The 226,727-nt window shown below is 47.7% G+C and overlaps 7 protein-coding genes, 1 long non-coding RNA gene and 1 pseudogene across 11 annotated transcripts in view; 5 read left to right on the plus strand and 4 right to left on the minus strand.

The window, feature by feature from the left end:
- The window catches only part of CPA2 (carboxypeptidase A2), a 13,641-nt gene extending 4,841 nt beyond the window's left edge, over nucleotides 1-8,800 (plus strand). The window contains exons 4-11 of the mRNA XM_054015215.1: nucleotides 630-728; nucleotides 2,097-2,198; nucleotides 3,111-3,212; nucleotides 4,668-4,778; nucleotides 5,236-5,326; nucleotides 6,475-6,674; nucleotides 7,962-8,046; nucleotides 8,440-8,800. Coding sequence (XP_053871190.1) covers nucleotides 630-728; nucleotides 2,097-2,198; nucleotides 3,111-3,212; nucleotides 4,668-4,778; nucleotides 5,236-5,326; nucleotides 6,475-6,674; nucleotides 7,962-8,046; nucleotides 8,440-8,624 — 975 coding nt within the window. The 3' untranslated portion in view covers nucleotides 8,625-8,800. The remainder of the gene's footprint in view (nucleotides 1-629; nucleotides 729-2,096; nucleotides 2,199-3,110; nucleotides 3,213-4,667; nucleotides 4,779-5,235; nucleotides 5,327-6,474; nucleotides 6,675-7,961; nucleotides 8,047-8,439) is intronic.
- Nucleotides 8,801-13,158: 4,358 nt separating this feature from the next.
- On the minus strand, nucleotides 13,159-18,523 carry LOC128829852 (uncharacterized). Its single transcript, XR_008443494.1, has 2 exons — nucleotides 17,650-18,523; nucleotides 13,159-13,529 (listed from the first exon to the last, which is right to left on the minus strand). It is a non-coding gene; the product is annotated as an uncharacterized LOC128829852 (long non-coding RNA).
- Nucleotides 18,524-19,560: 1,037 nt separating this feature from the next.
- Nucleotides 19,561-35,764, plus strand: LOC128829847 (carboxypeptidase A1-like). Its single transcript, XM_054015239.1, has 11 exons — nucleotides 19,561-19,671; nucleotides 22,756-22,837; nucleotides 24,467-24,601; nucleotides 25,324-25,422; nucleotides 26,783-26,884; nucleotides 27,620-27,721; nucleotides 29,924-30,034; nucleotides 30,661-30,751; nucleotides 32,437-32,636; nucleotides 34,138-34,222; nucleotides 35,484-35,764. The coding sequence occupies exons 1-11, from the start codon at nucleotides 19,607-19,609 to the stop codon at nucleotides 35,669-35,671; spliced, it is 1,260 nt and encodes a 419-aa protein (XP_053871214.1). The 5' UTR covers nucleotides 19,561-19,606; the 3' UTR covers nucleotides 35,672-35,764.
- Nucleotides 35,765-45,526: 9,762 nt separating this feature from the next.
- On the plus strand, nucleotides 45,527-69,732 carry LOC128829838 (carboxypeptidase A1-like). The gene is made up of 11 exons (XM_054015228.1): nucleotides 45,527-45,645; nucleotides 55,578-55,659; nucleotides 57,388-57,522; nucleotides 58,165-58,263; nucleotides 60,123-60,224; nucleotides 61,550-61,651; nucleotides 62,208-62,318; nucleotides 63,232-63,322; nucleotides 65,396-65,595; nucleotides 67,861-67,945; nucleotides 69,445-69,732. Exons 1-11 carry the CDS (start codon nucleotides 45,542-45,544, stop codon nucleotides 69,630-69,632), a joined length of 1,299 nt encoding a protein of 432 aa, XP_053871203.1. The 5' UTR covers nucleotides 45,527-45,541; the 3' UTR covers nucleotides 69,633-69,732.
- Nucleotides 69,733-72,308: 2,576 nt separating this feature from the next.
- On the minus strand, nucleotides 72,309-98,645 carry CEP41 (centrosomal protein 41). The gene is made up of 11 exons (XM_054015277.1): nucleotides 98,613-98,645; nucleotides 97,593-97,656; nucleotides 92,923-92,970; nucleotides 87,565-87,626; nucleotides 86,312-86,381; nucleotides 85,144-85,288; nucleotides 83,655-83,821; nucleotides 82,810-82,877; nucleotides 80,248-80,362; nucleotides 78,802-79,017; nucleotides 72,309-77,231 (listed from the first exon to the last, which is right to left on the minus strand). Exons 1-11 carry the CDS (start codon nucleotides 98,643-98,645, stop codon nucleotides 77,086-77,088), a joined length of 1,134 nt encoding a protein of 377 aa, XP_053871252.1. The 3' UTR covers nucleotides 72,309-77,085.
- A 16,771-nt stretch (nucleotides 98,646-115,416) lies between these two features.
- MEST (mesoderm specific transcript) lies at nucleotides 115,417-146,090 on the plus strand. 4 transcript variants are annotated; one of them, XM_054015302.1, is made up of 14 exons: nucleotides 115,435-115,497; nucleotides 116,327-116,889; nucleotides 117,255-117,348; nucleotides 120,413-120,567; nucleotides 123,509-123,588; nucleotides 125,294-125,371; nucleotides 126,426-126,562; nucleotides 127,937-127,995; nucleotides 128,799-128,839; nucleotides 130,524-130,594; nucleotides 133,471-133,572; nucleotides 139,338-139,414; nucleotides 141,449-141,512; nucleotides 144,128-146,090. In XM_054015302.1, the coding sequence occupies exons 2-14, from the start codon at nucleotides 116,832-116,834 to the stop codon at nucleotides 144,243-144,245; spliced, it is 1,134 nt and encodes a 377-aa protein (XP_053871277.1). In that variant the 5' UTR covers nucleotides 115,435-115,497; nucleotides 116,327-116,831; the 3' UTR covers nucleotides 144,246-146,090. The 4 variants fall into 4 exon arrangements, with proteins under 4 accessions (XP_053871284.1, XP_053871294.1, XP_053871277.1 ...); XM_054015309.1 differs by lacking the exon at nucleotides 116,327-116,889 and having other exon boundaries at nucleotides 115,417-115,497; XM_054015325.1 differs by lacking the exon at nucleotides 117,255-117,348.
- COPG2 (COPI coat complex subunit gamma 2) lies at nucleotides 146,038-181,343 on the minus strand. The gene is made up of 24 exons (XM_054015289.1): nucleotides 181,240-181,343; nucleotides 176,878-176,930; nucleotides 175,659-175,739; nucleotides 174,614-174,685; nucleotides 170,025-170,104; nucleotides 169,059-169,134; nucleotides 168,412-168,504; nucleotides 166,563-166,649; nucleotides 163,244-163,401; nucleotides 162,138-162,271; nucleotides 161,069-161,136; nucleotides 160,076-160,264; nucleotides 158,700-158,795; nucleotides 157,957-158,200; nucleotides 155,703-155,778; nucleotides 153,866-153,969; nucleotides 152,771-152,896; nucleotides 151,725-151,787; nucleotides 151,150-151,289; nucleotides 150,592-150,763; nucleotides 149,386-149,483; nucleotides 148,140-148,278; nucleotides 147,592-147,690; nucleotides 146,038-146,490 (listed from the first exon to the last, which is right to left on the minus strand). Exons 1-24 carry the CDS (start codon nucleotides 181,274-181,276, stop codon nucleotides 146,360-146,362), a joined length of 2,616 nt encoding a protein of 871 aa, XP_053871264.1. The 5' UTR covers nucleotides 181,277-181,343; the 3' UTR covers nucleotides 146,038-146,359.
- A 3,448-nt stretch (nucleotides 181,344-184,791) lies between these two features.
- On the plus strand, nucleotides 184,792-189,202 carry LOC128830330 (tubulin alpha-3 chain-like; annotated as a pseudogene).
- Nucleotides 189,203-190,753: 1,551 nt separating this feature from the next.
- TSGA13 (testis specific 13) lies at nucleotides 190,754-200,486 on the minus strand. Its single transcript, XM_054016179.1, has 5 exons — nucleotides 200,433-200,486; nucleotides 199,099-199,305; nucleotides 197,526-197,641; nucleotides 194,174-194,286; nucleotides 190,754-190,950 (listed from the first exon to the last, which is right to left on the minus strand). The coding sequence occupies exons 1-5, from the start codon at nucleotides 200,484-200,486 to the stop codon at nucleotides 190,754-190,756; spliced, it is 687 nt and encodes a 228-aa protein (XP_053872154.1).
- Between the last annotated feature and the right edge of the window lie 26,241 nt (nucleotides 200,487-226,727).

The raw sequence follows: 226,727 nt of genomic DNA on the forward strand, positions 1-226,727 counted from the left end.
ATACACAGCACTAAAGATTCCTACCTCTCATAAGCCTACCTGTACCAAAGCAGGTTTCCCTAAATCTTGTGAAAGCCAACTACTGCTCTCACAACAGGTACCAGATCAGTGATGCAGGATCTGTTTTAAGTTCTTCCTTCCACATGGATAGGCTTCCTTTTATTATTCTTTGTAGACCCTGTATTTAGCTATTAAGAATCTGACTACATTTTTCAAGAACGACGTTGGCTCCCCTCAAGTTACTAGAACCCTACATCCCAGTGTGAGAAAAACATCTCTGTTGGGCGTTGAACTGCGGGACTCTTGACAAGCAGTATTTCCAACAGACCAACTAAATCACTGTTAACTCTTTGCAGTAGCAACCTTGTTCCTTTTTCAGGAATTCTGACACTATCCCCATTCAGCTTAATGAAACTTAATGTTGACCATTTAAATGCGAACAGTGTGACCTATTCCACTGCTGATGAGTTTAGTGGAAACATCCAGCTGTTATGCAGTTGTGTCTGGAGTCTGACACCGGGGACACAGCTCGTGTGGAGTGCTGCCACTTCATTTCCCAATTCTGACACTTGATTAAAATCCTACCGAAGAAGTTGGCCTTCCTCACAGATTTGAATTGCTTGATTTAGGTCATAATAGAGGAAGAAAAGCAAGAGATGGTCAACAATCAACGAAGGGAACGTGGCACCAGTAATTTCAACTATGGAGCTTATCACCCCTTAGAATCTGTAAGTATTTCAAGTTCAGCTCTTTGGGAGAGAGATTATTTAATTCTGTCCTGCTTTTGCATGTTACCTCCACTCAAACATTCTTTGTAAGTATGTTGAATTCCTTCTTGGCTTCCTTTCTGCATTCTCCACAGCAGTTTTAATATCTCATACCATTACAAGTAGGTCAGTTGTGTTTTATAATGGGTTTATTTAGGACTCATCGCATTGAAGGATTACTCTCAGTTGCTAAAAGGTAGGAATATTACAAGCAGATGCTCAAACCTCTCCACACAGCTCTGCCAATACTTTGCATTTCGTTACCCCTGTTATTCCAGTCCAGGGCCCACACATAGCTCTATCAATGCACTTTAATCCAGGCCTGCAGCATCTCCATTCCAGCGCTGGGCTTCCACATTGTTGGGCTGGATCTAGTTGTATGCATGGTCTGTTTTGCTGCTACAGGAACCAGGGTACCAGACTAGATGGAGCAATGTCTTGCAGGTCCTATTTTGCTACATTATGTGGCCTCCTCTGTGTTGATGTACAGCTATTGAATGTCACACTTATTTTAGACAATAAAAATGCTAGGTGTACGGTCTCATCAAATTAAAATGTGTCTGATTTGGATCTCACGCTGTTTTGTTTTTTTTTACCAGCGTAACTCTATTGACTTCTGTGGAGTAACTGCAGATTTACCTTGGGATGAATGAGAACAGAGATAGGCCCACTAAGTGCACCAGAAAAGTGATTTTATACAACTTTCTTCCATGTGACGTTGGTTGTGACTGGCAGTGTCTGAGTTCAGTGTCAGAGATGACAGACTATCTTCCACATTGCTCTAATGATCAGTCTGGAGATAGCCCAATACCAAGGAGTGAGGGCTCAGGTCCCTGCTTTGGGAGAATGGCATCAAACAATACCCTACAGTGAACCCCCTTTTCTGGCCTACACACAGAGCAATGCTGGGGGGCTTTAGAGGAAGCCAATTCTAGCCCTTCTCAGCTAAGAAAGGTCTGCTGTGATGCAGAGCTTTTGAAGGCAAAAATTGGGAAGTAAGGGGGTGAAGAACGAGGGGATCCCCTTCTCAGAAATATGTGGTCCAAATTGCTTTTGTGTAGGATCTTTTTTATAAACTGCACCCCAAAATGCTTTGCAGAATTAGATAATTTCACATCAGAGATAGATAATAGCTGAAGGAGAGAAAAATGAAGCTGTACAGGCAAGAGAGAAGAGAGGCGTTTTGTGACGGTGGAAAGTAAATGGGAAGTAAAGTGGAGACATCCAGGCAGGCAGCAAGCACTACAGAGGAGAAAGCTCTCGCATCAACACAAGGATTAGCATTAAAATATTTGATAGCATATAAACTGTCATTATTTTAAATTTTAGGTTTATGCAGCATTGGATGATCTTGCAGCTGAGTATCCCAGCCTTGTGAGCAAACAGAAGATTGGAGAGTCTTATGAAAAGCGGCCCATGTACGTTCTCAAGGTATTGTTCCTGTGCATGTAACAACAACTTAACATTTCTCTAGCACCTGTCTGTACAAAACGTCCCAGAACATCTAGAGAGAGAAATCACTCCACCCACCACTACACTGCCACCACTGCCGGTCGTTAATGGGACAGCTGTTCAGCAGAACTGAGCAACCCTTTTCAAAAATAACTTTGCCAAGGTGATACTGCAGAAGGCGGCTTTATGGAATTAATCACAGTTGAATTTGGCCAGGACCTTCGGTCAACACCCTGACTCTTGCAAAAAAGCATTATGGGATCTTTAATCACTGCAAATAATGAGAACTTTGTGTTTATGCCTCAGGGACTTCAGTACCTTTGAAAAACTGGAGCCTTGGTTTGCAAAAATAGAAAAAAACCTGACTCATTCCAGATATTGGCTTTGTTCAATTTATGTTGGTCCAAATGGGAAAGCCACTGTCATGGGTGAGACTGAGTCGCTTACTTAGCTCTTAGGTGGCACCGTGCCAAAGATGCTCATTTAGAATAATGGTACATATCCTTAATTTTTGGATGATCCTGGCTGACTTAACAACAGATATGAATAATGGGCACATTTGGGGCTGGTGAAGATATTATGTGTATACACAGCGGCTTCCTCATCAGAAACAGAGGAGGACAGGGAGCAGATGCTGTAGCAAAAACTGCAAATGACGAAGTTAAGTCAATGAACTGGTAAATCTGGCAAGTTTACCAGCAGCATTAAGGCAAATATCCCATCACGGAGTCTGATTCTCCACTCCATTACACCAGTTTTATGCCACACAACTCCATTCAGACCCATTGCTTTTCCATCATTTCCAATATTTCAGATGGAAAAAAGAGTGGGACAGGAAGTGAGAGGACTCGCGCTAGTGAGTGTTTTTAAAGTTTATGTTTCATTTTGCAGTTCAGCACTGGAGGAACCAACCGTCCTGCCATTTGGCTCGATGCCGGTATCCACTCCCGAGAATGGATCACCCAGGCAACTGCACTGTGGACAGCTAAAAAGGTTAGTGGATTGACTTTCTTTTCTCCTGGGATGGCTACTGACTATTATTGATTGATAAAATATTTAAAAGAATACATTTCCTATATACAGCACCTTTCATGAAAAGATACCAGAATGGTCTACGGTATATACTTTACCAACCAAGGTTTATAGGGATTGCTTCACCCACCCATGAAATACACCCACTTCTGGGGTGGAACGTGGCAGCTGTTTAACACTGCACCGAAATTTAAAACAGGTAGTGAAACATGCTGTATTCAATTGAAACTGTAAGGGGAATTTTAGGTCAGAAAAATGCAATTTGGTCAGGACATCAAATTTAATAGCCCTACTCTTGTGAAAAGACACATGGGCTCTTTAAGAGCAAATGTCAGTAATTCAGTTTTATGTCTCATCTGCACTTCCAGCAACTCACTGACTCCTGTCACTACATTGAGACATTAATTCATTATTGCCTCTGAGAGAAAAAAACAACACAGAAAAAACTGTGAGAAAACAGCTTATTCATAAATCTGCAGTATATTTTACACAGATCAAGGGCTTGATTCTCCATTCTGACTTCTCAGTGTGTTACAGCCATTTTGCACTCATTTTGCACAGGAATAAATGATTACGTGGCATGCAAGGCAGAAGAGAATCAGGCCCTAGATGTTCTTTTGTAGATAAATTTTTATTTCCTTTCTACTTTGAGCTTACAGTAACCCAGCCAGAATTAGGTACAGTATTAGCATTGCAAGTATTCTATAATGATCTAACATAACCCAGAATCAATTATATTGATTTTTACATAGTTAATAATGCTTTACTTGTCTGTAGCACTTTTTATCTAAAGATCTCAGATGGCTTTACAGCAATTTATTTTAGTCTCATAGCTCTTCTTTGCGGTAGGTCAGTCTTACTAGCCTCATAACTAATGGGAAACTGAGGCACAGAGAGGTTAAATGACTTGCCCAAGGTCTCACAGTGAATCACTGACAGAGCTGAGAATAGTATCCAGGAGTCATGACTCCCAATGCTGTGCTTTCACCACTACCTTACATCTGTACAATTACATATTGTTTAGAGACAGTCACACCAATATGATAGATGACGTACCAACAAGACAGTAACTTTTAAAGTGTCTCTTATTCGTCATCAAGTTTCAGGGCTCACATTCCACTGAAATGAATAAGGGTGGTTCACACCCCTCAGAGCTATTGTTTCAGTCTGCGGTCTCAGAGATAAAGAGTCACACTGGGAAGGTTATCTTTGCCAACAGAAGGGCCAAAAAAATAAATTATTTTAAAATGAGAGCATAAATTCTGCTGAAAATGACTAAGTCACCAGAGAAATGCAGCTGTATTGTACATCCCAACCCTGATTACCCCAACCCCATTACATAACTATTACAGTATGAGCATTTGGGGAAGAAGCGACTCTGATAAGCATGTTGGAATGTATTTTATCTCTGCTTAGATTGCGTCTGAGTATGGGAACAATCCATCTGTCACCTCCCTGTTAAACAGAATGGACATTTTCCTGCTGGTTGTCACAAACCCTGATGGATATGCATTCACTCATACCAATGTGAGTAACCATGGTGTGATTACATCCCCATTTCCAAACTGAACCAGGCACTTCTGGAAGCTGGGCAGTGATCTGCCATGCCATCAAAAAATGGAAAATTTTGTTTTAGAAAAACACATTCAGCAGATACATCTTTAGCCTTGTAAAGGTAGATCACAATAGGGTAGGGTCACCACAGAGACCTACTGAGCCATCTAATCCATCATTGTTCCCTCCTGGATATTCACCAGTGCTTCCACTGCTTCCCTTGGTCCACCCCACCAGCCAGTCTAGCAGAAGTCACGTTAGGCTTCTCTCTTGCACTGATAGATTCATAGATTCCAAGGTCAGAAGGGACAATTGTGATAATCTAGTCTGAGCTTCACTTACAGCTGAATGGTTGCTATTTCTGACTGGAAGCTTTAATCAAATCACCAAGCTTTGCGCCTTTTGAATCCATTATGTTTCTTTATTTCAGAATCGTATGTGGCGGAAGACACGTTCTAAGAATTCTGGGAGCCTGTGCATTGGAGTTGATCCAAATAGGAACTGGGATGCAGGCTTTGGAGGTAGAAGAAGAGTTTTCATCTACAGTTGTCACTACCAAAGCTGTTTCCCTTCCATGTACCTAGTCACAGGGGAACAATCTAGGACTTTTTAAAAGTGACATGCAAAATATAGGCATCTGTAGCATTATAGGGCTGAATGCCCAGAGTATGTCAGGCTAAACAGGGCATCTAACACATTTACTAGTTCAAAGGAGTTTTTGCTTAGGTTTCAATATGGTCTAGCTCTGCTTGGATCAATGTCTCCTTCATCAATGTGACATCCCTCCCAGCATGCACTCTTCTGAGGGATGTCACATCAATCACTGACTCCCTCTACTATTGGCCTCTAGACAGTCAGGTAAATGCATTACACCTCTACCCCGATAGAATGCTGTCCTCGGGAATCTTACCGCGTAATAGGTGAAGCCGCGTTATATCGAACTTGCTTTGATCCACCGGAGTGCACAGCCTTTCTCCCCGCCCCCTTGCCCCGGAGCACTGCTTTACCGCGTTATATCCGAATTCATGTTATATCGGGTTGTGTTATATTGGGGGAGAGGTGTATTTACCTGGAGGCCTGGAAGGATTTTATTTGTTTTTGTTTTTTTATAAAATAAGATGGATAAGATCAACTATTTTCAATTTCCCCCCTGTTACTATTGACTTATATTTCTGCATCAGCTTGGAAGAAAAAAGTCTATCAGCTCACATGTTGTATGGATCAGATTCTGATCTCTATGATACTAGTGTAAAACCAAGGTAACTCTACTGAAGCCAGTGGAAGTACTCCAGGTTTACAATGGTGTTACTGAGATCAGAATCTGGCCCAATGGATGTAGAAGCCAACATCATGAGAGATTCAGAAATAAAATGGTAAAAGCTGATAGTAATCGTATTTCATAAGAGTAATTTCTTGATGGATTGCCAGGGAGCAAAAGAAGGCATGAGTTATCTATCCATCGTACCAATGTGTCTTTTTCTAATGTTCACCCTCTCAAAATACTTTTCTATCATCTATCAGTCTGTCAGGCCTTGTCCCTGAGAAAAGATCTGTTGCTAGAGTTTTCACTGTACAGTATTAGGCAACTTCATCTTTGTGTCAATCTGCATTGAATTCCCTTGAGTTATCGTTTTACAGATTTACCTTTGACCCTCACTTGCACCAACAGGCCCTGGAGCCAGTACCAACCCCTGCTCTGACTCTTACCATGGACCCAGCGCCAACTCGGAAGTGGAAGTAAAAAATGTTGTAAACTTTATCAAGAGCCATGGGAACATCAAGGCCTTCCTCACCCTTCACAGCTACTCTCAGCTTCTGTTGTTCCCCTTTGGGTATAAGTGCACCAACCCTGCTGACTACAAAGAGCTGGTGAGATGCAGCAGCTTCTTAACCCTAAGCCTTTCTCTGTCCTGTCTGAGTTGTCTAGGATGACCAGACAGTAAATGTGAAAAATCGGGACGGGGAGTGGGGGGTAATAGGAGCCTATATAAGAAAAAGACCCAAAAATCAGGACTGTCCCTATAAAATCGGGACATCTGGTCACCCTAGAGTTGCCTTTCATATTTTGAGTGTTAGCCAAGTATTAAAATGACATTTTTAAGACAATAATCACGGGCTAACTTCTCCCTTACATGGACCAGAGCAACTCCATTAAAATCAATGTGGCTCCTCAAGTGTGAGTGAAATGAGAATCTGGCCCCATACACTATCTTTAAAATCTGATCCTTCCCTCCTTCCTTGTTTTGCTTATGGTTGTGACTTTGAACATGTCTCTAACATACACATTCTTCAGGTGGTCTTTCTTGCTTGCACCGCTCGTCCATCTCAACATCCGTATTTCTGTGGAACCGATCATTTGCTCATGTTTCTTCTTTGTTGCCCAACACTCAGTGCCATAAGTTAAAACTGGACAGACCACTGTTTTATAGATTTTGCCTCTTAATCTTACTGGTATCTTTCTGTCACGTACTACACCACTTATCTTTCTCCATTTGATCCTAGCTCTAATTTCAGCCTCCATTTCCCCATTTTCCTGGATTCTGGAACCCAGATACTTCAAACTTTGCATGTTTGGTATTGTCTGACCATCTACTTTCAAGGATAATTCTTCAGTGTTCACCTGATTGAAATCACATACCACCCTATTCCCAACACAGGACACTCACACACATTGGGTCTAGTCCCAACTTCCTGGTTCTCTTTAAATATGAGAACATCCTCAGTTCCATTAGATAGGATAAAATAATATCAATATGAATATTTTTAAGAACTACACACCGCGTATGCATCAAACCATGCGCCAACCACTAACTCATGGGAATTTGGAAGAAACTTTCCCAATGGGGAGATTATACTATAATTATCCACGGGGCTTTCTTGCACTTTCCTCTAAAGCACATAGTACGGACCACTACCAGCCATGATACCTCCCAAAATATTGTAAACATGGTGGATGCTGTAGCTAGTGTCCCACTATACAGCAATTCAGACTTTAATAGATTCAGTACCACTAATTTTTGGTGGGTGAGGGTCAGCTCTAAACCAATTTGGATATTTTCTTAAATGAGGCTTGGGGTAGAAACTCTCCCCTGTTTTAGTTTGAACGTTTAATCTTCCTAATCTGACTTCTTCCTGACTCTTCCATGATCCCTCTAGGACACCGTGGGGAAAGCAGCTGCCAGTGCTCTGGCTTCACTGTATGGCACGACATATAAAGTTGGGACCATTTGCTCAACTATCTGTAAGTATTGAGCAGTTCTGCATTTGATGGGCTGTAGTGGGGAGAAGGGTCCACTCCTCCCGCCTTAAGGTGGGGACTTCATCCCACTAGAAGGTCCATCCTTGTAATGATGGGTCAATGGGATCCCTCACTAATTGCCAACTGATCCCCCACAGGCTGACCTAATGTCTGACCCACACCAATGTTACCTTTATAGGGCCCACTCCCAGAAATTCAGTGCAGTCTGAGTAGTGCACACCCAGCCCTAGTAAGCCCCTTTGCTTCCTCATAGAGGACCCAATCCTGAAAGGTACCAAGCATGCTCATCTCCAGTGGACTCCATCTACTAGCTAGCACTGGTGCACCTGGACACAAACCAGCTCACCTAGTGTGGTTTCTCTCTCTCTCTTTCAGACCAAGCCAGTGGAGGCAGTATTGACTGGTCCTATGATTATGGCATCAAATACTCCTTCGCCTTTGAGTTGCGAGACACAGGTCGCTACGGCTTCCTTCTGCCAGCCACTCAAATCATCCCTACTGCAGAAGAGACCTGGCTAGGTCTGCTGAAGATCATGGAGCATGTGCGAGACAATCAGTAATAGAAGTGGGGAGGCAAATCAACAGTATAAAAAGGATGAAGCCAACCGTCATTTAGAAAACAAACCCCAAATCTGATTCCTTTGTACTTATGTAGTAGCATATTCAGCTGATGAAAAGCCCTGTGTATGTTCAAACTACTGTGAGATGCATCTGTCTGTAAAGATTCCTTGCTGCACATCTCTTGTCCCCGCCTTTGCTTTTCCATCTATGGAATTCTTACACAGTGTTAAAATGTTAGGACCAGGCCAATATTCTGTAACAGACCCTTTTGTGGTTCTTCAGAAAGAAACACAGGTAGCAGCCAGTGATTAAAGCAAGAGTAGACTCGTAGACGTCAAGGTCAGAAGGCACCCTCAGGATCATCTCGTCTGACCTCCTGCACATCACAGGCCACAGAACCTCACTCACCCACTCCTGTAACAGACCCCTCACCTCTGGCTGAGTTCCTGACGTCCTCAAATCATGGTTTAAAGGCTTCAAGTTACAGAGAATCCTCCATTTACACTAGTTTGACCCAGGCCTCATGCTGCAGAGGAAGGTGACACGTCCCCCATGGTTCCATCAGAATAGGGTGAAAAATTTGACTGCCATTATTATTGGTAATTGTGCCCAGTCAGGCAAAAATACAGGCCATTTATCAGCTAGGTGAAGAGGCCGGTGGGGAGACCTGCACTGGGGTGGAGACAGAAATGTGGTGGGACAGTGACAATGTGGCGGGAGGAGGCTGCTTGTGGGTTCAGAGAAGATGGGAATTATTTGCCTTGGAGAGGAGGAAACTTACGTCCTATGGGCTGTGCGTGTGGCACAGCATCCTGGTCCGGGTTCCAGCAAATCTGTCTCTGTGTAAAACAACTTCAATCTAAGCCTCTATCAGTTACTCCCAGGATCTGAATTTTTAGCTCATGTCTCCCAATTGCTAAATCCCCAGCACCAGTATTAAACTGCCTTCCTATCCATGTTGACAATCCGGTTTGTACTTTTCACCTGACCTTTCTTAGGTTTCCTCAAAGTTTCTTCTTTTGCAATGAAAATAAAACTAACTTCCTTCACCTGCGTTCAGAACTGCGATTCTGCAGACCTGGCACCATCTCTCCTGCTGATATCCCGTCTATGGGACAGCAACGAGCACTGCGGCTAGTATCCCAGACAGGTCTAACAAGGGCCTTATATTTGAACTGAATGACAGCAGTAATTATCACTTATTCTTTGTAACCAGCTGATCAATCCTCACAACACCCTTGTTACACTTGGGAAACTGAGGCTTGGAAAGGTTAAGGGCCACGTTTTCAAAAGCAGCAAAGAGTCCTGTGGCACTTTATACTTTTCAAAAGTATCTTCTACCTTTGGGGTCCCAGTTATAAACACTGCCTGATTTTCAGTGCTGATGCGCACTTACAATTGACGTTAACTTATCCAGGGGCCTACATTTAGGCACCCAGGTTTGAAAATGTGGTCTGGGTAATATCACTTCTCCATCACAGAAATGCAGCTGCATCTGAGGTGGAGCGTGATGGATATTCTTACAGTCTGGCAGTGTATGGGGCCATACAAAGACACAAGGGTCTGGGGAAGAATTCCCTAGACACAGGAGTATGTGTACAGGGCACAGTGTACGGCTGACCTGCACTGCCCAATGCTACTCCCCCTCATAAGCCCCAGGGTGGGGTCAGGTTAGGTGCACAAGGGAATGGTGTCAGGGATGAGAGGGGGAGTAGCCGTATCACTGAGTACTACTGGGGTTGCTGTGCAGACCATAGGCAGCCTGGGGAAGCTGCTGTAAGTCAGAGAAACAGAGACGTTTGTTTTCACTTACAACTTAGTCTCGTCAGCAGCTCAGAATGCGGAGGGCACAAAGATTGTATATTTACACTCTCTCCATGAGCAACACCTTTCGAGAAGCACAGCCTAGTATCTAGCCCTTCACATCTATAATCATGACAGGAATATGGTGCTAGCTCTCCCAGCCTTCTGAGCTAAGAAAAGAAAATCCCCCAAATCTCTAGAGAAGTTTAGAAGAGCCAGAATGCACTACGCATCCAAGATCTGTACATAGAAACCACCATACTCACTACTGAAAAAAATAAACACTTATACAAGCTTCCAGACTTGTGGGTCCCTCCATGTGATTACAGGTATTTAGAGTTAAACCAAACCTTTTTGCATAACCATCCCTTATATTTCTATAACCCCTTACCTAGAAGAAATGGGCCCTCAGAGACTTTACAGAATGCATATAAAGAAGAAATACAGCTGTTTTGGGGTTGAAGCAATGCACACATTTATCAGCTGCAATGACACTGCACAAGAGCTTAGGTGGGAAAACAAACTCTTCTCCAACCAAAATTGCAAGAGGCCAGAATGTAGATATCCTCTATGGGAATGTGACAAGACAATGCTGCTAACATTTGTTCTCTTATGGAACTCACAAAGGCCCTTTAACTGTTCCATGTGGTTGCAGGGTGGATTTATGTCCTAGCAGAAAGACAAATGAGAAATCTTCAGTTTATGGTCTTATGCCCTAAATTTATCCTCTCTGGTGAGAACTGGGTATAAAATGCCACATTCCCCAAATGCGACTTAGCATTTAGATTATATTAAATCAAGCTTTTACAAAACCTAAGGCCAATAGCGACGTTTCAATGAAATTTAAAAATAAAATCCAGTGGAAATAGTTTTCTTTTAAAATAAATATAGACTCCTGTGCAATACACTGGACTGGTGTATGTGTGTATGTGTGTGTGACCCTCTAGTGGCTAACACACATCAAGAATAAGAGCTTCCTACTTCCCCACCAATGGAGTTACTCCTTCAATTCAAGTGCCAAGGGGCATGTGCATTTTGTGTTGAAGCTCCAGTATCGTCCCCTTGCTGATTGCCACAGGCCTGGTCTACACTACGAGTTTAGGTCGAATTTAGCAGCGTTAAATCGAATTAACCCTGCACCCGTCCACACAATGAAGCCATTTACTTCGACATAAAGGGCTCTTAAAATCAATTTCTGTACTCCTCCCCGACGAGGGGAGAAGCGCTGAAATCGACATTGCCGATTCGAATTAGGGTTAGTGTGGACACAATTCGACGGTATTGGCCTCCGGGAGCTATCCCACAGTGCACCATTGTGACCGCTCTGGACAGCAATCTGAACTCGGATGCACCGGCCAGGTAGACAGGAAAAGCCCCGCGAACTCTTGAATTTCATTTCCTGTTTGCCCAGCGTGGAAAGCTGATCAGCACAGGTGACCATGCAGAGCTCATCAGCACAGGTAACCATGCAGTCCGAGAATCGAAAAAGAGCTCCAGCATGGACCGTACAGGAGGTACTGGATCTGATCGCTGTATGGGGAGATGATTCCGTGCTAGCAGAACTACGTTCCAAAAGATAAAATGCCAAAACATTTGAAAAAATCTCCAAGGGCATGATGGAGAGAGGCCACAATAGGGACTCGCTACAGTGCCGCATGAAAGTTAAGGAGCTCAGACAAGCGTATCAGAAAACCAAAGAAGCAAACGGACTCTCCGGGGCAGAGCCACAGACATGCCGCTTCTATGCTGAGCAGCATGCAATTCTAGGGGGGGCCGCCATTTACCCCACCCCTGACCGTGGATTCCAATGAGGGGTCACTCTCAGCCATGCCTGAGGATTTTGTGGATGGGGAAAATGAGGAGGAGGAGGAGGACGAGCTTGCGGAGAGCATACAGCACACCGTTCTCCTCAACAGCCAGGATCTTTTTCTCAGCCTGACTGAAATAGCCTCCCAACCCTCCCAAGGCAGTATCCTGGACCATGAAGCCGTAGAAGGGACCTCTGGTGAGTGTACCTTTGTAGCGGGGTGAAAGCCCGCTTCAGCCCTGAAGGGGTTGGAAAAGCCCTGCAGAGGGCTGGGGCTGTGTAAAGGGGCAAAACCCTGGCTGATTGGGGAAGTGGCTGCAGCTGGGGCCACACCCCAAACTGAGCCATTCAGCCTTATAAGAAGGCCAGGACAGGCAGAGCAGAGGACTCTCTCTCTGACAGGAGAGAGAGACAGGCCTGGCTGCAGGGAGCTCACCGGGGACCTAGAGTGAGGCAGGGCTGGGGAAAGGCCTTGGGGGCTGGGAAGCCCTAGGCCAGCAACTCCCCAGGCTGCAGGGCCTGGTCCTAGGCCCATATAGGTATTGGGGTTGCAGAGGGGCAACCTGAGGGTGGGTGAAGGCAGCCAGTCCAAACCCCTTGTTGCCGGTGATGATTGGCTGATAGACGGCAGTCTGCCCCAGGGTGTGAGGGCTAGATGGTGACTGGCAGTAGGGGTTCCCCTGGGATAGGGGGTTGGGGTTCCCCTGCGTGGGGAGACCTAGAGAGAGAGTGGGATACTGCCGGGGGGCAGCACCCAAGCCAAGGGCACTGGGGTCTGAGAGGGACACGGGGGGCTAACGACAAGCGGGACACCTGGCCTGCAGAGGGCGCTCTGGATGCTGGTGAGCTAATTCCCGAGACAACCAGTAGGAGGCGCCGCAGGGGTGAGTCCATGCCTGATTACAACCTTTGTAAATATAAAATATGATATAAAAGCAAGCGTTTTTTAATGATTAATTTGCCCTGAGGACTTGGGATGCATTCACGGCCAGTACAGCTACTGGAAAAGTCTGTTAACATGTCTGGGGATGGAGCCAAAATCCTCCAGGAACATCTCCATGAAGCTCTCCTGGAGGTACTCCAAAAGCCTTTGCAGAAGGTTTCTGGGCGGTGCAGCCTTATTCTGTCCTCCATGGTAGGACACTTGACCAAGCCATGCTAGTAGCAAGTAATCTGGTACCACTGCATGACAAAGCCTGGCAGCGTATGGTCCCGGTGTTTGCTGGCGTTCAGGCAACAGCCGTTCTTTATTTCGCTGTGTTATCCTCAGGAGAGTGATATCGTTCATGGTAACCTGGTTGAAATAAGGAAATTTAATTAAGGGACATTCTGAGGTGGCCGTTCCTACTGGGCTGTTTGCCTGTGGCTGAAAAGAAATCCTCCCCGCAGTTAGCCAAGTGGTGGGGGGAGGGGCCCATTGGCCAATATTAAGATGCAAAATGTGACCTTGTACCGAACGTGAGGACAGGAGGGACGCTTGAGATGAGAGGTGGCGGCAGGAAGATCAGAGGAGGCAGAATGCAACGCTGGGGCTACTGCGGGATCAAACGGACATGCTCCGGTGTCTGGTGGAGCTTCAGGAACGGCAGCAGGATCACAGAGTGCCACTGCAGCCCCTGTTTAACCACCCTCCCCAAGTTCCATGGCCTCCTCACCCAGACGCCCAAGAACCTGGGTGTGGGGGAGATGCTCCATGCACCCTGCCACTCCACCCCAGTGGACAGCCCAAGCAACAGAAGGCTGTCATTCAACAAGTTTTGAAGTGGCCTTTTCCTTCTCTCCTCCCCTCCTCCCACACCCCACCCAGGCTACCTTGTCAGTTCTCTCCCTATTTTTATGATCAATTAATAAAGAATACATGGTTTTTAAATGATAGTGACTTTATTTCCTTTGCAAGCAAGCTGTGATCGAAGGGGGGAGGGTGGGTGGCTTACAGGGAATAAGTCAATCAAGGGGGCGGGTTTTCATCAAGGAGAAACAAACAGAACTGTCACACCGTAGCCTGGCCAGTCATGAAACTAAGTCTCTGATGCGCAGCGCTTCCTGGTGTGCTCTTCTAATCGCCCTGATGTCTGGCTGTGCGTAATCAGTGGCCAGGTGATTTGCCTCAACCTCCCACTCCGTCATAAAGGTATCCCCCTTACTCTCACAGAGATTGTGGAGCACACAGCAAGCAGCAATAACAATGGGAATATTGGTTTGGCTGAGGTCTGAGCGAGTCAGTAAAGTGCGCCAGCGACCCTTTAAATGTGCAAATGCACATTCTACTACCATTCTGCCCTTGCTCAGCCTGTAGTTGAACAGCTCCTGACTACTGTCCAGGCTGCCTGTGTATGGCTTCATGAGTCATGGCATTAAGGTGTAGGCTGGGTCCCCACGGATAACTATAGGCATATCAACATCCCCAACGGTTATTTTCTGGTCTGGGAAGTAAATCCCTTGCTGCAGCCGTTTAAACAGATTAGTGTTCCTGAAGATGCGAGCATCATGAACCCTTCCCGGCCAGCCCACGTTGATGTTGGTGAAACGTCCCTTGTGATCCACCAGTGCTTGCAGCACCATTGAAAAGTATCCTTGCGGTTTATGTACTGGCTGCCCTGGTGGTCCAGTGCCAAGATAGGGATATGGGTTCCATCTATCGCCCCACCACAGTTAGGGAATCCCATTGCAGCAAAGCCATCCACTATGACCTGCACATTTCCCAGAGTCACAACCTTTCGTAGCAGCAGCTCAGTGATTACTTTGGCTACTTGCATCACAGCAGCCCCCACAGTAGATTTGCCCACTCCAAATTGATTCCCGACTGACTGGTAGATGTCTGGCGTTGCAAGCTTCCACAGGGCTATCACCACTCGCTTCTCAACTGTGAGGGCTGCTCTCATCTTGGTATTCTGGTGCTTCAGGGCAGGGGAAAGCAAGTCACAAAGTTCCATGAAAGTGCTCTTACACATGTGAAAGTTTTGCAGCCACTGGGAATCGTCCCAGACCAGCAACACTATGTGGTCTCACCAGTCTGTGCTTATTTCCTGGGCCCAGAATTGGTGTTCCACGGCATGAACCTGCCCCATTAACACCATGATCTCCAAAGCTCCCGGGCCTGCGCTTTGAGAGAATTCTGTGTCCATGTCCTCATCACCACCTCCTTGCCTAGTTTTGCAGGTTCTGGTTCAGCATAAACTGCACAATAATGCACGAGGTGTTTACAATGTTCATGACTGCTGTGTTTTAATAATATTAATAGCCCCCTGCCTTCACTAGCAGGACCAAGTACTGATTTTTGTCCCAGATCCCTAAGTGTTCCCCTCAAGGATTGAACTCACAACTGTGGGTTTAGCAGGCCAATGCTCAAACCACTGAGCTATCCCTCCCCAACGTTGAGCTGAGCTGAGTTGAGTGGGTTCCATGCTTGCCATGGTACGGCGTCTGCACAGGTAACCCAGGAAAAAAGGCGCAAAACGGTTGTCTGATGTTGCTTTCACGGAGGGAGAGAGGGAGGGAGAGGAGGACCTGACGACATGTACCCACAACCACCTGCGACAATATTTTTTGCCCCATCAGGCATTGGGATCTCAACCCAAAATTCCAATGGGCGGGGGAGACCGCGGGAACTATGGAATAGCTATGGGATAGCTACCCACAGTGCAACACTCCGGAAGTCGACGCTAGCCTCGGAACTATGGACGCACACCGCCGAATTAACGTGCTTAGTGTGGCCGCATGCACTCGACTTTATACAATCTGTTGCCAAAAATCGAATTCTGTTAAATCGGAGTAATCCCGTAGTGTAGACATACCCTTAGTGTCACTGTAAGTGTCTATCTACACTGGAGCATTAAGCTAGTGCAAGAGAGTCTGAGAGTGAAACATATCCATCGGTTTTTGAGTGAAATATAACAACTAAACAAAGAGCAGAAATGATAAAAAGTAAGTTAGCTTTTAAAAATTTGTTCCGTTTTATTGTTCTCCAGTGTTGTTAGTAGTGCAGGGAAGGAAATGTGTTTATTATATGACAGTGTCCCTTCAACCCGAATGGGAAAACTAAAAATATAGGGACAAATCTTGGCTCATGCAACCACATTGACTTCAGTGGAGTTGCAACCCCTTTTCACCAGAGCTGAATTTGTCCTGACCACCAGTAATATAACTAAGCCATATGACTGGCACACTGCATGCTCTGCTCCCACCTCAGACTCATTTGGAGCAGCTGCTTGGTGGTGGCCCTGTTTATTTCAAGCTCGTTTCTCCTGGCTTGAGAACAATATGAGGGCAGCTCATGGTCATGGATCCAAGCCACATTAAGGACCAGAGATTAGTGTTTTCTTCCTCTGGTGTAACAATTTGTCAATCAACATTTAACAGGCTTATCTGTGTGTCCTCCAGCGTTCCCAGCAGCTGGTGGGTTACTCACTCCCTTCCCATGTTGGACTGGAAGACAAATTCATGTTTTGTGGAAGAATGTAATATTTATTCAGACTTAAGGGACATAAGACCAGTACCTGGAAATTAATCAGGTGGCACATTAGATAGACAGATAAAGGGATTCACTACTGGATTGGTAAAGGATTTTTTTGCCCATCAAGCTGTGGCTACATTAGGCTCATCTCTTTGCTTGGCTAGTACTGCAATCTCCAAGTTGCAGTGGGGGAGGTCCAGGTTGGATATCAGGAAAAACTATTTCACTAGGAGTGTGGTGAAACACTGGAATGCGTTACCTAGGGAGGTGGTGGAGTCTCCTTCCTTGGAGGTTTTTAAGGTCAGGCTTGACAAAGCCCTGGCTGGGATGATTTAGCTGGGAATTGGTCCTGCTTTGAGCAGGGGATTGGACTAGATGACCTCTTGAGGTCCCTTCCAACCCTGATATTCTATGATTCTATGGTTGTGTTCTTAAGGTATTGTGACCCTTGGGACTGCCACCTGATGTTCTGAGACTACCTCTGAGCCTGTTTTCTCTGCCAGTTTGGGCCTCCAGAACCCTGACTGCTTGAGCCAGACATGCCAGTCTGCTCCAACACAGACTCAGGGTCTGAACCACGCGCCCCAAAGCTGCAGACTGAATTGAAAACAGCTTAAGAAGTGTTCCTGTCTCCAGCACCCAGATACCCAGTTCCCAATGGGATCCAACCCCTGAATAAATCCATTTTACTCTGTATAAAGCTTATACAGGATAAACTTATAAATTGTCCGCCCTCTATAACACTGATAGAGAGATATGCACAGCTGTTTGCTCCCCCAGGTATTAATTACTTACTTTGGGTTAATTAATAAGCAACATTGATTTTATTAAATATAAAAAGTAGGATTTAAGTGGTTCCAAGTAATAACAGACAGAACAAATAAGTTACTAAGCAAAATAAAACAAAAACATGCAAGGCTAAGGCTACTACGGTAGGAAACTAAATGCAGGTAAATCTCACCCTCAGAGATGTTCCAGGAAGCTTCTTTCACAGAGTAGACTCCTTCCTAGTCTGGGTCCAGCAATCACTCACACCCCCGTAGTTACTGTCCTTTGTTCCAGTTTCTTTCAGGCATCTCTTTGGGGTAGAGAGGCCATCTCTTGAGCCAACTGAAGACAAAATGGAGAGGCTTCCAGGGCCTCTTATATTCTCTTTCTTGTGGGCAGAAACCCCTTTGTTCTCCTGTCCAAAGTCACAACAACAAGATGGGGTTTGTAGGCACCTGGGCAAGTCACATGTCTATGAATGATTCAGCTTTTTGCAGGCCGATGCCATTGTTTACATGTTAGTTTGAATGTTCCCAGGAAAGCTCAGATGTGGATTGGCATCTCCCAAAGTCCATTGTCAATTAAGTGTTTCTTGATTGGGCACTTACTGAGAATAGTCCTTTCTCAAGAAGCTGACCAAATGCTTCAGTGAGGCTACTTAGAATCAAACACATCGAGATACCAGTACCTAGCCAATAGTCATAACTTCAAATACAAAAATGATACACACATACAGACAGCATAATCATAACCAGTAAACTACAACCTTTCCATAGACACCCCACTTGACCTCCTCTGTACAAGACCTGGTGCAACTACAGGACCCTGATTGTAACAATGATCTATACGGTCACAATTCATGTCAATAACGTCACAAGTGTATCTGTCCCTCTCCCACTTGTGTGTTCTGTGCTTGTACAGCACCTAGAACAGTGAGGTCCTTGTCCATGTTTAGGCTCCTAGGTGATACAAGTGATAAGAAGGTGCCATTTTTACACTGTCACTCTTCACAACCAAACTTCACTTTTAAACCTTCAAAGTAACTCTTGTAAACAAGTATTGTAAAGGACTGGTGTGTGTGTGTGTGTGTGTGTGTGTGTGTGTGTGTGTGTGTGTGTGTGCCACCACCCTCTTGTGAAGTGTTTCTCAGCCTTTTTGATACCAGGGACAGTGTTTAATTTGTGCCAGGGCTTGCCAGTGTTGAGCGCTGGCACCTCTAGGCTTGGCAGTTCATCGCCCCGGCACCTCTGGGCCAGCTGCATCAGTTCTGAATGTAAAAAAATGGCTTGAGCCCCAGCACCTCTTTCATTACAAATTAAACACTGACCAGGGTCCGGCTTGCTGCCTTCCTAAACTGTGTCAGGGAGATCTCAGGGACCGATGCCGGTCCACAGACCGGTCATTGAGAAACACGGCTCTGGGAATGTAATCTGAACTGTTCAGCTGTGTGTCACAAACCTTCTACTATCAACAGAGATCCTTGAGTAGCAGCACCATGAGCCTTTGTTTGGAGCAGGATAGTCTTGACGTGAGTTCTATCCCTGCCCTGGCCGTGAAGGTCCAAGTGGCCACAGTGACGATGATGAACTTCTAGGTGGGTGTGATGTTGTTACACTGTGTGCACAGCACAATGACACCCGTGAAGTCTTAGGTGGCGAGGGATTTGTTATCACATCAATTTCAAGTCACCAGACTTCTGTTCTTGAGCATGAAGAACTGTGTCTGTGGCACTCAGCCTGCAGTCCTGCCCCTACTGATGGGAGTTAGGGGAAATAGCACCTCAGAGAATGGGCTGACCTTGCACTATCTCAAAAATAACATTGCAAATACCCACGGTGATGACTGGTGAGAAAACATGCGACAGTTACATCATGCAAAGCTTGTTTTAGGAGAGCTTGTCACAAAGTCTGAGGAAGGTGTTTGTTGGCTCAGGTGTGCAAGTCACATGCTTTAGTTTCCTCTCCAAACAAACAAACACATCCGTCCCTGGGAAATGGTTTTGATTAATTTGTTTGCCGCATTATCGCTGCCTCTGTGCTCAGAATGGACCCGAATAACAGCCCCTGAAAGGAAGGGTCCTTGAGAAAGTATAGTTGGAAAACCACAATATATAGGAAGTGGGGCTGAGCGACAATCTCTCATTGCTGACCATGAGGGGGCTTCTGGTTTTTGGTGTTCTTTTCGCTGCGGCCTTCAGCCAAAAGCTCTTTGTGGGGTGAGTACAGAGCCACTCAGGGGACTGGATGGTTCAGAGGATTGGTTATGAGCTTGGAAGCATTTACCCATATGTCCAAACCAGCCTGTGCAGGAAGTGTTTATTTCCTGATGACTACTTGGTGGTCTTTGTGGTCTCACCCCATTTGCTAGTGGGCAGGTGCCCACACTGCCCTGTCGGTCTCATCAGAAAAGCCAAGAATTGAAGGCACCATGGAGAACCCACTATCCTTTCCCCGTAGAAGTGGAACCTCCAGGTCCTGTCTGAAGCACACTAGCAGAATGATATAGGGATGTCTGCACTCCCCTGGCCTGTGCTGTATTTTTCCTGGAGGTAAAGAGACAATTGAAATCTCCAGGGATATATATTGGTCAGCTTTCCCCAGCACTAAAAAAGGACAATGACACGAGCTTCCCCCACACCTCCCTCTGATAGTTATGAGCTGGAAAAAGGCTTTGGGTGGAGGATTATCAAACAATGTTTCTGACTCTGAATGTAGGGAACAATTTCGTACTTGCTAAGGAATAGGCAATAGATTAGATGACCCATTAGGTCTTTTCCACCTCTAATTTTCCTTGGCCAAATATGGCAGACCTACCTCAGGACTTCAGTGGGAGCCTTGTCTGAGTAAGGACTGAATAGAGACTTCTGGGAAACTGAAGAAGCGAAGATCTGTCCACATGGCCTCTGAAGCCTGAAGGACCCTTCTAATGGTTCTTCTGATGGCAATACCTAGGTTTGCTTTTTCAGGTAAAGAAAAGTTTATATACTCAAAGGCTCTTCTTATGTGTTTTGCACACGCAATGCTGGAGTGGGCAAGGTGTTTTCTAAAATACCTTTCTCCTGGCCATGTCATTCAGATTTAATTTGGAACTGAGATCCTCTAAGAACAATTTGGAACTAATACCTTCTTTTAGGATAATAGAAATTAGAAATGAAAATGACCTATGGAAAACAACCTTAGATAATCTAGTCCATCTCCTTGTGGAGGCATAATTATTCCCTTCAGTGTAATCTCCGGTGTTTCACAAAGTCCAGTTTTAAATATCTGGAACAATGAGGTTTCCACCACTTTCCCATGGGAGATTATTAGGAAGATGTGGTTTAATTTATCATGACATCTATGCGCCATGAGATCTCATTGGCTGTTTTGAATCAGCCTGTTTTTTTACTACGTGCCCTTTAAAGATAATCTGAAATAACTCCCAAAATATTCTAGGCAAGCAAAGTTACGATGGCTGATTTGTGATTAATCCTGTTGTCCCTGAGTCCTAGTAGATGTCAGCCACCTGATAGATACTTTCTAGCTTTCTGGGAAGGTCTCATGACAAAAGCAAAGATTTCAATGCCCATTTGAACTGTATCAGTCCTGGGCCATGAGGGTATGTTGTGATCACTTTTGTGATCAAAATTGTGAGTTCGACTAAAAACCGAATGTAAGTTCATAAGATGTCACAATAACTGGTAACAAAGAAAGTTGATGGGAAAAGGTATGGAAGGGAGACAGACTGAATTAGTCCAAACAAACAGGACTCCTGATATAACTCAAGGACTGTGTGAAAATCTTGCTTGGTAAACAAGAAAAGTGTAGAACCAGATACCAGCGAACCAAAATTGTTGTGTTGGAAACTAGGCCTAATTGGTGGACAAAATGAGGGGGATGGGCTATTCTGCCCACCATGCCCTTTGTGGGGCCTTAAAGAAAGACTTAGAGAGAAAAATTGGCTATTGGAGCATCATATTCACCATCATGGCAGCCACCTCTGGAACCCTGGGCCTTCATCATCCTAATCCTGAGGGATGTCCTGACCAGCTGGGGCCAGAGAGACGACCCAGATGACATCACCACCTCTACTGGTTGAATCCCAAACACCACCTGAGATGAAACGGGACTGGACTTTAACAAGAGCAACAATATCTCAACCGCAGCCCATCTCAACTATCTTCTCCTTTCCCCCAAAGGACAGTTATCACCATCTTTGATACCATCTAAGACAGTGGTCTCCAAACTTTTTTGATCGCGCACCCCTATCAGTTAAAATTTTTTGAGCACACACCCCCTGCCACGCCGAAGCAAAAAAAAAAAAGCCGCTCGGACTCCCGCCCGAACTGCCGAAGCAAAAAAAAAAAAAAAAAAAAGCGCTCCTCCTGCCGCACCCCCCAAAGATCCTCTTGCATACCCCCTGGGGGGCGTACACCCCACTTTGGAGACCACTGATCTAAGAGACTGTCAAACAAGGGGGATTTTCTTTCTAAAAACTCTCTCCAGCTAAATGGGAAGAGAACAAGGGATGTTGTTAAAATGAAAGCCTTACTTAATACTTTACGTTTCCAAGTTTTCCCTTCTTTTCTGTATCTTTATTATAAGGTGAAAAGGATTTTTAATTATGTGTTTGCCCACCCAGTAACAGGCCCACTGATGGGGGGAGGGGAGAAAGGGGGCAATTGCCCATGGGCCCAGGCAATTTAGAAGGGCCCGGGCGGGCCGCAGGGCTCCTAGGCGCATGCGACCGCTCTCGGCCCTGCGCTTTGGGGTGTCCCACGGGCCAGTGCGATTGGACAGCACAGTCGCTCCTGAAAGTGATGGATTTGTCATTTCCACCCCGGCCCCCCCCCCCCACACACACACACCCAAGGACGGCCCTGGCCCTGGCCCTGGGGCCCGGAATTGCTGTGGGCGGGCCTGCCCGGTAATAACCAGACTGAAGTCTCTGTATACCAAACTCCAAACTTTGTTTAACACTGTTAACATTGGACAATGACGAGGTTATCTTAACACCTTTGGCCCATTTATTCCATCTAAATTAATACAACCGGTATCCCCAGCAACTGTTCTCTCTCCCATCACAGCCCTCTTGGTCCTCATGCCAGACCTCTAATCTGCTTGTAACATTTTAAAACTTCTGTACGTGCCTTAACTCCTCATCATCTGACTAAGCCTCCAGACCTCCTCACATCAAATCCCACTGTAAACTTCAGCACGCCACTCCGATACCTTTGCTGTTAGCCCATCTGATCTGTTGCTGGCTCTTCGTCATCATTCTTGTCATCTTCTGTCTGTTCTTGTTGCTTTGTCTTCACCAGAGATCAGGTTCTCCGCATCAGGGCCAGCAGCGAAGAGCAGATTGCATTACTCAGGGAACTGGGGGAGCTGGAAGACCTTCAGGTAAGAAATGAGGGAGACACTCTCTGTAATTGTGGGCTACAGCCATACCACCTTGGGCTGTGATCTCCTCTACTGTCAGGTGGTAGGAGGGTCAGAACTTGCTCAGACTTGAGTAAGAGCATCGCTAGAAAAGCCAGAGCATTGCTGGAAGTTAGTGATTCTGTAGACAGCAGCCTTGCCCCCTCTATCAATGCCCCTTTCCAAGGCTGAAAGAATTGGGTTTGTTTAGTTTGGAAAAGAGAAGACTGAGAGGGGACATGATAGCAGTTTTCAGGTATCTAAAAGGGTGTCATAAGGAGGAAGGAGAAAACTTGTTCACCTTAGCCTCTAAGGATAGAACAAGAAGCAATGGGTTTAAACTGCAGCAAGGGAGGTCTAGGTTGGACGTTAGGAAAAAGTTCCTAACTGTCAGGGTGGTTAAACACTGGAATAAATTGCCTAGGGAGGTTGTGGAATCTCCATCTCTGGAGATATTTAAGAGTAGGTTAGATAAATGTCTATCAGGGATGATCTAGACAGTATTTGGTCCTGCCGTGTGGGCAGGGGACTGGACTCGATGACCTCTCGAGGTCCCTTCCAGTCCTAGAATCTATGAATCTATGAATCAATGCCTGAGCATGCAATTAAGGGCAACATGATGTAGCAAGTGCCATCTTACAGATTTAAAATGCAGATCCTGGCCACTTGTGGTTGCTAAAGACCTGTTGTCACTTTTCTCAAGAGCTGGGGAACTAATACCAGTGGTTTACCAGGTAATTCAATTCTGCAATCTCGAATTCCCCCTCTTCACTGAGATATTATTTATTCTTCTGCACTTTAAAACCTCAATGTTGTGCAGTGTTTAGAGCTGGACTAATGCTGCCCAAATTATTTTGAATTTTAGAATCTATTTGCTTCTTCTGTGTTGACCCTTTTTCATGTTGGCTTCCTGAGACTATTCTAGCAGACAAGTTTACTGGCTGGAGCAGCATTCTGTGAGCAAATATTGCAGAATATTTGTACAAAGCAGATTTTAAATTTGGAACTATGAGCATTTGCACTGGAAACCTGATCTGAAGAGTTAAATAAATCCAATCAGGGAACAGAAACAACACCCAGTGGCCTGTATGTCCATTCAAAACAACTCAAGTCACAAACAGTGACTATTCAAAGCAACCTTCACAGCAAATGATTCAGAAGTGACTCATAGGCCAAGATATGTTTATATAAAACATCCATCGAATAATAGTGAATGAGGAACAAATTTGTAAAAATCTTGATCTGTTCATGAGCAATTCGCAATTAGAAAAAAGGGCTAAAGTAAATGAATACATTATTTGCAATGAATAATTCACCTAGCCCTAGTAGTGTTGCTATGTTCTGTTAAACAGCTGCCATGTTCCACCTTAGAGGTGGCTGCATTTCAGTGGCAGCTGAAGTCATTCGTGTGTGTGTGTGTGTGCGCGCGTGCGCACCACTTTGGGATCCTTAAGGATAAAAGGCACTATATAAATACAAGATATCATTAACTAACATGACTGGCTGTGTTAACTAAATTCACTTGTATCGTTCTGCAGTGTCTGGAGAGCTCTAGGTAGAGCAATACAGAGCCTTGGATGGAGTTAACCTTGCTTTTCTTTTCTAAATCAGATTGACTATTGGCTTAGCCCTGCCCAGCCTGGTCTCCCAGTGGATGCGAGAGTCCCCTTCCATAGCCTCCAAGCAGTCAAAGTCTTCCTGGAGTCTAACACCATTCTGTATACAATCACGGTAGACGACGTGCAGGTAGGGACTCCTGCAGCATATATGGCCATGTGCAAGAAAGTAACCTCACCACCCTGGGTGTGGTCTGAACTGGGTGTGAGTTAGCTGAGGAAAGACAGACAGAATAAGAAAAATGCTGAGCTGGAAAAACAGAATCTTGTCACTAGACAGGTGTCTGCATCACAAAAAAATGTCGCTGCTCCTGGAATGAAGTGTCCCCTTTGGGGGCGGAGGGTGTTCAGCAAAGAGGACAAGAAGTGAATGAGATGGAACTACCATCTCATCCCTGAAACTAGCCCCTCCGGTTGCAGGGTCTAGAGTTCACCCCCAGGATATTGGGCGGGAAGCTGCTGCCCTTGCTGTTCTTGCTCTGTTGATATGTGGGGGCCTTCATTCTCCAGCACTTATCATCAGCATTAAATTCGTCAACACTTTTTTGTAGGGCGGAGATTTGATCTGAAGGGCAATTGAACACTGAGTTTTAAACTGAATGTTTAAAGCTGTTCTTTGTATATACGTGTACTAGTTTAGTACATGTGATAGCGCCCACTAGTGGTTGACCTCACTGACTATAACAGCTTACTAGACAGACTTCAAGGAGGTAATCCGTGAGCTTAACTGCTAGGGGCCTGTGCCTCTAATACTGAAGGGCTCAGGTTCAGTTGGCCATAATACATTCCATGTGGGAAAACATACAAATGCTCCCCTCTTCGCTGTACATGGTTGTGTTTTTTTTTAAAAAGGAATTACTGGATGAGGAAAAAGAGGCCATGATGGTGTCCAGGCAGTTCGAGAGAAGCAGCAACAGCTTCAGCTTCTCCTCCTACCACACCATTGAAGAGGTACTTTCCTTTGCAGCATGTTCTCTTCATTTCCTTCAGGGAATGCAGACAGAAGGTCAGGCCATATTGTGGCCAATTCTGTGGCTATAAATACGGCCTCCTGCTGTAGGCGTTTAGTGGAGAATTTTGTTGGGAGATCCTCTCAGGGGGGGTTACCCTGAAGATATTCTTTTCTTCTAGGTCCCTTCTGCCCAGACTGGAAGCAAAACTTCCAGCCAGGAGACCCAACCATCATTCCTTTCTGCCTTTGTAGCTAGCTACTTATTCTCCCAGCAGTTACCTTCTCTGCTGGGAGACCCATTTTGCCTCATCTGTGGATCCAAAGTTCAGGTGTAATCAGAGCACCGGCTTCATGGTGGAGGATGGAACCTTGTGTGACATCAGTGTTCTCACCAATTGTCATACAGTGGTCCTCAGAGGCCTCCTGGAATCCTTCAAACTGGCTCCCATGTTGCTGTGTGGGAGGACCCAGGGGAATTAATACAATGGTGTAGGGGGGCTTCTGGCATCCAGGTATAACAGGCAAAGCAAATCTAATCTAGTGGAAGACCCTTGATGTGTAAAAGATCAGGGTCTCAATGGCTGTAGGCACCTGCTGCTCACCACACGAAGGCTGGGAACCCCTGTGTTACCTGAGAACAAAGAATGAAAACTGTGACCTACCGGGGTACAGTTCAACCCAGTGGGTGGCTGTGTCACCCCTCCCCTGCAGCCTTGCGTGCCTTACAAGGCCTTGCTGAAATAGCTCGCACCTGGGCTGCTCACAAACAGCCTTCCAACATGCAAGTCACACCCTGTGTGTCTATGTGTAACTGCAGCCTGCCAGCCACACTTTGGCCCTCACCAGCCTGGGTTATACTGCAGGATGACCCCAACACACCCCCAGACCCAGATTTTTGCCCATAAATGTATGTCCTTATTGCCCAGCCCTCTCCTGGACAGCTAGGAACTAGGAGACAATGAGTCTGTGTGGAAGGATGTTCCCTGCTGTTTTTTCCCACTTGTTTGAGATTCCTTTGTTTTTCCTTCCTGCTTGATGATTCTGTTTACTGTTTAAATGCAAATTAAGGCAAACATACACTCCTTTGGTCAAGACAGGCCTGTTTGACCAGTTTGATGCTCCGTGAGTTTTGAACATTGTACAGGGAAATCTTATAACTTCATATACAATGTTGCCACGTATATTTTATCAGGACCATACTGGCCAGCAAATTATGAGTTTTCCAATTATACCTTACAAGGCATACCTTATACAAAGATAAATACAATGGTGTGTAAGGTGTGACTGCAGGGGTGTATTCTGTCACAGAAACCCACAAGGCCAGTTTAATGTGCATGCGCTGACTACTCTTCCTTTTAGATCTACAGCTGGATGGACAATCTTGTGACTGAAAATCCAGACCTGGTTAGCAAAATTCAGATTGGGCAGAGCTATGAAAAGCGACCTCTTTATGTGCTAAAGGTAGGTAGTGCACGTAACGTTAATCATTCAATATGACAACAAAGCCCCTCAGAACGAGTAGTCCCATGGGAGTCAACAGAGCCTACACACATGCTTAAAGTTAAGCATGTACTTTAGTGCTTTGCTGAATTGGAACCAATAGCTCCAGGAAAACGTAGTCATACCACACAGTGGATGGTACATCCATCCTTCCCCTTACTCAAATATCTCACTAGCACAGTTTAAGAATTTCCAGCAAAGGCAGAGAGTTAACTTTATGTAGATTCTGGAGCAGTCTGTCCACAGGATAAATCTTTAATAGGGCAAGGGGGAGCAGCAATGGATGGTATATAACGAGGAGCAACGGAGAGACATAACGGGCGGCTGAAGCACTTTTTCTTAAAACCAAAGTGATCAATGTCAGATATGATTTAAAACCCTGAATCAATGAAAGAATCTCTGGGTTTAATAATCATCAGGAGACTAGGGAAAAGTTACTAAAATTACAGCTGACTTTGACTGAGAGATTAATCCAGGCGAGCTCAGAAGAAACTGCACCAGCAATCCAGAGAGGGAGGGATTCTCTGATACCTGGTTCCATAAAATCTCGCCAGCCAGATATCAAATGATAGGCATTTACACTATCAGAGCAAACGCCTGACTCCGTATGTTACATATATGCATGAGTATACATACTAGCCGATGCCTAGACTGCAGTTAATATAGGCATGTTCTGTTTGCTGACTTCTCCTGCAGTTCAGCACAGGAGGCGTTAACCGTCCTGCAATCTGGATTGATACTGGCATTCACTCTCGAGAGTGGATCACCCAGGCGACCGGAGTGTGGACTGCCAACAAGGTAATCATAGAACCATAGACATGTAGAGCTGGAAGGGACCTCAAGAGGTCATCTAGAACAGCCCTCTGGCACTGCGGCAGGATTATTTATACCCGGTGGGATTATGGATACTAGTAATACTAAATATATCTAATGCCCAACGAGTTGAGAGATGGCAGAGTTAGACTGAGGGTCAGTGAGAACAGAGCAGATTCATAAACTCTTCATAATGACAGAGCTATGTGGGACCAATCTCTAGGGGTGAGAGGACATAACTGAACTGCCATCTCGTTCACTCTCCATATCCCACTTGATCTCTTTGCTGAGATGGCAGACAAATGGGTCAATTAGCACCTGCTGGTGATTTGGCAATGTGGACCTTTGTTCACTAGAAAGTGGACTGAGACCCACCAGCTAATTCATAGATTAATAGAGAAAAATGCCAGAAGAGACCATTAGATCATCTCATCTGGTCTCCTGTATATCACAGGCTGTTAAATTGCACCAAGTTGCCCCTGTATTGAGTCCAAAAGCTTGTGCTGCACTAAAGCATAACTTGTGTTTAGATAAATCATCTCTTCCACAAAGGCAACCAGTACTGACCTGAAGATATCAAGAGATGGAGAATCCACCACTTCCCTTGGTAGCTTGTCCCAGTGGTCCCCATCACTGTTAAAAATGTGTGACTAATTTCTGATGTGAATTTGTCTGAAGCTGGGAATTGGCAACAGGGGATGGATCACTTGATGATTACCTGTTCTGTTCATTCCCTTTGGGGCGCCTAGCACTGGCCACTGTTGGAAGACAGGATGGTGGGCTAGATGGACCCTTGGTCTGATCCAGTAGGGCCAATCTTATGTTCTTATGTCTGGCTTCAGCTTCCAGACAATGGTTCCAGACAATGGTTCTGCCATTTGTGACGGGTTGGATCACAGAACCCCCCTTGGGAATGGCCAACTGATGTGCCAAGACTACCTCAGCCCCTGCTTTCCTGCTCTGCCAGCTTGGGACATCAGTGCCCTGCCTGGTTTGAGCCAGACTCGCTAACCTGCTGCAAACCCAGACCCAGGTCTGAACCACGTCCCCTAACAGCTGTAGGCTTAACCTGGAAGCAGCTAACAGAAGTGATCTTGTCTTTAACACTCAGATGTCCAACTCCCAATGGGATCCAAACCCCAAATAAATCCATTTTACTCTGTATAAAGCTTATACAGGGTAAACTCATAAATTGTTTGCCCTCTATAACACTGATAGAGAGATATGCACAGCTGTCCCCCCTCCCCATGTATTAATACAGATTCTGGTTAATTAATAAGTAAAAAGTGATTTTATTAAATACAGAAAGTAGGATTTAAGTGGTTCCAAGTAGTAACAGACAGAACAAAGTAAATTACCAAGTAAAATAAAACAAAACACGCAAATCTAAGTCTAATTCAGTAATACAACTGAATACAGATAAGATCTCACCCTCAGAGATGTTTCAATACGTTTCTTTCTCAGACCGGACGCCTTCCTAGTCTGGGCCCAATCCTTTCCCCTGGTACAGCCCTAGTTCCAGCTCAGGTGATAGCTCGGGGATTTCTCATGATGGCTGCCCCCTTTTCTCTGTTCCACTCACTTATATATCTTCTGCATAAGGCGAGAATCCTTTGTCCCTCTGGGTTCCCACCCCACCCCCTTCTCAATGGAAAAGCACCAGGTTAAAGATGGATTCCAGTTCAGGTGATGTGATCTCATGTCACTGTAAGACTTCATTGCCCACTTGCCAGCACACATGTATACAGGAAGACTTACAGGTAAAACAGAGCCATCTGCAGTCAATTGTCCTGGTTAATGGGAGTCATCAAGATTCCAAACCACCGTTAATGGCCCACACTTTACATAATTACAATAGGCCCTCAGAGTGATATTTCATAGTTCTAGTTTCAGATACAAGAGTGGTACATTTATACAAATAGGATGACAACACTCAGTAGATTATAAGCTTTGTAACAACACCTTACAAGAGACCTTTAGCATGAAGCATATCCCAGTTACGTTAGCATATTTTCATAAAATCATATAGAGTGCAACGTCACACCATTCTCCTAATGTTATGCCTACTCTCATATAATCACTCTGTTTTGTACTGTTACCCTTAATAGATCAACTCTGGTTAGTTGTTAGGACCTCACTCTGTGAGAAATGGGAATTCAGGGTAACTCAGACCTTCTCTCCATGCAGATAGTCACTGAATATGGCAAGGATGCCTCGCTGGCTGCCATCCTGGACACCGTAGACATCTTCTTCGAGATAGTCACCAATCCCGACGGGTTTGCTTATACACACAGCACAGTAAGTGCCTCTGGGGGAAGGAGGAAGGAGTGGAGGGAAGAGGAGTTCTCACTCCTTGTCTGCATGATTAGTACATGCAGGGCTGCTTTCAGGCACCAGCCATCTCAGGCCCTTCTTGGGGCATCGTGGTTTTTTTGGGCAGGGTGGGCATCTCTGTGGTACTGCGCAGAGTCAACGACCCTTCTGCAGGTCCTGTGTATCTCCTTCCCACCCCATCAAGCCCTCTCTGTGGTTTCTGCATGTTGAGATGAAGGCTGAGCATGGGCTGTGCAGAAGAGCAACTGAGCCAAATTAGGCCTCTCTGAGGCCTACCGGCTCGTGCCCCCAAGTGAGGCAACTGCTTCACAGTCCAAACCGCATCCCATTGATTTAACTGGCAAACTCTGCCCCCTTCTGCCTCTGTTGTGTAATAACGGAGCAAAGATGAAAATGACTTGAGACTCGAGTGACCAGATGTCCCGATTTTATAGGGACCGTCCCGATTTTGGGATCTTTTTCTTATATAGGTTCCTATTACCCCCCACCCCCATCCCGATTTTTCACACTTGCTGTCTGGTCACCCTACTTGAGACCCACCTGTTAGCATCTTTCCATTAATCAAACCACACGGTCCCCCTTGCTTTTAGAACCGCATGTGGCGGAAGACCAGGTCCATCAATGCTGGATCTTCCTGCCGTGGCGTGGACCCCAACAGGAACTGGGATGCAGGCTTCGGAGGTACAGAACGGCCGTGGGCATGTCAGATAGTTATTAATCCCTAATGTCTGTCTTTTTACTGGGAGCACATGGAGTCATAGAATCATAGGACTGGAAGGGACCTCCAGAGGTCCCGTAGTCCAGTCCCCTGCACTCAATGCAGGACATGCGTTGGGATTATCGTTAGAGCTCACAAGACTTGTTATATTAAAGACATGAAATATGTATTTATTATTCTCTGTTTCAGTGGAGTGGTAAGTTCTGCTCTGTTCAGGAAATGGAATCATCTGCTCAGGTTTCTGTCGGACAGGAAGTCATTATTAGCATAGGCGCCGACTCTGTGGGTGCTGCGGGGCTGGAGCACCAATGGAAAAAAAATAGTGGGTGCTCAGCTCCCACCGGCAGCTTCCCCGATCAGCTCCTCCCCCTCCCTCCCAGCGCCTCCCACCCGCCAGCGGGCCCCGCCGATCAGCTCCTTCCCCTCCCTCCCAGCGCCTCCCACCTGCCACGGATCAGCTGTTCAGCAGCGTGCAGGAGGCGCTGGAGGGGAGGGGAGGAGTGAGGGTGGGGCTTACTCGGGGGAGGAATGGGGTGGGAAGAGGCGGGGCGGGGGTTGGGGAAAGGGAGGGAGTGGGGGTGGGGCCTGTGGCGGAGCAGGGGTCGAGCAGCCCCCAGCAACTCAGAAAGATGGCGCCGCTGACAACTTTCCAATTTTTCAAAACTAGACACTGCAGGTCTCACTGGTCACTCCTTGCCTCCCTCGCCCGTTGCTCCCTTGCTTCCCACTTCCCCAGGGACTCACCTGCCACCTGCAGACCTGGCTGGGAGGAGCTGACAAGGAGCCTGCCTGCCCAATTGGGGTACAAAGGAGTGTGTGTGGGGGGGTCAATCCCCAGAGCGAGGGGCCGGAAAGAGCTGTGGCCCTGGGAGGCTGAGAAGCCGCGCTGGGCCATCACGGGCAGCGAGCCCGGCTGCCAGCCCTGCTCCCCGAACACTGTCAGGATCCCTCCCGCTGGCAGCACCACTACCTATCTCTCCGCTCGAGCCGGGAGCCAGTCCCTCAGATTAAGCTTCTCTCCATCAGCTGAGCTCCTCCAGAAGCAGGTATTCTTCCTGCCCTCCCAGCGGCAGAGGCAGGTTACTGCGGTAACCGGATTTTTGGTGTCCAGTCAGCAGTACTGACCGGACACTGCACAGGTCCCCTTTCGACCGAACTTTCTGATAGAAAACCAGACATCTGGCAACCCTAGAATATGGATTCTCTAATCAATTTGTTCTTAAAGCCACGTACTAGTATATGCTACATATGAGTTACCTAGATCACTACCTTAGTACCACAATAACACACAATTCTACCACCGCTGGTGACTAATGCAATATTGCATTATTTTGCAGGACTCACATAATCTTATTAATTCCTGTTTTCTGAAGGGAGTTTAGTGGCGTTACATTAGAGGTGATTCATCACTGCGCCGTCTCTTTAAAACGCTGGCACATTGTCTAATGAAGTGAAACAGATTCCGGATTGTTTGCAAATATCAATTAGAAACCTGGGACTTGTCCCGTTTATTACTGAGGAAATAATCTTCAATTCTGTTGGGTTTTTTTCCCCCCTAGAAAAACAAATGTTTTACTCACCCATGCAAATGCCCATTTTTCACAAATCTGCTGTCTTTTCATTTGCCACCCCATGTGTTTCATCACAGGCCCTGGTTCCAGTAGCAATCCCTGTGCAGAAACGTACCACGGACCCTCCCCTCACTCTGAGAGCGAAGTGAAATCCATTGTAGACTTCGTCCTGAGCCATGGCAACGTGAAAGCCTTGCTCTCCATCCACAGCTATTCCCAGATGCTGTTGTTCCCCTATGGCTACAAGGCAGAGCCTGCTCCTGACCACCAGGAACTGGTGAGAACAAGCTCTCATGAGGGCTAAAACAGCTGAGTGCGAGGGCCTGGTGGCTCCGCGGCTTGGATGGATACAAGGTACAGCTACACTGCAGTTGGGAGGTGTAATTCCCAGCTCGGGGCGATAGGTACGTGCAAACTTTGATTGAGCGAGCATGTTAAAATAGCAGTGTGACCATGGTGGCCCTGTCTGAGATCCTAGGTATCCACTCAGGGGGTGGCCTATGCTGCCACGGTCACACTGCGATTTTTAGAGTGCTAGGCCCCAGCAGAGCTAGCACTCCTACGTCTACCCAAGCTGGGAATTGCACCTCCAGGCTGTAGTGCAGACGTACCCATCGAGCCGAGCTTCAAAGCTGGACCCTGGGGGTGAGTGAAACTCACGGCCATCTGGAAGCTGATTTTGAAACGGGTTGGCGCTCTCAGCCTCTTCCTAATGGACAGGAATCCCTGTCATCAAAAGCACCAGCCTGGTTGCCCTCTCATCAGCCTGGCAACAGAACAAACGGGTCTGGAGGCTGTGCTTACCTCGCTGCCAGAGGGGTGGCCCACCCCACACCCCCTCCAGCTCTGCACTCCGGCCCAGATCCACAAAGGCTTTTAGGGTCCTAATTTAATGGAAATTAGGTGCCTAAATACCTTTGTGGCGCTGGGTCTGAGCCCCTTGGACAGGGCAGGGTGGGAGAAGCTGTCCATGATGCACCTCTTCTAAGGACAGATATTGGACTTTGGTCTTCAGGGCTAGATTTCCTCTGGGTGGCATCCACAGACTCCTTGGATTCCTTCTGGGAGCAGTGGGCTGGCTCCAGGCACCAGCCTACCAAGCACGTGCTTGGGGCGGCACCTGGAGAGGGGCGGCGCTCCGGCTGGCCGGGGAGAGTGGGGCCGCGGCCAGGCTCTCCGCCCTCCTCTTGGTGCTCTGGCCGGTCGGGGAGAGCGGGGCCGTGGCCGGGCTTGCTGCCCTCCCCCCCGGCTCCGGCCGCCAGGGAGAGCGGAGCTGCGGTGGGCTCGCCACCCTCCCCCGGCGCTCTGGCCGGCTGGGGAAAGCGGGGCCGCAGCCAGGCTTGCCACCCTCTCCATGGCACTCCGGCCGGCCGGGGAGAGCAGGGCCACAGCTGAGCTCGCCGTCCTCCCTTGCCGCGCTTCCCGCCGGGGGTCCGGGGGCGGCAGGAGGCTTTTTTGCCTAGGGCGGCAAAAAAGCCAGAGCCGGCCCTGTGTCCAGGGTTCTGTGCTCGGTGTCCCTCATTTTGACTCTAGGGCCTGCACCCCCATCTCTGTATGTTCATTTTTTGTCCCCATATTCAGTTCAATTCTGGGTTCTGTGGCCCCTCCCTCATCTGGGGGGTGGGGCCTTTCATTGCTTTGATGAGCTCCGCCCCCCATCCCAGGATTTAAATAGACTAATCCCATTCACTAAATGTGTGTGGATGCTGCTGTTCCATGAAGGGAGGGAAGTATTCAAGAACCTCCCAGCCTTTCACCTCTTACTCTCTTGTTTGCAGAATGATCTAGCCAGAGAGGCAGTGGCTGCCTTAGCTGAACTACATGGGACTAAATACACCTATGGGAGCACGATCGACACCATCTGTAAGTGGTTTGTCAGTCAGGCAGGGCTGGGCAGAAGAAGACTCATGTTCTTCTTCACTTTCCGTCACCAAATAACTAATGATGCATGGTTCCCAGCAATATTATCTCGGACGGAACTATTGTGAACTGTCTGCCCACAGCACATGCCTTAACTGTAGTTGTACCTGTGAATTCTGGGACTACTGAAGCACCAGGGCTGAGAATTTGTGCTGGGACCATGTGCACCTGCGTGACTTTCAATTGCAAAACACTGCATTGGGGAGCGGGGAGGGGGGAGGTGAACCAGAGCAGTTCCAAGGCATGTGGCTTTCTGTTCACACTGGGACTGAATGTTTGTAGATTGCATATATTCAGGGGGACCTGAGACCAAGACCAAGACTTGCAGCCCGCAAGTACCATGGATACTTGTGCCCAGGGCCGGTGCAAGGAAGTTTTGCGCCCTAGGTGAAACTTCCACATTGCGCCCCACCCCCAGCCTTGCGGCAGCTCCCCACCCCCCCCCCCACCCTGAGGCACACCCCCCACCCCGCAGCAGCTCCCCCCCCCTCCGGGAGCCGTGCAACAGCTCCCCAGCTCACCTCTGCTCCGCCTCCTCCCCGAGCACACCGCCCCCGCTCCAATTCTCCTCCCCTCCCAGACTTGTGGTGCCAAACAGCTGATTGGCGCCGCAAGCCGGGAGAAGTGGAGCGGCTACTGCGCGCTCGGGGAGGGGGAGTAGCAGAGATGAGCTGGGGTGGGGAGCTGCCGCACGGCTCCCCGGGCTGGGAGGTGGGGAGCTGCCGCAGAGGGGGTGCCTCAGGCTGGGGGGGGTGGGAGCTGCTGCAGGGCTCCCCCCCCAAGCTCACCTCTGCTACACCCCCTCCCCGAGCACGCTGCCCCTGCCGGCAATGACAATAATTGCATGGAGCGGCCACTGCGCTGGGAGAGGGAGTCTGAGCCGCACGTGTCAGCGCGCCGCCGGCAGCCCAGCCCAGAAACGCTGTAAAAAAAAATATTGGGGGCACCGCTTTTTGGCACCCCCAAATCTTGGCGCCCTAGGCAACCGCCTAGTTTGCCTTAATGGTAGCACCGGCCCTGCTTGTGCCAGGCCAGGTCTGTTGTGAGCAGATGAAGGCAAAGCATGGCACACACCACCGCAGGCTCAGAGCAATCATTTCTTGCAATCCCTTTACACCTTGTATAAGCAGAGCCTGAATTTTCCCGCTTTGTTCACATGTCAGTCTTGGTTCCAACGCTATGCCCTGGGTTCTGTTTCTTCCAGACCAAGCTGATGGCACCACTATCGACTGGAGCTACGACAACGGGATCAAGTACTCCTACACCTTCGAGCTGCGAGACACTGGCCGCTACGGCTTCCTCCTGCCAGCCAGCCAGATCATCCCAACAGCTGAAGAAACGTGGCTGGCTCTAATGAAGATCATGGAGCACGTCCGGGACAATCCCTATTAATCTAACACATCATGAACAACAGCGGCAGAGGGCAGGTGGTTAAGCCAATGCATGGGGGTTAGTGTCACATTAAATAAAGGATTCAGCCTTGCACTAGATAGTTACACACTTTGTTTTTTTCTATTAGGAACCTCTTATTACCAATGAAGAATATCCCTTGCCCAGGTCTCTTTGTGAGTCACCATCCCAGAGTGTGTTATAGGCTTGCGAACCATCCCGGTTTCACCGGGAGACTCCCGGAATCAGGCTCTATCTCCCGGAGGCTATTGAAGCCAAACTGGGAGATTTTAGGTGCTAAAACTCCGGCAGCACAGCGGGGCTAAGGCAGGCTCCCTGCCTGCCCTGGCCCTGCGCCGCTCTCGGAAGCAGCTGGCATGTCCCTGTGGCCCCTGGGGGGGGTAGGGGGTCTCTGCGTGCTGCCCGCGCCCCAAGCACCGACTCCGCAGCTCCCATTGGCTGGGAACTGCAGCCAAAGGGAGCTGTAGGCATGGCGCTTGTGGGCGTGGCCAGCATGCAGAGCCCCCGCCCCTCCCCAAGGAGTTGGACATGTCAGCCACTTCCGGGAGCTGTGCGGGGCCAGGGCAGGCAGGGAGCCTGCCTCAGCCCCACTGCACCACCAACCGGGAGCCGCCCGAGGTAAGCACCTCCTGGCTGGAGCCTGCACCCCACACTCTCTCCTACACCCCAACCCCAGCCCAGAGCCACCTCCTGCATCCAAACTCCTTCCCAGAGCTTGCAACCCACGCCCTCTCCTGCACTCCAATCCCCTGGACCAGCCCAGAGCCCCCTCCTGCACCCAAACTCCCTCCCAGAGCCTGCACCCCAACCCCCCGCGCCAGCCCACAGCCACCTCCTGCACCCAAACTCCCTCCAAAAGCTTGCACCCCTCACCCCAACCCCCAGCTCTGAGCCCCCTCCTGCACCCCAACCCCAGCCCAGAGCCACCTCCTGCACCCAAACACCCTCCCAGAGCCCACACCCCAACCCTCTGCCCCAGCCCTGAGCCCCCTCCAGCACCCAAACTCCCTCCCAGAGCTTGCAACCCGCACCCTTTTCTACACCCCAACCCCTTGCCCCAGGCTCAGCCTGGAGCTCCATGCCACACTCCGAACCCCTCGGCACCAGCCCAGAGCCCACACCCCAACCCCCTGCCCCAGCCTGGTGAAAGTGAGCGAGGGTTAGGGGAGAGCAAGTGATGGAGGGAGGGGGAATGGATTGGGCGGGGCCTTGGAGAAGGAGCGGGGCCTCAGGAAAGGGGCAAGGCAGGGGGTGGGGCAAGGGTGTTGGGTTTGTGTGATTAGACAGTTGGCAACCCTACTTCCATAATGGCTGAGTCGAGGCCAGGACTTAGGGTGACAGGAGGAAGCACAGGCTGTTATTAAATCTGGGAGCTAGCAAGCCAGAGGGAACCCTAGGGTCTGTCTGTGTCCACCTGCCTCGATAAAAAATCCTTTATATATAACTCAGTCCTGGCTCGTTTTTTTCACAAGAGCTCTACAAACGTGGGGGGAAATTACCCCCGCTGGAGCAATCGCCTAGCTAAATTACTCAGACTATAATTAATATAATAATCTCAAATGACAATAATAGGAATTGGCCAAGTTCTAATTTGATTTACGCTGGTGTAAATCTGGAATAATGCCATGGTAGCAACCCTGGTTGAACGCTGATAATTACACGGGAGGTAGGTGCCGTGTGCTAGAGATCAGGTGTTCCCCAAATGTGGGCCTCTCACAGGGGAGGAGAAGAACCACTCCAAAACACATCTGATACCGGCCATTCACCTTCCCTTTGGGCTCTGCCACAGGATATGTCTGGACACAAAAGTTTCTGTTGTGTTCCCCTGATCGCAGGGTGATCACTGAATAAGCACCAGGAAGTCTTTGGCCTTGGCTACACTTGCAGATGTACAGCCGCTGTGAGTTAAACCTGACTTCGTGCAGCTGAGTAGGGAAAGCGCTGCAGTCTGTCCACACTGACAGCTGCCCAGCGCACTGTCATGGCCACATTTGCGGCAATTGCAGCGCTATTGGGAGCGGTGCATTATGGGCAGCTATCCCACAGAGTACCTCTTCCCATTCTGGCGCCATGGGTTGTGGGAAGGGGGCGTGGGTGTGGGGCATTCTGGGTCCTGTCCCAATGCCCCGTGATGCATCGCTTCACATCCCAGAAATCCCTTGGTTTCCGTCCACCTTTGGCGCCATCTTTCAACGGTTTCTGTGCAGCGCGATCTGTCTGCGGGAAATGGAGTCCGAACTGCTGAGGCGTATGCTGACCAGTCTCGCCAGCACGTCACGTTTGGCTGTCGAACTATTCCTTAAGCTCCAAAGTGACAGTGAGAGTGAGGGTGAGGAGTCCGACGATGCTATCGAGCCGCGTAACGCGTACGACACGAAATTGCTTGTGGCATTCATGGACATGCTCAGCACCGTGGAACGCCGCTTTTGGGCTCGGGAAACAAGCACCGAGTGGTGGGATCACATCGTCATGGAAGTCTGGGATGATGAGCAGTGGCTGCAGAACTTTCGGATGAGAAAAGCCACTTTCATGGGACTGTATGTGGAGCTCGCCCCCACCCTGCAGCGCAAGGACATGAGATTGAGAGCTGCCTTGCCAGTGGAGAAGCGGGTGGCTATTGCAATCTGGAAGCTGGCAACTCCAGACAGCTACCCGTCAGTCGCAAAACAGTTTGGAGTGGGAAAGTCGACTGTTGGAATCGTGTTGATGCAAGTTTGCAAGGCCATTAATCGCATCCTACTCAGAAGAACCGTGACTCTGGGTAACATGCAGGAAATAGTGGATGGCTTTGCACAAATGGGGTTCCCTAACTGTGGAGAGGCGATAGATGGGACGCACATTCCTATTCTGGCACCACCCCACCTAGGATCCGAGTATGTTAATCGGAAGGGGTATTTCTCTATGGTTCTCCAGGCGCTTGTGGATCACCGTGGGCGTTTCATTGACATTAACACAGGCTGGCCCGGAAAGGTGCATGACGCACGCATCTTTCGGAACACTTGGCTGTTCAGGAAGATGCAGGCTGGGACTTTTTTCCCAGAGCGGAAGATCACGGTAGGGAAAGTTGAAATGCCCATTGTGATCCTTGGAGATCCCGCTTACCCGTTAATGCCGTGGCTCATGAAACCCTACACAGGGAGCCTTGACAGCAGCAAGGAATGGTTCAACTACAGGCTGAGCCGGTGCCGAATGACTGTGGAGTGTGCCTTTGGCCATTTAAAGGGCCGCTGGCGATCTCTGTATGGGAAGCTGGACTTGGCCGAAAACAGCTTCCCCACGGTTATATCCGCGTGCTGTGCCCGCCATAATATTTGTGAAGGGAAGGGTGAAAGCTTCACTCAGGCATGGACCTCCGAGGTTCAACACCTGGAGGCTGAATTTGCACAGCCAGAGAGCAGGGCTATTACAGGGGCCCAGCACGGGGCTGCAAGGATTAGGGATGCCTTGAGGGAGCAATTTGAGGCTGAAAACCAGCAGTGATATCTGGTGCCCTGCACGGGAGTGAAGTGCAGTAGTTCCAATCTTTAGGAATCAGTGTTTGCTAAGCAGACAAGCAGACTTGCAGTGCCTGTTTATTTCCTGGGCTAAGGAGTCTTTTACTTTATGCAATAATAAAGAATGTTTTCTAAGCCAAAGAATCCATTTATTGAAAAGAAAAAAAATTATTTATTGAAAAGAAACAAGGGGGTGGAGTGGGGAACAGTCAATCACAGATTCGCGTATGTCCTGTCTGGTATGCTGTGCAGTGAGTGCTGCACTTCAGGATAGCTATACTGCATGGTGATGGGGGTTGAGTGCAGAGGGTAAGGGTCGTGGTTTTCAGGGCTGGGTGGTGAAGATACTGGTGTTGGAGGCAGCGGGTGGCGTGAAGAACACGGAAGTTGGGGAAAGTGGGTTGGAGGTGACAGTGGGGCACAACGGAAAGAGTTTTGGGACAAGGGCTTTCGGGGGGGGTGGCGTTTGCATTTGCGGTACTGCTCCTCTTTCTGCATGGCTACCAGCTCCTGGACAGCATCTGCTTGGCGCTCCAGGATGCTTATGAGCCTATCAGTGCTTTGCTGCCGGTGCGCTGTGTTTTCCTGGCGGATCCTGCTTTCTCTCTCCCTCCAGTCCTGTGCTTTCTCATTCTCTTTAATAGATTTCCGCATCACTTCTTGCAGCATGTCTTCTTTGCTTTTTCGCGGTCTCTTCCTGAGTCTTTGCAGTCTCTGAGCAGGCGATAAGAGGGACGGCTGAGGTCTCAAGGTTGATGCACCTGTATAGGAAAAATGCAACATTTAACAGAGGCAGCATTGTTTATACCAGACAGAGTAATGATTCCCCCCGCACTTAAGGAGTAGAAAACACACAGGGTCTACACAATAGCATAATTTTCCCATCCAAAACAGAGCACAGATATCCCACGGGAACCTCAAAATGGTGAGTAAGGGGGACTGATTGTTTCAGGGCTGCACTGTCCTCTGGGTTTCTGTATCTTGGGGAGAGCCAACAGGTTCAGGGGGCACGTACACTGAACACTGTCCCAACATTTTCCACAGGAGTTCGTCCTGGACGATATCTCGCTGCTGAGGGTGACCTGGGAAGCAAGGGAGGGTCTTCTACTGCAATGCGGCTTCCGCCCTGGCCCATATGCAGCTTGCCTGTGTGCAGCAATGGTCCCCCCGCCCCTCGCGGCACAGTGGCGTGGACACGTTAGCCTGGCTGGGACAAGGACCACGGTGGCTCTCCCGATAAACCTGCGCAAGTGCATTGCACACATTCTGGATGAGACATTCGAGGAGATTACCGAGGTTGATTACCGCGATGTGATAAACCACATCAATGCACTATTCCGCATCTAGGCATGCATGCCTAACCCTCCTCTCCCAAAGAGGCCGCACCGAAAAAATTCCTTCCCGAAAAAAAACCCGCTTACCGGGAACCTGCGCTTCTGTTTGTCCTCCACCAAGTACCGGTCACTGCGACTGGCTACCTTCCTCCTGGCTCGAGAAGAGCTCCTGGCTGCATGGTTCCAGGGATTCCGGAGTGTCTCCATCCGGCCCACCACCATCACTCCCGTTTTCCTCCTCCTTCTCCTCCTCTTCCTCCTCCCCCCCCCCCCACCGGCTCTGAAGTGTCCATGGTGGTGCTCGGAGTGGAGGTGGGGTTAACCCCAAGTATCGCATCCAGCTCTTTGTAGAATCGGCAGATCCTGGGGGAGCACCCGAGCGGCCGTTTGCGTCGCGGGCTTTGCGGTAGGCACTCAGCAGCTCCTTCACTTTAATCCTGCACTGCAGGGCGTCCCGGTCATGGCCCCTTTCCATCATGTCCTTTGATACCTTCCCGAAGGTATCGTAATTCCTACGGCTGGAGCGCAGCTGGGACTGGACAGCTTCCTCCCCCCAAACACTGATGAGGTCCAGCAACTCGCCATTGCTCCATGCTGGGGCTCGCTTGGTGCATGGAGGCATGGTCGCCTGGAAAGATTCGCTGAGAGCACTCCACACCACGCCGGGCTGAGCAAACAGGAAGGGGATTTTTAAAATTCCCGGGGAATGTAAAGGGTCGGTCACATGGTTGGTTACCTGAGGCCAGGGCAGTAGAGTTTGAACTGATGACCAGAGTGGCTAGAACAGGCATTGTGGGATACTGCCAAATAATTCTGGAGGCCATTCACAGCGCATTGGGCGGCCACACTGGCGCCACAGCACTGCAGCGGCAGCGCAATACTCGCTATTCCTCTCGGAGAGGTGGAGTACATGCAGCGCTGCAACCACGGAGATACAGCGCTGCAAATGCCTTGCCAGTGTGGACGGGGAGTGAGTTACAGCGCTGGGGGCGGCTTCACAGCGCTGTAACTCACAAGTGTAGCCAAGGCCTCTGTTAACTGAATCTAGTAAGGCTTTCTGGAGCTGACCATGAACCTGTAATGCCTCCATCAGAACACCAGAGGACCTGCCAGACTTGATCAGACCCGAGGTCCATTTAGCCCCCAGTACCCTGTCTCAAACACTGACCAGTACCAGATGCTTCAAGGGAAAGTGCAAAAAAACCCTGTGTTATGATTGCAGCACCCACATAGAAAGTTAGAAACAAACCATACAGACTTTTCCCAAAAGGTTGCAATGTGACACTATTTCTAAGAAGCTAGCACTCTAAAGCACAACAGCCAAATGCAGAGAGAGAGAAAACAGGCTGCTTCCCAAGGCTGAGAGCACAACTCAACCCACTTTGCTCCAGTCTGGCTCTTCTGCAGGCTGACTGGGGAGCCAGACCCAGACCACACGCTTCCCTACAGGGCCCCCCCAGCCTGCAAGCAGGACCAGGAAACCCCTTAGAGCTTAAAGTGATGGCGTGTAATTTTAACAGTTTTCAATACACCACACCTGCAGTCAGAGGGCCTAATTTCAGTAGAGACTGGTTTAAGCCCAGAAACACGAGCTTTTATATCCCTCCATAAACTCTTCATTTTAGTATGAACTATTCTAACTGCATAGTCATAGAAGGCATGTGACTACTGCATTTGGGGAGGCCTGCTCCCGCTCAACCTCCTCCTCTGAGGTCCCCCCCAAGCTCCACCTCCATCCTGCCCCCTCCCCTTAACCCCCCCCGCCTACTGCTTGCACCTCTTTGTCCCCTCCCCTGAGGGCCTCCTTCACCTGCCCGCTGAGGGCGGAGAGGCGTGGGCAGTGGGGGCCTCGATGGAAGGGGCGGAGCGGGGACAGCAAGAGACAGAGTGAGGGCGGAGTCTCAGGGGGAAGAGGCGGAGCGGGGGTGGGAAGAGGAGCAGCAGGGGCGGGGCCATGGGAGAAGAGGACGAGCGGGAGTGGGGCCTCGGGGCAGAGCGCAGCCAAGGCCACGGCCCGGGCACCCTTTTAGTGGCATCACTCCAAAGGTGGCAGGCCAACGTGCCTCCAAAGGGCAGTGCACCACATCCTGGTTGGGGAGGCTTAGCTTCCCCTGGCCTCATATACCCGCCGCCACCATGTGCATGTTCTTGCTAGCCGTATAAATGTCCAGTCCCTCTTTCATTCTTGCTAAGTTCTCGGTCTCAGTGACATCCTAAATCACGACATCCGTTTTTGCTTCCCTACGATTAGGCTGAAATATAAGGCAGGTTTCTACAGCCCATCCCTGCCCCTATAAAGCAGACGTCTCCAAAGCCCTCCTAACTGAAAAGCACAATGGTGCCCAAGCGTCTTGATTCTGCGTATTGTTTCCCTTTCCTGATTGGCTTAAATGAGACCCTTACGGAGCCTTTCTATTGTTTCGGGCTGCCTGCAGGCTCCAGAAGGTAACCCTGCATTGCTCACATATGGGTCATGGCAGGGAGGTTTCCTTTGCAACCAGGAGATTTTTTTTTCCCAGTGGAAGTTTGTGTTCTGGAGCGCAATTCTGTGGCAAATTACAGAATTGCAGAATACGAGGGACCTGCACATCGGTTAGTGAATGACGGGCACCACACATCTGTCCCTGACCTTAATGCCAGGGCCCCCTGGGGAAGGGGGGTGGGTGGAGCAAAAGGGACAGTTTCCCCTGGGCTCCGCGTTTCAGAGGGACCCCCCCACACACACACACAAATGACGGAGGCATGACCCGGCCAAATTTGAGCAAGAGATATTGTGACCGGGCACACGGGGTTGCAGTGCCGCTCAGGTTTGGTGCCCTCCATGGATAGTGCGAGGAGAGACTTGACTGCCCCAGATCCCCTAGTCACTGCTGCTGGTATCATCACACCAGGCCCAGAACCCAGAGGTTAATATGGAGATATACCCATCTCATAGAACTGGAAGGGACCCCGAAAGGTCATCGAGTCCAACCCCCTGCCTTCACTAGCAGGACCAAGTACTGATTTTGCCCCAGATCCCTAAGTGGCCCACTCAAAGATGGCTCAGAAATACCGCTCCACCAGCAGTAGGGCTCAGGAAGAGGTGGGACCGAGAGTGCGCCCCCCTTGGGCAGAGTCACCCCATCCCTGCAGGGAAGCCAGCGACCCCACAGTCGTGGGCCTTCTCTGCCCCTCCCAACCCCTCTGCTCTTCTTAAACACGTTCATCTCCATGGTCTTTTTTTTGGAAGGGGGGGCCTCAGTTTCAGATTTTGCCCTGGGCCCCCCCAAAACCTCTGTACAGCCTGATGAACACCCCCATTGGACTAGCACTGCCCCATTAGGGTCCCTCCGTAATGAGTAGTACCGATGATTTTTGACTCCAGCAGCACCGGCCTCCTCCACTCAGTGAGCTAAAGAAGACAGAGAATAAATTGAACCTCTGGAGAGAATGGACATGCAAATTGCAATGTGTGTGTGTGTGTGTGTGTGCATGTGTGTGTGTACATGCAAACTGCAATGGGCTGTGTGTGTGTGTACACATGCAAGTTGCAGTGGGCTGGGTGTGTACTGGGTGTGTGTATGTGTGTGTCAGTGAGCTGCTGCCTTCTACTGGGAGAAACACAATATTAGAGCTGACCAAGGCTTTTCAACAAGCTGGCCGGGCTACTACAGGGTTTGAAGTGGAAGGTGGTGATTTCTGGTACTGAACACCACGCTAGGGTGACCAGACAGCAAGTGTGAAAAATCGGGACAGGGGGTGGGGGGGTAATAGGAGCCTATATAAGAAAAAGACCCCAAAATCGGGACTGTCCCTATAGAATCGGGACATCTGGTCACCCTACACCATGCTGAGGCAATTACCTGCTGCCCATAGGGCCTGTCTGTACATGGCCATGGATTGATACAGTCAGGGCCGGTTCTCAGGGGAGGGCAATCAGGGCAGTTGCAGTGTCAATTTCTGGGCATGCCAAATCACTTTCCGGTGGTGTGGGGGTGGGTTGGGATTTTAGGGTTGGGGTGGAGGGGATGGGAGCACCAAATTGGGGTGGGGGGGTTTCCTCAGCTGTTCGGGCGATGCCAAAAATGTTTTCAGCATTGGGGGACAAAACACCGGGGGTGACCGTGGCTGGATCCCATATGAAGCTGCGCTTGCATGATCACGGCACATGCCGCAAATAAAATGCAGCTTCAGCACCCTAGATCCAAGCTAAGCAGGGCCAGGCCTGGCCCTTACATGTGCGACAGATCTCTGGCCACCCAGGACTTCACACTCATCACTGTACAGCGAAGAGCGAAAAGCGGATCTCGTAGAACCCCAACAGTATGGGGCCCACGACACACAGCTGGGCTTTGTTGAGTCCCTAGTAAGGCAGCTACTGGAACTAACGGAGCGCTCCTTTAGCTGGTAGCAGTAGTAAGTCTCTGAGCCGCTCTGTGAAGCCAGCAAATAGCGAGTAAAACAACACGAGATACACAAAGCCAGAACATTACATGGTAAGGCCGCCTCTTCCCCAGGGGGATCGTGTTGACTCCCCCTTTCCCCCTTCATGGTCGGGGCAGATCACAGGTTCTTCCCCTCCTCCAGTTTAACAGGGAACCTCTACCTGCTACTCCGACTAACCCCTTCCACACACGGCCCCCTCCGCCCACCCAACTATCTGAACGCCCTGTGCCTCCAAGCTGGCATGGTGCAGGAATGGGGGGCAGCCCTGTTTCCTCCTGCCTGCATGCTGCAAACAAGTGGTGGGATTGCAAAGCGAGGGGCCCAGGGTGTGTGCGTGGGGGGGTGGAACTGTCATTCCATCCTATCGCGCTGAGGCCCACCACAGCGATGACAAATATTGCCACTTTTCCAGGTGGCACATTCCCTGGGCATCAATCAGGCGGGAACAGACAGTGTCGGCGCTTTCCTGACAGGGCAGGGCGCTGAGCCATGGGAAAGAGGCCGGCTGGGGAGGCAGGGCTCTGTTGACACATCCTGAGAGCCGAGCTGCGGCACAAGGTTACAGCTGGAGCCAGCCCAGGGCAGGAGCAGTATTTAAAATGCCTCCATCTCCCAGTGTGCACCCTGCTCAGCTGAAAATGAAGGGGCTGTTGGTGTTTGCTGCTTTCCTGACCGCTGCCTTCAGCAGGGAGACCTTTGTCGGGTAGGTAGATGGAAGTTTAACCTGCAGGGATCTTCCTCCTTGGCTGGGTTTGAAGTTCCCGTGTGGCCTTGCAAGTTGATGTGACAGAGAAGTTAGTGAAAGGGGTAGTGTCAGGTCTGGGGGGTTTCAAAGCCCACCCCAGCCGCAAGGTGAGCTGCAGCAGGAAGGAGATTTGCTTCTTTTAGCAGAGAATGTGTTGCTTGTAATCCAAGCTGCGGAAAGGGAAAGATGGATCAAATGCTAATGGAACAGAGCAGGGGTGAGGATCTGCAATGTGCACGTGAGCTCCCTCGAGGGAGTTCAGGAGGCAGTTGGATAAGAAGGGATGGTAGGTGAGGAGAAAAGTCGCGTTTTTGCTTGCAGAGGGAATCCAGTTTAACTTTGTCAGTAGCTGTTATGAAGAAGCAACCCACAGCGCTCCAGCCACCGCTCCAGCCACTGCAGGATGGTCTAGGGGCATTGGGTCCTGCCTCAGCGCAGGGGGCTGGACTGGATGTCTTCATGAGGGCCCTTCCTGCCCCACTTTGCTGTAATTCTATGAACTGCAGCTGTACTGAGAAGTGCTGCGGGGGGATATTGCAGGAGGGTGTCTGCTAGCTTCAGTCCAAGCACCACTGTGTGCCCAGATATTGGGGTGACGGGTGTCTGGGACAGACCCTTTAATATAGATACTAATGAATGAACTAGATTATACCGAGAGCAACTGGTACTTTCAGAAGATCCTCACCTCAGGGAATAGCTGGCGACATAAGAATGAAATGAGACGAGCATTCTGTCCCAGGAAACGTTTTGAATGGAAGACGTTACAAGTATAGAAACATAAAATGATAGCCACACCGAGCTCTTACGCATCTTTCATCATCAAAGGGCTTTGCAAAGGAAGTCAGCAGCATTATCCCCATGTTACTAATTGGGCAAGTGAAGGAGTTGCCCCAGGTTAAACAGCAGCCCAGAGCCAGGACTAGACAAGTCTCCGTTCACCACTTTATCCATTAGGCTACATGTCCCTGTGATAAGGGCCCACAGACACCGACTCAGTGTCTATAGACGTAGACACAGGCTTGTTTAGTCTGCAGAAGAGAAGGGGGGTGGATTTGATAGCAGCCTTCAACTACCTGAAGGGGGGTTCCAAAGAGGATGGAGCTCGGCTGTTCTCAGTGGTGGCAGATGACAGAACAAGGAGTAATGGTCTCAAGTTGCAGAGGGGGAGGTTTAGGTTGGATATTAGGAAACACTATTTCCCTAGGAGGGTGGTGAAGCACTGGAATGGGTTCCCTAGGGAGGTGGTGGAGTCTCCTTCCTCAGAGGTTTTTAAGGTCAGGCTTGACAAAGCCCTGGCTGGGATGATTTAGTTGGGGTTGGTCCTGCTTTGAGCAGGGGATTGGACTAGATGACCTCCTGAGGTCCCCTCCAACCCTGATATTCTATGACTCTGTGGATGCTCCGGGACTGGAGCACCCATGGAAAAAAATAGTGGGTGCTCAGCACCCACCAGCCACAGCTGTTTGGTGGCACCCCTGATCGGCTAATCGGGGGTGTCTAGGGGAAAGGGGCAGAGCAGGGGTCGGAAGACGGGGAGTGAGGGCGGAGCCTTGGGGGAAGGGGTGAAGTGGAGGTGGGACCTCGGGGAGGAGCAGATAGCTAAATAGCTAGATAGGCCCCACGTTGCAACTCACTAGACTCTGTCAGGTTCCCCTTGTGGGGTCCCTCAAACGGAATCAGAGAATCATAAAAGATCAGGGTTGGAAGGGACCTCAGGAGGTCATCTAGTCCAACGCCCTGCTCAAAGCAGGACCAACCCAATTAATCTCCTCCTCCTCCCTGGCAACGGGAATCCAGTGAGAACCAGGCTGGCATTGGCTGGGCCTACTCCTGGGGGAATTCTTCGCCACTGCATGCACACAGAATTCATGTCCCCTGCAGATTTCTTTGCTTCCCTGCAGAGGAAAGTTACCCTACTGGCGCTGGAACTAACTCTCTTTCAAGCAGCACTAACTCCTGCTGGCTAAGGAGGGCCCGGTGCCGTAGAGCATGGTGTGTCACCTGCCCTTCCCTCAACCCCCGATGGAAACCCCCTCCACATGGAGCCCCAGAGGAGGGAGGCCAACAGGGATGAGGGAGCTGGGGTTGGTGCCGTAGGTCAAAGTCTCCATCCCCTTCATCCCAGGCGGGGGGTCTGCAGGGAATAGGAGCTGCGGATGCCGTATAGCCGAGAGCGCAGGAGAGAGGGAGCCTGTCTGAAGGGCAGAGGCACCATTTCAGATTTTGGTGGAGGGGGGCAACTTCAACCTTGATTCCAGGGGCTACGGGCACCTGAAAACTCTAGTTTTTTGCAGCTAATAACGTAGAAATTAGCTGACTGGAACATTGTATCTAATTCCTATATAAAGAAAGAAAATTAAATAAATATTAGACCCACTCAGCTCTAATACTAACATGTTCTGACATATGGTGTCAAGTCACTTAGGCAGTGTTTTTCAGTCCGTGGGGCAAGACCCAGTACTGGGTCGTGGCATGTAAGGCACTGGGTCGCCTTGCTCTGGTCAGCACCGCCGAGCGGGCTGTTAAAAGTCCCGTCGACGGTGCTGCCTGGCTAAGGCAAGCTAGTGCCTACCTTTTCCAACACCGCGCTGTGTCCCAGAACCAACCAGCAGTGGGCCCGGCTTCTAGGCTGGGCTCCACACACTGCCCCCACCCCAAGCACCGGCTCCACACTCCCGGCCAATGGGAACTGGGGGGTGGGGGGCGTTGCCTGCAGGTGAGAGTCGCACGGAGCCGCTTGCACGCCTCCTCCTAGGAGCCAGACCTGCTGCTGGCTGCTTCCGGGGCTCAGCGTGGTCCGTGGTGCACCCTGGCTGCGCCGCTGACTGGGAGCCCCTGGAGGTAAGTCCGTGACCAGGCCCCAATCCCCTGCCCCAGTCCTGAGTCCCCCCAAACCTGGAGCCCCTCCTGCACCTCAAACCCCTCATCCTCAGCCCCCCTCCTACACCCCAAGCTCCTGCCCCAGCCCTGAGCCCCTGCCAAACTGGACCCCAAACCCCTCATCCACAGCCCCAGCCCAGAGCCCTGACCCCCTCCCACACCCCAACCCCCTGCCCCAGTCCTGAGCCCCCCCAAACCTGGAACCCCTTCCTGCATCCCAAATGCCTAATCCCTGGCCCCACCCCAGAGCCTGCATCCCCACCCCAGAGCCCTGACCCCCTCCCACACCCCAACCCCCTGCCCCATCCCAGAACCCCCTCAACCCCTCATTCCCGGCCCCACTCCACAGGCCTCAGCTCCGCACGCCAACCCTCTGCCCCAGCCCTGAGCCCCTCCCACACCCCAAACCCCTCATCCCCAGCTCCGTTGGGTCATGGACAGCAACAATTTTCTTCAACTGGGTCCCCAGAAAAAAAGTTTGAAAACCACTGACTTAAGGGACCCTGGTTAGGTTTAAAAATTTAATGTATATTCTTACTTTGCTACTAAACTCTTGAATACAACAATTGAAACAATTGTAGAAAATTCTAGATTACTTTCTATCACTTTTTTGCAGTTCACCAAACTTGGAATAGATCATTTAACTGTTGGAAACATCCTACTAGGGCAAGGCCCTATGAGTTTATACTGCCTCTAGCTCTACAATTGTTACCTCACTACAAATAATAGACTAGAAACTGACTTTAAACAGGAGTGAAACTGACATTTTCAAGTCACTTTCACAGTATTGCCATCCCAAAATGTTCAAAAATCATGAATCGGGCTCACCAAAAATCATGAGATTGGCTTTAAAAATCATGAGATTTTGTAAAAATAATAGATTTTTATTTGACTTCTGCTTTTTGAGCCTGTAGGGGCACTGGGGGTCACATTTGGGAGTGCTTTCTCCACAGCCACAAGGGATAGAAACTTCATTTTTCTTTAAGAACGAAGGCTGAAATCAGCACATATCCACTTGACTCCAGGAGCTGGGGCTTTAAGGAAGACAATAATTGTCATGAGACTCCTGACAAAATCATGAGAATTGGCAGCACTGCTTTCACTTCTGCTTAAAGGCTAACTACTTTCCTGAAGAGCCTTAAACACAACACTGCAGCAACTGGGTTGCAGTTCTCACAGGAGACTATTTAAAACCAAACACCAAGAAAATTCCACATTTTAAAGTTGAGAAAAAAATTGCGACTTCTGAGGTAGATCAGGCCCACTGCAGGCAAGAAAGGAAAATAAACAGGCACAGAAGCTCTGGGCAGCTCTTCCTCTTGAAAAAAAGTTGGAGGTTCAAATCTTCTAGTCCTTAATTAGGTAAATAGCCCTCGGTGCTTCCACTCATAGACATTAACATGTTCTCAATAACTACACACTTCATACTTAGATATCTGAGCCATCTTACCCAGGGCTACGCATCTTCTACGCGTTGGCTAGGGACGACATTTTCGGGTATAAGCTGAACAGCGCTGAGCACACAGTTGGTGCCCAGCGAATAATACAAATCATGACGATAATCGTCGACTTTATGGACTCTGTGGATGCAATTTCTGTTCTTTGTTCTGGAATGGGCCCGGATACAGCTGAAACCCTAAGAATTTGCGACCTAAACACAGCTGATGCTCATACGACACTTTCTCGTTCCTTCCTGTTCTTGGACTCGGAACAAAAAATGACAAAACACAATGGTTTTCAGTTAAAATTACAGAGCAGGCATCGCTCTACGACCCAGCCCGGGGCAAAACCTGCCACCCCTTGGGGGTTAAATGATCTCCTCTCACCTGACTCTCATTCTCTCTCTTTCTTCATCCTTCCTGACCCCTGTGCTGCTTTTCATGCTCTCAACCACGACATCCTTCCCAATCGGCTAGGACTGATTGCTGGAGTCTCAGAGAACTGGCCTGCTTCGTGTTGATCCCATCTATCAGACTCCTCTCTGTCTGCAGCACCTAGCAAAGAGATAGGCTGGTCCAGTGGATAGGGAGCTAACACTGCAAGACATGGGTTCTATTCCCACCATGGACTTCCTGTATGACCTGAGTGTGGGGCTGGCCTTAGGGGTGAGCAGGCTGGGTGACTGCCCAGGGCACTGTTCTAAGGGGGTACCTCCAGACTAGGGGGTGCCCCACTGTCCCTGACCTTGGAGCTGCTCCTGGGAGCCTGTCTGCTGATGTACATGATTGTGATCGGTAAACATAAATGCCAAAATAATTAGAAAAATAAATTCCCATTCTTAATAAAAGAGAGGGGGGGGAAACCACCTTAATCATGTATGTTAAAATTAGATCAATACATTTTTAGTGGAGTGGAAAACAATTGACTAAAATATTGTAGCTAATGGCGGTAATACAGAGTGTGTCTGTTAGAGAAAGTAGGCAGATTTCAGGCAGATTTCATTTATTTTTATTTCTCTCGCCTAAAGAGAGCGTACGAAGTATCAAACGTGTGTCTCTGAGATCCGTGTTAAAGTTCCAGAACTGATACCTCAAGGCTTGGGATTGGGAATATCTTGCTGTATTATCTCTTGATTCTTCTAAATTTACATATACACTTAAAATATGGCTGTAACTGGTGTGTGTCTATATTTTTTCTTTCTTTATATGGGAATCAGATACTGTGCTCATGTCCGCTAATCCCTAAATTATCTGCGAAAAAACAAACAATCCCCCTCCCCCAACCCTTGAGTTTTCAGGTGCCTAAGTAGCCCCTGGAATCACAGTTAAAGTTGCCCCACCCTCCCCAAATCTGAACCGGCGCCCCTGGTGAGCCAGGAGTGGCCAGAGGGCTGCGGGAGGGCCGTGGGCTCTGGCAAGATGCAGCCCCTGTGTGACAACATGAAGCCCACCTGGAGCCAAGTGGCGAGCACCAGGCACCATGAGGCACAGCAGCAGGGCAGAAGTAAGGTTGGTGATACACCATGTTCCATCACTTCCGCGCTGCTGCGGGCGGTGGCGATGCCTTCACAGCTGGGTGCCCAGCCAGCAGCCCCCGCTATCAGAGCACCGGGGGCTGAGCTCTGGCACCTCTTTCCATACAAATTAAGCACTGGGGCAAGGCAATGGGGCCCAGAGGTGATGGGGGGTGGGGAGTCCGAGGGGGCCAGGGGTGATGGGGTGGCACCAAAATACAAGTTTGCCCAGGGTGCCATTTTCCCTAAGGCTGGCCCTGGTCCAGTGCCTTAGGGACAGAGTTTCAGGGATTTTTAGGCACCCAAAGGTGCAGCTAGGCAGCTAGTGGGGTTTACAAAACACCTAACCTTCTAGGTGCTTTTGAAAATCCCACTAGGTGTCTAAATACCTTTGAAAATCTGGCTGTTAGTCTCTCTGTGCCTCAGTGCCCCATCTGTACAATGGGGATAACAGGACTGCTCGACCTCAGAGGGGCTGCGAGGAGAAACAGGTTAGACATTGTGAGGCGCTCAAGCACTATGGTGATGGGGCCACATAAGTACCACAGGTAGAGTGGGAACGTCTCTGTACCCCTGCTTGCCCTTCCCTGGGTTTTGGCCCCCTTCTTTTCACATACACCCCTCAAAACTCCCTCTTTTCTGAATGTAAACTTGGCTCAGAGGGCTTGGCTGTATTTCTTGTGTGTCCCTGTCAACACCTCTTCACGCCCTGCAGAGGGATTCCTGTTTTACAGGCTCATCTAACAACTTCCGGATCCTTAATTTAATCACCAGCCCTTTCTTATCTTAATCACCCTGCCTCTGTTTGTAAGGAAAATCCTGCCTGCCTGCCCCAGGGGCACAAACTGGGAGCCGCACCTCTCTTCTGGGAACTCACACTCCACTGTCCGGCTGTGCTGTAGTTAAGAGCGCTGCCTGGGAGCACTGCCTGTATGAAACTTGGGGGTGGGAGCCCCCCTTGACCCTCCAAATGGTGTCCCTGCTGAAGGGACCATCTGCAGCAGAGGCAACATGCTCTGCACTAGGACATCAGTGGGCTACCTCCTGCCGCCCTTACTCACGCTAACATCCACATTATTAGTCACTAGCCCACTCCTGCGCCCCTGACTCAGGCAAAGCTCCCATCAGGGCTGCACGTATCGGGGATAAGCGTGTTAGTCTGTGTCCACAAAAGCAACGAGGAGTCCGGTGGCACCTTAAAGACTAACAGATTTATTTGGGCATAAGCTTTTGTGGGTAAAAAACCCACTTCTTCAGATGCATGGAGTGAAAATTACAGATACAGGCATAAATATATACTGGCACATGAAGAGAAGGGAGTTACCTCACAAGCGGAGAACCAAATGTTGAAGGCCAATTTAGTCAGGGTGGATGTGGTCCACTCCCAATAATTGATGAGGAGGCGTCCACATCCATCCTGACTAAACTGGCCTTCAACATGTAAGGTAACTCCCTTCTCTTCATGTGCCAATATATCGGGGTTCTCAAACTGGGGGTTGGGACCCCTCAGGGAGTTGCGAAGTTATCACATGGTGGGGGTCACGAGCTGCCAGCCTCCACCCCAAACCCCGGTTTGCCTCCAGCATTTAGAATGGTGTTAAATATATTGAAAAGTGTTTTTCATTTATAAGGGTCCTAGGGGGCCAGTTAGGATGGGGGGAAGGTCTCAGGAGGGGGCAGTCGGGACAAGGAGCAGGAAGGCTTAGGTAGGGGGTGGAGTCCTGGAGGGCAGTTAGGGGCAGGGGTCCCAGGAGGGGGCAGTTAGGGGACAAGGCACAGGGAGGCTTAGGTAGGGGGTGGGGTTCTGGAGGGCAGTTTAGTGCTCATTTATAAGCACTCAGAATCTTGCTGTGTGAAAGGGGTCACCAGTACAAAAGTTTGAGAACCACGGCAATATATATTTCTTCCTATATCTGTAATTTTCACTCCTTGCATCTGAAGAAGTGGAGTTTATTTACCCACGAAAGCTTATGCCCAAATGAATCTGTTAGTCTTTAAGGTGCCACCAGATGCCTCGCTGTTTTCATAAGGGCTGTGTAAACACTGCATCTGGCACTCAGGGTTTGGCCCAACTGCTTGGCTGAATTCCCTCTAAGCTGTGTGGCCGTGCCGCAGCCTATTATGCACTACGCAGGCACTCAGGCTGCAGCCGGGAGAGATGCCCCTCCCCGCCGTCCCCAGCCCAGCCATGGACCTGCTGCAGACAGGGGGGGAGGCGTCTATCCCATGGCCCCAGCCCCGGAGCTGCTGCAGCCAGGGGAGTGGTGCCTCTCCCCCACAGCCCAGGTGCTGCTGCGGGGAGAGGGATCTGGGGGGAGTCCTCTCTCCCCGCCATAGCCCCGGAACACCCTCCTGCACCCCAAACCCCTCATCTCCAGCCCCACCCCAGAACCTGCACCCCCAGCCAGAGCCCTCACCCCCCAACCCTCTGCTCCAGGCCTGCGCCCCTCATCCCTGGCCCCACCCCAGAGCCCACACCCCCAGCTGGAGCTCTCAGCCTCCCGCAAGCCAACCCTCTGCCCCAGTCCTGAGCCCCCACCCATATTCCGAACCCCTTGGCCCCACCCCTGCCACATGAATTTTGTTATGTGCACCAATATGGAGGTGATGGTTCACACATTTGTGTGATGTGTCACATAAAAATCATTCCGCACACGTGTGGGGAAAAATTAGAGGGCACACTGCTGCTGGATCAGGCCCCTAGAACGTTCAGAAGGGGTCTCTGCAGTCCCCATGGGGACGCGGTCCCCGTTCACTGGGTTTCACACGGCTGGTTGACTGTCTTGTTGTCATGTGTGCCTTCTAATCCTGGGATGTGAGCGAGAGCGACAGGAACAGAGGAAGGATCCGTCTGGATCTGACCCAAGGCCCATCCAATCCAGAATCCCATCCCTGACAGTGGCAGATGCCTCAGAGGAAGGTGTAGTTACCCCACAGTCACAGACGTGGGGTAATCTGCCCCTTGCACCCCAGGTTTCATCCTGGTCTCTAAAGCTGGTCTACACAGCCCGTGGCAGTTGAGGTGACAGACTTGTGGGGCTCGCACTTCTGCTCTACAAATAGCTGTGGAGATGTGCAGCTTGGGCTGGAGCCTGGGCTCTGAGGCCTAGGAAGCAGGCGGGCTTCCGAGCCTGAGCTCCAACCAGAGTCGTAACTAAAAAGCGTTGTTCGCACGGCTGTTTTTAGAGTGATCGTGCGAGCCCTAGTTTGGTGACCCAGGCCGAGAAGCTTGCTGCTGAGGGCCGTGTAGACATACCTTAATAATTAAGGGTTGGCTTAAGCCATGAAGCTTGAGGTGTCCCAACCTTTCATAACTTGGGTTGTCATTAATTATAACGCTGGGTGTTCTTGGTATCCGTAGGAATGTGGGTTTGTTACGTGAGTGTGTAACTCTCGCTGGTGTGGTCAAGGGGAGACCATCCCTTTGCAGCGCAACCAGACATCAGTGGGTTTGCCTGTGAGACTACTCCCGTGTGAAGTCCCAGTGTAGTTTAGTTAGCTGGTGCTGAGTGGTGGGGGTGTATTAAGAACCCAAACTAGATGATCTGGTCCCGCCTCGCCTTTAACTCTATGACTTTATTGCCTGTGGAGTTACCGACAGTAGGGTCTTACTGCTAGAACTTGTTCCTGCTTGGGGCACGACTCTATTTCCTTCTATAGCTTGGCCAATACCAAGCACACCCATGGCACTCGTGGAATGACTAATGCTCCTGCATGGTCCATATGATAAGGCATAGGGCTGAGAATCAAGATACCTGGGTGCTAGTCCTGGCTTGGCCACTGACCCTGGGCAAGTCCTCTCCTGTCCAGCGTCCCCATCTGTAAAATGGGAGTAATGGAACTTACCTGCCTTTGTAAAGTGCTTTGTGATCTGAGGATGGGAAGCCACACACGAGAGCTGAATAGCACGATGCCTAATGATGTCCATCACATAGACCACATTCGAACATCCCAACTGAAGGGTGTGTGAACCCCTCGGCATTCCATTGCTCACTCCAGTCTCACTTCCTTCAAACTCTCCTCCACGATCCCCAGTAACGCCTCTCCATCTGCACAGGAACCAGGTGCTCCGTATCTTCGTTGCCGATGAAGCCAGTGTGGAGAAGGTGAAGGAGCTGGAGGAGCTGCAGGAGCTACAGGTAACGCGAAGGTGCAGCTCAGCCATGTCTGAGGCCTCTGTTAATAAGGCCACCAGATTAATAGCCCTGGGGCCAGGAGGCTGCTAATGATCCCTAGAACTGGTACCACATGGGCCCGTAGCAATATGGCTCAACCCTGGCTGGGAGGGACCATCTCTAGAGGGGTTCAGTCTCCAGAGCAATCCAGCCCTTGGCCTCTGCTGAGACTGCCAGGAAAGGGGAACAATTAGTGCCTGTTGTGATGGTGAACCTCAGGGTGTGCAACCCCCACATGGCTTTAATCTAGAGATGGGATCAGATCCAGAAAAATGTTTCATGTGCACCCCCAGGGAGGAGGTTTTTGGAACCGGGGCTCAAGTGTGGCCCATTATAAAGGGAGGGGCATGTTAGAAATTGGAATCCATCACTAGGTTCAGACTTCAAACATGCCCCCCAGAAGGGTTTGGGATCTGTGACGGGACCCCCGGGGTGCAGCTTGGAACTGGGGTACTGTTCTGCCCCCTTAACTCTCCAGCCTGGGCTGTCTCTCAGGATGCTTTGCTAGTGTTAAGCAGCAAACCCCTCCAGGCTCTGTGATCACTCAGCACAACAGCACATGGAGCCCCATGCCCAGTTAGATTGCGGGCACGCTCCCAGAGCCACTCACGAAACTCCCCTGGGTCACAGCGATCTCCCCGGTGTCGTCTTGTGCAACTGAGTCGTAGAGTCGAGCAGGCCCCATTGTGTGGTGCTTGTGCAACAGTCATTGCATTGTAAATCCCTTGATTACAACTCCCCCCTGCTGATTAATGGTCACTGATCGCCCGCCTGGGAGTGGTTCGCCTCCTTTGTATGTCACTAGCCAACTGACAATGTATTTCAGTAGCAACCATACAGCAAAATCTCATCACTTGATACACACTAATGCTAGACATATACAGAACAGTGGGTTTCAGCAGATCAGGAGCTTTCATACGATATCTTCCATGGCATGCTCTGTATAAAATATGTCACAATTATATGGCAGGGCTGGAGATGGGGGTTGCAGGGTGCTGCTTTGAGGTATAGAGTGCCACAAGATCCCGACCCTAATCAAAACGGAGACAAAAGTTTGCAACTGAAATGGCTGAATTTTACTAATGCACATGTCCCTCACTTAGGAATTATATTTGCCATTCACCTCTTAATACTTCTCTTCATCTCTGGAGGCACCTATTAAGCTTGCTCAGCCCGTATGATAGCTCCATCTCACCTCAAGAGTGAACCGATTCCTTCCCCTGTCTTTCCAGAGCTAAAACCCTTACACAACCACTAGGTCCTTCATTACGTAGGGACTTCAGGAATTGCCCCTCATTGAATTACACTGGGGAAACATCTCCTGATTTCATGCAACGAAATACCCCTGCAGTGCACTGAAAAACACCCCTGGTTGGCTGACAGGTCCAAATATTTCTAAGACTGCTGATGGTTATTTGTTTTGTCCGTGCTCAAAAAAGAACTAGATAAGTTCATGGAGGATAGGTCCATCAATGGCTATTAGCCAGGATGGGCAGGGATGGTGTCCCTAGCCTCTGTTTGCCAGAAGCTGGGAATGGGCAACAGGGGATGGATCGCTTGATGATTCCCTGTTCTGTTCATTCCCTCTGGGGCACCTGGCATTGGCCACTGTCAGAAGACAAGATACTGGACTAGATGGCCCTTTGGTCTGACCCAATATGGCCTTTCTTATGTTCTGATGTTCCTTGCCAGCTGGATTTCTGGAGGGGACCTGGAAGCCAAGACGTTCCTATAGATGTACGCGTTCCCTTCGCCAGCCTTCAAGCCGTCAAAATCTTCCTAGAGTCCAATGGCATTCGCTATTCCATCCTGATAGATGACCTACAGGTGAGTGCTGGATGTGCAGAGGACTAGATGCTCTGCAGAGAGGGGTGGGTCAGGAAACCAGAGATATTGCATGAAACTCACTGTGACCCTGTGAGTTATCTCCAGGGCCAAAGTCTCCTCCTAAGTTACACCAGCTCGACTCCTTTGTGTTTGAGGATACAAAGCCAAGTTCTGCCGTCTGTTGGATCCATGCTTTCAAGTCCACAGAAGGCAATAGCCTTGCACGGGCGTGTAACTGAGAGAAAGTTTTGGCCCATCGTTTTTAAGGGCCTCGTGGTGAATCAGGAAAATAACAAGTGAGTTTGGTCAAGAGCTAAATTCAACTGAGCCTAATTGAAATTCTCAAGGCCAACCTGAGACTCATTCCGTTGAAACTCTGCTCACGGGACAAACGCTCATTGGATGATCAGATCCTGAGAGCAAGGAATCAGACTGAATAGAAACTGAGAAAGGATTTGGCCCAATAATTGTAACTCATAGTCAAAGCTCAGCCATTTATAGGGGGAAGCAGGTGCACAGAAATGAAAGGCTCGTTCTCCTCGGTATAACCAATGCTCTTTCTTCTCCAAAGCCTGCCTGCTCTTGGTGATGCCTCTGCATGACTAGTCCTTCCTAACAGACTCTTCTCCTTGCCTCTTCTAGGCGCTGGTGGATGAGGAACAGACTCAGATGATAAGTCATCATTTCATGCCCCGGTCTGTGGAGACTTTTAACTATGCCTCTTACCACACTCTGGATGAGGTAACGGCCGGTGCTCACCCATTAACATGTGACCCACGAGGGTCTGAGAGGCGCATTTGCAGAAGGAGAATATGAGACAGGCTTTCACCATTGAATAGGCCATATGCACCCTCTCCACTTAGGGCTGCCACGCAAAGCAAAGCCCATGGGTGGGCACACACTTCGCATTGTGGGAAAGATGCATTTTGGAATTGCTCTCTCTGCCGTGTTGAGGTGCTAGGACACTTTGGAGGCTGATTTTAAAGGCTCCAGAATGGCTGTGATGGGTTCACCCCGGGGTGCCACCTGAAACTGGGGTACCCCTGAGCCCCCTGACCCACCAGCCTCGGCTCTCTCTCACACTGTACTGCTGTGACAAGCTGCAAAGCCCTCCAAACTTCCACCTTCACCACATTCACATGGGTAGGAACACATCCAGCTGCAGTTACATGCAGGGCTCTCTAACCATCAGCCTCCCAGCCCAGGACCCCAGAGCAGTACTGTCCTGCCCTGGTCAAAGCTGGCCAGCATATGGGTTTAACACCCGGTCCGTCTCTCCCTCAATGTGAAGAGGACTATGCACACTTGTGATAACCAAGCAGAGATTTTCCCCAAGCACTCCAGTCAAAACTCACTGGTTTAGATTAAAACAAAAACAAGTTTATTAACTACAAATGATAGATTTTAAGTGATTATAAGTGGTAACAAACTGATCAAAGCAGATTACCTGGCAAATAAACAAAAAACGCAAACTAAGCTTAATATACTAGATAGACTGGATATGAATTAGTAGATTCTCACCCTAACAGATGATACCAGCAGGCTGCAGATCCTTAAGGGGCAAGCTACATTTGCTTTACAGCTTGGAATCCCCAGACCTTTCACGCATAGGCTAGAAATCACATTAGCCTGGGTCCAGCACTTTCCCCAGTTCAGTCTTTGTTCCTCAGGTGTTTCCAGGAGTCTTCTTGGGTGGGAAGTGAAGAACAACAGATGATGTCACTTCCTGCCTTATATAGCTTTTGCATATGGCGGGAACCCTTTGTTCCAAAGCTGGTTCCCAGACCAGTCTGTGGAAAAATACTGACATCCCAAGATGGAGTCTAGCATCATGTGGTCTGGTCACATGTCCCTGTAGAGTTATAGCCGCCATTACTTGCAGGCTGTCTGTAGCGTTCTCAGAAACGCTCACCAGGTAGGAGATAAGCTTCTCCTAAGGCCTATTGTTTTCCCTAATAGCTCATTGCCCTGAATAGGCCCTTCCCCACCCAGCTATCTAGACTGAAAGCATCTTATCTAGTGGGCATTACCCAGGTGTAACTACATTTGAAATACAGATACATAGTCAATATTCATAACTTCAGATACAAAAATGATACATGCATACAAATAGGATAACCATAATCAGCAAATCATAACTTTTTCAATGACATCTCACATGACCCATCTTGCATAAAATGCATCATAATTATGCCATAATCATATAATAATAATATCACTATGAAGAATATACGGTGCAGTGTCACACCGGCTTCTAATTTTTCACCCACAATTCATTGCATTTTCGATGCAAAAACAAAAAGAAAAGATATCCACTTGCCCATATCATCTGAGACTTTCTGGCGAGTACTGCAGTCGGATACACAACAGCAGCTGGGCAACACAAGGAAGAGCGAATGAAAGTGTGTTTAAAGTTTGGTAAAGGGAAGATAAGGATTGGATAGCCCCTCCCCACGCCCTACGTCATGGATCAGAAAGCCCTGGAGTCAAACTAGAAAATAGTCCCAGGGGTTATCTGAAGCAAAGTGAGTGTGGGGCCCACACAGGTGTACACCAATCTGCCGTTTAGACCTAACTCCAACACCCTCTTTATACGCCAGATCTACGACTTCATGGACTTATTGGTCATTGAAAATCCAAACCTGGTCAGCAAAATTCAGATCGGCAACAGTTACGAAGGCCGTCCTCTCAACGTCCTGAAGGTAAAGTCACAGGGGGTAGACACAGGGCCTGATTCGGCTCTCACACTGACTTCTTGTCGATGTACCTCCACTAACCTCAGTGGAGTAACTCCTGATGTATAGCAAGGGAGAAGAGAATCAGCCCACATACTCTGTGTAAACACACAAGCTCAACCCCTACTTTCTGTTGCATCAGTGTAAATCAGCAGTAACTTCACTGCAGTCAGTGGAGTTACCCTGGTGAAAACCTGGTTTGAGCAGTAGGATAATCTAGCTTCCTTGTTAATGAAGTTCTGCCATTGCTAGTTAGCAAAGAGGCATTTACTTCCTAAATACCACCACAGAGATTCAGCAAAGCATATTTACCCCCTCTTGCTCTGCCCCCTGCCAGCTAGTCCTTCCTGGGGAATATTTTAATTGCTTTCAACCCCCCTTTCTGAGTTCTGGTGGACAGAGTTTGCCCCATGATGGACTCTTCTATTATCTTCCATGGGACCAAGTCAAGCCTTGGCTGGTGGCCTTCCAGGAGAACCCAGGGAATGGGATTTGTGACTCATTAGGTGATTCCCTAGAGATGAGATTTTTCCTGCAAAAAAATTTAGACAAAAATGACATTTTACTTTGGAAATGTTTGAGTTTTGGTCAAAACAACTAAAAATCTAGGACAAACCTGGATGCTTTTTGTGAAAATTTCCTTTTTGTCAGAAAACCCATTTTCTGTTGAAAAACTTTTGATAGACATTTTTCTGCCAGGTGTGTGACTCAGTTCTTCCCTCTGAATCAGTGCTAAGCCAATGCCCTGGCATGACATAGAGGGCGCTTGTGCTGCTGGAGATGCCGTCTTTTGGATGAGACGTAAAGTGGTGGTCCTTACCCCGTATGGTCATTAAAGATTCCCACAACACATTTTGCAGGAGTACAGTCAGTAACCCTGGTGCTGTGGCTAAATTCCAACCTGGGTAATTAGTACATTCTGATGACTTAAAATTCCCCCCAAATTGTTTGACTCCTTTCATAAACTACAATCTAGTGCTGTTGCTATGTTCCACCCCAGAAGCAGCTGCATTTCAGGGATGAGTGAAGAAATATACAATACAGTGTATCTATCAAGAGCCATAAGGTCTGGTCATTATGGACGACGGCTCCTCTGGGAATATATGAGCTCCCTGTTCCTAAGCATGATGTCATTTAAAAAGGGGGAGGGAGATCTCTGAAGCTCAGAGACATCTGGCATGGCATAGACTCCCTGAGGGGTTGCCTGAGCAGCATTCAGATCCGTGGTACTAAAGGATGGGGGAGCTGCACTGGAGAACATCAACCCCCTGCATCTTTGCTTTTCCATGCAGTTCAGCACTGGAGGAACCAAGCGCCCAGCTATTTGGATCGACACCGGCATCCACTCCCGGGAATGGATCACTCAGGCCAGCGGAGTCGTGTTTGCAAAGAAGGTACCACCTGCGGTTTCAGCTGAGAATGGCACATTCCAGGATGAGGGATGAAGAGAGACATGGGACCCCACTAGCTGGGATTAGGGTGACCAGACAGCAAATGTGAAAAATCGGGACAGGGAGTGGGAGGTCATACGAGCCTATATAAGAAAAAGACCCCAAAATCGGGACATCTGGTCACCCTAGCTGGGATGTGCTTGACCTAGAGGCAGTATCAAGCTCACCTGACATAGTCATGACAGCTGAGAGCTGGTGAAGTCGGTGGTGCTACTTCTGTGAGAGGGTTGGGCCCTAGCGGAGGCAGGAATTGTGCACGGAGGCCAGAAAAGGGTGGAATAAGCTCCCCGCTCTCTTGAAACAGGCCCCCAAAATTGCAGGGTTTCACGCCTTGCCGCTGGTGAAGGATAACGGGCCAGGTTCTCAGCTGGCGTGAAGTGACAGCGAATTGATGCGGGCTGTGGCTCTGGCCCTATGAGTGCAATGAAGCCCAGTGTTAGAATGACTAATGTGCCTGGGCCTCAGGGCGTCGCTTCCTCACCTGTGCCTCCCTGTTCAGATTGTTGACAATTACGGCAAAGACCCCTCTCTTACCTCCATCCTGGACAACCTGGACATCTTCCTGGAAATCGTTACCAACCCCGACGGCTTTGCTTTCACCCACACCAAGGTATTTCTCCTTGGCCTCCTTAGCCAGCCTTTATAACAGCGATCAGATCTCTGGCTCAGGACTTCCAGGCAACAAGTTCATGAGCGGAGGGGGAGGGAGGCGGGGGGCTGGATGGGGAGTGCCAAGAGGGGTCCCTGCAACTTGGTGAGCCATGTATTGGGTCCTGATACTCTACTGCTTCAGTGCTATGTAATGGGAGCCATTTCTACCCCCCGGCACATAGGGCAAGGCCCACACAAAGGTGAAAGGCCATGGAGAATCACTGGAGGCCTCAGCGCTTGCTTCAGTCTTAACAGGGAAGAACTTGCTATGTGGGTTAAAGACTCAATTGGACCTTGCTGGGTCAGGGGAAATTGACTGTGAGCCTCTGGATTTAGCTATAACAAGACAAGTACACCCAAGAGACATTAAGGGAGAGCTGATCTATCCAGATTGTAGGCACCTGAGTCTCCATAGCATTATTGTTTGATATCTGTATTACGGTAGAGACACCAACCAAGATCAGGATACCAATGTGGTAGCTGCTGTACAGACACATAGGGAGAGATGGAGCCTGCATCGAAGAGTTGGCCAAGACAGGCGAAGGGTGGGAGTGAAGAGAGAGGGAGAATTATTTGCCCAATAGCAGAACCTAGAACAGAATCCAAGATTCCTGAGTCCCTGTCTAACACCCTATCTCCCGCTCTCCTCACACGTTTATATTGGTGTAACTACACTGACTTCAGAGGAGTCACTCCAGTTAAGCAAGAGGAGACTCGGGTCCCTATGTGCCTAGAGAACAGACTTTCTCAACACCAGTGCGGTGTGACCCATCGGCCCTAGGAGATGCTAGTCTCACTCAGCCCTGTGGAAAGGGCTGTTAGCGTGCGGCCCTGGCTGGCACCCTGATAAACGATTCTCCCCTCTGTCCCAGAACCGCATGTGGCGTAAGACCAGGTCCATCAGGTCTGGGTCGGCCTGCATCGGCGTGGACCCCAACAGAAACTGGGACGCGGGTTTTGGAGGTACGGTTTTCCTTTAACCTCTCCTTGGGGGGGATTTACGTGGACTTCCCTGGGCCCAGGGAAGGAGTGAGCAAAGGGCCTGGCCGTGCTATCCATGGCTGGTTAATGGGAAGATCTGGGCTTTATCCTGGGCTGGCCTCTGCAGCGAAGGAGCATCTTCTATTGCTTTGGAGTAACTTCAGCGCCAGCCCACGTGCATGCTGTGGGGGAGGGATCGCTCAGTGGTTTGAGCATTGGCCTGCTAAACCCAGGGTTGTGAGTTCAATCCTCGAGGGGGCAAAATCAGTACTTGGGCCAGCTCCAGGGTTTGCGCCGCCCCAAGCAGTGCAAAAAAAAATAAAATAAAAGCTACGATCGTGATCAGCTCTACCGCCACTGCTTCAGAATTTGGCAACTGGTCCTTCGTTCCAAAGTGAGGGACCTGTTGCCCCAAGCACCTGCTTGCTGGGCTGGTGCCGGCCCTGCCTGCTAGTGAAGGCAGGGGGCTAGACTCAATGACCTTTCAGGGTCCCTTCCAGCTCTATGAGATAGGTATATCTCCATTCTCCTCCGCTGCAAGGAGGGGCAGGGGGAGATTGGGTCTTAAGGGGCAAGCGCAGGGGGAGGGTGATAAACAGAAAAGTGGGGGTTGTTTGGGGCATTGCCAGAGAATTTTGTTCCCAGGAGAGAGCCTGGAAGAACCTGAAGGGAACAGATGTTGCCTAATCCATGTCTCCCTCTGCCTGGGATATTCTCACCTGGAGTGCTTTAGCCTATCTCTAAGTGGGAGAGGGGAGTTCAGACTACAGTTGCCAACTTTCTAATTGCACAAAACCGAACACCCTTTCTCCGCCCCTTCTCCAAGGCCCCGCCCCCACTCACTCTCCCCCACCCTCGCTCACTTTCACCAGGCTGGGGCAGGGGGCTGGGGTGCAGGAAGGGGTGAGGGCTCCAGCTGGGGGTGTGGGCTGTGGGGTGGGGCAGGGGATGAGGGGTTCGGAGTGCAGGAGGGGGCTCAGGGATGGGGCAGGGGTTTGGGGTGCAGCAGGGGGTGGGGCTCTGGCTGGTAGTGGGGGGCTATGGGGTGGGGCTGGGGATGAAGGGTTTGTGGTGCAGGAGGGGGCTCAGGGCTGGGACAGGGGGTTGGGGTGTAGGAGGAGGTGCAGAGTAAGGACTCCAGGAGAGAGTTTGGGGTGCAGGAGGGGGCTCAGGGCTGGTGTAGGGGGTTGGGGTGCAGGAGGGGGTGCAGGCTCTGGGAAGGAGTTTGGGTGCGAGAGGGGGCTCAGGGCTGGTGTGCAGGAGGGGATGCGGGGTGCGGGATCTGGGCAGCACTTAACTCAGGCGGCTCCTGGAAGCGGCCAGCATATCCGACTCTGAGGTGGAGGGGTTAGGGGGCTCTGTGCGCTGCCCATGCCCACTCGGAGCACCCGTGGCTGCCCCTGCACCTAGGAGCCAGACATGGCGGCCGCGTCCGGGAGCCGCGCAGAGCCAGGGCAGGCAGGAAGCCTGCCTTAGCCTGGCTGTGCCGCCAACCAGACTTTTAGCAGCCTGATCAGCGGTTCTGACCGGAGCGGCCAGGGTCCCTTTTCGACCAGGCAGGGCCGGCTCCAGGCACCAGCGGAGCAAGCACGTGCCCGGGGCAGCACATGCTAAGGGGCGGCATTCCGGCCATTCTTGGGGCGGCAGAGTCCGGGCGTTTTTATTTTTTTTGCGCTTCGGCAGTTCTGGCAGCGGGAGTCTGAGCCGCCTTTTTTTTGTTTGGGGCGGCAAAAATGGTAGAGCCGGCCCTGCGACCAGGCATTCCGGTCAAAAACTGGACACCTGGCAACCCTAGTTCAGACTCCATGGCCCCTTCAGTCCCTGCTCTCTGGTTTGCCAGTGGGCGTGGGGAGGAACTAGTTACATTGGTGATGTGAAAACTTGGCTGCTAGAGACCCCCAAATTCATTCCACCTGGGCCACCAATCAGCCAGTAGCCGCAAAGAGCTTTTGTTTTGTGCTGACTGGAGATGGAAAACTACCCCCCCGCCCCGCCCCTTACTGACCCTTCGAGCCACTATGTTTCTGAAGCAAAGATACCCTCTTCCCGCTGCAGGGGCCGGGGCCAGCAGCAACCCCTGTTCCGAGACTTACCGTGGCCCCTACGCCAACTCGGAGAGTGAGGTGAAAGCCATCGTGGACTTTGTGAAGAGCCATGGGAACATCAAAGCCTTCATCTCTATCCATAGCTACACCCAGCTCCTCTTGTATCCCTATGGCTACACCAGAACCCGGGCCGACGATTACCAGGAACTGGTAGGGTCTTCCTCACACCCTCAGGGTGAGGTGACTGCCGGGGGTATCATCTTTCAAAGTGGGGCCAGAACGATACGAAGACTGTGTGGTCACTCGACCGCAGGGCCGGCCTGAACCCCTCCACCCCAGCTGTGGATTTTCTCTCCACATGGGTTTTGCTTCCGTAATCACATCCCCTTTTCTGCTCACACACATTTTTAGTTCAAAGGCCTCTCTGCTCTTCCTCCGTGGCTAGGGTTACCATACGTCCGGATTTTCCCGGACATGTCCAGCTTTTGGGGGCTCAAATCCCCGTCCGGGGGGAAATCCCCAAAAGCCGGGCATGTCCGGGAAAATCGGGAGGGAGGGCTGGGCCGGGGTCGCGGGGCCGGGCGCGAGGTGCCGGGCCGGCGTCCAGGGGCGCAGTGCCGGGCCGGGAGCCGGGCCGGGGCCGCGGGGTCGGGCCGGCGAGGGGGTGCGCTGGGCCGCGGGGCCGGGAGCCGGGCCGCCGGGGGGGTGCGCTGGGCCGCGGGGCCGGGAGCCGGGGGGTCGGGCCGGGAGCCGGGCCGCCGGGGGGGTGCGCTGGGCCGTGGGGCCGGGAGCCGGGGGGTCGGGCTGGGAGCTGGGCCGCCGGGGGGGTGCGCTGGGCCGCGGGGCCAGGAGCCGGGGGGTCGGGCCGGGAGCCGGGCCGGTGCGCTGGGCCGCGGGGTCGGGCCGCCGGGGGGGTGCGCTGGGCCGCGGGGCCAGGGGGGTGCGCTGGGCCGCGGGGCTGGGAGCCGGGGGGTCGGGCCGGGAGCAGGGCCGCCGGGGGGGTGCGCTGGGCCGCCGGGGCCGGGATCCGGGGGGTGCGCTGGGCCGCGGGGCCGGGAGCCGGGCTGCCGGGGGGGTGCGCTGGGCTGCGGGGCCGGGAGCCGGGGGGTCGGGCCGGGAGCCGGGCCGCCGGGGGGGTGCGCTGGGCCGCGGGGCCGGGAGCCGGGGGGTCAGGCCGGGAGCCGGGCCGCCGGGGGGGTGCGCTGGGCCGCGGGGTCGGGCCGCCGGGGGGGTGCGTTGGGCCGCCGGGCCGGGAGCCGGGGGGGGGTGCGCTGGGCCGGGAGCCGGGGGGAGTGCGCTGGGCCGCCGGGGGCCGGCCGGCAGTGCTGGGCGGGCCGGGGGTGGTCGGCCGGGGGCCAGGGCCGGCACCCCAGGGCCCGAGCCGACCCAGGCTGGAGCCGCCGGGGGGGCCAGCCTGGGCCGCACCTCCTCCCCCCACACCCCCCCTTACCTGCCCAGGCTTCCCGCGAATTAAATGTTCGCGGGAAGCAGGGGAGGGGGCGGAGACTTTGGGGAGGGGGCGGAGTTGGGGCGGGGGAGGGGGCGGGGCTGGGGGCGGGGCCAGGGCCCCGTGGAGTGTCCTCCTTTTGGAGGCACAAAATATGGTAACCCTATCCGTGGCTGCGTTGCAAACAGAACAAATGGGTTTTGGGGCTCAGAGGAGCCAGTTGCAAATGACTCCGCAGAATTTAGGGCACCTCGCTGGGAGCCTGCAATGACCCAGCTAGGCGGCTGAGAGGGGGGCATTCAAAGGGGTGAGTTGAAGGATGAGCCTAGGAAACGATGGAGGATGGGCAACAAATCCCATTCTACCATAAGGCAGAAGACAGTTGTAATGCACTGGCTCAGCATGTACCATCAATAGTGCCCTCTAGTGGCTGAAGCACAGGAGGGTAAGAGTCTGGCTACAGTTGCAAGCAAACCGAGATCCTCCTTTAGCTCAGGTAGCAGCTGCCTCTGCTCTGCTTTGGAGCCAAAGGTCGTGGGCCCCACTGAAGTTGCGCACATATGGTTTAGTTGACCCGTGTCTCTCAGGTGGGGCACTAGGTGACATTGTCTGTCTGGTATAAGCACTGAAATGTCAGTCAAACCTGAACTCAGTGTTCAAACGGCACCATAATCTGCCTTCTCTATTGGGCAGAAGGAGGAGTGCCCAGTACCCACAGGAAGGAGGGAAACATAGGGAGAGTCCCTGGAGGAAAGAAGGGGAGCTCCTGCAATGCCATAATACCGGGGTGATGGGCAAGCAGGCGCGACTTCTGCAGGACAGATCCACTCAGCCCTGGTCAGTTATATATTCCCAACACTGCTCTGCTTTATTTTTCCAGCCTTTGCATTTCTTCCCCCTGGAAAGATGCAACAAGCTGCCAACCACCCCTGCCCCAATCTGGCATCCTGCCCCCACCCCCTCTGAGCACAGACACCACTCACATCCATCGTGTAACTCATTTTTCTCCCCTTTGCATTTTTCTCCAGGATAATATTGCTAAAGCTGCAGTCGCTGCCCTGTCTTCCCTCTATGGCACTCAGTACAGATACGGCAGCATCATCACAACCATCTGTAAGTTGCCGGGGATGACCTGGTCCCTTTAGCCATGGCAGGTGGGGGAGGAACCAGACAGCTTAGTCACTCTACAGGAAAGTACAACCACTGCGAGAGCCTTTTCCTAGGCCAGCCATGCCAGAAAGCCAGTCCCCACTGTCCAGCTGCTAGAAACGTTGTCACTCACATATCAGACCGTTGGTTCCTCAAGCCCCTGTAAAGTCCAAGGACATCCCCATCAGATACCTGACCAGGATGTCAGAACAACTTTAAAAAATGCTGCCCTAGTCCATCCTAGTTTTCACACTGAGCCCAGTGCATGCTGGGTTAGGATTTTGGGGGTTCAATCAGTGCTGTGTGAACACGCTAATGCGGTGGCAGTATGATGGGTGTCATGACTCAGGCAGTCTCCGTTTGTTGGTATAGCCACCCCACAGACGCAGCATCTTGCCTTCAACGGAGGGCAATAAGTGGTACTTCAAAGTAAGGCAACCTGATCTTCATAAGGCGTCTGGCCAATGGTGCAGCAAGTATGAGAGCGCCTCTGTTTGACCACTCCAGTAAGAGTCTAAAAGAAGCTTTGAAGGATTCATAGATGAAGGCCAGAAGGGACCATCCATTCCAGTCATCTAGTCTGACCTCCTGCATAAACAGGCTACTGTTAGAATTTCACGTAGGGCTTGTCTTTACTACCGCGCTATATTGGCGATGCAGCTCTGCCGATGCAGCACGTGTGGTGAAGACACACCACGTCGATGGGAGAGCGCACTCCTTTTGGCGTAATTACTCCACCTCAATGAGAGGCGGAAACTATATCGGCAGGAGACGCTCTCCCACCAACATTGTGTGGTGTAGCTTTAAGTCAGTGTAACCTGCGTTTCTCAGGGGAGTAAGCAGTAGTGTCGATAAGCCCTGAGTGATTTCTGCATCCAGCCCATATCTTTCGGTTGAGCTAGAACACATCTTTGAAAAAAGAACACATCCAATCTCGCCATCACTAAATCAAATCTACCACATCCCTAGGTTAGCTTGAAGTCTGATTTCTCCACTGTAAATGCCACGTTCTAGCCAGGGATGCAGGCTGGATAAACCCACGTGCTTTGTCAGTGAGGAGAGTGGAACTTGGGCTTTTCCCACTCTTTGTAGCCTCTGTAATTTATTCTTTGAGCGATATGCCTGTGCCACAAGGCTCAGATCGAAACCATCCTGCTGTTCACAAAACTTGCACTGTGGATTTTTTAGATCATCATCTAAGGACCAGCAGCAAAGTTTAAACCTCCTTCCCCAAAGTTTGGTAGACTGAGGGTGATGAAGGCCCCTAGCTCTTGTTTTATTCATTTGGTGTAAGTAACTGAGAGCCAAACACTCACCCTTGTTGCAAGGACCCATGCAACAATTTGCTTCTTGTATTTTTCAGCAGTGACATTTAAATGACCTTATAACTGGCCCCTTCTCTCTGCACCCATTACTAATGCTAGCCTCGTTTGTTTCCTTTTGGATGTGTTTCCTGAATCTAGATCAAGCTAGTGGTGGAACCATTGACTGGACTTATAACCAGGGCATTAAATACTCCTTCACTTTTGAACTGCGGGACACAGGGCGTTACGGATTCTTACTGCCTGCCAACCAGATCATCCCTACTGCCGAGGAGACATGGCTGGCACTGATGACCATTATGGAGTACACACGGGACCATCCCTATTAAAACAGGACACACTGTGAGCTCAGTTTACTTCTCTGGAGGAATCCAGTGAGTGATTCAACTAGCCCAAAACAATTAAATAAAAAAAAATCGAATGAACAAATAGTGTTATTTTTCCATTCTGGTTTAGATAACTTTAATGGATTCACTTCAAGTCCATCCCCAAAATCTCTCCAAAGCAAAGCAATTGTCTTGTTTTCCTTATGCGGTGGCCTGTACAAGTACAGCTCATAATGCTGACATCCCTGCCACTAGTTTTAGACCCATGGCAAGAAAGCGGGTGGCATGTTTCCCCTAAGAGCATAGGAATTGCCCTGCCAGATCTTCTGTTGTTTCCACGGATAAGAAGGTTCTTTAATGTCCCTCTAGAACAGCCTTGCTATTGTTTCTCCCATCCTTCACCTGCACCTCCTCAGGAAATCTCCCCTCCATTTTATACCTTAGACTGAACACATCTCTATCCTGCAGAATGCTGCATCCTTAACTGCAACAGGGATGACTTATTCTAGGAAGCCCATGGAGGGGATGTGACGGGTTGGGTCACAGAAACCCCCTTGGGACTGCCACTTTATGTGCTGAGACTACCTCTCAGCCCGTTTTCCCTGGCAGCGTGGGACTTCAGTACCCTGTCTTGTTGAGCCAGACACGCTAGCCTGCTACAAACACAGACCCAGGTCTGAACCACACCTGCAGACTTAACTGAAAACAGCTTAAAAAGTGCTCCTGTCTCTAGCACCCAGACATCCAGTCCCCAATGGGATCCAAACCCCAAATAAATCCTTTTTACTCTGTATAAAGCTTATACAGGGTAAACTCATAAATTGTTCGCCCTCTATAACACTGAGAGAGAGATATGCACAGCTGTTTGCTCCCCCAGGTTATAATTACTTGCTCTAGGTTAATTAATAAGTAAAAAGTGATTTTATTAAATATAAAAAGTAGGATTTAAGTGGTTCCAAGTAATGACAGACAGAACAAAGTAAATTACCAAGCAAAATAAAACAAAAACACGCAAGTCTAAGCCTAATACAGTAGGAAACTAAATGCAGGTAAATCTCACCCTCAGAGATGTTCCAATAAGCTTCTTTCACAGACTAGACTCCTTCCTACTCTGGGTCCAGCAATCGCTCACACCGCCGTAGTTACTGTCCGTTGTTCCAGTTTCTTTCAGGCATCTCTTTGGGGTGGAAAGGCTATCTTCTGAGCCAGCTGAAGACAAAATGGAGGTGTTTCCAGGGCCTTTTATATTCTCTCTCTTGTGGGCGGAAACCCCTTTGTTCTGCTGTGCAAAATCACAGCAACAAGAGGTCTGTAGCCACCTGGGCAAGTCACATGTCTATGAATGATTCAGCTTTTTTGCAGGCCGACACCATTGTTTGCATGTTAGTTTGAATGTTCCCACGAAAGCTCAGATGTGGATTGGCATCTCCCAAAGTCCATTGCTAGTTAAGTGCTCCCAATGACTTGAATAACCCCTTCACACTATGTTGACCAAATCTGCCTTATGTGCTTCCTACAGCAAACGCTTTAAAATACAAGCATAGAACCAACGCTCATAACTTCAGATATAAAAATGATACACGCATACGAATAGGAAGAATATATTCAGTAGGTCATAACCTTTGCAAAGATATGTTACATGGCATATCTAGCATAAAACATATTCCAGTTATGTCATATTTACGCTCATAAGCATATTTCTATAAAGCCTTATGGGGTGCAACGGCACAGGGGAAAAGGAATAATTCCGCCCCTTGCTGTGCCGTTTCTGTCTCTAGTGATTGGGCATATAATGTTAGGACTCTTAAGTGCTACTGGCAAAGAGAAACCAAGCTACAGTGAGTTACAGGCCCATTGTTCATTCCACACAACTCACGTGTGCTTGATCATGCCAAGATACTTGGAAAACTGGACTGAAAAGAATTGTGATGTTATGACAGCTGGAAACTTATGTTGGAATCCAATCACTTATCAGTATCCTCTGTTGTATCAAGGAAGAGTAATGTCCACAGAATGTCCTGGGAGACAATGCAGGGGCTAACAATGGACTGACGGGAGTCTTAAAAAAAAAAAAAAAAAAAAAAAAAGTGATAGTTTTTGATCTACAATGAGCCATGCATCATCTAAAACATACGTAAAAGGACTGAGCTCGGTCCCATTGGGTCTCAAGGGAGCAAGACCGAAGCCCTGCTTTGTAACAGACCAGAGAGCTGGCTAGATCCTCTACTCTGCTGGTTCAAAGTCAGGGCAGGCTGGCAAAGGCCAAGAGTCATTAAGTGTGGTAGCCCACATGGTGCAAACCGGACGGGCTCAGTTCTTAATGGGCAAGCCCACATCTCACAAATATCAGAGAAGTAAATCCCTCTCTCACCCATAAAAAGAGGTTGCTATCGTTTAAGGCTGAGGCACGTGGGTGGGCAAAGCTTGCACAGATCGTGGCTGTGCTGTGTTTTTTTTTAAATGCTAAACAGAGGACGGTCTCCGGCACCATCCTCTCCCCACACCCACTATCAATTCCCCTGGTACACTGTGGGGCTGGAGCAAAGCCCCAGCCAAGGCCCGTTTTGACACCCTGGCTCTGCAATTATTGCCCCACACTCTTACTGCCCCACACTGATTTTTCTGTTAGCCCTTAAAAAAATAAAATAAAGTCAATTAAAACAATACCCAGCCATGCTGCATCATTTGCTTTTTATTGAATCAAACAATTTAAAAACCAGAAGACTCTACAGAAATCTATTCCACCCCCCTCCCCCCCGAAAACAAAACAAAAGCACCCGCCTAATCATATGACACAGTTAAGCTAAGATGCAAAACATATGAACCCTCAAAGACAATAAGAGGATAAGAAGATATGTTCATCAGCTCTTCCTTCGACGCACAGGATTAAGATGATCTTAAACAACCCTGACTGGCTCGGACTCTTCCTCTGATGCAGAAAAGAGTTTCCTAGTAGCCCAGGGCAACGGAGGATTTCAGATCCTAGTACTGTAGCTGGATAATAAAAAATCCTTTGCCTCACAATCGCTATTTGATTTCAGCTGAGACACTCTATCCCTCCCCTCCCCTCCGATTTTACTCTGTGTGTGTGTGTGTGTGTGTGTGTGTGTGTGTAACAATTCTTTTGAATGCGTGCACACTTTAGATATCTCGTATTCACACATAAAATGTATTCTTTTTAAGTTGCATTGGTCCCAGTGTTTTAAGCATGTAACTAACAAACATTCTCTTTATTCCCCCCTCCCCCTCCACGCCTTATTTTAAACATTCAACAACATTGACCAGATACAGCAATTTTTAGGGGCACAATATTATTGTCAATTGTCTTAAGCAAAAAGCTGATTGGATTCTGTATGAGATGCCATTTAGCTCAAGCTTTTATTTCATGATAGCGCGAAAAAGTCAGACTCTTACCGCCTGGAGGGGAGTGATGAATGCAGCCCATCAAGCTAACATGCAAACCAGCATGAGTCAGTTTTTGCCTGGATGTTCAAAATGAATAAAATACTTCACATTTTTATGACACTTTCCTAATATCAAGTAAAATCTTTTCAAAGCCTGAAACAGACATCAAATAACAAAGCCTTATAGCACCTCTGTGAGGTAAGGAAGGATTATCAGTCCCATTTTACAGATAGGGAAACTGAGGCAGAGAGCAGCTAAGTGACTTGCCCAAGGAATAAGAGCCAGAATGAGAACTTGGGAGTCCCAGGCTCCCAGTTCTGGGATCCGACCACCAAACCACACTTTGCTCTCCAGTTGACTCGCAATGTCATTGATCAGTAAATAAAAGACAAGCCCATCAGAGTTGGCAAACGCCATCACCTAGCTGGTTCGTTAAACATAAATAAATTCACAAACAGACCAACAAAACCTTTCGTACCAGAAACCTGATAACATAAGTCAGACTATGTGAGAGGTAAGACCAGTTAATACGAGTGTAAGACTTACTGAGCAGATCGCTTGCTATGGTTAGGCAGAAAGGAGAGAGAGATAGTACCTCACATTCACCGTCCCAATTCATCTGGTCTTGAAATCCCGCCCATCTGATTAACCCAACTGTCTGATACACCCAGAAGTCAACACTGTAGAAATCCAGTGCATTGGGCTACCCTTGGACAGTCAAGGATTTGTACAAACTTTTCTTTCTGAGTAATTAAAATGGAACTTCCTGGATTTCCCTGGGAAGTGGGGAGCTGTAATTTATGAATTGGGATCAGCGTTTGTTACCTATAAAAATACATATATTTAAAAACGTATAAAAATGCCAAATGTGGCGTAGGGTCTTAGAAGTGCTTGGAGCAAGATATACTGGGTTAGGTGTTGGCTGGCATCTGAAACCCATTAATGCCCCACTCAGCAGGTCCTATCCAGAGCCCCCTTGCACATTTGATCCTTGCAGAGCGTGGGAATCGTTTGTATTCATGGGAGCGGTGTGTAGAAGGCGGCTTTCCCACTCAGGGCTACCACATGTACACACACAGACCACCTCCGAGAGTCTTTGGTCACATCCTTCTCTGGAGGAAGCCAGATCCAGGTGGCCAGCTTACGTCCTGCATCCACGGGGCGGTCAGCAGTTTTTGTGGCACTTGCCTTTATGCAGCACCCAGATTGCATGTACTAAATAAAAATTGGTCTGTCAGTGCTAAAAGGTGGAAACGAAAGCAGGGACTTTTTGGCCGGCTACAGGACAACAAAGCCTCTCTCAGAAAGGTGAGACTCTGCCGTTTGCAGGGAGCCACCTTCCCACACATTCCATGTCCCAGTGCCACCCACTGGTTCTCCAAGGAAGGAAAAAGAAGTGACTATTTCCAATCTTTACACCATTTAAAGACATGCTGCTGTTGGCGATACACATACAGTGGCAGATTGCTACAGTGGAGAAATAAGATCCAGGCAGGGCTTATCCTGCACAACGCCAGAGAGGTGTGTTCTTCAGCTTGGCTTTTGAAGGTCACTAGCAGCTGATGAACATCCACAGTTCCCACTGAAGCGGATGGGAACTGAGGGCACTCGGCACATTGCAGGGTCAGGCCCTAGGCTTTGACAGCGCTAAGCAGGATCAGCATTAGAGCAGCAATCCCTGGCCACTGGGAAGTCACCCAAGCAAGCAATCCCTCTTTCTAGGAGGATTCAGATTAAGAGCCTTGAAAGAATTACTTCCATGGCTTTGACTGCTACCTACAATTGACATAGTCAAGGGTCCATACCAGCCTGTTAGATGAGCGCTGACCCCACTCTACTAACACCCTCTTCCCTCCATCTAAACCCACCAGCAAAATCGCAGCTCATCCCCCCATCATTTTCCAGTGATGGAAGCAGAAGTGTAGACAGGGTGCAGGCGTGTTGATCACTCACCCTGCTCGGAGTAGGGGGAGGCAGCACTGTGGTAATATGCCAGCACCCTGTGTAAACTTGCACGGCCGCTATTGCTACTTCCAGCTGAGCGCTATCTGTGGTGAATTATGGGCCCGATTTTTCTGGTGTAGGTGAAACCGCAGAGGACAGCAAGCTTTAAAAGGACAAAAAAATGGACTAAATTCAACCAATACACTAGGTAAAAAACTAGAAAGCAGGGTCCGCAAGTGGCTGTCTCGAGTCCCCAAAACACAGCCTATGTAGGGTGAAGACAACGCATCAACTCGGTTTCTACTGCTAGTGGGCTCCAAACAACTTCTAGCCAGCCACCGAGGAAATTGCAAGCATAAGCCAATACTGCTGGCTTGGGAGCCTTTGTGTTTGATTACGAGGCATTTTAAGCTTTGATACACATTATATTCAAATCCTCAGGCTCCCAGAAAGTCAGCAGATTCACGGCCTCCAAAATTCTGGGCAGCCTCCACCACCAGGGAGCCTTGCTGGAATGTCATTGTGACTACCGGGGACAGTTTTTTCTAGTCCTGCTAACAACAAAGAAGTTATGATGACGGCAGCTGCAGAGAGACGGTCGTGCAATACACAGCAATAGTTTCACGCCTCCACTAGTCAGTTAAGGTGCAGAGCCCCTCCCTACTCTACTGACCAAGACCTGCTGCCACAAGCGCCATCAGAGGAGCTCAGCAGAGCAAGTTTGAGTTCTGCCCCTTGACCTTATTTGAAGGTGACCCATATGCATCGTGGAAAGCAGGCTTATGAACATCTGCCCTTCAGACTGTCTAGACCAGCGATCTTCAGCTTGCAGCTCAGAATAGCTGCGTGCACCACTCAGAGACCCACATGCCAGGTGGGAGTCTGGTCTCAGGCAGAGCGAATGAGCTTTGTTCATCTCGTGCACCCCATAGCACCCCGACACACGACTCAGCAGAAAGCAAGTCACTGACCAAACTGGCTGGAGAAGCCAGGATCCTACCAAGCATCCAGGAACACCCTCTTCTCTCCCTCACGCCCAGCCATCAAGATGGAAGCAGAAGACACCAATGTTGAGAAGAACGACTGGGAGTCACCAGACAATGACAGGAAGGGCTGTGACAAAGACCTCACAACAGATCATTGTGTGATCCGTTCACTCAGCACTGCAATGTCACGAGGAAAATATCACCACAAAGGACCAGGACATTCCCCCAGAGTCACTCTGTGGTTCCCTTTGCTACTCCAGTCACCAGCAACCTGGCTCTGCAAGCAGAAATTCACTGGGAGAGACTGAAGCGGAATGAATCGGCTCCTGCTGTGAGCGAAGTTAATCGGAGTTTTGCTCAGCCCATCTCAGCATCATGACCAAAGTTACCTTCTAATCTCATTTACAAACCAAGAAACACATTGTAACGTAGCTTCGCTCAGAAGCGGAGCACTACACCACAGCCTGGAACACAGAACAGAGCCCAAGTACTCAGGATGCTACGCGGTAAAAGATTTCAAATGCAAAAATATGTTGTAAACAGTACTGTGGATAAAGGGCCACTGTCAGGTGAAACATTCTGTACATTCTTTACAAGAATGCCCTTATTACAAACACTCTAGACGGTTAAAAAAGGCGTTTTTGGCGTCTTGCTCACTTGTCACCAGTTGTGCTATTCGTTCGCTCCGTTTCTCTATTTCAGCTAGACATCAAGACTTTTGTTTACAGACAGCGGCTGGTCTATCCACCTTTCAGGTTCTCACGTGCTTGCATAGCGCTGCATTACTAAGATCCCAAAACCCCGGGGGAATATTTTCTCAGAACACAGATTCCACCGGCATTTTTTAAAGTTATAGATTTCATGGACCCACTTCTGTGGGTCAGGGACTTCGGGAAAAAGTTCATTTTCACAAAACAACTTTAACCCTTTAGATCAGTCTTGGAAAGTTATACCTTTACTTCTTCTACTGAATATCAGCCTGCACCCCACCCCTCTTGCCATTGTTAGATCATTGGTTTATTTTTCCTCTTTGCAGCTTCCTAAAATGACAAACGGGATGTACTCATCAGGGGTTCCCGGAACCGGGACATTCGTTTATTCAACTGAAAGAGACACTGGCTTTACTTCCAGGGCTTGTTCTGGAGGCTGCTGCTGCTGAAGGAGCGGGTGGCGAGGGAACCAGCCGGGCTGGCGGTGGGGAGGTTCTGGGTGCTCCGTACAGCCGTCGCCTTGGAATCTCGGCCTGAGGAAGCACGGCTGAGACGACCTGGGGGAAGAAGAACAGAAACCCATGGGATTTTGTGCTGAACAGACAATCAGACAAAAGGGTTTTGTTTTCCTCTGCCGATAGCCGGGTTGGAGCTGATGGGAGATGCTGGGATACAGACACAACCTGCCCTGTCATTTTTAACTGCGTCCAGACAGGCAAAGATACAGACCAGGTACCTAACACACCTTTCACGCTCCCCTAAAGAGCCAGCGGCCTGCCACAGAGGGAACGTCCAGACACCCGCAGCTGGCCTGTGCCAGCCGACTTGGGCTCGCGGGGCTGTTTAACTGCAGTGGAGATGTTCGGGCTCAGCTGGAGCCCGGACTCTAGGACCCTGAGAAGGGGGAGGGTTGCAGAGCTCAGGCTGCAGCGTCTACACTGCAGTTAAGCAGCCCCCAGGAGCCAGAGCCCGAGTCAGCTGGCACAGGCCAGCTCTGGATTTCTAATTGCTGTGTAGACATACCCTGAGAGGCAGGCTGTGCGTGTGGAATATGCAGGCCCAGCACTGAGACAGCTGGACCTATCACACCACACTACAGCCCCAAGCCTGCCCAATGCCAGCATGAAGGCGAGGCAGCCTGCCTGTGTAACCCACACACCTCCTGGGTGTGGTGCTCTGTCCCATCTAGCGGCATCGAGATCGCTTAGAGAGAGATTAATGAGTCTGCTCTACAGCCTTAGCTAACAGCCAGTTGGATTTTGGCTCATGCACTAAGCTCCCAAGGTCCCAGGTTCGATCCCGCCCGCCGACGACCAGGGTCTATCGGGTTGCACCTGCACTCGGGAGGGGGAAGGGATGAAAAAAAGTTCTGCACAGGGGGTCTGAGGTGATGGTGGGGCATGACTGCCGTGGCTATGTTTGTTACCACCCACGCAGTCTGTGCCCGGGTCCTCACCTTTCCCCAGCAAACCCTCCCACACCATTCTGGGGCCGCTAAATCCTGCACGGTGTCCCCTCATCACTACCCTCCGGCTGCTGTTAGGAAGGTTTAATCCTCTCCGGCGCTCGGGAGCGGGCTAGGGATGCTCCTGGCAGAGCGCACACGGCAATCTGAAAGATATACACCCTGCTGATCTGCTGCCCCCAGCATCCCTGTGACAGGCCTACACCCACACAGGCCTTTCACTAGTGCGGCAAGTACCTGGAGGAGAAGTGATACAGCAGTGTTTTAGCGAAAGGCCTGAGGAACTGGGAAAACCAGGAAATTGTCATAAGGCCTCATGGGTACTATGCAGCGTGGCACGTGCCTTCCAATCCCCTGGATTATTTTTAATAGTCTATGGGACAAATCCTGAAGTCCTTACTCAGGCAAAGCTTCCATTGTCTTCAGTGGGAGTTTTGGTGCTCTATGAATACACACAGAAAAGCCCCTGTCCACAATGGGATCAGCCTGGCACATTAGGGCACAGGTCCTAGCCTACAGTCCCTGGTCAGTACGAAAAAGCACTTCCTTTCCCCGGAGATCTGGTATAACATGGTGCTGTAGCCAGCGCAGGGGAAGTCTATGGAAGTTTTGCAGGCACAAGGCCCTCGGGGGCAGTCCCATTGTTTGTCAAGGGGTCTTACTGGCAGTATCTGAGGGGATCTGCTCCTCTTCCAGGTAGTACTCTATCTTTTGTAGATCTTCTGCAGTAAATCTCCATTTATTCTCAGCACGTGTGGGTGTCCCTCTTGGGGTGGCCCTTTTCCGGGCAGATCCAGTGTAGGTTGCCAACTGGCAAGACGTTGGGAATGAGCCAGTGACCAGTCCTTCAGGGACCTTCTGTGCAAGGACCTTCAGGCCTGGAGACAATACAGATCATATGGTTAGTGATCACCAATTATTTGCAGTGATTGGTCAAACTCTTGACTTAACTTTCATCTCCTGATCAGAAGTGACAGGAGGAGAGCTACTGATAGTACTGCTCTGGAACTATGGGGTGAGGCTCAGGAGACACCTATATAGAGGTCATTCTTCTCAACGGCTGGAGCATTTTGAGTCATGTTCCAAGAGGTACCGAGCTCCCTCGACTGCCACAGGTTTCAGTGGAAGTTGTGGACGTTCAGCACATTGCAGGATTAGCTCTTAGAGGTTGCTCTTGGGAGCAGCAAGAAGATGCAGGCTACAAGATGCAGGCTCTCCAAAGGGCTTTGGAGACTGCAGCATATTTGCGTATACCGCAAAGCATCTTATCATACTCGCTCTTCAGGAGGGCACTGATATAAGGGATGTTAATGAAGCTAAGAGAGCCAACCTCTGCCAGTTTTCCTAGGTCCTGAAGCGATGGGCTCTTTAGATTTGCTTAGCGCACCCAGACGCTGGATGTCTCAGGCTGCCTTGGTAAAAGCTATTTCCATAGTGTTGACACTATAAATCGTGGAATCGAAATGGGGCCTCAGTGGTGGGATGGATTGGACACCAGCCTTTCACCACTGGTGACTTGGGTTAAAGAATGACCTATTTTAGGGCAAGTGAAAACCAGTTGCATGATCACATATTATCCCCCCTACCCTTGTTTACACCAAGGAGATCATTCCCGCGGTTACTTTAGCACAAGTGCCTCTCCAGTGGTGCTAGCAATGGCAGGGGCAGCAGTATGTGCAGGGCGTTCTTCCACCAGCCCTAGAAAATGCACCTAGGAGCATTTGGTATAGACCAGATATCAGCATGAGTTTTTTTTTAAAGATTCCACGTCCTCTTGACCTGGTCTGAGCAGGGTTGGATGTCACAGGGGTAAGAACATTGCAGTCTAGCACTCCCAGCGAGTGAGAGAATTCCTTAAAATCCTCAATGCAGACAAAGCCTAGGAGACACTTGCCAAAGCCAAGCCAAATGGATGGCAGTCTCTAGCTAGGAGAGGCCCAAGACTGGAACAGCCATGGGTTTGTTGGCCAGGACTGTAACACACAGGCAGAGCCATGTATTTAGCTCTAGCCCTACATCTCGTCATTTAATTCAGGCAAGCCTCGCCCCCAACTCTCAAGTTTAAGCCAAGTCCCCACATTTATGATGCAAAAGGAAATCCCCCTCACCTCCAGATAACATGAATAAGTTCTCAAAGCCTCTCTCACACATGGTAGTGGCAGCCTGGCTGGCTAGTCTCTCATCATCATCATACAGGATGATAATCTTCCCATGAGCGTTTTTCTGACAGGCAGAGATGTTAAAGATCCTGTATATTTTTTATTAAACTTAACAAGAATTTGATGTCTGATGTCATCTGCTTGATGCCACATAAGTGGCAGAGACAAGTTGACATGATTAGCCTGGGGATTACAGTGAATGAGAAGCTGGATATGAGTCAGCAGTGGGCCCTTGTTGCCAAGAAGGCTAACGGCATATTGGGCTGCATTAGTAGGAGCATTGCCAGCAGGTCAAGGGAAGTGATTATTCCCCTCTGTTTGGCACTCGTGAGGCCACATCTGGAGTATTGCGTCCAGTTTTGGTCCCACCACTACAGAAGGGAGGTGGACAAATTGGAGAGAGTCCAGCGGAGGGCAACAAAAATGATTAGGGGGCTGGGGCACATGACTTACAAAGAGAGGCTGAGGGAACTGGGGTTAGTTAGTCTGCAAAAGAGAAGAGTGAGGGGGGATTTGATAACAGCCTTCAACTACCTGAAGAGGGGTTCCAAAGAGGATGGAGCTCGGCTGTTCTCAGTGGTGGCAGATGACAGAACAAGGAGTAATGGTCTCAAATTGCAGTGGGGGAGGTCTAGGTCGGATACTAGGAAACACTATTTCACTAGGAGGGTGGTGAAGCACTGGAATGGGTTACCTAGGGAGCTGGTGGAATCTCCTTCCTTAGAGGTTTTTAAGGCCCTGCTTGACAAAACCCTGGTTGGGATGATTTAGTTGGGGTTGGTCCTGCTTTGAGCAGGGGGTTGGACTAGATACCGCCTGAGGTCCCTTCCAACCCTGATCTTCTATGATTTGAAGGCAGCCAAAAGGTTTGGACTTGGACTCTCAACTAGCTGCCTATTACCAAGCTAGAATGCTTCCCCCAGCCCCATTGAGTCTAGTTTTGCAAGTGGATGGGACTCTTAGTCAAGAAAAGGCAAAAAGCACTTTCTCATGCTGGGGCGCAAGCCCTGAGAGTAATCCTAGAGTCATAGGCCTGGTCTACACTAAAAAGTTACACCGCTCAGAGGTGTGAAAAATCCACACCCCTGGGCAACGTAGTTAAGACAACCTCTTGGGGAGCTGGATTACCTGTGCCAATGGGAGAACCCCTCCCATCTGCGTTGGTAGCATCTACACCAGGGGTCTCAAACACGGCCCACAGAGTTATTTGCTGCAGCCTGCCAAGCTCCCTGCGCCCCTCCCGCCCACCTTGAGTTATTTCCTGCAGCTGCAAAGCTCCCCTCACCTGCTGCCTCCCCCCTAGCGTGCCACGTCCCGGCTCCTCTGCCTACCTCCAGGCGCTTCCCACCACCAAAGCGCTTTCCAAGAGGGAGGGGGGAGGTGTAGGGAGCTGCACGCTCAGGGGAGGAGGCAGAGCAGGGGCGGGGATTTGGGGAAGGGGTGGGAATAGGGACAGGGAGAGGGTGGAGTTGGGGTGGGGACTTTGGGGAAAGGGTGGGAAGAGGTGGGATAGGGGCGGGGCTGGGAGCAACAGGGGTGTGTGTGTCAGTGATGCGGCCCTCGGGCCAATGCACTAGTCCTCATGTGGCCCTTGTGGTCATTTGAGTTTGAGACCCCTGGTCTACACTGTAGCATTTCAGGTGTAAACAAGCCAACAGAATTTAAGGCCAGAAGGGACCACCCGATCACCCAGTCTGACTTCCTGTATATCACAGGCCATCGACGCCATCCAGCCTCTGCCACACTCAGACCAACCACCAGAGTCAGACCAAAGTATTACAGCCCTCAGGAGACTCAACCATTGTGTGTCACAGGCAGCGAACAGGAGGGACCGAGGTGCACCAATGCCCAAGGTCCTTGCAATGGCAGGGAATTGATTTAGTGAGAGATACCCAGATGATCCTAGCAACTGACCCATACCCCATGCTGCAGAGGAAGGGGAAAATCCTCAAGGTACCTGCCCATCTGACCTGTGCCACCACCCTTCTGCTGGTTAATGCAGAAACACAGAAGTTGGCAGTGAGGAGTGAGGTCTACACACAGCCATCCCTTCCCTCCGTGGGCATGGAAGTCAATAGCCTGGGATATTGCTAACCCCTGCTGTGGGGAAGTCAATGGGGCTCCATTTAATGCCTCATCCAAAGAGTGCAGCACTGCAACACCAACAGCGAGTAGCCGCCCAAGTTGTTCAAGTCTTGGTCCCCACGTCAGCACAAAATGGTCTAATCCTGAGAGCCGCAGCGCGCACACAGCTCCCACTGTCGTCAATGGGCTTTGCAAACGTCAGGTGCTTCGCACCTGCATCTTACAGCTGTAACACAGAACCCTAACATCAGGAAAATCACCATCAGCATGGGAGGGCCTCATCGTGCCCCCCTTGAAGTCCCAGATAAACTCCCATTGAATGTACTGGGAGCAAGAGTTGGCTCTGTGTTCAGTCAATGCAGAAGTCATGGAGTTCCTTTGCCAAAACACTGACACTCCAGAGCACCCACGTTTTAAAAAGGATACGTATTCCAGAATGCTATTCGTATAAGGGTTCATGGTTCTAGACAGCGTTGCGATAGGGTAGGAGTGAGCTGCAGATACAAGAGAAAAAAGGGTTAGGGAATGAACACCTACCAAACAGCCTAGATGACTTGATTGGGACCTGTCAGAGTACAGAGGCCTGGTTCGCAGTGAAGAAAGGTTTAATTTCAGCTCAGTTCCTCCCTTCTCCTGCCCAGGTGCTTTGGGAAGAGAGGAGGAGAAGATATAAGACTGGCTGCTTGGGAGAAATAGTGGAGACAATGTCTTTGGGGTCTCTCAAGCTAAGGAGTCCATCCATCATCCCCCTCTCATGCCCCACCCTGCCAGTTTCCTTTTCTGCTTATGTTGGTTTCTTTCGTTTTCTTATCACAGACACTGAGGCTGTCTCGATTTTCATTTTGCAGGGCCAGGCTATGCCAATATCTGAAAATTGAGAGCCAGATGGGAGATCGCGAGGCACAATTATTGCCTCCTGATCTTGGCTCTCAACAGATGGGAGCTCACACTCCACAGGCCCGCCTCACCTTCAGCTGGGAAAGGACAGTGTCAGGGCTGGGCTCAGCTGTCGGGGACACAGGCTGCATGTTTTTGAGTGTGAATCAATCGGCAGCCACTCTTCACTCTCCCTTGCCTAGGTAGTTTGTACTCGCGGTACCAGTTACCCAGGCAGGGCTGTGCATGGGACTCACCACAATACAGAGTGAAATAACAGTACTTCTGCTGCATTCATTGGGGCCCATCTTTGGGGCAAGAAGTGTTGAACATATTATGCAAGCAGTTGACACTGATCCAGGTTCAGAGAATCCTGCAGTGTTCCCCTCCCTTACCTCCAACGATATGACATTGGTCATACGCATCTCGATCTCGTACGTCAAGCAGCAGGAATGGGCAGTCGGGGTAAGGCTTGTCTTTAGCGTTAGTGTCTTTACCATTAACATCAGGTTTCTTCCGCAGGCTTTTGTCTATGTCTAGCTCACCTACACCACTGATCACACTACAAAAGGAAAGAAAGCAGATTATGATGCAAGATCTCCTTCTCTAAGCACTTCTGTTCCTCTGTATTAAGATCAGGATACGTTTCAGTTTCTTTCTGATCCATTCACAACCTAACACAACAAGTTACCACATAAGACTATTGAAAAGGATGTTGCCACCTTTCTTCAAAATTCATTAATAAACGTAAAGGAGTCAAGTGAACAGCTAGAGATCAGATTTTCCAATTTTTCCTTATGATTTCTTCTTTAAAAAAATCTAGGATATTTATTTTCAGAGGTTCTGCACTCCACAGTCCCAGTGGCTGGTCTGGGAGTACTCAGTACCTCTGAAACAGAGCAAGGCCCCTTTCACAGAAGGTTTTCTGAAAGATTGTGCTGCATCGTTTGCTAAGGGGAGATTGGTTAAAAGTTCTAGTACTTCAGTAGGTTACCAAAATGGAGATGTTGGTAATCGGTTCACAGTAAATTATTTGCCTGTTCTCTGCAAGCAGCATGCTGCAGAGATTGTGTATGCCATCACTAAGTTGTAGACGAGATGCTCAAGAGTGAAGATCCACATGGTGATCATACCACAGGGTTCTATTCGAGATAAGTTGATTGATTGCAAAGATACACAAGGTACCAGCCTGACAGCCTTGGAGATCAAATCCTCCATTAACCCAGACAAACTATGGGTAGTGGTGGTACAAGATTCCCCCCCTACTTCTTTCTAATATGCCTCAGACCTGGAAGGGACCACATCTAGAACAGAAGAGAGCTCAATTTCCATGGTCCAATCACTAGCACTTCCATTAAGATCATCAACAAGGACACATTAGTTTAAAGTTTGGTGGTGGCAGTTTGTGATGCAGATGCTTGAACAGCAGGATTTGGACTGAGTCACACAATCTCATTTCAGGTCGGTCCTTGGACAGCTGCCAGATGGTAACAGCTTCCAGTCACTACCATTCAGGCCAGGATTCAAACCTGAAAAGCTCTGCCTCCCACTGCAACCTCAAGCCTGTGGCATTTGGATTTCTAACTCCAAACCTAATATGCTACTGGGGACATTTTGCAACGACTAGAAGTGCAACAATGAATTATTTGCAAACAAATACTTCTGACAAAAGATGGTGTTCGAGTGACTTGAGATCTTGCTGGGATTAGCTGTTAATTGATAACAGGTTCATGAAAACAGCCATCTACAGTACTAGAAAGACTGAGACGTCTTATACAAGACATTTGGAAGGGACAGGTGGAGTGTACCACAGTTGGTGGGGAAACAGGAGGAATATAGTGGGTGGGGGAGGAAAGCCATTCTTTGTGCATTGCTATCAGGTACCTCTGCAGAGTAGACCGATACGATTCCCCTGCTCCAGTGTTGTTTATGAACAGGACTGGACTGGCTGGCTTCTCCGTGGGGCTTCCTTTCCCGTTAGTCCCAGCTGTGAGTTCAGCATCAGTCTCTGAAATAACAGTATCACCATCTAAAAGGGCAAAATGGTAATGGAAAAGTAAGTTGCTTGTGGATGAATGACTCATATATTTGTAAACACAAAGACCAAATTCCATTCATGGAAGCATGTGTGCTGCAGGATTTGGTGCTTGTTATTAATCTCTTACATTTAAGACACTGTGCTCTCTCAGAGGATCCCGAAGAGTCATTAAAAACAAACAAACAAAATGTAGGCACTGGTCCTCAACCAAACCCCAGATCTCAGCATGGCTGAACTTGGGAGAAGTTTGGACCTGTGTCTAAATTTTACCGTTAGTACTCCATCTCTGTAATGGGACAAATCAAAACCAGGAGCCAGATATCTCAGAACACTGGGAGAATTTTGCATCTAGACCTGGATTTTGTAAGCCATATTAGATACAAAGATCCTTCTCTCACTACTGAAATGAGGCCCCCTATGGCAACCTGCAACACTAGACAGGAGAACAGGGGGTTGGGGGGGGGGATGCTCTGTTTTTTTGTTTCTTGGTTTTTTTTTTAAGGAAGCTTGAAGGGAAGGGTGTAAAGAAGCACATATCCAATAGAAACTACTAGGAGAATCAACCAAACACATTCTGAACCACAGAATTATGATCACAATAGTAGGGCCAGCACCCTAATCTTTCTAAAAGAGGCCATGTGATCATTAATGGCTCAGGACCTCCCTTCTAAGAATTATCCAAAAAGCAATACCTTCTTCAGTAATAAAAGGGCTATGTACTGGGCCATCAATATTACTCCCAAGAGTGCCATAGTGGGAAGTTTCCCATCCAAGAACTGACCAGATCCAAACTTGCTTAACTTAATGAGCTCATAGCCCAAGGCAAAACGGCTGGAGACTAAAAACTGAACTGTTTTTCTCTCCAATTAGACAAAATTCAGCAAGTTGTCGAGTGAGTTTGCGAGCGTGATGTTTTCTAAGACACTGAACGCCACAATCCGAGGACACAGCTCAAGTTCAAACCCTGGGATCCAGCGTGTCTCATCATCCCTACAATAAATATCATGACAGTACCTTCCAACTTTTGGATCTCCTCAGCTGACACTTCCAATGTTTCATCAGATAGCGAAGCAACTTGGATGACCTGTAGGAAACAGTAATAAACCCGGTACTAGTGTCTTCTTGGAGCGGGGGCAGCAGCACTGGCTTTTCAAATAATCAGAGCATTCCGCGCATCAGAACACAGGGAGTGAGGACATCCCCTCTGTTGGGCCAACGTCTCAAATGTGACTCCATGCCCCCACGTCACGCAGAGGTCTCACATCTTAATTAAAACAAAAAGCCACTCGGCTTTAGAATGAAGAGACCCCAGATAATCCATAGAAGTATCCCTTAAAGATCATAGCGTGTTCTGACATTTATAGAACATTCCCTCGAAGTTGTGATCTACACATTGCAGAGCCCTCACTAGCTTAGCGAAAGAGTTCTAGCATTACTCTGCAACCGTGCAAGATGCCTTATTTAATATACATATAATATAATATAATAATTCATAAATTAGGGGCCAACCCTACACGCCTTACTCATACATGTAATCCTATTGAAGGCAGTGGAACTAATCATATATAATGGTTGAAGGAGGGGGCCTCTACCAAAGCAACTTTATGTTCTGCTTTAGGAAGGGGAGGGTAAGGAGTCTTCCCTTCCAGGTTTTTACTAGTTACCTTGGCCCATGCTCTCTGGCTTCTGTACTTTCTGATCATGCTTTGTTTCATTTTTTTAATATTTTGCTTCATTGGTATGTTGCATTTTTCCACAGAAACACACAAAAACCTCTAAACATAACAACCCTCCAGCCTTTTAGAGTTATGATTTCAACTGGGCATTACATGCGGTGACTGCTTTGTTTAAACCACTATCAGATCACATGCAAATGATATTTTTTACAGCCCCATTCATTAGGGAATCTCTAAGCAACTTACGAAGGGAGCATTACTATTACAAACCCATTTTACAGATGGGCAGAACTGAGTGTTCTAAAGCAGTCACTAATTCGGAAGCTCCATATAAGCGCTGACAACGCAGAGTTTCCATTGACTTCAGCTGCAGCAAAGGGTGCTCAGCACCTCTAAAAGTTATGACCTAAGTGATTTACTTTATATAAAAAACCAAGTGTGCAGAGGGGAACAATGGCAACAGCCTGTTCTCCAGAAAAAGCTTCAAGTGCAACAAAAATAACATTAGACACAATACAAGAGTGGGGCTAACAAGAACCTAATCACAAGCAGGCAGTTTTCAGAAGCCAGCCGGAAAATAGTCATACGTACCAGCTGGGCAAAAGTTGTCACTTTCAGCCTCTTGAATAGCTCATCTTTTTTGTATCTGTAATCTTTAACAAAAAGAGAGTAAGTATGTATTTTCCCACAACCATTCACAGCATCAAAATGATGAGAATTAGCGAGCGCCATTATCACACAACCCAACCTATATGAAGAGACTAGAATTTCTGGGTGACACAGGCTGCTGTCACTGATGGGAAGGTCAGAACAAACCTGAAGGTCCAAAAGAATGTACACCTAGGACAGATCCTGCCCTACTTACTCTAAATACACATTTCTTGAGGGAGGTTTGCTTGAGCTATTTCCACTACCCCAGAGTAGGAAGAGTTCACAAATTCAGCATTCCTATGGCAGGTCTGACAAGAAAGGACACTGCACCAGTCAGAGTCCTTCCCCACAAGTCCCCCATTAACTTTGGTGTGCTAATCTCCCCTGCTGTTCCGTTTCAAACCCATTGCTGCTGCAAAGCCTCTTAAGCTACAGACAACGTCCTACGACCTAAATGTTTATCCCATGCATTGTTTATAGCAGAGTTAGATCATAAGCATTCTGAGCTAGGGAATGGGTCTAAGTTTAAGACACTGCTGTGTACAAGTAATAATTTGCATACTATAACTGATTGGTGAAAATGCTTCAGGTCTTCCCTACTTTATTTTAAATAAAAGTCAAATCTGGGACCCCATTGGTTATGTCAGTATAACTATCTACAGAAGGGTGCAATTCTCGCGAGGCACTAGAGTACAGACAAGTGAACATTATACAGTTCTGAGGGGGATACCGCATTCAGGGTTGGAACCCTTGTTACCAGAAAGATATTGGACTAATTGTACGAAAGGACAAGGAAGGCTCTCAAACAGCAACAAAAGTGATCAGAGGGACTGACTTATGAAGAAAGATTAACAGAGCTAAATATAGACCATCTGGCTAAGAGGGGCAATAGAACAGTGGACAAAGAAGCCTCCACACAAAGGAGGGGAGAAATGATTTAGTGCGGTACAAGAGAAGTAGCGGGGTAAAGGTAAGAAAAGAAAATGTAAGATGAATATCAGGAAGAACTTCTTGATGTGACTCTGTTAGGATGTGAAAGTCTCCCAAGTGAAGCTGTAGAAGCCTCATTCCTTGGGGCATTTACAACTAGACAGGACAGAGCACTGGAGACTGTCCAGTAAGGAACAACCCTGCACTGGCAGGGGGGGGGGGATGCACCAGATGTCCTAATAAGGCTTTACCTTCTCTAGGGTCTGCAACTGTTACAAAAGATTGTGCGCACAACTTTTTAAACACTCAAAACCCATGTTTCTTTCCCTCCTCCATACTCTATGGGCTGAACCAAAATAGGTCCAATCATTCCTCCATTCCTTTACTTCTTCCCCACTGAAGTCACAGGTCAGGGAACGATCGTCAGAAGAACGTTAATCATTTTAAGAAAATGTCTCAGAAATCTCACTCTAGCTGGGGACTGATAATGGAATGCAGACCCTTTATCAAACCCAGGCTGCTAGGGACTTAAAATTGCTACCATCTGTGGACTATTCCATGGTTTATGTGAAGGAGTTTGCTGGGTCTCAATCCAGATCCCAGCAGACACCACAAGATCACCAACAGATTTAGTACTACTCAGCTCTCTTGCTGGCATCCTCTCAGTTGAGAAGACTAAGTGGGCCATGGAGACTGAACTCCCCTCACAAACCATAGGTCCTGGCTACATATGGAGTGGGAGTGGGGAGAAGTCCTGCATTGCCAGTGCCTATAATTGCCCTGTGGCTAAGAATACTTCAGTCTCCAGGGCACCTTTCAGCCTGACGGTCACGTAAAACAGACCCCATGAGCATCCCCACCAGCTTTTGCATACACACTTTGAAACAAACGTTCTCTAGCCTCGCTATTTGCTTATTACGCTCAAACACACACTTCCTGGGGGAGATTTGCCTGAGCCATTTCCACTACTCTAGAGCAGGAAGAGTCCACAAATTCAGCATCCTGCCCTACATGGGATCTGTTAAACATGGAGAGTAATTACTAGGTGCTAAGTGTCCCATATTGGTCTGTGTCAAAGTAGAGCAGAAAAAAAATACAGGTGTAAAACCTTGAAACCCTCTTACAAAGGTGACCATGGGATCCATTAACGTGCCTTCAAAACCTTGGTTATAAAGTTTCATATGAAAGATCTGCACATAAGCTAAATCCTGTGAAATGAGCCGCCTTGGACACAGGGTGACCAGACAACAAGTGCAGGGGGTAATAGGAGCCTATATAAGAAAAAGACCCAAAAATCGGGACTGTCCCTATAAAATCGGGACATCTGGTCACCCTACTTGGACATATGAAAGACTGGGATGACCATTGTGGTTCCAGAGAGACTAGATGTTTCAAGCCTTATGCTTAGACCATTAAGCCACCTCCTGCACCTCCATTCTTATTAGCCAGAGTCCTAAACACCAATATGACTCACGAATAATAGAAACATCTTTCTTCTGAACAGCCTGCTTCTCTTGCCTGATGCAACAAAACTCAAATCCCCTAAAGTCAATGTCACTTGTCTCCCAAGGCTGAGATCCCCAGCCATGGCTCTGAGATAACCCCTCCCTCAGTTCAGTTGTCTGGATGAAAGAAGTGAAGATAACGCCCAATTATAGTTTAAGAAAAAGGTTTTGAAGACTTATGTATAAAAGTCAACGGATCCTTATTTTTTGAAACCTAATGACTAATAATTAAACATTGCAACGACTGGATAAGTGTTTAATCTTCTTCAAAACCAGGTTTATTTACAAAAAAAAAAAGGAGCTGTCACAAATCTTGACGACTTAGTTCTACCCCCTAGCAGTTAGTATGAGCTCAGAGGACTATCACTTTTACCAAATCTGTATCTGAATTGGAGCAAATCATATCAAATATTTTGTTGGGGACTTACACCGAACAGTAGAAAGTGCAGTAAAATGCTGCTTCTCGTTGCAATATCAACATTACGTACCTGGCTCTGACTCGGAAGATCCATTTGGATTTTCTGACATTATGAATCAAGGATCTGGTATTAAACTGTAACTGTCCTGCTGAAGATTTACAAAGCCCTGTTTCCCTGGGCTTCAGCAATGAGTGAAGCAATATATATTTAAGAATGGATCGGATCTTGCAGCAGCTTCTCTCAAGTCTCTGCTTCAAAGGACTAAAATCAGAGTTTCAGTTATCTTACCAGTTTTGATTTTCCAGCAGGTTTACAGTATTGAGTCGGACTCTCTCAAGTTACACAAGAGACAGAGAATTGACTGTACTAGGCATCTGATGTTGTGTCCAACTGGTGTCATCTATCCATGAGAAATCAAGGGGAAAAAAGTTTCTAAATTGCCCAGGAACACAAGGTGCCCATTCAGCAGAAATGCGATGAGAAAACCGCTACTGTACTCTAGAACTGGGATTTAAACAAGAAGCCTTCAGCACAAAAGGAAATTAGATTCACAGCACAGTTTAAAACTGAAGGCAGCAAGACAACAAGATTTGTGGTACAGATACCACTGGACTGCCTTTGCTTTTTATATACTGAAATCTTAGTCAATTGATCAACAAAGAATATCGTGAAACAAGATAATTTTCCTTTTCGTTTTACCAAGAGACTCACAACTAAAAACAAAGAAGAGGGAGCAAAAAAGTGAAAGAACAGTTTTTTACCAACTCAGCTACAAACACTTTTGTATTTCAGATATGTGATCTCCCTTGTAATTTGAACTTTATGATGTTAAAGGAACAGCATAAAACAGTTTTAAAAAACCCTGAAAATGGACATACAAAATCCTAAATGACCTTAGTGTTTGGTGACTTTTTCTTCACCTCTCAATAAAAGCAGGGTTATTTGGATTTAAATAATTTTCCTGCCTTCCCATGCATTAACAGCAGTGCTGGAGATTGAGAAAAAGAAAGCAAAACTGACTAGAAATAGAAAGTGACAGTGACTAGTCTAGTTTCACTGGCAAAACTGAGTGAAATGCAACAGAAAGACACTAAGTGGTGAGGAGTAGTTAGGGTTTCATCAGCTTCAAAATCTAAAGAGTTAAAATATGTTGTGGCAAATTCACCCCATAATAACTCCACTGACTTCAGGGGGATTACACAGGGATGAACACAGCTCATTTACATTTTAACAAAGTGTCCTGTTAAAAGTCTATATAGATCAGAAACAAGGCCTCAAGTTCAAGCCCACAACCAGCTGAAGTAGAAACAAAAGCCATTTAGCTCTAAAGATATTATAGATAGTTCCTGTAGAGCAGGTTCTCAAACTGGGGGGTTGGGACCCCTTAGGGGGTCGCAAGGTTATTACATGGGGGGGTCGCGAGCTGCCAACCTCCACCCCAAACCCCGATTTGCCTCCAGCATTTATAATGGTATTAAATATATTAAGAAGTGTTTTTAATTTATAAAGGGGGGGGGGTCCACACTCAGAGGCTTGCTATGTGAAAGGGGTCATCAGTAAAGAAGTTTGAGAGCCACTGCTGTAGAGAGAGGTCTTTTAGTTATGCCATTTACAATCGGCTTAGGTTGACTATGGTTAATACAATTGCATTCTACCATTCCTGGGGAACAGTTTGTCTATCATCCCTAACATTGCTTTTACCGGATAGAAAGTCATTGGCAGACCTGTCCAAGTGTGTGTGATGTCACCTTCTAGTGGCCGTGGTGTACAGATAATCCAGAAAAGCAAGGGCAGGAGAAGAAGAAGAGAGAAGGAATTATTATGGTTTGAGGGAGAAGAAGAAAAGACAATTTCCAAGATTTTGGGAGAAGCGAGAGCAAGCCAACATACCGCCTAAAAACAGTAGTTTGGGCATAAATAACACACTTCCTTCTAAGTCTGACTAGGGTGGCTTTAGGAATAAATGTAGAGAGCTGTCTACAGCACCACAGGAACAGTATTGGATTACCAAGATCCCTCATCACCAAGTCAGTCCTGAACTGGTCTTTTCCATCTGCAGAATTCTTTGTACTTGGTCCCTCCCTCCCACAATCTGTCCTCATTTGTCCTCAGTAATACGATGTGCACCAGGCAACTTACTGTTTCTGGATGAGCTCCCAGAACTCTCTACTCTGGTGCTTTATTTAAAAGCCTAACTGTAAAGGATTTTGATGATCACATTGCTTGATGCAGAAACAGGGTAGATATCTAAAAGAGATTACGGTACACTATCTCTGCACCGCACCCTCTGAATCCTCACAGCACCTATTTATAGTTAATGGGATTTGGGCACAGGTCCCAAGAGCAGATTACACCACTCGCTTCCAAAATGAAGGGGCCAGGATTCACTGTGCGGCGTTCAACAAACCCCTTGAGTTAACCTCCTCTCCCCATACGTTACTCACTTCTCTTGATCTCTTCCAATTTCTCAATGTATTTGGTCAGGCTGTTTCCTACAACAGAGAACAAGCACTTTGTAATAGATTCGTATTATAAAAACAGTTTTCAGAACATGAACGCTCAAACACTTATAAAGTGAGAAGACTGGATTCTAGCAGCCTAGCAACTCTGGGAGAAGCAAGGCTTGCACCAGCTCCTCCCTTACCATGATGAGTCCACCCAATACCAAAAAGGAACGAGGAAGGAGTTTCTCCTCTTAATAACCATCGCTCACGATGAGGGGTCTAACTGAACAGCCAGGTCAGACAGAAAACGGGCTGAACTGACTCAGGCAAGCATCCAAGGAATGGGCAGTGCTCAGTAGGTCCAAGCCTGTAAATACTTGGGAGAGGATGTCTTTGGGAGGATCAGTGGCTAGCAGGAATCCAAATTGTTTTGCACAACCTTATTTTTAAAGGATGTGTTTAACTGCTATGCAGTAAGCCAGTGAGCATTCCACTTAATTTATTAGCAGGAGTTGCAGTAAAGTGATAGAAAGGCATCGACGGTCTGCCAACCAAAACAGCAGCACGCTTAAAAGCGCTGAGAGGGCTTGTTTGTAGTCTACTGGTTCCACCCAGAATTCCCCTGCCAATTAAAAGCACATGTGGTTTTGGCAATACTTTGCAGAATGGAGAAATGATCTTTACAAAGGATGTTATTTGGGACATCTACCATGTGATTAGAGGAGGGGACTGGGAGTCACAATTTTGGGGTTCTATTCCTGGCTCTGACACCTACTTCTAAGCCGTTTTCTCTCTCATTACTCTGTGACATAGGGGTAAGTATTACTGGGAAAGGTTCTGCTCTATTACCCCAGTGTAAATGCAGTGTACCTTCCTTGACTTCCAGAGTTACTCCTGATTTACACCAATTAATGAATCAGAATTTTCCCCAATACTACTTACCCCTACCTTACAGAGGGATTGAAGCTTAGAGGTTTCAGGTCTCAATTTAGAGTCTAAGGTTTCTTGGGCAGGAACTCTGTCTTTCAGTATTCAAGGTGTGTTAAGCACTACCATAACCTACATCAGGGGTCGGCAACGTTCGGCACGCAGCTTGCCAGGGTAAGCACCCTGGCGGGCCGGGCCAGTTTTATTTACCTGCTGACGCGGCAGGTTCAGCCGATCGCGGCCCCCACTGGCCGTGGTTCGCCATCCCGGGCCAATGGGGGCGGCAGGAAGCTGCGGCCAGCACATCGCTCGCCCGTGCTGCTCTCGCCGCTCCCATTGGCCCGGGACAGCGAACCGCGGCCAGTGAGGTCCACGATCGGCCGAACCTGCCGCGTCAGCAGGTAAGTAAACTGGCCTGGCCCGCTAGGGTGCTTACCCTGGCGAGCTGCGTGCCGAACGTTGCCGACCCCTGACCTACATAGTTTATAATCAATATCTTAAGTGTCTGGAGCTCCTCGGATACAGTCACAGTTTATATTATGTCAGATGGAGCAAGGCTGATCTCTATCAGGAGAATATTTTTTAATTTCATTCAGAGGTCTGATCTCCACCTGAAACATAGGTCGAACCAGGTACATTGCTCGGGGTGTGAAAAATTCACACCCCCGAGAGATGTCGTTAAGTTGACCTAAGCCTGAGTGCAGACACCACTAGGTCCATGGAAGACAGCAACTGCCTCTTGAGGAGGTGGATTAACTATAGCAATGGAAAACCGATTCCGTCGCCCTAGCAAAAGTGTCTACACTACGGTGCCAGAGCTGTGCCACTGTAGTGTAGACAGAGCCATAACCTGAGGGCTGGTCTACAATACAAAGTTAGGTTGACTTAACTACATTGCTCAGGCCTGTGAAAAACGTCATGCCCTGTGCCATGTAATTAAGCCAACCAAAGCCATGGAGTAGGAATTGCTAGGTCAATGGAAGAATTCGCCTCTCAGAGAGGTGGATTTACTACAGCGACAGAAGAACCCCTTCCTTTGCTGTAGAGAGCATCTATACTACAGTGCTACAGCAGCACTTAGCATTTCTAGTGTAGACATATCCTGAGATGGACAGGGAACCACTGAAGGTTAAGCAATATAGGCCTGTTTCCAGTGTAACCCAGTGGCTGCTGCAGTCTAGATCCCTTAGAGGAGTGAAAGGAAGAATATTAACAGGGCATTTGCAACAGTTAAGATAAGAAAGCAATTAAGATACAAATAGGGATTTAGGTGAAAAGAGGCTCAAGAAGACGACTAAGGGCTAGTTTACACGGGCAGCACTTTAACATGGCTTGCGTAGTCGTGCAGGTTTCAGAGTAGCAGCCGTGTTAGTCTGTATCTCCCCTTATAAGTATTCTCACACTTCTTATCAAACTGTCTGGACTGGGCTAGCTTAATTATCACTTCAAAAGTTTTTTTCTCTTACTTAATTGGCCTCTCAGAATTGGTAAGACAACTCCCACCTGTTTATGCTCTCTGTATGTGTGTATATATATCTCCTCATTATATGTTCCATTCTATATGCATCCGAAGAAGTGGGCTGTAGTCCACGAAAGCTTATGCTCTAATAAATCTGTTAGTCTCTAAGGTGCCACAAGTACTCCTGTTCTTTTTGTAGTCGTGCAGAGCTCTCCCAGCACTCTTAAAAAAACCCACCTCCACGAGGGGCATTCCTCCCAGCGTTGGTGCACTGTCTACACTGGTGCTTTACAGCGCTGAAACTTGCTGCGCTGGTGGGTGTGTGTGTGTGTGTGTGTGTGTGTGTGTTTTTTCACACCCCTGAGTGAGAAAGTTGCAGCTCTGTAAAGCGCCAGTGTAGACAAGTCCTAATTCTGGAAATATCCTGGAGGTTCCGATGTGGGATTTGAAACAATAGAGATGAGTTGGTGGAGGGAAAGAATTGGGAGATGAGGTTAGATTTTTAGATTTGCTCCCAAGACAAGGTCTGAGATGGGCTGAAAAGGTAGATAAAAAGATACCCAAGTCAAAGAGTTCAGTCCTTGACGCATTTGTTAACTGGAAATATTGTGCGGTCAAGAAGTGACTGTGTGAAATTTGGGTCCTTTTAACACAGGAAAATCTGAAGAAATTGAAGACCCGTCCCCTTAGCCTAGCATTTAGTTAATTCTTTACCTGCCTTTTGTTTTGTTTCTTACATTGTGATAATTTAATAATTTCTAGCATATTATACTCAGTTGAGGGAGATGCATTCGGGAGTATCTGCCCTAGAAGCAGCGTCCAATAACAAACATTTCATAATGGGAAAAGATAAAAGGACCAAGGTTAAATTCTTAAGAATCTAGAGGAGGACAGTTCCATCAATGGCTATTAGCCAAGATGGTCAGGGATGCAACCCCATGTTCTGGGTGACACTAAGCCTCTGAATGCCAGATGCTGGGACTAGATGACAGGGGATGGATCACCTCATGACTGCCCTGTTCTCCATCATGACTGCCCTGTTCTGTTCATTCCCTTTGAAGCATCTGGCATTTGCCACTATCAGAAAACAGGATACTGGGCTACATGGACTATTGGTCTGACCCAGTATGGCCATTTTTATGTTCTTATGAAGAGGAAAATGAAAAGCTGAAACACAGGGCCAGGAATCAGGAGAACTAGGTTTTAGGCCAAGCTCTGCTTCTCTGATTCACCGTGACATCTTGGGCAAGTGACTTAAGTGCGCCGTGCCTCAGTTTCCCCCAAACATAAAATGGAAATATTTGCTCACCTACCACACAGGGAGAGTTATGATCAGTGTTTGGACAGCAATTTGAGGACATAAATAGCTAAAGATTATATATGATCATAACTTCTATAGTCAGTCACATGGTAACTCATCCCGCCTGCTCTCCCTCCCCCCAGTTGTGCATTTACTTTAGATTTGCTCCCAAGACAAGGTCTGAGATGGGCTGAAAAGGTCGATAAAGGGACTTTAGAAGGGATGACTGTGATCTAGTCTGACCTGCAACTTCTAACACATGCCATACATAGAACTTTCCCAAAATAAAGCCAGTTTGTACACTAGTGTTATGACTACAACTCAAGAGTTTTAAAGAACCATCGAACAATAGGTAGAGTCTGGCTATTAAATGACAGCTAATATAGAGGAGAGGGTAACAGGACATATCTACACGTATTCAAATGGTGAAAAAACAAGGCAAGAAAATAACTTAGGATGATCCAATGAGGCATAACTAGTTATAGTGGAATGAAAATGAAGTAGCAAAAGTTTAGGTTGTATAATCAGGAAAACAGGCACCTATTAGATAATTTACAAAGGAAAGTGGTGGATGCATCATTACTTAAGACATTTAAAAAATCATCAGACAAGTCACGTGAAATGCACAAAAAATAATTCTGTGTTAGCAAGGAAAAGGATGGGGAAATGGAAGGGGAAAATCTAACAGGGGCCTTTAAAACACTAGCTTTAATTTCAAATCATGGGTAAAACAAAAGCTTCTGTAAAAAGGATACACTAGAAAAGTCAGGCCCATGAATTTTACTGAGCATTGTTACATCAGGAGTCTGACATCAATGACAGTCAGTTGAGAGGCTCCAATTATGACCACAGATTTGAAGTTATTTCAGTGCAAATTTTAAATAGCTGGCTGAACACAGGCAGTTAGACATGTAACATAACATATGCTGGTACAGTTTGACATCTGATTAGCAGATTCCTACACAAGGCGATATTTTCACTTACCTGTGTCAAGGCGAGATTTTATGTGTTGATATTTAGGATTCTGTGGAATTCTTTTGGTCAAACACTGTTTAGGGGGGAAAAAAAGACGGGCCTTGACTATGTAACCATGTATTGGCTGCAGGTGCTGCAGCCCTTTAGTGAGACTGCTTCAACCAGTCTCTCCAGAAGGGCCCCTAAACAGCTGTAGGAAAAAAAAAAAAGTGTATAGGAGGCCACAGAGCTGGGCCACCACATCCCCTACAGTTATCTAAAGCCAGAGAAAGCCAGAACTCATTTTAAATGGCCACTGTACCTCAGTCAGCTGGCAAGCTTATTTGATGGTGAAACACCCCCAGGCCCCTCGTTCTGGGGTAGAAGAAGGAAAACCCTTTAACCTCTCGATTTCCATTTCAGGACCCTCCCTCCACAGTATAATTTTAAAATCTCAACGCAGAATTTCTCCCCCTCACCCATGCAAAGAGGCTGCAGCACAGGGGCTCCACCCTCCAACATCCCCCCCCACTGGCAATTTTCATCCCCCCCCCCTCCGAAACCTCTCCCAGCTCCTCTAGGGACCCCTGGGATTCCCGCCTGAACCTGCTCCCACCTCTAGCCCCTCTCCCGGGATCATCCAGCATCACCCCCTTGACCTGAGCGCCCCCTCCCCAGGGCTTCATTTCTCACCCCCCCCCGACCATCCAGCACCAGCCCCCCCCATGGGATGCGTTTCTCACCCCCCCCCCCAGGATCGGGTCCAGCACTACCCCCGGGGCCAGCCCCCCCCCCATTCATTTCTCACCCCCCCCCGACCATCCAGCACCAGCCCCCCCCATGGGATGCGTTTCTCACCCCCCCCCCCAGGATCGGGTCCAGCACTACCCCCGGGGCCAGCCCCCCCCCATTCATTTCTCACCCCCCCCCGACCATCCAGCACCAGCCCCCCCCATGGGATGCGTTTCTCACCCCCCCCAGGATCGGGTCCAGCACTACCCCCGGGGCCAGCCTCCTCCCAGGGATCCCCGCCCCGCTCCGCGCTCTCACCTCCGGGTCCCCGATGCGCCTCCTTCCCGACATTTTTTCAAACTGGCAGCTGAGCCGTGACACCAGCCCCCAGCACCGCCCCCTCCGGCTCGAGCTACCCGCCCCCTCCTCCAACAACCCGCCCGCCCATTGGCCGGCCGCCGGGCCCCGAACCAATCGCGTGCTCCCTTGCTCGGGGAGCGGGAGGTGGGGCCTGGCACGCGCTGACAGCGATCAATGGTAACCTGGCAACGCGGGACGCCGCCGCCGTCGGCCGCATTGTGCAGCCGGGCCGGCGCGCGCCAGGGCGGGCGGCTGTCTCGCGCCGCGGCAGAATCGCAGAGGGCGCCCTGCGCCGGGGACCCCGCCCCCCCCACGAGCGGCTCGCGCGCAGCTCTCGCGGCTGGACCCGGTCCCCGACTCGTCCTCCCTACGGCCCCATTGCAAACCCCCTTCCCCGCCGCTCCCCCCATTGCAAACCTCCTTCCCTGGGGCTGCCCCCCGCCGCTCCCCCCACTGCAAACCCCCTTCCCCGCCGCTCCCCCCATTGCAAACCTCCTTCCCAGGGGCTGCCCCCCGCCGCTCCCCCCACTGCAAACCCCCTTCCCCGCCGCTCCCCCCACTGCAAACCCCCTTCCCCGCCGCTCCCCCCATTGCAAACCTCCTTCCCAGGGGCTGCCCCCCGCCGCTCCCCCCACTGCAAACCCCCTTCCCCGCCGCTCCCCCCACTGCAAACCCCCTTCCCCGCCGCTCCCCCCATTGCAAACCTCCTTCCCCGGGGCTGCCCCCGCCGCTTCCCCCATTGCAAACCCCCTTCTCCGGGGCTGCCCCCCGCCGCTCCCCCCACTGCAAACCCCCTTCCCCGCCGCTCTTCCCATTGCAAACCCCCTTCCCCGGGGCTGCCCCCGCCGCTCCCCCCCTTGCAAACCCCGTTCCCCGGGGCTGCCCCCCGCCGCTCCCCCCACTGCAAACCCCCTTCCCCGGGGCTGCCCCCGCCGCTCCCCCCATTGCAAACCCCGTTCCCCGGGGCTGCCCCCGCCGCTTCCCCCATTGCAAACCCCCTTCTCCGGGGCTGCCCCCCGCCGCTCCCCCCACTGCAAACCCCCTTCCCCGCCGCTCTTCCCATTGCAAACCCCCTTCCCTGGGGCTGCCCCCGCCGCTCCCCCCCTTGCAAACCCCGTTCCCCGGGGCTGCCCCCGCCGCTTCCCCCATTGCAAACCCCCTTCTCCGGGGCTGCCCCCCGCCGCTCCCCCCACTGCAAACCCCCTTCCCCGCCGCTCTTCCCATTGCAAACCCCCTTCCCTGGGGCTGCCCCCGCCGCTCCCCCCCTTGCAAACCCCGTTCCCCGGGGCTGCCCCCGCCGCTCCCCCCATTGCAAACCCCCTTCCCCGGGGCTGCCCCCGCCGCTCCCCCCTTGCAAACCCCCTTCCCCGGGGCTGCCCCCGCCGCTCCCCCCATTGCAAACCCCCTTCCCCGGAGCTGCCCCCGCCGCTCCCCCCATTGCAAACCCCCCTCCCAGGGGCTGCCCCCCGCCGCTCCCCCCATTGCAAACCCCCTTCCCCCGGGCTGCCCCCCGCCGCTCCCCCCACTGCAACCCCCCTTCCCCGGGGCTGCTCCCTGCCGCTCCCCCCATTGCAACCCCCCTCCCAGGGGCTGTCCCCCGCCGCTCCCCCTACTGCAACCTGGGGCGGTTTTGTTCAATATCTCCATTAATGATCTGGAGAATGGTGTGGACTGCACCCTCAGCAAGTTTGCAGATGACACTAAACTGGGAGGAGTGGTAGATACGCTGGAGGGTAGGGACAGGATACAGAGGGACAAATTGGAGGATTGGGCCAAAAGAAACCTGATGAGGTTCAACAAGGACAGGTGCAGAGTCCTGCACTTAGGACGGAAGAATCCCATGCACTGCTACAGACTAGGGACCGAATGTCTAGGCAGCAGTTCTGCAGAAAAGGACTTAGTGGTTACAATTGATGAGAAGCTGGATATGAGTCAGCAGTGTGCCCTTGTTGACAAGAAGGCTAATGGCATTTTGGGCTGTATAAGTAGGGGCATTGCCCGCAAATCGAGGGACGTGATCATTCCCCTCTATTCGACATTGGTGAGGCCTCATCTGGAATACTGTGTCCAGTTTTGGGCCCCACACTACAAGAAGGATGTGGAAAAATTGGAAAGAGTCCAGCGGATGGCAACAAAAATGATTAGGGGGCTAGATGACCTCATGAGATCCCTTCCAACCCTGATATTCTATGATTCTATGACACACACACCCCCGGGGCTGCCCCCTGCCGCTCCCCCCACTGCAAACGCCCTTCCCTGGGGCTGCTCCCTGCTGCTCCTCCGCTTCCCAACCCGCTTCCCCTGGACTGCCCATTGTGGCTCCCCCCACTGCAACCCCTCCCCCCAGGGCTGCACCCTGCCGCTCCCCCCATTGCAAACTCGCCTCCCCCATTAACACTGGGGGCTGCTCCCTGTGTCCCCCACATTGCAAACCTACATCACCCGCTAATACTATGTGGCTGTCCCCAGCAGCTACCCCTCATTTCAACTGCAAGCCTCCCTCCATCTCCTTTGGCTACTCCCTGCAGCACCTCCACCTCTTTGCAAAGCTAACTTAACAGTGATCTCTTGTGATTACTCCCTGGAAGTTCATCCCATTGCAGGCCCAGCTGGCCCCATCTCCTGCATTTCCCTGACACTTGTAAACTCAACTCTCCCTTCCTTCCCTTCAGCTGCTCCTGGCAGTTCCACCCATTGCAAACCCAGGCACACTCAACTCAAATGGGTGCTCCCTCCAACACCCCTACTTGCACCCCATAATCTCCTGCAGTCAGAATTTAGCCGCCTGCAGATCACACACTAGAAACCAACTCTGCACCCATCAATTAAACTACTAAGGTTACATCCTGCACGACCACACCCTCCATCCACACTCTCCCCCACAGGTCCAGCCCATACAACGAATGCCTGTGTATAATCTACTGGGAGGAACAAATCTGTCTGCCCCAATTCCAGTCCCCCTGGGCTGCGTGAGCGCTTTTGTGTTCACATTCGGCCTAGGAGAGACTGAAGAAAGAGGGGAGAGAAAACAAATCCAATGGAAATAGAAATAGAAAATGGAGGGTATGGGGGGCTAGAAAATTAAAGAGAAACAGGCTGTTAAAAATGAGAAAGCGGGAAAGAAAAATTCTACTGAGGAAGTAAACACACTTCATATATCACCTACAGAGCCACATACCCTATATTTGAGCCAGCCCAGTTCTTGGGAAGGGTTATTCTATTCCTATCACTTTGCACAGCCTTCCCCTTACCTAGAAACCCAAATGAACCTCCCTGGGAGAAACAACGGGGAACAAAAAGGTGTGCAAACGAGGTAGCTTTGTAGACTTCCCCTAAGAATCATTCCACTCTGTTGGGTCCTGGCAATTCTAACCAAGTCCTTGACTCCGTGTAATTTCATGCCTGTTCACCTGGATTACAACAGGGCACCAGAGCTGGTACCTGGTTACAATAAGAATGGTAGAGATTCGAAAGTATGACTGAGATGTTAAACGTCTCATTGGCAGCACATAGCAAAATCCTTCTTCCTGGAAGAAGAAAAGGCTGGAAATCAGGAGTCTCGTTTTCTTCCTGGCTCTGTCACAGATGGAGTATAATTCTGGTCAAACAGGACTGTTTGTAGGTGTCCAATCTGGGCCTGATTTTTAGGGGTGCTCAGCACCCGCAGCTCCAAATGAATTCAAAGCAGGGTAGGAGTGCTCAGCCCCTGTGAAAATCAGGGCCCACCTGTCTCAAATTTGGCACCCAAAATCAGTGGTCGCTTTTCAGTCTGTGTCACCTGCAAACTGTGGCTAACGATACTTACACACTTCAGAAGGAAGTTGTAAGCATTAATTCGCTATGGGCCTAAATTCAAACGGGAAAGACTCCCACTGACATCCTGGGCTTTGGACCAGACTCTGATGTTTGAAAAGTTCTTTGAGATCCTCAGATGAAAGGCATTCTATACAGTAAGGGCAACATATTATACTATTCTAGGGAGATGGTTTAAAAATCCAGGTCCCCCCAGATTCTCCTCTTGCACAAAGATCTTAGTAAAGATTTTACTAATTTATATTTTAAAGCTTTTTAATAGGATGAGGACAGATTTGGCACAATGGCCATCAAACCACTCCAGACTTGAAGGATCCCACACTTGCTTCTGGCCCGTCACTGAAATGAATGCAAAATAAGCGCAACTTGGCAGATTGGAATGCTGGAAAGTTTTCAGTTCTTGATTTTCCATTCAGCACTGCCAGGCAAAACAGATGGTTTCCCCTTCACTAATTTCCTTTTCTTACCAAATTATTTATCTTTGACTGGGGTTTCTTCCTAAACATCCCAGCTAATAATACTTTGCGCTGATATAGCACTCATGATGTGAGGATTTCAAACTGACTTACAAACTCTCAATCAGCCACCCAAACCCTTTGTGAAGTATCTATCTAGCTCAGAGGTGGGCAAACTATGGCCCGCGGGCCACATCCGGCCGGTGGGACCCTCCTGCCCGGCAGGTTTGCCCCCAGCCCCTCCCGCACTGATCCCCCTTCCCCTGCAGCCTCAGCTCACCCCGCCACCGGCGCAATGCTCTGGGCGGTGGGCTGCGAGCTCTTGCCAGGTAGCGCAGTTGCAGAGCCTCAGCCTGACCCGGTGCTCTGTGCTGCGTGGTGGCGTGACTGGCTCCAGCCGGGCGGTGCGGCTGCCTGTCCTAGTGCTCCGGGCGGCGCGGCTGTAAAGCTACAAGCACAGTAAGGGGGCAGGGAGCAGGGGGGGTTGGATAGAGGGCAGGGGAGTTCGGGGTGGTGGTCAGGGGGCGGGGGTGTGGATAGGGGTCAGGGCAGTCAGAGGGCGGGGAACAGGGGGGTTGAATAAGGGCAGGGCTCCCAGGGGGGTAGTCAGGAAGGAGGGGGGGTTGGATGGGGTGGCGAGGGGCAGGGGTTCTGGAGGTGGCCAGGGAGAAGAGTGGGTTGGATGGACAGGGGTCCTGGGGGGCAGTCAGGAATAAGAGGAGGGGTTGGATGGGGGAGCAGGAGGTCCGGGGGCGGTCAGGAGACAGGGAGGGGTGGATGGGCCAGGGGTCCTGGGGGGGCCGTCAGGGGGTGAGAAGCAGGAGGGGTGAGATGGGGGCGGGGCCGGGCAACGCCTGGCTGTTTCGGGAGGCACAGCCTCCACTAACCAGCCCTCCATACAATTTAGGAAACCGATGTGGCCCTCAGGCCAAAAAGTTTGCCCGCCCCGATCTATCTTAAGGGTTTTCTGTAGCGCTCAGCACCGTCGTATCATAATGTCTAGGTGCCATTTTACACATGAAGAAACTGAGGCATGTTTTGCCCGGGGGCACAGAGTGAGTCAGTGAGAGTGAGACTGGAACCCAGGCGTCCCTAGCCTCTGTACCAACTACTAGACTGCACTGCTTCACCATACTGGCTTCTCCCAGTCTCCCCTCTGCTTTCCAGTCGGAAAATGCTATGCTTTAAGAATAAAAATCCCTACTTCTACGCAGCACCTTTCGCTGCAGAGAGCATAGTCAGTTTTCGTCATAGGTGTGTCGCGGTCCGGCGGGCTTCATGCCCATGAGATCCAACTTCCCGGCAGACTATCGCAGAGCAGGGCAGATACCCCACGCCGGTGGCCTGTTCTATAATCAGATTTCACCAACCCAGTAACAAATGTGAGCTCTTGGATCACGGTAGCAGTCTTACCACGGTGTCACAGACAGTCCTCTTGGGCACTCCAGTCTGCCTTGCCACCCAGGCAAGCTGGACTTAGTGATAGCTGGTTGCTATATACCAAAAATCACAAAATATTCAGGTTGCTCCAAGTCCCAAGAAACCAGTCACTCATAGGCACCAACTCTGTGGGAGCTCCGGGGCTGGAGCACCCATGGGGAAAAATTAGCGAGTGCTCCCCACCTACCGGCAGCCAAGTTCCCCCCACCTCGCCTCCTTCTTACCCCCCTCAGCGCACCGCGTCCCCGCTCCTCCCCCTCCCTCCCAGTGCTTCCCGCCCCCTGCCGCCTAACAGCTGTTTGGCCCTGCTTAGGACTTTCCCGGAGGGTGGGGAAGGAGCAGGGACGTGGTGCGCTCAGGGGAGGAGGCGGAGAAGAGGCGGGGCAGGGACTTGGGGGAAGAAGTGGAATGGGGGCGGGAACTTTGGGAAAGGGGTGGAATGGGGGTGGGGCGAGGGCGGAGCCCAGAAAGCACCCACCGGGCAGAGGGGAAGTCGGCACCTATGAAGTCATCCCAGATCAACTTGTACCTTAGATCTCACACCAAACACAATGCTCACAGCCAATCCTATAGTAAACTAACTAAGGATTTATTAACCAAGAAGAGATGAGAGACTTATTTACAGGTTAAAGCAGGCAACGTTTATGCACAAATGAGTTAGTCTATGGTTCCAAAAGGGGACAGAGATGCAGTAATCTGTCCACTGAATGTCTTTTAGGGCTAACCCAGGCCAAGCAGCATGGGGATCTCTTTGCTTATGTTCAGGGTTGCCAACCCTCCTGGATTGGCCAGGAGTCTCCTGGAATCAACCTCAATCTCCTGGTTGCTATTGAAAGCAATGCTGGAGATTTTAATAGGTGAAAAGTCTGGACAGCGGCGCAGCAGGGCTAAGGCAGGCTCCCTACATGCCCTGGATCCATGCAGCTCCAGAAGAGGCCAGCATGTCCGGCTCCTAGGCGCAGGGGCAGCCGGGGGTCTCTGCACGTTGCCCCCACCCCGAGAGGTGACTCCGCAACTCCCATTGGCCAGGGACTGCAGCCAATGGGAGCTGTGGTGCTGGTGCCTGCAGGCAGGGGCAGCGTGCGGAGCTGCCTGGTTGCCCCTGAGCCTAGGGGCCACAGGGACATGCCTTCGCTTCTGGGAGCTGCCCGAGGTAAGCACCGCCCGGCTGGAGCCTGCACCCTACACCCCCCCACACACCCCAACCCAGCCCTAATCCCCCTCCTGCACCCAAACTCCCTCCCAGAGCCCACACCCCGAACTCCCTCCCGCACCCCAACCCCCTGCCCCAGCCATGAGCCCCCTCCCACACCCAAACTCCCTCCCAGAGCCCGCACCCCAACCCCTTGCCCCAAGTTCAGCCCGGAGCCCCCTCCTGCACTCCAAACCCCTTGGCCCCAACCCCCAGCCCAGAGTGCGCACCCCCTCCCACACTCCAACCCCCTGCCCCAGCCCGGTGAAAGTGAGCGAGGGTGGGGGAGAGCAAGCGACGGAGGGAGGGGGGATGGAGCGAGCAGGGGCGGGGCCTCGGAGAAGGGGAGGGGCAGGGGCATGGCCTCGGGGAAGGGGCAGGGCAAGAGTGTTTGGCTTTGTGCGATTAGACAGTTGGCATCCCTTCTTATGTTTAGGGATCTTTGCCCCTCCGGCTCCAGCCAGCATAAAAGAGATTGCGTTTCTCCTTGCCAGGGATTTTTATCCCCTCCACTCCAGAGTCCAAACTGATGGGATGAGCTCATGTGTAGGTCTCTGCTTCCTGCAAGGAGTTAGGAGTGCAATCAACAGGGCCTCTCTCCTTTGATGCTACACACTACAGTAGAACCCGGTTTATCTGACCCTCCGTTATCCAGCTCTCCATAACGGAACCGGCAGCGCACGTAGGTCCAGAAGTGGGTGATCTCTCCTGTGGCCACAAGATGGCGCTGCAGCTTCGCACTTTCCCATTCTCTGGATTATCCAATTTTTTGATTATCCGATCTGGCCCTGGTCCCAATTAGATCAGATAAACGGGGTTGAAGGTACCTCATTTGCCTTCATCTTTTATGCTGGACAAGCCCTTTACCTTAATTAATGTTTCTTTTCCCGTTTGGTGGAGTTACACAATTACAGAGGGTTACAATTCAACCACTTACAGGTAGGCTATAAAGGTTATAAGTGAGATCAATACATGCAGTATCCTACAAGCATTTTATAAAGTCTAAACATATCAATTTAACATGTAATATCTATTTTGATAAGGGTAACACACAGGTAAACAAGTTATGCATTTCCAGTTATGCATTTGTCAGTGTTCAGTGAGGCCTGGGGCCTTGGCATGAGTTGACACCTGATCTGCCTGCATCACAATAGGAGTTGCCAGATTGCATCAGACCCAAGGTCCATCTAGCCCAGTATCCCGTCTCTGACAGTGGCCAGCACCAGTTGCTTCAGAGTATGGTGCAAAAACCTTGAAGTAGCAGATGTGGGATAATCTACCTCCTACATACGTTCTCATTCTGATCTCCAATAGTTAGAGACTACATAAGCCCTGAAGCATAAAGTTTAATATCCCTTCCAAAATTGTTATTGTCATTAATTATGATAACTCTGGATGTTCTTGACATCCATGTAAATATCTTCCAATGGAGATGCTACATAATTGGTTCATACATATAGGGATTATGTCACCTGCTACTGAAATGCAGCCACTTCTGGGGTGGAAGGCCAATACTGAAACAGACAACTAGCACACCTCGAGGAAGAAGGTGAAGTGGGCAGGAGGAGACTGGAAGGTGGACTGGGGGAAGCACCTTAGAGCTGGATAGAAGGACAATGACCTAAAATTCATTGAAATGAATAAACAAGTCTCTAGTGGCTAGAGGTCTAGCAGATGTTTATAAGGAAGCTGCATGCAGAAACTTTTCAAATACTGACAACCCATTAACTCTTGAGAAAAGTGCTGGGGGTCTGTAATAGCCACAAATGTCAGGACTGCTGTTTTCTGTCCAATCTGTCAGACAGCAGTGCTCGCATCACACGATGTGGGGAGGCCGGGTCATCAGATCTTAGTCACAAGAAATAAGTCCTCATTTGGTAATAACTCACGCAAGGGATATGCTCCCTGAATTGATCTGAAGGCCTCTGCCCTCTTGCCAGTCCTTCAAGATACAGTTCTGTCACAACGTCTGAAAGAAGTTAGCCAATTAATGACCATTTGACTGATATTTGGGGATAGCTGGGAGTTCGCTTGGGAGGAGTTCCCACAGAGTTTTGTGGAAGCTAGAATTCAGGTTGTGATGGAATGTCTGCCGAGACTGATCAAGCTCTCAGACCGCTACCCCTTCCTATTTCTCAATGTGGGCACCAATGATACTGTCAAGAATGACCTTGAGTGAGTCACTGCAAACTACGTAGCTCTGGGAAGAAGGATAAAGGAGTTTGAGGCGCAAGTCGTGTTCTCATCCATCCTCCCCATTGAAGGAAAAGGCCCAGGTAGGGACCATCGAATCATGGAGGTAAATGTGTGGTTACGCAGGTGGTGTTGGAGAGAGAGCTTTGGATTCTTCGACCATGGGATGTTGTTCCAAGAAGAAGGATTGCTAGGAAGAGATGGAATCCACCTAACGAAGAGAGGGAAGAGCATCTTCGCAGGCAGGCTTGCTAACCTAGTGAGGAGGGCTTTAAACTAGGTTCGCCAGGGGATGGTGATCTAAGCCCGGAGGTAAATGGGGAAGTGGGATACTGGGAGGAAACACAAGGAGGAGGGTATAACACTGAGAAAGTAGGGCAATTGGCTAGTTATCTTAGGTGCCTGTACATGAACGCAAGAATCCTGGGAAACAAGCAGGAAGAATTGAAAGTCCTGGCACAGTCAAGGAACTATGACATGATTGGAACAACAGAGACTTGGTGGGGTAACTCACATGACTGGAGCACTGTCATGGATGGGTATAAACTGTTCAGGGAGGACAGGTGGGGGAGAACAGGTGGAGGCGTTGCATTGTATGTAAGGAAGCAGTATGATTGCTCAGAGCTCCAGTATGAAACTGGAGAAAAGCCTGTTGAGAGTCTTTGGGTTAAATTTAGAGGCGATAGCAACAAGGGTGATATCGTGGTGGGCGTCTGCTATCAGGGGCGGCTCTATGTAGTTTGCTGCCCCAAGCATGGCAGTCAGGAGGCTTTCAGCGGCGCGCCTGCGGGAGGTCCGCTGGTAACGTGGATTCAGCGGCATGCCTGCGGGAGGTCCGCCGGTCCCGCGCCTTCAGCGTACCCGCCGCCGAATTGCTGCTGAAACCGCAGGACCGGCGGACCTCCCGCAGGCATGCCGCCGAAGGCAGCCTGACTGCCGCCCTCACGGCGACCGGCAGGCTGCCCCCCGCGGCTTGCTGCCCCAGGCACGCGCTTGCTGCGCTGGTGCCTGGAGCTGCCCCTGTCTGCTATAGACCACCAGACCAGGAGAAGAAGGTAGACGAGGCTTTCTTCGGACAACTAACAGAAGTTTCCAGATCACAGGCCCTGGTTCTCATGAGGAAGAGCAATACAGCAGTGCACAGACAATCCAGGAAGTTTTTGGAGAGTGTTGGAGACAACTTCTTGGTGCAAGTGCTGGAGGAACCAACTAGGGGCCGTTCTCCTCTTGACCTGCTGCTTACAAACAGGGAAGAATTGGCAGAGGAAGTAGAAGTGGGTGGCAACCTGGGCAGCAGTGACCATGAGATGGTCGAGTTCAGGATCCTGACAAGGAAGAAAGGAGAGTAGCAGAATACGAACCCTGGACTTCAGAAAAGCAGACTTTGACTCCCTCAGGGAACTGATGGGCAGGGTCCCCTGGGAGGCTAATATGAGGGGGAAAGAAGTCCAGGAGAGCTGGCTGTATTTTAAAGAAGCTTTATTGAGGGCACAGGAACAAACCATCCCAATGTGCAGAAAGAATAGCAAATATCGCAGGCAACCAGCTTGGCTTAACAGAGATATCTTTCAGAGTAGCAGCCGTGTTAGTCTGTATCCGCAAAAAGAACAGGAGTACTTGTGGCACCTTAGAGACTAACACATTTATTTGAGCATAAGCTTTCATGGACTACAGCCCACTTCTTCAGATGCATAGAATGGAACATATTGAGGAGATATATATACACACACACACAGAGAGCATGAACAGGTGGGAGTTGTCTTACCAACTCTGAGAGGCCAATTCAGCAGTTTCTTGTTGGAGTCTGTTTTTGAAACTGCTGAACTCGAATTGATATGCAAATTAGACACAATCAATTTAGGTTTGAGTAAAGACTGGGAATGGCCGAGCCATTACAAACATTGAATCTATCTCCCCATGTAAGTACTCTCACACTTCTTATCAACCTGTCTGTACTGGGCTATCTTGATTATCACTTCAAAAGTGTGTTTGTTTTTTCTCTTACTTAATTGGCCTCTCAGAGTTGGTATGACAACTCCCAGCTGTTCATTGTCTCTGTATGTGTGTGTATATATATCTCCTCAATATATGTTCCATTCTATGCATCCAAAGAAGTGGGATGTAGCCCACGAAAGCTTATGCTCAAATAAATGTGTTAGTCTCTAAGGTGCCACAAGTTCTCCTGTTCTTTTTTAGAGAAATCTTTGGTGAGCTTAAACACAAAAAGGAAGCTTACAAGAAGTGCAAACTTGGACAGATGACTAGGGAGGAGTATAAAAATATTGCTTGAGCATGCAGGGGTATAATCAGGAAGCCCAAAGCACAATTGAAGTTGCAGCTAGGAAGGGATGTGAAGGGTAACAAGAAGGGTTTCTACAGGTATGGTAGCAACAAGAAGAAGGTCAGGGAAAGTGTGGGACCCTTACTGAATGGGGGAGGCAACCTAGTGACAGATGATGTGGAAAAAGCTAAAGTACTCAATGCTTTTTTTGCCTTGGTCTTCACAGACAAGGGCAGCTCCCAGACTGCTGCACTAGGCAGCACAGTATGGGGAGGAGGTGAGCAGCCCTCTGTGGAGAAAGAACAGGTTAAGGACTATTAGAAAAGCGGGACATGCACAAGTCCATGGTGCTGGATGCGATTGCAGAGCCATTGGCCATTATCTTTGAAAACTCATGGCGATCGGGGGAGGTCCTGGGTGATTGGAAAAAGGCAAATATAGTGCCCATCTTTAAAAAAGGGAAGAAGGAGAATCCGGGGAACTACAGATCGGTCAGCTTTACCTCAGTCCCTGGAAAAATCATGGAGCAGCTCCTCAAGGAATCCATTTTGAAGCACTTGGAGGAGAGGAAGGTGATCAGGAATAGTCAACATGGATTCATCAAGGGAAATTCATGCCTGACCAACCTGATTGCCTTCTATGATGAGATAACTGGCTCTGTGGATGAGGGGAAAGCAGCGGACGTGATATATCTTGACTTTAGCAAAGCTTTTGATACAGTCTCCCACAGTATCCTTGCCAGCAAGTTAAAAAAGTATGGATTGGATGAATGGACTGTAAGGCTCAATGTCTAGTTGGCTGCCGGTATCAAGCGGAGTGCCCCAGGGGTCGGTTCTGGGACTGGTTTTGTTCAACATCTTCATTCATGATCTGGATGATGGGATGGATTGCATCCTCAGCAAGTTCGCGGATGACACTAAGATGGGGGGAGCGTAGATATGCTGGAGGGTAGGGATAGGATCCAGAGTGACCTAGACAATTTGGAGGATTGGGCCAAAAGAAATCTGATGAGGTTCAACAAGGACAAGTGCAGAGTCCTGCACTTAGGACGGAAGAATCCCATGCACTGCTACAGGCTGGGGACTGACTGGCTAAGCAGCAGTTCTGCAGAAAAGGACCTGGGGATTACAGTGGACAAGAAGCTGGATATGAGTCAACAATGTGCTCTTCTTGCCAAGAAGGCTAACAGCATATTGGGCTGCATTAGTAGGAGCACTGCCAGCAGATCAAGGGAAGTGATGTTTCCCCTCTATTTGGCACTGGTGAGGCCACATCTGGAGTATTGTGTCCAGTTTTGGGCTCCACACTACAGAAAGGATGTGGACAAATTGGAGAGAGTCCAGGGGAGGGCAACGAAAATGATTAGGAAGCTGGGGCACATGACTTATGAGGAGAGGCTGAGGCAACTGGGCTTATGTCTGCAGAAGAGACGAGCGAGGGGGGATTTGATAGCAGCCTTCAACTATCTGAAGGGGGGTTCCAAAGAGGATGGAGCTCAGCTGTTCTCAGTGGTACCAGATGACAGAACAAGGAGTAACGGTCTCAAGTTGCAGTGGGGGAGGTCTAGGTTGGATCTTAGGAAACACTATTTCACTAGGAGGGTGGTGAAGCACTGGAATGGGTTCCCTAGGGAGGTGGTGGAATCTCCATTCTTAGAGGTCTTTAAGGCCCAGCTTGACAATGCCATGCTGGAGCCTCCACATTTATTTGACAAATAAAATTTGCAGAATTTTAAAATATTGTGCACAGAATTTTTATTTTTTTGGCGCAGAAGTTTTAATTTTTTGGCGCAGAATGCCCTCAGGATCTCTCTCATTAGATGTATGGCTCAGCCTAGGTAAACTACAAAGGGTGCGTCCTCTAGTTATTAGGCCAAGTCTACACTATAAAATGTATAGAGTAACTACATCGCTCATAATGGGGGACGTCTGTTGGGAAAATAACACAGCAGGGCACAGATTATCCAACAAATTCTTGGAATGCAAATTTGGAGACAACTTTTTATTAGAGAAGGAGGAGAAAACGACAAGGAGAGAGGTTGTTCTAGATTTGATTCTGACAAATAGGGAGTAACTAGGAGAGATTTTGAAGGTGGAAGGCAGCTTGGGAGAAAATGATTATGAAATGATGAAGTTCATTATTCTAAGGAATTGTCAGAGGGAAAAGAGCAGAATAAAGTCATTGGACTTCAAGAAAGGAGAGTTTAGCAAATTCGGAGAATTGGTAGGTAAGATCTCATGGGAAGCAAGTCTAAGGGAAAAAAGAGTTGGCAGTTTTTTAGAGAGACATTATTAAGGACACAAGAGCAAACTATCCCAATGAGTAGAAAAGATAGGAAGTATGGTAAGAGACCACCCTAGTTTAACCACGAGATCTTCAACAACCTGAAAATCTAAAAAGAGGCCCTTAAAAAAATAAGAAGAATGAATATATTAAAGCAAGTATCAGAGGGGTAGCCGTGTTAGTCTGGATCTATAAAAAGTGACAAAGAGTCCTGTGGCACCTTATTGACTGATAGACGTTGACTCATTAGCAGTTTTGTAAGCAAGACACAAGAAGTAATTCTTCTACTCTATTCAGCTCTGTTAAGGCCTCATCTGGAGTACAATTTCCAGTTCTGGTCACCACACTTCAGGAAAGACATGGACTAAACTGGAAAAAATCCAGAAGAGAGCAACAAAGATGATTACAGGTCTAGCAAATGTGAGCTATGAGAAAAGATTAAAAAAAAAGTTTGTTTAGTGTAGCAAAGACTGAGGGGGAACATGATAGTCTTAAAGTATGCAAAAGGTTGTTATAAAGAGAAAGATGTTAAACTGTTCTTATTATCCACTGAGGATACGACAAGAAGTAACGGGCTTAAATTGCAGCAAGGGAGGTTTAGGTTCGACATTAAGAAAACCTTCCTAACAATAAGGGTAGTCAAGCACTGAGACAAATTATCTAGGGTATGTGTGGAATCTCTGTCACTGGGGGTTTTTAAGAACAGGTTAGACTAATACTTAGTCCTGCCTCAGTGCAGGTGACTGTATTAGAGGAGCTACTGAGGTCCCTTCCAGTCCTACAATCCTATGATTCTATGCCTAGAACGAAGAGCTGCAACTGCAGTCTGCATCCCAAGTGCAAAAAGCTGTTGCCAGCAGCATGGTGCACGCCTGGTTTTAGACAATGCGATCAGATCACATTCCATTGGACACCAGACTATTTTAGAAAGAAAACATTGGAAAATATATCCTTAAGGCCTGATGACGTTGCTCCCACTGAAATCAGTGACAAGATTCCCTATGACGTCAATACTTTTGGAATACTTGTTGAATTGCTTGTTTGACCTGTTAGGCAGTTTCCCCCCAATCTCTTCAAACAGTACGTATACACGGTGCAAATAGCCAAAGCTTCTTCATGGTACCTGTACAATGAAAATTAACTCCACTCCCAGTGCAAAAACTCCAGTAGCAGACAGTTCCTGCACAGACTAGTTTGCCTGATGCAAAGAGTTAAAACCAGCATACCTAGTACAAAGAACTGTAGCAGCAGGATGAGTACAAAGACCCACAACTGTGGAGGGATGTCTGCACACCTCATGCAAAAAACTGCAGCTGCTCAGGGCCGATGGGAGTGGTGGGGGGAACCGGTACAAATTACCGGGGCACAGCGGTCCGGAAGGGGGCCTGAGGCCCGGCTTCCCTGGCTTCGTTGGCCCTGTTTAGCTGGTCCGCGCTCGCTGGGAGGGACCCGAAAATTTTTTTTCACTGGGCCCCGAACCTGCTCTTGGCGGCCCTGCAGCTGCTAAAGGTTGCATGCAAAGACCTGCAATAGGAGAGGTGTGCATGCAAATTTAGGGTTACCATATTTCAGCAAGCAAAAAAGAGGACGGGAGGAGCCCAGCCCTAGCCTCGCCCCCGTCCTGCCCTAGCCCCGCCCCTGCCACTTCCCACCCCCCTCAGAACTCCCAAACCTCCCCCCGCTCCTTGTCCCCTGACTGCCCCCTCGTGGGACCCCTGCCCCTAACTGTCCCCCAGGACTCCACCCCCTACCTAAGCCTCCCTGCCTCTTGTCCCCTGACTGCCCCCTCTTGAGACCCTCCCCCCATCCTAACTGGCCTCCTAGGACCCTACCCCCTACCTGTACCCTGACTGCCCCAACCCTTATCCACACCCCCACCCCCAGACAGACCTCTGGGACTCCCACACCCCATCCAACCACTCCCCACCCCCTGACAGCCTCCCCCAGAACTCCCAACCCATCTAAACCCCTCTGCTCCCTGTCCCCTGACTGCTCTGATCCCTCTCCCCACCCCTGCCAGCCCCCCATAACTTCCAAACACCCCCCCCCGCTCCTTGTCCCCTGACTGCCCCCTCCTGGGACCCCTGCTCCTAACTGCCCTCCAGAACCCCACCCCCTACCTAAGCTTCCCTGTTCCTTGTCCCCTAACTGCCCCCTCCTAAGACCCCCCCCAACTGCCCCCCAGGACCCTACCTCCTACCTGTACCCTGACTGCCCAAAACTTTCTCCACTCCCCCCAAAAGCCCCCCCCGTTTCTTGACTGTCCCCTCCAGAACCTCCCTGCCCCTTCTCCGACCCCCTGGCCCCCTTGTTGTTGGCCTTCGCCTAATGTCTCTGTGAACTTGCTCAGGAACGGCCAGAACCGCTCGTCCGGGCAGGTTGGGCAGCAGTGGAGGGGGAACGGGGGAGGAGCTCCAGACTGCCGGAGGCGATCTGCGAATGCAGGGAGGGAGGGAGGGAGTGATCTCTGCTGCAGCGGAGAGGAGGAGGGGCTCTCTCTGGCTGTCGGAGCCCCATGTAAGTGGCACCATCCGGCCGGCTGCCCTGTTAGCCGCGCGCGCTCTGCATGGGGGAGAAGTCCGGACATTTACAAATTCCCCCCGATGCTATTTTTAGCTCAGAAAGCGGGACATGTCTGGGGGAATCCGGACGCATGGTAACCCTATAAGGCCTACTGCACAGAACTGCAGCAGCAGCGGGATGCAGGAAAAGGCCCGCCTGACTAGTGCAAAGAGTTGCAGCTGCTGACGGATGCATTCATGCAAAAATCTGAAGGCCTCATGCAAACACCTGCAGCAGGAGATGGATGCAGGCAAAAGTCTGCAGGCCTAGTGCAAACACCTGCAGCAGCCGAGAGATGCAGAAAAAGCCCTGCATGCCGAGCGCGCCAGGAGCTGTACCCGCAGCGATGGCATAGATTTCCAGTGCAAAAAGCTGTTACCAGCATCAGGCATTCAGGGGGCAGTCCCCTTGCAACCAGAGCTGCAGAAGCCTGCGCAGTACCACCGCGCCCCAGCAGGGGTCGATGGCGCCCGGCCTTGGTTGCGGGACTTTCTAGCCACGCTGGGGAGGCTCTATGGAAGGGATGGGCGGCCTGGTGGGCCGCGCATGCGCACTCCAACGCCCGGGGGGGACCGCCCCTGTAGCAGCATGGAACCCGCCTTCCGCCCCCACCCCTGAGCCCAGGTAACGGGGGTGCGACGCGCGCGCGCCCAGGAGCCCCTCAGCGGGGGCGAGGCTCGGCTCCTCTGTCCCCGGGGGCGGGGCCCTGCCCCTTGGGGGGGGGGGCTGTGTCCTGGGGAGGGGCGAATGGGGGTGTCTCTGCCCCCTGGCGGTGATGGGGTCGAGGGGGGGCTGTGCAAGGTGGGGGGACGCTCTGCCTCCCAGAGGGGGAGGAGTATGGGGGAGGGGCTTAATAGCTTTGGGGGGGGGGCTGGTGGAACTGCTCTGCCCCCTAGAGGGGATGGTGGGGGGGGGGCTGTGACCTCTGGAGAGGGTGCCTGGGGGGCTGTGCCCCTGCCCCCATAAGAGGGTGGGGTCAGGGGGTGGCTGTGTGCCCCCAGGAGAGGGTGTATGGGGGGGCTCTGCCCCTCCCAGAGTGAGGGTGGAGTTGGGGGGAGGTTGGACCCCCTGAAGGGGGTACATGGGGGGGCTGTGCGCCCGCCCCCAGAGGGGATGGTAGGGTGGGGGAGGGCTGTACCCCCTGGAGTGAGAGGTGAGGCTTTGCCCCGTCCCAAACTGTTCTGACAGCATTTTGTTTTTCTCTCTTGCTAAATACTAAGCCCTTGCTGTTGTAAAGAGTTGTCTGCTGGGGCGTATCGCGAAGCTCTGTGCAGGACAGACTTGGGACTAGGGACCTATTGATAATTAATGCTATAATTGCACGGTTACACTAGCGTTCTCAGAGAGACTCCCGCAGCATGGGGCTCTCTCTAGGGGCCTCTCGAACTCGGTGTGGGTCTGGTTTGGGGTCTGTGTAAAGTTAGTAATTTATGCTTTTGTTTGCATTTTTAAGACCCTTTTGTAGATTCTGCTGAATGCATGTAACATTGAATAATGTAATAACGAAAGGCTAAGACTCGCTCTGGAAGCTGAGAGGATTCTTTGGCTGACAGGATCCAAGAACGTGTGGGGAGAACCAAGCTTAGATATTGTGACTATAGTCTTTGGCAGCTTTACGTTTACAACCCTAACTTCTGCCATAAGAGAAAGCAGCCTGCAGAAATTTGTCAGTTTTTGAGGAGTAATTTGACATTGTACCGTTCACTTTAAAATAATTCATTGGATTTTTAAATCGATGTAAGCAATTTATTGTTCAGTTCTGTGATATAACCTTACACAAGACTGATTTTATTTCCGCTCAGAAGACCAACAACATAACATTCTAGCATTTTGTTGATGGCTTAAATAAAAAGATCACAATTACATTTCCCTTTGTGTCCCATTTTTGATGTGCTGCACTTTGGGCAGCCTTAAGTGAAAGAGAACAGTGTTTTTTGCTTTACCCTAAGTGCACACGGATGGTACAAAGGAAGCTTCAACAAAACCACCATAGTCCTGAAAAGCCTTCAGGGAAAGGTTGGTTAAAACTGATTCTCTGTTGCAATCCCTCTGCTTGCAGTTGTTTGCTTGCTTTTATTTCACAATGGCAATTGTGTGCAGTAATACAAATGAAACAGCATGCAGGGCTGGCCTTAAGGCAGGGCAACGTGGGCCCTCACCAAGGGCACCGTAGCCAGTGGGGGCAGTAGCCCCCTGATGCAGAGGCAAGGGGCTCTGGCTTCCCCTTTCTGCCTGCAGGGTGTGGCAGGAACACCCTGCTCCTGAGCAGAGGCCCCCTGCTCACCGCCCCACATGGTGTCTCTCCCAACCTGGCTCGGCCTCTGCACTCTGCAAACTGGCTCTCCCCTCCCCTCCCACCCCCACTGTCTCTTTTTCCATAGGCGGCCTGAATGAAAGCCAGGAGCTGGAAGTCACCATCGTCTTCCAGGTTGAGAAGGGACTGGGAACTAAAACTCTAGGGCAAAGAAAAGACCAGTAAGTCTTAGGGGGTCCTGACCCCCAGCCCCCAGGGGACCCATCCCTGTGCCCCCAGCTCCCAGCCTGCCCCAGGGGACTCCTCTCTGTGCCCCCAGCTCCTAGCCCCCCTCCATGCCCACACAGCTCCTAGGAGGCTCCTCCCTCTGCCCCACAGGTCCCAGCCTCCCAATTCAGGGCCCCCCCATTCTCCCCTTTTCTCAGGGTGTCCCTCATGTCTTCAAGGTCCCCCTCCTGTATGCCACACTGTGACCCCACAATTCCCCATGCTCCTCAGCTCTCAGGGGCTCCCCCTTTATCTTACTCATTCCAGAGAGAGGTGTTAGTGCAGGGGGTTGGAGATATTTCAAGAGTGAACCTTCCACCATCACCACCCAACCATTTTAACCTCTCCCAATAACCCCCTTCCCAGGGACTGGGGAGGGGTACTTGAATATTGGGAATGCTCAGTATTGGGGTGGGGAGAGGTCTGCCTTTCTGGAGTCCCTACGTCACTGCCCCCCATCCCCACACCAATGTGATTCGATCTATACACCTCTGGTTCCCTCCCACCTTTCTGGGGCTCTCAAGTCACCATGTGCCCTTGCCACCACAGCCCTCTGGTGCCCTCCTGCCACTGTGCTGCTGCCCCTTGAGCTGCCGACCCTCTGGGGCTCTGGCAGAGAAGCTGGATGCCATGCTGAGGGGGGGAGGTACGACTGCCCCAGTGCCTGCTGACCCTGTCAGAGTGTGGCAGATCACTTGCTATATTATCTTGGCTGTCCTGCTCAACAACCACTGTAGCACTGGCTGGGGGAGGCAAAGGGTTGCTGTGGGGTTTCCTATGATGCCCGTCACCGTGGCTCACTGCAGGGCAAGACCGGCCCTGCGGGGGGGTGCTGTGGTTAAGAGCCAAGAAGCAGAGTGGGCCTGGATTGCAAATTCATGGATGGGAATTTGGAGCAATGGGATGGGGATCAAGTGGGGAGCCTGGGAAGGCAACTGGGGATAGGGGCACCAAAATACAAGTTTATCCAGGTGCTGTTTTCCCTAAGGCCGGCCCTGTAGCATGGGATATTGCAGATCAACATTGAGATGCTTTGGAAGAAGTGTGTATGGGAAATCCCAGTATGAATAGCACCGGCTGCTGCCCTGTCAGTCTTGATGTCCACTGGTAGAGCTGGTTTCAGAGGAGCAGCCGTGTTAGTCTGTATCCGCAAAAAGAATAGGAGTATTTGTGGCACCTTAGTACTCCTGTTCTTTTTACTGGTAGAGCGGTGTATGAAGCTGGGCTGGAATAACAGGAGATGCTGCAAATCACTCTAGATTTAGGTGTGCGGGCAAAGCTGTGTGTGTGTGTGTGTGTGTGGATTTGGAATACATCAAGTGCTGCAGATTAGGATTGAGATGCATGCGTGTGGATTCAGGACTGGAATAGCAGTGGCTGGTGCCGGTCAGGGCTCAGATGCATTGACCGTATGGGTGGGCTAGTAATCAGCAAAACTGGACTAGCCCAGGGTTTTGCTAGTCAGAAGAACAATGTGTGCTTGGTGCATTTCTTTTCTTTGTTTCAGTGTGGTGTCTGTGTGAAATCCAAAACTGAGGGTGGAGCCCAGCACCTTTGTAAGAATGTCATTATTAAGAGGATTTTCTTTAAGTATTGTATATGTGTGAATTAAGTTCTCATGCCAGTGAGGGAGCTGATTGTGGTGGCTGGAGGTTGACATTTTTGTTAAGATCCCAAAGTAGATAAATAATTTCACGTGATATTTATAGAATTTCTACAATTATACAGAATGGTCACACAATGTAGATGTTACAAAGAGGGCAATCCTGCTCCGATTGAAGTAAAAGGCCCATTGACTTGAGAACAATCAAAAATGTGGAGATTTGAGTAACTGAGAAAATTGAATGATTCACAATCTGTGTGTGAATTTAATGCTTGTGGAAGCTGATGGCTTGACAGTTCTGGAGTTTGGCAGTCCTCTCTCTAACCCCAGAATAAATACAGTTGTGGTGCAAGCTTGCCCAGAACCATTCCACATGTGTGCCTCAAACACCTGATTTGGAGGCACCAGGGTTAGGGGACCATGTAATCTTCATAGCCCATTGAGTCCTTGGTCTCTAGGCTAAAATTGGCACTTATCTGGTTGGCGGATGTTGTAAGGTGGTGGTGGTATGTAGATACTTGACTGACACACCAAACTCATTTCACACAAAAAGAACAGGAGTACTTGTGGCACCTTAGAAACTAACAAATTTATTAGAGCATAAGCTTTTGTGGGCTACTGCCCACTTCTTCGGATGCATATAGAGTGGAACATATATTGAGGAGATATATATACACATATACAGAGAGCATGAACAGGGTGGAGTTGTCTTACCAACTCTGAGAGGCCAATTAAGTAAGAGAAAAAAATTTTTTTGAAGTGATAATCAAGCTAGCCCAGTACAGACAGTTTGATAAGAAGTGTGAGAATACTTCAAGGGGAGATAGGTTCAATGTTTGTAATGGCTCAGCCATTCCCAGTCCTTATTCAATGCTGAGTTGATTGTATCTAGTTTGCATATCAATTCCAGCTCAGCAATTGTGATATAAGGCATAGAGATGAACATGATGTAAATGCCTAGAAGAATACCAAACCGGCAAACCTTTGATTGTTGCCAACCTGGGTTGAAAACCCTATGAAGTACAGAACTGCACTACTGATCAGAAAAGGATTGTATAACCCTGGGAGCAGTCAGTCTGGCCTTATGGTTGCTACAAAACTGCTTAGTTTTGGTCTGAGTTGCGATTCCCTTACTAGTAGTTTTGTGGAAGGCTTTCAATTTTAACAGCAGCAGAAAGAAAGGTTTCAAGACTAATATATCTTGGTGTCTTGAGAAGGTGAAAAACAGACACTGGTGGAAAGACGTGGTTTGAGGGTGAATTTCCTGGGGAATGTTGGGTAATCAGAGCTTTCAAACTAAACCAGTGGGGTGTGTCACAATGAGGCAGACACAGAAGGCTTAATGCAACAGTGCAGTCTTTCAGATGGGCAGACCGTGCTGTGTTTGCTCATTCTGTGTTCGTTTTCTCCTGCAGGATGAAAGAGTGGTGGATTCAGGTGGGGCTGCTGAGTGTACCCCTCCTTGCTGTCTACCTGCACATCCCTCCGCCTAAGCTGTCCCCAGCCCTTCACTCATGGAGGGCGTCAGGAAGGTACTTCACGTACAAGACCCAAAACATCTTTTACAGAGGTGAGGAGTGACAGGGGAGTGGTGCATCCACATGGAGCTTTCTGCAGCACTGAGGAGATCCTGCGTTCCTCAGCCTGGGGTGCCAGACTAGCAGACAGACCTTTGCACTGTAACTGAGAGCTGCCTAGCTGCTGGGCCTTCGCTATCCTCCCCCAGGTGGTGCTACAAACGGCTTCTCTCTCCAGTGCTGCCGGTCTGTGCCACCAGGCAATACTAGAGAGAAGCTTTGACAGCACTGGGAGAGAAGGTTGGGGAGGAACATATGGAAGCTGGTGGCCTGGCACAGAGTGGAGATCCCCTGCAAGACACGCATGGGGAAGAAGGGTGAGGGAAGGAGACACTGAAGAATTTAGGGGAAAGTAAAGAAAAAGGCATGCTGGAAAAGCACTGGAGAATCAAGGAAAACATAGACCCTGGGGGGAGATAGGGAGCAAAAAAAAGAGCAAAAAGTTTTAAAATAAATACATAGAAAAATAAAACAGGGGTGTGGGGAGAGAGACTGACTGACTGGAGACAGACTGGACAGAAACAGGTGCGATGGGAACATTTGTACTGGGATGTGGCCTGAAGGGGCATGCGGATGCCAGTCCTTTGTGAGAGGGGAGCTAAATCTGGGTTGAAACTATGGCAATGATTGAATAGAAGATGAGGGGAGTCCTTGCTCCTTAGCTCTTGAGGTGTTTTCTCTCCACACTCCACTGAAATGGAGTGGTCTGGCCGCCTTATATTAAGTGGCAAATGTAAGTCAGTTAATTCACTTCTGGGGGAATGGACCATGGGTCTAAGACCAGGGTTGGTATCATTACTATTAAATATTTATATTGTGGTAGTACCTAAAGGCCACAAGCAGTTTGGGTCTTATTGTGAAGTGTGACAGGGCCTAGTACCCCCCTCTAGGCACTGTGGGAGCAGATGCTGGGGGTTGTGGGTGCCTCTGATAGCCTGGTTATGAGTAGCTGAGTGCAGGATAATAGTAAGAAAAAAGTTGTGACCCCCCGTTGCTGGGGTATTTAGTCAGTGTTGGGATTTTGCCTGCACTTTTTGTGCTCAGAGGGAATTTTTGGAGCCACGATTAAGCTCTGTTGGAGAAAAACCTGGTTCAAAATATGTAACTTGTGTCTGAAGCTGTACAAACTTGTGCTTTTATCCCCTTGTATTTGATAAGCTAAGCTGGGACCGTGCTTGCTACTCCTGAGGGAATTCTGCGCCAAAAAAATAAAAATTCTGTGCACAATATTTTAAAAGTCTGCAAATTGTATTTGTCAATAAGTAAATGGGGAGGCTCCACCATGGCAGTGGGGAGCACAGGCCACTGGCTGCATAGAGGTGAGAGATCACCCTGCAGTTCCCCACCCAGGACACGGACTCGGCGATGAAGCTGCACCTGACCCTGACACAGCACAAGGGCTGGACCTGCCCCAGAGGTCCGTGTCCCGGTCTGTGTGCGGGGGAGATCTGGATGCAGGGGTAGGCTGACCAGATAGCAAGTGTGAAAAATTGGGATGGGGGTGGGGGGTAATAGGAGCCTATATAAGAAAAAGCCCCAAATATCGGGATGTCCCTATAAAATCGGGACATCTGGTCACCCTAGCAGGGGGTGAGGCTCAGTGGGGTGGGAGTTTGGGTGTGAGGAGCTTGGGGGGGGGTTCTGGCTGTGAGGGAGTGAGGCTCAGCAGGAGGGATCTGGGTATGGAGGGGTTTGGATGCATGGGGGTTGGGTGGACAGGGGGTGGGCCTGACCTGGCCCCAGTGGGGTGTCTGACCTAGGACCATCCAGGGCATCCCCATCCCCCCACAGCTCCCCCCTGCAGTGATTTACCTCTCCACCCGCTGCTCCGGGTACCAGAAATAACATGCCTGCACTGCTGGGGAGGAGCACGTGACCGCTCTTGTGGCTTCCCTTTGCTTCCCCATCAGAAAGTAATTTTTCTGCGGGGAAATAAAGAAATCTGCATGGGATATGAATCCTGTGCACGTGAAGTGGTGCACAATTCCCCCAGGAGTAGCTTGCATCCGACTCCTCTCAGGTACAGTTAGGTCCGGCAGGAACTGGAAGTGGTAGGTTTACTCAAATGGCACACTTGCGTTTGTGGGCTGTTGGTGTTAGGCAGCACTGTGTAGTTGGAGGTGCTGTCGTTTTGGATGAGACGTAAAAACGATGTCTTAGCTGCTTGTCATTGAAGATCCCACAAATCCCTTCTTGAGAGCAGGGGTGTTCGCTCTAAATTATGGCCAAATTGCAGTTTTAAGTACAGATGCTCACAATATACTTACTTCCCAAGTCTTCCCCATGCCACAGTTGCAGTTGGGAGCAGTATTTTTCTCCACTTCCTGTCCTTAACCTGCTGCTATGTGCTGTGAAACAGTTGTCATGTTTTACCCAAGAGATGGCTGCATTTGAGTGTCTGATTCCTGGTTTCCCTATCAGTTTAAAATTTGTGTAGTGCTTTGGGATCATTCAGAATGAAAGGTGTTATGTAAATGTAAGATCGCTCTCGTTGCTCCCAAGTTGTGTGTGTACATAGACTGGATCAATAGCCTAATGTGGTGCGCCCCCACGTGATGCCATTACACCAACAGTGTAAACGCACTCCTCTGCGAGGCACCTCTGTCCAGCTCTTAAGGAACAATAGGCCTTGTAACAGGTTTTTGTGCAAGCTGAGAAGTCTCTGAATGGCAGTCTCGGGGTGTGTGGGGGGGGGGGTTGTCTGTGTGTTAAGGTCTAAGAATGGTTACTGTGAGGGAGGCTTTTCAGCTGGAGAGATCTGATTTTTTAGTGTTCAGAAACCAGCAAAACTCTTCTCGGGAGCCTGGAACACACAGCTTGGTTGATATTCCTGTTGGGTCCCTGGTATGTTATCCTGTACAGCTGTTTTAAAGTTTAAAGAGAGAGCCTCCTTGGAGTGTAGCGCGCCTTGCTGATGTCCTGTTCTCTCCTCAGATTCATCAGGTGCACTCGGCAGTTCCGATATTGTGGTTCTGTTACATGGCTTCCCAACCTCCAGCTATGATTGGTACAAGGTGAGGGGACCAAGTAAGCCCAAAGCGTGGACTGTGTGAGTAAAATGGGTGATTCTCACTTCCCCTGGAAATGAGAGGGGAATCTCTCAGGGAGGAATAAATGGGCCTGTCCGACCAGTGAGATTGATGAATAACAGGGCTTCCCTAGTTTGTGGCAAAGTTCTTGTTTTGACTCCCCCAGCCCACTTCACTCTTTTTTTCTCATAGCCAAGACTTTGCCCTTGGGTGAAACTTGGCACAATTTGTCATTGCTTTGAAAGTGTAGCTAAGCCATCACCTACAAGACCCTATATAACCTTCTTTCCACCTACCTATGTCTCTGATATCCCTTCCTCTCCCTAAATTCTTCCCATTTCTCTCTTGCCACTTCATCCTTCATCTCACACCCTTTTTCAGGCCTTTTCTAATGCTGCTTCCCATGACTGGAGTGCTCTGTTCTCTGCCAAGTGCCCTGCCCCACTTCAGTTCTCTCCTTAAGACTCACTTTCAAGCATCCCTTCTACTCATTATTAATCCCTTGGCCCTTCTACTCCTAAGATTTTTATCCTATGATTTATTTTGCTTGTGTGTTCTTGGGGGCAGGAAACTTGTCTTAGATCAGATAACAGCGTTCTCCTGTATAAATTGGGACTGGGGCCAGATCCCATAATCAAACATTCGGATAAGCCAAAGAATGGGAAAGTGCAAGGCCGCAGCGCCATCTAGTGGCTACAGGAGAGATCACCTGCTTCTGGACTTGTGTGTGCTGGTTGCTTGGTTAATATGGAGAGCCGGATAATGGAGGGTCAGATAAACAGGGTTCTTTTGTACTTGTAAAGAATGATGTCAGTTTCCCATGCTGTGTAAGTGTTTGGTGGTAATAAATGTGGCATTCTTGGGACCAGATGCTGGATTTTGTAAGCTCCAAAGGGAGCAAAAACCATCTCTGGCTACACATGGATTCCATGATGATGGGGGCAGCTTCTCTCAACTGGCCTATATGAATATTGGTATTTTCTTTTAAAAATAACTCCATAAAGGCCTCTCGCTGGGAGGCGCAGCTGTCATCTCAAAATCTGAGTCCTTTCAAATACTCACATTTTTGGGAGTTCAGGGGCACTACCCTTGTAATGGATGAGAAGGTGGACTTCCCTGTTGAATGATCGTGGTATCAGTTTGACAGGTTCTGAAGGCAATTCCCATATGGTACATCTGGCCAGAGGATATAGCTATAGAGCTGGGTCTTACGTTGGATGGAGAGGCAAACCAGAGGGGAACCTCGGGATCTAGCCAGTATGGCCTTTGCAGGGAGAAACCCAATCGTGGGGAATGGGTGAAATAACTCTTTAGAAGATCTGTTGGCTTTTGCTGTCATGAATATAGTGGTTATTATGATAACTCAAATCCACTGCAGTTCAATTTATGTTTGCAACATGTGTGTCTGGGAGGAGCTTTAAGAAACTACAGTGTAGAACTAACAGACGTATAGGAGCATGAGCTTTCGTGGGTGATGCATCCGAAGAAGTGGGTATTCACCCACGAAAGCTCATGCTCCTATACGTCTGTTAGTCTATAAGGTGCCACAGGACTCTTCGCTGCTTTTACAGATCCAGACTAACACGGCTACCCCTTTGATACTCTACAGTGTAGAACTGTCCATCTTGGTGTGTAGGCCTCAGAGATATGAGTGTAGCTGCTCTTATGTTTTTCTCTCTTTCTCTTACAGATTTGGGAAGGGCTGACCCAACGATTTCAAAGGGTGATCGCTCTGGATTTTGTAGGATTCGGTTTTAGTGACAAGCCTGTAAGTGGTCCTGACAAATGATTGTGTAGTTCCTTTTGGAAAAGGAATGTAATGATGAAAGTGCATCCAGACCAATGGCATCACACATGCCTGTGCCTGGGAAGATGGATTTTATTTCCTGTGGATTTTAATGAAATCGGTTCATTTCCCAGGTTGCTTTCTGTCTTTATCCACTTGCATTTTTTTCAGGATGCAGTGTTGTTGTAGCTGTGTCGCTCCCAGGATATTAGAGACACAAGGTGGGTGAGGTAATATCTTTTATTGGACTGACTTCTGTTGGTGAGAGACAAGTTTTCAAGCTTTCACGGAGCTCTTAAGCTTGAAAGCTTGTCTCTCTCACCAGCAGAAGTTGGTTCAATAAAAGCTATTACCTCACCCACCTTGTGTCTCTAATATTTTTCAGTAACAGAAATAAAGATACAATTGTTAGAATATGATTGGTGTCAAAATCAAACATCAGAACTGGGACATGATGCAATGTTCTCTAAAGTGACCACACTCCACTGGAGTGTTGGCTGACCTCTGTAGAATAGTTTTGCTTCACTTGTCACGTTAGGCAGCTCTGACTCTGAATGGTAAAATGCTGGCAGAGGGTTACTAGCTTGTGGTTACGCTAGTGTAATTGCAACTTTGCAAACAGATCACTGAGTGAGTATGATAGTACTTAGCTCTTCATCTTCAAATAGCTTTACACACACTAGGTAATCATCACCTTCTGTGAGTTGAGTTTCATTATCTCCATTTTATAGATGGGGAAACTGAGGCACGTGGCGGTAAAATGATTTGCTCAAGATGTCTCAATAAATCAGCAGGAGCCTGGACTAGAATCTGAGTTGTTGGCTGTCAGTCCTGGGCTTGTGTCATGCTTCTGCATTTGTCCATGAGCACTGGTGCTCAGTTGTGTCCAGGCACTGAACTTGGTCAGACTCGAACTGCCAGGTGGGCTGTTCCAAAGAACCTGCATAGTGATATTCCAGCTCTCTGTAACTAATACGATAGAAGTGTATGACATTGCTCTCACTGGAGCTGCTCTCTTGCTTTGCTTTTTAAACAGAGGCCCCATCGCTATTCCATTTTTGAGCAGGCCAACATCGTCGAGGGGCTGCTGGGGCACCTGGGTCTCCGAAATCAGAGGATCAACCTCCTGTCTCATGACTATGGAGACACAGTTGCACAGGAACTGCTCCACAGGTCACTGGAAGCACTAAAGCTCTGAATGCTCTTCGTCGTCCTCCTAGGGTTTAATTCTCTGAAGCTAAGTAAAAGTAAATGGTGCAGAGCCCCCTCTTTCCCCATCCCACATCTGAGATTCAGGGTGACAGCAGGCGGTACCAGTGTGATACCATGCTGATGGATGCAGTAGGATAAGAACCTAGGTAGATAGATGGAGGGAAGCTGATAGGCTGCCGACATTGCCTTCAGTGGGAGCTGTGTACACGATACAGTGGAAGAGTCTTGTCTAGCCATCTCCAAAACTAGGTGCACAATATACTCTTTGTCTTTGAGACCTGGAGGCTTGTCAAGGATGTGAGGATTGAACAAGGCAAGTCTTTACAAGCCAAGAGCATCTTCTGTCACCATTGACCAGGGTCTGTGTGAAACCACGGGGGATGGTTCTTCACAGATGGAAGGACTCTACCTAGGGTAACACTTTTCTTCCTGTCAGAAATGTTCGCAGCAGCTGATAATGCTTTGCCTTTCACCGTCTCACCTCAAAGTAGGTGGCAAACGTTAAGGATTTGGCCTTGCAACCCCCCTATGAGGAAGGGAGCAGATAGAATGCCCCGCTTATAGATGGGGGAAATTGAACCAAAGAGTGGCTGAGGGATTTGTCTGAGGGCAAGTCACTGGCAGAGGAGGAATCAGAACCTAGGTTTCTTAATGTGCAGTCCCTTGTTCTAATCAGTGGATCAGGCTCCCGGTGGTTGGGAAGTGCTGCAAGGTGTAACTTCCACACAGAACTCCTTAACATGGGGTGGTGTGGAATCTCTAGGTACATGTCAGATGTCTAAATGTGTGTGCATTGTATGAGCATTTAAGAAGGGTTTTTTTTACAAATATTTATTACTTATTTAGTACAAACAATTTAGCAGTGTGCTGTGCGCTCCCAGTCTAACCAGTTAATGATATGAGTGGGGGAGGGTGGGTGGTAAGCATTGCTGATTTTTTAACTAGTCTAAAGTGAAAATTATTCAGCAAATAGAACATCCAGTAGTGCAAATCCAGTGTGCCTATTTTCTGTATCCCTCTTGAGATCCAGGGAGAGAGGACTTTCCCCAAGGCTGCTGAGATCATTTCATAAAGCACGCATTAGAGAAGGCCTTGTTTACTCTCTCAGCAGTGATTATTGCCGTGTGAATGAGCTGTACAGTGAAGGAGAGCTGTAGGGAGTACTTTGACACTGCTGTTCCTATGCTACTTTTGAAATCGCGTCTCACGGGTGACTTCGCATCCTGGATTACGTTTTAATAAATGGCGATATTCCTGCAGTCTGTTGGTCAGTCACTTCTTGGAATTGGCTGAGAATCGCTCCAGTTTCATTCAGCATTGTCTTTTGTTCTCCAGGTATGAACACAATAAAACTGGATGTGTTCTGATCAACAGCCTCTGTTTATCCAATGGAGGTAACTGTTATGCTTAGAGTAACGTGATCTGTGCAGAACGAATTGGTGGGTCTTGATCCACTTCCCTGATATCGGTGCCTACATCACCATTGAGACTAACTGCTCCCTTTGTGGGCAGTCTCATCACAGTGCCAAGGGCTGAATGGGCAATAGAGATTGAACCCCCCTCTGACCCACAGAGAGGGTCCCTCCAGGCCAGGGATTAGGCACACTGGTGTAGCAGTGGGGGGACGCTTTCACTGCTCTCCCTTTTCTATGGGCTAGTGGAAGGTTTCAGTGCTGTCAGTGCAGGACCTTTCACAACACTAAAATTCACTCTTAAGTGGAGAAACGGGGGGAATGGCTGGTTATAGAACATAGGAAGGCTGATTAAAGTGGACAACAGATACGTCTCCCGCCGTTGTTTTATTAGTAGCAGATTGATCCTGTTCATGCAGCTTGTAAGGGCAGACGGTCTCTATTGTGGCACATTTCTGAATGGTGCTGCCACTGAGCAGTAAGAATTTCTTTATGACATGTTTTTGGCCACTCTTTGGGAGAGTAGGTGCCTGTCCTGACTTGGCTGGTTCAGTGCCTTGATGGCATTTGTAGCCTATAACAGTGGCATCGCCGCCTCTGCCATGCACAAAAATAAATTCTAGTAAGAGGTGTTTAATAAAAAAAGACACAGCCATCCCCATTTAAGGTATTTGTATCTGGCTGTCAGCAAATGCATTCACTGAGGCTGCACAGGTGGGGGGAAACTCGGAAATGTCAGAGCACAATGAAGTAATTGCAGTGTCTGTTTTCTGAAACGCTTTCAGGTATTTTCCCAGAAACTCATTACCCCCGGTTCATTCAGAAGGTGAGCTGCTTTTGTCTCTAGTTTTATGAAATCTGGACTCAAGTATCGCGAATAAAACTTCTAGGCATGAGTTTGTGTGTGTGCCGGTTTTTTGTCCTAGAATGTGTCCTTTTCCAGCTACTATAATTTGTTGGCTTACTTAAAATTACTGCATGTAAATGTTTAGGTGCAGTTAAGGGGGGAGCAATTATTCAGGCCACGTCTACACTAGCGAACTCCCCGGTGCAGCTGCACCTCTGTAAGATCGCTCGTGTAACTGCTCTACGCCGATGGGAGACACCTCTCCTGTCAACATCATACAACCACCTCCACGAGCAGCAGTAGCTAGGATGGTGGGAGTTCTCCCGCCAATACAGCGCTGTGCACGCTACCACGTGTGCCGGCAAAACTTATGTCACTCAGGCGGGTGTGTTTTTTCACATCGCTGAGCGACATAAATTTTGCTGATATAAGTGGTAGTGTAGACATGGCCTCGGAGAACAAGAGTTGGTCAACGTTCTGTGTCGTTGTACCACCGTGTGCTTTGATCTTACCAGAACTTGCAGGGCCAGGTCAGTGTTGGGGTGTAATACCTATTGGAAACACCGAGGTCGTGCGAGCACTAGGGGTGCTATTCCCTCTGACTCTGCCCAGAGCCAGTGGTCTCATCTGGTGGTAGCGGCTGCCCTGCTCCTGGACAAGCAGTCTTTCAGATGAGTCATAAAACTGATGGCCACACTTGGTGCAGTTTAAAAAAAAGCTTCCATTTAAAAAAAAAAAAAAAAGTCTTATACACCCAAAATGTGCTCGGCATCTCCAAGACGCACTCGCCTGGTTACAGTCTGTTCTTGAACTTCTGCTGCTGCTCAGAGTGAAGACTGAGCAGAGCCATGCCAACTTCCACTGCTGTTATTGGCGAAGCCATTGTGTCCAGCTCTGGGCACCACACTTTAGGAAATGGACCCAAAGCAGGTCAATTTCATGCTGCTGGTGCTTTTGGAAAGCTCTGAGCAGCAGCAGAGGCAGGCATTGGAACTCACTGGGGGAGGGGTCAGAGAAACAGATGTCTCCCCATTGCAGCAGCCAGACAGCAGGGGGAGAGGTAGGCGAGTGGACACCTTCACTCTTTGCAGTAACTAGCAGGTTCTGGGGTGGGAGGCTGGAAAGAGGGACTGGAAATGCTTCTCCATACAGTAACAAGCAGGTGGGACTTGGAAGGGGGAAGGGATTCAGATTTATCAAACACCGACTGTCCAGGTGCTGATGTGAAAGATGGAGCTTCTGGTAGGAATCCCATCACCTTTCCCATTCTCATTAGTGATGGGTGAGCTGCTCATCCGAACAAGGCTGCTTATCCTTCTCTGATACCTCCTCAAAAAAAAAAAAAAAAAAAAATCTTATTGCCTTCTGGTTACTAGGTGCCTAGTCATTTTCTCAAGTCTTGGCCTTAGTGTCTTTGATCTGAGGTTCAAATGGCCTAAAGAGATCAATGGCTGAAGGTGCTTTGGTTCCGTGTGTTAATAACTTTGAAAAATCTAGCAGTAATAATGGATTTACTTCAGTGATTGTGGGGAAATGGTGGTTCTGTAAGACTGCTGGCTCATGGGGGCCTGGTAGCTCTGTAGGAAAGGCCCCCTGAACTGGCAAGGAGTCATTGCTGCCTAGATGGCATTTAATGGCGTTTTTCTCCTTTCTTCTGCCAAAGATTCTCAAGGATGGTGGCCCGCTGTCCCCCATCATCACCCGGCTAATGAACTACTACTTCTTCTCAAGAGGGTGAGTTGGTGTTCTGAGCACTACACACACACTGTAGGGGACAACCTTGTTGTGCCAAGTGTATAGATTAGGTAGGAGTATAACCCAGGAAACGCTCACTTGTATAAAAGTATTAAGTCATGCATCCTCTATAGGCTGTAGTTACTAGATGGCTATTTGTTCACATATACTTGAGCATGTTCCATCCAGTAGAGGACAGTCGCTCACTGTCGTTCCATCCAGTTCATCGGTGGTAGGCAGATGCACCATATTATGCTGAAGATATTCTGAAGTTGAGACAGACTTTACTTGGAAGCACTGTTCATGTCTAAACAACTTATTTCCCTTTCTGATTTGGTGCCTTACACTAGGTCCCACAACATTGTCCTAAGAAAACTAGAAAAATGTGGTTTTAGATGAAATTACTATAGAGTGGGTGCAAAACTGGTTGAAAGACCATTCAGAGTCATTATCAATAGTTCAGACTGGGGGGGATATATCTATTGGGGTCCCATAGGGGTCCAGTACTATTCAGTCTTTTCATTGATGAATTGGAGAATGAATGGAAAGTATGCTTATAAAATTTGTGGCTGACTACAAACTGGGAAGCGTTGCATGGACTTTGGAGGACAGTGTTAGAATTCAAAACGAGTTTGACAAATTGGAGAACTGGTCTGAAATCAACAAGATAAAAATCAGTAAAGATAAGTGCAAAGCAGGAGGGAACAGTCAAATGCCCAACTACAAAATAGGGACTAACTGGTTAGGTGGTAGTACTGCTGAAAAATAGCTGTGGGTTATATTGCATCACAGACTGAATGAGCCAATAATATGATGCAGTTGCAAAAAAGACCAATATTATTCTGAGGTCCATTAACAGAAGTGTTGTATATAAGACATGGGAGGTGATTGTCCCGCACTGGTGAGGCCTCCTCTGAAGAACTGTCCAGTTCTGGGCACCACACTTTAGGAAAGGTGTGGACAAATGGGAGAGTCCAGAGGAGAGCAACAAAAATGATTAAAGGTTTAGTAAACCTGACCTGTGAGGAAAGTATAAAAAACCTGAGCATGTTTAATCTTGAGAAAAGACGTCTGGGGGGGGGGGGAGGGGGGCTGATAACAGTGGTCAAATGTGTTAAGGTTTGTTATAAAGAGGACCGTGATCAATTGTTCTCCGTGTCCAGTAAGCTAGGACAAAAAGTCCTGCAGCCAGGGAGATTTCGGTTAAATATTAGAAACTACTTTCTAATTATAAGGGAGGTTGTGGAATCCTGTCATTGGAGGTTTTTAAGAACAGGTTGGATAAGCTCTAGATTTACTTGGTCCTACCTCAGTGTATGGGGCTGGAGTAGATGACTTTTCAATGTCCCTTCCAGACCTATATTTCTATGATTCTTAAAGATGCTGCCTGCAAACAACAAATATAACCCCTTTAAAGACACATCAGTCAGGACTTGGAACAGGAAAAGTCCCAGGATTCCCTCATCTGTAGCCACACAGAGTTATGGCTTAAGCATTAAGGGTGAAACCTTCACCTTCCTGAAGTCAGTGGCAGTTTTGCTATTAACTTCATTAGAGCCAGGATTTCACCCTAGGTTCAGAATGCCTAGATCAGGGCTCTCCACACAAGATCACTTTTTGAATTTAAGATCAACCCAGGATCTACCCCCCCCCCCCCGAGTCCCCACCCCGCTCACTCCATTCCCCCCTCCCTCCGTCGCGCGCTCTCCCCCACCCTCACTCACTTTCACCGGGCTGGGGCAAGGGCTTGGGGTGCGGGAGGGGGTGCAGGCTCTGGGCTGGGGCCGAGGGGTTTGGAGTGTGGGAGGGGGCTCCGGGCTGAGCCTGGGGTAGGGGGTTGGGGTGCAGGAGTGAGGGGTGTGGGATCTGGGAGGGAGTTTGGGTGCAGGAGGGGGCTCTTGGCTGGGGCAGAGTGTTGGGGTGCAGAAGAGGGTGAGGGGTGTGGGCTCTGGGAGGGAGTTTGGTGCAGGAGGGGGCTCCAGGCTGGGGCAGGGGTGTAGGAGGGGGTGTGAGGTGCAGGCTCTGGCTGGGAGGCGCTTAGCACAGGTGGCTCCTGGCCTGCTGTGGCCCCACGCCACTCCCCGAAGTGGCTGGTTGCTGGCACGTCTCTGTGGCCCCTGGGAGCCGGGGACAGCGCGCAGAGCCATCTCACCCCCCACTCCACGGGGCCGCAGAGACATGCCAGCAGCCAGCCGCTTCTGGGAGCTGCGTGGGACCACAGCAGACAGGCAGCTTACCTGAGCTCCACTGCGCCGCCAGACTTTTAGCGCTGGAGATCGCGATCAACTGGCAGAGGCTCCAGGATCGACCCGTCGATCGTGGGTGACCACTGGGCCTAGAGCCATTTGATCCCACTGGGATTTGACTTCAGATGCCCCCTTTCTGTGGTGGGTCCCATGCAGTTTACTAGGTTGAGGTTTTTCAGATGTGACCTAAATAAATGAGATTTCCCTCTTTCCGCTCACCCCCACCACTCAGCAAGGACATTAGAGATGCACAGCTGGTTTTCACACTATTACAATGCTGTTGTACTTGGTTTTCCAGCGCTGCATGGGGATCGACAACAACAAAATGACTGTCCCTTCCCACAAACAACTCATTGAATTAGAACAAACATTTCTATTCATATTAGATGCTCTGAAACACCTTTCTTTTCCCCACTTCGGGATCACTGCTAAATTTGACACTGTCCTTTTAATTTGGATAATTTGGGGTGCTCCAAGATTGTGTATTTTACAAACGAATCTTGTAATCATTTGACACTTTTGCCCTGAAACTAGTTTTTGTGTCTGGTATTAAGTGATGTTATATCCTGTTTATTTCAGGAGGGGATACATGCTGTAAAGATCTTCATGCCTCTCTGAATTTGTTTTCAGACTTGGAGCAGTCTTTGGTCCGTATACGCAGCCTTCAGCGGCGGAATACTGGGACATGTGGACAGCAATCCGGACAAATGATGGAAACCTTGTTGTTGACAGGTATGTGGCTCTCTAATTTCCTTGCCTGTTGATGTCTCGCACCAGCTCATCCCTGTATTTCCAAACTGAGAGCCATGGAGCACTTACTGGTGGTCTGCAGAGAGCTGCCTGGTCACATAAGAACACACGAGTGGCCAATGCCTGGTGCTTCATGGGAATAAACAAAACGGCATTTATCGAGTGATCCATCGCCTGTCGTCCAGTCACAGCTCTGGCAGTCAGAGGCTTAGGGACACCTGAAGCATGGGGTTTGTCACTGATCATCTTGGCTAATAACTGTTCTCCATGAACTTATCTAATTTTTTTAACCCCCTGGCAATGAGTTGCACAGGTTGACTCTGCATTGTGTAAAGTAATACTTCCTTATGTTAGTTTTAAACCTGCTGCCTCTTAATTTTATTGGGTGGTTCTTGTGTTATGTGAAGGGGTAAATAACACTTCTTTACTCACTTTCTCCACATCATGCATGATTTTATAGACCTCTATCATATCCCCCCCCCTTAGGCGTCTCTTTTCTAAGATGAACAGTCCCAGTCTTTTTAATCTTTCCATCTATGGAAGCTATCCCATTCCCCTAACCATTTTTGTTGCCCTTCTTTGTACCTTTTCCAATTCTAATATCTTTTTTTGGAGATGAGGCGACCAGAACTGCACACAGTATTCAAGGTGTGGGAATACCATAGATTTATACAATGGCATTCTATTTTGTCATCTTCTCTATCCCTTCCCTAATGGTTCCTAACGTTCTGTTAGCTTTGTTTGACTGCTGCTGCACATCGAGGAAATGTTTTCAGAGAACTGTCCACGATGACTCCAAGATCTTTCTTGAGTAGTAATAGCTAATTTAGACCCCATCATTTTGTATGTATAGTTTGGATTATTTTTTTCCAATGTGCATTACTTTGCATTTATCAACATTGAATGTCATCTGCCATTTTGTTGCTTAGTCACCCAGCTTTGTGAGATCCCTTTATAAGACTTCTTAGGGCAGGTCTTCACTACAGGGGGGGTCGATTTAAGATACGCAAATTCAGCTGCGCGAATAGCGTAGCTGAATTCGACGTATCGGAGCCGACTTACCCCGCTGTGAGGATGGCGGCAAAATTGACCTCTGCGGCTCCCCGTCGACGGCGCTTACTCCTACCTCTGCTGGTGGAGTAAGCGCGTCGATTCAGGGATCGATTGTTGCTTCCCGACGAGACGCGATAATTCGATCCCCGAGAAATCGATTTCTATCCGCCGATTCAGGCGGGTAGTGTAGACCTAGCCTTAGTCAGCTTTGGACTTAACTATCTTGAGTAATTTAGTATCGTCTGGAAACTTTGCCACATCGCTGTTTACCCTCTTTTCCAGATCATTTATGAATACGTTGAACAGCACAGGTCCCAGTACAGATCCTTGGGGGGCCTTGCTATTTACTTCTATCCATTTTGTAAACTGACCATTTATTCCTGCCATTTGTTTCCTATCTTTTAACCAGTTACTGATCCATGAGAAGACCTTCCCTCTTATCTCATGACAGGTCACTTTGCTTAAGAGCCTATGATGTGAGACCTTGTCAAAGGTTTTCTGAAAGTCCAGGAACACTGTGTCAACTGGATCACCCTTGTCCACCTGCTTGTTGACCCCCTCAAAGTATTCCTATAGATCAGTGAGGCATCATTTCCCTTTACAGAAGCTGTGTTGACTTTTCCCCAACATAGCCTGTCCATCGATGTGTCTGATCATTTTGTTCTTCAATATAGTTTCAACCAATTTGCCCTGGTACCGATCTTAGGTTTACCAGCCCGTAATTGCCAGGATTGCCACTGGAGCTTTTGATAAAAATTGGCCTTACATTAGCTACCCTCTAGTCATCTGGTATAGAGGCTGATTTAAGCGAAAATTCACATACCACAGTTAGTAATTCTGCTGTTTCACATTTGAGTTCCTTCAGAACGCTTGGGTGAATCCCCCCTTGACCCCTCTATTGACCCCTCAATCTGGGACAGTTCCTCAGATTTGTCACCTAAAAAGAATGGCTCAGGTGTTGGACTCTCTCTCACATTCTCTGGAATGAAGACTGATGCAAATAATTCATTTAGTGTCTCCACAAAGGCTTTGTCTTCCTTGAGTCCTCCTCCAGGCAGTGAAAGAAGACCCTGAATACCTATAGAAATAGCTGGAATCAAGGAGGAGAGGCTAGGCTATCTGTACTAGCCAACGTAGCTGTTGGCATATGGATGTTTTACAGCTATAAATGGGATTGAGGTTTGGAGAGGAGCTGGGCCATGCAGTTGTGAATGGGGAGAGGAGGAGGTGGTCCACAGGAAGATCTGAGGCATGGTCCACACTGTGAAAGAATTTGACAAACTCTGCTCTATAGGAGTGGTAAAATTGCATGAACATTCGTGTGGATGATGGAAAATACCGAAGTGTGATCTGGGGGCCAGGAATGCCTGAGATCTAGCTCTGCCACTGACTTTTTCTGTGGCTTTGGACAAGTCAATTTAAACTAGCCCAAAGGGGGAAATGGGCTTGTGCTTTTTTTTCTTTTTCTTGCTCATGTATGATGTATGTAGCTTGACTTTATTTTTCTTCAGAATAAGTTAGGGGGTTCCTGCTTGTGGTTTACCTTTGAATAACGGCTGCCAAGTTTGGTCCTCGCTGGTTTGGTTGGAGGCTTTTCTTGGACAACACAGAGATGTGGAATGGGAGCTGTCTTGGCCCTCAGTTTAATCAGTAACGGGGAAGGGAGTATTAAATCATCAATGCAAGAGCTTTTCTTCCAGCTGTTTGTTCAGGAGGTGTTTGAGTCAAATAAGTGTTAATGAAAGGAAACAAGCAAAAGTTGTAATCAGAATAAAAATCACCTCCCTCCTCAGTTAATTGGATTTCACTTCTGTGGTATCTTTGGCATAAATCTACTAGTTCTCTAGTCATGCCTAGTGTCTTCTAGGAAAAATGTAACCTCCCCCCAAGAAAAATACCCTTTTTATTAATAAAATTAGTAAATAATCCCTTTCAGGCCTTCAGTATATATAATGAGGAAACAAAATGGGGAAGAAACCCAATGACTTTTTCCTCTGCTGCTCATCTCTAACTACTGTCTCATTTTCTACATCTAAAGAATGGGGCTAATACATACTTCACTCCCTTGACGGCAAATAAGCCAGTGTCTGTAATGCACTTTGAAGATATATTAAGTAGGATGATAAGAGGGAAGAGGAAAAACAACCTAAAGGAGACCTTTGAAAGGACACCGTTAAAGGTGCCTTTCCTAGTAAGTTACGTTTGAGCAGAACTAGCAAATTTGCACCTGTACTAACGTGTGTGTGTGTGTGTAGCTGGAGTTCTGCATACTTGGCACATGCATTGCAACATATTCCTGTCATGTCTCCTTAGCATGCAACTTGATTCAACATTTTAACAAGAAATTCAGTGCAGAAATCTCTCCTGTCACATTATGATTGAATGTTCATTGTGCATTTACCTTCCCAGCTGAACGTTGCTTTGTCACGGTGCCTGCGTTGCCCGTCCCCGCTGCAGTATACTGCGTGCCTCCATTGCTGGAGGACGGAAGAACCAGACTAACTCTCTAACCATGGCCCAGATAGATTGCCTTCAGTAAACGGGAACTGGCTATACTGCAATTGGTTGTTTATAGTAAATCTAGCTTCTTTTAGTAGGATTTGAGCCCTGACCAAACGAGGAGGGTGAAAGAGGATTATTGGGATTGGCCCAGATGGCTACATTATCCAGTTCTGCTAGTTAAGTCCAATGCAGCCAAGACAAGGCAGGGATGGGAGCAGAGTGGGTTTTGTGAGACAGGTTCATAGTCTAGAAACCCCATTCACATCTCCTGCCCTGCATTAGGTACTGAGGACTTTCCGTGGATTTTGGCCGATCGTGATGTGAATTTTGCACTCCCTGGCGCTGTATGTTCAGTAAGCCTAACTAATGTGGATGTCCATGTTTGGATGGGTCTCTGCAACCAGAACAACTGGAAAGCTTGTTTTTAAAATGCAAGTTTTAGTTCCTGTAAGAAAATGTTGTGGCCTTGTAAAACAGCATTGCAGCTCTCAGATCGAGAGCCCCGGCTCTGAGTAGCTGGCTGTCACTGAGAGGAGGGGGTTTTAGAAGTATTTGGAGTTAACGTTTTAACAGTAAGAGAGAGAGCTCCAAATATTGTGATTATATTTCCTCTCTCACACGCCCTCTCCCTGTGAAGGTGCCTTACTACCATGTCCTCTTCTGTAGTAAATTGAAACCACTTCCTACCCTGGTGAAAAGGCAACACAGAGCCCAGTGTACTGCCTGTAACATGAACCCCAGAGTTTTCAGATCTGTCTGCGACTCCGTTTCCTCCATTGAGGCAGTACAAGAATGCCAGCACAGTAGAGAGATCTCATTTCAGATGTTGGATTCCTAGTGTTGCATTGATGGCTGGAATAGAGCACTTGGGGTTTTTTTTAAAGCAGCCTTGTGGTAACCAATACTGTGAGCTCAGTTACTGCCCTCGGCCTGCAGCCCGGGGGCGTGTGAGGAGGGAGTTGGTGCTTCACAGTGGTAATCAAGCTGCATATGTGGAAATGATAGTTGAGTCTGGTACGTTTGTACTTCTGTAATGTGGAGCTAAAGTACTTCAGCAGGGTCGGTTGGTACCGTTATCCCCATTTACTGTTGGTATCACTGAGGCCCAAGGTCCAGTCCCATGACTCGGGCCTGGTCTATGCTACAGAGTCAGGTCGACGTAAGGCAGCTTCTGTCGACCGAATTATGTCGGTGTACGTGCTACAGCCTTGCTCCTGCTGACGTAAGTGCCCGACTACACCGACATCCTAACTCCACCTCCACGAGAGGCCTAGGGCTTATGTCGGTGTAGTTAGGGCAACACAGTATCTGTAGACGCTATGGGTTATGTCTGCAGTCATTCTCGTCAATTTCATGGCATCCTGCTGGAGCTGTGAAATTGATAAGAAAACCAGGTTCCCAGCTTGGGCTGTCATCCCAGGGTAGGTGGGGGCTTAGAGCCTGGCTGCTGCCGGGCTCCCCGCTCCCAGCCAGGCTGCTCCCCAGTCTCTCTGTTCCCCCCACTGGGCTGCTGCCTGGACTCCTGGCTCTGGCTCCGAGCTGGGCTGCCGTTCGGGCTCCGAGCTGGGTAACTGCCCAGGTTCTCTGTTCCCCGCTGGGAGCCCGGCTGCACTGAGGCTCCTGGCTCCCTGGGTTCTGGGTAGGGAGCTCCCTGAATCTTGTTGGCCTGGAGAACTAATGCTTGATGTGGCCCAGCAGAATTCAGTGTAGGGCAGCTTTGCTCTTTGGTCTCAGTCCAATCCTAGGGGACACATGACCACAGCACACCATGGCAATCTCAGCAGAGAGACCAAGGCCTGTGTGGCCGTGGAGACAGAAGTTCCCTCTACCATTTAGAGCTGGTTTCTCCAGGGCAGGGTTGAGACGTGCCCTCTGAGCAGTAAGAGGGATGCCTGCACCTATTCTGGGGACAGAAGATTTCAGTCTCCAGGCTTCTGAATCCAGCAGCTTTCACCAGCACTACAGAGTCATGGGGAGAGGCGAAGAGAGGAAAATGCTGCTCTTCGGTTACCTGCAGCCTGTCCAGGTAACTGACACAGATTCCAATCTGATTCTGTGCTGCTGTTGGATGACATGATCGGGGGCAGGTCTTTACTGCTAATCCTTGTTAGACCAATTCTGAAAGTGTAGGCTTAAAATGTCCCTTTGTTTGATCAAGCCATCATCTCTCTAATAAGTCACTTGTTCTTTAGTATTTTACAGTATATAAATCAAAGAAAGAAGCACAGAGACCGTTGGGTTGGGGCTCTGACATCCACCTCTGTTCCATGTAAGTAGGAAATAGTTTCCTTTGAGTTATTAGTTTGGGAAAATACCTTGACCAGTGTCGTAACTGGCCTGCAGAGTCCAAGCCTCCAAGCACAGCTCTTGATGCAAGACCTTTCCACTTTCACACTGGGACCAGCCAGGAGTTTAGTCCCATGTGACACTGGAGTGTATGTTTGCCCCCTTGCAGGACTGTCCCTTACCGCTTGGATTTTTTTCTACACATCCTTATTGGAGTTGCCAAATGCAGGGACTGGGACCCAAGGGCCCCTGCTGGCGTTGCCAGGATATCAGCCCTGCTTGCTGTCTACTGCTAGTTGTAAATGCCATGGCAAAATGGCAGAAGTGAGTTCTTGGAAGGGATTTGAATGAGCCATGGGGGCGATGTGGTGAAGCGGTTTAGGGAGGGCCAGTAGTGTGGACGCATGCACAGACGGGAGTGGGAGAAGGGAACAAAGGCTGGCAGCCGTGGTCCAGGGAGGGGAATGAGTGACAGAGCCTGGAGTACGAAGACAAGGAGCTTGAACTTGATCCACAGGCACTGGGGAGCCAGTGGCAGGATTGTAACCAGTCTAATTCTTGTGTAAGCCAATTCCTTGAGGCACCTTAGATCCTATTGCAGATCTCGAACACCTAGTGGGGGTGTCAGGTTTGCCCTGAAAAGCCTAGGCACTCCTCACACTTGGGAGACTCTTCAGGCCCCCAGGGAAAGGTTGGGTGCTGTTTGGGGTGGGGATGTTCATTTCAAAGGAACCTGCCTTGAAGATAGAGAAGCATCTTCAATCTCCTCTAGCCTCCCCTCTAGCGCTTCCTGTGACTTTATTATAGGTCATTTGTTTAATCGGATTAGTCTTGTTACATGGGGAGGAGGGAGCTTGCTGAGACAGTTGCTTAGCTGTGTGTAATGTGCTTTGGGGAAGGACATTAGGAATGTTACAATCCGACTTAGTGTATTCTCCCAGTGTATTGTCATTCCCCGCCTTCAACTGCTCTGTTAAACGGCTGCAATATCATCCCCCAGGCCCCTGAGATGGCTGCATTTCAGTGGAGGGTGGAGAACCTCTGTGAACCCCCACATCTACCTCGGAGGATTTGAGATCCATGGGGGAAAAGGGCTAGAGCAGTGCAAAGTATAAGGGAGCTGCCCTTGGCAAGGAAAAATGAGATTCCTTTAGAGCTCTGGGTGGGCATCTGAAGCTGCTCACAGCGTGCTCGTTCTGGACTCTTGAACTAGGGCTGAGGAAGTCAGGCCTCGGCTGTGCCTAGGTTTGGTACCAGTACTATTATGGTTGGGGGGAGACTTTTTTTTTAAACTGATTCCAGTTAAAGCAGTAAAACACCTACTGGCCACAGCTGCTTTGGAACAAAGCTGCCTTATACTGGGATAACTTGCTCTCATTCCTGAACAGAAATAAGCATATAGCTCAAGAAGGCACCTTTATACCAAGAACTGCACCCACCCTAAGGGGGTTGTGCTGCTTTAACTGTCTTGGTATGAAGTGTTTACCGTCTATGTGAGCAGCCAAGCCCTTAAGGGCCTGACTTTCCTCTTCAGCGTGCAAAGGTCTCACTCTTGAGTTTTCACTTGTGTGCAGTCTGTGCACTCAGCCCAGCCTTGCAGGTTACACTTTGACTATCTAGGGGGAAACTGCAAGGCACATGCTTGACACAACTAATCAATCCTGTCACTTTCAGGAGCACTGAACTCTCACCCCCCTCAAGTCCTATGTACAGCTAAAGGAACGAGGAGTACTTGTGGCAACTTAGAGACTAACACATTTATTTAAGCATAAGCTGTGTGCCAGATGCCTGCTGTCCTGGCCATGCTTCCTGGCTACCGCACAACCTAGTGAACAATACCCCCTCAGACTAGTTGTAAACATTCATTGTGCCTTTTTGAGAATATACTTTCAAGGCAGAAAGGTTCTCGCATCTTCAGTGCTGCTGGCTTTAATGAGGGATTTCTTGCATGGGTAAAGGTACTGTGCATGTGGACAACTTTGTGGATGGAAGCTGTTTGTGTTCTTCCCGTTTGCAGTGCATCTAATCTATGGGCCCTTGGATCCCGTGAATCCATATCCCGAGTTTCTTCAGCTCTACAGGTCAGTCTCATGGTCACATTTTTGATGCAGTGGCTGCTTTATTGAAAGCACTGGAAGTCACCGGTTGCTGTGGTAGTTTCAGCACTTCTCAAAACACCACTCATTTTAGATGACTTGAGTTTAGGATCTGAACTAATCATTCATTTGAAAATGACAGCGTTAGACTTTTTTTCATCTCTGTATGAGATCATTAAACTTTTCAGAGTGTTTCAGTACCTAACCAGGAATAACTGGAAATCTCCCTGGGCTGAATGTGTATTTGTAAAGAGAATTTAAGTTAGTTGGGAAGAATCTGTCAAGGGCAGATGAGAGTTCCAGTCTGGTGGGGATTCAGCTAAGGAATAGTCTGAGCAGGAGCTGAAATTTGTAATTGATCTAATGGCTAGGATTGTTCCAGCCCTCCCTAGTAATGATTAAGTAAAACATGCCTGAAAAGTGAGAGAACTTTGCTATAAATTGAATGAGCAGCTCTCTTCCTGGGGTTGTTTCTGGCAGTAGATGCTTTAGTTGGGCTCTCACTCAGTCTAAGGGACATCGGACTACCCTAGAACCCATATGGTGTATCATCAAACTACAACCCAGACTGTAAGGCAGTGGTTCTCAATCAGGGGTACGCATACTCCTGGGGGCACACAGAGGTCTTCCGGGGGTACATCAACTCATCTAGCTATTTGCCTAGTTTTACAACAGGCTACATAAAAAGCACTAGCACAGTGAGTACAAACTAGGGCTGTTGTTTAACCAGTTAACTCGTGATTAACTCAAAAAAATTAATCACGATTAATCGCAGTTTTAATCACACTGTTAAACAGAATAGAAATTGAAATTTATATAATATTTTGGATGTTTTTCTACATTTTTAAATGTATTGATTTGAATTATAATACAGAATACAAAGTGTACAGTGCTCACTTATTTGTAATAAAAAAATATTTGCACTGTAAAAAAAATTTTTCAATTCACCTAATACAAGTACAGTAGTGCAGTCTCTCTATCATGAAAGTTGAACTTACAAACATACCATGATGTACAAAAAACCTGCATTCAAAAACAAAACAATGTAAAACTTTAGAGCCTACAAGTCCGCTCAGTCCTACTTCAGCCAATTGCTCAGACAAATAAGTTTGTTTACACTTGCAAGAGATAATGCTGCCTTCTTCTTGTTTACAGTGTCGTCTGAAAGTGAGAATAGGCATTTGCATGGCACTGTTGTAGCCGGAATTGCAAGATATTTACATGCCAGATGCGCTAAAGATTCATGCATCCATGCGGATGACGGGTTCTATTTGATAACGATTCAAAGCAGTGCAGACTGACTCATGTTCATTTTCATCATCAGAGTCAGATGCCACCTGCAAAAGGTTGATTTTTTTTTTTTTTTTTTTTGGTGGTTCGGGTTCTGTAGTTTCCACATCAGTGTTGCTCCACACCTCGTCCCTCTCAGATTTGGGAAGGTGCTTCAGAGTCTTAAACCTTGGGTCGAGTGCTGTAGCTCTCTATAGAAATCTCACATTGGTACCTTCTTCCCGTTTCGTCAAATCTGCAGTGAAAATGTTCTTAAAACGAACAACATGTGCTGGGTCATCATCTGAGACTGCTATACCATGAAATATATGGCAGAATGCAGGTAAAAGAGCAGGAGACATACAATTCTCCTCCAAGGAGTTCAGTCACTAAGTAATTAATGCATTATTTTTTTAACAAACATCATTAGCATGTCCTCTGGAATGGTGGCCGAAGCATGAAGGGGCATACAAATGTTTAACGTATCTGGCACGTAAATACCTTGCAACACTGGCTACAAAAGTGCCATGTGAACGCCCTGTTCTCACTTTCAGGTGACATTGTAAATAAGAAGCAGGCAGCAGGATCTCCCGTAAATATAAACAAACTTGTTTGTCTTAGCGATTGGCTGAACAAGAAGTAGGACTGGGACTGGTAGGCGCTTAAGTTTTACACTGTTTTGTTTTTTAGTTCAATTATGTAACAAAAAAATCTACATTTGTAAATTGCACTTTCACAATAGAGAATGCACTACAGTACTTGTATGAGGTGAATTGAAAAATACTATATCATTTTTACAGTGCAAATATTTGTAATAAAAATAGTGACCACTGTACACTTTGTATTCAGAACTGTAATTGAAATCAATATATTTAAAAATGTAGAAAACATCCAAAAATATTTAAAGAAATGGTATTCTATTGTTTAACAATGCGATTAATTTTTTTAATCGCTTGACAGCCCTAGTACAAACTAAAATGTAATGCAGACAATGACTTATTTCTATGTCCCTACTATACACTGAAGTGTCAGTACAGTATTTATATTCCAATTGATTTTTTTGGCACAGTGCCTGGCAAAAACTACAGGAGTGATATCAAAGCATGCAGCCTAAGTGGGTGAAAATGTAACGCCCATGCTACTGGAGGTTCCCCTTTGGTTAAGAATGGCCACACAGGATCACAAGAGATCTTATTGCAGGTGTAGGGACCACTCCACCTCTTGAAGCTTAGTCCGATTACTTGTCTACTCCACTCCCTGTACTTCAGATTTGGTGCCTGCCTCTCTCTCTATGGAGCATGTAGTTACTAGTTGTTGCATTCTTTCAACAGGAAACTGCTTCCTGCGTCTACAGTCTCTGTTCTGGATGACCACATTAGCCACTATCCACAGCTTGAAGATCCTATGGGCTTCCTGAATGCATATTTGAACTTCATCAACTCCTTCTGAGCAGCAACGTGGTCTTTCCCTCTCATGCTTTGGCTCAGTGTTGTTTACTTTGAGCCAGCGTGCTTTTATTTCCAGACCTGACCCTTAACTTTCCTGTTCTGTGCAGAGTGACCTTTGGGTATGTTAGGCCTGGTCCCCACTAAGTCCCCAAATCGGACTAAGGTACGCAAATAATAACGTAGCTGAATTCGAAGTACCTTAGTCCGAACTTACCGCGGTCCAGACGCGGCAGGAAGTCTCCCCCCGTCGATGCCGCGTACTCCTCTCGGCGAGCTGGAGTACCGGCGCGGACTGTGAGCACTTCCGGGATCGATTTATCGTGTCTTAACCAGACGCGATAAATCGATCCCAGAACATCGATGGCGTGCCGCCGGACCAGCCGGTAAGTGAAGACTAGGCCTTAGACTACTGTATATGTGTAAGGAACTGAACCTTTGAACACTGGGAAGGATTAACCTAAAGGGAGGCGTGAAAGACAACGTGCACATCCAAGGGAAGTTACAGGATACGGATAGTAGTTGCTAGGCCAGAGGGCACAATTGGGAACTAGTGGTGGGGAGGAGGGATGGCATTGCTAATCATGCTATTCCAAGATTCCTTTCCTGTCCTTGGGGCCAGAAGTAGCCCAGCGTATCCCAGGAAGCCAGTACCCCATTTACAACCACATGCCAATGAGTTTGTTTCCAGAACAGTAAGCGGCACAGTAGATCCTTCTCTTCTCTGAAAGTGCATTTAACTGAGCTACTCTATAGACAAGCTTTAAAATGGGAAAATACCTACATTATAAAGATGTGAACTAATAATTCGTTGGCAGGCCTTGTTACCTAATTCTTCCTTTGAAGGGCTTGTCTACACATTGACTATACTGCTCTAGGGCAGCAAAATCCCCTTCTTGGGAATAGTTATACGGTGGTGTGAGTGCTCATCGTGGTAGAACTGTCTACAGAAGGGCTTTTACTAGCACAGCATCTCCCCTGACTAACCCCCTTGTGCCAGTAAAATGTAAGTGTGGAACAGTCCTAAAAGGCAAGTTTTCTTAACCACCTAACCTCTATTATTAGTACTCCACTCCATAATGCAATAACAAGGTGCAAATTAAAATGCATTGTAGCCTCACCAGTGTGTCTTGGAAGAGATGTGCTCTACTGTAGCATAAAGTCAAGAGGGCTCTTTACTTGAAGTGTTATTTTCAGATAAATTGTGGTGTTAAGCTAAGACTGATTGCCAATATTAAAGCAATAACTACCTAAAACCACAGGGAATTATAAAAGACATTAAAAACAAGTTTAAAAAAACCTGAAGTACTGGCTATGCTGCATACAGAGACTTTATGCGACCTCATACTACGGAAAGTAGTATCTTTCCTAAAGAGTTGCAAGTCCTCCCCTTAAAAGGGACCGTATTTAACTCAATTTTAGGCTGCAGGTTCAGAACTGAAGTCATGTCATACTTCTAAACTTTAGGTGTTTGGTCCAACATTGAGGTTGTATGGCTTTCACACAGCACCAGAGGCAGAAAGATTACAAAATTGATTGTAAAGCCAAGTTGGCAGGGGGACTGAGAACCACTGCTTTTTGCAACTGACCAGATTTCTAGTTTCTAGCATCCCATCAAGAGGAAAGGTTTCCAAGATGGGCTGCTTGTGCTGTACTGAACTGACATTTATCAGTGGTCAACCCCGCTGGCAGAGTTATTCTCCTTGATCAACAATACTATACTAGCAGTTGCTATGGCAAAACTTTTAAAGATTCTATTTTATTAGCAACAATTCAACTAAAATTCCACACCTTGAAACTGGAATGATCAATGTTTATTTTCTGTTAATAAAAATCCGTTTTGACAAAAGTCTGATTCCAGTTTGTTTTTATCCCCTACCAAGTCTTGTAAGGTCCACAGATGCAATGAGTCAGAGGAACATATAACTGATGACCAGGGCGGGGGTGAGACCCAGCATTAAGTGTATGTTACAGAGACGAGCCAGAGCTGCCATTACTGCAACCTCATACAAAATGACAAAGAATAAAAACTCCATGCAGAAGGTCAGACAGGACAGAGTCAGGCTGTTTGAGATCCTTGAGGTGAAATTCCCCTGCAGGTATTAAAAATAGCATGACTTAGCCTACAGAGGCTAAGATGACATCTACTGGTGTTTCATCCTTGCTCCTGACAGTCACCTGCATGGTCACTCCATCTCCTAATGCCAGCCTGGATCTCACCAGCACATCATAGCCACCTCTGTACACACCTGGGGACAAAGAGCAGGATTTTGCAGAGTAGATTAACAGTGAAATAGCTCCAGTAGTTACCCTTCAGTGACTCAAAGCCCAAGCTGTGAACCTGACAGCCGCAGCCTAGATAATGCAAGAATTAGTTAAAGCTGCAGCCACCTACAGAATGGAGCACATGCTTTCAGCCCAGTAACAAGATTCAGACAGACAGCCTCCTTAAAGACTGCTAATGTCAAATAGATTCAGGTTTAAGATGCGTGACACAGTGGATTAAACACAGGGCTAGCACCTGAAGCCCAGGCCACTCCAAAGAGGTAGTGATCATTCCTGCTACATGCCCATAAGCAGAGCTGCTCTGGGTTCCAAGCCACAGCTGAGAAAGGAAGAGCTTGTCAGGACTCACTGTAGCCTTTCCTCCTACTGCTGTGCCCTAGAGACATTAAAGCAACCCTGGAGAATTACCCTTTTTCCTAAGGGTTAGGGCTCCACGCACAGAACTATGGATTGTGTTCCAAACCCTATTTAATAGTCACTGTATATACAAACTTCCACTGGAGGCACTGGGAATTCTGTACACAGAGCAGATACAGAATCTGACCCCTTAGAAGTAGATACTATAGTTTTAATGTAGTTTTGTATTTTACTGTTAATAGAATAAGACAGAGTAGAAATAAGCTGAGTCTTTCCAATTTCATGGATCCCCAAAATGTGTGAGGAGCGGGGAGTGTGCTCACCAAATACAAGTGCCTGGAGTGGTAGGGCAGGTTTTTAGTGAGCAAGAAGGTGCACTAGGAAAAAAGTGCTCTGGGGTGTTCTGGCCTGCCCCTGGAGATGGGTAGGGAGCTTTAGTTTAAGCATCTTGGCTGGAGGTCCTTTCACAAAGGGGTTTAATACACCCTGCTGACAAAAAGCAGCAAGGAAAGAAAGGATGGAAAGGTCTAGTCTGAGGTGCACCTAACACAGCATCCTGTAAAACAACATGCTGTTGTACATAGTTCTGTAATCAGTTCTTTCTCAGTATTTGAAAACACAATCTCTTGGCGCCCGGGAAATTGCAGTGTAATAAGTTTGTGTTGCAGAGGAGTATGAAAACAAACTCATCAGTGGTGGATGCTTACCAGCTAGATACAGCGTGTGGGAATTTTTGTTCTCTGGCACTTTATCGGACCTCTCACATGGTTGCATGCCCAGGAACTTGATGATGTTACCGACAGCTTCTGCATTGAGGTTTAAAGAGAAAAAAAGGTTATTTTCACATAGTCTGTTTACATTTTGATGCCAAGTTTCCTGTGAAACTTTAATTCACAGTTAGAGAACATGTTCTGAGCATGACTTAGGGTTTAACCAATCTAGCTCATTAACTGGAGTGTGAGGCCTCAGCGACCTGCCAACCTTTCCTTACCTCTTCCCCCATCACAAATAGTCACTGAAGAGTGCAACTTTCCCTCAAGCCACTACTTTTCAGAGGGGAGGTGCAGTTTCCAAACCCATCACTGCAGCACACACAGCCATGCAGCTGCCACACTCTGGGTACTCAAATTTACCAGGCCCCAGAAGGATCTTTCTAAACTAGCATAAAAAGTCTTTCCCCGAACACCGCAAACATTGTTTCCACAGCCGGGCAGAGTCCCGTCTGGGTTACCAGGGGGAGAAGGGATCATCTCACCATCAAGGGTTTTAATTGAACTGAGAGCAAAGGTTTCCTCTTTCTCAAAGTCATCGCCTACTTCCTCCCAGGCAGCTGCGAAGTTGGGCTTTAGGACCTTCTGAATATGATCTGACACGGTTACCTCCAGATCTTCCAGCTGGCGGAGAAACGAGAGAGAATTTAGGCTGCATGAAATCACACACAAAAAGGATCTTCACCTTATGGTACGTCTAACACTTGGAGCTGGAGGTGTAATTTCCATCTCGGGCAGATGTACTCACACTAGCTCAGATCGAGCTAGTGCACTAAAAACAGCAGTGCAGCCTCTGAGGCGGGGCAGAGTAGCTGCCTGAGAAGGGTCTCAGTTGGGACTGTACTCAGGGCGGCAAGCCCATCCCACTGCTCACACCACCACAGCAACACTTTATTTTTACCACACTAGCTTGACCAGAGAGAGAACACACACATCTATGCAGCTGCAACTGTCACCTCCAGCTTGAAGTGCAGACATACGCTTACAGAGCGGGGAGGAAGACAGCAGCATAGGCTACAGTTATGACTGGTACAGCTCCAGTACACTAGACTCATTTCACAGGAGAGCTGCAGTTTAACATGTGCATGAAGGCCCTAGAAAGCAGAGGCAAAGTAATGCTTATGGGATTTATTAGCAAGGCTTAAGACTTTTAAAACAAATGTGAGTGAAATGAGCTCCCTAGTAGAGGTGCCAATCAAGAAGCATGCTCAATTACTACAACTGGAGGTCACGTTCTAGATCCTATGATAAATCTAGGGGAAGTTACCTTGCAAGAAGCCAAGAGCACAAGGGAAGACTGAGGAGTTACTGTGTATGTCAACACATGCACCTCACTGAACAGGAGTTACTGTGTATGCCAACACATGCACCTCGCTGAACAGAGTTAAGCCACAGGGAGCTTCTAATCTAGAATGTAGACATGACACAAGAAAGAGTGCAGGCAAACAAAACAGGGCGGGGGAGGGTTGGACAGGGTCCCTCAAATAAGATTAAAGTACACAAATGGAGTCACCGCACAAAGATTTGGCAGAAGCGAGATTTTAGGAGGGATCTGAACAAGGCAAAGGGTGAAGAGCTGGAACGATTTTGGGATGCGTTCCAGGCAGGAGGGTAGGAGAAAAGAGTGGGGGGCAGGGAAGACACAAAAGGAGACTACAGCAGAGCGATGAGAATCCCACAGGGACAAGAAGACACGTACACTTTAGGTGCGGCAAACAAGACTGAACTTACCACATATTCATCGTCATAGCCATCATCCTCTGGCACCCCTGTGTTTGGGTTGCAGTCTCGGACTGTAAATTTCATTGTGCAGCTGAAAGTACAAGCGACTGGGAAAAGGAGAGAATCAAGAGCACATAATTTCTTTTGTCTAAACTGTGTAAATAATTAACTTTGTATCATTTGTAATTTGTTAAACTGTTTTTCTTTCTGTTTGGAAAGGGCCACATAGGGCATTTGGGCACCAACAGGACAATGGGTGGGGCTAAGACGGGGGTGGGGCCTGTTATGCTGAGACATACAGTGACTGCATTGATCACAAACTTCTTTGAGAATAGGAGTGAACACACCGTTGAATTAATGCAACGGTCAGAATGAGTTAACCAGAAGCCCTCCACCTAAGACCGGGGTTGTAAACGCACCCAGGAGTTCAGACAGAGGGCTTTTGCTGAGAATTGGGTGTGATGTGGTGTGGTGTGGGGTGGGGTGTGAGAGAAAGCGCGAGCAAGCGCAGAACACACAGAGAACAGAGAGCGCGATGTAGCCATATGGAAGGAGCAGCTGAAAGCACAGCATCTGACCCCGGAAAAAACCTGGGTAGAGGTTTGTGGGTCAGGGGGATGTGGGCAGGCTGAAAGAGTGTTCTTGGTGCTGTGAGCAAAGGAAGCTGTTTCGTGTCATTTGATTCCTTCTGCATTCAAAGTTGTAGGGCTTTGTACATTCTTTGTAAACAAACAAAACTGTGTCAAAGAAATACCTAGCCACAATTTCTACTCCCAGCATTCCCCAGGGCCCCAAACTATGGCTAGCTGCTCGGGTCGAAAAGGGGCAACATTAGGCTGATTCTGCTCCTGTGTTTAGTTTCAGGCTGTGTCCATATTTTCCAGTTTGCTGCTTTGATAACCTCAAAGCAACAACCTCAGTTTCCCCTTATTATTAACTGCATTGCTCCACTTCCTTTTACATATTTTTCTTTCAATCATCCAGTGTAGTTGTATGTATTTCAAAGTGTATATATTATTTTGATTAACTGTAGATCCTACACAAACACTGGTGACACTGACACTTGAAAACAAAAACAAAACAATGGTAGAATCTAACATACAAGACCTACAAAATTAACACATTCAATGCAAATCCTAAGCACCTAGCCAGCATTTCTTTGAGAATTCATTCAAGTGGCCGACACATGCAAAACATTATCCTTCCATTTGGTACCTGCGGTGGGATCATCCTGGGGCAGTCGGACGAGAGTGTAACACATGCCCGGCTGGTTGTAAGAAAGGCTGGCTGCTGGGATAGAGCGAATCACATCGTAAGCATCCGACGGTTCCATCTGCACAGTGACCCTCTCTAGTAACTGGTCATTTAGGGTGTTTGTGCAGTCGAACTGCAAGAGTGAAGCATAAAAAAGCAGGGACTTGAGTGCAGCAAACACTTTTCTATTAAAGATTTTCTGAAATCAACTACCGTATTGCCGTAAACATGGAGAACATCCCACCTCATTACCAATCATGCTCTCTGTGGTCCTGATGGCAGGGAGAACTCTACAGACTGACTCATGTCTCTCGCACTCTTGATTTTCAGGACAAGACTACTCTTCACTAGCCTAGAAGCAGAAGACTGGAGGTCTCCAGGTGTCACAAATACTCAATTTGGTCACAACTACCGCTCCCACTAGGACAGGATGTTCTTCTCCAGCACACACAATGCAATTATGGAATACCCAGTCTCTGAAGAGTCCCTTTGGAACACCAGCAAATGTACTTGTCTTACCTGGAAAACCATATGATTAGTGAACACGTGCTTCGTACAGCAAACAAAGTATTCTGTTTCTGCCTCTGTAAGCTGAACTGGCTCAGATGACTTGAATAAGGAACCCAAGCTTTTAAATTCGGGAATGGCAGCCAGTTGCTCTGCACAGAAACAGATGAACAGTGTTAGACACCTTTGGATGACAGGTTTGAGAATCGCCACCTCCCTCTACAGGTCTTTGAGCATTAGAGCAGCGGTGCCCACACTTTTCCTCTCACGTCCCCCAGTAATGGCATGTGTCCACACCTGCCCAGGCCAGAAATGGAGTCGCAGCCAGGCTGGAGGCTGGGAATGGAGCCACAGCCAGGGACAGAGAGAGGGGACCCGTGGCCGAGCTGCAGCCAGGAGCAGGGCCGCAGCTGGGGCCACAGCTACGACCAGGGGTTAGGGGGTAGAGCTGGAGCGGCTCCCTCCGGGCACCCCTTCTCCCCCCATGAGGGCTGACCTGGGCCCTGCTGTGCCCCCCAAAATGTTCCTCTGTACCCCCCCTAGGTGGGCATGCATTGGAGACCCCATTGATCCCCCCCGTTCCATACCTTGGAATATGTCGTGGCGGGACGGAGCAACTTTCTCAGGCTTGCTGGCCACTAGTGCAATTTCTGCAAGAAGAGAAGCAAAGATACTGTGTTGTAAAGTTCCTCAGACTCCTTTCAGGCCCCATTAAATCTCCCCTACAGATTCACGAAACAGTCATGTGGGCCACACATTTTACTGCATGTTGTTTCTCATCCAATTTTTTGCATACACTAATCAAAGCATCACCTCTTCTCCTCACAATCTGCGACCTCCCAAGAGAAGAGAGATTAATGAATAATGGTAACAGATCCCCACCCTCAGTCAGGAATTAAACGCTGTTGCCATCACCAAACATATTAGGAATGCAGGTCTGACTTTGATTCCACGACTACTCCAGCTATTGGGCATAATACAGCAGCGGAGCTATGTTGTATGAATACAATATTGCGTACGACAGGCCACCATTTCTCATACGGCACCAGATTACTGTTTACTCTGTTCTCAGGAGACCATATCATTAATCTGATTCCAAATCATTCATTTCCCCCAACCTCCAAGATCTAATGGATAGCACGAAAGAAACACTAGGAGATCAGACATGCGTTAGGCATGAAACAGAAAACTGGTAAAACCATTTTAAATATTTTTGGTTTATATAGCTCTTCTAATCTGCAAAGATCCAGAAGCTGTTCATAAATGATACACACAGCAGCTCGGACGTGCATGTGCCTCAGGGGTAGAAGGCAGCAGCAACACTGCACTAGAGTAAGAGAGAGGAACCTGGGCCAAAGAGGGTGGGGCGGGCAAGCCACTTCTTCTTATGGAAAACGCCCTGCTCTCCAATGTCAAGGAGACGCAAACAGGACCGCATCAGACCAAACACACCAGGAGTTAGGTGGCATTAAATGTATCCGTCTCCAAAGGGGGATGGTTGTGCAGACCCCACTGTGATTGGAGCATGCAACTTTGGGAAGTCCCCCAGTATTGGGATCATAACCTTGATGCTTGGTCTATGAAGCCAGCCCCTTCTCTAGTAGGTGCTACTTAAAGGAAGCCTGAATATTACCTGCTTTCTGTTCAAAGATTGGTGCAGTAGCTAATGGAACTGTCTTCATGTCAAAAGGCTTGTCAGAAGGCTCCAGTGTGTACTGGTGAAGGGCCTTCTCCATCCCAGGAACGGAGACGGTCAACCCTGCAAAATACAGGTGATTAATACAAAGGGTGTCTGCTTCACATTAGAAACTACAATGTCCAGGGAGGAAGCAGAACATACAGTGCTCACTATACTGGTAAGAATGTAGGGCTGTCTGCTTAACTAGAAGCTGCAGAACAGTCCCAGAGTTTGATCATCAGGCCTGTGCCTCAACTACCTCTCTTCTGAAACCACACAAGGCAAGCTTTAGAGAGAGCTTAAAGCTCTTCTACATTCTTTCAGTTGGTTTGTGTCAGTGAGTTGGATGCATGGAACAGACTGGCACAAATACAATCCGGGTTTAGTTTAAAAGAAGATGGCAAAAAGCATTTTTTAACCCCATGGTGAGCAGAGCACTGAAAATGCCTTCAGATGTTAAAGAGCTTCAAAAGTCTGCTCTGAACAAGGCAGTGACAGAAAACTGGCGCACAGAGGGCACCTGAGGACTGAAAGGGTTGACATGCAGCATGAATACATCCTCCTAGGAGTGGCAAACTGTTCTGAAAATACACTGTGTCTTAATAATAAACCCTTTGCGCATGTAACATTTCATCCAGGGACCTCAAAGCACTTTACAGCCAACCACCAGTCCCCTAACCAAGATCGCCGTTTCACCTTACTTGCTGTAAAATGGGGGATAAGGGCCTTGCCCAAAGTCACACAGCACAGTAGTGCTGGAAACAGAACCCAGGAGTCCTGACTACCACTGCCTATGCTCTAGCCACTAGACAATACTCCCTCCGCAACTATACATTATGTAGTATTCAGATACTTTACTCAGAAGTGTTAATGCCACATAGTGTTTGGCTCTGTTCATTCCAGGCATCCTGACTGAAGTTATCAAGGCTGCGTTGGAAATGACTGCTATTTGTAATGGAATCAACCCACAAGATGATACAACTCTAACATACAAGAAGAAAAGTGCAGTTTTCTAGGATGAGCAGTGCTGTGTTCACTTCCATTACCAACCATTAAAGATATAGGCAGCGTTCAGTGCAATCTGTCTCTGCTGCAGCACGTTTAGGTAGAATGTTGCTCTGTCACGAACTTCGTCATCGCTGTCCATCATACACCTGTTTGGGGAATGAGCGCGTTGGGGTCAAAATAGTTTAAAAACCAGCACTACGGAAGAAACTCTGCGCTTGATACTGCAATGCTAACCTAACCCCTCTGATGGATTTACAGATTACCCTCACACAATATTATAGTTGTGATCTATGTAAATACTCCATGCCATCCCCCATCTCTAAAATAATAAAATCCAAGTCTGTTTAGCATAGTAATTCACTTGGCTTTCTTGTGCACACAAGAGTCTTCTCCATTACGTATACGGCAGTTAGTTAAAGCGTTCATACTCAAGTGCAACGTATCAAAGGAACTGAGGAGATCACCAATTGGGTTGTTACTCTGTAAACCTGGGTCAGGTTACATAGAGAACACACCTGCAGTTCATATTTTGGGGCTACTGATTCTGACAGGGGTTTGTAGCTGAGGCCTGGCCTGACATGAATAATTAACACATGGAGGGAGGCCTCATTTTTTGGAAGATAGAATTAGGGACATAAATGAATCATGAGGTTGAAAACAGAATGTTTATGCTACATAAGATAAGTAAATAGGTCAGTAGGCTAAGTTGACAGAATGTCTGAGCCAGCTAAGATAAGAGGGAGAACACGCAGTGAATTATTTAATATGAAATAGATTAGATAATCTCTACCTGACTTGTTAAGAGGAAGTCGAACCATGGTCAATGCATGGACAACACATGGTGAACAGGGATTGGTTCCTGCAAAGTAATCAAGCCAATCCAAAACTGCGTGATGCAACGTGAGGTGTAATGTATAAAAAGGGAGAAGGTTTCTGTATAACTTTGGAGCGGTGATGTACCCTGCATCCATCCCCCCTGCGTTTGAGTCTGGTCAACTCAGCATAGCACTGCTGTATGCCAAACAACGATATCTGAGAGATGAAGGCTGGAGTCAAACTGAGTTCTTGGGAAGCCGAGCAGAAAGACGGAATCCCAACAGGGTTTTAAAAAGCTTTATTGTCAGATACCTGAACCAAATCAGAGGGCACAGAAAGGGGACACGTACGTCAAGATGGCCATCAAGTCACCTTTTAACAAGAATTCAGTTCTAGGTAGATTACAATTACTAGTATATACACATGGTACCTTTCACCCCACAAGACCCCAAAGCACATCAGTTACCCATTGAATCGCTGCCTACCACTCAAGTGAAACATGGCAATTGTTTTCAAATGCACAGCAGTGCTACATACGTGTAGGTGACTGTCTCCAAGTACAACTGACTGTACAGAGAATATTAAGGAGGCTGGATGGTTTTACTGGAAAATGCACAGGACTGGGAGCCTGGAACACCTGAGTTCCAATCCTAGCAGTCACTATTTGGCCTTGGGCATGTTACTTAACCTAACAGAAAAGTGAGTTAATACCTATTGCTTCATGGGGCACAAGAGCAAAAACATTTGTAAGTCACCCCCTAGGTGTACTACCCACAATGGAATGTTTTAAGAACGAGTTAAACACCTTTACTTTTCATAAAAGAACCACAAGTTTACATGACTCCAAATGGTCAGGACCTGTTTTGAGAGTCACTCAAAACACCACAACTTTGGTGTCCCAGTGTTCCCTAGCACCAGGAGTGACTCAAAGGGAATAATGCCACCTACCGACTCCATCTCCTGTTCAGCATATTGGTTCACTTCTATTCAACTAGTGACTTGGCTTGACCCTATTTAGAGTATTAAAGAACAAAGCACATGCACTGGCATTTACTCTGCTCACCTCTGCAAAAGCACCAGGATGCTTGGAAGAAGGCTCTCATTCTGGGCCCCAAACTTCGCTAATGCACTCACAGCAGCTGGATGAGAAAACAAAGGGGTAGGAAAGGTGTTCAATCTGTAGCTAGAAGCCTATTCCAAAACATGCACAGAGGATTTTTAAAGCAAGCATGTATGCGATTGTCCTGAAGCTACAATCAGGGAGGTTTCTCTTAAAATCTGTGCCTAAACAATTGTAGACTCTCACACAAGTGGAGAAATTGCCTTTTAATTCTATTTAAAGGATGTTTCTTCAATACTAAAAGGCACCTGGCCAACAACCCTGGGGCCTGTCCTTCAGTAACAGAAGAGGGACAGGATGGGCAGCACCAGTCCAATCTTCCTCTGCATCATACCTCACCACACCACTTTGCCTCAAAACACTGCTAGATAATTCTTCCAGAACTGAGGACAGTTCCGTCTCCATAGCACATTCCCATCCTTGGCTGTTCTGGCACTTGCCGTCATGGGTGCAAATACACACATGCCCATTAGAAAGTACACTGAAGCAAGCTTATTTTCCATAGGGGGCAGTGACTTTCCTCACTATTGCCCTGGGCCACCAGATTGGAACCAATGACTTCAAGATGAAAGGCTCTGTATCCCTATACCTATCCCCTAAAGCAGCCAGTCCAAGTGAATAAAAAACCCCAACTTAATTTGACTTCAACTCTGGCGTTGAGGGAGCTTTATATATGCAAAGGGGAGAATTTAGCTCTTTATTAAATTTCACTTTTGAAGATCCTTCTGACAGAAAGATCTGTGGCTACTCTGCTGAAGTTTTTGTACAACGGATCTGTGTTGGGGTGTTCAACCCACACAAGGCTTAATGGGGTGAAGGTCGCTAGCTGTGTCAATTAACTGCCCAGGCTGCCCCTGGAGGAGGAACCTGGGAGCAGGGAATTAGACAGGAGGCTCAGCTGGACTGGAAGAGGAGGAGGCTGTAGAAAGCCCAGGAGCTGAAAGCAGAAAGAGGCTGTAGGGGCGTAGTCTGCAGTCACTCCCACGGTGAAGGGAGGTGTTTTGGAGTACCCTACAGTCACTCCCTGGGAGGAGGGAGTTTGGGTTGGCCAACCCAGGGAAGGGGGAGAGCCAGAAAGGTAGGAAAAGCTCAGGGGAAATGCAGCAAGATATGGGTTAGGGCCGACCTTGGCTGCTGCTGAGAGAGCCCCTGAGCCGGAACCCGGCGTAGAGGGCGGGCCCAGGTTCCCCTGCCAGCCACTGAGGGAGTGGCACTAAGAGGCAGTGAATGGGAAGGCTGCCCAGGATTGCTGGAGAAAGACTTTGGTATCCCGGAAGGGGAAAATACGTGAAGTGACCTGGCCGGAGGGCTGAGTCATGAAGAGGCAGCAGCCACCCATGGAGCGAGAGTGGGGCTGCAGACCCAGAGAGAGAGGCAGAGGATGGCATGCAAATGCAGGTAGGGGCATCAACCAGGCAAGCTATTCCCCAGAGTGACCAGGAAGAGGCGCCATTCTAGCAATGAGTGACACACCCCATGACAAGGTCTTTATGGCTCCCATCGGATGCTACGTATCTGGTCCTAGGCCTCAGTGCTAAAACAATGCCACTCAGAACAGGATTCAATACAATACAATCTGTTTCACAACAGAAATGTAAGCTCAATTTTAATTCCCCTTCCTAACATACTAACTCCTCTACTGGCTCAGAGTGAGGTGATCTAAGGGGTAGGAGTATATCCCACTCTGATCTGATTGTGGAGAGGGGAAGGTCAACTGCCTTTAAAAACACAGTCTAAAGATTCTCTGTGGGGGAAAGGAGTGCAACAGATTTCAGAGGAGAGTTCTTAGAAGAAAAATCACTTTTCCATAGAAACAAAAAAAGACACCTACTTCAAGTCCTAAATAGCTCGGCTTTTATGATGCCAAGTCTGACTTGTACAGACACATGCATCAACTTAAAAGAGTGGGTAACATTTCTCCTCCTTACTCATTGTCACTACTCTACCTTTGACATTCATGCTCACAAGGGAACAGCTATATATAGCAGATGATGATCATGCCCCTTAGAGTAGGAATATTTAGCATTCATGTTAACATGACATGAGAAGAGTTAATGCAAACAGCCAAGAGCAATCCAAGAGCAAGCACACTGGGAGACAGTTATGGACTGTTCCTTTAGAGCACCCTCCCACCCCAGCACCCAGACTCCATGTGTGCACACATGAAGCCAATCAAGTATTTAATTGTGTAGCTTACCAGCTCTCACTGCTTCGTTCTCCAGAACTACCCTGTTGAAGATGAAGCGGATGTACTTGGATGGAGATGGGGTCCTTGGCCCTTCTTTGCCCAACAGGTGGAGTATCTTTGTGGCTAGAACAGTGTGTTCACAATCTTCAATGAACTCACAGAGGTGAGCCAAGCCCGATTCCTTACTCTCAGGATTCTCCTCGATGATGCTGATTATACAGTCCACAATGGCTCGCTTGTACTCAAAGCCACCCTAGGAGGGAAAAGGAAAGGATGCTTATCCTGCAGGCGCTGCTCAGATGCAAATGTAGCCCTTCATTGTACAAGAACAGGTGCCCATTTGCCCTCACACTATGAATACAGTTTCCCTCCATTAAGGAAACAAAAGTGTTCATATACACACAGAATCAGAGGAGGAGGAGGAGGAGGAAGAGGAGATGGGCTGGGTGTCCTCATAGGTCCTTCCCAGCTCCCTGAGGCCAACGCAGGGTTGTTCTTGATAATACATTTTATAAATGTTTATCCAGGCCAATTTTTGATGTACCAAGCGATTATGTCGGCTGATCTGAAATGTGGCAAAGTCACATATCAGATAGCTCAAGAACCGAAATAAGCAAGGTCTTGTTCAGAAATATCAATCAAACCCCACTGATGCTGTACAACCACCAAAGGAAAACATTAACAACATATGATTCCCCCTATACCACCACAATTACGTGCTAGTAACTACGTAAGAAAGGCTTTAAACCTACATCATCCCTGAGCATGTTGGAGAGGAAGGTCATCATTACAGTGTGTTTCCGTGGGTATTTCTGGCACAGAGCACTGATGGCCTGCACTACCACCACCTGCAAGACAGAAAAGGACACAGGACTTTAGTATCGTGCATTAAGTTCTCTATGAGACGTAAGAAGCATCTTACAGACACACCACCTCAAGCTGTGATCTTGCCAGATACAAGCTAAGCATTCAGACAGGAAAAGCTAGGTGCTAGCGATTCAGAAGGTGGCACTCTTACCTCCAGCTCGGTACTGAGCCAACGTGCCAGCATGATGCTGGGCACTGTGATGCTGGAGAAGCTGTTTTGCGTTGTAAGTCATTGGCCTCCCCGCTTAGTAATGGGAGATCCCATAATGCTTCTGGGCAGGAGTGATTTTCTACAAGCCTGGCCCAATTCCAGTTTGGGTAATTTTGTTGTGTTATACACATTCCCTCTGCAGTTTCAAGTGATTCTAACATTCATCCCCTCCTGTCTTACAATGAGTACATAGGTTTGTTGTTCATAGGTAGACAAAAACAACAAGGAGTCTGGTGGCACCTAGGTAGACAGTTGACACATCTGAGAGAGAGAGAGTGTGAGTGTGAGTCAATTCCTGTATCATTATAATGGGTGTCCTCTCGTGCCCCATGGGGACAAATTAACCAATGATGTTAAGAGGGGCATCTCCTGCAGATCTCTGCCTCATTCTGGGGTCCAGAGAAACAGTATGTAACTATGCTATTAAAGACTGATTGGAAGTACATAGGGGGCAGAGGTTAGAATGTGTCGGCAGCCTTCATTTTGGTATTTCCTGACTGTCGAATGACCAGCCTTGGTATGTTTTTTCTGGAATTTGATATAGTTTAGAGACTGTGTGAACTATCAGACTACAAAGTGTGCTGGGGTACACCCGGGTCAGATGTGCTGGATATACATAAGGATCATTATCAAAACTTAAAACCACCCTTCCTCTCACAAGACAGTTACAATCGACAGTTCCTTGCTACAGTAGTGCTTAGAGTGCATTGTAGTTCAGTCAACAGCAGACAGTCAACTGCATGCATCTGATGAAGTGGGCTTTAGCCCACGAAAGCTTATGCTCAAATAAATTTGTTAGTCTCTAAGGTGCCACGAGTACTCCTCGTTCTTTTAGCAGACAGAGTTTCTTATCCCACAGGATCTTTGGGAAAAAGGAAGAGAAGCAGAAAGGTGGCCCTCTGCTTTTAACAGACTGCATCTCAAGAAATGCCAGCTGGCTTCATGGTACAAGACTAAATGATTGAAGGATTCTCTGCAACTGGAAAAGCTTCACAAAACAGGAGGAGGAAAATCTGCAGTAGTAAAGGTCAAAGGCCTCCCGTGCCTCACCTTAAACTCATCTGATATTTCGGACACAAAGGAGGAGATCTGTTTCATGAGCCTGTCTACGCTGCTCTCGCTCCCTGTTTTCAGGAGTGTGGTGATGGCCAGAGTAGCGATGCTGCGGTTTGAGTCAGTAATCAGGTTTTCCAGGTCCAGGTTGCAGGCAGTTACTGCGGATGGGTGCTTCATGGCCACCTGGAAAGAAAGTAAATCTGGCAATAATATACTAGAGCAAGGATCAGAACATGTGCTTTCTGTTCATTCATCAGGGCCTAGTGCTTACAGAACAAACTGGCCACATATACGTAGGCCATGGCTGTCAGCAGGGACCACACCAGAGACCCCTTTGAGCTTCAAACACACAGGCCTCAGGCTCTCACTTGAGCTGCAGAAATAACACCTTTAACTGTAAATAGCAGGTAGTTACAACTAGCAGAGCCAGCAGTAGAGGGAGACATGGTTCCACGTCTTACGCCAGCGCAGGACACTTGGAAGGGTTGGTTCATGTTGTAAGCACTGGTGTTGCTCTATTTATGTGTTCCTAGTCTTTGCAGTTTGCCAACTTGAAATCAGGCCAGATTACTGCTTTACTCACCCCACACTCTTCCAATTCAGAAACTATATACAGGCAGCCAAATCACAAGAGTTAGAAATTAATGCTTTGTACCCCAAACTTCAGAATCCCAACAACTTTCCTATGGTAGAAAGCACTGATTTACAGCCATAGCAGATCACAAGTTATCCAACTATAAAGGTGTCACGAGTCCCTTGGTCCATAACTGAGCATCATTAGCCTGACTACTATCGGATAAGCATTTTGTTGTAGTGGAAGGCTGATCTATCAGCATGAAGAGACTGCTCTTACAGTAATCGCATGAGTAACAGCCCTACTTCCTTAGGAAACATCTTTCCGCACAGAAGTTTGGTTTCCTTCAATGCTTTGCTTTGCACACCAAGATTTATACCTGAACACTTGTTTAAGAGATCTCAGAAACTCACCTTGTTAAGGGTCCTTACAGCTGCATATCTCAAGACAGGTTTGGGAGAACTACAGAAGAGCTGCAACACTGAAAATAAAACATTTAGAGAAGTGACTTATGATGCAGGAGTTTACAGAGTAGTGTGTTTCAACAGACGCTAGCTTCCAATGCTGCAAATCCAGACACTAACATGCTTGGGAGAAAAGACCAATAATCCTTGTGACCAGGATACACTTCAAGAGCGCAGCAGAGAACTACTTCAGGTGACACACAAGGGGTAACAGGTTCTGGATGATGCAGGAGAACTACCACACTCCAGTACATTGAGAGTGAAACACACAACACACAAGCACTACACAATTCAAGTCAGTTTCACCCACAGCAGATGCTGAGAAAGAGATACACCTTGAAGAAGCAGGGACAACTAAAGAGAGAAGGATGTCCAGTTGTCCGCACACATAGGTTGGCTCTACTGTTAGGGCATTTAAAGGTTCTAGTCAAATATGTATTGCTATCTATCTCCTCATACTGTTACATTCACCATCCATGAACAGTTTCCTAGTCTCCCAATTCAATTTAAATTTCACCTCCCAGTTTTCAGCTTATTTCAAAGACATGAACTTTTCTACCACCTGGAGTTCATATCTATCAATCCACCCTCCTCAAAATCTTCCTCTCTCCCCTCCCCCGCACCCTGGCTTCCCTCAGTCAGGGAGAGGATAAAGTACTCAGTCCCTTTTGGGTGACCAGTCTCTTGACCCTTCTCTCCAAAGCCCAAGTCATTTCCCATCCAATTGTTTCTAATTGAGGAGAGAGTCAGAAAAAATTACAGTTGCAGATATGTGAGAGAAAATGTATTCTTATTAGTAGTTAATATTTTAATGTATAGGTATAATAGACGTTACACTTCAATTTCTTGGTTCTGTGTTCTGCCACCTTGCCTATCCTTAGCCCTACAGTATGACAAACCAAACATACCCTGATCTCCTTCACCTTTAAAATATCTTAGCCAACAAATATTGCAGCAATAAAGTCTTTCCAGAACATCCCAGCAGCAGAGGGCACAAAGGGTTCATTGCTTGACTGACCTGACACAGCTGGAGCCAGCTCCCTTGGTGTGCAGTTTGGAAGATGGATGATTGCAGAGGCAGCTTCATAAATAACCATCTCATGTTTATTTCGCAGGCAGCTCTCAATGAAGTCAAACAATGGACTTTCGTGCCTGCCAACGAAATGGAGCGCACATAATTTCAAACAGAGGCACTCTATTTCTTAGTAACATGATTAAATGTTTATAAACAAGTTCTGCTGTGACACTACATGGATCTCTTATCTGGGAACAGATAAGCAAAAAGATTTTTTTTTTTTTTTACACTAAAGTCATAAGTTACAGTATTGACTCTGCTAGAACATAGCTCAAATCATTCACATTACCATGTTTCCCTAATTACAATACTAGACTAATTTTGGATACCCAATAGCACACTATAGTATGGTTCTATTAGCTAGTATATTAATCTCTAAATTAGGCCAAACACCCATTCAATCTTTAACAAGTCAGGGATAGATTTAGAAGTGAAACATCTTGATATTTATTGTAGGCCACATCCAGTAAGCAACAATTTTCACTGATAAAGGACCTTCAATCCAGAATTTAAAGTCCTAAACAGTACAACCTTTATTCTACTAGGATGACAAATCAGAGATGGAAAGAGACCTCTGATCAACCAGTCCATCTCTCTACCAGTACAGATAGATTCTTAATGGATTTTTTTATTGCTGTCTAATCTTGTTTTAAGCGTCCCAAATACACCTCTACCCCAATATAACGTGACCCGATAGAACACGAACTCAGATAAAACACAGTAAAGCAGTGCTCCGGGGGGCGGGGCTGCGCACTCCGGCAGATCAAAGCAAGTTCGATATAATGCGGTTTCACCTATAACGCGGTAAGATTTTTTTGGCTCTCGAGGACGGCGTTATATTGGGGTAGAGGTGTAGCAGGGGCTCCCTAATTCCCTTGGGAGACTCTGCCACAATGAAAAAGCACATGGTCAGGAAGCTTTTTTTCTTTTTAAATTCAGTCTAATCTATCCCTTTACTCCTAGTTACACTCTGTTGTTACCCGAAGTTGTTTCTCTATTCTTAGTATTTATACACCACCGTATTTTTAGATGGTTGATTCTCCTCTTACCCCTCTTCAGACTCTTTCAGAAGCCGGCTGGCAATTCGGATCAGCATGCAGTATGCAAATTGAGATTTCAGTCCAGATTTGGTGAATTTATTCAGCATCTTGGAAACTGCAAGGCGATCATTCTTCCTGAGGTGGTAAAGCAGCCCCAATGCATGATACTACAAAATCAGAGGGAAAATAGGATATACATATAAGGACAGTCCCTAACAAAAACTAAATACCTTAAATACATGTTCCCTTAGGAAGGATTTGATATTACCACGTTTTCTGAGTGCAACAAGTAATCAGACCAGCTATTTCCTAAAAGTACCTTGTCATTTTTATATGAAAACAAGTTACTCACAAATGACTAGAACTACAGTTCCAGCTGTTCCCACATGGTCCTTAAGGGTAAGGCTGTCAGAACCAGATATTAGAGAGGGAAAGATCTATAAAACCAACCTGTCCACCACCCTGACAGGGCTTGCCACTGGAACCTCAAATATACCTGTTTACAAAACCAGGCTGCATAGAAATAATATGTGCATTTCCAATGCGCCTTCTATCTGAGGGGCTCCCAACTGCTTTACAAACATCAAATAAGCCTGCAAATACCCTTGAGGCAGTTAAGTATTATCCCCATTTTATAGAGTAATCCCAAAGTGCGATTGCTTTATTTTGCCTTCTAATTACTGCCCAAGCTTCTTCTCCAGAGTAGATTAATTTATATTATGGCTGTCAAGTGATTAAAAAAAATGAATTACAATTAATTGCACTGTTAAACAATAATAGAATACCATTTATTAAAATATTTTTGGATGTTTCTACATTTTTAAATATATTGATTTCAATTACAACACAGAATACAAAGTGTACAGTGCTCACATTATATTTATTTTTGATTACAAGTATTTGCACTGTAAAAAAAATAGTATTTTTCAATTCACCAAATACAAGTACAGTAGTGCAATCTCTACCATGAAAGTCAAACTTACAAATGTAGAATTATGTAAAAAAAAAAAAAAAAACTGTATTCAAAAATTAAACAATGTAAAATTTTAGAGCTTGCAAGTCCACTCAGTCCTACTTCTTGCTCAGCCAATCAAGTTTGTTTACAATGCAGGAGGTAATGCTGCCCATTTCTTGTTTACAATGTCATCTGAAAGTGAGAACAGGTGTTCTCATGGCACTGTTGTAGCCGGCGTTGCAAGATATTTACGTGCCAGATACGCGAAAGATCCATATGTCCCTTCGTGCTTCAACCACCATTCCAAGGGACATGCGTCCATGCTGATGATGGATTTTGCTCAATAATGATCGAAAGCAGTGTGGACTGATGCATGTTCATTTTCATTATCTGAGTCAGATGCCACCAGCAGATGACTGATTTTCTTTTTTGGTGGTTCGGGTTTTATAGTTTCCGCATCAGAGTGTTGCTCTTTTAAGACTTCTGAAAGCAAATTCGACACCTCCTCCCTCTCAGATTTTGGAAAGCACTTCACAGTCTTTAATCTTGGGTCGAGTGCTGTAGCTATCTTTAGAAATCTCACATTGGCACCTTCTTTGTGTTTTATGAAATCTGCAGTGAAAGTGTTCTTAAAATGAACAGCATGTGCTGGGTCATCATCCGAGACTCTTAGAACATGTAATATATGGCAGAACGCGGGTAAAACGGAGCAGGGGACATACAATTCTCTCCCAAAGATTTCAGTCACAATTTAATTAATGCATTATTTTTTTAACGAGCGTCATCAGCATCGAAGCATATCCTCTGGAATGGTGGCCGAAGCATGAAGGGGCATACGAATGTTTAGCATATCTGGCACGTAAATATCTTGCAATGCCAGCTACAAAAGTGCCATGCAAAAGCCTGTTCTCACTTTCTGGTGACACTGTAAATAAGAAAGCGGCAGCATTATCTGCTGTAAATGTAAACAAACTGGTCTGTCTTAGCGATTGGCTGAACAAGAAGTAGGACTGCGTGGACTTGTAGGCTCTGAAGTTTTACATTGTTTTGTTTTTGAGTACAATTATGTAACAACAACAAAATCTACATTTGTAAGTTGCACTTTCACAACAAAAAGACTGCACTACAGTACTTGTATGAGGTGAACTGAAAAATACTACTTTTGTTTATCATTTTACAGGGCAAATATTTGTAAGAAAAATAATATACACTTTGATTTCAATTACAACACCAAATATATATGAAAATGTAGAAAAAACATCCAAAATATTTAATAAATTGCAATTGGTATGCTATTGTTTAACAGTGCAATTAAAACTGTGATTAATTTTTGAGTTAATTGCGTGAGTTAACTGCAATTAATCGACATCCCTAATTTATATCAAGGCATAATAAATAGCTGAATCTGGAAAGTCACAAATCCATAGTTGTAGATGTGCGTTTGGGTAAGGATCTAAATACCAACTGTTGTCAGCTCAATTATGCCCTAAACCTTCAATGATTATTTTTACATGTCCTAGCTCCCTGAGAGACTTATTTAAAAACTGTCCCTATACAAACACACAAACAGATCTCTTAAAAAGGCCAGACTTAGGGTCTTTCCAGTAGTCCTGACAGTAAGTTTTCTTGACCAAAAAAAAAAAAAAAGATGTAGGGATTTTTTTGGTTTGATCCATTGAGATTAATCCCTGAAAAGATTTCAAATTCAAAACAAAACTCCTATCTGGACTGGTCACGAATTCAGCAAAATAAGATCCCAACCACCAGAGAAAATTACTGGGGAAAATGTAGAGGTACATACCAAACTGCACATATAATTAAGAAGCTAACATTGTAAGTGTGGAGAAACTGCATATAGTTTTTTTTAATACTCATTTTTAACCATTTCCTAAAAAAGGAAAGGATGCCTACTTTTGCTGAAAGTCATGTGTTTTTAAAAATTGTCCATTAGTTTGAATGGCAAGTTAGAGGCAATTTTCTAAGTGTAATCACGTTGACTGGTGTCATGAATTTTACTAATTGCAATAATTAAATGATAATTGCTTCAATAGCTTAACATTTTCTGCTACTTACAGTGATTAGTGACACTGAATGAACAAATGAATAGGGTCCTGAACCTGTAATGTGTTGCATGATGATGGATCCCTTCACTCACGCTCTCCCACATAAGTTAATAGACATCTGCCCACATCACATGGCAGGATCAGGGCCTAAGGGTAGTGCTTCCCGTTATTTAAGCATTGTTCTATCAGCTAAGTTAAGCTCTGAAATACGGACCCCATGGACTTATTAAAAAAATTACAGAAAACCACAAGCATGGTATAGCATGTTTACAGCACTCATGATACACCAACCTTATGCTCGGAAACATACCTGCACCATGATGTTGTCACTAGAAGCAGCTTCTTGGGCTTCGTTGATCCACCGTTTGACCACATCATAACTTATCTTCATCATGTGCTAGGAGTAGAAACAAAGAATATTATAAACTAACCAACAACACTGACTTTTACTAGCACCTTTTTAATAATGATAATTTACTGGGAAGTTTTAAGAAAAATTACTAGCATAAATCATGATTTATCTATCTTGGACTCTGCTCCAAGCCATTAAGACAAAGAGATAAGATCCCCTGCAATAACTAATTTGTATTTTGCATTCTGTTAAATGTTGACACCTGCACATAAAAGCAACTAAAAATTGGGGGCCTTTGTTAATGTTGGAAAGAGAGAAGAAAGCACCCTACCCCTTTAGCCCCATAAAAAGCTTTAATACTGGCCACAAATTCAACTTTTTGTTCTAACTTTCAAGGCCCTGCACAACTCTACTCCTGCCTACCTATTGGGCCTTGTGTATCGTGCTCCTCCTCTCTCTCTTTGCTCTACTGAAGACACCAGCCTTATTTCCCTACATGTCCTCCTCCCACTGCCTTCCTTACGTGCATCTCCCAATCCCAGGGACTGCTGCCCTGGGCTGAGGGAGTACAATCGGACCCCGCTGGGGCCATCGCTTCCCCCCAGCACACAAAACTGCAGTGAGATCCTCCAAACTCTGGGGCACTAGGACCCATGTGATGCCTCCCCTCCCACCCATGTGGGTTGCTGAGAGGAACCAGCCAGAGTCTCTAGCTGGTAGGGGCAGAACCAACCAAAGCAGGGACCTTTGGACCTCTGCACATTCAGAGAACTATACGGTTTTAATTGGCCTTTCTTTGCCCTGCGCTGATTGGCTGTTTGCACCAACCGTCTTCCTCCCTCACAGTATATTCACCTCAGCTTCACTTACCAGCTGCCCCTCTTATCCTCTTCTCCCCTGCCCCCCTCATACACCTTCCCTTCTGCTGTCTTTCCATTTACTTGATCTCCTCCTTAGTAAAATCACATACCAAAAAATTGTGAAACTAACCTGACATTTGCAACCATCACATAGAACTCACCAGCAGAGTGAACAATCACTTTCCCCACACTGAGTGTCTGTCTGTCTATTTAGCCTGTATGCTCTTTGGGGCAGGGACCGTCTCCCACTCCGTGCTGGTACAGTGCCTAACACAATGGGGCTCTATGCTTGGGTGGCTCTTAGGCACTACCATAATAAAGATGTTGAATACAAAATACAATACAGCGAGTCAGGCCCTCACCCTCACTTTCCCCCTGCACCACGCCAAGCACCTTCTCCCACCCAACACTGCTTAAGAGGAGGAGGGAGGGAGATTACAATACAAATATAAAGCTAATTCCTTCCTCCTATGCTCCCAATGTAACTTGTCCCCTCTATGTTAGTCTTGCACCGGAGGGTTATCAGGCCAGAGCATCTTAGTGGTTGTACAGCACCAAGCATGCTTGTTGGTACTTAAATAATAACAGAATTGATCAACATTTCTCATTTATTCAGAGGCACAGGTGGGCGCAGCACTTGCAAACATGCAGGGAGACCAGGTCCCTGCCCAGAGGAGCTAATGCTCTAAATTAAATCCAAACACGAAATGAGCTATTAAGATATGGAATAGAAGTAGTTAGTGCTAAGGAAGAAGCTTGGTTGGGGCATGGGAAGCGAAAGGCAGAAATCCCAAAGTAGGAGAAGACAGGACTAGGCAAAGAGAAGGGGAATAGGAGGAGGAACAATAACTAAGATGTAGACAGGGCAGAACTATGCATAGAACACACAACCCTTCTCTGTCATAACTAAATAAACCAGATTAATGTAATGCTATTTCTGCACTTACTAAGGAAGACACTAGAGCCGAACTTGATACACTGGGGACTTTATCCACAATGGCCTGCTTCATGTACCTCTCAATGGCCTGCAACATTGTACCCTATGAAAGGAAAGAAAAGCAACACGTGATGTTCATTTCTGGAAGCAGGATGTGACCAATGCACTAACCAATGTAATTTCAAAGAGACACAAAAATATACATAGTATTTGCATATATTTACAAATACAACAAAGGAACAGAACATGCACCTTGAAGATGGCACCTTCAGGCTGCTTTAATGACATTACAGTCAATCCTTGCCACACGCACCTCTGTGAGGTAGCCAAGCAGAGTGTGCTTGCTCCCCAGAAGTTAAGATGACCAAAGTTACAGAGCAAGGCAGTGTTGGAGCTGGAATTAAAACTCCAAAATTCTTGTCTCCTAATCCCATGTTCCTCCTGCGAGCCAAGATGCTTCTCTGTGGAGTTAGAGAGAAGTTTTGGCACATCTTTTTGAGTGTTAAAACTAGATCTAAACCTGATTCTTTAAAAACAGTTTCGCCCAAAGAGGCTGCTCATTACTCCCACAGGACATTCTGCAAAAGAGATGTTCCTCTTTTCCAGACCCACCCAAACTGATTCTCTCCCTCACTCATGGGATTGTTCTGTACTTACATCAGTGATTCTGCAGAGAGCTCTAATGGCCGGGCCTCGGTATACATCTTCCTTCCCAGTCATGTCTTTGGTCAGACTAGAATAATTAAAACAGATGGTTAATATCATCATCATCATTATATTATTAAATATTTATATTATGGTACCACATGCCTTCTAAAAAACATAGCTTGTTATTTTTATAAGCCATCATTCAAGTTATCACCATGTCATTGCTAAGACCCACTATTGGCTAGACAGCACCTGTGAGTCATTTGAAAATTATTAACATTGGCGCTACAGAGCAGAAGTACAGAAATCCATAATACAGAACCTAAACTAAAAAGATTCCATTACCATAAGCCTAGGACTTGATTTTTTTGGACAAGATTGGCTGTCCTATTGTATTCCTGTTTCCTCTAGCTCCATGGATTTTGACACTAAAAACGACATGCTTAATGGCTAATTTGTTAGGTTTACTAGTCAAAAATATTACTTCTTTCCAACTGCCAAGCTACCAGTTCTATCTAGGATCTGAAAATCTGTCTGGCTCTTACACTAGTTACATACAGTAACAAAGATTCTGTGGCCAGAACCTGACACTTCTGTTGATGAAGTCAGTCAGACTATAACCCATTTCAATCTCCCACTGCTGCAGTGTCTCTGTAGGGTGAACAGGAAGGTACAAGCTTGTTTTTGTCAGAAACATTAAGCAGTTATGACAGGGAGAAGATATGCTTAGCAAGAAATAATAATTTTATGCTTTAGTCACTTTTCTGTTTACAACCACAGCTTAAAAGAAGTTAATAGAGTTCACTTTGTAGATCTGATGATGTAGCTGATTTCATACAACATGTTTATTTTCCCTGGCTGTCCACATTATACAGATCAGGGAGCCAACCTTGTGAAAAATGCAGCAGCTGAAGTAACAATACAGTAACATTTAATTATTTGCTTTAGAAACCTGTAGTTGGATTTTTCTAATACCTGCTGGTGACAATGATGACATCCTCAGAAATGTTGGCCATCTCTTTGATAGTAAGGTAGCACATTCTTCTTAAGGTTTGCTGTGGGAGTTTATCACAAAAAGCATTAAGACTTGCCTACTTAGAAACAATACTTAACTCTAGTTACTATACACAAATACTCCTCCCTCTACCCTCCAATTATATGATCTTAAAAAATAACACTAACCACTGTAGCAACTTTCATAGAACACTGCTTATACAGAGACTAGAAACTTGGAAGCTACACACTTCTGCTAACAGGGTTCCCACCATGTTTCATGTTATTGCCCAAATCCATAGAATAACTTGGCTAGTACAATATGCCTGTCCACACTGGTGAGGCAAACTATGCTAGAATACAGTTAGTTTAGCCTGTATACTTCTGATACCAGCATACAATTTTTGTGAAACTTGTTAAAGTGGTTATTCATTTTTCAAGGTTAAATTTTTTGGGGTATTTTAATCTACAGTAGCTAGAGTTTTAACAGAACAAGTTTTGACCCTTTATTATAATTAAGTTAAATCAAAGCGATATTACTTTAAATGGGACCCTCTGCAGATCATAGAGAACAGCAAGAGGTTAAGCAATAGGTTTCACTGGTTAGCCATGACAGAAATCACATTTTAAACTGTTCAGTACCAAGATAGTCGCTCGGTATTACTATGTATTATAATGTAATTAGAAACTTTATAATTTCTAATTACATTATAATACATAGTAATATCTCAAACAACAGTTGTGTATTATGTATGTAATTATTATGTATTATAATAAATTAGAAACTTTATAATTAATTAGAAACTTTTCAATGAGACTCCCCATTTCCAATTTTCAAATGGAAGAAATATGCATAAAAGATCAATGATTTACACTCTAAATAGAACTATTTGAAGGCAAATGATGAAGCCTAATAGGCTCACAGTACAAGAGAAATTGGTATTGCAGAATCTGGATTTAAGAAAGGTCACAAAAATCTGTCATTTGTGATATTTTGCATCTGGGCAGAAGCACTCTGAAGCACCTGACACTGGCTGTCAGAAGATGGGATACTGGGCTAGATGGACCATTGGTCTGACCCAGTTCGGCCATTCTTATGTTCTTATAAAGTTGCTTATAAAACTTTCCCTATACACTATAAAAACCAGTAAGTTAGGATTCTAGCAGAGATGAAAGACACCCATCAGACTCCGTCCACCCCCTGAGAAGATACGATTTTCCCATGCTTCCTCAGAGAAAATTTGGTTACTAACCTTCCATAACTGTTGTTCTTCGACACGTGTTGCTCACGTCCATGCCAATGTAGGTGTGTGCTCGCCCTCAGCACCACCGCTGGAAAGTTTTTCCCTGAGGGTATCTGTTGTGTTGGCTCTGTTGCCCCCTTGAGTCGTGCTCTCAAGCGCCAGTATAAAGGGCCCTGCCAAGCCGCCACTTCCTCAGTTCCTTCTTGCCGACTAACTCCGACAGAGGGGTAGGAGGGTGGGTTTTGGAATGAACATGAGCAACATATCTCAAACAACAACAGTTATGGAAGGTTAGTAATCGTTTTTTCTTTCGAGTGCTTGCTCATGTCCATTCCAAAGCAGCTGACTGCCAAGCATGTGTAGGAGGTGGGTTCGGAGTTCATTGACAAGCAGGTTGTAGCACTGCTCTGCCAAATCCTGCGTCATCTCTGGCCTGCTGAGTGATGGCATAGTGAGACGCAAAAGTGTGGACCGAAGACAAAATTGTTGCTCTACAGATATCTTGGATAGGAACCTGTGCCATGAATGCGCATTGTGACTACCCAAGCCTTGGAGTGGGCTGCCGAGTCTGCTGCACACAGGGATGCCTGCAGGGACGCCTTTGCCACGGCCATGCCTTCCTCTATGAGAGTCATGAATTCTCGTCTTGCTTCCTGAGGCAGCAACTCCTTAAACTTTTTCTCAGAGTCCCAGGAGTTGAAATGATACCTGCTCAGGAGTGCCTGCTGGTTGGTAATCCTGAGCTAGAGGCCCCCTGTCGAATAGACCTTCCTCCCAAAAAGGTCTAACTTTTCAGCATCCTTGGCCTTCAGTGTTGGCTCCTGTTGGCCCTGCCTTTCCCGCTCGTTGGCGGCCGACGCCACCAACAAACTCAGTGATGGGTGCGCGTACAGGAACTCAAACTCTTTTGCTGGGAAAAAAATATTTCCTCTCAGTCCTTTTTGCCATCGGCTGCAGGGACGCCGGGGTATGCCACAGAACCTTGATGGGGTCCATGGCTGCATCATTCGGGGCAGTGCAACTCTTGCGGGGTCCATTGCTGTCAATATGTCCACAAGAGAATGGGAGGATTCCCTAATTTCCTCCACCTGGATCCCCAGGTTTTGAGCTACCCTCCTTAGAAGCTCTTGATGTGCCTTATAATCCTTCTGCGGGGGCACATCAGTTCTTGTGACTGCCTCACTGGGGAAGAGGAGGATGCTTGGACAGGCTCTGCTCTTTGCCCTTGGCACCATCCGGATCCTGTGGTGACATTTCATGATACATGGCACTGGCCTTGGTACCGGAGCCTGGATCATGTTCTGGTGGTAGAGGTTGTCCAGGCTCCTAAGCCACCGAACATGACCTCCTGGAACGGGACCATGGTTGCACTGGGAATGCCAAGGGATTCCAGAAATGCCACTGCACGGGGAACTGCCACTGCCCCGGTGGCCACGCCACTGGTGGGACCCCTTGACTCGGGTCCACAGCCAGACAGTATCTAGACTGGCAGTGCCAGCTCTTTTGCAAGATGTAAGACTCCACCTCCGAGTCCATCTCTGAGGATCCCTCCAGAGACCAAGCTGTGGCAGTGCTGAACGGTGCTGGTGAACAGTGCCTGGAGGAAGGGGACAGGGACTGAGCCATCACGGCTATCTTTTGCGGAGGGTCTGTCCGGTTTGGCCAATGTACATGGCAGAGGGGCACCAGAATAAATGGACACAAATCGGACATCAGGAATGGTAACATACATAAGCCAGTAAGTGAACACTTCTATCTCCCTGGTCATTCTATTACAGATTTAAAAGTCACTATCATTGAACAAAAAAAATTTCAGAAACAAACTTCAAAGAGAAACAGCAGAACTAAAATTCATTTGCAAATTCAACACCATTAATCTGGGCTTGAACAGGGATTGGGAGTGGCTGGCTCACTACAGAAGCAGCTTTTCCCCTCCTGGAAGTGACACCTCCTCATCTATTATTGGGAGTGGACTACATCCACCCTGATCGAACTGGCCCTGTCAACCCTGGTTCTCCACTTGCGAAGTAACTCCCTGCTCTCCATGGGTCAGTATATAATGCCTGCATCTGTAGCTTTCACTCTATGCATCCGAAGAAGTGAGGTTTTTACTCACGAAAGCTTATGCCCAAATAAATCTGTTAGTCTTTAAGGTGCCACCAGACTCCTTGTTGTTTTTGTAGATACAGACTAACACGGCTACCCCGATACTTGATACAATCAACTATATACACCAAGAGTAGAGAGATTCCACTGGGGAGTACTTGCAGAAGAACGAAACGCAGTTCCAGCAACTGTCACGGGCTGAAAGAAGAAACTGAGGGGGTGGTAAGTCAGCAGGGCCCTTTATACCAGAGCTATGAGTGTGACTCCAGGGGCACCAGAGCTGACCTGACAGGTACTACTGAGGGAAAAAGCTTTCCTGCGGCAGTGCTTGGGGCGAGCGCACACCTACGTTGGAATGGACATGAGCAAACACTCGAAGAAGAACATATCAGATATTAAATGAACAGATTTAAAAGTTTATTAGATAATATTTGAAAAATAAACGATACAGAAAATTTGAAGCGTCAATTATTGGTCATTGGGGGTAACATACAGCGTATAGGGGGATGTTAGTATTTTGGTGTTGGGCAGCACACAATATATACAGACTGTAATGTCCCCAATGGGGGGAGAGGGGGGGGTAAACGGTGGGCGGGATCAAAATACAGCCGACAAGCGGTGAGGGTCCATCACTCATACAGAAAGCAGAGACAGTCATGGGTATAAGTAAGTGGGCTGGGTAATGGGGATGGGGTGACCCTCACGTGGTGGGATTCAGTTAGGTTCGGTGGGTTCAGGGCTCAGAGGATAAAGTCCAGCAGGGGGCGTTTATAGGTCTCTTCCCCCTTGTGGGTGCACGAGGTTTCCCCGGCTTACTCCTGGTATTGGCGGTGGCCGGTGATGTGCTCTGTGTAGATGTCCTGAGACCAACGAATAGTGTCCTACTACATACATCTTAGCCAAAAACTTAACCCAATACTTTGAGAACATTCTAATCCCTTTACTTTTAGCAGGTTTACCCATGAGTCAAACTCTAAGGAATGCTGGACCTCTAGTCTGTAAACAACACTATCTTAGTTTTGAGAGGCAAGAAACTAAGGCCCATATTGGGCTTTCAAATTGAGCACATTCCCCTATCTAAGGTACTTATATCAGAGCAATGGGACCATATATGAACACCTCACAATTTCTGCTACTATCAGAGGGTTCACAAAGATCCCACTGAGGGTACAACGCAGCCAAAAGCACATGAAACATTTTTCCTTAAATACAGAGACTTACATCATTAGACTGAAATAATCTGGTCATTGCAAAGAATGCTTCTGTGGCTTCAGTAGTTCCGAAATGTTCACCCTAAGGATAACATGCAAGCAGCAGATGTAAGAGACTAATCAAAACTTAACTGTTCAGTAGTTTTCTCTTTTTAGCTCTCTCTCGTCTATAATGCCCACTTAGATCCTTGGACTCCATCCTCTGTCTCTAAACCTTTTTCTTTTTTAAAATCTTTTCCCTATTTTAGAAACACTCCCTTCTTCACCTTGTGTTTCTTATAGAGCACAAGACAATCTAATTATACTTTTTATGTAGCTTGTTTCAACAGGAGCATCATCCATGATACCAGCAAAGTAACAGGAACAGGGTTTGTTAACCTGTGCTCCTTCTGATGTCTTTATAGCAAAAGGGGTTATGGCTTTTGTTTTAAGTTTTTGTCAACTGAGAAGAGGAGTCTCCTAGGATTTCCCCAATACAAACCTGTGCTGATTCAGATACAGCAGAACATGTTGGACCTTGTAATCCCTGCTGGTCACACCAGTATTAAATAGTGCCCCCTCAGTCCATATTTCATGTACTCACAGACATTTAGGTATCTAAGCTAAACATAATTCCTCAACATGGATTCCTGTTCTCTACGTAGGCAAAGAAAGAACCATGTGACAGTCATTACCCAACCATTTTACCATTCTTACTCTTGTTTAAACATGGCTATTTCTACAATGTAGAGAAGGCTGGTTCTGGCTAACATGGCGTCACTGTAAACAGGCATAAATGGGATGGAGCTCCCAGAAGTCTATCATAAAAAGTCTTAAAAGCTTCAGTGAGCTATGTCTCATCTCCACCAAGGAAAGCTGAAAATCAAAACTAAGATCATAACATTATATAACAGGGTTCAATTTCTGTTACCCTTAATAAGCTGCCCTCTAGACGGATAGCATAAGATACAAGTTGTTTTGCTATCGAAGTACAGCAATTCTTTCATGCTAAACTTTTTTTTAAATCAGAAAAGACTAACCCTAGGTGTGTGTTTGGGTTAGGAAGATCCACTTACCTGGTTCAGTAAGTAAAGGATCTTGGTAAGTATATGCAGACATCTTCGTGGATTTATGGGAGTCTCATTAAAGATGCGAGCCTGCAGACACAGCAGAAATATTGCATTATTGCATAATTCATTGGTAACAATTTACCAACTCACCCCATGGGATCAGGAAAACGCATTTCACCCAAGCAGTCTTATTGTATACTACACCATAACATGGACGCCAATTAATAAAAGCACTTAGCTGAAAAATGGACTCAGTTTTAGACAGATGGCTGTGAAGTGATGTGAACCAGGGACTGGGTTCTAATCATATAGCCCAGGGGTCAGCAGACTTTCAGACGTGGTGTGCCAAGTCTTCATTTATTCATTCTAATTTAAGGTTTCGCGTGCCAGTCATACATTTTAATGTTTTTAGAAGGTCTCTTTCTATGCGTCTATAACATATAACTAAACTATTGTTGTATGTAAAGTAAATAAGGTTTTTAAAATGTTTAAGAAGCTTCATTTAAAATTAAATTAAAATGCAGAGCCCCCCCGGTGGCCAGGACCCGGGCAATGTGAGTGCCACTGAAAATCAGCTCGCGTGCCGCCTTTGGCACGCGTGCCACTCCTGATATAGCCAGTCAATGGCAAAGCTTGGGCATTTCTATTAATATTGGATGTCTTTGGGTTTTCTTTATGTCAGTTTAGTTTAGATTCTAGAAGTTTCCTTTCCAGCATCTGCAACCAAAACACTGAAGCATTGTACTAGGGCAAGGGAACCGGACAGTGAAATTAACTAGTCTACTTTCACATTTATAGCTCTTTACATCCAAAAAGAGAGCCCCCAACACTTCACAGACCATGTACATATAACTGCACTGACAAATAGCTAACCACCTCTAGGGCACACAGATGTAGCCAGGTGAAGAACTACTGAAAAGCATGCTGCATGGCATGACAATAGGGACACAGAAAAACAGCCTCTTCAGTAAGGGCCACTGGATCTTTAATGTCCATGTAAATTAAACGGGTCCTCTGTCTTCCTGGGTCCGATCTGAAAGATCCCCACACAGTAAACTGCATGTGCACTCAGTTTATTTTATCTACCCTGGAAGGATTAACTGACCATGCATCAGTTTTAACCACTAGCTGCACAAAGTCCAGGTACTTCAAACTTGTTGCTTAGGTCACTAGTGCATCCAGCCCAAAGCTATAGCAACTTTCATAATACACTTTCTGTTCATACCTCTTGAAGGACAGCACTCTTCTCCAAATGCTGGAAGGGATTGGAGCCACTACCTAAATAATAAAACAAATCATTGATGGTTACCCACATGCTAGAAGCCATGGAACTGAATACACAGAATGCCAGCTCTTAAACTTCCACAAGCTATCTCACCATGAACTGTGCAGAACCACGTGTCAAGTGGCTCTTAATGCTGCTAAGTGGCATTGCAATCTGAGGATCTGATGTTCCCCAGGAGCAGCATCTAGGCTAGTTTCAAGCGCTGCCTGTTTAGGGTGCGGAAAAAACACCCCAAACCCAACTTTTTCAACACAGTATCTCCAGCCAGCCAATTGGTGAAGTTATCACAGCATCAGTGTCAAGTGAGGCTGCTAGCTCCCTTTCTTCCCACCTCAACTGTTTTATGTGCCTTAGATGCAACAAGGAGGGAACACCTTAGGGTAAGGCTGTTTCTTGCCATTGGAAACACTCATGTATTGGTTGATACATTGCTCCTCACTCACACAAACCAATAACCTGCCAAAATAGCACTGCCACTACACACTCTATAATCCAGGAGTGGCCAAACTTTTTGAGCCACATATGAAAATCTTCAGAAGTTTGAGAGCCACAAGACATGCAGAATCTGCCCTGCAGGGTGGCTCCTGCTGGGACATGTGGCTAAAGCCCCAAGACCCTACTCCCCACAAGGCAGAAGCCTCTAACCCCACCACCCCACTGCAGGGCAGAAGCCCCAAGATCCCTCCCCCCAAGTCTGGTAGCTGGAGAATAGGGGGAAGGTGTGGGGGGCTCCGCAAGCCATACTTTAACTGTAAAAGAGCTCATGAGCCTCGGTTTGGCCACACCACGAATAATCACTAACACTGGTCAGCTTTAGCAAAACATTAATATAGGGCATGATAAAAAAAACCCTGGCCTTAGAAAATCAAAAGTTACATTCCATAGCATATGCCTAGTCCTTGAAAAGTTACGATACCTACTGACCAGAAGACTAAACCTACCAGCTGCAGGTACGTATGAAAAATTGGAAGAGGAACTCCAGCAGCAAGGTCCAAGGACAACGGTCTGATTGAAAAACCCAGCCCCAGTGTCACCTCCAGCTGTAGGAAGGGTAAAGGTGCTTGCATTTCTACCATGGGTGCTTGTCCCTGAATACTGCTTATAAGCTCCATCTTTTGTATCAGCTTCTGGATAGCATGTACCTGGCAAATTTGAAACCCCAGCCCCCTCTACCTGCTAAAAAAAAAAAAAGTAGTTTTCTGCTGCCTTCTCCCCTACCCCCGAGACTTCTGATTGCTACAAAAAGGGGACAGGTTTCCATTCATCCACCACCAGGACCACCCTTAACCTCTGCTTTTTAGATCATCTTCTCTAGCTAATAATCCCAGTTCCTGCCTCCACAGGAGGAGTAGTCAATAGGAGAACCGTGGGCCAAATCCAGACCGTCAGATGGTTTTGAACAGACTCTAAAATCTTTTTTTGACTTATTATTGTCATTATTGTTATTTTTGTATTATTTTCTCTGGAGTCTGGACCTTGACCAAGAAATTTGGACCTTGAAAAAAAATAATTGACTACCCCTGCTCTACTGCTACTAAGGGTATGTCTACACTGCAGTTAGACACCCATGGTTGCCCTGTGCCTGCTGACTCAGGCTTATAGGACTTGGGCTAAGGGGCTCTTTAATTGCAGTGTAGACATCGGGTATGTCTACATTGCAATCAAAAACCTGCAGCTGGCCCATGCCAGCTGACTCGGGCTTGTGGGGCTCGGGTTGTAGGGCTGTTTCATTGCACTGTAGACTTCTGGGCTCAGGCTGCGAGGGTCCCAGAGCTCCCACTGCAACCTGAGCCTGGAAGTCTACACTGCAATGAAACAGCCCTGCAGCCCCAGTAAGCCCAAACCCAAGCCCAAGCCAGCTGGCCCGGGTGTGGGTTTTTAAGTGCAGAACTGTATAGATATACCCATTGTGACTTAGGCTGCAGCCTAAGCTCTGGGACCCTCCCACCTCCCAAGGTTCTAGAGCCTGGGCTCCAGCCCAAGCCCAAATGGCTACACAGCAATTAAACAGCCCCTTAGCCAAGCCCAGTGAGCCCAAGTCAGCTGGCAGGGGCCAGCTGCAGGTGTCTAACTGCAGTGTAGACATGCTACTTGACACCAAGGGTAGCAGGCAACTGGTAAGACTCTCGACAGTTTCATTGCTGTATAAAGGGTTATGAAGAGCAGAAGTAAAATTGTGCAGTCTTGTTAATTCTACTCTGCTGTTTGTTGGCAAAGCTCAGAGGAACAACAGTGGCAATGGAGCTGTGTCTGCAGACTTAGGAGATGACAGTTCCCTGTTGGAAGATTATCTTAAAAACTAGGTCTAGAAAAATTTGCTAAACTAACATTTAAATTCTGAAAAAACTCCTGGCTTAGCTCCCCCTAGCCACTCATGAAAGCTTCCCACCCATGAGTAGATTTATTTTCCAAACTCTAGCATAATTGTCTACATGTCCACTAGACCACAAAGAATTTTACACCACCAACTGAATGATCTGTGTAGCATATGCACGTTACCATGGTAATGAGCACATAATAGACAGGGTACTTTAATTATGATGGTGCGTGTGGTATAGATGGACACGGTGATTTGGGCCCCAAACTCATTTCCTTCTCGGCCTCACTGCCTAGGGGCTGCCAACAAGATTGACTGCAGTTGCCACTCTTGCTAGGTTTTATTTTCATGATGTTGACTCCTGCACATTAGAGAGACAAGGTAGACAAGAATATTTTTTATTGGACCCACTTCTGTTGGGGGGATAGGCAAACTTTTGAGCCACACAGAGATCTTCTTCGGGTCTGGGAAACATACTCCCAGTGTCACAGCTAAATACAAGGCGGAACAGATGTGACACCGTGAATACCTTTCCCAGACCTAAAGAAGAGCTCTGTGTAGCTCAAAAGCTTCTCTCTTACCAACAGAAGTGGGTCCAATAAAAGACATTACCTCACCCACCTTGTCTCTCTAATATCTTGGGACTGACACAGCTATAATAAGAACAGATATAACTTAGTAGATAATGTTTGTACTTCACGGTCCAAGAGACACAAACAAGGCTTTCATCTCAGGGCCAAAAGACCAAACACATCATGACACTCGATCATAGTCTTTGATAGACCGAGAGACTACCTACGCTGCATACCTGCCCAGTAGAAGTGAGACCAAACCATGAATGTGACAACAACTTTATTCGGAACACCGAATGCTATTTTAAATGTCTTATGAAACAGTTTGAACATCACAGTTCCTCCAGCCCAACACACTGATGGGTTAAAACATACGAACGGCCCAGACTGGGTCTGACCATTGGTCCATCTAGCCCAGCATCCTGTCTTCCATCAGCGGCCAGTGCCAGACGCTTCGGAGGGAATGAACAGAACAGGGCAATTATTTCCATCCTGTTTCCAGTCCCAGCAGCGGGTAGTCCCAGGCTTAGGAACACCCAGAGCATTGGGTTGTTTAGCAGCGTTAATTTGACAGCGCCCCTCACTAGAAACAGACCCAACTGGTTCATATTTCTCTTTGGCTATGGAGAACATCCCAGCTGCGACCAGCCTGTTCCACACATGGCCTTGCAGCGTTTCTCACGCACGGCCACCCTGGGATCTTTCTGTGGCCAGAACAGCCTCCTGGGTGGAGATTGGGGGGGAGGAACAGCAGCCCCTCCCTGCAGTGCCCAGCTGTTGCTCCTGGCTGCCTTGGTGTTTGCTGGCGTGACCCACACACCTCTGCCTGTGGTGCTCTGTCCCATCTAATGGCACCAAGAGATTAACGACTCTGCTCTACAGCCTTAGCGAACAGCCCTTTGGCTTTTCGCTCCTGTGGTAGCGGCTCGTGCCCTCAGCTCCAGCAGTCGCAGGTTCGACCCTGCCCGCCGCCGACCGGGTTACCCTGGCCCCGCCAGCGGGGGCTCCTGGGGGGCTCCGGGCAGCACCTCTGCGGACACACGGGCTCACCGCGGGCTCTGGCCCAGGGCGGCGGGGCTCCGGTTTGGAGACATTTTCAGAGCCGCCACCAGCCCCCCGCAGCCCCGAACCCCTGTCCTGCGCCCGCCGGGGAGGGGCTACACCGCGCCCAGCGCACTCGGGACCAGCGACGGCCCAGCGGCCCCACACGGCCCGGGGGGGGGGGGTCAGGCCCCTTCGCTCCCTATCCGACCCCCCCGGGGAGCCGAGGCGCCGGGTCCCAGCAGGAGCCGGCCAGGCCAGGCCCCGCCGCGCTCTGACTGACGGGCCCGCCCGGAGCGGGGGAGCGGCAGGAACCGCAGCGGGCTGGAGACGCTTCCCCTGCCCGCCCGGGCCGCAGCCCCTCGCCCGTACCGGTCTCCTCGTCCTTCTTGTCGAACTTCTTAATCATCTCGGCGCCGCCCGCTCGCTTCCCTCAGAGCCGTGAGCCACCGCCGGAGCCGGGAGGGAGCGCCCGCCGGAAGGCCCGCCTCCCAACCCGGCAACGGGCCCCATGACTGGCCCGTAGAGCCGCCCTTCACCGCGTAGCCACGCCCCCTCACCGCTCACTGCGCCCGACGCTTTGTTCCACGCCCCCTTCCAGCCTGGCCGCAACCAACCATGTCCGGGACACGCCCCCTTCGCTCTCAGGAAAGTGGTGGGGGGAAGTTCCCATTTAAAGGGACAGAGCCCATATTGAGCACAAGCTTCTCCCCATAACCCTGTTCCTCTCTCAATGAGCTTCGCTTTGGAGCTGCAGCAGGGCTGGCCTCAGGTGCCAGACTGGGGGAGGGGCGCCACTAGGACCCAGAGTGTAGAAAATTGTGTCTGCTGCTGGTGATATGTATTCTCTCTGCTCTAGGTGCACAGAGATGGTGGAGTGCTGGGCTGGAGAAAGGAGGGGACAAGAGACATAACGGGCAGGCAGGAGAAAAGGGGAGAGGGAATAGATTCATAGATTCATAGATTATAGGACTGGAAGGGACCTCGAGAGGTCATCGAGTCCAGTCCCCTGCCCGCATGGCAGGACCAAATACTGCCTAGACCATCCCTAATAGAATAACAGAAAGCAGCAGGAGCTGCAGGGAGAGAGAGGAGGAGGAGCCTCTTATGTACCTCTCTGGCACCCCCAGGAGCCTGGACTGACTAACACCAGCTTCTCCGGGAGCTTCCTGTTTCCTGCTGCTTCCCTGAACCCACTTGAGAACAGGCAGCCAACTAAAATAATAAGATCCAGTTAGGCCCCTGTGATGCTGATATCTTCCCTCACTCAGGCTCTGTTACCAGCCTGCTTATTTGTCCCCTTCAGTTGAGTGCTGAGAGCCACTCTAGCTGGCACAGAACAGCAGTCATGAGTGAAAGAAGAAAACTAGGGTTACCATATTTTGTGCCTCCAAAAGGAGGACACTCCACGGGGCCCTGGCCCCGCCCCCAGCCCCGCCCCAACTCCGCCCCCTCTCCAAAGTCTCCGCCCCCTCCCCTGCTTCCCGCGAACATTTAATTCGCGGGAAGCCTGGGCAGGTAAGGGGGGGTGTGGGGGGAGGAGGTGCGGCCCAGGCTGGCCCTCCCGGCGGCTCCAGCCTGGGTCGGCTCGGGCCCTCGGGTGCCGGCCCTGGCCCCCTGCCGACCACCCCCGGCCCGCCCAGCACTGCCGGCCCCCGGCGGCCCAGCGCACCCCCCGGCTCCCGGCCCCGGCGGCCCAGCGCACCCCCCCGGCGGCCTGACCCCGCGGCCCAGCGCACCACCCCGGCGGCCCGGCTCCCGGCCCGACCCCCCGGCTCCCGGCCCCGCGGCCCAACGCACCCCCCCGGCGGCCCGGCTCCCGGCCCGACCTCCCGGCCCAGCGCACCCCCCCCGGCGGCCCGACCCCGCTGCCCAGCGCACCCCCCCCGGCGGCCCGACCCCGCTGCCCAGCGCACCCCCCCAGCGCACCCCAGCGGCCCGGCTCCCGGCCCGACCCCCCGGCTCCCGGCCCCGCGCACCCCCCCGGCCCCGCGCACCCCCCCCGGCGGCCCGGCCCCGCGGCCCCGGCCCGGCTCCCGGCCCGGCCCCGCGAACCCCCCCGGCGGCCCGGCTCCCGGCCCGACCCCCCGGCTCCCGGCCCGGCCCCGCGCACCCCCCCGGCGGCCCGGCTCCCGGCCCGACCCCCCAGCTCCCAGCCCCGCGGCCCAGCGCACCCCCTCGGCGGCCCGACCCCGCAGCCCCGGCCCGGCTCCCGGCCCGGCTCCCGGCCCGGCACCGCGCGCCCGGCACCGCGACCCCGGCCCAGCCCTCCCTCCCGATTTTCCCGGACATGCCCGGCTTTTGGGGGATTTCCCCCCGGACGGGGATTTGAGCCCCCAAAAGCCGGACATGTCCGGGAAAATCCGGACGTATGGTAACCCTAAGAAAACGCCCCTCTGGGGCAGCATTCAGAAAGAAAGAAAGCAAAGGAAGCTTTTCTATCTAAGCCGGAAGGAGCTCTCCTGAGATACATAGACACAAATGTTCACGCTGAGCCTTCCAGCCCCAGTGAGGATGTGAGTGGTGAGGAGATGCCTGATCTTCCCGTTAGTCAGAGTGCAGGTGACCTGGCAGCTACTGCAGCATCCATATCTCCAGCTCAAATGGATGCAGGGCTGGCTCTAGGTTTTTTCCCACCCCAAGCAAAGAAAAATTTGGCCGCCTCCCACCCACTTTTTTTTTGGCTTTTACACATGTTTGAACTTTGCAGGTTTTTTTTTTTTGACTGTTTAAAATTTAAAAAAATAAAATAAACCAGAATTTGTAGTTAGTGAAATAAAACAATTTCCTACTCGTGTACTCATTTAATTTTAACAAAATCACACAATTTGGGTTCAACTATACTCTGTAATGAGCTCCCACGGCTGGGAGCAGGGCGGGCTGGGAGCTGCTGGAGGGAACCCGGGGCACCCACCACAGGAATTGCTAGTAAACATTCCAACACAGCTTGCCAACGTAAACAAGATGGCCGGAATGCCACCTCTGGAAATGTGCCGCCCCAAGCACGTGCTTGCTTTGCTGGTGGCTAGAGCCGGTCCTGAATGGATGTAACCATGCACATTCCTGAGGAAAATTGTAGATCAGAGAAGAGTGTGGTGGAGGCGCAAGAAACAGCTGCTGATGAGTTTAGTTCCTTAAGTCTAAATGATCCAGGACTGTGAACCCACTTGAGCAGTAGCCTGAGGGACTTCCTTGTACTGCATGGGCCACAGCAGGTGAAAAACTTCATGTTCCCCAAAGACAACAAAAATAGAAGTTTCCATCCAACACATTACTGTCATGAAATCCCCAATGGTGACAAAGTGGAGAGGCCATGGCTTATGTACTCACAAACCCAGAATGCTGCATACTGTTTTTGTTGCAGACTCTTCCAGTCTAATGTTCCAGCCACATTGGGTTCTACAGGAACAAAGGACTGTAGAAATCTGGCATGCCATGAAAAGGCAGCAAATCACCAGAGAACGTTCCATAGGTGGAAAGAACTTGAGATGAGACTAAGGTTAAAGGCCACCATAGATGATCAGCATCAGGAGATTGCATCAGAGTCTCTTTACTGGCAAAATGTTCTGAAAAGGCTCATTGCCATTATGAGAACGCTTGCTACCCAAATCCTAGCACTGCGTGGCACTTCAGATCAGCTGTATATGCCAAACAATGGAAACTTCCTTAAAATTGTGGAGCTGATGACTGAGTTTGATGCTGTACTCCAGGAGCATCTAAGAAGAGTCACCACCCAAGAAATGTACACACACCATTACCTTGGAAAAACAATTCAAAATGAGATCATACAGTTACTGGCAACAAAAGTTAAACAGAAGATTGTGGCAGATCTGAAGTCAGCAAAGATATTACTCTGTTATTCTGGACTGCACACCTGACATCAGCCATACGGAACAAATGACTTTAATGATGCATTTTGATAATATGCACGATATTGATGCAGGTGATTTAGGTGATGACCTGAAAGCCCTTTCAAGATACATTTCAGCAGGATCAACTCCAAAGGCTGTTCTGGAATATATGTGCACAAATAAGATGACCACCCTCTTTCCAAATGCTTTTGTTGCTCTGCGCATACTTCTAACACTTCCTGTAACAATTGCTAGTGTAGAAAACAGCTTCTCCAAGCTGAAGTTAATAAAAACACATTTATACTCCACAATGACACAGGAGAGGCTGGTCGGCCTTGCAACCATCTCAATAGAGCATGAGCTGGCCCAGACTGTGGACCTTCCACAGGAAGCAGTTCAAATCTTTGCAAACAAGAAGGCACGGAAAGCACCACTTTGATTATTCAAACAGATAAAAATGCCAGTGTTTACTATGCAAACAAGAAAAGTTACATTTGCTGTTCAGGCGTTTGGAAGTTAAGTGTTACTTAAAATTTTTGAACAAGGTATTTTAAGTTGTTAGTTCTCCTTTATTGGGGTAGATAGCAGAGCAGTACCATGAGAGGAGTAAGCTGTAAGACTGTAATTAAACCACCCCTTAATGTTCTCTTTGTTAAGCTAAATAGATTGAGCTCCTTGAGTCTATCACTATAAGGCATGTTTTCTAATCCTTAATCATTTTCGTGGCTCTTCTTCCCCTGTAAGGAGTTCCCCTGTAACTGTGCACCCCACTGGCATGCTGGAGCCTCCACCATTTATTTATTGACAAATAAAATTTGCAGAATTTTGCCAGAATTTTAAAATATTGTATACGGATTTTTAATTCTTTTGGCACAGAATTTTTAATTTTTTGGCATAGAATTCCCTCAGGAGTAAGATGTATAGATTTACATTTAGCCGCATTAAAACACATATAATTTGCTTACACCGGTGGTGCAAGTACGGTGGTACGGTCCTGTACGCCGTATCAGTAAGATATTTATAACCGGTACGGCGTACTGGAAAGACACAGAAGGAGCCCGCCCCCCGCCTTGCCCCCAGCCCTTCCACTCAGCTGCGTCTCCTGAGTCCTGCCTGGGGTCTGTACAGCAGCCCCGGGGAGGACAGCACTGGGGGGGTGTGCTCAAGGCGGTACAGCTGCGAGGGCGGAGCTGCCTGGCGGCCCCAGGTTTTGCTGTTTTCATCACTGTGGTTCCCGGGAGAGCAGCTCCTCTGGCGCAGCTGCTGTTCTGCCCTCAACCCTACCCTCTGGCAGGGCTACTGTACAGACCCCAGACAGGAGGACTCAGGAGACGCAGCCCCACGCCGGCAGCTCCTCCGGCATGGCTGTACCACTCCCAGACCAGCCCCCAGCCCTTCCATGCAGTTGCATCTCCTGAGTCCTCGTGCCTGGGGTCTGTACAGCAGAAGTCTCTGGCACAGCGGGAGGAGGACAAAGCCCCCCTGACAGGTAACGTGGGATGGATGTGGATCATAGGGAGGGGACTAGGAGAGCACAGGGGCCCCAGGCTGGGTGGGGAGGAGTCACATGGGGGGGTCATGTGGGGAGGCCATGTGCCCCCCCTGTGTGTCCCTCCCATGAGTGCAGCGTACTGGAAAGAAATTATTTCTACTTGCACCACTGGCTTACACCCAGTTTACCAAGAGATCTAGATTGCTCTGAATAGGGTGACCAGACAGCAAGTTTGAAAAATCGGGACGGTGGTGGAGGGTAATAGGCGGGGGTAGGGGGTAATAACAGAGAGTTGTTATTAATGGTTCCCAATCTTGCTGGAAAGGTATAACAAGAGGGGTTCCGCAGGGGTCTGTTTTGGGACCGGCTCTGTTCAATATCTTCATTAACGACTTAGATATTGGCATAGAAAGTACGCTTATTAAGTTTGCAGATGATACCAAACTGGGAGGGATTGCAATTGCTTTGGAGGACAGGGTCATAATTCAAAATGATCTGGACAAATTGGAGAAATGGTCTGAGGTAAACAGGATGAAGTTTAACAAAGACAAATGCAAAGTGTTCCACTTAGGAAGGAAAAATCAGTTTCACACATATAGAATGGGAAGAGACTGTCTAGGAAGGAGTATGGCAGAAAGGGATCTAGGGGTTATAGTGGACCACAAGCTAAATATGGGTCAACAGTGTGATGCTGTTGCAAAAAAAGCAAACATGATTCTGGGATGTATTAACAGGTGTGTTGTGAGCAAGACACGAGAAGTCATTCTTCCGCTCTACTCTGCTCTGGTTAGGCCTCAACTGGAGTAATGTGTCCAGTTCTGGCCACCGCATTTCAAGGAAGATGTGGAGAAATTGGAGAGGGTCCAGAGAAGAGCAAAAACAAGAATGATTAAAGGTCTTGAGAATATGACCTATGAAGGAAGGCGGAAAGAATTGGGTTTGTTTAGTTTGGAAAAGAGAAGACTGAGAGGGGACATGATAGCAGTTTTCAGGTATCTAAAGGGTGTCATAAGGAGGAGGGAGAAAACTTGTTCATCTTAGCCTCTAAGGATAGAACAAGAAGCAATGGGCTTAAACTGCAGCAAGGGAGGTTTAGGTTGGACATTAGGAAAAAGTTCCTAACTGTCAGGTTGGTTAAACACTGGAATAAATTGCCTAGGGAGGTTGTGGAATCTCCATCTCTGGAGATATTTAAGAGTATGGTCTAGACAGTATTTGGTCCTGCCATGAGGGCAGGGGACTGGACTCGATGACCTCTCGAGGTCCCTTCCAGTCCTAGAATCTATGAATCTATGAATCTATATAAGACAAACCCCAAATATCAGGACTGTCCCTATAAAATCGGGACATCTGGTCACCCTAGCTCTGAATCAACAATCTGTGCTCTTCGTTATTTGCCACTCCCACTCATCTGCCAACTTCATCAGTGAGGATTTTATATTTTCTTCCAGATCATTGATAACGATGTTAAATAGTGTAGGGCCAAGAACCAATCCCTGCAGGACTCCTCTGGAAACACACCTGCTTAATGACGATTCTCCATTTACAGTTACATTTTGAGACCCATCAGTTAGCCAATTTTAAATCCATCAATGTGTGCCATGTTAATTTTATATCATTCTAGTTTTTTAATCAAAATATTGTGCAGTACAAAGTCAAACACCTTACAGAAGTCTAAGTATATTCTGCCAACACTATTACCTTTATCAACCAACCTGTAACCTCATCAAAAAAAGATATCAAGTTAATTTGATGGGATCTATGTTCCATAAACCCATGTTGATACGCATTAATTACATTACTTTCCTTTAGTTATTAATCAAGTCCCATATCAACTGCTCCATTATCTTGCCTGAGATTAATGTCAGGCTGATTGATCTTTAATTACCCGGATCATCCCATTTACCCTGGTTAAAAAGTGGCACAGCATTAGCTTTCTGCCAGTCTTCTGGAACGTCCCCACTACTCCAAGACTTATTGAAAATCAACATTAAGGGTCATATTCAGGACTAAAGCCACAAAGCTGTGCTGCCTGAGATGCGGGGCAGCCCTTCCGACTCGACTGTGGGACTGTGATGCACCTCTCCCCTGCCCTCACGGGGTGACGGGGTGTATCAGCCCTGAGACAGAAGCCTAAATACCTTTGGGGATTTGGTGCAACCAAGGGAGGTATTGGCATGATGTATTAATAAGAAGACCTACTTAATGTCTGACTAATTTTGGGCTTTGTCTTCACTAGGGAAAAAGTGTGGTGTTTTACCACATGTTGACTATCACATGGATTGATGATTAGCTTGTGATAAAAACCTAGTGGGACAACTGTTAGTAGACTTTGGTAAGAAATCCAAGATGGAGTTCTTGGTGTATCCTGCCCACAGGTCTCCACTGCGATGGGAGAAATTACAATTCCATCCTAACCTACCACATCACGCTGGAGCACTCTGTCTGTTCTTTCATGGGGTCATTTACAACATCTGCAACCATAACCTCAATATTGAGTGTCCCTCCTACCCTAACCTGAACAAGCTGATAGCTCAGATGTTGTCCTCCATCACTGCTTCCCTGAGGTTTGATGGTGCTTTGAATGTGGATCTCACTGAATTCCAAACTAACTTGGTGCCCTATCCCTGCATACACTTCTCCATCACTACCTATGTGCCCATAATTTTGGCAGAAAAAGCTTAGAATGAGCAGCTCTTGGTGCCTGAAATCACCAACGCTTGCTTTGAGTTCTCCAACCAGATGGTGAAATGTGACCCTCGCCGAGGCAAATACATGGCTTGCTGCCTGCTGTACCGGGGGGATGTGGTGCCCAAGGATGTGAATGCAGCTATAGCAACCATCAAAACCAGGAGGTCCAACTAGTTTGTGGACTGGTTCCCAAATGGGTTTAAGGTGTGCATCAACTACCAGTGATGTACCTGGGGGAGACCTGGCTAAAGTTCAGCTCTTCTTTCAGGTTTGGGAACGATACTCCAAGCATCACAGCTAAATGCAAGATGGAACAGATGTTCGGAGTATCTTTTCCAGATCTGAAGAAGAGCTCTGTGTGACTCGAAAGCTTGTCTCTCTCACCAACAGATGTCGGTCCAATAAAAGACATTACCTCACCCAACTTGTCTCTCTAATATCCTGGTTCCGACACAGCTACAACAACACTGCATACACAGGAGGATATGACATACTAACAGTATCTGGTTAACATAGCTTACCTCTCCTGAGTTGTTCACTGTTTTGGCCTCTTGTTCACTTTTAACCCAGCATCTCATCCCACCTTCTCAACAGCATGCTCTTGGTGGAGTCAGTTAAGACACTAACATCTTGTCAAACCTCTATTCTACAGCAGGCCTCCCCTGTGTTATGACTAAAGTTAAGCATGCAGTCTGTAAGACATCTTAAGCCTTGTATCTTCTTGCAGTTCACCATTGGAAAAGATGCAATGCTTTCAAAATTCTTGAACCAAATGTAGTATTTCCATTCTATGTTTTGGGTGTGGGAGGACAGGGGGAAGAAGTGAGGGGTATTATTTAGGGTGACCAGATGTCCTGTTTTTATAGGGACAGTCCCGTTTTTTGGGACTTTTTCTTATATAGGCATCTATTACCCCCCCACCCCTTGTCCCATTTTTTCACAGTTGCTATCCGGTCACCCTAGGTATTATTCAAATTCTCACATTCATAGATTCCAAGGCCAGAAGGAATCATTGTGATCATCTAGTCTAATTTCCTGTATAATACATGTCAGAGGATGTTCTTGAACTAATTCCCGTTTAACTAGACCATATAATTTAGAAAAACTGTCAGAGTCTTGATTTAAGTTTCCACCAATGGAGAATCCAAAACACCCCTATCTAAGTTGTTTCAATGGTTAAACAATCAGAGTGTTGTTGTTTTTAAAAAAAAAACATTGTCTTCCTAGGCTGAATTTAACTAGCTTCAACATCCAACATGCATTGGATGTTCTATCTTTGGCTGCTAGATTGCCCCCTACTCAAACTTTTGTTCCTCATGTAGGTATTTATGTTAAGATTTCTTCTTCTGTAAATGAGGGTGAAATGTGTTAACTCCCAATGTTGCTATTTTTTTGATGTACCTCTCCCCACCCACAAACAAAGCCTTGGAGGGCTGGAGGACTAGAGCTATTTTATGAAACTGGAATCCGAACAAGTGCTCTGGGAGTAGATTTTCTTTCTTATAAAGAATGTGAGATGCTATTGGGAGCTCTGCCAGTCATGGGAGTTGACTTGGCTAAAGAATTCAGTGTAATCCTAATGGCTGACTGCTGCCATAACAGTAAAGATGGAGCTGACAGTGCCCCCTTCTAAGGCAATGTTCATAGCCCAACAACTAATATTTTGTAACAACCCTTGTTCTTGGTTCCCCAAACATGTGCATTGCAGCATCATTCTCCACCGTAAACCCCAAATCATGCAACCTCTGTTAAAAGGTGTCTTTGCAGGGACCAGTTGAGCTTTTTGGGCTCCAGAACGTTTAGTGGTTTGATGGCTGCATTCATCCAAATAGCAGGGACTCAATGGAAGGCTTTATTTGGAACTATCTACAAAAGAACTGCTTACTACCCACTGCGAGACTTTCCCACACTTGAAGCTGTTTTCCCCTGGTACGTTGACAGTGGGCTTTGCTTCAAAAAGGGAGGAAAGTGTTAATGGTTCCCACTGGCAGCTTGTTTCTCTTGTGGGCTTGCTGTTCTTTCTTGGGAGGGATTGCACTTCCTTTGTATCTACAACAAAGCACAGGGTGTTTCAGAGGGAGACAGAGTACAGGAAAGGCTGATATACAGGGTGGCTCCTCTCTTCTCCAAATTATTCAGAGGTACCTTTTTAATCCCTTTCCTCCTCCCCTCAAATAAACCTCAGAGGGAGTAGGTTACAACTGGAGTCAAGAGCTTGCGGTACACAGACTAACTGGAGTTATAAATATACCAACCAATAATGCTTTGGTTGGGAACATACATTTATACAAGCCTTTCAAAATTCTAATCAATGTTTACCAGCCCAAGTTCAAACACTACTTCCCACCTTCTACTGTGCTGTCTGGGGAGGGCAGTGGGAACAAAGGTGTTCTTTCTTCGGTTAAAAGAAACAAATTCAAAGTGGGTGAGTTGAACTTGGCAAGGCTGGGTAACACACAGAGCTAGCATCGAAATAGCATATAACTTTTTGGCCATGTTCCCATGCTACCAGTGAGTGTTAAAGTCTCTTTTCTACTATTCCATCTGTCTTAGGTATTTATATGACCCCCATTAAAAAAGTATGCATGCCTCTCAGTCTTCAGTGTATTTAGCCTCACAACGTATGGGGAATTGAGGCACAGACCAACTAAGTAACTTGCTAGGGACCTGGACTCAGGTCTCCTAGTGGATTGGGCACTAGTCTGGGAGATGGATCATCCTTCCTCTCTGTTTAGGATCCTGGCACATCATGCTGTGACCTCTTGTAGCAGTTCTTCGCCCATGAAGGCTCTAAAAGGGTTGATCCTGGCAGCATGGCACAGGGTGCAGCTCCTTGTCACAGCTCCAGTGGAGCACTCCCTCTTGATCACTAACCAGACAGCTGAGAGGGGATCCAGCTATTGAATCCCCAGGTGTTTTAAGCCCATAGGGTCTAAATGGAGCCAAGGCACTGCCAGTGTCTTAGAGCTCTGGGGACCCTCTCAGGGCGCAGATCTTCTTTCTGGCACCCTCTTACAAACCTCCACTTGAAGATGTGAGCTCTCTGGGTTACTTCTTCAAGGAGGCATGGGATAGGTTTAATGCTTAACACATACAGCTGCTTTGCATGGGATTCTCAACCCTATTGCTATTTCATAGCATGAGAAATACAGAGATCTATACAAAAATAATAAACCCTACCCTGCCTCAGTTTCCTCACCACTCCAGAGCATTCTTTAGGATGGGGGTCTGAGCTGTTGGGGGCCACCCAAGGTCCTTCAGCTCCAGTGCACGTCTTGGTTCTGCGACACATTTCTTCTCCCCATAGCTCACCACTGCTGACCTTGGCCACACCAGCCCCTTCCTTCTTCCTGCCCAAAACTTCCTATGATCTCTCCAGGAGTCTTCCCCCCCCCCCCCAACTTGCATCTGAAGAAGTGAGGTTCTGACCCACGAAAGCTTATGCTCCCAGTACTTCTGTTAGTCTCAAAGGTGCCACAGGACCCTCTGTTGCTCTTCCCCCCCCAAGAGTCTTTTTATAAATTGCTCTGTCACCTGTGTCTCTTCATTCTGCTCTTTATTATTTTCCACTGTCCAACCCCCCCAGCTAGCCCCTTGTCCCACAGTGCTGCACCCTGACAAGGCAGTCATTGAGTTCCAACATCATCCCTGGTCTGACAAAGACATGACACATCCCTGCCAGCCCTGCCAGGTGGATTCCACATTTACCTAGAGGTATTCTGTGATACAGCAGTTTTCATACTAACAACTTCATAATATTATCCAGAAGTCGTAAGTTGTACAGAACAGAACCCTCAAATAATCACGCCCCCTCTATCTCCTCCCTTTGAATCACTCAGTCCTTTAGTGACTGTTCCCTCCTCTCAGGCTGGGGAAGAATCCCAGAGAACTGCTGGCTCTCCTTCCTGCTCTGATGGAATAGGGTGCAAAGTGCTCTAGGGCAGTGTTTCTCAACCTTTTTGATACCAGGGACTGGCTTGTTGCCCCCCTAAACTGCGTCAGGGAGATCTCAGGGACCAGCGCTGGTTGAAAGACCAGTCGTTGAGAAACACTGCTCTAGTGCATGGGACCACATTACTGAGGCTCCTTTCCAAACACAAGCTGCTACACAGAGGAGAGTCCTACTGATTTTCTGACCTCTGAAAACTTGCCATCAAAGCATGGGAGAGGGGAAACCCATTAAGCTTATCTTCCTAGAGGACACTCTGGTCAGCAGAGGGATTCCTGCTGGTCAGCTGTCTTCAGAAGGTGGATTGTCAGGAGGAGACCCCTGCTGGTGTTTCACCTAGACAGTATTTTAGTTGATGGGGAAGTTGTAGGCCTTGGGACCTTTCTTGGCAAGAGTTCTGGTTATTAGGTGCATGGCTTTGTGCTTCTGAGGAACTTAGGTTGGGATCTGAGCTTGAGGAGATCAAATGGTACCTAGTGGGAGCTTTGAGATAAGGGGTCTGGGATTTGAGGAGGGGAGAATTAGAGGAGGGCAAGTGTGGGATGGAGACAAGGGGCATACTTACTTGCCAAGGGAGACCACAAGGCCCCAAATTTCCCCATCAGCTGACTTGGACAGTAATTTGATATAGGTTAGGAAGGAAAACCTCTGGGGAGCAGCACCATTTGAAGGTTGGAGGAGTGGCAACTGGTCTGGGAGGGAAGTGGTACAGTATCTTCAGGAGGAATTAGTTGTATCAGCTTGATGTTTGCAAATAAATTGACATTACTGCGATACATAATATGCTGGACTACTTCTTGCATGGCTGAAGAGAGATGTGGCTTATCAAACATTTAAGTAATGGAAGGGGGGAAATGAGCCTGTGTAACATGCTTACTAGTGGGTTGGCACATGCACAGGCATTGGTACTGGTGCTGACATAGCACAAGGGCCGCTCTTCTCATGGTAGTTTACTTTCTGGACTGTGGACAAACCCAGAACAAGAGCAGCTCTTAGATACATCAGCTCCATAAATTGCCCCTGTGAAAAATGTAAACACCAAGAGCAAATCCTGTACACAGCTACTCAGCTCTGGTTGTGTGTCTGTGGAAGCCAAGTGCATCACCCTACTGTAATGATTCCGTAATCTTTCTTCTTTTTAACAGAGGAGGGTTGGGTGGGGGGAGCATCTATCATACTTCCCTCTCCTCCCACCCAGACATGACCCATACCTACAAATGGGGATAGGGGATGGAGGGCAGTGGCTTGGGCAGATGGTACTGAGCATGCTCAATACAAGCCAAGCAGCAATTCTGGGTGGGGGCATGTGTGGTAACTTCTTACCTAGTCTAGGGAAAGCTTGAAAGTGGAGATGGGGGTATAGCTTTAGCAATCGCCTCTCAGCATAGCTTTTGGAAAACTGTCCTTCAGTCTTAAAATCAGTGTCTGTGGAAAACCTGCTGTTTGGAATGGAAAAACGTACTCAGAAGAGCTGCACCAATTTATTCTCGAAGATCTCTGTAGCAAGCCCAAACACTGCATGGCTCAGTAAATGATATTGCTCTAAGACAGAGGTCCACCAAGTGTGGGGTGTTGCCCCCTAATGGGCACGGCAGGGCCTGGGCCAGCCACCACAGAGGCGGGGAGGGAGCGCCACCCAGCCCTTCCCTGCCCCCAGCTCTGCTCCAGCTGCATCCCCAGCTCCTGGCCCCATCCCCAGTGTCAGTGCGGCTCCGCTCCTAGCCCAGTGACAGCCCCCAGCCTTGGCCGCAGCTCCATTCCCAGCTTGGGGCTGAGGCTGAGGGCAGGACTGGGAGAGGAGCTTCACCAGGCGGCGTGCCTGGCTTCTGGCCCAGCTCACACCCCCGCCTTCAGCCTCGGTCCCACTCCTGGCCCCTGCCCACCTCTAGCTGTGGCCCCAGCCTCGGCCCCATTACCCCTGCTTGTGTCCTCCCCACGAGCCGCAGCCCCGGGGAGGTTGGGGAGGGGCGTGGACAGGGGAAAGTGGGGGCCCAACCCTCAAAAGTTTGGGGACTGCTGCTCTAAGATGAAGCATAACCCAATGCAAAATTCCTCTAGTGCATTAAGGGGTAGCAGCCTACTACTGCTGCCAGCCAATGGAGTTATTCCTTTAGCTCAAGTGCCTGCGGTGCTGAAGGTCCCTAGTGGAATCCCTGTTGACAACCCATCTGGGGGAGGGCCTTGCACTACAGAAATTGTAAGTACAAGAAATTGTGCTGTAGAAAACAATACTACACTAATTCAGGGTATAACTGAGTATAACTCAGGGACCGGATGGTACCCTATAGGTCCCAATGATATAAGAATGCAGAGCTTGGATGTAATGACAAACCATGCAATCAGGGCCAAAGCATATGTGCAGAATTGTTCTCTTTGGCCACCTTGAATCATGCAAATAATTTTTTGCTGGTGATTAAATTTAACACACACATTTCATCTTCAAAACACTTTTTCTCCCTCCCCCATGGTAGCTTAGAGCCTTGCTACCTGTCCCAGGCTCGCTCCAACCTGAGAGTCACTGGAACAAAGAAGATACTGTAACTGTTCAGTCTAACAAGATGCATGTCTAAGCACCTCTGTTTTCACACCCTACACGCTACTGCAATGATATTTGTACAACCTGTGCCTTGTGAGGTATCATTTGAAAACTAACACCACACTGGTCAATAATATCATTGTGGGATATGTGTGACTATGCTACATATGGAGTTATGGATGTCCTCTGATTTTATGTTTTAAAGTCTGTATTTGAACACAATAGAAGCAGGACCGTCCAGATCTTGAATACAAATGAAGCTGCGTGACCAGTAACAATGGAATTACAATATACATAGGCAGTAGATAGAACCATCAAAGCTCACAAAGCGGTTTGGGAGTCAGTCTGTCTAGATCATTGTACCTATTGGGTTCCAGGAAGTGGGCCCGCCCACTGCTAAAGGATCCACCCCCAGCCTAAGGGGAGGATCTACAGGACCTGAAAACCAACTGATTTCGGGGGACAACTAGGAGTGGTTACCCCACTCCTGGCCTGAAGGGCTTAAAATAGCCAGGGAGAGGGCTGTGGCAGGGGAAAGCTAGGTTGATTGAGGAAGTAGCCAGAGCTGGGCTATGCCCCAATCAGGCCCAGCTGGTCCCTATAAAAGGCTGTGAGCCAAGGGCCCAGAAGAAGTCTCTCTCTGCATTCAGGGAGAGAAGGGCCTGGCTGCGGGGAGCTTAACCAAGTGCCTAGGGTGGAGCAGGGCTGGGGAAAGGCCAAGGGAGCCGGGGAGCTCTGGCCTAGGAAAGCCCCAGGCTGCAGGCCTGGTAAGGCCTATTAGGTACTGGGTTGCAGGGGGCAGCCCACGGGTAGCCAGAGGCAGCAGGTCCAAACCTCTTTGCCTGTAATGAGTGGCTTATACTGCAGTCTGCCCCAGTGAATGGGGGGCTAGATAGAGATTGAGCAGTAGCCTAACACTGAGGTGAAGCGTGGATAGCAGGTGGGGGTTCCCCTGGGAGGGGGAGACCCAGAGCTGTGAGGGGTTATTGCCAGGAGGCAACACCCCAGACAACAGGGCACCAGGTCTGGGAGGGACGTGGGGGCCAAGCAGTAGCAGGACACCAGCCTGCAGAGGGCGCTCTAACGGCTGGAGAACTAATTCCTGAAGACGGCCAGCAGGAGGCGCTGCAGGGGAGAGTCCCGCACCCTTACAATCATAAAGAATTGTGTATTTGCTTGGCTAATTAGCGTGGTCATCATGCAGACACAGTGAAGGCATAGTTACATAAAAGGTAAACAAAGCCATCAAGCTAACAAGTGGCAGACGTAATGACTCAGCTATCACTGGGGGATGGAGACTGCACCCCCAGGAAGCCTTCCTGCTTCTTGAAGCAGGGTCTCATGAACTTTAAGAGAGATGCTTTTCAAAGGTTTACTGGACTATAAAGAGAGGGGCAGTGAACCCCTAAGTTTTCTTCCACTTAAGAAGACAAGGGAAATCAGCACCTCATACTTCTGTGGAAGGTCCTGCCTGACGGATAGTCAGCCATGGTGGACCAAGAGTAATTGATGAGCAAAACCATTTTAAACAAAGACTGTACCTTGCTAGATTGTTTTAGACTATTAGATGCAGGTTTTCACTTGTAGTTCTTTTATTTGGCATCATTCAACCTATGTCCTCTCATGAATAAATTTGTTTTATTTTAATCTAACCCCTCCCCCAGTACTGTGTTTGAATTGAAGTGATTGTTAACTCCAGCTAATGTGGCAAGCTGCTGGGTATGGTCTCTTTAAAGGAACAAACAAACCTTATTATTTCTCTGAGTGGTTGAGGAGAGGTCTGAACACTTCAGGTAGATGGTTTTGGGGAAATTCAGGACTAGGGGTGGGTGGGTGTTGGGTTCACTTGGCTAGTAGTAGGCAGAGACCAGCGTGTGGCTGTAGTGTAATAAGCAGGCTGATGGAATCAGAATTAATGAACCATGGCTGCTTGTCACACAGACACTTAGCACATGCTTGTATGCTGGCGGGGAGCATCTAGACTAGTGAGCTAAAGCAGCAGAGCATTTTAAAGCAGCTAGGGATACGGGGCAGGTGGTGACACAACCTCTCACTGGTCTGGATTGCACCTCAACACGTGACACCATGTCACTGGACTGACAAGGACCAGCGAGCAAAGAAATGGGGCATTGACTTCACCTGAACTGCAGTGATTTCCCAACCTTTCCCTCAGCAAAACTTTTGTCTGGTCCAGTCAGCTGGTTCTGTTGTGTCTTCAGTGGGGGTAAATGAAGCTGACTCCTGGCATCGATCCCCTTTGGGAGAAATGGAAAAGAAACAAGATCTGCCTACATGTAGGTTGCAAGGGGAGTCCTAAAAATTGGCCCGTAAGAGGAGAGGCAAATGCCTTGCAGTCAGCAAGGAGAACTTAAGAAGGTCATGACCCAGGGAAGAGAAGGTGTGTTAAGCAGGAGTCTCTCAGAGAAAGTAAAAGCAAATACAGTGAATGCTCAAAGGTGGAGAAAAAGGCTGAATTGTTATAAAGCCAAAGATTGTGTATTGCTAATGACAACCTCAAAAATAATGAGTCAGGCTTGCAAAAATCGTGAGATTTATTTATTTTTAAATCTCATGATTTCAAGTCCATGTTGAGTTCTCTTTAATCTGTCTTCTGGTTTCTGCGCCTTTGGGGTACACTTGCTGCATGTTTCTAAGGTTTTCATCTGCATCCATGAGGGCTTGAAACGTATGTTTTGAAATATGAAAGTTGAGATTCTCATGTAATTGTACGAATGGAGGAGCTGGGGCATTAGGAAAAACACCAAATATTTGAGACTCGTGACAAAACTGAGGATATTTCATTCCAACTCCTTGTCCACATTGCTGTCCAACACCACATGCTCAATTAAAAATTCCTGGCACCTTTGCGGTGCCTTTCAGACAAGGATCTCAGGCCCAGTCCTCAAAGGTATTTAGGCATTTAATGCCTATTGAAATCAAAAGGAATTAGTCACCTAAATATCTTTGAGGCTCTGGGCCTCAGTGCTCTCCAGCCAAACCACCAGTTTTACTCATTTGCTCTCTCTCGATGACCAGTTCATGCAAACATTTGAACCTGTGTGTTGTTCACAAACTGGTCACTAAGACTATTTGCTATTGTGGTATTTGACTGCTGACCTATATCACATGATGTTGTTCCTGCTCCCTGATTGGAAGACCACATGCAAATAAATAGGCAGGACGTGTACATGAACAAAAACCTGGTCATGCCAAGATTCATGAACAGCAAATGAAAACAAGCATTGATATGGTGAAAGAGAAAAAGTGTTTGGAACCTTAGTGTTTGCGCGAACACACACACACACACACAAAGTGTATACACTTTTACTCCTAGAGGTGGAGAAGGGAAAGAAAGGCTATGGGGGGTAGTGTTGTCTTATCAGTTAACTTTTGGGAAGCACTTAAATACTATGGTGGTGGGAGTCAAATAAGTACCTAGATATTTATGTTTAGCTACATATCAATATTATCTCTATTTTACAGATGGAGAAAATGAGGCACATTAGATTAAGTGACTTGCCCAAAGTCACATCGGGAATTAGTGGTATTGATAAGACTTGATCCCAAGAACCCTGACTACCCATCCTCTGCTCTAATCATTGGATATTATTACTTCTTCATCATTAGAGGTCCAGGGTTGCAGCTTTGAAGTCTCAGCATTACAAGGACCATGTCCTTTCCCAGGTTAAAAATTAGCAGTGAAATGTTTTACCCTTCCTAAGTGCTCTTTGCAGAAAAACTTCATGGGGGTGTCCTTTCTGTGACTGGAATTCAGGTCAGGAAGGGGATTATTAGTCACGATCAGTGTTGTCTTGTCTTGATTGAACTCTGAAGATCTGCACATAAGTTTGATGTATCTCTTGCGGCCATTGAGATAGTCTTGAAATTTAGCGTCAGTCAGTGGCACAAAGTACTTCGCCTGTACAGGGGCAAAGTGGGATGTCTGGGTTAGAAGTGCCACCTCCCTGTATCCCAGGATATAATTGCTATTAAACTCAATGAAAACTGCATTTCAGAAAAAAATTGCTCCCCACTGCCGGACAGAATGAAGCCATTGTGATACATACAAACATCACACATAAGAAGCCACTAACTGCCTCCTTATGGGTGTGTAATGACCCCCAATAACCTCCACATCAGTGCGGGGGATCAGCAGGGTTTGAACCTCAGAACTTTAGTACTACAGTTAAGCATTGGAACAAATTGCCGAGGGAGATTGTGGAATCTCCGTAATTGGAGATTTTTTAAGAGCAGGTTAGACAAATATCTGTCAGGGATAGTCTAGATACTTAGTCCTGCCTTGAGTGTTGGGGACTGGACTATAAGACTTCTTGAGGTTCCTTCAAGTCCTTTGATTCTATGATACAACATAGACCACTTGAGCTAAGGAAGAAACTCCCTCAGCTGAGATCAGTAAGAGTCTTATCTACTAGTGAACCAATTAATAGAGGGGAGACACATCACATAGATTCTGGATCAGGGGAGCAGACCATGGTATTCAATACTATATGTGAGACAAAGGTAACATCTAACTGTGTCAGGTTGGCTGGGAATATATTAAGCTTGACTTACACAGTTATATTTGCTGCAAGAAGTTACAAGGTGCTTTCCATCTCTGGCATAGTAACTCAGGCAGGAGTTCTACCAGGCTGTAGGGGACTCACACCTACTGTTACTCACACCTTCTTGTCAACTGTTGGAAATGGGCCGTCCTGATTATCACTACAAACGTTTTTTTTCTCCTGCTGCTAAGTCTCGTTATAGTTGGTATGGCAACCCCCATTTTTTCATGTTCTCTGTGTATATATATATATATATCTTCCTACTGTATTTTCCACTGCATGCATCTGATGAAATGGGTTTAGCATACGAAAGCTAATGCCCAAATAAATTTGTTAGTCTCTGAGGTGCCACAAGGACTCCTTGTTCTTTTTTATGATGTCAACACTTGCCCAGGGGGAACAGGACTCACAGCAATAGGCTTGCAATGCTTGAATTTTAATGCTCGTGTAGAAAGTAGTGTTGGTTACAAAGTGGTTCACTTACCAGTTTGGGATGGTAACAATACTGCTCCTCATTTTGTAGAAAAAAACTGCTCATGTTCTTCTAAATCAAACTATGAAATTAAATAATATCATTTATTATCTGGATCCCCAAATCCCTCTTCTCATCAGGCAGAGCAGTACTAATATGATAGCCACTATCTTAGCCAACAGACAGGGCATTTTACCAGGGACTCCAACACAGAAAACATGAGCGACTACAGCTTGAGCTCTAGTCAATATTTTATAGCTGCTAGTTGCAATGATTCATATCCTCTGTGGATCAGGCACAGCGGGAGATCGGTAATACAGGTCTGTCGCATCTTACGCGCATTTAACATGTGCGATTTCAACTTTACGCAGTCGGCAAAAACAAAAACAAAAAAAAAGAGAAAAACAACAATTTTAATACTATACCTGTAGTGTGGGCGATTTGGCCCGCCATTGAACTCAAGGGAGTTTTGGCTATACGCGGTTTTCGCTTTACGCGCTAACCGCGGAACGGAACCCCCACGTAAGATGAGACAGACCTGTACACACTCACCAGTAGGCTACACTAGCCTCTGTGGCTACAGTGTTCAGCAGACCAGGCTAGCAATGTAAATATGTCCACCTAAATTACTGCCAATGGTCGAGACATTTTTCTTCTGTTTAAGAAAACCTTTGGTTACACTTTATATTATGGTTCCATTAATAAGTAGGTTACACATGGGTCATAAATAATTAGATGTTTAAATAAATGATTAATCAATTGCTATAAATTGATCAATAGGTTGCTTACAACCATAGCTTATACCTTTTGACTCCTTCTTCTTTCCACTTCCCTATCCGGAGTTGGCGACTTTTATAGCTTTCTTACAAAACTTATGATTGTATCCCAGACTATCATCCAGATTGGTCTCTCTGAGGTTGGTTTATATCTGGTCCATCTATTAAGTCATTAGTCTATCAAGTCTCCCCCTTGGTTGTCTTCTATCCCACAAATGTTGCAAAAGCCATCCAACCAATATAGCTCTCAGGTTTCTGCTGGATGTGACCATACCAACATAGCCTATCTTCCCTCAACTTGTCTTCAATTGGAGCAACCTGCATTAGGCCCCTTACAAACCTCATTTTGTTTCCTATCATGGAGTGTCCAACCATTTGACCAATTCAACGGAGGAGAGCATACTGATTGCCAAGTCTCTGTTCCATAGATTAAGATAGAATCTATAAAACTGTAATTCGACCTCTCTTTTAACTTTATAGGCATATTTTTGTCACAGAGAACTGGGATCAGCTCAAGTCATTTGCACCAAGCAGCTTTAGTACAATGCCAGGCATCTCTAAGGAAGGCATCATTGTCAGCAACCGTTGATCCTAGGTATTTAAATTATTTCACTCATCTAAGCTCTTCCCTTGTGATATCTTTAGGAGGTATCCTCTATAACACCTTTGACTGAAGTGTATAAAACAATCTAATGCACACCCCACACACATACACTACTCATGTTGGTACCAACTTTTAAAATGTGCATTAATCATTTATTAACCCTTTAGAAACTATTTAGAAATGGAAACTTAACATAAAGTGTGATCAAACCTTCTGTCTAAAGTTAATATTTTCCCCATCATATTTTACAAACAATATTTATATGGAAATGGATCTTTGTTTCTTTGCATTTCATCTACTGCTGCCTATTATACTATAATCTTTCATTTATATAGCATCTTTCAACTCAAAGGATTTCAAAGCACTACACAAACTGTATATGTCACAATCATTTCACTCATTTCACTGTAGGTATGGCCACCTCTGTGGTGTAAGGTGGTAGCTGTTTAACTGCACACAGCAGTTTAGGACTGTAAGGGCTTGTCTACATTACCCGCTGGATCGACGGGCACCTCTTGATCCAGCGGGGGTCGATTTATCATGTCTAGTCCAGACGCGATAGATCGACCGCTGAGTGCTCTCCCATCGACTCTGGTACTCCACCAGGGCGAGAGGTGCAGGCGGAGTCGACGAGAGAGCGTCAGCCGTCGACTTACCGCAGTGAAGGCACCGCAGTAAGTAGATGTAAGTATGTCGACTTCAGCTATGTTATTCATGGAACTGAAGTTGCGTAACTTAGATCGATTCCCCCCCCCCCCCAGTGTAGAGGACAACAATTTTCAACCACTATTGACCTATGCTGCATTCAAACTTGTGATCTATAGGCTAGATTCTATGCCTACTGAAGTCAATTACAAACTTTCATTGACGTAAATGGATCAACTGCTATAAGTGAATGATTCTATAATCCATCACAAATCCCTTGAGCTATCCAGTCCACTCAGATTTTATTAAATTTCTTTTATCTCCCACAATATAACAATTCTCCATATATTAACCGAATTCTAACCAAAACACGATTGTCTTTGAGAAAGCCGAAAGACATTGGCGTAATGTACCTATGAGGACATGCAGGGAATGTCATAGTTCCAGGGGAATGAGAAGACCTTATGGCTGGTGGCTTGTCTATTTTGAAAATGTTTATGGCTAAACCTGATGCAGATCGGATGCCAGGGGGTGACTTGGAACATTGGTTACCCTCCGGTGCTATTTCTAAATCAGGGATTATGACGTTCCTGTACCATCTTTTCTTTGGACCTTGAGGACAGTGGTGAGGTAACATCTGCTAGTGGTGAGAACCAAGAACTCCTGAATTCTTATTCCAGCTTTGCTAGTGGTTTATGGTGTAATATTGGATAAAGTCACCTAACTCCTCTCTGCCACCATATCTCCATCTGTAAAATGAGGATAATACCTACCTCATGAATCATAGAATCATAGAATATCAAGGTTGGAAGGGACCTCAGGAGGTCATCTAGTCCAACCCCATGCTCAAAGCAGGACCAATTCCCAACTAAATCATCCCAGCCAGGGCTTTGTCAAGCCTGACCTTAAAAACCTCTAAGGAAGGAGATTCCACCACCTCCCTAGGTAACCCATTCCAGTGCTTCACCACCCTCCTAGTGAAAAAGTTTTTCCTAATATCCAACCTAAACCTCCCCCACTGCAACTTGAGACCATTGCTCTTTGTTCTGTCATCTGCCACCACTGAGAACAGTCTAGATCCATCCTCTTTGGAACCCCCTTTCAGGTAGTTGTAAGCAGCTATCAAATCCCCCCTCATTCTTCTCTTCTGCAGACTAAACAATCCCAGTTCCCTCAGCCTCTCCTCATAAGTCATGTGCTCCAGCCCCCTAATCATTTTTGTTGCCCTCCGCTGGAAATAATTAGTTAAGATTGGTAAAGCACTGATGGCAGGACTAGTTGGAACACATGAACCTACAGGCAGAGAGTGAAGGATAGAGAGGGACATGGACTGACCTTAAATCATATTTCCTTCATCAGTATATCACCACAGTATCTAAAAACTGTGGAAGAGGAATGATGGCACAGTGATTAGGGCATTAGTTTAGGACTCGGCAAACCTGTATTAAATTCCCCGCTTCCCACAGACGTCCTGTGTGACTCGTAGTGTCTCCATGCCTCAGTTTCCCATCTGTAAAATGGGGAAAATAGGTCTGCCCTACTTCACAGGTGGTTTCAGGGTAAATACATTAAAGATTGTGAGGTGCTCAGATGCTACTGTGATGGGAGCCATGTACAATGAGGAGGATAGACAAGGAGTTACTTTACACTGCTCTCAGGGAGGCAAAACATGACTTGTAGAGTGGCTGTTTCTCATATCCGTCCACTCCCTTCTTCTGTCTCCCCCACCCCCAGAGTACATCGTCTCTCCTCCAAATGGTGCACAGCTGAGCTCCAGCATAGTGGCTGCAGGGGCCAATGGCTGCTCACACAATACCCATTGAAGTGCCTGAATAAGGGCCGGGTGGGACTGGCCCCTTTGCATTTACCGTCTACTGCAATGTGTCCACCACGCCGTACAATCGCAAAAGCAACTGCATTTTAGCCACATTAGGTTCTCATACAGGTGCTCCAACCAAAGGACAATATGGCTGTTTTAACAGCCTTTGGCCTTGTCCAAACCAGCCAGCCAGCCCTTGGTATTACCCAAGCTGGCCTCAAGCAAGTTTAAAGTGTTTGCAAATGGGCTAGTGTGAACACAGGGAAGGCGGTTTTCCTGGTAGAAAGAAGCTGCAACTTCCTCATAAATAGTAGGCCAGCAGCACCCAGAAAGTGATGACACTGGCTAGGGTGAGGGCAGAGAACATGCTGGTTCAGGGCATTGCCTCAGCAGCACCCACCAGCAAGGCTCAGGGAGCCCAGACCAAAAATGAAAGCTAAACCATGAGGGAGGACAGCAGCAAGACTACCTGCTTTCCCGCAGGTGAATCCAGCTGTTGGGGGTTCATGTAATTTACAGTTGCCAAGGTAGGTGGGGCCATACACCTCTCTCTAACAATAAGTAACATGTTCCTCCTCACCTGCTGGTCAAACAACACTGAATGGGCATTGAACAAGGGTGTCTTTCAGGTGCTGCCCCTTTAAAAGGAAGCAGCTGGTCTGTTGGGGTCTGAAAGTTCATTCCATGGCAGTTTGAAATAGCAGGTGAGCAGTTCAGACAACAGAGGGAGGAGCAAAAACTCCAGAGAGAAAAATAGAGGCTCCCGGGAAAAGAATTCAGAGGGGAAATAAGAAAAAGAGAGAGAACTCAGTTGCTGAGAAACCAATTGGATGAAGAAAGGTGCAGAGCCCAGAGAGATATTTGAAAATACAGTGGGAGACCAAGGGAAAAGGGGGAACACAAAAAAAGAAAATGTCTGAGGGCCAAATTTTGTCTTCATTTAGACCCCACTTAAGTTAACAGTTCCACGAGGGTAACTGACAGCAGAATTAGATTATACTTACTTGGATTTACTCGTTTTTCCTGGCACATTTAAATAACTTTGCTTCTTTTTAAAAAAAAATCTCCCATATCCCTGTATTTTTAAAACAGAAATGAGCACTGCTGAAAAGTACCAGATTGACAGCTCAGAAGTCCTATATTTATCCATGTAATATGGACAGGCCCAGGAACCAGCAATACAATCTTCCTCATACTATTCCCCAACCAACCTCTAGGGAGGAGGAAATATTTCACACTAGGGGTTGGATTTTATGCTGGGAAAGCCACTAAAGAGGCCAAAAAGTATCTGTTGTGTTGCTGATATTTGTCATTGTGCTGGGGATGTGGACATGTGCCTGGAGGCAATTGAACCGGGAACCTCCAATGCATTTATCCTGTTTTGATGTAATACAGGCATAACACACATCATGGGTGGCTCTCTGACTTCCAGTAGTGTCTGGAGCACTTTGACATTTATGAATTTGATTCTGGCTTTGAGCTGAGGGAGAAAAGGGCCTTTTAAATCCAGCTGTCCCAGGTTCAATCCTGCCTCTGGCACCTCATCCAGGGGCATCATATTATTACACAAGGCAGAGACCTCCGAGTCCAGGGGGGAGAGGTTGTTTTGACTCTCTCACTTGTTTACTCAGAGACAGAATGTTGGGCCCAGAAGGTTCTATGACAGTTGGAAGTGACAGTTCCAGCCCCACCTGCAGGGGGCGGTTCTGAGCCAAGAGCACAGCGTGAAATGCCAATAACATTACCTCAGAATATAGGGATAGTTGTGACCAGTTTATTTCATGCTGGCTTCCAGGCCAAGATTTGCTCACTAATGTCCGGCTCTAGGCTTCATGCATTGCTATTTCCACAGATGTGCCAGCCTTTGATACAACAGTGGGGGAAACTGATTAGGATTAAAATTTTGCCTGATCCTGGCATAAGGATTCCTATGTATTAATTCTCTACACCCGTTGCTTCCTGCTACTCAGAATAATGCAATTGTGGACAAAGCTTGTGACGTTAGAAGGAGACTTGGTCCTGGAGCCAGCAGCTTCAGACCATTACAGCATCAAATTTTCATGGGAAAAAGTAGTAGATAGTGATTATGGCCTGGGAGTGCTTAGATAAGAAGTAAGAATGTCCGTAGTGGGACAGACCAAGCTGTTGCAAAAAAAAAAGTGAACATCATTCTGGGATGTATTAGCAGGAGTGTTATAAGCAAGACACGAGAAGTAATTCTTCTGCTCTACTCTGCGCTGATTAGGCACCACATTTCAGGAAAGATGTGGACAAATTGGAGAGTCCAGAGAAGAACAACAAAAACAATTAAAGGTCTAGAAAACATGACTTATAAGGGAAGATTGAAAAAATTGGGTTTGTTTAGTCTGGAAAAGGGAAGACTGAGGGGGGACATGATAACAGTTTTCAAATACATAAAAGGTTGTTACAAGGAAGAGGGAGAAAAATGGTTTTTCTTAACCTCTGAGGATAGGACAATGGGATTAAATTGCAGCAAGGGAGGTTTAGATTGGACATTAGGAAAAACTTCTTGTCAGGATGGTTAAGCACTGGAATAAATTGCCTAGGAAGGTTGTGGAGATTTTTAAGAGCAGGTTAGACAAACAACCTGTCAGGACTGGTCTAAATAATAGTCCTGCCATGAGTGCAGGGGACTGGACTAGATGACCTCTCAAGGTCCCTTCTAGTCCTATGATTCTATGATTTTGGGGGCCTCACTGTTTTATTTTAAACTTGGCTTCTCATACTAAGGGAAGGATTTGGAACTAAAATCATTTGTTGCTATGGAAAAGTAAGAATTTGCCATATAATTGCATGATGGATGTGAATATACATTTGAATAAAGGTAGAACTTTAACAAGATTTGAATATGCTGGCTTCAATAACATTACCCACTGAGTGTGTCGTCAAGTGGACTACACTATATGGCTATCTGCAGGTGTTGGGGCTTCTTGTATTTCCATTGGAAAAAACCAAGGACAAATTAAATGTACATAAAGCTTATGACATTTCAGGTATGTCCCCTAATAAGAGGAATGTTCATGCAGAATTTCATATCAATGAGACTGAATTACTAAAATCACAAATGGAATAAAGTTTGATTTTCAATCTCAGGGCAAACTTCATTGGAAGTAGAACCTCAAGAATCAATGAGTATTTGAATTTGCGTGGAAGCATCAAATAGAATTAGTATAGTAGTGATGTATGCAGTGTAGTTATAGCTGTGTCAGTCCCAGGATACTAGACAGACAAGGCGTGTAAGGTCATATCTTTTGTTGGACCGACTTCTTTTGTTGAGAGAGACAAACTTTTGAGCTGCACATTTAGCTGTGATAGTTGGTGTTCCTTTCCCAGGCCTGAAGAAGAGCTCTATGTAGCTCAAAAGCTTGTCTCTCTCACAGACAGAAGTTAATCCAATAAAAGATATTACCTCACCCACATTGTCTCTATAGTTGCGACTCTCTATAGTTTGAGTCGCAAGACTGAGGTCCCAGTTATGCTGGTCTGCCCTGAATGTGATATTTGGACATTGGACTATAAACTATGAACTATTTCTGAAGGAACTCTTTGCAACTACAAAGCTCACCATCCCTGCTATGAATCTGCACCTAAATTAATTGAACGCATGTCTGCATGTATCTTGATCTTTTTACCATACTCTCTCTCTTTTGTTTTTTAATAAATTTTAGTTTAGTTAATAAGAATTTGCTGTAGTGTGTATTTGGGTAAGATCTGAAACATTCATTAACCTGGGAGGTAATATGTCCGATCCTTTGGGATTGGTAGAACCTTTTCTTTTGTATGATGAAATAAGATTTTCAGAAATCATCATATTTGATGTGGGTAACTGGATGGAGGCCTGAGGCTGGATCACTTTAAGGGAACTGTGTTGTTTGGACTTCTGAGTAACTAGTAAGGTAATAAAGAAGCTGTTTTATGCTGTCTTGGTAAATCTACGAGTATGTCTACACTATGAAATTAGGTCAATTTTATAGAAGTCAATTTTTAGAAATAGATTTTATACAGTCCATTGCGTATGTCCACACTAAGCGCATTAAGTCGGCGGAGTGCATCCTCACTACCGTGGCTAGCATCGACTTACGGAGCGGTGCACTGTGGGTAGCTACCCCACAGTTCCCGCAGTCTCTGCCGCCCATTGGAATTCTGGGTTAAGCTCCCAATGCCTGATGGAGCAAAAACATTGTCGCGGGTGGTTTTGGGTACATGTCATCAGTCTCTCCTCCCTCCGTGAAAGCAACAGCAGACAATCGTTTCATGCCTTTTTTCCTCGCAGACGCCATACCACGGCAAGCGTGCAGCCTGCTCAGCTCAGCTCACCAACACCGCCGCTGTTGTGTCCTGGGTGCTTCTGTCAGCAGACGGTGCAGTAGGACTGCTAACTGTCATCCTACACCACTTTTGCTGCAACTCTGCTCCGCTGCTATTGCCTCGATAGCGAATTTCTTTATGTTGTCTGTCATGGGCTCCCAGATACGTGTGTTCTTCCTCAGGAACTGTGCGTGGTGCTAACTGTCATCCTCCACCACTTCCGCTGTAACTCTGCTCTCCTGGTGCCATGAATCCACCTCGCAGGTCCTCTCGTTGTTCTGTATAAATATCTGTTCTTGTGGCATCTGTCGTCATCCACCGATTCCACTGCAACTTTGCTTTCCTGTTGTCCTTCAGACGCCATACCACGGCAAGCATGGAGCCCGCTCAGCTCACCACTGCTGTTGTGAGCATTGTAAACACCTCGCGCATTATCCTGCAGTATGTGCAGAACCTGCAAAAGCAGGCGAGGAAGCGACGACAGCGCAAACACGATAGTGATGAAGACCTGGATACAGACTTCTCTCAAAGCACGGGCCCTGGCAATTTGGACATCATGGTGGTAATGGGGCAGGTTCATGCTGTGGAATGCCGATTCTGGGCCCAGGAAACAAGCACAGACTGGTAGGACCGCATAGTGTTGCAGGTCTGGGATGATTCCCAGTGGCTGCGAAACTTTCGCATGCGTAAGGGCACTTTCATGGAACTTTGTGACTTGCTTTCCCCTGCCTTGAAGCACAAGAATACCAAGATGAGAGCAGCCCTCACAGTTGAGAAGCGAGTGGTGATAGCCCTGTGGAAGCTTGCAACGCCAGACAGCTACCGGTCAGTTGGGAATCAATTTGGAGTGGGCAAATCTACTGTGGGGGCTGCTGTGATCCAAGTAGCCAACGCAATCATTGAGCTGCTGCTATCAAGGGTAGTGACGCTGGGAAATGTGAAGGTCATAGCTTTATGGGGATTGTCTGCCCCATTCTTTGCAGTTCACCCTGAGTGACCATAGTTGGCCCCACTAGGACCCCGGTCACAACATGGGAAAGGCCTCATTTAAAAAAAACAAAACAAAAAAAACAGAAGTAAGGAGGGCAATTAATTAGCAGTCTAAAAACAAAATATTTATGCTCCCTAAAATAAGTAAATGGGTCAGTAAGCTGAAAACCAAAATGTCTAAGCTAGCCGAAATAGAGGGAGAACGCCCAGAAAATCATTTACTACAAACAAAACATAGTAAAAGCTTTGTTATCTGGAATGGTTGGGGAAATGGGGGGTGCTGGTTAGTCAAAGATTCCGGTTAACTAAGAGTTATACTTACCAATGGATTACCAATTTTCAAAGAATTAGAATTCAATACAATTAACAAACATTCCTATTCTTGCCCTTTTCAAGACATGGACAAATATCTATTTTCTGATTTAATGTCAACATAACTGTCTTATTCTTCTCTCCTTTGCTTTTCGCTGGTATTTTGGATGCCATAATGGTAGGGTGGCTTTGATATTTTATGATAAACACAGGACAATACACCGAGTAATAAACCGACCAATCACAATGGCAGATACAAATGGAAAGAACAGCATTCGGCTCTTCTTGGCTAACTCGAGCATAGTCCGTGTGCTCTCGCAAATACTTGGGTCCCGAATAGCTTTGGCATTAGTCCCAGTTACTAGTTTGAAGATTTGTATTGGGAGATATCAGAAATGCCAGTTTCTAGAGCTTTCCAGTTGGTAAAGGGCCAGATAACAGCAAAGAAAATAAATACAAAATGTAAAAAGAAGGTTAAAAAGTAGGTCAAGCGGGAACAGACATGCCCAACAGGGATTCGCGTGGTTTACAAAGTAATCAAGCCAAGCCAAAAATATGTAACACAATGTATAATAAAGAACAGGAGTACTTGTGGCACCTTACAGATTAACAAATTTATTAGAGCATAAGCTTTCGTGGGCTACTGCCCACTTCTTCGGATGCATATCATGCAGTAGCTTGAAGCTTATGCTCTAATAAATTTGTTAGTCTCTAAGGTGCCACAAGTACTCCTGTTCTTTTTGCGGATACAGACTAACACGGCTGCTACTCTGAAACGTATAATAAAGGGCTGCAATAAAATGCATAAAAGTATAGAAAGGAAGATCGAGCCAGCAGATCGAGGGAAGTGATTATTCCCCTCTTTCAGCACTGGTGAGGCCACACCTGGAATACTGCGTCCAGTTTTGTTCCCCCCACTACAGAAAGGATGTGGACAAATTGGAGAGAGTCCAGCGGAGGGCAACGAAAATGATTAGGGGGCTGGGACACATGACTTACAAGGAGAGGCTGAGGGAACTGGGGTTATTTAGTCTGCAGAAGAGAAGGGGGGTGGATTTGATAGCAGCCTTCAGCTACCTGAAGGGGGATTCCAAAGAGGATGGAGCTCGGCTGTTCTCAGTGGTGGCAGATGACAGAATAAGGAGCAATGGTCTCAAGTTGCAGAGGGGGAGGTTTAAGTTGGATATTAATAAACACTATTTCACTAGGAGGGTGGTGAAGCACTGGAATGGGTTACCTAGGGAGGTGGTGGAATCTCCTTCCTTAGAGGTTTTTAAGGTCAGGCTTGACGAAGCCCTGGCTGGGATGATTTAGTTGGGGATTGGTCCTGCTCTGAGCAGGGGATTGGAGATAGATGACCTCCTGAGGTCCCTTCCAACCCTAATCTTCTATGATTCTATGAAGAGGTTTGCTGTGTAATTTTGGACGTGTGGTCCGCCCTATGCCCATTCCCTGCGCTTGGGTGTGATCAACTCAGCGTAGCTTTGCTGTAAGCCACATAAAGGAACCAGAGTGACAAAACTCGAGTTAAACTAAGTTCTTGGAAAACCACATGAAAAAGAGCTTGGGGGAACCCCAAGAGAATCCAGGTACATTGGACCTAAAGTGAGGGCTGTTCCTTGAAATGAGGGGTAGTTGAGAGGAGCAGAAAAACAGTAAATACCCCCCCACACCAGGAAGAGAACCAGCTTCAAGGGTGGGAGTAGGAAGTCAACAGCCACTCAGTGGCACATTCCATCCACTCCCCCTCCCTACCTCATGGGGGAAGTGGGTGAGAGGAGAGAATCATTCCCTGGCTTCAGTGAGAAAAGCAGCTGGGGGGAGAGCAGAGAATTGCTCAACACCCCCTGACCATTGAGAGAAGTAGCCGCAGTGGGGGGCTGTGGAGAGTCACTTAACTCCCCCCCATCCCCAATTAGAGTAGCAGCTGCAGGCGTGGGGAGCAGAGAGCCGCTCCGATGCCTCCTGGGCGGGGGCAGAGTCCCACTCAACAGTAACCGGGGTATTAAGCTTTGTACTCGTGACCCAGCTGATGGGACAGGCCCCAGGAAATAAAGCTCAGATACCTCTTCCCAACAGGACTGCCCAGAGGATTCAGGGGGCCTGTGGCAAAGTAATTTTGGGGGCCCCTTCCAAAATTGCAATACTCTAGAATACTATATTCTCGTGGGGCCTCTGCGGGGCCTGGGGCAAATTGCCCCACTTGCCCCCCCGCCCTCTGGGCAGCCCTGCTTCCCAACACTACTGCATGCCACACATCTATTACAGTGATTTCTCCAGTCCCACCACTGGGTGTGCTACACTGTGGAAACCAGCATCTGAGCAGGTGAGATTTAAAGGTGAAATATACATAGGGCTGGCTAACTGACATAAGGCCTATTGCTGGGCAAATCAACAGCTACTAGTGGACTGCCAGGATTTTGGTGCTGGGAGGACTGGGAGCTTTCTGTGAAACTGGAGCCTCCTGCAAGCTGAGCGAGAAATCACATCTGAGGTTTTTGTACATGCTGACCGGGGGCGCGGGGCCCTCTGCAGTTGCAGTTGGGTTCAATGCACCTCTGCAGCTTGATGCCTGCCTGACCAAGCTCTTCTTGAAGTGGGGGGGATCGCAGCTGAGCTCAAAGTGTTGTGATTGAATTTACAGCTCTCTCAGTACAGTGCAGAGACAGCCTTGATATGAGGTATGCTGCTGCTCATCGGAAAGAAGTGATCATTGTAGGAATTATTATATTGTAGGATCCAGATATTGTACTATCCGCTATCCAAATGTATGAGCCATTTCACAGAAGGCAAAGAGAGACACTGCACCCACCCTGCAGAGTTCATCATCTAAAGATGGGACACAAGTGACGGTGACAAAGAGTAGGGAGGACACGGGGGAAGAAGGGTGATGGTTGCAATTGCTCAGTTCAGGCATCTAGTGCACATGGTGGCTGTTTTGTGTATCCAGAAATGTAAATAGTAGATAACTACTATAGGCATCTGAAGTGTAGCAATCTTTTAGATAACCTAATGGGTTTTATTAACTTACTTGATTGTAACCACCTGGATTTATGCATCTCTGTTAACTATCCATGCCCACACAGAGTTTGCCAGGGTCACACAATTATTTTTATTTTCACAAGTGTATCTCCTGTGCATTACGTAAGTTTCTGCAATCTATATACACAGTCTAAGGATATGCTGAACTAGACAACTAGTTAGAGTGAGTGATTCCATCTTGACGGTGAATGTTGGAAAGTAGATTAATGACAGCTGAGGGAGGGGGAAAAGACAGCACTATTTTTAGGATAACTTTTCATTAGTAGGTCACAGAGGCTCCTTATAGAAAAGTAAGTGAACCCTCCAATCACTCAGGAGACATAAATAGCAGTGTGTGACCTCCTAAGTGTCTCTGAAGTGTAAGAGATTAACTTTAAGTAGGTTGCTCAATGAATCTGAGATCATTTTTTAATTACTGTGTTTATTTTTCTTGGCTTGGAAACCTTGAGCACTGGTTCAGGAAAATGGAAGTTGAAGCACAAATAATTAGTAAAAATCTAGGTTTTACTAAAGAATTTAAAACGCCACCATTTTGAAATGTTAGCAAAGTGTGAAACATTCATTTGTATCCTCCTCTTAGCCCAGTGAAATTACATCACATTACGTCACACCAGTCAAATCAGAAGTGGCACATACCTTACCCACGCTTACCCTTCAAAATCAATCTCCGCCAATGAAGCTACCCTTGATCACCTGCTGCTCCCATGAGCTCCTACACATTTTCTCCCATGATGCCCCTTATATTTGGGAAAAACTCCCTGTCAAAATTAGCAAAGCCACCACCTTACCCTGTTTTAAATCTCCACTTCAAACCTGCTTTTGCTGGGATGCCTACAAACCGCTACTGTCTGTTTAGGCTGTTAACCACTTGTGTCTACTGAGATCAGTCTTACGATTAATTTATTAAAACACACCTAATTCTATATACTCTTATCTGCCCCTCTCACCCCCTCCTCTTTTTCTGTTTGTTCGTCTAACCCATATTGTCTAAATCCTCTCTTGTGAACTCTCATGGGCAGGGACTGTCTTTGTAGTATTTGTGCATGCAGTGTCTAGGATAAGGGGGCCCTGATCCTTTTCCAGGGTCCTTAGGCACCACTGCAATAGAAATAACAACAATAATTGATTTTACTGACTTCTCCCAGGCAGCCTCACTGCTGTTTAATCCATGTACTCTATTCAGGAACAACATTGTTGTGATTAGTATCAGAGGGGTAGCCGTGTTAGTCTGAATCTGTAAAAAGCAACAGAGGGTCCTGTGGCACCTTTAAGACTAACAGACTAATTATTGTGATTAACACTTTAAAATACCAAGGGCTAGATGAGATAGCTTTAGCTCTCAATACCTTATGGAGTGTCTAACACCCTTCCCTTTACTTCACGGGGTAGTGAGGGATGGTGGGGCAGCTGGGTGACCCAGGGACTAACCTAGGCTAAGGGATCATATATTATTGATGAATATGTTGACAGATATGGGTCTGTGGAAGCAGAGAAAGAACTGACAGGAAGGGGATGCAATGCATGACAGTTTGTTAGCAAGAGCCAGGCTAACTGTAACCCTAATAACGCGAGATTTGTAGAAGCGAGGAATGTGTGAGGCGAGAGGAAAAGAACTGTGTGAGAAGTTGTTGCGACCGTGTGTAAATAATGTGTAAATAATATGGAATGTAGACTAAGAGTCTGCATTAGTGAGCAAAACAAAATATCAGAATGACCTATGTATAAACAAAATGCAGCTGTTGCTCATTATTGTGTGTAACAAAAGGTATAAATGCTTGCTGTCATTGTTTACCTGTTGAGAGATCTGTTTAGCTCTCTCCCTCTATGCAATTAATAAAGAGAAAATAAAATATCTAACTTGCTGTACCCAAACAAAAAGTGAGAACTCTGTTATTCTCCAACAGGTCAGATTTAAATTTGTGCAAGCCACCAGGTGAAATTTCACATGTGAATACTGAGCCAGATTCTAGCCCCTGCTGGATTTCACTTTGGTTGATTATAGGGGCCATTAAGGAACCACAGCAGTCCAATGTACCCAGTCATATACTGCTCTGTATGCAACTCCTGGCATACTGTTGTATCCGTGGTAGTGAGCGGGGATATGCCAGGGTGGACAGGGATGTGCTGAGGCAGAAAGGGGAGAAGCTATAGTGCTCAGTCCTATGGCTATTCTGAGCTACAGAACAGCCAAAAGCCAGTCGTGGGCAGGCTGCCATGAATTACAGTACAAGATTTAGGAACATAGGATATGGGACTGGAAGGGACCTCCTGGGTCATGATGTCCAGTCCCCTACGATGGCAGGCAACCCCGTCATGTAATCCTACTCATAAAGTTATCAAGCTCCATCTCAAAACTAGTTAGGTTGTTTGCCCCCACTATTCCTATGGGGAGGCTGTTCCAGACCGTCACTCCTCTGACGGTTAAAAACCTTCTAATTTCCAGCCTAAATTTATTCAGTTGTCCCAGAGCTGCTCCAACTTCTGCTGGGGGTAGGGTGACCAGCTGTCCCAATTTTATAGGGACTGTCCCGGTATTTGGGGGGTTGTCTTATATAGGTGCCTATTAACCCCCACCCCCCTGTCCAGATTTTTCACACTTGCTATCTGGTCACCGTAGCTGGGGGTCCCAGCAGTCCCGTACACATACAGAATCTGGGTGGTACAAGGGTGATTTTAAAGGGTTGTGTGACTCAGGAGGCAGCTCTTCTCTGACTCTAGCACTGAGTCTAGTCCTGTAACGGTAACAGAATTATCAGTGCAGAAGTATACAGAGTAGCATCCGTGTTCGTCTGTATCTGCAAAAAGAACGGGAGTACTTGTGGCACCTTAGAGACTAACACATTTATTTGAGCATAAGCTTTCGTGGGCTACAGCCCACTTCATCGGATGCATGCAGTGGAAAATACAGTAGGAAGATTATATATATAATCAGAATATAGTAATCAGTTAAGGTGAGCTGTTATCAGCAGGAGAGAAGAACTGTTTATCTCTCCTGCTGATAATAGCTCACCTTAACTGATCACTCTCCTTATAGTGTGTATGGTAACACCCATTGTTTCATGTTCTCTGTGTGTATATATATAAAATATATATATATATAATCTTCCTACTGATTAAAACCAACTCAGGTTGGTTTTGTTTTTTTGTAAATTTGAACAGGAACAGTATGGCAGTTTTTAAGAATTGGGTAAGTGAAAAATAGATATTTTGGCCATTGTTAAATAAATAGTAAAACGTGTAATTAAAGACTGTCATAATGCATATGCACAGAGGGGTCCAATTTTTACGGTTGCACAAGCAGTCTTAATTCTGGCATTGCCTAACGTCTGAGTACTTGACTTTGCAACCTGTGTGTTCTTTTACCATAAGTTTGTTTGTTTTTTTGGTATACTACTTATCTGGTCATTTCCCTATTTTTTAATACTTAGTTTTTATTTGACTGTTCTTGTTTTGTAGATTGTATAAGGGTTGTGTTAATCACAGGAGCAACCTTAACTCTCATGAGTGTTTTTGCGTGAGAGTATCTATATCTAAAATTCACTGTGTAAGAAGAAAAGAAAGTAGATCAAGTTTTGGTGCTATAGATCAGCCTTGTCAGTGCCAAATGGTCTCAGATGTTTTCATAGTACGATCCTCATCTTTTTTTTGTGATTAATATTTTCATAAGGAAACAGACAACGAAAAGTACAGCTTATGTATATTTCCAAATACTGCACGTTTCGCTATCCAATAGAATTATGCAATTTTACAAGTAGGCAAAGCTGCAAGCCTAGACTACAAAACCATATAACACTACACAGACATAATATGTTAGGGTGGGGCAAACAGTAATAAAATAGGAGAATACCTACATGAATAGACAGAAGAGGGAAAGACGGGACTGGGGGTAGGGGAAAGGGGAGTTAGGTGCATCGGAGGTCTGGCATTATTTGAGCGATCTCAACATTTTTTTAGCCAACTGTATTTAGAAACAGGGTCCAAATTTCTTTGAATTCATACGCTTGTTCTCTATGGTGATAAGTTATTCTTTCTTTGGACTACTAACGCAGACAGGTCTGAAGACCACTGCTCTATTCTGGGCATAAGCCTACTCTTCCACTTCTGTAAAATCATGCTCTTGGTGATCATTGCAGCCATTAAGAACCAGAATCTTTGTAGCATAATCCACATCTTGAGAACAAATTTGTTTTGCGAACACCTCCCTGCCCCTCCACTTATGTGTGAACCTCCTTCTCTTCCATTTGCAATCATATAGCAACCCTATAGCAGCTACAGCAACTGCTTATGTGCAAAATATTAGAAGGTCCAAAAAACAATTTTTTAATTCCAAAATTTTTGCAGGGCAGGGAGGAGAGTTTTTTTGACTTGCTCTATTATATATATTCACTGAGCGAATGAGGATAGGTTATACCAGGAGGATGGGGTTTGTGGTTATGTTACAGAGATAACATAGATAATTGCATTCAGGAATCGTTCTCTATATTTTTGCATAGATGAAGTAGAGGGGAAGGACAGTCCAGGGGTTAGGGAACTGATTTGAGACATGGGAGCCTTGGCGTCAATTTCCTGCTCTACCACAGACTTGCTGTGTGACCTTGGACAAGTCACTTAGTAACTCCGTGCCTCAGTTCACCATCTGTACAATGAGGATAATAGCATTTACGTCACAGGCAGGGCCGGCTCCAGGCACCAGCGAAGAAAGCAGGTGCCTGGGGTGGCCAATAGAAAGGGGCGGCACGTCCAGGTCTTCGGCGGCACTTCGGCGGTGGGTCCTTCACTCTGTCTCTTCCTCTTTGGCGGCACTTCAGCGGCAGCTCAATCGGTTTCCTTTTTATTTTTTCCTTCGCCACTTGGGGCAGCAAAAAAGCTGGAGCTGGCCCTGCTCACAGGGGTGTTGTGAGAATAGATATAGTAAAGATTAAATAGTTGTAACCCTTCTGCCAGGTGGAGCCAGCAGCAACAAGGGCCGGGTTCAGTCTCTAGGGGTTCCTTTTCAACAATACAACACAAAACCGGCTTGAGCCCCCACCCAGTGACCTGGGACAATTACACACCACCCCCTGGGTGCCTGTAAGAGGCAATACTTCCCCTCTCGCAAGCACAGAGTCTGAGTGTAGCAAAACCTTTTAATAAAAGGAGGGAAGTAACTCAGCATTAATTTGGGAAGACACCACAACTAGGGTTCATAAACATAAACCATGAGCAAAAGACCCACCCCGAAGTAAGTTGGGCAGTGTCCTTTTCCCCTCAGGATCTTAAATCCAGCAACCCAAAAGTCCCTTTAACATGCCTGTCCCTTCTCTGCACCCCACTCACAGTTGCTGTCCTTGGCCAGTGCAGCCCCAGAATCCACAGGTTCATCCACAGAATTCACCTCCCACCCTGGGTGGAAGGAGGCACCTTACACACTCCACTGCTCAGGCACTTGCTCGTCACCCCAACGGCCAATTGCTGCACCTCCTCTGCAGAACTCTGCTCTGGCCCTCTTCACCAGCTGCATGCTCGCACCTCTCTGCTGGCTGGCCACTCACCAAGATGTCTTCAAGACCCCCCACTTAACACAGCTCTCAGTGATTTCAGCTTGTTAGTGGGGCAGCCTCTTGAAATAGAGACATTGGCCAAAAGGAGATCTAATATTTAGACCTAGGTATCAATGATTTCAACTCTGCAGCAATAACAAAACTCTCAACTAAGTCTAAATTAGCCCTTCTATTATACCATGAAAGGCAAAAGGCTCAAATGATGTCTATGCCCACCACACATAGGTGCCTATTCCCACTCTCTTGGAGCTCAAAGGGCTCATGTCCCTTACCTAGCGAGTGCCATTGAGTTGAGGGTGAGTCCCTCCATTGGGGTATGCCAGGTACAATTCTGCTGCCCTCAGTTCACACAACAAAGATAACAACACTTTATTACTCCTGCCCCAATAACAAGGAGCCTGGGGATCCAACACCAGCCACAAGTGATCATTTGGGCAAGCAATCCCATCATACTGAGCACATAGGCAGGGTGGGTGTGTCCATGCAAACGAGATCAGCTCCTGAAATCCTTTTCCACAGCTCACCAGTAGATATCAGGGAAGAGCTCATTCAAACTCTGCTTACATAGTAAAGACCATATAAGTGCCTGAGATAGTTAGAAGACATAATGGAGACTTATGATGCATTAATAACACTAGTGGGCTTTGTTGTCAAATTTAACATCTTTGTTCTAATTTTATCTTAACAACAACAACAAAATACCATCAACCCATCAGAGAAAGAGGCTTCAAGGTTCATAGCCACAAACAGGACACCCCTCCCTTCCCACCGCCCCCCCCAAGAGGCTGGTGTCTAAATCTGAGGTATTCATTGCATGTTGCTGTGAATCTTGTTGATTTCAGTAGCGTGCCAAATGCAGTTCTCTGATGGCTAACTTCCTTGTTGTGCATCTCATGCAGAGCAGCAGTGTGTGATATACTTCAGAGAAGACTGGATCCAGAGATGAAAGTAAGCCGGACTGGCTTCCCCAGGCCGGCGATTTAAAGGGCCTGGGCCTCCCGGCAGCGGCCGGAGCCCTGGCCCTTTAAATTGCCACCATAGCCCTGCTGCCAGAGCCCCTGGGTGGCGGAGGCAGCTCAGGCAGCGATTTAAAGGGCCTGGGGCTCTGGCTGCAGTGGGGAGCCCCGGGCCCTTTAAATCACCACTGGAGCCCCGTTGCTGGAGCCCTGGGGTAGCAGTGGCAGCCCAGGGCTCCAGCGGTGATTTAAAGGGCCTGGGGCTACCGCAGTGGAGCCCCAGGCCCTTTAAATCGCCGACGGAGCCCCAGAGGCTTCCGGCTGCTGCCGCTACCCTGGGCTCGGGGCTCTGCTTTAAAGGGCCCGGGGATTTAAAGACCCTGCCTCTTTCGGTTGAGGCCACGCCTCTTCCAGTTGAGGCCATGCCCCCTGCTCAGGACTCCGCTGTACTGGTAAATCCTTTAAATTACTTTCACCCCTGGCTGAATCATCATAAAATGCTGCCCTGGTGACTGTTGATTATCGTAAAGGCAGTACATGGGGTTTGTTATCCATGGGTGAATGACTATTCTGTCATTTTGTCTTTATAGGCCACAGGACTAAGTCATTTCTAAGAGATGGAGGGAGCAGCTGGTTTTCTGGTTCTAAAGTTGTGGTAATCGCTGTTTATGCTCATATCAGTGGGAAGCCAACTTAAGTTTCTAGTCTTGGGGCTGCTTAGTGGAGACTCAGGGCTTGGAGAGCGGAGACTGAGTCTGACCCACACTGGATACACATTTCCATGAGAGAGGTACCATTATGTCAGATGTGCAAGAGATCCACTTGCATGGGAGAATGGAACCCAAGGAACTTGGGTGTAGGATGAGCAAATCTAGCATATGATCAAATGAAAAAGTTATCAATAAATCATTCTGTAAAAGCCCAATAGGTACTGGACACCGGAGCCAGGTCAGGTTCACTTCCCCTCCTTCATATACCCGCTCTGAATTAGGCTAATCTGACTTTGCTTTACCTCTGTGGGAATTTAAGGGAGATACTGTGTGTTGGCCACTATAGGGCGCTCATATTCCATGAATGTTACAATCTAGTACTGAGAGAGACAAGGTGTATGAGGTGTGACGTTGCACTCTATATAATTTTATAAATATATGCTAATGAGTGAATATAAAGTAACTGGAATATGCTTCATGCAAAAGGTCTCTTGTAAGGTATCATTACAAAGCTTATAATCTACTGAGTGTGGTCATCCTATTTGTATAAATGTATCACTCTTGTTTCTGAAACTAGAAATATGAAATATAACTCTGAGGGCCTATTGTAATTATGCAAAGTGTGGGCCATTAAAGGTGGTTTGGAATCTTGATGGCTCCCATCAACCAGGACAATTGACTGTGGATGGCTCTGTTTGCAGGCAAGCCTTCCTGTGAGTCAGACTGGGAGGAATGAAGGCTTGAAGTCTTACAGTGACATGTGATCATGTCACCTGAACTGGAATCCATCTTTAACCTGGTGTCTTTCCATTGAGAAGGAGGGGGTGGGAACCCAGAGAGGAATGAAAGATTCCCGCCTTATGCAAAAGATATATAAATGGGTGGAACAGAACAAAGAGGAGAGCCATTATGAGGAATCCCCTAGCTACCACCTGTGCTGGAACAAGAGTTGTACTGGGGAAAGAATTGTGCCCAGGCCTGAGAAAAAAACGTACTGAAGCATCTCTAATGGTGAGATTATCTGTATTTGGTTTGATTAGGCATAGATTTGCGTGTTTTATTTTATTTTGCTTAGTGACTTACTTTGTTCTGTCTGTTACTACCTGGAACCACTTAAACCCTACTTTCTGTATTTAATAAAATCACTTTTACTTATTAATTAACCCAGAGTATGTATTAATACCTGGGGGAGCAAACAGCTGTGCATATCTCTCTATCAGTGTTATAGAGGGTGAACAATTTATGAGCTTACCCTGTAGGCTTAACTGAAAGCAGCTAACAGAAGTGTTCTTGTCTTTAACACTCAGGTGCCCAACTCCCAATGGGGTCTAAACCCAAATAAATCCGTTTTACCCTGTATAAAGCTTATACTAAGTGATCCTCCCTCAAGGATGACTCTACAGCACAGGGAGAGTTCATGGCAAAGTTGTGGATCCTTATGGATTTGGTGGATGTGGGGAATAATTCATATCTCCAAGACTTAGGGTTGGTCTACACTGAAAACTTACATCAGCATAGTTACCTCTCTATGGGGTAAATCCACACTCCTGATAGATGTAGCTATGTCAACCTAATCCCTGTGGTAGAGTACGCTAGGTCAACGGAAGAATTCTTCTGTCAACCTAGCTACTGCCTCGCCGGGAGATGGATTAAGTACAACAATGGGAGAACCCCTGCTTGAGAACAGGAAATTAAGAGGGAAATGCACATTAAAAATAACTGCTAAAAAATGATCGCTCCTTTTGATCCATGTGCTAGGCAAAAGTTCAGGTTAATCTTTAGTTTACTGTAGCTGAACTAGTTTATCCATCCCGAATGAAAAGGTTTGCTGGTGGGTAGGAAAGAATATAGGGCACAATGCTGTCACCCTTTTCTGATCTACGCAACTAGTTACATTTTGGGTCCCTAAGGCCGTTCCAATTGAGAGTTTAAACTGGTGATAAGTATTTCTTTGATGTAGTTGCATTTAATTAAAAAGAAAGAACAAAGTCCTGTGACTCTGAGTGCAGAGAGAACCAAGAGCAAAAGGACCGGTTTCTTAACTTACAGCCCCAAGCTCTCTTTAGGTAACAGACCCAACCTTCTAGCACTTAGAGAGTAGGGTGATACCAGGCTCCCAGCCCTCTGTCTTCCAGGTGGGTGGGACTGTTAAAAGAGTGTGACAAAAACTCCTATTAAACTGCTGAGTGTTCCTATTAACTCGGTGCTTTTATTCTATTTATGTGTTAGCAGGAGCTGAATGAATTCCCCCCTGACACCTAGCTGGGTGGGAGGGAGAGGGGAAGACTTCAGGAGCAAACTGTATTTACAGGAACACAAGTATTCTGTTTAGATATCCAGCAGTGTTGCTCAGGCTGATGTTGGGTCACAAATCACTTTAGTACCGAATGCTGGGGTAGTGAATACTGTTACCAATATTGTTGTCATTACTGTATGAATAAATGGGAGCAAAACTGTGCTTAACCTGCCCCAAATGAGGGGGTCACCCTCAGCTGAAAGGACCTTGTTAAGCCAGGGGCTCGAATGCCAAAACCCTGTGAAAGTAAAAAGGGGTGGGGATGGGTGTCCCAACCAGAAGATATGGCAACTCTTCAAGGGTCCCCTCTCTGGTTTATCTGGTTCCTCCCCACTGTTCAAAGAAAGAGCTAAATAGGTTTATTAGGAGCCTGTTATTGTAAATGCTCAATCAGAGATAAAATCAGTTATGTTTCTGCCCAACCTACTAAGAGCTAAAAATCACTGAGAATTAAAATCACTTGAGATGGGGTAGTGTTTCTACTCAACCTGCAAAGACCTGAAAATTACAGTACTCAGAGACTGATGTGCAGAGGTCACGGCAGGTGGTAACAGGTGACTGACAGTTGGCTGGTGAATTAATGGCTGGTGAGGTGGTGAGCCGAATGAGTAGCTGGTGAGGCAATGAGGCGCCATGGCTGGTGGGACAGCCAAAGTAAGTGCTCAGATGGTGGAGCAAGCAATATGTGACCGGGGTCCCCGTGTGGGCCAGCTATGGTCACGCAATTAGGGTGAATTGCAAAGAATGGGGCAGACAACCCCAAAAAAGCTGGTGGATATTCCAATACTTAGATTTACCATAACAGCATAAAACAGCTTCTTTCTTACCTTACTAGTTACTCAGAAGTCCAAACAACACAGTTCCCTTAAAGTGATCCAGCCTCAGGCCTCCATCCAGGTACCCACATCAAATATGATGAAAATTTCTGAAAATCTTATTTCATCATATAAAAGAAAAGGTTCTACCAATCCCAAAGGATCGGACACATTATCTCCCAGGTTAATGAATATTCCAGATTTTACCCAAATACATGATACAGCCAGTTCTTACTAACTAAATTAAAATTTATTAAATAACAAAAGAGAGAGTATGGTTAAAAGATCAATGTACATACAGACAGGAGTTCAATTCATTTTGGTTCAGATTCATAGCAGAGACGGTGAGCTTTGTAGTTGCAAAGAATTCCTTTAGAGTTCAGTTCATATGTTATAGTCCAATGTCCAAATATCATATTCAGGGTGTACCAGCATAACTGGGACCTCAGTCTTGTGACTCAAACTTCTCCTGATGAATCTTAAGCAGATCTGAGATGAACAGGATCAGGACCCAAGGGTCTTTTTAGCATCCACTTGACCACACACTCCTGGTTAAACAATAGGCTTTTGATGTAACCTTCACTTTTTAACCACCACCAGTAATTAGAACAGGAGTACTTGTGGCACCTTAGAGACTAACAAATTTATTAGAGCATAAGCTTTCGTGGGCTACTGCCCACTTCTTCGGATGCATACTGAAGAAGTGGGCAGTAGCCCACGAAAGCTTATGCTCTAATAAATTTGTTAGTCTCTAAGGTGCCACAAGTACTCCTGTTCTTTTTGCGGATACAGACTAACACGGCTGCTACTCTGACACCAGTAATTAGTTACACAAATTAACATAGGGCAATTTATCTATTAGGCAGTCTATTACAAACTTCAAAGAGACCTTCATGGAAAAAGTCACCCACGCATTGATTTTAGTTCACAGACTCAAGCCTGAGGCCAGTTTATTGCAATACATACCAACGTGTTGCGGTAGCAGTCCAAAAACTACCACACCCAATCACAACTCACAGGCTGCCTTTATTCTTACAAACCGCAAACACAGTATGTCATTTACAAAAATAAAAGAGTTGGGGCCTGTTCCCTTTCTCGGTACCTTCCTCATTATTTTTCCGAGAATTGGGTGCATATTGGGTGGGGGGCTTCTCGAGAAGCCTGATGCGGTTAAAACTTGGCACCAGCTAGGGTATGTTCTCGGAAGAGTGCATGGTACCTTCCGGGGCGTTATGGTCAGTGTATCGGGGAGGGGTTGACAGGACACCCAAAGAAGGAGCATGATTAGTCAGTTTGCATTTAGCTAGAAATTCGGGGAGGTCGCAGAGCACCCAGAAGAGAACCATGATTGGCTACCTTGCAATTAGCTGGAATCACGGGCGCGGGGGCGGGAGAGGGGGGTGTCACAGATCACCCAAAGGAGAAGCTGCATTTAGTCAGTTTAGATTCAGCTAAAGTTACCTATTGCTTCACACAAGTGGTTATTATATTTTATCAGCCATGAACATATTTCATAAGTGCTGCTGGGGCTTTTTATTCTTTCCCTCCTTGCCCCCCCCCCCCCCCCGCTCCCCCTCCGGTCATGACCCTTGACTGAGTTTGTCAGGAGGCTGTGTCATTTAGCCTAGTTCCGGCTTGTGGCCTGCAGGGCGGGCCTATATGACGAGTCTTTGCCGATGTTCTGATCGGTGCAAGGGAGGCCAGTCAGGCCTATTCCCCCACAAGACATATAGACAATGACATTATTTTACCCAAGATTCATCCAAATGTTAATATTCCCTTTTGATCTCTGAATCAATAGTTACAGTGACAGACAGGAACTGTCTTTTTAGGGATAGCATCTAAGATACACACAATTATTATTACTTCTAACAATATAGGTTTGCATTTCAAAGTTTAGCATGAATGGCCCTAATTATCATTCACATACCTTTCTAACATGACTTTAAAGGTGGGCTTTGGGTCATTCAGCCTGCAAGCTGTTTAACCCTTTCTAGCCATGCGTCATACAAGGTGCCTTCTTTCCTGGGGAAGGAGGTGAACTCACACAGATGCACCTCTGAACCCTGGGTCCTCTCTGACCAAGGACAACCACTGTGAGTAAATGTGGTGAGAGAGCAGAGAGAGGCAGAAGGCATTGCCCCACACACTCTGGGATGGGTGTCCTTCTCACAGTTTTATGATTATGAATCCTGCTTGTGGCATTTTCCCTAATTAACATTGGGTCACTTCCTTCCTTTCATTAAAAATTTCTTTTCTACACTCAGACTCTGTGCTTACGAGTGGGGAAATATTGCTGCTCAGAGGTGCCAAGGGGCATAGATACTGACTCCGTGGGTGCTCCGGGGCTGGAGGACCACCAGGGAAAAAGTAGTGGATGCTTAGCACCCACCGGCAGCTCCCTGCCCCGCTCCAGCTCACCTCCACCTCCGCTCTCCCTCCACCTCCTCCCCTGGGTGCACCGCATGACTGCTTTTTTCCCCCTGGCTCCCAGCGCTTGCACTGTGAAACAGCTGATTTGCACGGCAAGCGCTGGGAGGGGGAACGCTTGGGGAAGAGGCAGGGCCGGGGCGGGGATTTGAGGAAGGGGTCCAATAGGGGCAGGGAGGGGGCGGAGTTGGGGCTGGGAGTTTGGGGAAGGGGTTGGAATGGTGGTGGGGCAGGGGTGGGGAAAGGGTGGTGTCGGGGCGGGGGGCATGAGCACCCACCAGCGCCAGGGAAAGTTGGCGCCTATACCAAGGGGTAGTGTGTGTGTAATTTCCTCAGGTAACTAGGTGGGGGGAGGGATAGTTCAGTGGTTTGAGCATTGGCCTGTTAAACCCAGGGTTGTGAGCTCAATCCTTGAGAGAGGGATTTGGGGCAAAAATCAGTACTTGGTCCTGCTAGTGAAGGCAGGGGGCTGGACTCAATGACCTTTCAAGGTCCCTTCCAGTTCTAGAAGATAGGATATCTCCATGAATTTATTATTATTTTATAAGCTGGTTCTGTGTTGTATTGTTGAAAAGAAACCCCTAGATATTGAACCCAGCTCTAGTTGCTGCAGGTGTCACTTGGCAGAAGGGTTCCACATGCTTTAACTTTTCATTTTGTTATGAGCTGGGTGAAACCTTGGTAGGGGCTGAGTTAAAACCTTGTTCAAATTAATGCACACGTGAAGGACTTCTCCCACTGCAAATGCTTGTAATAAACAGTTAATGGGGCACACCTAACCCAAAGAATCAGCAAGTGTCTGGCTCAAGTCAGCTGAGTCGGGACCCCAGAGGCTCAGGGTGCAAGGCTAAAAATCTTCATAGACATTTGGGCTTGGGTTAGAGCCCAAGCTCTGGGACTCTCCCCCTTCACAGGGTCTTGACTCCCAGCGCTTGGGCTCCAGCTCTAGCCTGAACATCTACACCAGGGGTCGGCAACCTTTCAGAAGTGGTGTGCCGAGTCTTCATCTATTCACTCTCGTTTAAGGTTTCGCGTGCCAGTAA

Source organism: Malaclemys terrapin, chromosome 1 (genome assembly GCF_027887155.1).
Source record: "Malaclemys terrapin pileata isolate rMalTer1 chromosome 1, rMalTer1.hap1, whole genome shotgun sequence".
NCBI classification, from domain to species: Eukaryota; Metazoa; Chordata; order Testudines; family Emydidae; genus Malaclemys; species Malaclemys terrapin.

What these genes read in the sequence shown, in the direction of transcription:
- TSGA13 (XM_054016179.1), bottom strand. Translation starts at nt 200,486, where the DNA reads ATGAGCAGTTTTTTTCTACAAAATGAGGAGCAGTATTGTTACCATCCC. An exon ending in ATTGTTACCATCCCAAACTG is followed by an intron (nt 199,306 to 200,432) that starts GTAAGTGAACCA and finishes GCCCCTGTACAG; the next exon opens with GCGAAGTACTTTGTGCCACT. An exon ending in GCAAAGAGCACTTAGGAAGG is followed by an intron (nt 197,642 to 199,098) that starts GTAAAACATTTC and finishes TTTCTCCCAAAG; the next exon opens with GGGATCGATGCCAGGAGTCA.
- MEST (XM_054015302.1), top strand. Translation starts at nt 116,832, where the DNA reads ATGGTACAAAGGAAGCTTCAACAAAACCACCATAGTCCTGAAAAGCCT. An exon ending in CTAGGGCAAAGAAAAGACCA is followed by an intron (nt 117,349 to 120,412) that starts GTAAGTCTTAGG and finishes TTTCTCCTGCAG; the next exon opens with GATGAAAGAGTGGTGGATTC. An exon ending in CCTCTGTTTATCCAATGGAG is followed by an intron (nt 127,996 to 128,798) that starts GTAACTGTTATG and finishes AAACGCTTTCAG; the next exon opens with GTATTTTCCCAGAAACTCAT.
- CEP41 (XM_054015277.1), bottom strand. Translation starts at nt 98,645, where the DNA reads ATGTCGGGAAGGAGGCGCATCGGGGACCCGGAG. An exon ending in GGCGCATCGGGGACCCGGAG is followed by an intron (nt 97,657 to 98,612) that starts GTGAGAGCGCGG and finishes CCCCCTAAACAG; the next exon opens with TGTTTGACCAAAAGAATTCC. An exon ending in TGACAACTTTTGCCCAGCTG is followed by an intron (nt 86,382 to 87,564) that starts GTACGTATGACT and finishes TGTTTCCTACAG; the next exon opens with GTCATCCAAGTTGCTTCGCT.
- LOC128829847 (XM_054015239.1), top strand. Translation starts at nt 19,607, where the DNA reads ATGAGGGGGCTTCTGGTTTTTGGTGTTCTTTTCGCTGCGGCCTTCAGC. An exon ending in GACCTCTTTATGTGCTAAAG is followed by an intron (nt 26,885 to 27,619) that starts GTAGGTAGTGCA and finishes CTTCTCCTGCAG; the next exon opens with TTCAGCACAGGAGGCGTTAA. An exon ending in GAGCACGATCGACACCATCT is followed by an intron (nt 34,223 to 35,483) that starts GTAAGTGGTTTG and finishes TGTTTCTTCCAG; the next exon opens with ACCAAGCTGATGGCACCACT.
- LOC128829838 (XM_054015228.1), top strand. Translation starts at nt 45,542, where the DNA reads ATGCCTCCATCTCCCAGTGTGCACCCTGCTCAGCTGAAAATGAAGGGG. An exon ending in AGGAGCTGCAGGAGCTACAG is followed by an intron (nt 55,660 to 57,387) that starts GTAACGCGAAGG and finishes GTTCCTTGCCAG; the next exon opens with CTGGATTTCTGGAGGGGACC. An exon ending in CAGCATCATCACAACCATCT is followed by an intron (nt 67,946 to 69,444) that starts GTAAGTTGCCGG and finishes TCCTGAATCTAG; the next exon opens with ATCAAGCTAGTGGTGGAACC.
- COPG2 (XM_054015289.1), bottom strand. Translation starts at nt 181,276, where the DNA reads ATGATTAAGAAGTTCGACAAGAAGGACGAGGAGACCG. An exon ending in TCCTTTACTTACTGAACCAG is followed by an intron (nt 174,686 to 175,658) that starts GTAAGTGGATCT and finishes TGTTATCCTTAG; the next exon opens with GGTGAACATTTCGGAACTAC. An exon ending in CCGCCACGACATATTCCAAG is followed by an intron (nt 151,290 to 151,724) that starts GTATGGAACGGG and finishes GTTTCTGTGCAG; the next exon opens with AGCAACTGGCTGCCATTCCC.